Genomic DNA, 288358 nt, shown 5'->3' with positions numbered 1-288358 from the left:
GAACAATTTAAAAAAAAATCTTCTCAGATCATGCTGCAATTCAACAAGTCGCTTCAGCACACCTATGTTTCTTGGTAGAAAACTAATCTAAGCTCGATCTGAACAATTTAAAACTCATCTCAGACCATGATGCGATTCAACCATGCGCTTCAGGACTCCCATGTTTCTTCGTACAAAACTAATCTAAGCTCGATCTGAACAATTTAAAAAAAATTCTTCTCACATCATGCTGCAATTCAACAAGTCGCTTAAGCACACCTATGTTTCTTGGTAAAAAACTAATCTCAGCTCGATCTGAGCAATTTAAAAACATTTCTTCTCGGATCATGCTGCAATTCAACAAGTCGCTTCAGCACACCTATGTTTCTTGGTAGAAAACTAATCTAAGCTCGATCTGAACAATTTAAAAAAAAATCTTCTCAGATCATGCTGCAATTCAACAAGTCGCTTCAGCACACCTATGTTTCTTGGTAGAAAACTAATCTAAGCTCGATCTGAACAATTTAAAAAAAAATTCTTCTCAGATCATGCTGCAATTCAACCAGTCGCTTCAGCACACCCATGTTTCTTCGTACAAAACTAATCTAAGCACGAACTGAGCAAATTTGAAATATTTCTTCACAGATCACGCTGCGATTCAACCAGTCGCTTCGATCTGAACAATATAAAAAAAATTCTTCTCAGATCATGCTGCAATTCAACAAGTCGCTTCAGCACACCTATGTTTCTTGGTAGAAAACTAATCTCAGCTCGATCTGAGCAATTTTGAAATATTTCTACTCCGATCTCGCTGCGATGCAACCATTCGCTTCAGAACACCAATGTTTCTTGGTAGAAAACTAATCTAAGCTCGATCTGAACAATTTAAAAAAAAATCTTCTGACATCATGCTGCAATTCAACAAGTCGCTTAAGCACACCTATGTTTCTAGGTAAAAAACTAATCTCAGCTCGATCTGAGCAATTTAAAAATATTTCTTCTCGGATCATGCTGCAATTCAACAAGTCGCTTCAGCACACCTATGTTTCTTGGTAGAAAACTAATCTAAGCTCGATCTGAACAATTTAAAAAAAAATCTTCTCGGATCATGCTGCAATTCAACAAGTCGCTTCAGCACACCTTTGTTTCTTGGTAGAAAACTAATCTAAGCTCGATCTGAACAATTTTAAAAAAAATCTTCTCAGATCATGCTGCAATTCAACAAGTCGCTTCAGCACACCTATGTTTATTGGTAGAAAACTAATCTAAGCTCGATCTGAACAATTTAAAAAAAAATCTTCTCAGATCATGCTGCAATTCAACAAGTCGCTTCAGCACACTTATGTTTCTTGGTAAAAAACTAATCTAAGCTCGATCTGAACAATTTTAAAAAAAATCCTCTCAGATCATGCTGCAATTCAACAAGTCGCTTCAGCACACCTATGTTTCTTGGTAGAAAACTAATCTAAGCTCGATCTGAACAATTTAAAAAAAAATCTTCTCAGATCATGCTGCAATTCAACAAGTCGCTTCAGCACACCTATGTTTCTTGGTAAAAAACTAATCTCAGCTCGATCTGAGCAATTTAAAAATATTTCTTCTCGGATCATGCTGCAATTCAACAAGTCGCTTCAGCACACCTATGTTTCTTGGTAGAAAACTAATCTAAGCTCGATCTGAACAATTTAAAAAATAATCTTCTCAGATCATGCTGCAATTCAACAAGTCGCTTCAGCACACTTATGTTTCTTGGTAAAAAACTAATCTAAGCTCGATCTGAACAATTTTAAAAAAAATCCTCTCAGATCATGCTGCAATTCAACAAGTCGCTTCAGCACACCTATGTTTCTTGGTAAAAAACTAATCTCAGCTCGATCTGAGCAATTTAAAAATATTTCTTCTCGGATCATGCTGCAATTCAACAAGTCGCTTTAGCACACCTATGTTTCTTGGTAGAAAACTAATCTAAGCTCGATCTGAACAATTTAAAAAAAAATCTTCTCAGATCATGCTGCAATTCAACAAGTCGCTTCAGCACACCTATGTTTCTTGGTAAAAAACTAATCTCAGCTCGATCTGTACAATTTAAAACTCATCTCAGACCATGATGCGATTCAACCATGCGCTTCAGGACTCCCATGTTTCTTCGTACAAAACTAATCTAAGCTCGATCTGAACAATTTAAAAAAAATTCTTCTCACATCATGCTGCAATTCAACAAGTCGCTTAAGCACACCTATGTTTCTTGGTAAAAAACTAATCTCAGCTCGATCTGAGCAATTTAAAAACATGTCTTCTCGGATCATGCTGCAATTCAACAAGTCGCTTCAGCACACCTATGTTTCTTGGTAGAAAACTAATCTAAGCTCGATCTGAACAATTTAAAAAAAAATTCTTCTCAGATCATGCTGCAATTCAACCAGTCGCTTCAGCACACCCATGTTTCTTCGTACAAAACTAATCTAAGCACGAACTGAGCAAATTTGAAATATTTCTTCACAGATCACGCTGCGATTCAACCAGTCGCTTCGATCTGAACAATATAAAAAAAATTCTTCTCAGATCATGCTGCAATTCAACAAGTCGCTTCAGCACACCTATGTTTCTTGGTAGAAAACTAATCTCAGCTCGATCTGAGCAATTTTGAAATATTTCTACTCCGATCTCGCTGCGATGCAACCATTCGCTTCAGAACACCAATGTTTCTTGGTAGAAAACTAATCTAAGCTCGATCTGAACAATTTTAAAAAAAATCCTCTCAGATCATGCTGCAATTCAACAAGTCGCTTCAGCACACCTATGTTTCTTGGTAAAAAACTAATCTCAGCTCGATCTGAGCAATTTAAAAATATTTCTTCTCGGATCATGCTGCAATTCAACAAGTCGCTTCAGCACACCTATGTTTCTTGGTAGAAAACTAATCTAAGCTCGATCTGAACAATTTAAAAAAAAATCTTCTCAGATCATGCTGCAATTCAACAAGTCGCTTCAGCACACCTATGTTTCTTGGTAAAAAACTAATCTCAGCTCGATCTGTACAATTTAAAACTCATCTCAGACCATGATGCGATTCAACCATGCGCTTCAGGACTCCCATGTTTCTTCGTACAAAACTAATCTAAGCTCGATCTGAACAATTTAAAAAAAATTCTTCTCACATCATGCTGCAATTCAACAAGTCGCTTAAGCACACCTATGTTTCTTGGTAAAAAACTAATCTCAGCTCGATCTGAGCAATTTAAAAACATGTCTTCTCGGATCATGCTGCAATTCAACAAGTCGCTTCAGCACACCTATGTTTCTTGGTAGAAAACTAATCTAAGCTCGATCTGAACAATTTAAAAAAAAATTCTTCTCAGATCATGCTGCAATTCAACCAGTCGCTTCAGCACACCCATGTTTCTTCGTACAAAACTAATCTAAGCACGAACTGAGCAAATTTGAAATATTTCTTCACAGATCACGCTGCGATTCAACCAGTCGCTTCGATCTGAACAATATAAAAAAAATTCTTCTCAGATCATGCTGCAATTCAACAAGTCGCTTCAGCACACCTATGTTTCTTGGTAGAAAACTAATCTCAGCTCGATCTGAGCAATTTTGAAATATTTCTACTCCGATCTCGCTGCGATGCAACCATTCGCTTCAGAACACCAATGTTTCTTGGTAGAAAACTAATCTAAGCTCGATCTGAACAATTTAAAAAAAAATCTTCTGACATCATGCTGCAATTCAACAAGTCGCTTAAGCACACCTATGTTTCTAGGTAAAAAACTAATCTCAGCTCGATCTGAGCAATTTAAAAATATTTCTTCTCGGATCATGCTGCAATTCAACAAGTCGCTTCAGCACACCTATGTTTCTTGGTAGAAAACTAATCTAAGCTCGATCTGAACAATTTTAAAAAAAATCTTCTCGGATCATGCTGCAATTCAACAAGTCGCTTCAGCACACCTATGTTTCTTGGTAGAAAACTAATCTAAGCTCGATCTGAACAATTTTAAAAAAAATCTTCTCAGATCATGCTGCAATTCAACAAGTCGCTTCAGCACACCTATGTTTCTTGGTAAAAAACTAATCTAAGCTCGATCTGAACAATTTAAAAAAAAATCCTCTCAGATCATGCTGCAATTCAACAAGTCGCTTCAGCACACCTATGTTTCTTGGTAGAAAACTAATCTAAGCTCGATCTGAACAATTTAAAAAAAAATCTTCTCAGATCATGCTGCAATTCAACAAGTCGCTTCAGCACACCTATGTTTCTTGGTAGAAAACTAATCTAAGCTCGATCTGAACAATTTAAAAAATATTCTTCTCAGACCATGATGCGATTCAACCAGTCGCTTCAGGACACCCATGTTTCTTCGTACAAAACTAATCTAAGCTCGATCTGAACAATTTAAAAAATATTCTTCTCAGACCATGATGCGATTCAACAAGTCGCTTCAGCACACCCATGTTTCTTCGTACAAAACTAATCTAAGCACGAACTGAGCAAATTTAAAATATTTCTGACAGATCACGCTGCGATTCAACCAGTCGCTTCAGCACACCCATGTTTCTTGGTAGAAAATTAATCTAAGCTCGATCTGAGCAATTTTGAAATATTTCTTCTCCGATCACGCTGCGATTCAACCAGTCGCTTCAGCACACCCATGTTTCTTCGTACAAAACTAATCTAAGCACGAACCGAGCAAATTTAAAATATTTCTTCACAGATCACGCTGCGATTCAACCAGTCGCTTCGATCTGAACAATATAAAAAAAATTCTTCTAAGATCATGCTGCAATTCAACCAGTCGCTTCAGCACACCTATGTTTCTTGGTAGAAAACTAATCTAAGCTCGATCTGAGCAATTTTGAAATATTTCTTCTCCGATCACGCTGAGAATCAGCCATTTGCTTCAAAATATCCATGTTTCTTGGTAAACAACTAATCTCAGCTCGATCTGAGCAATTTTGAAAAATTTCTTCTCCGATCACGCTGCGATGCAACCAGTCGCTTCAGAACACCCATGTTTCTTCGTACAAAACTAATCTAAGCTCGATCTGAACAATTTAAAAAAAATTCTTCTCAGATCATGCTGCAATTCAACAAGTCGCTTCAGCACACCTATGTTTCTCGGTACAAAACAAATCTAAGCTCGATCTGAACAATTTAAAAAAACTTCTCAGATCATGCTGCAATTCAACAAGTCGCTTCAGCACACCTATGTTTCTTGGTAAAAAACTAATCTCAGCTCGATCTGAGTAATTTAAAAATAGTTCTTCTCAGATCATCCTGCAATTCAACAAGTCGCTTCAGCACACCCATGTTCCTTGGTAAAAAACTAATCTAAGCTCGATCTGAACAATTTAAAAAATATTCTTCTCAGACCATGATGCGATTCAACAAGTCGCTTCAGCACACCCATGTTTCTTCGTACAAAACTAATCTAAGCACGAACTGAGCAAATTTAAAATATTTCTGACAGATCACGCTGCGATTCAACCAGTCGCTTCAGCACACCCATGTTTCTTGGTAGAAAATTAATCTAAGCTCGATCTGAGCAATTTTGAAATATTTCTTCTCCGATCACGCTGCGATTCAACCAGTCGCTTCAGCACACCCATGTTTCTTGGTACAAAACTAATCTAAGCACGAACTGAGCAAATTTAAAATATTTCTTCACAGATCACGCTGCGATTCAACCAGTCGCTTCAGCACACCTATGTTTCTTGGTAGAAAACTAATCTAAGCTCGATCTGAGCAATTTTGAAATATTTCTTCTCCGATCACGCTGAGAATCAGCCATTTGCTTCAAAATATCCATGTTTCTTGGTACAAAACTAATCTCAGCTCGATCTGAGCAATTTTGAAAAATTTCTTCTCCGATCACGCTGCGATGCAACCAGTCGCTTCAGAACACCCATGTTTCTTCGTACAAAACTAATCTAAGCTCGATCTGAACAATTTAAAAAAAATTCTTCTCAGATCATGCTGCAATTCAACAAGTCGCTTCAGCACACCTATGTTTCTCGGTACAAAACAAATCTAAGCTCGATCTGAACAATTTAAAAAAACTTCTCAGATCATGCTGCAATTCAACAAGTCGCTTCAGCACACCTATGTTTCTTGGTAAAAAACTAATCTCAGCTCGATCTGAGTAATTTAAAAATAGTTCTTCTCAGATCATCCTGCAATTCAACAAGTCGCTTCAGCACACCCATGTTCCTTGGTAAAAAAACTAATCTAAGCTCGATCTGAACAATTTAAAAAATATTCTTCTCAGACCATGATGCGATTCAACAAGTCGCTTCAGCACACCCATGTTTCTTCGTACAAAACTAATCTAAGCACGAACTGAGCAAATTTAAAATATTTCTGACAGATCACGCTGCGATTCAACCAGTCGCTTCAGCACACCCATGTTTCTTGGTAGAAAATTAATCTAAGCTCGATCTGAGCAATTTTGAAATATTTCTTCTCCGATCACGCTGCGATTCAACCAGTCGCTTCAGCACACCCATGTTTCTTCGTACAAAACTAATCTAAGCACGAACTGAGCAAATTTAAAATATTTCTTCACAGATCACGCTGCGATTCAACCAGTCGCTTCGATCTGAACAATATAAAAAAAATTCTTCTAAGATCATGCTGCAATTCAACCAGTCGCTTCAGCACACCTATGTTTCTTGGTAGAAAACTAATCTAAGCTCGATCTGAGCAATTTTGAAATATTTCTTCTCCGATCACGCTGAGAATCAGCCATTTGCTTCAAAATATCCATGTTTCTTGGTAAACAACTAATCTCAGCTCGATCTGAGCAATTTTGAAAAATTTCTTCTCCGATCACGCTGCGATGCAACCAGTCGCTTCAGAACACCCATGTTTCTTCGTACAAAACTAATCTAAGCTCGATCTGAACAATTTAAAAAAAATTCTTCTCAGATCATGCTGCAATTCAACAAGTCGCTTCAGCACACCTATGTTTCTCGGTACAAAACAAATCTAAGCTCGATCTGAACAATTTAAAAAAACTTCTCAGATCATGCTGCAATTCAACAAGTCGCTTCAGCACACCTATGTTTCTTGGTAAAAAACTAATCTCAGCTCGATCTGAGTAATTTAAAAATAGTTCTTCTCAGATCATCCTGCAATTCAACAAGTCGCTTCAGCACACCCATGTTCCTTGGTAAAAAACTAATCTCAGCTCGATCAGAGCAATTTAAAAATAGTTCTTCTCAGATCATGCTGCAATTCAACAAGTCGCTTCAGCACACCTATGTTTCTTGGTAGAAAATTAATCTAAGCTCGATCTGAGCAATTTTGAAATATTTCTTCTCCGATCACGCTGAGATTCAGCCATTTGCTTCAAAATATCCATGTTTCTTGGTAAAAAAACATTCTAAGCTCGATCTGAGCAATTTAAAAATATTTCTTCACAGATCACGCTGCGATTCAACCAGTGTCTTCAGGGCACCAAGTTTCTTGGTACAAAAACTGAGCTCGATCTGAGCTTAAAAATATTTCTTCTCAGATCACGCTGAGAATCAGCCATTTGCTTCAAAATATCGATGTTTCTTGGTACAAAACTAATCTAAGCTCGATCTGAGCAATTTAAAAATATTTCTTCTCAGATCATGCTGCGATTCAACCAGTCGCTTCAGGACATCATGTTTCTTGGTAGAAAATTAATCTAAGCTCGATCTGAGCAATTTTGAAATATTTCTTCTCCGATCACGCTGCGATTCAACCAGTCGCTTCAGGACACCCATGTTTCTTGGTAGAAAATTAATTCAAGGTCGATCTGAGCAATTTTGAAATATTTCGTGTCTTGGCATTGTTCGTTGCAGGGTTGCCTTGTATAACGTATGTTTTCCAGTTTCGCGCGGGTCTCGCTTAATTTATTCCTCCATGCTTATATATAGTGGCTCTAGCCCCGTTCTTACGGTTCGATTTTACCCAGTTTGGTTTAATATTTTCCTTTCCCATATCCCATATCTTCATAGTCCTTTTCCACTTTTTCATTTCCCTGCCCAGCCCAGTTAATTAATTTATCCGTCACTTTGTTTGCTGTTCCCCATCCCCTGTTCCAAAGACGTACCACTGTGTGGCCCTACAATTTCCCTGTCCTGGTGCTTTAGAGGTACGTCACAATGCTAACTCAAAACGAGGCGATTGTCGCAGCCACTGCAAGTGATGATGGGGAACGTGCGCCCATACGCCTTTTTTAATATTTATGCATAACGTCATAATTCTAAACCAAAATGAGGCTATGGGCGCAAGTCCCCATCACTTGTAGTCTTGGTTCAAGACTCTCCTGGATTTGTCACAACAGGGCGCGCTATCACCCCCAACGCGCTATCAACCACGAACCGCTATCACTCGAGAACCGCTATCACAGGAGAGTCTTGGCACATTCGTGAAATCTCCCCCCAAAAAGGGGCGGGCTCTGCGGGAAACCTACGCACGCGCATTATGTTTCCCCCCGATTTTGGGGGGAGATTTAAAGAATGTGCCAAGACTCTCCTGTGATAGCGATTCGTGGTTGATAGCGCGTTGGGGGTGATAGCGCGCTCTCTTGTTACAAATCCAGGAGAGTCTTGAACCAAGACTACATCACTTGCAGAGGCTGCGCCCATCGCCTTGTTTTGGGTTAGCATTGTGCGTACCCCATGCATGAATATTAAGAAAGGCGTATAGCCTCATTTGGGGAACGTGCGCCCATAGCCTCATTTTGAAAAAGAATTATGACGTCATGCATAAATATTATAGATATAGATATATAGTAGAACAACTAGATCGGCCGCGCGTACAAACGCGGGTTCTGGCATGGGGGCCGCCATTGCCTATCTCCGGTGTACAGTTTTTGTGCCTCGCCGTCAGCACGTGACATTTTAACCGCGTCCATGGCGAACAAAAACTTTTTCTACACACAGGCAATGGCGCGTATGTGTACGCGCGGCCGATCTAGTTATTTTAATTCTATAGAGAGGTTTCGCATGATGTCACAATCGTCAGTTTTTGACACCCGCCACCATGTTGAGTATTATATAACACCCAAGCAGATCCTTGCCATTCATGTTGCCATTTGATTGGAGGAGTGTCCGTCACGTGATAGCAAATAAAAGTACCATTGCACACTGAGTCATTCACCGTGCTTTTTCGTTTCATCCGAAAAGTACTATTGCATGCTGGCACGCTGGCAGCCCCAGCGTGCAAAAGTTCTTTTCGGTTTGAACAAAACAGCTGAGTAAAAACATCACTGCGTGCGCGAGTCTTTGGTAACCAGCAGTGTTACTGCAAGGCATATTAGTAAAGTTACTAGCATTCGGCTTGTGCGTCTCAAAATAGCTGTACAGACGACACATTGTGACTGTTGAATCCAACAGGCCGACCCAAAGAGAAACGGGTGTAAATTTCACAATTAAAAATTGTAGGCCTACGCTTTGTTTGTTTTGAGTTGTATCTTCAAATCAAAATGACAAAGATCTACTTGGATGTTATATAAAACAAATAATGAATGTTTTTCATTCGTGCAAAGCTGGAATGTTCCATTCAACTCGCCTCCGCCTCGTTGAATGGAACATTCCATCTCTAAACTCATGAACATAATAATTCGCACCATTGCACTCATAAACATTCATTATTTGTATACTGTTATCAGCTGGCCTGTATTTAACGTGTTTTGTCTTTGTACCCATACATGTACTGTTTTTTATGATAGTTGGTGTGGTGAGAGTCAGCTGTTGGTGTGTTTGATTGTTTGTTTTTTGTCTGTCCCTATTACGGGAACAAAAGCCTTGTTTCACCCTATGCTTAGATGTTGTCCCGTTTGTGGTTATTTACTCAAATTCCGTGTAAATTGTTATTGTCTTAACACATCTGTGGTTTGCCATTATTTATTCATTATCATGTATATTAACTTTAATGATGTACAAAAATGTAACTTTATGGCAACATTGAAATAAATGTATTGAAATCAAAACGCATTTAACGCAATAAACGGTGCAAAAATCAAACCGAAGCAGTTCATGTGCTCAGTTAAATCACGGTTACAATGTAAATCGTAAGCCAGGAGACCGTGATTATTTTTTTCGGCAACCGTCGCTTATTCTGCACCAAGCAGGGCCTATAAGTCTGGCAAACAATCTGAACCTGTTGAAACAACCGCGGAGGACGACAAGGAAACATCGGAATGGGCTTCCGTACTTTGGAGAGAGCATCTCGACGACAAAGAAGAAGTTGTCTAAACACAGGACAAACAGATCGTCCACGCGTGTCAACAGATAAAAAACAATCTGAATTTGAAGGAAACATTTATAATGAAACAATTTTCTTAGACAACCTATATAGCCCTCTGGTTTCTGACATTTTAAATATAAATGAACGAAGGGGAACATTAAAATGAGACATTATCTTAAAGCATGGAGGTAGGATTAGTAGAAGTAAAGCTTATAGCACTCAGCTGCCCCAATGTAATTTGCTTGTTTTTGTTACGGATAATGTAGACGCACAGGTGCATAAAGCAGCCAAGATAACATTTACTTAATTTGTTTAGAGTCTTTTGAGATGACACTTGAGTTTTGAACCTGTCCCATATTTTGTTTTGTTCAAGACACTGGACACGATTGGTAATTGTCAAAGACCAATCTTCTCACTTGGTGTATCTCAACATATTTTTTTTGCAGAAAACAACAAACCTGTGAAAAGTTGCGCTCATCAATTGGTCGTCGAAGTTGCGAGGTAGCAATAAAGAAACAAAACACACGAAGTTGTGTGCTTTCAGATGCTTGATTTCGAGACCTCAAATTCTAAATCTGAGTACCGAAATCAAAGTCGTGAAAAATTACTTCTCGAAAATTACGTTTCTCACAATGTTTTATACTATCAACAGCTCCCCATTACTCGTTACCAAGTAAGGTTTTATAGTATTAATTATTTTGAGAACTACCAATAGTGTCCACTGCCTTTATCGTTGTTTTCTCTCTAATTTCACTCTCTTAAATTTAATTTTGACTTGCTTATAAGACATCTTTGCTTTCTTCAATCTTGTCTTTTGAATATTGAAGTTTTTAAATGTGTACATGACATGACATGGGCATTAATCCTGTGGGCAAAGGATGACACAATATCCCCTCTCAAAATTGGCCCTAGATTTTGGCTCTAGATTGCATCACAGAGCATCTAAAATGCAAAATTTTCCCGGGCCCTTAATTGGGCCCGCACCCCGAGCCGTAAAGGCTTCTCACACGCATGCTCCATCGTTGACAGATTTGCACCTCCCCCTTGAAAGAGTGGAAGGGACGTGTACCCCACCCCACCCCACCCCATTTTCGAAGGGTGGGGGACACAGTATCAATGTTACCCGTGTCGTTTGACCACCTTTATTGTGAAAATCGTGTTTTGCACCGAGGAACTGGAACCGAGCACTGGAATACAAATATTCACACAGCTCATTGTTCTGTTTCGTTTGCCATTTTGGCCGCTAAATGGCCTAAAGATTGCACCACAGGGCATCTAAAAATACAAAATATCCCAGGGCCCTTGAGCGGGCCCGGATCCATGCCGTAAAGGTTTCACACTCACGTGCTCACTATTTGTCAGTATTTTCCCCTACAAACTTGGTTCATAGATCCGCACTTGAAGATGCTGTCAACCCAAAAGGTTCTATACTGCTGCTCACATTTTACAGATGTTTTGTTCCATTCTGACAGATCTGCCCCATAAAACTTGTGTCTTAGGTCTGGTGATGATAGGGATGAAACGCCGTCTGAGCATTAGAATGCAGAAACAATATTGATATGACGAAGCTATAATTGAGTTGCTTTTTAGGTACAATAACCATGATAGCAAGAATAGGTGCATCATAGCTTGAAACAGCCATTAAATTCCAAAATCTGAGAGGGGGAACATCACCCCTCAGATTCACTAGATTGCACGAGAGAGCATCTACGGGCTAAAAAAACTCCGGGGCCCTAAAGCGGGCCCAGACCCCACGCCGTAAACAACTTTCTCGGTTACAAACGTGCGTCTGATGTTGCGAGCAGACGACGCGTTACCAACAGAAATAGTACTCAACATGGCACAACAAACCTTGCAACCTCTCTATACTAGACTACTCATTACAAAAAGTCTGAAATTATGACATCTTCAAGAACATTAATGTAAGATCTGAGATGAATTCTTAATTATTGCCAGGTAAGAGAAAGCATTACAAATAAAACATAAACATGCAACTCAACAGAAACTGTTCACTACGGTCACAAGGAGAAATTACTCGATAAACTTTTGTTGTTAATGTTTAATCATAGAGAGCATGCAGCCCAGCACTTTTTGTTGGAGAAAGTTTTTGGAAAACAGCTCTGCAATTTGGACACTATAATTATTTTAAAGTTATTTCAACAAAAATTACCCTAGTTTTTGTTTTTATTTACTAAGCCTCCACAAACACTTAGCATTAAATTGACCAGAGTTTAAGGATGTTAGAATAGCTTGCATTATGGATTCCACTCAACAGACCCCTTGAAATGTGGCCGAAGTGTTACGTAGCCATTGGCTGAGAGTCTTTAGCAGCGTGTCATCAAATATGGCGGCCATTACAAGAGGGTCTATCATAGACGTAGAATTATAATAGACCTTATGCACATGACGTCATTTCAGTAGGGCGCCCTCACCTAGAGGTCAAAAGGAGGTTGGTCATTGACCAATTCTGTACGCCGCGCGTACAAATCCGTGCGTTTCGATTGTTTCGTCACCGTTTTTTCCGATGGCCGCTGGATGACGTGAATGCATAAGGTCTATAACTAGATCGGCTGCGTGTACATACGCGCCATTGTCTGTGTAGACAAAAGTTTTTGTTCGCCATGGATGCGGTAAAAAATTCACGTTCGAAAGGCGACGCGCGGAAATGAGATAAGCCTTTGACCATCTCTTATTTGACCATCGTATATATAAGAACTAGAGGGCGCACTGGCCTATATACGGTTGTGGCTGCTTAATGCGCCGTAGCACCTTGTAAACCCTTATAAGGTGCTAAATAATTTGGTCTCAGAATTCATCACTGCAATAATCTTTCTGAAAGTTTGTATATACTCAGCGCCTTGAGTACCTTGTTTGGTAGATACGTGCGCTATATAAGACTTCGATATTATTATTGTTATTATTATTTTTATAATATAACAATAATAATAATCTCCCGCCTACCCCCCCCCCCCCCCCCCCCCCTCGGTATATACCCTTTTATGTCATCGGGTTTAGGTTTCTAATCTGCGGCTGAAATTAACTATCGAACCTTATCGTCGATTCGGACTATCGAACCTTATCGTCGATTCGGACTATCGAACCTTATCGTCGATTCGGACTATCAGACCTTACTGTTGAATTGGACTATCGAACCTTATCGTCGATTCGGAATAATGAACCTTCGGACTGTTGAACCTCGTTTTTGTTTTGAACTATCGAACCTTCGGACCAACTAACCTTTTTAAAATTCGGACTACCGACCCTTCGGACCAGTAAACCTTCAGATTGATGAACCTTCGGACTAATGAACCTTCGGACTGTCGCATCAAATGTTCGGATTAACAAACTCTATTACATTTTCGGACTAATGAACCCCCTGTTATGGAAAATTTGTGCGTTCGGACTATCGATCCTTCGGACTATTGAACCTTCGGACTAACGGACCTTCGGACTATCAAACAGGCTGGCTTAGCGTGTGTTTGTGCGGCCATTTTGTAAGTTGACAAAACAGCATCGCGTCAGCGTTCAATAAACACAAACTCCAACGTATTCTTCATATTAAACGCGCGTGCAGAATGGCGCGCATGTCTCCTTGCGGTCCCCGTCGCGTTTGTGCAAGAAGCATCACCAGTGCGCCCTCTAGTTCTTAACTCTTTGGCCTTTGACGAGCTAAATGTCACGTGCTGATGGCAAAAAGTCACGTGCTGACGGCAACGCACAGAAAATGTACACGGGAGATAGGCAATAAGCCTTTTTGAGGTATGGTGGACACAATGCTACAACACTGTAAAGTTGTGGTAAATTTGTGCGTATTGACCATAGAAATAGAACGCATGTTATTCAGTGAAGTGCGCATTTTAGGCGACGCGGCGTTTACACGTAAACCTAACGACCACCAACATGGTGAGCGTGGCATCAGTCGCGGCGTGTGACGCGCGCCTATCACATCTGCCGTACCTCAAAAAGGCTTATGGTGGACCCATGCCAGTGCGCGCGGCCGATCTAGTTATTCTATTTTATATAACACCCAAGCAGATCCTTGCCATTTGATTGGAGGATTGTCCGTCACGTGATTGCAAATAAAAGTACCATTGCACGCTGAGTCACTCACCGTGCTTTTTCGTTCCATCCGAAAAGTACCATTGCACGCTGCCAGCGTGCAATGGTACTTTTCGGATGGACATAAAAGCCGACTAAAAACATCACTGGGTGCGCGTGTCTTTGGTAATGCAGCAGTGTTACTGCAAGGCATATTAGTAAAAATTACTAGCATTCGGCTTCTACAATTAAAAAATGTAGGCCTACGCTTTGTTTGTTTTGAAAGTTGTATCTTTCAATCAAAAAGACAAAGATCTACTTGGATGTTATATAAAACAAATAATGAATGTTTTTCATTCATGCAATGGTGCGAATATGTTCATTCGTTGAAAGCTGGAATGTTCCATTCAACTCGGCTCCGCCTCGTTGAATGGAACATTCCATCTTTCAACTCATGAACATATTCGCTCCGCCTCGTTGAATGGAACATTCCATCTTTCAACTCATGAACATATTCGCACCATTGCACCCATAAACATTCATTATGTGTATACTATATCTATGCTATGGGACAGTTGTGCCACATCACTCGTTACGCAAGGCGCCCACAATAGCATTCCCTTATAAGGAGTTGTTTACCCGAGGGTGGCGTTGGAGGGCCTAGCCATTTTATAGCTCGAGGGGTGTTGTGTTGAAAGAAATCATTGAACAATTAGTAGTTTTGCATTTATTTTACCTTTTGACCAAAAGTATTGATGTTCTTTGACCGAAAAGGTATTTATGAATGGGAATCACAGTGTCTCTGTAAAATTATCAAGAACCAGGCCACGTTGGGATTAAACCACTAGTTGAAAACCTCTTTACCACACATTGGTTCCCTTAGTCAATATTTTTTTTAATCAACAACACTGCATGACTACGGTGAAAGGTTGTCTGCGAAGAAAGGTCGCGCCGTGACACAGAACGCTAGTCGTACATTATACATAATATCATATTATTTTCAGAGCGGGACTATGCCCTGAGCATAGGTACTATGACGTCATCTTGATAGAAAAAGGGGCATAGCTATTTCCATGACCCCATTTTTAAATAATAATAAAAATAATAAAGAATATTTATAGGGCGCCAAAATCCACCAAAATGAGGTGCTCAAGGCGCACAATCAGATTAAGAATTCTATACATGAGGTATATAATATGGAAATATTGACTGCTACACGGGCACAGTTAAAATTATAGGCCCAAGGTGATCAAAACCATGACCAATGCCCGAAGCGAAGCTGAGGGCATAGCCATGGTTTTGACATCACCTTCAAATTTCTGTTGTCATCTTCAAACATTAATTGCGACGAGTATGCATAGTTTAATAATAAGGCAGACGAACAGATAAACCAGTCTTTACTGTTCCCTCGAGCCCGCAGCCGTTCCGTTCTAGCTCTGGAAATCGACCAACAATGGGAACGATCAAGGTGATGTACACCGGTTAAGATCGCTCATGTTACATACCCGCCGCGCCATGGTACATGGGTTTTTGCTGCACGTCATGTGATTGGTTCTCGATCAATTGAACTTCATAATTAGTTACCGAGGTATAACAAAGTCAATTGACTATGCCCCCAGCATATAGTCACTATGGCGTCATCTTGATAGAAAAAGGGGGCATATATAGCTATTTCATTGACTCCATTTTTAACCAACCAGATTAGAGGATTCTATACATGAGGTATATAATTGTATCACGCGCGTTCGGTGAAAAGTTCAACTGAGGTGAAACTTGGTGTGTTGTTAGTCAAGGACATTAACTTCTTGAACTTGAAATGACGTCATGATGACATCATCATGATGTTTTGACATATTTGAAATTTCAATCATTTATTACAACTCTTGAGAACAAAGCAAGGTGTCTTTTTACACCAGGCTTTTACTCCCGGAAACCAAACACAATGACTAGTTATTATCATTATTATATGTTGATCGTGTGCATTTAAGTGCGAAAACGAAATTGTGTGATATTAATATTATGGTTGCAAGAATATGGGCACCTTATAGAAACACGTTGCCTTGGATCGATCGAGTTGGTCTTTGAAAAGCATTTGTAACCATTTGTTATAAAATGCATATGGTTAGAAAGATGTTGTAAAAGTAGAACATAATGATCCACACAAACATGACTCGAGATAACATGGTCGGCCATTTATGGGAGTCAAATTTTTGGCAAGTTTGTGTGGATTACTGTATTCTACTTTTAAAACATCTTTCCAACCATATGCATCTTATAACAAACGGTTACAAACAAATTTGATAGACCAACTCGTCCAAATAGAGGCAACGTGTCCCTTTAATAACAAGTCACTGCGAGGGACCAGACTACCTGTGACCAGGGGTGATCGATCTCGCCGCGCCATTTTTTCCAAGCATGCCTTGCTCGATCAAAACCCCAGGAGTGCGTTTTGGCGACCCCAACCAAAAACTGTTTCGGTTGTTGGTCGTTGGTTCTGCTGTTCAGACTGAACGATAACCGAGTTGTGAGCTCGGTTACCGTTTTGGTTATGACGTCAGAAACAGTTTTTGGTTGGGGTCACCAAAACGCACTCTTGGAAGTGTAACTCAAAAATATCCCAATATAAGGGATATTACAATTAGTCCTGTGTTTGATCCGTTCTGTGTTGGGCGTTAGTCGCGCACACGCTGGATGCGCTGTGTGTAATAAAGCATAGAGCTATAGTATGACATAAAAGTCATAAACTTGCCTTGGCGTTCAGTGTTGCGTGACAAAAAAAAAGTGAGTTTGTATAGACCGATCCAGGCGCGCAAGTGCTGGGCGCCGCCATGCGCTGCGCGCCATTGCTGGGGTTTCTTTGTGCCTAGTTTTGTGCACAAAGACACGAGAAAATCGTTTTCCTTTTCACTTTTTATGGGAATTTAATGTCTTCCTCGATCATCTATGAAATTTCCGTGATATGGCTGATTGATATAACAACGTATTACAATCTTGATAATTTGTTTTAATTAAGCAGAAAGTAAAATACTGAAATTCTGACAAACTACCTTGCCGATGTACCGCATTAGCTACTTTTATGCAGTTTCCGCGTGTTTGACCCAACTCCCCTAAGACAAGCACCTTTTCAAGATGATTCGGCTTATATTTTGTCGTAAATTTTTGTGGTCAGTGATCTACATTGGTATTATCATGATGTCCTGTTAAGGAAATTGTGTTATTCGTTGAGGAAAACATTTAATTTCCATAAACAGTAAAAAGAAACATGATTTCCTTATGTCTTTGTGCACATGTGCACCTCTGCAATGGCGCGCGGTGCTAAACATTTGCGCGCCCGGTGCGCGTCGGATGGTAGCGAGGTTGCTGGAGCGGTAAACACCACAAACGAAGAACTTATTTTTTATGAAATCAAATCTCTGCTTTAAATTATTCTTTATGCCAAACCATCTGAACAACAAAAATTAGTTTTATAGCTTTTAAAACAAATGTACAATTAAAAGGGTTTTAGTTTATGTACAGACAAAAGTAAAACTCTGGCACTAGGATTTTTATTTGATCTTAATTTATGTTAAACCCCCGTTGTATATTTGTGCCCGAATATGAAACTACTAAAAGCTGGTTTATACGCGGACACACGATAGGACGTCCTATACTTCAACAAATGAAGACGCAGAAATCTAGCCGTAGCCGTAGTCGTCAATTGGGACATAAAACACCAGACCCCCTTTCCCCTGATGTGTTTTACTCCTGGTTATAATATATGCAAATTGTTATCCCTCCTTTCCCCTGATGTGTTTTACTCCTGGTTATATGCAAATTGTTATCCCTCCTTTCCCCTGATGTGTTTTACACCTGGTTATATGCAAATTGTTATCCCTCCTTTCCCCTGATGTGTTTTACTCCTGGTTATATGCAAATTGTTATCCCTCCTTTCCCCTGATGTGTTTTACTCCTGGTTATATGCAAATTGTTATCCCTCCTTTCCCCTGATGTGTTTTACTCCTGGTTATATGCAAATTGTTATCCCTCCTTTCCCCTGATGTGTTTTACTCCTGGTTATATGCAAATTGTTATCCCTCCTTTCCCCTGATGTGTTTTACTCCTGGTTATATGCAAATTGTTATCCCTCCTTTCCCCTGATGTGTTTTACTCCTGGTTATATGCAAATTGTTATCCCTCCTTTCCCCTGATGTGTTTTACTCCTGGGTTATATGCAAATTGTTATCCCTCCTTTCCCCAAGACGATGTCCGGTCACTGGCGATGTCCATTAGTCTCAGGTTCCAGGCTATGAATAGCCGATTAGTTTGCAGTGAAGTTCCTTGTTTCGTCTGTTTAGAAACGTCTGTTTAGTTTCGTCTGTGTGACATAGGGCTTATGTGATTCAGAACCACAATGCGTTGTGGGTAGACAGAGGGGCATTCGACGATCGTGGTGTGTTGCCATGCATGACGTTTGCACGCATGGATGGCCTATATCTCTGAGCGGGGTCAACAGCGTCCTCTCATTATATTTTGCTATTTGCAATAAACCTTATGGCTGATTTCTTTTACTTTTTAATTTCTCCTGTTTAATTTTAAATAGCCTACCTGCCAGGTCATGGATCCTTCAGTTCCCAAATACTTGTTTCCTAGACCTGGCTGCCATTTGCATGACTGCATCCCCTTTCTCCCCGATTATTAGTCTAGGTTCCTAGACCATTGGTGTTGCGTGGTCACACACAACCAACGTTCCGATTATGCACGGCAAAAACTGTACACGCTTGTAATGAACGAACGCTAGCGGGCACTCTGTTTCTCTGATTTCAGGATCTCAGGAAATCAGAGAAACAGAGCGCCCGCTAGCGTTCGTTCATTACAAGCGTGTACAGTTTTTGCCGTGCATAATCGGAACGTTGGTTGTGTGTGACCACGCAACACCAATGGTCTAGGAACCTAGACTACCCGATATGCTCCTGGTCCTATAGACAGTACTTTTGCAGCTAAGACAATTCAATTACACCAGCAGTATGGAAGTTGGGCCACGTCACATTTTCTTGTTTCTACATCTTTGACATGTTGATCCCTAGACTTGGTCTGTTGTGGATTTGGTATTACAAATAACAAATAGCCTTTGTTCCTCACTCTCAGCTTTCTTAAAGTTCCCATGTGTACTTGACTTTTACATGAAAATAGCTTTGATATTGAAAAAAAATAGTTGAATATTTTTCAAGCAAAACTTTTTATAGCGATTGATGAATTTTGCATGTATTAAATTTCTAAATGTTTTGGACAAATTCAGGGGCATAATGAGAGTACAATTTGCTCCATTATGATTTCAGTTTAGTTCTGTGTTTTTCTTTTGTTTATCTTAAACATTTGTTCCGATTCAAATACTTTTTCAAAATGTCCACAGATTTACATTGAAGGTAATGATAGTAGAAAGCTTCCCTTCAAATATTACTACTTTTGTCTCAGTGAGGCGAAAACTATTTTAGCATGTAAACATGTATTAACCAGTTATGATGTAAGTTATCACACAAGCGCGAGTGGAATACGGAAAAATATAGCGCTTCTAGCGCTTCTGCGTCCCATAACGAGGCCAAACGCAGACACGCGCTATATTTTACTTATTTCCACGAGCGCGCGTGTGATAACGTATTTATCTTCAAGCAAACTTGACGCCGGTAGTGATATTAGCCGTGCATATTATACACATAATGAATGTTTATGAGTGCAATGGTGCGAATAATGTTCATGAGTTGAAAGATGGAATGTTCTGTTCAACGAGGCGGAGCCGAGTTGAATGGAACATTCCAGCATTCAACGAATGAACATATTCGCACCATTGCACGAATGAAAAACATTCATTATTTGTTTTATATAACATCCAAGTAGATCTTTGTCATTTTGATTGAAAGATACAACTTTCAAAACAAACAAAGCGTTGGCCTTTGTAGAAGCCGAATGCTAGAAATTTTACTAATTTTTATGCCTTGCAGTAACACCTGCTGCGTTACCAAAGGCACGCGCACGCAGTGATGTTTTTACTCAGCTTTTTCGTTCCATCCGAAAAGTACCATTGCACATTGCCAGCGTGCAATGGTACTTTTATTTGCTATCACGTGACGGACAATTCTCCAATCCAATGGCAAGGATCTGCTTGGGTGTTATATAAAGGTTTTTATCACCACTCCATTCTGTGAATCTGATTGGAGGATTAGCGTGTACTTGAAGATAATATACCATAACATATCGTAATTGGTTTATACATTTTTAGATGCTAAAACTGAGACGAAAATATTTGTCTTGACATTGTTTTAGGTTTGATGTAAATCTGTGGACCTTGTATTTTGTGTTAGAAAAAACGACATAGACCCTTGAAACAACATTAGTGTTTACATGGATCTGATGTGGTTTCAGTATCAAACAGGAATCAGGGGGATCCAGGGGGGCGTGGGGGTGTACACCGCCCTTCCATTCATAAAAATAAGGAGAGAAGGGGGGGGGGAGTGAGGTAGAGACAAAATAAATTACATACCTGTTTTTTAAATTTGTTTTTAAAGGTAATAACCCCATTTCTAGTTTGTGCACCACCATTATTTCACTGACAGCAATGGGCCATATAAATAAAAACTAGCATTTGCTTTTACTATCCTCTTACAGGTCAGGTTCACATTTAACTGCATTTTGTTTTTTACATTTAGTTATTTTTCAAATTTACAGCTTACTAGAAAAATAAAAAACCTTGTGGCACAATTGTTTGTGCTTTCAGATGCATGAAAAAGGCTTCAGGCCGGAAGTATTTTTCAGATTCAATTATTTTAGAGAGAAAACCACATTTCTCCATAGGGAGTGGGTTATCCCAATGTATTTTTCGATCAGCAGCTCCCCTTTGCTTGTTACCAAGTAAGTTTTTTGCTTATATATATTTTGGGTAAGAATCAATACTGTCTAGTGCTCTTAGGCTCTTTTGGCACACCCTTCCCGATAAAGTTTCTAAATTGTCTAGGAATCCTGTGCAATAAAAATGTTACTGCATAATTCTTGGGAGTGTGGTTAGTCACCAAGTGTAGTTTACACAGACAACAGCCCAGCAGCCACTGGGAACATCATTTATGTGTTCTCCCATCACATCCTTTCGTGTTACATGTATACTCCTGAACTTGATGATCTAACTTTTAGCTGTGTCATCACAGCTAGTGGCCTGCTTTTGAGCCATTTTAATTTTTGAAAAGAGCACAACATTTGTCTCCACCTTGTGCAACTACCAAGTAGTACACAGCAGTGTCAAACTAAAATCAAAAGTTTTTCTTATTATTAATGCGGGCCTTATTATTAGCGCAGGCGCAGTTCCCCCAAAGCGTGTAGTTTTATTTAGTTTATTCAAGTTGTCAGGATATTCAAATACACCGCTTCTAATCAGGTGTATTTGTGAATAAACTCTAGCAACTAAATTAAAGGAGCACTCTTTTTAGCTTTAAAACTTCTGATTCTCTACATCATAATAAGTCTCATAACATTTAAAAAAGAAAGAAAAAGTTTTGACCCATTGCATTAATGTTACGTGGCTACTGTTGCTTTAAGCGCTTAGTATAAAAGCGTTTTATAAATAAGTTTGTTATACTATTATTATTACGGTTTGCCACATTCACTGTTTGGAAGTAAAATTGCATCAGAATTTTATGGTCGGCATGTAAAATGTTCACTACATTGCACAATCATGGAGGAATCCATGGTTTCACATTGACTCCCAAAATGGCACAATGGTGAATGATGACGGGTGAATTGGATTAGTAATCATCATGTTTTGTACTGGCTAGAACAAAGAAAATTTACTTTATTTAACCCCAAATTCTTTATTTTACTTAATGCAGGAATAGTTGAGAATATGACATGCTGTGATGTGGGGGAAGATGTGCAGGAAGGCAGCCTAGCAGGGCCTCATGCAATGGCTGCTGAAGAGACTCAAGCCCACAAAGTGCCATTTGATGCCAAGAAGCTTTACTGTAGTTATATCTTTGCTATCATCCTGCAAAACACACAAGACAAGTTGCTGTCAAGTTTGTTGTTATTCTATCTTCAAAATTAGCTAAATACACACTGTTACTATTAGTAATTACTAAGGGAATCAATGTGTGGTGAAGAGGTTTTCAACTAGTGGTTTAATCCCAACGAGGCCTGGTTCTTGATAATTTTACCGAGACGAAGTCCAGGTAAATTATCAAGTACTAGGCCTCGGCGGGTTTAAACCACTAGTTGAAACCGATTCAACACACTTTGATTCCCATTCATAAATACCTTTTCGGTCAAAGAACATCAACACTTTTGGTCAAAAAGTAAAATAAATGCAAAAATTATAATTGTTAAATGATTTCTTTCAACACAACACCCCTCCAGCTATGAAATGGTAAAGCCCTCCGCCGCCCTCGGGTAAACAACTCCTTATAAGGGAATGCTGTGCGCGTCGCGCGTGATGTGGCACAACTTTTTCAGCCGTTTCTCTCGACCAATAGCAATGAAGAAACCGTCTTATAATTTATATTTTTGTTTATATTTTTATTTGTTTTTAAATTTATTTCCTTTGTCTTTTATTGTTTTTTCTATTTTATAATTTATTGTAGGCTGTTGCTTCGTTCATGGCGGTCTGTTTCTGTTCCCTATTTTATTTTATTTAATCTTCAATGTATGCTTTAATTTTCTTTCCCAAGATGATTCTATTTTAATTGTGAACTTTGTACATATCAGATTGTTTTTTTATAGGCTATATATGAATATTTCTAATTGTTTTATATAGGCTATATATTAATATTTCTAATTGTTTTATATAGGCTATATGAATATTTCTAATTTTTTTTTTTTTATCCTTTCCTGTAATTGGCGGCTCGTCTGCTGTTGGCTTGGTCAATAAATATATATATATATAATAAGAACAGGTGCAAGGTGCACTGTAAAGTTTAGTTGTAACAAAGTTTGTGAGAAAGAGGCAAGTTCACTCTCAAATAATAAAAGTCTTTGGCCCTGAAGCCTTTTATTGGGAATCGGAAAACAAATCAATGGTGAGTCCAGATTTTTAATTTTATTTATACATTATGTTGGGATACATTCACAAAGTAAAAATTGACATTTACCAATTATGTTCAGACCAGGGCAACATTTGAAAAAAGCCCAAATTTATGACCTTTACTTCTGGTTTTAATGACGGGTGGAAGTTTACCTTTTGTTTATTGTCATTAAAAAAATCCAACCTTTTGTACTTCAGATTTAAATCTACAACATCATTTTATAAGAACTTTTCAAAATGGGACTTAATTCATATTTCAGCTACATAAACCCACCTTGATTCTTCTATGGTCACCTTGCCAATTAGTTTAGAATTTTAGCATAGATGGGGTTAATTCCTATTTCAGCTACATAAACCCATCTTGATTATTCTATAGTCACCTTGCCAATTAGTTTAGAATTTTAGCATAGATGGGATTAATTCCTATTTCAGCTACATAAACCCACCTTGATTTCTCTATGGTCACCTTGCCAATTAGTTTAGAATTTTAGCATAGATGGGGTTAGAGGTGTCTGTCTGCTGAAGAAAAAAACATTCAGCAGGGATAGGCCTATGTAAAAAACATTCAGCAGGGATAGGCCTATGTAAAAAACATTCAGCAGGGATAGGCCTATGTAAAAAGTAACTGTTACAATGCAGTTCTCTGTTGGCAAGACAGATGTATCCCCATACTTCTGTTTGGGCACTGGCTTGGTGACCAGTCTTTTTTCTTTGTCTTTTTCTTCCACTCTGTACTTTTTAATATGTGTTCTGCGCCTTTGATCATTTTGCATGTAAGGGGCGCAATATAAATTTTAAATATTATTATTATTATTATTTATTATCATGTAATCAAGTGTCACTTTGTCACCTTGAAGGTGCACTTTTCAAGAAAGAATATGTGAACTAACAAAATTTGTATTTAGTCAAGCCAGTAAGTGTAACATCTAAAATTTGTATTTAGTCAAGCCAGTAAGTGTAACATCTAAAATTTGTATTTAGTCAAGCCAGTAAGTGTAACATCTAAAATGTTAGGCTCTCTACCAATAACATTATCAAGAGTTAACGACTTGACAGCATTTGTATATGATAGTCTGCACGAAAAAAGAGTGTTAAAGCCCTCACAGCACACAGCTGACAGTTTATTTTCCGAACTACTTAAATTTAAAGAGGCAATTTTATCGGCCCGACCATATACCATTTTTTTATTTACCACAATTCCAACTACATCATTCGCTAAATTTCAGAGCAGCAAAAAACTCAGCACTCCTATTCTCTCTGAAAACGACCTTCACATATATCAGCACCAACTTGATACAACCATCGATAACAACAATAGTCTAACCATAAATCACAACCAGGTCGGACAACAAGGAATACACTTTAAAACCTTATGTTGGCATAGTTATATAAGAAAGAGTTCTAGACAACACAGCGTGGAAAAACCACACACGTTGTACGAAACCACTTCGCACACCTGTACAATGGCCCTCATGGCGATTCAAAGTTAAAGAAACAATGGCACTTAGCAATGTATAAAGCGTTTGCCCTGGATCATCAATCCTTTCTCCACATCCGTAATTAAATTAACAATTGTTGATCTAAGTCGATTTGAAACTCTAAGAGCTATGGATGAACCACTTGAAGTAAAGGCGCCATTGGCAGCAGTCAGTCTCAAATTACCACCTTTCTGGCCGAAAGATCCAATAATCTGGTTTGCCCAAATAGAGGCACAGTTTCAAACCCGAAATATTACTAGTCAATCTACTAAATTTGCATATGTAGTATCTTCACTTCAACCAGAAATCGCACAGGAAGTAAGAGATTTACTTATAGATCCCCCTACATTTGATCAATATGATAAGATTAAGTCAGAACTTATCAAACGAATTCTGAGTCCGAACAAAAACAACTACATCAGTTGTTAATTTCTGAAGAGCTCTGAAAAACCTTTTTAACTTCTTCGCTGCATGAAGCAACTTCTAGGGGAAAATAAACTAGAAACTAGTATCTTGAGGCAATTGTTCCTGCAACGTTTGCCTCAGAACGTACACTTAATTCTAGCATCCTCAAGCGATGGTTTGGATCTCGATCAATTAGCTATAATTACAGATAAGATCGTTGAAGTGGCATCCCCATCACCTGCAATAGCCGCCTGTACAATAGCCGTGGGCTCAGATACACCATCTCAAGCATTTGATGCAAAATTTGACAAATTACAAGCTCAAATTAACCAATTAACGCCATTAATGCAAGGCCTAGTTACAGGTAGCCAAGAGAGTAGGAATAGTCGTAGTAGAGATCGCTCAAGGAATAACAAGTACCGAAGTCCATCCAGGCAGTCTAGAGACGTGCCACGGGCAGGTTCAGAATGTTAGTACCATTGGCGGTTTGGAGACGAAGCAACCAAATGTGTCAAACCATGCTCATATCCGGATTCAAACTCAAGTAGACTACCTTACCAGGAAAACTAGAACGCCAGCATTTAGGGACGACAAATTTGTCTGGCCAATCCAAAGGTCGTCTATTTTACGTTACCGACAAGTTCACTGGTACTAAATTTTTTATCGACACTGGTGCCGAAGTGAGTGTTTTACCACCTAGCAGTAGGGATAAACAGAATAGTAGCCCTTATACATTGCAGGCAGTTAATAAGACTCCAATATCAACTTACGGAGAAAGGTCAATGACTTTAGACATAGGCTTAAGACGAGCTTACAAATGGATTTTTATCATCGCATCTGTACCTATACCAATACTCGGTGCAGATTTCCTAAACATTTTTCTTTAGCAGTAGATGTTAAAAATCGTAAACTTATTGATACATTGACTGAATTAGACGTTTCAGGCTGCAGAGCATCAATAGTTTCACCCAGCCCTGTTTTTGCCATACCAGATAGCATTGGTGTACCTCTTTTACTTAGAGAATATTCAGATGTAACTCGGCCGAATTTTCAAGAACATCCCGTTAAACACAATGTCACGCACCATATTACCACCACGGGCCCACCAGTGAATGCACGTCCCTGACGATTGTCCTCAGACAAGTTACATATAGCCAAAGCAGAATTTAATCACATGCTTGACTTGGGAATAATCCGTCCCTCAAAAAGCCCATGGTCTTCACCTTTGCACATGGTACCTAAGAAAAATGGCAATTGGAGACCTTGCGGTGACTATCGTGCTTTAAATAATGCCACAACACCTGATAGGTACCCGAGTCCCCACATTCACAATTTCGCATCAACCTTACATGACAAGAAGATTTTCAGTAAAGTTGACCTAGTCAAGGCTTACCACCAGATACCTATTGAACCCGAAGATATACCAAAAACGGCAATAACTACACCTTTCGGCCTTTTTGAATATATAAGAATGCCGTTCGGGTTAAGAAATGCTGCGCAAACATTTCAAAGATTTATCGATCAAGTATTACACAGCTTGGATTTCACCTATGCTTATATTGACGATTCCCCCAAATCTGGGTGATTTGGGAGTCCGCGAAGGGACGATACTTACCTGTTAAACCTACAATTTGCATATTTCTCTTAGCCTTGGGCTTCCACGCTAGAATTTTATACCACAATAGGGCGCCCTCCATCGTCCGCCCCTGCCCACGGCCAACTCGTCCTCTTTTTCTCTAGAACTTAGTAAGGCGAGCCACTGTGGGGAAGGAGGGAGGGAGGGTTTAACAGGTAAGTATCGTCCCTTCGCCGACTCCCAAATCACCTAGATTTGGGGGAGTCCACTTCAGGGGACTCCCTTACCTGTTTAACCTACAATTTGCATAGACTAGCCCCGAAAAATGGATGGTGGGCTTCAGAGCGAGCCTATTCAAAAAACCGCGTCTCGGGAAACCTAAAACTTAATGTCCCTTCGCGTTGTCCCATACCAAAAGGTATGAATAAAAATAAAAAAAACTAACAGAACTCACCAGAAAGCTTATTCTTTCTTGATCCAGAGGTAATGCCCCCATCACTCCAGGGTAGAACCTTCCTTGGATGCTCCTATTGAGAGGGCTGTACGGCCCGTCCTTCCTTCTGCTTGGAGAACATCCCGCAGGTAGCAGGATGTGAATGTTGATGGTGTTTTCCAGGCTGCTGCTTGCAAAATGTCCTGAATGGGGACACCTTTAAAGTAGGCCCATGATGTCGTCATGGCTCTGGTGTCATGGGCATTGACCCGAATGTCCGGTACCTTTGGCCAGTCTTTGATAGATGCCTGGATAGCTGTAACTATCCACTGGGAAATAGAGTCTGCAGAGACTGCTTTGTGTGGTTTATTTGTTGAAATAAACAGTTGGGTGGTGTCTCCTCTCAAGGGTTTTGTTTGAGCCAGGTACCACTTGAGTGCTCGAACTGGGCACCACAGTTTATCTTGTGGGACCGAGGAAAAACTTTTAAGGTCCGGCACGAAAATTGGTGGAGGAAGGAAGGAAGGAGATTGATTCTTCGTTAAAAACCCCTGACGAGGCACCAGTCTTACTCCACTTGGCTCCCATCTAATGTGCCCTGGTTCAACTGAAAGGGCATGGAGCTCACTTCTTCGTCTAGCTGTGGCTGTAGCCAACAGGAAAACTGTTTTGACTGATAGGTCTAATAAGGGGGCATTCGCCAATGGTTCATATGGCGGTTCCGCCAGGACCTTAAGAACTTGTGCAAGATCCCAGGATGGAACCAGCTTCCTAGATGGAGGCCTTTCAACATACATCCCCCGCAGGAGCTGAGCCAGGCTAGCGTTATTGGACACAGTAGATCCATCTGCGAACCCTTTATGGACAGCCGCTATAGCTGATCTATAGCCCCGAATAGTGGATATCGTCAAATCCTTATGAAACAGGTACATAAAGAAATCTCCAACCACTGCTAGAGGCGTTGTGCATGGATCATAAGTGTGTTCTTCGCACCACCTATGATAATGTCGTAATCGGCTGTCGTAAGTCCTACGGGTAGACAGTCTGCGGCCTTGGGCTGCCAATGAGGCAGCGTCTGCTGAAAGGCCCGCTGATCGCAGTGATTGCTTGACAGCATCCAAGATGTTAGGTGGAGGGACTCTACCCCTGGTTGCGGGATCAGGGACCGTGGTTGACGCAGTAGGTCTGATCGCACCGGTAGAATTATCGGCGGATTGCACAAGAGGCGAACTATTTTCTGAAACCAAGGCTGGCGTGGCCAAAATGGTGCGATGAGGATGATTCTGCACTCTTCCGCCTCGATCTTTGTCAGTACCCTTGGTAGAAGCGAGATCGGGGGAAACGCGTATGCTAGCATGTTTTTCCAACTGATGGAAAAAGCGTCTGCTGCCCATCCCTTCGGATCCTGGTTGCGTGTACAATACACCGGTAACTGATGGTTCAGTGCCGACGCAAACAGATCGATGTGAGGACGATCCCATACTTGGAAGATCGATTGAACCACTGCCGGGTGCAGAGTCCATTCGGTTGGAAGGACCTTCCCCCGAGACAGAGCATCCGCCATGATATTCAGCTTTCCGGCTAAGTGGACCGCCGTAAGATTGATCTGTCTCGCCTGGCACCAAAGCAGAAGCTCCCATGTGTGCATGCACAACTGCGGGGAATGCGTTCCGCCCTGGCGGTTTATGTAAGAGACAACCGTTGAGTTGTCCGATTTTATGAGGACCACTTCCCCTGTCACTATTCTGACAAAATGTTTCAGTGCTAGAAAAACTGCGAGCAGTTCTAGGACATTGATGTGGTATTGACTGTCCGCCTGGGACCAAGAGCCCGCTACCGATTCCATTCCAATGTGTGCCCCCCAACCTGTGTTGGAGGCATCAGTCACCAGAGTTAAGGTAGGTCGCGGTCGTGGGAAAATCAGTCCCACCATGTTTGTTCGCCGCGACCACCAGTCCAGGTGGGGGCAAATCATATTTGGGATTGGCACTGGCCGCTGGATATGGTGAATACCTGGTCGGTAGTATGCAAGTAGATGCAACTGTATCGGGCGCATGCGCAACCTGCACCATGGGAGTACGTCCACCATGCTTGCCATTAGGCCCAATAGCCAAAGCCATGCCACTGCTGGGGCCACACTGGCAGTTCTGAACAGAGTGATGCAGTCCAAAAGATTGTGGATTCGATCCTCGGTAGGAAAAGCTAGTCCTCGCTGGAGGTCCAGTTTTGCTCCTAAGAAAACTGGGTGCCTTGTCGGATTTGGCTGCGATTTTTCGATGTTGATCAGAAAACCTAACTCCGAAATGATGTTTGCAGTTAGTTTGAGTGCCCAGCTTGTTTCCTCCTTTGTCTCCCCAACAATGAGCCAATCGTCCAGGTAAACAAAAATCTGTACCTGACGTCGCCGGAGGATTCCCGCTACGACTTTCACCAGCCGTGTAAACACCCTCGGGGCAGTGGAAAGGCCGAACGGTAGTGTCAGAAATTCGTAAGTCCTTTGGTCGTAACGAAACCGTAGGAACGCTCGATGTTCGGCCCACATCGGAACATGTAGATAGGCATCCTTTAGATCGATCAACACTGCCCAGGTTGGAATGGGTAATGCATCCAAAACTGTCCGCAGCGACTCCATCCGAAACCGTTTTGGTCGGACATATTTGTTTAATGGCCGAAGGTTTAAAATCGGTCGCCATTCTCCTGTGTTTTTCTTTGGAGCTAGAAAAAAGGTTGAGAAATACCCTCGATTCGCATCCTCTGTTTGCACTCTGCGTATGGCTTGTTTTTGCAAGAGGGCGGATATCTCCGACTCCAGAGCATGACGCTTGGTTCGGTCGGTTGGAATCGGTGTTGTTCTCGGTAGGTATGCAGACGGGGGAGTACTTGTAAACTCTATTTTGTAGCCGGAAGCTACCGTTTTTTGTACCACCCGTCGTTGCACAAAAGGGCCCAAGTCTTTGCGAAATAAATGAGTCGACCCCCCACGGGCCCTGGAAAGGGGGGTCGTGGGAAGGGGGGGCGTCACCGGCGCCAAGCACCACCCCGGTAACCTCCGCGCGAAGCTTTGGAGCGGGGGGTGAAGCCGGCTCTACTTCGTGAACGCGACCCAAAAGCCTGACTCTGTCCAACAGTTGTAGTGGGCTTGAAAGAAGAGCCCGATGGATTTGGAGCAAACGGCTTCAACGGTTTACGGGGGAACGTCTTGCCCTTAGTAGCTCCACTGTTGCCTCTTGCCGGACGAGAGCTGCCTCCTTGACTTGATTGTTTATTGAGGTTAATCTTGTCTGTGGCTTTAATTCGCTTCGCCTCGGCTTGCATGACCTCCTGGAATTTTCCTCCAAATAAATCGGAACTCAGCCCGGGGAGAGATTCCAGGTTGGACCTCAATCCATCAGAGGGAACAAAAGTCGTATCCAAAACGTTTGTCCTCCGTGCATTGATTGTCATCAAGGACACCCGCATAAACTGGTCCATACACAGCCGTAGTCCGTCGTCAAGGCAACGAAAAGCTGTCTCGGTTGCCTCTGGTGATACAGGTGAATCTGCTTCACAAGAACACACCAAATATTCGGAAAGGAGTTGTAAAAAACATGCCACCCGAATTCCTGCCCGTGAAGCCGTATCAATTTTTATTAATGACTCCTCAAACACATTTTTTTCCTTGGACGGAAAAGGTGACTTCAAAGTACTTCGACCGCCCGAATCCGCCGTGATTTTATCACGCACTGTAGCGGGCATGGGCGGCACTGATAAAAAATTATCAAAGTCTGCCTGAGGTACTCTGAACGGGCGAGTTTCCCGGCGCACGAACGGACGTATCTTTTTCACTTCCGAAAGTGCGTTCATACGATCGGCACACAGCCGATCAATTGGAAGAACCGGAAAAAATTCCTTTGGTTCGACCGGCGCGGTACGACGCTTAAACGATTGTCTAGCGCCCTCTACCGGGTCTGGTTCTTCATTGGAAGGTATGTGCAACACCCGTACCATATCTTTCATGACCATACGCAATCGCTGGTCGGTTGTGGATTGGTAGGATGATTCATCACCCGAGGAATCATCCTCCCGCCCTGGGGGTCGTTCCCGGTTATCCCGTCGCTGTGTCAGGGGAACAGTTTCCTCATTTCCCGAGGATTGTTCGGTGTTTGGGACCGCTACCGCTGCTGAAACACGGCGTGGATCCCTATCTGACACACTGCCCGGGTCGGAAAAACTATCCGAGACGGTGATTGACATTACGTCCTCCGTCCTCGGTAAAACCTGCCTTGGCTCCGGTGGAGCCACCGGTTGAGCCGGCGCTGTCGGCTTGGGTATTAGTGACGTGATACTGGCCGTCAGTTCACGGAACCCTTGTAATAGAAGGGCCGATGTGGGGTCTTCCCGCTTACTATGATGCCGGCGATGACTCCGTGGCGATCGGGAAGATGAGGATGATGAACTGGAACTAGTATATCTTCGGCGTCTTTTACGCCGGTGGCGTTCCTCACCATCGGACTTATCCCGGCTCCGATGCTGTCCGTGGCTCGGGGCCGGGGCCACATAAACACCCGCCAATGTCTTTGGCCGGGCACCGGTGTTTCCGGGTACCGTTCCGGTCTTACCGGAGTCTGTTCCGGTTTCACCGGGGATAACGTGGCCTGTCGCTACCTGCACCGCAGGCACAGCTTTGGCCCGGGAAGTACCCTTTTTCTTCCCCTGCTTACGTTTGGAAGCGATCACGGGCTGCCCGGCTGGGGGCGCCGTGTCGGATCCATCACTCAAAACGGCCTGGGACATTTCCCCCTATTGAGTGATCTTGCTTGGACTCTCGGCGCCAGTGACTATACTAAATTCCGGAGGCCTCACAGGCACGGATTTAGTAGTATGGCCCGATGCTTTACCGGTGGCCAGAGACCCTTTAGGCATGACCCCGGAAAGCGGCGATCGTCCTGCCGATGTCGTCTTTTTGGCTCTGGACACAGCTCCGGAAGACGCACTGGCTGCCGATTCACCCGAGGGAGACCGGGAACGAACCCATGCCGCTACGGCCTCCCAATCTGCTGACCCCCAGTCCTTGCAAACCGAGCACGGCACTTGCCGATTACACGGTCTACAACGGGGGCACAAGGCATGTAAATCTTGCTCGGGACGGGGCTTAATACGTCGGCAAGAAGAACATGGAACAAAATTTTTGGGCGTCACCCCACGCTTGCTTTTGCGTGAGTCCGCCATCCTAATAACTGAAAATGTAACGTGAAATCTTTTCACAATTCAAAAATAAAGAACTGACACAACTCGTGTAATTTTAATTACCAAAAACAGAAAACGAGTGTACTCTGTACAGTAAGTAAACGTCTATACAATATAAAACGTAAGAAGCACAGTATAATCACTAAAGGAAAAACTCACAACTTCCTCCGAAAATACCAAAAATCACTTAAGGATCCGTCCGTAACAAAAACACGTCTGTCTTCGCTGAACGCTAGAGAAAAGAGGACGAGTTGGCCGTGGGCAGGGGCGGACGATGGAGGGCGCCCTATTGTGGTATAAAATTCTAGCGTGGAAGCCTAAGGCTAAGAGAAATATGCAAATTGTAGGTTTAACAGGTAAGGGAGTCCTCTGAAGTGGACTTGTTGATTGCGAGTGAAAATGAGCAACATGAATATCATCTTAGACTACTTTTGGAAAATAAGGTGAAGGTAATCCAAGACTTTCCAGTACCAAATTCACTACGCAAATTGAGAGAATTTTTGGGAGTGATCAATTTTTATCGGCGTTTCATCCCACATTGCGCTGATATTTTGCAACCCTTGACTGACATGCTGTCTTGCAAGTCAAAAGACAAAGCGATTTCACTTACTGAATGTGAATTGGCATCTTTCCAAAGAGCAAAATCTACTCTAGCTGAAGCTACTATGTTAGTACACCCAGCTGTAGACCTACCTCTCTGTCTAATGGTAGATGCATCCAACCTTGCAGTTGGCGGTGTACTTCAGCAATGTGACAACGACGTTATGAGACCAATTTCATTTTTCTCTAAACGTTTACAACCAGCAGAGACTAGATACAGTACTTTTGGTCGTGAATTGCTGGCTGTATACTTAGCCATACGTCATTTTAAGTATGCTTTGGAAGGTCGTAACTTCTATATTCTGACTGACCATAAGCCGCTTATATATGCTTTTAATGCAAGGCCCGATAGATACTCGCCAAGAGAAGTACGTCATTTAGACTATATTTCTCAGTTCAGTACTGACATCCGTTACATTAAAGGTAAAGAAAACCTTGTAGCAGATGCTCTATCCCGATATGACATAAGTTTAGTTACCCATCCTAGCCTTCCCGGTAGTGATGTGAACTTTGAACAAATCGCCCTTCAGCAAAAGACAGACCCAGAGCTATGTAAGCTACGTGAATCGTCTAGTCTTTAATTTGAAGAGGTGCCTATTCCCACTTCACACAATACCATAATTTGTGACACATCTACTGGACATCCACGTCCATATGTCACTCCTGAATTTAGACGTAACATTTTTGATTCGATACATAACCTATCTCATCCAGGTATTAGAGCAACACAACGCCTAATAACTCACAGATTCGTATGGCCGTCAATTAACAAAGATGTCAGACTTTGGACCAAACATTGTATCCAGTGTCAACGTGCCAAGGTACATCGTCCCACAGTGACTCCGATAGGTACCTTTGCAACACCTGACGCTAGATTTAGCCATGTTCACATTGACATTGTTGGTCCTCTACCCCCATCCAACGGTTGTTGCTACTTACTCACATGCATAGACCGATTTACAAGGTGGCCTGAAGCAATACCCATTGCTAACATTACAGCTGAAACTGTAGCAAAAGCATTTACTGAAAGATGGGTAGCTACATTCGGTGTTCCCGCAATAATAACCACAGATAGAGGTAGACAGTTCGAATCAAACTTGTTCCAACAATTATCCCAATTAATAGGCAGCAAACACATTCGCACTACTGCGTACCATCCAGCAGCAAATGGATTAGTGGAACGTTTCCATCGGCAACTTAAATCTGCTTTCAAAACGCAGAGCGAGCCTAACAGATGAACTGAATCACTACCACTTATTTTACTAAGTATCCGCTCATCATTAAAAGTGGATATTGGTTGTAGCGTTGCTGAGTTAGTGTTTGGATCCACTCTGAGATTACCTGGTGAACTCTTAGTCCCGGTCAGTAATTTTGATAGTCTAGACCCAGCCGTGTACGTTGACCGTTTGCACCGACACATGTCTGAATTAAAACCAGAGTCTACAAGACCTAATCAACGCAAAAGTCACATTCATACCGATTTACATTCATGTTCCCATGTGTTTGTACGCGTAGATTCGGTAAAGAAACCATTACAACCACCTTATCAAGGCCCGTACCGAGTCATCGACAGAAAGAGTAAATTCTTTATAATCGAAAAAAATGGCAAACAAGATTCAGTTAGCATTGATAGATTAAAGGTTGCTCACATTGTCTCAGAGACAAAATCTATAACAACACATGTTGTTGAACAACCAACACCAGCCAGTGCCCCTGAAGAATTACTCATTCTGGACGTCATGTTCGGTGGCCAAGTAGATATGTACATACCGTAGTTATAGATAGATGAAATTTTGTAAATAATTTTTGTATATTATTATCGATCACTTCCTTGTGAAGTTGTGATCTTGGAGGGGGCTAGATGTAGTGAATTCCATTAACAGCTGCCAAGCATGTGTTAGCTTTTAGTGCTCGCACTGGAGACTTTTACCATTCCCCTATTGTATATGACCATCTGGGAATGTCAGCTGTAAATGGTGAACAATGAACTCCAAAACCCCCAGTGTAGTATAAAAGCCTATTGTAAGTTCCTTTGTGTACGCCTATTGAGCAGGCCCTAATCTTTTTCCTTAGCCATATAAAAGCTAATGCAGACAATTCGTCGCCCTCACTCTTCTCCAGCTATTGGTACAGAAAGGTTGTATCTCTCTAACTTATATACATGTAGTCGTAGTATTTATTAAGGTTCATTTACTGTGGTTGTCCAAAGGCTGACTGGAAACTGAATTGGTAGTACACTACTCCTATACAGCAACCTTTCAGCTGGAGGACACCATTAGGGTATAAAGTAATATCTCTTAATAATTAAATATAAATAGTAGCTAGTAATTGTATTTGGGAGATCTTAAATAATTTGAATGAAGTCAAAGCTGGCCAGCGCCGCCAAATGAAGCTTAATTCCGCCCAGACTCAGAAATAGGGTAAGTGTATATAATTGTAAATAAATACCCTATACATGTATTCAAGCCAGGATTGTGTTACATCTACAATTTGAGGTGACATCACAACGACGTCATTAAAGTGAAACGTTGCCTTGGATGGGACGAGATGGTCTATAAAAATTGTTTGTTATAAAATGCATAGTTAGAAAGATGTTGTAAAAGTAGAAAACAATGATGTACACAAATATGCCTCGAAATTGCGTGGTTTTCTTTTTACTTTGTGAACACGGTCGGCCATTAATCTATGGGAGACAAAAATTGGACTCCCATAAATGGCCGACCGTGTTAGTCGATTTTGTAAAATGAAAACCACGCCATTTCGAGGCGAATTTGTGTCAATCATTGTATTCTACTTTTACAACATCTTTCTACCCACATGCATTTTATAACAAACGACTACAAACGCTTTTTATAGACCAACTCGTCCGATCCAAGGCAACGTGTCCCTTTAAGTGTCATGTGATGTCCACTTTAATGTATGTACCTTTTCCTAACGCAAAACACAATGTCCACAGATTTACTTTAAACTTACACAGTTTGAAGATTATTATAGTAAAAAGTTTCCCTTGAAATTTGATTACTGAGTTTCTGAGAAACTGAGTTTTAGCATGTAAAAACGTATTAACCAGTTATGCAATGGTTTTGGTATAATATCATAACTGGTTGAACGGAAGGCTCGTTTCGGTTTTTAAGTTAATATTTGTTTTGAGTAATTACCAAAGGTGTACCTTCCCTTTAATGGGATTTTACATGCTAATATAATTTTCGTCTTCCTGAGACGAAAATTATTCCGTGTTTTGTTTTACTCATTTCTCAAAACTACACAACCAGTAATATTTGAAGGGAGGCTTTCCACTAACATTATCTTCAAACCCTGTAAGTTTAATGTCAACCTGTGGACATTTTGAAAAGGTACCCGAATCCTTTAAAGGTACATGTACACTTTTCAAAGATTGATAGTTTCAGGGAAAAATGCATGATCAGGTTGAAACTGTTCATGTAGTCAAGCCGGAAACCAGAATTTGAGGTCTAATGTTCTAATGACATCATCAAGTGTCACAATGCTACACCTTAATTGTGCAGTATTACAGAGACCAATTCAAGAATTGACTCCGCAGTAGTGCAGTTAATTATGATCCTATAAGCTAAAGTAGTAGGCCCAGCCAATTTTCTATACCTTAGTACCCCAGTAGTATTTAAGAAGCAGGACAGTTCTTTTCAGAACTGAGAAGTCTCCCGAACATCCGATAAATCTACTCCGCGGTAGTAGAATATAAAGAAAGACAGTTTCTCTAAGAACAAACTCTACCTGGCAAGTAGATACACACATGGGGTTACCACAAATTAAATTCTATTATTACAAGGTTTGTATATAAAAAATAAAGAAAATCTTTCTTTTTCTATTTGCCAGAAGTTCCTTAGCTTCTTAGATGTACATGTAGCCTATTGATTTTTAAACATCACATTTTTGTAAAGGTGACTCTTTGATCTTGGCATGTGTAGTGATGCTCTCGCTGGATCTTTTAAGAAATAACCGATGTCTCCAATATTTTTTTGCTAAATTGCTGAACTTTTTGAAACCTGACTTCCGAAGAGTACCAAGGTCATTATGGTACCGTCAGATTTGCAAAGTTCGACTTGATGTACTAAAAAAACCTGTATACGCGCCTTTTAACATGACGCACATGACGCTCGCAGTTTGTTCGCTCATCAGCAGATGGTGCGTTCACATTTGCTATATTTTTTGGTTCGATGACACATATAAAAGAACAAACGCACTATCATGCAAATAGCCAGACAACTGCCGTACAAAAATTTCAAGCTTTGTATTGGTTTGTACATAAACATGGATGCACCCACACGACTTCAAAACCGTAGCGCGTGTATAACGGGGTGTTAGCGCTCTAGTCAATATATATAGCTCTACGGAACCAACGCACCAGTTGATACCAACGCATCAGTGGATACCAACGCATCAGTGGATACCACTATCAACACTATTCATCATGGTAAGACGGTGATTACATGTACATGTAGCTACTCTAAAGTTAACTTGTTTAACCTAAACTCAAAGGATGACAATGCTGATGATTGTCCTTTCAATGTATTTACATGTGACAGACTGGCAAATCTTAACCTGCTAAGCAACTCCCGTTCAAAGCACAACAACCTAGCTAGCACTCTGGCTAAGAACAGAACAAGATACCAACGTTAACGCATTAGAAAACGTAGTGCTAGTGGTTTCAAACGATCTGCAAGACCCATTGAAGTACATGTATGTGTTGTCAATTGGACTACATGTACATCACAAGTTTCACAACCTTGCTTGTTTAACTTGTCTGCTCCACGCAAAAGTCAACCTCACACGACCCAAACAAGTTAAACATTCACATTTGGAACGCCAGGTCTATATGCAACAAGACAATAAACGGTAGCATATGATTACACCCTTGAGAAGACGTCAATATTCTTGTCTTAACCAAAACTTGGTTAAAAAGTGATGATTATATGATAATAGGTGAGATCCTGCTAGATATGCTTTCATGTCCTGAGAGGTACTGGAAGAAGAGGTGGAGGTATTGGTGTTCTATACAAGTCTTCCCTTTTAGTTGAGTGTCTTGCCATCTGATATAACCCCAACATGTTCACTAGTTGGGAAACTAAAGGATAATGTTGACTGCTATAAAACAGTGACCTCCTTAAAGGGACACACCAGCTGAATTGGGCTACAAAATGGACTAAGATGTGACTTCAAAGGTCTTCCAGGAATGGAAAAGAGCAGTCCCTAAAAAAATCATAACATTTAGCAGTTTTTAAGCATTATTTTAAAAAAACATAGTTGCCTGATAGATAGAGCCACAAAGTGGTTTTAATAGTCACGTGATCTTCCCAGTTAGTTTTACTTCCAGCCGTAGAAAAGCTAATTCCCTGAACCAAATTTAAATATTTTTGTTTACAATTATTCATGTATATGAAAAAAACCCTACATATTCAGATTCTGGATACAAATCTTATATAATGGTCATAAATTGAACTAAGATTAGCATTCAGAGTCTGTGTATACGGAAGCTTGTTCTACGGCCCAAGGCGTGGAGCAGTCGGAATGTAAGCCTCTGTGCATATCACCTACCGCCCATGCCGTGTCTCATGGGGGATGGAGGTGCAATCCCGGGCGCTATGAAATCCCAGCTTGCAGGTCTCGCACTGAGCTTAGGAGGGGTTGGGAGCCAGACATCAAAGTACATGTTTGTCATCGTGGGTTTGTCAGTCGGTACACCTCGCTTGTCGAGTCCAGTAATTTTATATGATCGCAACGTTCTAATGCTCTGTTTTGTTTCCTTCCCCTCATTTATTTTGTTAGGAGTTTTCAGGTAATTAAAAAAAGATTGATGATGTCAAAACATATGAATACAGCATTATGTTATTGACGGTGCTGTTGTGTGAATATTTTATGAAGGAGAAAAATTAAGTAAAAAGGACAGGTAAATAAGAATTTTTTACAAATGGTAAAACAATGATAAAAGAAAATTCCCTCAAGTATAATTTTGTCAAACAAAATATTATTTTTGAATTCGGTAAATGAAATGTTATTTTGAGATTTTGGGGTTTATGATTTGGGCAACTAGTATACACATATTGACTGGCAATGAGGTGACTAGTGTACGTCTATTCCCCTGAGGGACTTTGAGTGACCAGAAGAGGGACCTATTTCCCGACGCCACTATAGGAGTAGTAGTTGGATGTCTAAACATACACGATCAAAGTAGAACTGTTTTCATGCAAACTATGGCTTTTAATACTGCCAACAGGTCAGGAATAATCGGTAACTAATATAGAGAAGTCATAACATGAAGTGAACCAAGAGCGACCTCAAGAGGGCGCTAGACTGAACTAGTGACTCCTTCTATTAGTAAAGTATTAAGTAAAGACCGCGTAGAAGATAAACAGTCAAATCGGGAGATCGCATTAGTGAGCAATCACAAAATGGCACTTGTGCCTTTCTGCTTAGACCAATAACGGACATAAAACCCATACAAAAGAATGGAACACAGTAACACCAGACTAGAAATAATAAAGAAACTACAATTTAATAGAAGTACCCCACAATAATTTAGCTTTTACAATCTTCCAGTTTTGCACCTTTACATTCTCCACAGCTTAGAGCAACCCGTACAATATGAATTTCATACATAAGTAAATAAGTTTACATTCAGACTTTTACACAATGAAAGACATAGACTTTGTAGTATGGCTGCTTGAGTCTTGAGAATAGGTTCAGTTCAGAGGAGTGGACCGCGTCCCCTATGTCACCATCGGTAGCCCCGCAAGTCTTCCCGCTGAAGGTTGACCACGCCCAAGAGGACCGTTCAGACCAAGTGTGGTTTAGTGTCACGGGAACTCCTGTAAATGTTACATTAGGAAGCCCTTTACTACAAACAATTCTATTTAAACACGGTAAAGCTACGCCTTCACAAATTTCACAATGGCCATACCCAAAAGATCAAGTAAACAACATGCTTTTACAACGAAAGTTTATCGTTGAATCTTTTAGGCAAACAATAATCAACTCTTTAGGCAAACAATAGTCAATTGATGCATGCATTTTAGAACAAGGGACATTTTAATAGTAAATAACCCATGGCTTGATTAAATCCCAGTAAAATTAGTTTAAAGTTACTCACAATGCCTTTGGCTTCGACACCGCTTATCCTTGGCTCCGAGATTCCTGGGAGGATTTGCGTTACGGATGGGCCTTAAAACACCCGCCGAACCCCTACCCGTGCTAGACGGGTCGACACGACACAGCCTCAACGTTGGCCTAGCTGTCCGCTGGTGTTCACACCCAAACAGTACCCTCCTCAGCACCCGCAACACAATTCTCAACCACAATATAAAATTCCATTGGTTTTAAAGTGCCATCTAATGGAACCCAAAACAAAAGCTTAATAGCCCAAATACCTGATGGGACATTCCAACCATAGTGATTCAAACAATTATTGCCCCTCCCATGTTATGCCTATAACAATGCACATTAACAATCAGCCATTTAAAGAAGTAATTTTCCCACATACTGTTACAGTGGGGCGTGTTGAGTAGAGATGCGCAATGGTGACCCACATACTGTTACAGTGGGGCGTGTTGAGTAGAGATGCGCAATGGTGACCCACATACTGTTACAGTGGGGCGTGTTGAGTAGAGATGCGCAATGGTGACCCACATACTGTTACAGTGGGGCGTGTTGAGTAGAGATGCGCAATGGTGACCCACATACTGTTACAGTGGGGCGTGTTGAGTAGAGATGCGCAATGGTGACCCACATACTGTTACAGTGGGGCGTGTTGAGTAGAGATGCGCAATGGTGACCCACATACTGTTACAGTGGGGCGTGTTGAGTAGAGATGCGCAATGGTAACCCACATACTGTTACAGTGGGGCGTGTTGAGTAGAGATGCGCAATGGTGACCCACAAACTGTTACAGTGGGGCGTGTTGAGTAGAGATGCGCAATGGTGACCCACATACTGTTACAGTGGGGCGTGTTGAGTAGAGATGCGCAATGGTGACCCACATACTGTTACAGTGGGGCGTGTTGAGTAGAGATGCGCAATGGTGACCCACATACTGTTACAGTGGGGCGTGTTGAGTAGAGATGCGCAATGGTGACCCACATACTGTTACAGTGGGGCGTGTTGAGTAGAGATGCGCAATGGTGACCCACATACTGTTACAGTGGGGCGTGTTGAGTAGAGATGCGCAATGGTGACCCACATACTGTTACAGTGGGGCGTGTTGAGTAGAGATGCGCAATGGTGACCCACATACTGTTACAGTGGGGCGTGTTGAGTAGAGATGCGCAATGGTGACCCACATACTGTTACAGTGGGGCGTGTTGAGTAGAGATGCGCAATGGTGACCCACATACTGTTACAGTGGGGCGTGTTGAGTAGAGATGCGCAATGGTGACCCACATACTGTTACAGTGGGGCGTGTTGAGTAGAGATGCGCAATGGTGACCCACATACTGTTACAGTGGGGCGTGTTGAGTAGAGATGCGCAATGGTGACCCACATACTGTTACAGTGGGGCGTGTTGAGTAGAGATGCGCAATGGTGACCCACATACTGTTACAGTGGGGCGTGTTGAGTAGAGATGCGCAATGGTGACCCACATACTGTTACAGTGGGGCGTGTTGAGTAGAGATGCGCAATGGTGACCCACATACTGTTACAGTGGGGCGTGTTGAGTAGAGATGCGCAATGGTGACCCACATACTGTTACAGTGGGGCGTGTTGAGTAGAGATGCGCAATGGTGACCCACATACTGTTACAGTGGGGCGTGTTGAGTAGAGATGCGCAATGGTGACCCACATACTGTTACAGTGGGGCGTGTTGAGTAGAGATGCGCAATGGTGACCCACATACTGTTACAGTGGGGCGTGTTGAGTAGAGATGCGCAATGGTGACCCACATACTGTTACAGTGGGGCGTGTTGAGTAGAGATGCGCAATGGTGACCCACATACTGTTACAGTGGGGCGTGTTGAGTAGAGATGCGCAATGGTGACCCACATACTGTTACAGTGGGGCGTGTTGAGTAGAGATGCGCAATGGTGACCCACATACTGTTACAGTGGGGCGTGTTGAGTAGAGATGCGCAATGGTGACCCACATACTGTTACAGTGGGGCGTGTTGAGTAGAGATGCGCAATGGTGACCCACATACTGTTACAGTGGGGCGTGTTGAGTAGAGATGCGCAATGGTGACCCACATACTGTTACAGTGGGGCGTGTTGAGTAGAGATGCGCAATGGTGACCCACATACTGTTACAGTGGGGCGTGTTGAGTAGAGATGCGCAATGGTGACCCACATACTGTTACAGTGGGGCGTGTTGAGTAGAGATGCGCAATGGTGACCCACATACTGTTACAGTGGGGCGTGTTGAGTAGAGATGCGCAATGGTGACCCACATACTGTTACAGTGGGGCGTGTTGAGTAGAGATGCGCAATGGTGACCCACATACTGTTACAGTGGGGCGTGTTGAGTAGAGATGCGCAATGGTGACCCACATACTGTTACAGTGGGGCGTGTTGAGTAGAGATGCGCAATGGTGACCCACATACTGTTACAGTGGGGCGTGTTGAGTAGAGATGCGCAATGGTGACAGCTGGAACTAACTTCGTTAACAGACTTGTCTTAATAGAGAGCAAAGAATTAGCGACGAGTCACAGAATTGAGTTGGTGGCGTGTTGGGTGGTTGAGTTGGATGTGGAGCGCAGAAAGGAGGCCATGGAGACCTTGACGGGGAACGATGATGCATTATCGTGTAGGGAACAGTGGCACTTCTCTGCGAACTACATGTAACAGTAGGCCGTCCTTAGCAACCGATGCGACTTGTAGGTATCGTTTGACATCCTTGATGGTTGTGGCTTTTTTGGGAGGACGGGTGCCCTGGACCAAGTGAGCATGAGTGCGGCGCAAATCTGGACATTCCGACTGAACCGCTAACCATGCTGCTCTCTGCTTGTGAATGGGAGCTTAGCATCAACGGAGAAATCTCATGGGCAGACACTCGCATGACCGTGGACTCTTCAATGTGTCTGACAAAGGTGCATACTTGGCAAGTGGGGTCATAACAATCCGGGGAATTGCGGCTAGCAAAATCAGAGGGGACGTTAGCAAAACCAGCAAGATGACAAATAGAGGCTTGGAAGCGTCTAACGGTTGATAGAAAGGTCGTAATCCACAGGCTGGCTAAAAATTCCCCACGGCACAACTTTTCTTAGGCCTGGACACATGGTTTACTGTCGGTCAGGGTGCGTGCGTGATTCTTAGATTGGACGATGAATGGTCCAAAATGCTTGGTGGAGGCTGCGATGGAGAGAGCTTCTACTTCGCAGGATATCCAGGTCAGCTGTCGCCCACATAATTTGGCGCTGAAAAAGCCTGCGAGACGGGTGACATAAAGGGTTGCGTCAATGCTGTGCTTCTTGACGGAACCATAGGTCACGATCCACAACTGGTCATTGGGACGAGGGAGCGTGATGGTTCCGGTCGATGAGAGGGCAGCTTGTGCTGTCCGGAATGTGCCGTGAACATCTTTGGACCAATTCAACTTTTCTTGAGACTGACGACCGGCTATTGCTTCCTCTAAGGGGGACAGTAGAGATGAGCAGTTGGGGATAACACGAGCAAGGACTTTGAAGGCTTCGATGAAGGATCGCAGACCTCGAACCTTTGCTGGTGTAGCACAAGTGGAGAGTGTCGATAAACGATGGCTGGAGCCATTGGACCAAATCCACCCTAAAATAGTGGTGCTCTTTGAACAGATGATGGTCTCGCGGGACGAAAGGCGGAGGGCATTGGTGTACAGGGCATGTATCAAGCTATGCACATTTTCCAAGATACGCAGCTACGCTTACGTTTCAAGTACGCTTTAATTTCAATCCTGAGTCAAGCTGCTCTTTCAATCCTGAGTCAAGCTGCTCTTATGTTTCAAGATACGCAGCTATGCTTACGTTTTATGTTGGCTGTCCCCCTATTTTGTTAAAGTCACCTGGTAATGTAGTATTTTTTTCTTCAAACATTAGAGTATATGTATATGAACAACAAAATCATTTTTAGAGATATTGTTTGTTACTATTTATTTGTTTAAAAAATAGATAAAGTAGTTTTTGGGGGTGACTCCGCCTTCCCCTTTTGTGACGTCAATCGAGGCAGACTTTGCCTCGATCGAACATCAAACACACATACGTGCAAGTACATGCAGGTCCTAGTCATGAGTTTGTACGTTTAATGTATTTCTTGCATTTTTCCGGCAATGTCGCCCACGTGTATTGCTGCTAGATGCAAGGTCAAACACTAACAATACTTTTGTCGTGGAAAAGACCATAAAAATAGCTTATTGGCAGCATTTGTGATTCTCAAGATATAAATTTTCTAGCTATTTAATGTAATGACTTCATCAATGACGTCATCAATTAAAAAAAGGTTGTGGTTTTGGTGCGAGACGTTATCACTCAACTATTGCGATTTTCCGCTCTGCACATAGCGCTCAATGTTTCTAAAATCTTTATACCCAACCGCGCCCTCGTTCGTTGGACCAAATAGAGCGCCGTTGGATATTCCCCCCAAATTGCGCGCCATATGATTTTTACAAATTTTAAACTTTGATTTATTGTAGTCTAATGCCCGATGACGTCATTATGACATAGTTAGGTCTGTGGTGTCTTGATACCAAGGTTCACCTATCTGTTGAGTTTCAACGTTCAAATCAATCTCAATCTTGAGTTATTCCGTAGATAAGCTCGAAAGTTTTTTTTATATAAAAAAAACACGAAGGCGAACTTTGATCCAGGGTAACGACCCGGAAGTTAACGTCGTACGATTTTTGCGTTAACTTTTCAAATGTTGTCCAAGTCTTTATTTATTCGATGCTAAGTATGAACATCATAGCTTTTATATTCGTTGAGATACAGCAACAAGCAAATGGTAATTTTTCAACATTAAAAACCTTGTCATGACGTCATTAATGTCGTCATCATTCCAAAAAAGTGGCGGTTTCATCTACACACTATTGCCGATGTACACAGTAAGTTTTAAGTTTGTACAAGCTTTACTTTTGTTTAAAATTGCTTGGGAAGGTTCAGAGGTAAAGAAGAACACGAGGAAAATTAAATCTATGAACAGATTGTTGATAGCTTTTTAATTTTCACAGAAAGTAAAAGTGTAAATCTATTACATTCCTTTCTTTGCACAGAAAACAAATGCTAAGGTTAATACTTATTAAAGCGATGTTTTTTATGAGTAAAGAGCTAACTATGTGCAAAGTTTGAAGGTTTTGTGATCCTTGTGATGTTTAACTCAAGAGTAAACTTCTTAAAAGGTTAACTGGATTTGGGGAAACTTTATACGAAACAACAGTTTACTAATTTTAGACTTGTGAAGTAAATAACTGTAAAAGACTTATTTATTAAGTATTACAGAGGTTTCGCAAGTGTACGACACGGGTACAGATACAACTACGATAACTGGGATGCACGTTAGATTTTGTTAGGCATTAAATAAACACTTATTTTGAAAAGCAATGATTTGTACACAAAGCTTTACCGTGTAGCGCGCTAAACACTGCCGTGAGTGCTGGATAGAAACACCCTTCACGAGTCGATGTCACGAATCCGCTTCCCGGTGTTTGATCAAAACATAACCAATGTTCGTCTTTTTCTGGTTGCATTTTCTCACATAATTAAAAGTCATACGAATCGCTGCAGTAGGTGGCCATCTCAGCAAAGCTTCGTCTTTAATTCCGTTTTGATAATTAAGCCATGAGAAGGGCGAACAGGGGAACAATTTGACGCCGAATATGATATGAGCGGACTTCAATTGTAAAATGTTGGTACACCATTAAACTAGCGCTACGTTGTAAGTACAATGACCTGAGACTTGTCAAAACATGAATCGAAATCACGCGTACAGTCAAACGATGCACTATTCCGAGCAGAACACACAGGCCTCGTGGACTGAACAAGGTGTGATCAATGGAGCGGAACGGCCAGCCAAAGCGCTTTTGCAGTGTACGCAGTTATCACGCGGGTCAACACATCCGTGGGCTTTATCGTCCGATTTCGACCAGAGTTTCAGGTCAAATTGGTATCATCTCTGTGGGAAAGTTTGAGCAGGATCACTCATCTATAACGGGATGCAAAATTTATGTTGAAATGTTACGTAGTTTTAGAGATCAAAAATTGTAAAATTGTTCAACCTTTGGTTTGAACCGGAAGTCAAGGTCAAATGGGGTCATTTTGTGTGTAGCGTTTTTTGAAGTTTGATCGACCTGTCCGATGATATGTAGATTGTCAAAATCCACCATGTGGTTCAGGAGTTATGATTTCTTTAAAATATTTAACTTTGATTTGTTGTAATTCAAAACCTGATGACGTCATCATGACATCATTAAGTTTGTGTGGTCTTATTATTAAGGTTCAATTGTCTGATGAGTTTCAATGTTAAATTCCATATCAATCTTGAGTTATGACAACAAATTGTCTTTTTTTACAAAAAAACACAAAAAACACAAAGGCAGAGTTTGACCTTCCGGTACGACCGGAAGATGAGGTCATACGATTTTGGCGTTAACTTTTCAAATGTTGTCCAAGTCTTTATCTATGTGATGCCCAAGTATGAACATCATAGCATTAATATTCGTTGAGATACAGCGAAAAGCAAATGTCGTTTTTCAACTTTAAAAACCTTGCCATGACGTCATCAATGACGTCATCATTCCCAAAAAGTGGCGGTTTCGTCTACTCACTATTGCCGATGTACATAGTAAGTTTTAAGTTTGTACAAGCTTTACTTTTGTTTAAAATTGCTGGAGAAGGTTCGCAGGGAAAGAAGAACGCGAGGAAAAAAAAACCAAAAAAACAAAACAGAACAATAACAATAGTTGTTCGGCTGTTGGCCGAACACCTAAAAAAAAAAAAAAAACCCAAAACATAACAATAACAATAGTTGTTCGGCTGTAAGCCAAACACCTAAAAAAACATAACAATAACAATAGTTGTTCGGCTAATTGGTGTTTGAAGCTTTGCATGGTGTGGAGAATAAGATCAACTATAAATATAAATATAAATATGAATAGTAAACTTGCGAGTACAACCATGGGTAAAAACTCTTTTGAAGGAGTGGTGGCTCTGAAAAGAGCCGGTTTGGTCTCAACGTTTCGAACAGTATACTCTGCTCGTCTTCAGGAGATTCTCCTGAAGACGAGCAGAGTATACTGTTCGAAACGTTGAGACCAAACCGGCTCTTTTCAGAGCCACCACTCCTTCAAAAGAGTTTTTAACTATAGTTGTTCGGCTGTTGGCCAAACACCTAGTTAAAATAGATCTCTAGCTTTTGTACTTACTGTTACCATGTTGCATAAGTTTGCTCAATGTGGTGGTTTTTAATATGGGAGTAGAACAGTATTGAAGAGAACTGTTTGCAGAATGCAACTCAAGGATAAGCCTGCAAAGTATAGAACAGTAAAGGACTGATTAATTTTCAAGTTCAACAAAGAACACTGATTTGTTACGATGCAAGCTACATGTATACTACTTCAGCTCCTACGAAACATGAGCAGGCCGTGCTTGAAAACAGTGTCTGGATTATCAAGAATAAGGGAATCAATGTGTGGTGAAGAGGTTTTCAACTAGTGGTTTAATCCCACACAACACCCCTCCAGCTATGAAATGGTAAGGCCCCCTGCCGCCCTCGGGTAAACAACTCCTTATAAGGGAATGCTGTGCGCGTCGTGCGTATTGCGTGATGTGGCACAACTGTTTCAGCCGTTGCTCTCGACCAATAGGAATGAAGGAATTGTCTTGTAAGCGCAGGTGCAATCTTGCCTGTCACACCCATGTTTCAACACTTTTTACTGGTCATAAACAAAGGTTTATACACACCCACGTGACGCGCTCTCCACCAATAGGAATAGCAAAACTGTCCAAGGTATTTATGAATGCATTATTAAGTGATTTTAGGACAAGGTAGTCCATGGCATTTGAAGTCACTAACTATTGGGAACCTTTGTCATAGTACTATGAATCATAATAACCAGTTTTTATATAGCGCTTTTCACACCTGGAGGGCGTCTCAAAGCGCTTCCAACATTAGTACCCCTGGTCACTGGGCCTTAATTAATTCATTACACCATCTCAGCTCCCTGGTGGAGAGTATGCAGCCTGTGCAACATTAATATGTGCTACTTGGCTAAATCAATCACAAGAACCATCTCTGCCCTCACAAGTACCCATTTACCCCTGGGTGGAGAGAAGCAATTATAGGTACATGTAAGTGTCTTGCTCAGGGACTCAAGTGTCACGACCGGGACTCGAACTCACACTCTGCTGAACAGAAGCACCAGAGCTTGAGTTCGGTGCTCTTATCCGCTCGGCCTCGATGTCATGAGCCTAATAACCTTGTTTTTCAGGGGGAATTGTAGGAGCAGTCTGAAAGAATGAGCTGCTTTCATATCACATAATTCTCCGCAGAGTGTGGTTTTAGTTCTTTTTCTGAGCAAAACACAAATAAACACACCCCTTAGACTTTTTATTGTTCTCTTTAAATCTTGTAACATAGTGAATGTTATTTGTGTTTATGTGTGTGTGTACCAATTAATAGTTCAATGTCAAATGCTGACTCACCAACGGTAAGAAATATAGAGGCCACATTTGCACACATCTCTCTGTCTCTGTCAGGATATTTACTGTCCGTCCTTATCATGTAAAATATGTTGACATATACAGCACCTCTCAATACACCAGCAATGATCATCAAGAATGGAAGAATTGCAACTGGCAAAAACCGGAACTAGATATGAAAATACAACAAATAAATAAGAAGGGGAGGGAGTCTAGTGTAATGGCACAATGGGTGTGTTGAGTCTCTTAGGACCATCTTGCTGCTGTAAAACACCATGCAAATTTCGCAGACTAAAAGTCCAGGTGTGAATCACGTTAGAATTACACCAAAGCCAGTCACGGTAACTCTCGGCCTGGCTGCAGAAGAAAAAGTCTATTGGGAACCTGGCTTTAGTGTTGGATAAGCATCCATACAAGAGACAAAGTAGGTAATAAAACACAACAGCATAGTACAAATGAGGTTGTGAATGGTGCATTTGATACTAAGGCAAGTTCTCCTTTTTGGCCACACCAGTCCTGCTCATTAGAGTCCACACCCCACCATGCTGCTTGCAGTCTGTATGATTCCAGAGGGCTAGTTTGGTAAAGGGTCATTCAACAAAACCAAAGAGCATAAACTATAACACATGACAGAGTGTGACCTTATGGACCTCTTCAATAAATAAACTGACATAGCATACAGTGCAAAATGCTAGATATCCAAAAATACATGTCGCACAGATTGTATACAGTGAAGGGGAAATTATCCATCGAGTCTTGAACTTTTATCCCATGCTCAATTTGATATGGGGAGTCTCAGGGCCCGGCGATTTATTAAAAACACCCCTACACCGGTGTATTTTTCCCAACACCCCCCCCGGCACATTTTTTTTATTGGGTTCTCAAATCTGTTTAATTACAAATATTTTGAGGGTCTACAAAATGTTAATGACCCCAATTGCTGTGTTATCCCTATGTAGTTATCCCTATGTAGTTGGGTGCATCAATAACAATGAATCTGGCTCACCGTGGTCTTGTATGAACAGGTGCAAACTGTGTCAACTCAAACTGATTAAAGGTGACCGACAGATAATTAAGAACTTAAAGGGACAAACTAATACATTTTTTTAAAACAAAGTACATGTATGTAACATTTTACACTGTACAATTTCAATCAATGGACCAATCAGACACTTCAAACATGTTATAGCAGCCCTTTGCTCATGTGTGTGCTTGAAATTGTAAACACACATCACTCTTTACAAAGGGTCTGTACATGTTTGGTAAATTCTCTGAAAATTAGTGGTAATAATAACTTACATGTACGTGGTACGAAAAACAGCAGCTTTGGAAAGTAGAATGCATTTAGAGAAACATTTCACTTCAAAGTACTGTTGATATGGGAAAAGATTTCAACTTTATCTGCCAAAATTTGATTAAAAGAAGCATTACCATGGTAACGCTTCTCAGATTGTGTATTCTTCCTGCATGTACAAAGGCGCTCCAAAGTTTCAGCGATATCTCACGATATCTCACAATATCTCCAGATATCTCACTCAAAAGCTCAAAATGAAATTCAAATGAAAATTTTACATTTTAATTTGACTTTAAACTAAAACAATCAAACGGTTCTCAGAACCAACGGTTTATACTGCCTTTAAATGTTCAGGGTTAATACAAGATGAACTAAGGAAATATTTAATGGAAAGAACATGATAAACTACATACTGTTTTGTTTTCATTGAAGATCCATACTAACATATTTATGGTCTGAAATAAAGTCAGTAGACCAACTTGTCTGATCTTGCCGATTGGTAACGATGACTGTGAGACAAAGACACCCACCTAAAAAATACAAAAAAGCATGAACATTGTCACTCAATAAACCTTGATGTTTTAAAATCACAGAGACATAACATCAGCTTAGAGCTCGCATTCTATTCATTTCAGTGTATAGTTTGACATAAACTTTATATTGTAACTTTTTATCAACAAAATAGTAGGGTTGAATTGACCCGATTGGGATTTAAAGCAGCAAAGTATGATTAAACATACGGACACTCTACTAACTGAGCTATTATGTAGTTGGCGCTCTCCCTAAACCCTAAACTGTCAATATCTTTGTTTTGGGCGTCAGTCAGAATCCATGCAACTGTTAACTGATGTCAGCAGATAACCGGCTGTACAGGAATGTCGAAACCCAAACTGGCAGTCAGTTAGAAGGTCATTGTCCTCCAGGTATCCAAGGAGCCTAATACTTATTATGGGATAAATTGCTTCTAATCAAAAGTGTATGTTTTTTATTGGTCTCAATAAAAATGAGGTCTGAGACCAAGACAGAAAGGTTCAAGATCAAGACCAGGAAGCCCAAGACCATGTGTGCTCGAGACCAAGTCAAAGACCACCAAAAATTGGTTTCCAGACTGGTCTCCAGACCAAGACCATTCACATCAGCTACAACACTGTTATTCCCTTAATAATAACTGTAGGGAGGGGAGAAACATTCACATCGGCTACAACACTGTTATTCCCTTAAAAATAACTGTAGGGAGGGGAAAAACATTCACATCGGCTACAACACTGTTATTCCCTTAATAATAACTGTAGGGAGGGGAGAAACATTCACATCGGCTACAACACTGTTATTCCCTTAATAATAACTGTAGGGAGGGGAGAAACATTCACATCGGCTACAACACTGTTATTCCCTTAATAATAACTGTAGGGAGGGGAGAAACATTCACATCGGCTACAACACTGTTATTCCCTTAATAATAACTGTAGGGAGGGGAGAAACATTCTTTAGTAATTGTTCTATTGTAATTGTAATACATTGAATTTGGGACAAGAGATGACTTCTGTGGCCTAAATAATAGGAATTTTGAATGCAAAAAATGCTTTTGTGACACCCCCTGCATAACTGATCACATAATGCCCTTTTTCATGAAATGAAAGGTTAATTGTACCTGATAGCAAAGTTGTAATGATGCATAAAACTCAGGACATTTTGTGACATCAGGTTTGTCTCTTGCCTTGGCTGCAGCAACTCTTATTGTGTAACTTGTGAATTGTATCACTGCCAACTGTCAATACACAAAATTATCATAGGTTACATGGATAACACATCAAGTGGCTTTAGAAAAGTATACAGTCAACCCCTGTTATTACGAGTTTGCGGTTAATAAGAGAGTGTTGCTGGTTCCGCACTGCCCCATGCCTGTTTCAATGCATTTAAATACAGATTATACCAGCATGGTAGTAGCGAGAACCAATAACAACAAGGTATATTAGCAAAACTGCAGAATTGTTCCACAAGCATCTGAAAACATTCCTCATGAAGGAATCCAGCGATTACCTGTCATTTCCATACTTGTCATTATTTTGCTTATTACTGTTTCTAGTGTTTTTTTCTTGTGCGCCTTGGGTGCCATTTGAGGCAGATATGTGCACGTTATAAACATCCAATTATTATTAATAATTTTGTCAACCTGATGCATCCAATCCTTTTTGAAGGAGAATAATACACAAACAAAAACAGCAAAGAAAATATCTTTTCTTGAAAGTCGTTACTATGGCTTGAAAAACAAATGAAAAGCTAAAATATGTTCGCTATCAATACTTAATGCAACAGGAAGATTTCCCTGGCATCCTCGTTTAGCATTAAACTAAGGAAATAAAATAGTAGTTCTTAAAACAGCCGTTTAAAACCGGCAGGGTTGTAGCTGTGTGTTCGGATCGGGCCTTTATCGCACGGCCACGACCCTGCAAGGTTTTAAACGGCCGTTTAAGAACGAGTCACTACTCTTTAATTCCCATTCATAAATGCCCATATGTTAAAAAGCGAAATAATCTCACAGTTATAAACAATGTGACACTGTTTCTTTTGCAATTTTTTTCAAAGTTCACAAATTTTTTCAAAAACACTTTTGTGCGTGTCGGTCACAAATTACCCGCTGTTACTAATAACTATGAATTGAGTTCCGTGTAATATAAATTGCCGTACATTAGCTTGCGTGCCCAAAACGCGAAGCCAGTCGGTCTTAAACAGCTTAGCTGTGTCTTTATCAACCCTTTAAACACCCCCACGTGACGCGCTCTCCACTGATAGGATTAGCGGAACTATTCAGGGTATTTATGAATGGTGGTTATTAATATTGCAGAGAAACTCAAGATTGTGAGTTTGTAAGCACCTCACTACTCCAATTTACTTTCATTGGTACATGTAACTGCACTCTAGGACCGCGTTTACACTAGATCCAAGGTGGATGGAGATTCTGCATTTTTTTACGGCCGCAGATCAAAATTAAGTGTCGCGTTTAAGGCCGAGTTATAGTCGGTCCAAGATGGTCAGGCGTCGGAAATCTTGACGCGCGATCATAAAAAGACACGGTTTTTAGGCCTCAGTCTTAGGATTGCGCGCAAGAATTCCGTCACGTGACCATCGCGCGACCGACTATAAACCGGCCTTTATACCAGTCCTTAATCTGGCTCCGATCCTGCTTTCAAACATGATAATTATTGGCAGTGACGTCACCGCTCCCCGGAAAAAGCTCAAGGATCACGATTTCAGCGCGCCATATTTTTCCTGGAGCGATCTGTAATTATTGGCGAAAAGGAAAAGTAATGTGAATTTTAGACTTGTACTCGCTCGGCACGGAGCATTGAGTAAATCAGTCTGGTATCAATTCAGTTGACCATATGTGTTATCATAATGTTGTTGAGGGAACCCAACAAAACCTAGTTTTCAAACCCAAACCTTTGTACAGGTGCTCGATCCCGTGATAGTAACGTGGCAAATCTATTGTTTGAACGCAATTAATATGAGAACGTGTGTACAACTTCTCAAATGAGCTAGTTGTCAAGATTGTTGAGATATTTTGACTCGTTCACTCTCGAAAATCATTTGATTTACTCACAAAATGTGTAATGTTTCAGACAACGACCATGGATCGGGTAGAATAGAATAGAATAAATAAAACAACAAGGCAAGCGCAGAACGTAAAGCGATGTATGTATTTTAGGGCTCTGAAAACTACAAAACGTTTCACACACACACAGTCCATGTGCACTTTGCATCAGACATCAGTGACAATAAAGAAGATGCTCACAAAAATAAAATTCAGCGAAGAGAAAAGCGCGCCATTCGTAACAAAACCGGAAATGCGACGTTGAATTGCCGTGTCTAATCCACCTTTGCGTTTACACTTGTATTTGAATCCACATTGCCGGACCTTAATCCACCAATTGCCGGGTTCAACCCTCCTTGAAAGGTGGACTGAAATTGCCGGATACGACTCGGGTCTGACCCAGCATTTTTGTGTTTACACTTGCCGTTAATCCACATTGCCGGATTCGATCCGCGTCTGATCCGGCTTTTGGGATCTAGTGTTAACAGGGCCTAGGTGTGCATTAATAGCCAAACCATGATGGCATTCTCAAAACTTTCCTGTTCCACGGTTGATTTCTATGGACAAACTGTTTTCCCATTATATCCGCCATTAGTTATTTGTTTAACATACCGTAATTTTCGTATTATAAACTGCCCGGTGTATAAACCACCCTTCCCCAAAATATAGAAAAAAATATTTAAGTGTCGGCGCATTAACCGCCCGGCAAATAAACCGCAGTCACGAGCGCACAAAGAGAGGGGCCGTGTGAAAGTGGGGTCCTACCTTGATGTCAACTTGCCTTTAACTCACTTGGTGCCGTCAACTTGCCAACTTGTCAACTCCTCCAATAATACATTTACAATCCACAAAAGAGGCCAAGAAATGAAAAGTATTATCTTTAATTTTAGTTTAAAATTGAAGTTTTTTTTTCATTAAAAATTACCTTGAAGCATCAAAACCGTCGGCTGCCATTTTGCTTTTTTTTTTACAGAGCTTACATAATGTGGACAACAGAGGGCGCCTTTCTGCATATGGATTAGTCTAGGCCCAAGATGTCAATGATTGGTACCGCATAGTGTCTTATGTACTGCGCGCCTTGTTAATTGATAGCTGACGTCTTGGGTGAAGACTAATTCATACTTGCCATCTGCGTAGTGGTCGAGTTGACGGCGAATAGACGGCACAAGCGAGTTGACAGCGAGTTGACGGCGCAAGTAGCAGGACCAAAAATACCAAACTCCGACCGGCAGAAATTTATTTATAATTGTTAACATTTTCATTGAAATATTGTGAAAAATGAAGAAAGAACTTTGTTGCAAACTCCTTAACGTGTGTTTTTTGTTTTCTGTTAAAACAATCATACAAGTTTATTCTCCAGTTCCCGCGATTATTTGCTGACATCCATGGGCCGCTTGATGAGGGGTGAGTTGGCAGACGAGTGCGACCATCCGACGATCGTTTCAAAGTCTGCTTTAAATAAAAAGAATCTCCCAAAATACAAGCACCCATTTCTACATGGCAGCCGGTACCCAGAAGTAAGCAATTCGGCAATGACACTTAGCATGTGTTTTTTCTCTGTGTGGAAGGGCAACCCGACTATATTTCTTTTGCAGCTATCCTCGTACTCACGATCTTGCGTTGCGCTCAACCCCACTAAATCGTGACACATCATGGATTATTTTATGGGTCCGAGGATGACAATTATTCCCAATTCGCTATATACAGAGTCGCTGGACTAACATCATTTTGACATTCAAAGTGTTCATAAATATGGAAAAAAAAAAACGTCTTGTTGGACAGATGGATTTATTATGGAGTAGATATAGGACTTTTTGTGACCCATTGATCTAGGAATAAAATCGAGGCATGGCCTTGTAACAGCAGACAAGGTTGGTGGAGTTGTCCATGTAGCAACAATTTCTTGTCAAATGTTTTCAGAGTGAGTTTGACACGCCGGTGTATGATTTTTCTGTTTTGTATTTGTTTTAATAAGAAGTTTTTTTAAACAATGTTTCTTTAAAAAAAATTATGTTGTTATTTTCTTTTTCAATATTAATATGTCGGCATACAAGCCGCCAGGCGATGTACCGCAGGAGTTAAACAAAAAAGTCAAAATCAACATATAAACCGCGGTTTATAATCCGAAAATTACGGTACTGTTTCTTGTTAAGAGCTGTGGTACCCTGTAAAAAAGTGCTCTATATGTACATGTACATGTACAATAAATGCTTGTTATTATTACTATTATTATCATTCTGTGATTTGTGTGCATGTTCTGAACTACGCACACAATGTAAAACTACACAAAATGTCATCTTCCTTTTAGTGTCTCATAGGCTCCAACAGAATCTTTACTGTGGAGTTAATGCAAGTGAAATTGAATTGTGTGCACACTGTACATGTACTTAAATTCCTGAAATATGTACCTCTTACATTAATTGTAATACTTACACATAATGATAACCATGCAACAAGTTTGATGCATCTTTTTACTTGATGGAAAAAAGCTTTGAGCTTGATGGTAAAAGAATGTATTTCAGTCGTTTCTGCTACATCATCATCATCAGCATCAAAGTTGGCAAGTGTCTCTTGAGAAAAGGAGTTTGACAAATCTGAAGCATCTCCTGTAAAAGATTCTCCTTGTTGAACTCTTAAGATATCTGTCAATAAAAACACAATTGATATTCTATTATATACATGTACATATTGCCTAAATGCTTAATGCTAAGGGCACCAATAAGACGCTTAATGTTAAGGGCAACATCAAGCTGCTAAATGCTAAGGGCAACATTACGATGCTTAATGCTAAGGGCAACATTACGATGCTTAATGCTAAGGGCAACATCAAGATGCTTAATGCTAAGGGCAACATTACGATGCTTAATGCTAAGGGCAACATTACGATGCTTAATGCTAAGGGCAACATTACGATGCTTAATGCTAAGGGCAACATTAAGATGCTTAATGTTAAGGGCAACATCAAGATGCATAATGCTAAGGGCAACATTACGATGCTTAATGCTAAGGGCAACATTACGATGCTTAATGCTAAGGGCACCAATAAGATGCTTAATGCTAAGGGCAACATTACGATGCTTAATGTTAAGGGCAACATCAAGATGGTTAATGCTAAGGGCAACATTACGATGCTTCATGCCAAGGGCAACATTACGATGCTTCATGCTAAGGGCAACATTACGATGCTTAATGCTAAGGGCAACATTACGATGCTTAATGTTAAGGGCAACATCAAGCTGCTTAATGTCAAGGGCTACATCAAGATGCTTAATGTTAAGGGCAACATCAAGATGCTTAATGCTAAGGGCAACACTACGATGCTTAATGCTAAGGGCACCAATAAGATGCTTAATGCTAAGGGCAACATTACGATGCTTAATGTTAAGGGCAACATCAAGATGGTTAATGCTAAGGGCAACATTACGATGCTTCATGCTAAGGGCAACATTACGATGCTTCATGCTAAGGGCAACATTACGATGCTTAATGCTAAGGGCAACATTACGATGCTTAATGTTAAGGGCAACATCAAGCTGCTTAATGTCAAGGGCTACATCAAGATGCTTAATGTTAAGGGCAACATCAAGATGCTTAATGCTAAGGGCAACATTACGATGCTTAATGCCAAGGGCAACATCAAGCTGCTTAATGTCAAGGGCTACATCAAGATGCTTAATGTTAAGGGCAACATCAAGATGCTTAATGCTAAGGGCAACATCAAGATGCTTAATGCTAAAGGCACCATTACGATGCTTAATGCTAACCATGCTAAACATTCTCTTGACATTGGTATACATTGATGAAGGGGTACATGTCTGTGTTTATCAGCAATAAAACATACACTTTTCTGCAAAACTTAAAGAGTTAGAGAATATGGACCTGCTGTGTTAACCAATAGCGGAGTTGTCTCCTGAGATGACTTAGTACTCTCTTCACTCTGGTGTCTCTCCACTATGCCTTGCTCACTTTTGTTTGGTGCCTTGATTAATTTTAACGATGCGGTCAAATATATAATGACTGATGGTGCAACACTAATGAATGCCCACCTGTGTAATAATCACAAATAATCAGAAATCAATATTTTTTAAACAAAAATATTTTACACTCCCTACACTTGGTATGATCCTGCATTTTTGTTTAAATCGTTTGGACAACATTTGTTTCTGTCTGAAACAGCATTATAGAAGAACTCCCAACTCATTGTCTTTTTTGCAGGATTTGAAACAAGAATGTTGTAAACATGCACAAGATTCCCAACAAATATTCACTAAAATACGGTGTGTTAACTGGAAATTGGAGAATGCAGTGAAATAGCGTTTTATCACTAGCAAAAATAAGAAACAGATTTATCAAAGGATCTGGGTGACCTGTACATGTACATCCATTGATCACATTATATTACACTGTCTTACTTTATGTACTACATGTAGTCCATAAGACAGCCAGTTATTGGTGCTAACTCAAGGGGCCAACTATGTACATTGCTAAAAATAATATTAAACAAAATATCAGTTAATAACTAAGGACTCTTACACAAATTAGACTACTTGATTTTATTGGTTCTAGTTATACATTTGCGGAGCCTCTTTCATTGTCACATTTGCTCTCATTTCCCTTGAAGATGCTATGTCAGATTTTTGGCCGATTTGACCCAAACATTTTGATTTAAAATTCAAGAGGAATTTTGATGGGGGTCGAGAAAGTTGCAAGCAGTGAGATAGTAGCAGTGAAATAAAGTGCTCAAAACTACTTTTGTCGGGATCCCGACAATATATCACGTGACCAATTCTTATGTGTTTTAAATTTTTGTCATGGTTCCTGACCATTAAAAGCAAAAGTTAAATTTTGTTTTGTTAGAGCTGGTGACACTAAAAAAAAATCTATTTTTTTAATGTTTGGGGCTAATTCTGACATACATGTAGCATCTTTCACTCTCACCTACATGTACATGTACATGTCTCATTGACACAATACACAATGTCCACATACTTACATTAAACTTACACAGTTTGAAGATAATAATGGTAGAAAGCTTCCCTTAAAAATTACTTGCCGAGGTGCTGTTGGTTTTGAGAAATTAGTAAAACAAGCCACAAAAATATTTTTTGAAAAAAAAAAAGGATTTTAGCATGTAGGTAGTAATACAAAGTTGCCAGTTATGGTAAATCGATTTTACATGCTAAAACTCAGAAGAAGTTATATTTGTGACATTTGTTTACTAATTTCTCAAGAACTACAGCACCCCAGCAAGTAATAAATTAATGTAAGCTCTCCACTACCTTCAAACGGTGTAAGTTTAACCATGCTCTGCAGTATGCCAATTTTCCCTATGCCTTCCATGGTTGTACAGTCAGCAACTGTGGTAAATGCATGCAAAACTGATTTTGGCTGCTCATTAACTTTTCTAACACAGTATAACTAGACCCAGAAAGGTTCACTGAATCCCCAGAAAAAAAGCAAACAAAAATTTCAATGGGGGCTAACTCTACGGGGGCTAAGTCTCTAAAGAAGAAATAAATGTCACCCAAAGTCACAACTTTTTAATTTTTTTTACACTCTTACTCTTTGCAGGATTATAATTTACTTGGCCTGCCCAGTGGTGCCTCAGGACCCTTTGGGGTTAAGGGGGCTATATAAAAGCCATTAATTATTATTATTGAGCTAATCTGCTGGTATTAGTGCTAATCAGCTATGTTCCTTTAGGGAACTTAATTCTGTGATTTGTTACCATACCATTTAAAAAAAAGTATAAACACAATTTGTTTTCAATGGTACAAACACAATTTGTTTTCAATGGTACAGTCACTGACTATGCGATGCCTCTGCAAAGGTTTAATGTAAATCGGTGGACATTGTGTTTTGTGTTACAAAAAGCACCCACATCCTTAAATGTGAGAGGTCAAACAAATGGATACTACAAATGTACATGTATATCAAAACATGTATCTACGTATGGTTTGGACAAGGAAATAGGTTTATTTTATTGAGAAAATCCCTTGAATACCAGTTCATTCGTATTAAAGACAGTGGACACTATTGGTAATTGTCAAAGACTAGTCTTCACAGTTGGTGTATCTCAACATATGCGTAAAATAACAATCCTGTGAAAATTTGAGCTCAATCAATCAGCGAGATAATAATGAAAGAAAAAACACACTTCACACGAAGTTGTGTGCTTTCTAATGCTTGATTTTGAGGTCTCGAGATCAAATTCGTGGAAAATTACTTCTTTCTCGAAAACTACGCCACTTCAGAGGGAACTGTTTCTCACAATGTTTTATACCATCAACCTCTCCCCATTACTCGTAATCAAGAAAGGTTTTATGATAATAATTATTTTGAGTAATTACCAATAGTGTCCACTGCCTTTAAGAATATAATAAATGATTATCAGTTAAAGATTATTAGCAATAAAAGTTATACATGTACATTGTACTACTTATAGTGACTCTCTTGTGGTGGTACAATGTGCCTAATTCCAGCCTCTAGCATACATATTGACAACACAACATTCATGAGGTGCACATTCAATACATTAACTGGAGACTTACTTATCCAGATTTCTCATGTCTTGAGGGTCCCCTTCTTTATCAATAAAACAACCTGTGAACAAACAAGAAATAAGAAAGTTTATGACTACAAATATTCAGGCCAAACAAAAGAACAGAAATCTTTCCTTTGAAAGTTGTCAACACATCAGCCAGCAACTTCAACTTGTGACCACTTGTTGAAGTTGGTATCAGGCAAATTAACAAGAACATGCAGGTTAAGTTTTAATGAAATCATTTTGTAACCAACGTTAAAATGTTGGCTCTGATGTAGAAGATGTAAACATTCTAAATCAGAGTTTGAAGATGTAGGTGTACGATCCTTGAGTACATTTATCTAGCAGGGATGACATAACCTCACACAAAGTTTTGTATACTTCCTTAATTTATTGTTAAATTTAACTGATTTTTAATATTTAATATTAATATTTTTATCAGTCCTGTAATTGGCGCTTGCGCTGTTGGATGTTGTATAAAATTAAAATAAAATAAAATAAAATTCAACGGATCCTCAGTGAAGCGGAAATCCAGGTCTACTTGATAAGGTCTACTTGATGAACTGGCAATAACTTGGAAACGAAGCTACACACCCACAAAGACAAGCATGATTCTAGCAGTCTATTGAATTCCTTGTTCTTGTTGTAAAGTGTACATTGGCGAGACCGGTAGAGACCTCACTACTAGGCTGAGAGAACAATAAAGCACACGGCTGCAGAGGGGAATATGACAAATCTGCCATTGTCAAACACCCTACCAATTTAGACCATGTCATAGATTGGGATCAGGCTCGTATCATAGCACCTGAGAGACATTGTATACAAGGCGTATAAGGGAAGCTAACGCAATACACACGACACGACGCTGTGCCACAAGATATCGGTTATTTCTACAGCCACATTTGGCATAAACTACTACCACCCTCCTCCTCTAACAACCACAGTCTATACTGACATGCCTCACTACACACAAGGGCTTTCTCACGCAATGAGCAACCCACCAGATAGCCCTGAGCCAACCAACCACAGGTCTCCTTTCAGGGAACCAATTAGAGTGTTGATTGGTTCTACACTGGATCCTCTGATCCCCTATAAATAAGCCCACTTCTCTCTTATCTGTTCAGGCTCCTGTCGATGACTAGAGCAAGCTAGTCGAAATATTGAAGACAATTTTGAAGTCCCGACTCCTCGGTAGTGCAGTTAATTATGATGCTATTACATGTAGCTAAAGTAGTAGTCCCAGCCAATTTTCTATACCTTCCGCTCGGCAGTGTTCTCCACACAAGTAATTTGGGAGGGCGGGTCGCCCTACTAAGAAATGTCAAAACACGATGTACACACGACCACATGCTGAATGAATCCACGGCGTGCACAAGGTTCTGTCGCCCATTGTAGACTCCAACATAATACGCACATTCACGAAACGAGAAAGAATTGCCACACAGTGTGCCGCAAGCCTGAAGAATGGTACAATGTACAGCCTTGAAGCATATTCAAACATGTATACCTTTCGCCGATTGAGGGCAAGCGCATGCGGGGCAAAGTTCATTGATCAAATTGCTCAAAGTTCCTACGTTGAATCTTAATGATTTTATTGAAACGAAGTTCTTATCAACGAAACTGCTAATCATTAATTCATGAAAATAGTTTTAGATGGAAAAAGTATTATTTAGGGCCAACATTTGGGGATAAGATCGTCAAAATAAAAAAGGTTTTTCTCAAGCATTTGTTGCTTTCACATCCGATGACATCATATAAAAATGGGCCCCATTTTGATTATGTCATTTTGAAGGGGGCCATTTTAATTACGTCATGCTGCCCTCCTAAAAAAAAAATACTGCCCCCGCGTAGTAGTTAAAAAGCAGAACAGTTCTCTTCAGAACTTTGAAGTATCCCGAACATACGCTAAATTTACTCTAAAATAAAGAAAGACAGTTCTCTAAGAACACACTCTACCTGGCAAGTAGATACACACATGGTGTTACTGCAAATGGGATGACATTCAGAAAAAATGAAAAAGACTAAAATTTGTCACCTCGCGGGAGGTGGACTTAAAAACATAAACTACATTTCCCCAACTATTTTCACTAGCTGGCTGGACGAGCCAAACAAATATTGGGCTGCCTGCAAATTTTTTACTAGCATGTTACAAGGAAGTCTTGGCCCAAGACTATGGTGCTTGATATTGGAGTGTACTACGCGCAGTTGTAAATCGCCAAAGTGCGCCCGCCACGGTATGATTTTGTTTACTGGATGGCTTGAAATCTAGACTATACTGGCAAGCTACCATAGTCTTGGACTTCTTGCAGTGCTGTGTTAACTTTTTCATTATTTTCTGCTTCAGCTTTCCGACGGAACCGGTCAAACCAATCAGCGTGCGATCCTAGTAATATACTAGCATAGTGTTCTGATAATATGATTACATGGCATAGGCAGCTCCGTGTTTGTCATTAAGAAAGACTCGTAAGAAATATAGGAAAAAATGTTCACGATTATGAATGCTAAAGATGAAAAAGTGAAGCCGAAGCTTTATTGATACGCTACCTAGATGGCAATGAATTAATGACATGTCAAAATATACCAGCTAGTGCCCTCTCTGAGGACGGTCTGTGTTGACGATAAACTCCGTCAGTTCTTTGTGTGCCTCTGCATGCAGGCAGTTTGACCCATGGTGTGTCCGGGTGCGAATAAACTAGGGGAAACTAGAGCATGATACAACCAATGTTTGCAACTGTGCAAGTCATAGATCCCAAAACATTATGTAACTGTCAGTGTCACAAAGTGGTGAGTGGGGAGAATCTGGTTTATATTGATCGAATAATAATAATAATAATAAGACTTGTAATGCGCACGTATCCACCCAGCTGGGTGTTCAAGTATAGAAAACCTGTAAAGTCATAAGAAGTTATTGTTTGTGATCACCTAATTTGCTCTGAACAAACCTTACTTCAAAACTTGTTGCTGGTAGGCCTCCTTCTTCCTGCTATTTCATCATGCGAAGCAACATTTTTGTGTGTCACACAAGGGCAATTTGTAAAAGTATTGCCTCACCAAAATCCACTCCGCATTCACATTCGAAGGAAGTATGAGTTCATCATAGGAGTAGTATGAGCCCAGCTTTACGTGAGGTTGGATTTGTCTGACTTGAGTCACCAACACTTCAATGCACACAGATGCATATCCCTTGGATCTGTGCGCATACTCTTAGCAAACTGATGCTTTTGGACTGGGGTTGATGTTTGTCATTATTTTGAACACCAAGTGAAATTTATGAAAATGTACAACTAAATGGAAGAGTTGGGCAAGATGAGCAACATGGTCTTTCAACTGCCATAAACTATCTGAGACACAGAGAATCAGAGGAAAACTGCATTGCACCTCACAATGTAGAAGAGTGGTCGTACATGTAGGCTCAGCCGTGCACACAAGTACATATATAGTACAAACAGCATTGTGTATAACTGTGCACTTTAAATGCTGCTGTGGGAAAACGTGTGATGGGCGACTAGTGGTACGCACTTCGACTGATGTCGAAATCGCAACTAGTTATTGCTTAGTCGAGTTGCGACTGCCATTATTCACCTACTCGGTAAATCGAGCCACCACACCAATTGTGTCGCTCACAACGACTATACACAACAACATAATTTACCTACGAAACACAACCAGACATCAGTAAGCCTGGGCCACTAGTGAAATTTACTACTCGATGGTAAATTCGTATCACTGGTGTCACTGATTGTGCTTCGTAAGTAAATTATGTTGCCATGAATAGTCGTAAGCGATACAAACAGGAAGTCGTGACTTTTTTTGTAGTTTACTTGGCAGCACGATTATTGAATAGGAATAAAAAAAAGTAGTCGCAGCGCGACTAATGATTTTAGTAGTCTCGACTGTGCGACTACATAAAGTGTGACAATGTGTCGCACTAGTCACCCAGGCCTAGACATGAACAGTGACACAATCCTTAAATCCTTTCAGCGTGAATTTGACTATACTGCACCTACAGCAAACAATACGCCGAAATGCATTTTGGGGCATTAACAATTTGTGACTAGTTTGTTGAAGTCATAACTATTTGAGATACGAATAGTTGAGTAGCAAATTTCACTAGTCGCCCAGGGGATATTTCTTGTTATAGCCTGTTCTCAAACGTGATCATTTTAATACCCACCGTTCTATGAAAAATTTGTGTTTGGCAATACAGAAATCAATTTTAAGAACAAGTAATTTGTGTTGGCCTTTATTTAGAAATAATTTTAATTAAACTGTATCAATTGTTTTTATACACAATACATCAACATTAATTATAACATACTGACTATATTATGTATTCATGTGACTGTGTCAAAATTAGTAGCCCTCAAGTTATACATGTGCAAAGTCGGTGCATGAACAACAATTTGTACATGTACAGTGAATAGTGTTTGCTGTAGTAAAACTACTATACGGTAGTATCATGGAGGTTTCTACCTCCATTGTAGTATGCACTGCGGGTAGTTTGCCTGTGGTTCCTGTAATCTGCCCACAACATCATTTGGAAAGTATGAAACCATTAAACAAACACAATTGATGTAACGAAGATGCAAGGACTTTTGTTTTTTGAGTTTTCTGTAGTCAGCTCTATTTTTTCAGAATAACGACAATAATTATTTGGTTTACTGGGAAAAGGAGATGTCAAATTTAAATCCCTGCATTTCGTTCCCTTTGGCCATTACACATAGCCTTTGGGTTAGGCAAACCAGGCAAACTATCACTTGTTCGCACGTCCGACCGAGGATCGACTTCATACTGTTGGGCGCTGCCATGTTGTTCACATATTGAATACGCATTACACAACCTGTAATGCCCAATACTATGTCTATACCAGGGGCTGAATGAGCTGATTCCTCATTCAGCCCATGGTATAGACGGGCGCTTTTGTTATTGACTAGATTAAGTGCCCATGGTATAGACGGGCGCTTTTGTTATTGACTAACTTAAGCGCCCATGGTATAGACGGGCGCTTTTGTTATTGACTAACTTAAGCGCCCATGGTATAGACGGGCGCTTTTGTTATTGACTAACTTAAGCGCCCATGGTATAGACGGGCGCTTTTGTTATTGACTAACTTAAGCGTCCATGGTATAGACGGGCGCTTTTGTTATTGACTAACTTAGGCTTGGTGGTCGGGTACCATGCCAACGAAAAACAGCATGCTGCCCTATCAGTTGATGATGTCATCGTCAGCCAATCACCCGTGCAAGAAAACCATTCTGTCTAATATAATAGTTGACTTTTTCGTATTGTGAGATTTGGATTAAAGGTGGAAATCGCTGTATCCTGACTGGACTAGGAACGATCCGGTCTCGCTTTAAACATTTTCAGGTAGAATATGAAATAATCTATCCATACATACTAAATGGGGACTGTTGCCGACATTCAAACATGACAATTTTCCGTGTTTTTGTGACTTGTTTTCTCTGTTTTTGAAGCCATTTTTTACGTACAAATTTCTCTTTTTAAAATTTGAGTTGCACCGATTGTTTTTATACATAACGACAGATATGCTCTTTGTTTCAATTTACTGGTACATTATTTTGGTTGAGACTTTTCAGCAAAGGCTGAAAATGTCCGAATTCCAGAAGCCCTTTTGACTAATTAGTTTTCAAACCGAGGTCACGCATGAAAAAACGCTGCATATACCTGCAGATAAATAACAATGGGGATTAGTGTACTGCATGTAGACTGCCCATCATTCTACCTGAATGTGGAGTATACTGCTTCACTTTTGTTTTCGCCTGTGCTAAACAAGTATTTACAAGCACCTCATTTTTTTATTAGGTGTACTAAAAGGACTGTGTTTAAACTTTGAATGAAAAACCACAAAATCTTGCTCCCTGTACTTTATAAAACTTACCAAATACCACATACAGAAGAGCCCCAAGGAGTCCTGCTAGCCCATATCCACTGCCCCAAGCTGTTACATGACCACTGTCAAACTTAGATAGATATCCTAAAGCAAGACTAGGAGAAAGATGCAAATAATAACACAATTGGGAAAAGTGATATTGTTGTCTCCCATACAAAGAGGAATTATTTGTTCTTCAATTCAACTCAATTCATTTCTATTTAATTCATTCAACTCAGGTAATATTTACTTTAAACTACTCAACCTACTTCGCAACATACATGTACATTGTTAACGCATATCAAATTTATAGAATACAGCAGAGATATGCTACAAAATAAGCACAGAAGATGGAGGGTAAGTATTAATACATGTGGACCAAAATAAGAGAGAAATAGGCTTTCAGATTAAACCATGGATTTTAGAAGATACAATAGCCTAGATAGGCGTAAACAAAATGCAGTGAAAGAAAAATGTATATTACTAACGAGGCTTTGTTAAAGTCACCTTGAAAAAGAATTTGTTTTCCTCAAACATTACAGTATATGTTTTCTGAACAATAAAATAAATATTTGAGCATGTTTTTAACGATTTGTATGTTAATTATTATTATTTTTTAAAAGTTGTGTGGGGGGTGACTTTAATGTTTAAGGGAGACAGTGCCTTAGATCGGTTGAGTTTGTCTATAAAAGCATTTGAATCTGTTTGGTATTAAATCGATATGGTTAGAATTTTTTTTAAAGTAGAATATGCCTCACAAAATGGCATGTCGTGTTAGTACGCGACGTAGAAGGGGAACCATACCATTTCGAGGCATATTTGCGTGGATCGTTATATATTCAATTTATACAACATATTTCTAACCATATGCATTTTATAACAAAGGGTAGCAAACGCTTTTCCAAGACCAACTCACACGATCCAAGACAACGTGTTCCTTTAATGGCTGATGATGGGAGCTGGACTGGCTAGCAAAGAGCAATGCCACATACATGTAGTTGGAGAAGAGAAGACAATTTTTGTTCAACAATACTAGATCGATTTATAATATTGTTATGAAAAGAGTTACACAAGCCAGGATAGAAACAAAGAGGGTTACTAGAGTACAGGGCAGGAGTGGAAGGAATGTACAGATTACAACAAGAGGGTTGCTAGAGTACAGGGCAGGAGTGGAAGGAATGTACAGATTACAACAAGAGGGTTGCTGGAGTACAGGGCAGGAGTGGAAGGAATGTACAGATTACAACAAGAGGGTTGCTGGAGTACAGGGCAGGAGTGGAAGGAATGTACAGATTACAACAAGAGGGTTGCTGGAGTACAGGGCAGGAGTGGAAGGAATGTACAGATTACAACAAGAGGGTTGCTAGAGTACAGGGCAGGAGTGGAAGGAATGTACAGATTACAACAAGAGGGTTGCTAGAGTACAGGGCAGGAGTGGAAGGAATGTACAGATTACAACAAGAGGGTTGCTAGAGTACAGGGCAGGAGTGGAAGGAATGTACAGATTACAACAAGAGGGTTGCTAGAGTACAGGGCAGGAGTGGAAGGAATGTACAGATTACAACAAGAGGGTTGCTAGAGTACAGGGCAGGAGTGGAAGGAATGTACAGATTACAACAAGAGGGTTGCTAGAGTACAGGGCAGGAGTGGAAGGAATGTACAGATTACAACAAGAGGGTTGCTAGAGTACAGGGCAGGAGTGGAAGGAATGTACAGATTACAACAAGAGGGTTGCTAGAGTACAGGGCAGAAGTGGAAGGAATGTACAGATTACAACAAGAGGGTTGCTAGAGTACAGGGCAGGAGTGGAAGGAATGTACAGATTACAACAAGAGGGTTGCTAGAGTACAGGGCAGGAGTGGAAGGAATGTACAGATTACAACAAGAGGGTTGCTAGAGTACAGGGCAGGAGTGGAAGGAATGTACAGATTACAACAAGAGGGTTGCTAGAGTACAGGGCAGGAGTGGAAGGAATGTACAGATTACAACAAGAGGGTTGCTACAGTACAGGGCAGGAGTGGAAGGAATGTACAGATTACAACAAGAGGGTTGCTAGAGTACAGGGCAGGAGTGGAAGGAATGTACAGATTACAACAAGAGGGTTGCTAGAGTACAGGGCAGGAGTGGAAGGAATGTACAGATTACAACAAGACCTAGTAGGATAGAAACAAAGAGGGTTGCTAGAGTACAGGGCAGGAGTGGAAGGAATGTACAGATTACAACAAGAGGGTTGCTAGAGTACAGGGCAGGAGTGGAAGGAATGTACAGATTACAACAAGAGGGTTGCTAGAGTACAGGGCAGGAGTGGAAGGAATGTACAGATTACAACAAGAGGGTTGCTGGAGTACAGGGCAGGAGTGGAAGGAATGTACAGATTACAACAAGAGGGTTGCTGGAGTACAGGGCAGGAGTGGAAGGAATGTACAGATTACAACAAGAGGGTTGCTAGAGTACAGGGCAGGAGTGGAAGGAATGTACAGATTACAACAAGAGGGTTGCTGGAGTACAGGGCAGGAGTGGAAGGAATGTACAGATTACAACAAGAGGGTTGCTAGAGTACAGGGCAGGAGTGGAAGGAATGTACAGATTACAACAAGAGGGTTGCTAGAGTACAGGGCAGGAGTGGAAGGAATGTACAGATTACAACAAGAGGGTTGCTGGAGTACAGGGCAGGAGTGGAAGGAATGTACAGATTACAACAAGAGGGTTGCTAGAGTACAGGGCAGGAGTGGAAGGAATGTACAGATTACAACAAGAGGGTTGCTAGAGTACAGGGCAGGAGTGGAAGGAATGTACAGATTACAACAAGAGGGTTGCTAGAGTACAGGGCAGGAGTGGAAGGAATGTACAGATTACAACAAGAGGGTTGCTAGAGTACAGGGCAGGAGTGGAAGGAATGTACAGATTACAACAAGAGGGTTGCTGGAGTACAGGGCAGGAGTGGAAGGAATGTACAGATTACAACAAGAGGGTTGCTAGAGTACAGGGCAGGAGTGGAAGGAATGTACAGATTACAACAAGAGGGTTGCTAGAGTACAGGGCAGGAGTGGAAGGAATGTACAGATTACAACAAGAGGGTTGCTAGAGTACAGGGCAGGAGTGGAAGGAATGTACAGATTACAACAAGACCTAGTAGGATAGAAACAAAGAGGGTTGCTAGAGTACAGGGCAGGAGTGGAAGGAATGTACAGATTACAACAAGAGGGTTGCTAGAGTACAGGGCAGGAGTGGAAGGAATGTACAGATTACAACAAGAGGGTTGCTGGAGTACAGGGCAGGAGTGGAAGGAATGTACAGATTACAACAAGAGGGTTGCTGGAGTACAGGGCAGGAGTGGAAGGAATGTACAAATTACAACAAGAGGGTTGCTAGAGTACAGGGCAGGAGTGGAAGGAATGTACAGATTACAACAAGAGGGTTGCTAGAGTACAGGGCAGGAGTGGAAGGAATGTACAGATTACAACAAGAGGGTTGCTAGAGTACAGGGCAGGAGTGGAAGGAATGTACAGATTACAACAAGAGGGTTGCTAGAGTACAGGGCAGGAGTGGAAGGAATGTACAGATTACAACAAGAGGGTTGCTAGAGTACAGGGCAGGAGTGGAAGGAATGTACAGATTACAACAAGAGGGTTGCTGGAGTACAGGGCAGGAGTGGAAGGAATGTACAGATTACAACAAGAGGGTTGCTGGAGTACAGGGCAGGAGTGGAAGGAATGTACAGATTACAACAAGAGGGTTGCTAGAGTACAGGGCAGGAGTGGAAGGAATGTACAGATTACAACAAGAGGGTTGCTGGAGTACAGGGCAGGAGTGGAAGGAATGTACAGATTACAACAAGAGGGTTGCTAGAGTACAGGGCAGGAGTGGAAGGAATGTACAGATTACAACAAGAGGGTTGCTAGAGTACAGGGCAGGAGTGGAAGGAATGTACAGATTACAACTAGTAGGATAAATATGTATTTGATAAAATATGCTAAGTATGAAGAAAATGTGGTTGGAGGCAGATGAGTGAGTTTGTACATGAACATGAAGATCCCGATATGAAGCTTATTGATGTCATTAAGAGTATTGAGTTGTAAGGAGAGGGGCAGAGGGCTCTCTAAAGGATGAGAGACAGACTATACACAAAGACATGTAGCTCTCTTTTGAATAGTAGACAAGGACTGAAGTTTGCTATTGTTGGTGTGTGCCCACACAATGTTGCAGTAGTTATTAATAGGCAAGTATAAGATAAGGGAGGTAGAAGGTAGAAAGGAACAAAGTTTGGAAATTACACTGACATTGGGAAACGTTCTCTTTTCATGACAAAAACATTTTTTTTCGCTGCTATGATTTAGACTGTGGAAGACGATTTGTAAAACAATATTACAAACAAATTACTTATTCTTCTCCTAAACACTAAAAATTAAAACATATAAAATAAAAAAGGTTTACTTACTTTTCTCCAAAAGCGTTTGATGCACCAACAAGTACCTGAGGGTTATTAAAATATAGTTCATCAATACCCCATAAAAAGTAACAAACAAAAAAAGAAAACATTCTTTTTTTCCCCCCACATTAAACTGTCCATTACTTAATAATGCATTGGGCGACATCTGACTCATTTTCACGTAGCGGGTCACATTTAAGACCAAGCTGTGTTATAAAACACATATTATTGACTGGCATAATTCGGTAACTAGTGTACGTCAATTCCCCCTCGGGCCTGTGAGTGACCAGAAGAGGGGCGTTTTTCCCTCGGCCTCCCGAGGGAAAAAGCGTTTTTCCCGCGTTTTTCCCTCGGAAATAGGTCGCTCTTCTTGTCACTCAAAGTCCCTGGTGGGAACAGACGTATAATTAGTTACCTCGTTGCCAGTCAATATCTGAATAGAAATTGTGATAAAATGTTAGCTTTTAATTACCCAAGATTTTTATTGTAATTTATGTTCTCACTGTTAGAAGAAGTTCTGATCACATGATTGAGATAATAAACACTGCATTTGCATTTATTTGGGATTGGCAATTCATTCATGTAGCAAAAAGACAAAAAGTTTTAGGTAGAAATGTTTTTTGGTACATGCCAAAAAAAAACTAGACATGATTGCAGTGCACAAATGCATAGCTGTTTCGTTGATAAAACTTTCAAATACCTCAACTGAATTTGAATTTTGTTTTGTATTCAAAGCAGTTATAACCTATATTTTTTATAGATAGCCCTATTGAAGCCATTATACACTTACAGGACAGAAACAAAACAAAAGTTCACAGATTTACAAATAACTTACAAGGTTTACAGAAGGTAATGGTGAAAGACTGCTCTTGAAATATTATTTCATGAAATGCTTCACTTTTTGAGAAAACATTAAGACAATGATCAATTCTCGATACCGAGAATTACGGATTTATTTTAAACACATGTCATGACACGGCAAAACGTGCGGTAACAAGGGTTGGTACACCCGTTAATTTCTCCCGACTCTGATGACCGATTGAGCCTAAATTTTCACAGGTTTGTTATTTTATATGTAAGTTGTGACACACGAAGTATGGGCCTTTGGACAATACTGTTTACCGAAAGTGTCCAATGGCTTTAAAAAAAATATTTACCGTAATTTTCGGATTATAAACCGCGGTTTATATGTTGATTTTGACATTTTTTTGAACCCCTGCGGTTTATTCTCCGGGCGGCTTGTAGGCCGACGTATAAATATTTAAGAGAAAAAACGGCATTTTTAAAAAGAAAGATCGTATGTAAAACATTCTAAATATTTTTTTTTTTAAGAAACGAGAACAAAAACCTGCAAAACATGCCTGTGTGATGACAAAGTCCTGTTGAAAATCCCACCCCATTTGTATTCCGTGTTTCCTTTGTAAAACGTTAATCAACCGCCGTCCGCGCCCCCTCGCTCAGCGAAACTCAGACTAGACTGGTCCCCGTCTATTTATCCTAGCAATATATATATGCTGACGTCAGACATTCAGGCTGCACTCGTGTGAGAGCGAAATAGACTGGTCCCCTGTCTATTTATCTTACGATCTCTACATACTGACGTCAGACATTCAGGCTGCACTCGTGTGAGAGCGAAATAGACTGGTCCCCTGTCTATTTATCTTACGATCTCTACATACTGACGTCAGACTTCCAGGCTACACTCGTGACAGCCAGCGGTTTCTTCAGCTCAACCACAACATCAGAATGGTGAATGAACGTACACAAAGAACTATGCAGCGCCTGGGATCAAACAAAACGTGTTCAAACCGCCCTCATTGTTGAGTCCATTAACCTTGATCATGAAGCGGTACTTGTGTAAACTCTCTGAAGGGCAGAGTTTCTTATTTATTACTGGTCTCACAATATTGGGCGTGATTTTAAATAAAGGGTTCTTTTAATGCTAAATCTTGTTGGGTTTTAAATAAAGGGTTTTTATTAATTGTAATGAATTGGGGATTTAAATGGATGCCAGAATAATCGGGCATGCTATACCGCTTATACTATTACTATTAATATTTTTAGGTTCTCTCTTTTTGTTTTTTTAATAAATGGCTTCGAACGGATTTGGTTTATTAATCAAAGGTATTTTTTTGTAACTTTACAATTTATCGGGATTCAACAGGGGTTGTGTTTATTAAATAAGGGGATTTTTCTTTGTTCAGGGGCCAGGTAATCCACTTTGTTTTTAATATTTTATTATTTCACTTTGCACGGTTATCTCTTTTTGGAAGTAGTGGTAGCTCTGAAAAGAACTGTTGGTTTTGTTGGATGTCTTGATCTATCTGGTTTCTTACAAATTGAAACCCTCGAAGTCGCTGTCTTCGCTGTCGCTGCAAAACAGAGCGGCTAGCTCCTCACGCAAAAAAGATTGCAAAAAGATTGCTTTCCTATAATAGATCTTTTCAATTACGATCAATAGTGTAAACTTAAATACATTTCAACTTTAATTACGACGCAACTCGCGCATTGTGGCAACTATACAAGACTGACTGATGTGCCACCCGTCCGTCACTGCACATCGCCACAAAGAGGACCGCAAACAAGCACGGCCCCTTTGTGCGCATGCTGTGATTGGCCGTTTGATGATTGGCCGGTGGTAGTTCCATTCATAAAATCTTGGCTAGACTTCGGACGGATCGGCTCCCTATTGTACAACACATAGCCTGAACGTCTGACCCACACTTCGCGGATTGTGGCCAAGTCTAATCAAACGTGAACAACTTTTGTCAACAGAGGGCGATGCGATGCAGGGCAAAGTTCAACTATTTCTAGGTGTGCGTTGTCGACCGATCTTTGATTCACGGAGATTTGTTGCCAAAGAAGTTCACAAAACATGGTCAACACAACCGATCATCAAAATACAAATTCAAATTCTGGAAAAGGGTTGTTGATGGAAACAAAGGATAATTCAGGACTGATAGTGTGAAATAAAAAAATCACCCGTAACGCGGCAGGTTTGCGTACTTCACTTCCGTGTTTTAGGTTAGTTTGTTTTCATGTTTTGTTTTTTTTTTGTCGCGGTTTATACTCCGCGCGGCATATACGCCGACATTAAATATTTTTTTGTATATTTTGAGGAAGTGCGGTTTATACTCCGCGCGGTTTATAATCCGAAAATTACGGTAGATTATACCAAGTCCAGTTAGCAAATTATGACTTAAAGGTACAAAATAAAAAAAATCATTAAAAATCATGTGATGACGTCATCATGCTGCATTTCACAATTTACAAGAACTTGCCAATATCTAACAACCTACAAAGTTTCAACTTGATCTCATCATTACTTCGGGAGTTATACGACTTCAAAAAATGCACCTTTAATTCCACATCCCATGACCCCCAATGACGTGACATTTATTTTCGCTATCGAACGAAACGCTGTGCCATAAGCGCTTACGCATATCCCTTTGTTAATGCTCACTCAACAGGGTATATAAACCCTGTTCCGAGCACAATTCCTCATTCTCGATTGAGTAATTTCCACCTTGCTCGTTGTATTTTTTTTTAAGACATCTTACACTCTCAACTACGAGCCTTGAAAACCAGGCCCAAGTCTCTAATCAAGAGATACTGAGTGCTATTCAGGCCCAAGTCTCTAATCAAGAGATACTGAGTGCTATTCAGGCCCAAGTCTCTAATCAAGAGATACTGAGTGCTATTCAGGCCCAAGTCTCTAATCAAGAGATACTGAGTGCTATTCAGGCCCAAGTCTCTAATCAAGAGATACTGAGTGCTATTCAGGCCCAAGTCTCTAATCAAGAGATACTGAGTGCTATTCAGGCCCAAGTCTCTAATCAAGAGATACTGAGTGCTATTCAGGCCCTAGTCTCTAATCAAGAGATACTGAGTGCTATTCAGGCCCAAGTCTCTAATCAAGAGATACTGAGTGCTATTCAGGCCCAAGTCTCTAATCAAGAGATACTGAGTGCTATTCAGGCCCAAGTCTCTAATCAAGAGATACTGAGTGCTATTCAGGCCCAAGTCTCTAATCAAGAGATACTGAGTGCTATTCAGGCCCAAGTCTCTAATCAAGAGATACTGAGTGCTATTCAGGCCCAAGTCTCTAATCAAGAGATACTGAGTGCTATTCAGGCCCAAGTCTCTAATCAAGAGATACTGAGTGCTATTCAGGCCCAAGTCTCTAATCAAGAGATACTGAGTGCTATTCAGCATCTACAACATAGAGTGGATACCAGGCCCAAGTCTCTAATCAAGAGATACTGAGTGCTATTCAGGCCCAAGTCTCTAATCAAGAGATACTGAGTGCTATTCAGGCCCAAGTCTCTAATCAAGAGATACTGAGTGCTATTCAGGCCCAAGTCTCTAATCAAGAGATACTGAGTGCTATTCAGGCCCAAGTCTCTAATCAAGAGATACTGAGTGCTATTCAGGCCCAAGTCTCTAATCAAGAGATACTGAGTGCTATTCAGGCCCAAGTCTCTAATCAAGAGATACTGAGTGCTATTCAGCATCTACAACAGAGTGGATACCAGGCCCAAGTCTCTAATCAAGAGATACTGAGTGCTATTCAGGCCCAAGTCTCTAATCAAGAGATACTGAGTGCTATTCAGGCCCAAGTCTCTAATCAAGAGATACTGAGTGCTATTCAGGCCCAAGTCTCTAATCAAGAGATACTGAGTGCTATTCAGGCCAAGGTCTCTAATCAAGAGATACTGAGTGCTATTCAGGCCCAAGTCTCTAATCAAGAGATACTGAGTGCTATTCAGGCCCAAGTCTCTAATCAAGAGATACTGAGTGCTATTCAGGCCCAAGTCTCTAATCAAGAGATACTGAGTGCTATTCAGGCCCAAGTCTCTAATCAAGAGATACTGAGTGCTATTCAGGCCCAAGTCTCTAATCAAGAGATACTGAGTGCTATTCAGGCCCAAGTCTCTAATCAAGAGATACTGAGTGCTATTCAGGCCCAAGTCTCTAATCAAGAGATACTGAGTGCTATTCAGCATCTACAACATAGAGTGGATACCAGGCCCAAGTCTCTAATCAAGAGATACTGAGTGCTATTCAGGCCCAAGTCTCTAATCAAGAGATACTGAGTGCTATTCAGGCCCAAGTCTCTAATCAAGAGATACTGAGTGCTATTCAGGCCCAAGTCTCTAATCAAGAGATACTGAGTGCTATTCAGGCCCAAGTCCCTAATCAAGAGATACTGAGTGCTATTCAGCATCTACAACATAGAGTGGATACCAGGCCCAAGTCTCTAATCAAGAGATACTGAGTGCTATTCAGGCCCAAGTCTCTAATCAAGAGATACTGAGTGCTATTCAGCATCTACAACATAGAGTGGATACCAGGCCCAAGTCTCTAATCAAGAGATACTGAGTGCTATTCAGGCCCAAGTCTCTAATCAAGAGATACTGAGTGCTATTCAGGCCCAAGTCTCTAATCAAGAGATACTGAGTGCTATTCAGGCCCAAGTCTCTAATCAAGAGATACTGAGTGCTATTCAGGCCCAAGTCTCTAATCAAGAGATACTGAGTGCTATTCAGGCCCAAGTCTCTAATCAAGAGATACTGAGTGCTATTCAGGCCCAAGTCTCTAATCAAGAGATACTGAGTGCTATTCAGGCCCAAGTCTCTAATCAAGAGATACTGAGTGCTATTCAGGCCCAAGTCTCTAATCAAGAGATACTGAGTGCTATTCAGGCCCTAGTCTCTAATCAAGAGATACTGAGTGCTATTCAGGCCCAAGTCTCTAATCAAGAGATACTGAGTGCTATTCAGGCCCAAGTCTCTAATCAAGAGATACTGAGTGCTATTCAGGCCCAAGTCTCTAATCAAGAGATACTGAGTGCTATTCAGGCCCAAGTCTCTAATCAAGAGATACTGAGTGCTATTCAGGCCCAAGTCTCTAATCAAGAGATACTGAGTGCTATTCAGGCCCAAGTCTCTAATCAAGAGATACTGAGTGCTATTCAGGCCCAAGTCTCTAATCAAGAGATACTGAGTGCTATTCAGGCCCAAGTCTCTAATCAAGAGATACTGAGTGCTATTCAGGCCCAAGTCTCTAATCAAGAGATACTGAGTGCTATTCAGGCCCAAGTCTCTAATCAAGAGATACTGAGTGCTATTCAGGCCCAAGTCTCTAATCAAGAGATACTGAGTGCTATTCAGGCCCAAGTCTCTAATCAAGAGATACTGAGTGCTATTCAGGCCCAAGTCTCTAATCAAGAGATACTGAGTGCTATTCAGGCCCAAGTCTCTAATCAAGAGATACTGAGTGCTATTCAGGCCCAAGTCTCTAATCAAGAGATACTGAGTGCTATTCAGGCCCAAGTCTCTAATCAAGAGATACTGAGTGCTATTCAGGCCCAAGTCTCTAATCAAGAGATACTGAGTGCTATTCAGGCCCAAGTCTCTAATCAAGAGATACTGAGTGCTATTCAGGCCCAAGTCTCTAATCAAGAGATACTGAGTGCTATTCAGGCCCAAGTCTCTAATCAAGAGATACTGAGTGCTATTCAGGCCCAAGTCTCTAATCAAGAGATACTGAGTGCTATTCAGGCCCAAGTCTCTAATCAAGAGATACTGAGTGCTATTCAGGCCCAAGTCTCTAATCAAGAGATACTGAGTGCTATTCAGGCCCAAGTCTCTAATCAAGAGATACTGAGTGCTATTCAGGCCCAAGTCTCTAATCAAGAGATACTGAGTGCTATTCAGGCCCAAGTCTCTAATCAAGAGATACTGAGTGCTATTCAGGCCCAAGTCTCTAATCAAGAGATACTGAGTGCTATTCAGGCCCAAGTCTCTAATCAAGAGATACTGAGTGCTATTCAGGCCCAAGTCTCTAATCAAGAGATACTGAGTGCTATTCAGGCCCAAGTCTCTACTCAAGAGATACTGAGTGCTATTCGCGCCCAAGTCTCTAATCAAGAGATACTGAGTGCTATTCAGCATCTACAACATAGAGTGGATACTACTTCTAAAAAGCAAAAGCTTTCAGAAACTGCAGTTCCCTTTAAAGCGAGGGGAACAAACAGCAGTTTAACCACTACAAAGGCCTAGTCCACTCTGGGTTTTCCCGAGCTTGGTGACTTCACCAACACAAAATCAACCCTCCAAGAGGCCTTGGATGCAGTTTAACAGCGACAGAAGCTTATCAAACTGGTCGACCGCTCATCCCTAGGTTGGGCTACAGTCAAAGAGTATTTGGCAGACAACCTGGCAGACAACTTGAACGACAAGAGACAAAAAAAATGTGACGCATCCAAGAAAACTAGAAATCAGTCTAGATTTTGCGAGAAATGCGGGATCAGCTTTCCGACTCCTGCGACTTATCAACCTAATAACTACTTTTTCGTCGCCCATACTTCACCAGCCCCAACTTTAACATCGACCGCATAATGTGCTTCCAGTGCGCCCTCATGGGCCATGTCCGTTCCAATTGCCCGTCCCTCAGAGCACTACAAACAAGCCACAAGCAGCCCAGACTTGCAACAACCAGATCTCCTTCTACCTTGAGACTGGGAAGCTTCGGAGATCAACCCAGGCTTTACAGCCCCAGCGACAGTTAAAGGTAAATTGAAAGCTTGCTTGCCTTTTTGTTACTGAAACAATTGCATCAGGATCTAAAGTGGCTTTAAACAATTACCTCCACCATTTTTCGCGAAAAATAACAAATGAAGTTTGAACTGTTCCCAATTTGCGACTACCGCAATTGCACAACTGTTATACAATAACCAGTATATTTCATTAACTAAATTCAAATATGAAGGCTTAAAACACATCTCCCAGGTCCACGGACCTCATCAGTTTTACTTATCTTTTGACATGGAGTCGGGCTATCATCACATTGATATATTTCCCCCTCACCAACAATACCTGGGTTTTTCTTGGACCCATGACAATTGCGTAAAGTATTATGTTTTCACAGATCTCTTATTTGGGCTCAGCAGTGCATGCTATATATTTACAAAGGTCGTCAGGCCATTAGTACATCATTGACGCGCACAAGGATTACTTTCATTCGTGTACATTGATGATGGTATCATAATCTCTCGAACCAATCATGCTGCTTCGAAAAACTCAGTTATCGTAAAGGATACAATAGCCTGCAGTGGCTTTGTTCTAAGCAAAAAGAAGTGCGTTTGGAACCCCTCCACAAGCATTAACTTTTTGGGTTTCTTCATAGACTCATGTTTCATCTTTGCTTTACATTCCAAATGCTAAGCGTGACAAATTAACGTCATCTATTCATAATCTTTTGTCTCTGCATGCGTCACACTCGATAACCTCAGTAAGGGATTTAGCCTCCATTGCAGGCCAATTCATTTCCATTAACCCCGCTATAAGCCCAATAGCCAGACTCATGACCCGCGAATGCTATAGCACAATCAACGAGCGCCAATCTTGGGCAAGCTCAATACTTCTCACAAGTTGCGTCATTACTGAGCTTGACTTCTGGATACTAAACATCCATTCACTAAATGGCTTCCCATTCAAATTCTTGCTGGTACCACATATTCAAATTTCCTCAGATGCCAGCGCTAGGGGCAATGTGCGCATACATCCACAGCTCCGCCAAAATGCAATTTCATGGCCTTTGGACCGCAATCAACAGCTCAACATGGCGCGAACTAGCGAACTAGCCGCTGTACTCAGAGTTCTCAAAGAATCTAAATCTTTTCTGGCAAACCACAAAGTGAAATGCTTAACAGACAACTTACGTCCCACACATTGTAAGTTGCGGGAGCGATAAGCCGATCTACAAGAATTAGGAATCGGTAGTTACACCATCTGCCATTCACACGACATTGTCATTGTTCCCAAATGGTTAGCCAGGGTCGAGAACAAGATAGCAGATAAAATAAGCAAATTCGTAGATTACGATGATTGGTCCATTGATGACTATGCCTTTGCAACAATCGATTTAGCATGGGGCACACAATAGATTGATTTGCATCCCCTCAGCAAAGAAAACTCAAAGCATTCAACACCAGGTTTTGGTGCAGGGGTGTTACCAGGGTGGACACATTTTGTCAATACTAGTCCGGGCATAACAATTACCTTTGCCCACCTGTTTCCCTTATATTCACAGTCATCAGACTCATGAAACCATCCAAAGCAGCCGGTACATTAGTCGTTCCAAAATGGCTCTCCTCACAATCCTGGCCACTGATTTGCCCAGACGGCTTGCATTTGAACGAACATGTTCTAGATTGGAAATTGGTGAATATTACCTTTCACCCATACTCTTTGGGTAACAATTCGCCTTTTTTGCACAGAACCAACATTCCTTACATTGGCATTGAGATTAAACTATACAAAGAATCCCGGATTATTCAATTCAATGAACATTGGCCCTGTAATGGTAGTCCAGACTACAAAGCCTATATAAATGTCTATTTGACAAATGAGAGGATTTACATAATCCGTTACTCAGTGCAAATGCACTAGGTCGATTTGTGCGCCAGATGTTTGTGAATATATTTTGCTTATATGCTATCTATCAAAGATATTTTAGACTTTCTCTTTTGAGACGCTGGTATATTTATTGAATTGTACCGCCCTACTATAACAAAACAGTCAGAAAAAGAGAAACCCTTCTTTGGCGTCTCTCATGCCCAAACGTATCCAACTTGTTAACCAAACAATGCCTCTTCGTGCTATTTATTTATTTGCTTGTTTATTTATTTATTTACCAAAAGGTAGATTTATAAAAGAAATACATTTTCCGATGTAGGAAGAAAATGACATTACGCATATCCCTTTGTTAATGCTCACTTAACAGGGTATAAACCCTGTTCCGAGCACAATTCCTCATTCTCGATTGAGTAATTACACCTTGTTCCCCTTCTAGCCCTCCCTTTTTGCAAGGAAAAGGGACTGCGCCCCCACTCGGTGTCCTTGGATGCAACCACGTTCCCTCCCAGAAATTAGGGGGATTTGCGTGGCCTCCGAGCGCAAGCAACCGCTGGACTGATACCGACTACCTTGTTGTTGTTGTTGTTGTTGATGTTGTTGTGTTGTTGTTGTTACCGTTGTTGTTGCTGTTTATAATCCGAATTGTTTTTGACGAGTAGTTCATTAGGCAAAGTTTTATGTTATGAAGGTAGCGAAATGTATACTTTTGGTTTTCCTGTATGCTTGTTTTTTATCAACAGAGATATGGAAATCTTTTGGCAACTCGATCCAGGATCACACCCTGCAATCACTCGCCTAGTCCCTACCTAACCTGCTGATGGCAACCAAGGCATCATCCACAACCAACAAATATCGCCTCATGGACTAAATGGGAGAACTGGGCAAACTCAAAAAACAGAATCCATACCATACCAGCTGCCCCGTTCCATCTTACACTCTACATCATACACCTCTCTGCGACATCTGAAGCGAAAACTGCTGCAGACGCTTTCGCTGCAAGTATCAAGTGGGTCCATAGCCGGGCTCCCATCTCCTATGGACACCCCATGTTCAAACTAGCACTACAGGGTTACAAACGTCTCCACGCCACACCAGTCAAGAGAAAAGAGCCCATTTCATCCAACATTTTAGAAAAATTACTTGTTTCCCATGGCCATCCAACCGCGACACTGACTGACCTTCGAACTCTTTTCATTTGTTTGATCACTTAAGCCGTATTTTTGAGATTTGTTGACATCAGTCAGATCAGACGATGGGACTACACCAGATAGTCTCGTGTTAAATCTACAGAAATCTAAAACGGATCAACTCCATCAGATAGTCTCGTGTTACATCTACAAAAATCTAAAACGGATCAACTCCATCAGATCGTCTCGTGATACATCTACAGAAATCTAAAACGGATCAACTCCATCAGATAGTCTCGTGTTACATCTACAGAAATCTAAAACTAATCAACCCCATCAGATCGTCTCGTGTTACATCTACAAAAATCTAAAATGGATCAACTCCATCAGATAGTCTCGTGTTACATCTACAGAAATCTAAAACGGATCAACTCCATCAGATAGTCTTGTGTTACATCTACAGAAATCTAAAACGGATCAACTCCATCAGATAGTCTCGTGATACATCTACAGAAATCTAAAACGGATCAACTCCATCAGATAGTCACGTGATACATCTACAGAAATCTAAAACGGATCAACTCCATCAGATAGTCTCGTGTTACATCTACAGAAATCTAAAATTAATCAACTCCATCAGATAGTCTCGTGATACATCTACAGAAATCTAAAACTAATCAACCCCATCAGATCGTCTCGTGTTACATCTACAGAAATCTAAAACGGATCAACTCCATCAGATAGTCTCGTGATACATCCACAAAAATCTATAAAACGGATCAACTCCATCAGATCGTCTCGTGATACATCTACAGAAATCTAAAACGGATCAACTCCATCAGATAGTCTCGTGTTACATCTACAGAAATCTAAAATTAATCAACTCCATCAGATAGTCTCGTGATACATCTACAGAAATCTAAAACTAATCAACCCCATCAGATCGTCTCGTGATACATCTACAGAAATCTAAAACGGATCAACTCCATCAGATAGTCTCGTGATACATCTACAAAAATCTATAAAACGGATCAACTCCATCAGATAGTCTCGTGTTACATCTACAGAAATCTAAAACGGATCAACTCCATCAGATCGTCTCGTGATACATCTACAAAAATCTATAAAACGGATCAACTCCATCAGATCGTCTCGTGATACATCTACAGAAATCTAAAACGGATCAACTCCATCAGATAGTCTCGTGATACATCTACAGAAATCTAAAACGGATCAACTCCATCAGATAGTCTCGCGTTACATCTACAGAAATCTAAAACGGATCAACTCCATCAGATAGTCACGTGATACATCTACAGAAATCTAAAACGGATCAACTCCATCAGATAGTCTCGTGTTACATCTACAGAAATCTAAAATTAATCAACTCCATCAGATAGTCTCGTGATACATCTACAGAAATCTAAAACTAATCAACCCCATCAGATCGTCTCGTGATACATCTACAGAAATCTAAAATGGATCAACTCCATCAGATAGTCTCGTGATACATCTACAAAAATCTATAAAACGGATCAACTCCATCAGATAGTCTCGTGTTACATCTACAGAAATCTAAAACGGATCAACTCCATCAGATCGTCTCGTGATACATCTACAAAAATCTATAAAACGGATCAACTCCATCAGATCGTCTCGTGATACATCTACAGAAATCTAAAACGGATCAACTCCATCAGATAGTCTCGTGTTACATCTACAGAAATTTAAAACGGATCAACTCCATCAGATAGTCTCGTGTTACATCTACAGAAATCTAAAACGGATCAACTCCATCAGATCGTCTCGTGATACATCTACAAAAATCTATAAAACGGATCAACTCCATCAGATCGTCTCGTGATACATCTACAAAAATCTATAAAACGGATCAACTCCATCAGATCGTCTCGTGATACATCTACAGAAATCTAAAACGGATCAACTCCATCAGATAGTCTCGTGTTACATCTACAGAAATCTAAAACGGATCAACCCCATCAGATCGTCTCGTGTTACATCTACAGAAATCTAAAACGGATCAACTCCATCAGATAGTCTCGTGATACATCTACAAAAATCTATAAAACGGATCAACTCCATCAGATAGTCTCGTGTTACATCTACAGAAATCTAAAACGGATCAACTCCATCAGATAGTCTCGTGATACATCTACAGAAATCTAAAACGGATCAACTCCATCAGATAGTCTCGTGATACATCTACAGAAATCTAAAACGGATCAACTCCATCAGATAGTTTCGTGTTACATCTACAGAAATCTAAAACGGATCAACTCCATCAGATAGTCTCGTGATACATCTACAGAAATCTAAAACTAATCAACCCCATCAGATCGTCTCGTGTTACATCTACAGAAATCTAAAACGGATCAACTCCATCAGATCGTCTCGTGATACATCTACAGAAATCTAAAACGGATCAACTCCATCAGATAGTCTCGTGTTACATCTACAGAAATCTAAAACTAATCAACCCCATCAGATCGTCTCGTGTTACATCTACAGAAATCTAAAATTAATCAACTCCATCAGATCGTCTCGTGTTACATCTACAGAAATCTAAAACGGATCAACTCCATCAGATAGTCTCGTGATACATCTACAAAAATCTATAAAACGTATCAACTCCATCAGATAGTCTCGTGTTACATCTACAGAAATCTGAAACGGATCAACTCCATCAGATCGTCTCGTGATACATCTACAAAAATCTATAAAACGGATCAACTCCATCAGGGCGACAAAGTCATAATAGCAAGAATATATAAACCAACGTGTCCAGTCATTATTGCCGAGTGATATTTAAACACCCTGTCAGATCCACCCAACACTGGATTTGCCTGTACTCTGCAGGCTGACACCTTTAAAAAAAGGACTTGTACCCACTAATTACAGCCGGAGATACACAAGGGCACGTGAAACCATCCTACAAGCCTTGCAGCCATTGGTTCCCGACATAGGACGATATGGACTCCACAGTCTCCGATCATGTGGAGCAACGGCTGCGAGCAATGCTCATCTCCCTCCCACTCTGATATCTTGTCACGGTAGATGGAAAACAGAAAAAGCTTGAAATGCCTACATCAAACCTAGCCCCGATTTCATGCTAATAGTACCAAAGAACCTAGGAATTTAAAACCAATTTGATTAAATTTGAGAAGAATTTGAATGATTATGCCTGAGTTAGGCAATTTGTAACCAACTTGTATTGAATTGAAGTCATATGAGTTTGATTGAATTTGAGAAGAATTTAATGGTTTTGATTGAGTTACGCAATTTGTAACCAACGTGTATTGTATTGAATTTGTATGAATTTTGAATGAGTTACGAATAAAGCAGGTCTTTTTGCCCAAGCGAATCCAACTTGTTAACCAAACAATGCATCTTCGTGCTATTTATTTGTTTGCTTGTTTATTTATTTATTTACTGTCAGGTAGATTTAGAAACAAAATACGTTTTCTGACGTAGCAATGTAGGAAGAAAGTCATTGATCTAAAACTTCACACACACATGATGGCTGCCTGATGATCAACATTCAATTCAGTTCAATTCATTAAGTTTTATTAAAAATATCACAAAACATGTGTGTAAATTTTGAAGTGAATACATAAAACTTCACCAAACACATCTTCAAGAAGTCCATTTAGAAGAGTTTTCAACCTGCCACTAGAGGGTGCTCTTGCGTATTGTGACTCCATCAGTATTTTTTCTTTAATTGCCCACCTTTGCCAGACACTAACATTGTTGAAATCAGCTTCATAACTGTTGTCACTTTTGAATTACAAACACCGTTTTTGACCCATTTCGGTCAGAAGCAGAGGTCATGTGAGGTCACACACACAAAATAAAATGAAGACCTGAATTAACTCTACCCCATCCAGCAAACAGAATCCTTAGATTAGATTCCGAAGAGGTAAAAGGCATGGCAAGATAAACACTAAGCCAACTGGATTCTCAAATGAACATGTCACTCAGTTATTACAAAAAATTATGTGTAAAATACTTACGATTGAAACAATTGCAAGTGGAAATGATTGAGAAAATGCTAGTCCAATTATCCCTGCAGTGGTAAAAACAGACAAACAAAAAAATAAAAATAACAGTTTATCAAAGCAATCTTTGTATTGGACCATAAAGAAATGTTGTAGGAAAACGGTGTCCTTTTAAAAGCCATGGGAATATTGGCCCATTGTTCAAAAACTGTATGGTAATTTATGTTACATATAGCTAGGTGTGTTTTATCAGGCGTTTAATACCTTAATGTTCAAATGTTTATTCCCGATGCAAATTAACATCTGCTACATATGTGTGCCAGTGCATAAATGCCAGTTCTGGGGCCGATTTCACTAACGTCTGTTTGCGAAAATAAGCCAGACCCGAGAGGGCGCTGTTTGTGACGTCAATCGAGGCGCGATGAATCGCATGCAGTGCCAACAAAAGATAGTGATGTGTGGCACAAGCTAAAAACATGCCCTCAAAGTTGAAACAATACCTGATTTTTTTCACGTTAGGCAAATGCTCCTTTAGATTCGTTACATCTTTTAGGTACCATCTTTGACTTTCCCACTAGCTGGAAAAATTGTTGGGATGGCGTCACGTTTTAGAACAGAACTTTTCTCTTCATGTCAAAATATGTAGTGTATTCCGGATTCTCGAAGCACGACGGCTTTTAGTTGTTTTGCTGCATCCAGCAGCAATACACTTTGTCGACATTGCCGGAAAAATGCAGGAAGAAAACTTTTTTGAAGCGCAAAACTCACGACTAGGACTTAAATGTACTTGTATGTACGTGTGTTTGATGTTTGACCAAGGCAAAGTCTGCCTCAATTGACGTCACAAAAGGGGTAGGCGGAGTCACCCCCACACAACTTTATTTTTTTTTGTTTAAAGGCAGTGGACACTATTGGTAATAATTGTCAAAGACTAGCCTGCACAGTTGGTGTTTCTCAAGATACGCATAAAATAACAAACCTGTGAAAATTTGAGCTCAATCGGTCATCGAACTTGCGAGATAATAATGAAGGAAAAAACACCCTTGTCACACTAAGTTGTGTGCATTTAGATGATTGATTTCGAGACCTCAAGTTCTAAATCTGAGGTCTCGAAATAAAATTTGTGGTAAATTACTTCTTTCTCGAAAACTATGGCACTACAGAGGGAGCCGTTTCTCACAATGTTTTATACCATCAACCTCTCCCCATTCCTCGTCACCAAGAAAGGTTTTATGCTAATAATTATTTTGAGTAATTACCAATAGTGTCCATTGCCTTTAAACATATAAATCGCTAAAAACAATTACTCAACAAATTACTTTATTGTTCAGAAACATATTCTCTACTGTTTCAAGAAGGAAAAAAATCTATTTCCAGGTGACTTTAATATTGTCAAAAGTGTTGTCACCGAAAAGTGGTGCATGATATTAAATCGGAAAGGAAGATTTTTGGCAGCAACGTCAATTTGTAAAGGTCCACATTACTGTAGTAAAAAATTATGGTTTTCAAATTGGACAATTTACAAGCAGCAATATTCTACAACAAATTCATGAAAATAACAAGGTGGTTAAAACTTGTAATAACAAGAGTTGACTGTATTACATGTATTGCTGTGATCTTTAACTACATGTAGCAAGCTGTGCAGGGAACATGTTTCAGCATACATGTAGTTAAAATGATGTTTGGAGAGATTATATGAACTGATTGTCTGTATGAGATTCGCTTTCGGGTTGCACTTCATCTGTATACATACCTGAGAGCATAAGGATACTGTTTGATAGAAACCGACTTCCGTAGGAAACACGAAACAGGAGAAATGCATTGACATCTGAAGAAAAGAAACAAAATACACAAATACTTGGTACATGCATGGAGGAAGGAAGAAAAGGAGCTCGAACGACCCGCAAAACCGCAGAGTAACAAAAGAATACTCTGACAATGCCCCTGTCTGGCCAGTGGAAAAAGATAGGAGACCTCCAGCTGGACGGCCGATTAACGAGTAGGATTAAATCTCTTTGTACAGAACGTGTGGTACCGCCAGTCTGCACTCTTGCCTGCGTGTAAAGTTGAATCATTGGAGACAAGAATTGTGAATATACCTGTTTTCATTTATCGTTTGTGGTGTTTCGCTGAAACATCATGGCATATTTTTACATTTTTTGTGACTTTCTGGTCAATAGCGGTGGATCAAAATTTGGGTATAGGCACACGAGGGTGGTTGGTATTCAATTGTGTTTTTCGATTTGGTGAGCACAAGTGTACACAATTTTTATCAGGTCTCAAAAAAGTTGTTTTTCTGTGTTATATCCATACGACATACGACACCATAGTTGAGTTGAAGAACCAAGTGCGCACGCGCAAACTCACATACGCCAGGTCGCCTATTGTCTGTGTAAGGTATGTGGGTGATTACGAGGTGTCGTTAAACGGTTGCGGTACCACGGGTTCGACTTTTGAAGTCCCTTCGTTCGAGCTCCTTCTCTTCCTTCCTCCATGGTACATGTGACATGATTGAAATTCATGTGCAGCATAAACAAACATGTTTTTTTAGAGTTCAAATAAAACTATACAAAAAAATTGCTGCATCAATATTATATTGATTTCAGCTTCAGTTCCTTATCTGAGCACTGAGATCCTAATGTACCATTGTTATGACTGAACAATGACCACTTGTCAAAAAGGGTTGTTGGGTCCAGTTAGACTAATCGAACCATACCTGCACACAGCAAGGTGTCAAACTTGTTTTTACAAACCGTTCTTTTTGGTACAATTTCACAGTTGTGGTCTTCCACAAATTAAATTTTAATTCGCGTTCTCAAAATTCTGCAGCAAAAAACATTTCATAGTTGACAATGCTTTCTTATAACAAGGGCCTAGTTTTATAGAGCTGCTTAACACCTGATTTTGTGCTTACTGTGCACTTCATCTCCGGGCTCCATTTAATGTTGAAAACACTCTGCAAATTGTCATCACTGCCCTAAAAATAATGACGGAGCCCAAGCCAAGAAATGGAAAAAGGGCACTAGAATGGAAACAATTTGTTGTAGTTTGTGATCTCATGCTGTTCCGTCATGCCCATGCAAGAATATATAATTGATTACGCCATTGCTGCATTTCTGCTCCTTTGACATGGGTTACTTTGCAAACCATTCACACAATATATCCAGTTTGGGTATAACATCATGTCCTTATGGTTACCCAAAAAACTAATAGTGAAACTTTTGTGACTGGTTGGCAGAAATTGTATTTGTGTATTCAGCAAGATCACTTTCTCATTTTATGTAGAACAGTGTCCACACACATGTAAACACAAACAAGCTACATTGGGGTATAAAGATTACTTTTGAATGTTTTGCTTTTGCATGTAAAAGTCGTTCCTTCACAAATCTTCAAACAACATTAGTCTTCTTGGAAATTTCCTTCACATTTTAAAGAATGTGCATAATTGGAAGACACAATGTTACAACTTACATATCGATACATTTACAAACATGTACAGAAGAACCATTGACTCACTTTAAGTGCCGATATATCTTTTATTTTGAGATGTCTTTGTCCATGGCCTATTTGTTAGGTTTCTATGGACTGTACCAAAATCTATTGAAATACCTTGGTAACAAACTGTGAAGTTTGATTGGTCGAGAACCAATCATGTGAAATGCAACAAATATTCATGTTACATGGCTCGACGGGCCGGGTAACATGAAAAGTGATGTACATGTACATCGGTGTACATCACCTTGATCGTATATGATACCGTTTACACATTTGTGTTACAAACCAGACCCTGAATTGGACAATATACAATTGATGCACGCTGTGACTGGGGTCCATGGGTTTTGTACACCGTCGAGGGGAAATGGAACCCGAGGCAGGTTCCATTTTCCCCCTTGAGTGTACAAAACACCATGGACCCCGTCACAGCGTGCATCAATTGTATATTGTCCAATTCAGGGTCTGGTTTGTAACACAAATGTGTAAACGGTATCATATACCTGCACACATCGCAAAGAGAAAAATGATCACTTTATGAAAACTGTATTGGTGCATTCAAATTAATGTTTTGTTAAAGCCATTGGACCCTTTCGGTACAGAAAAAAAAAAAAAAAAGTTCACAGATTTACAAATAACTTACAGGGTTTACAGAAGGTAGTGGTGAAAGACTTCCCTTGAAATATTATTCCATGAAATGCTTTACTTTTTGAGAAAACAGTAAAACAATATCGATTCTCGTTAACGAGAATTACGGATTTATTTTAAACACATGTCATGACACGGCGAAACGCGCGGATACACGGGTAGGTTTTCCCTCTATTTTCTCCAGACTCCGATGACCGATTGAGCCTAAATTTTCACAGGTTTGTTATTTGATATACATGTAGAAGTTGTGATACACGAAGTGTGGGCTTTGGACAATAGTGCTTTTACCGAAAGGGTCCAATGGCTTTAAAGTTGTTACCCCTAGAAGTACACTTAACTTACTTTTCACAACTGTTGTAGCTCCATTGCCTGCACCGTATACAGTAGCCACAAAGTTACTTGCGTTGTCACTGTGAACATTAATCAAAACAAACACCTGTATTTATCAAGTATTTTAAAACGAACTCAGATCCTTAAGAGAAAATCTACATGACATGACATTTTTAACGAAGAACATATTTCTTTTCTGCAAACAAATCTCTGATTAAAATTACATCTATAAAGAAATCTGTACTATAAAATACTCAACTTTTTTTATAAAATGAATTTTAGCTTAATAAAATACACAAACAATTTTTTAATTTATATTGAAACAAAATTAAAAGTCTTAGATACTAAAAGGAGATTTATTATTTGATCTTTTACTATTTATAAACTCCTTTCAAAAGTCTATGCCTGGTGCAGTTTAAGAGGACGCTGACGCCTCAACAACCAACAGTCTGACGACCAATGAAAGGCTTTCCATCACTTGCAACCAAACAACATACATTATTATACGTTTACAAACATTATTTATTAAAGGTAGTTATCCCCTCAAAATGCGAGCAAATGTGCGAGAATGATTATCAACGAGGGAGAACAAGGTACGTGTAATCACCCTCTCTCACCCAGTCCTGCACGCAACCTCTCGATATTGCTCAATAATGAAATGCCAAACAACCGAGCACTTTTAAGGGGTCACTGACGATGGTCGTCTTTTCCAAAGTGAAGCTCTTTGACCCATGTAACAATTCAAAGGGAGGGTCGCAAGTGATGGATGATGATTCACACGCATAACGATCAAAAGAAAAAACAATGTGCTGGAGGTTTTATAAATCTGATTATATTTTGTATGCTATTGTATAAGCTTTGGAGTTCAGTGTCCGTTATCTCAAGTGACTGGTTGTCAATGTATTGTTGGTGTTGATCTTCCAGCAACTTGATCAATTTGACAGATGGATAGACGTGTTAGTGAGTGTCTTGTCCCATTTCTTCAAAATGGATGGGTCAAGATCCCCTGAAGGAAGGGAATGTGATATGTAGCCCGTTGGGAATAATTTGGGCAAGCGATAAAAACGGTGGTTATCAAAATGTGACAAGTAAAGGGAGTTCTTTTCTTTAAGCTTATAGTATAGAAATAATTAGTATTATTATAGTTTAGTATGTACATAAATTGTACCAATTTTTTTTACTAAAAATTGTTCACTAAAAATAATAAATATATCAACCCAAAATTAAATTTCTGTGGAGAATAAATATCTGAAAATAATTTTAGCCTTAAAATATTTTTCAGAATAAAAAAGTAAAACAAAAATGGTGGCATAAGTTTCTTACATGTACATGTAGGCGGGAGAATGAGATCATGGGAATGAGTTCAATTTATAAGGCAGATAAATGCAGTTAGTATGCCTGTGTCTGTGAATCTGAGGTCGACCAAACTGACACAGAAAGTGTATGTTATTGAATGTCCTGTTTAATACTAACCTTTGGGCTATTGTATTTGCAGCAGTATCCATTATGGCACAAGGAAGGTGTGTACAGAGTCCAAGAAGAAAGAATCCAGCCTGTGTGAAACATGTACATGTACAGTTCCTTATAACAATCAAGCACTCAAGTCAATTTAGTCTTACATGTATTAGAGATATGCACGACTGAATAAAAGTACAACACATTACCATGTTTACTGACAAAAATCTGTTGCTCAATGCACATTTTCCCCAGTTCTGGGTCCTCCTACAAAAAGGGTGTGGGAATTTGATATATATGGTGAATTAGGGCAGTAAGAGCCTGGAGGTTGATCATTGAGTGAGGTTATTGTAAAGTGTTGACATTTGCTGAAGGGTTCAGTGTTTAAAAGCTATCCTTATTTTCACAGTCGCCATTTTCAAATGTTTTCAACACTTCCTGGCTGGATAATAACAGTGAATAATCAATATAACAAACAAAATATAAGTTTGACCTAAAACAAAGGGTGATAAATTAATGACTTTATCATTCATATCTTGAAAGCAGGCCACAGATGCACAACCCTTATATTTCACGATGGCAACATCAGCAATCGCCATTGATGCCCCTTACTATTGCCTCAATGCCCTAAGTTGCAACTGTTTATGCTTGCCTTGATGCCCTTTGAAAATCCTACACCACAGCAGTGTGTTTGGACTCTACAAGCAATTACTTACATGTAGAATGAATTACTAAATTTCCATATTTCCTAGGCTGGCAGGCATTAATGCTAAGAGTTTTACCACACAGCGCCGTCTGGCTCCCCACAATGCCCTGCTCATAGAGTTATATAATATAAGAACTAGAGGGCGCACAAGTGATGCTTCGTGCATAAACGCCACGGGACCGCAAGATGACAAGCGCGTCATTCTGCCTGCGCGTTGAATATGAAATACACGTTTGAGTTTTTTTTTATTGAACGCTCACGCGATGCTGTTTGTTCAACTTACAAAATGGCCGCACAAACACACGCTGTGAGATGCCAGTTTTGTCAACTTAGAAAATGGCCGCCTGCGCGCACGCCGGAGCGCGTATATAGGCCAATGCGCCCTCTAGTTCTTATATATAACTCTATGGCCCTGCTGCATTCACGCCTCATGACCTTTCTCTCGACTCATCTCAACAAGAAACAGCTCTAAGAGGCTAAATCTTCATTTTAATACAAAACTTCTCCAACAAAAACACAAAGCTAAAGACGTTCTTATATTATTCAAATTTTAAAAATTGGCAGATAAGAAGGATACGTCCTATTGAACCGTGCTAGAAGAAAAGAGGCAAGGTCATGAGGCGGGAATGCCGCAGGATACTGTTGTTGGCGCCTAGAGGGTGTTGTGTGGTAAAAACTAAATTAATGCCTACCAGCCAGGAAAACATGCAAATGTAGTGAAGAAGATTTCCAAATTTTGCCCTTAATATTTGAGGCCCTTATTGGGGCTGCAGTAAGTATCAGGGCTGTCATGTAAATATTCTATTGTTTAGTATCAGGGGCCTGGGCATAGATATAGAATTATAATAACTAGATCGGCCGCGCGTACATACATACGCGCCATTGCTTGTGTAGAACAAGTTTTGGTTCGCCATGGACGCGGTAAAAATGTCACGTTCGCAAGGCGACGCGCGGAAAATGAACACGGGAGATAGGCCTTTGACGCGCTAAATGTCACGTGCTGACGGCAAAAAGTCACGTGCTGACGGCAACGCATAGAAAATGTACACGGGAGATAGGCCTTTGACGCGCTAAATGTCACGTGCTGACGGCAAAAAGTCACGTGCTGACGGCAACGCACAGAAAATGTACACGGGAGATAGGCCTTTGACGCGCTAAATGTCACGTGCTGACGGCAAAAAGTCACGTGCTGACGGCAACGCATAGAAAATGTACACGGGAGATAGGCCTTTGACGCGCAAAATGTCACGTGCTGACGGCAAAAAGTCACATGCTGACGGCAATGCACAGAAAATGTACACGGGAGATAGGCCTTTGACGCGCTAAATGTCACGTGCTGACGGCAAAAAGTCACGTGCTGACGGCAACGCATAGAAAATGTACACGGGAGATAGGCCTTTGACGCGCAAAATGTCACCTGCTGACGGCAAAAAGTCACGTGCTGACGGCAACGCACAGAAAATGTACACGGGAGATAGGCCTTTGACGCGCTAAATGTCACGTGCTGACGGCAAAAAGTCACTTGCTGACGGCAACGCACAGAAAATGTACACGGGAGATAGGCCTTTGACGCGCTAAATGTCACGTGCTGACGACAAAAAGTCACGTGCTGACGGCAACTCATAGAAAATGTACACGGGAGATAGGCCTTTGACGCGCTAAATGTCACGTGCTGACGGCAAAAAGTCACGTGCTGACGACAACGCACAGAAAATGTACACGGGAGATAGGCCTTTGACGCGCAAAATGTCACGTGCTGACGGCAAAAAGTCACGTGCTGACGGCAACGCACAGAAAATGTACACGGGAGATAGGCCTTTGACGCGCTAAATGTCACGTGCTGACGGCAAAAAGTCACGGGCTGACGACAACGCACAGAAAATGTACACGGGAGATAGGCAATGGCGGCCCCCATGCCAGAACCCGCGTATGTACGCGCGGCTGATCTAGTTATTCTATTCTATATCTATGTATCAGGGCTGTATGCAAACATTCTATTGGAACATTTAGTATAAGGGCTGTATGCAAATATCATATTGTTTTGACTAGAAAATAAAAACCCTAACTGTTATACACATTTGACTATTCCCACGAGGAACTTTGAGTGACCAGAAGAGCAACCTATTTCCCAAGGCCGAAGGGAAACTATTTTTTCAAAGGTTGTGGTCCTTGGGATTATTTTAAAGCAAAATTTGCTGAAGAAACAAAATTATTCACAATGATTAATAAGTTTTGAAGTTTAAAGCTCTAGACATTATTTTTTTAGTTTATAATCAATGTTCAATAATGTAATTTGACACCTCTAAAGCGTTTTGTGCAATGTATTTAAAATCTCTACACAGGTTTTATTGTAGTTTCTATGGACTTGACAGCAGGTTTGCAAAAACTACAGCACCTCAGCCAGTAATAAACATGTAGTAAGGGAAGCTTTCTATCATCAATATCTTCAAACCGTATAAGTTAAATGTAAATCTGTGGACATTGTGTTTTGTGTCAGCTACAAAAAGTAAACCAACCCCTACCCTTTTAAAGATGTGTACAACCAACATTGACATGAATGAATACTTACCCAATTGCGATTAAACACTTGTGATTCTTCATGTCTTGCATTATTCAATGGTTGCTGTGCTGTTTGATTACTGCTCTCACTAGTACCTGACATGATGGTTAAACCAATGGTTTCCAAATGTAAATTCTGTGGATTGATCAAACAGTAGACAATGGTAGAAAGCAATGAAGATTCACATTCAAAATAAAGGAAAATACATATTTATAAGTGACTTAAACTTGTACATTTCATCTATTATGTTTGTTGCAGCACAAATTCTAAAGAAGAATGACCTCACAGTGGCAGGTGAAAAAATGAGCTGTTGACTGACCACCAGATAAAGGACCTCAACAAGCAACCATGTAATGTCTGTGGTTGAGAGAGAGAGTTTGGTTCCAAGATACATGTAGGTTAAGGCTCCCCGTGAATAGAAACCAGAAGAGAAGGAATAATCAGTGAGAAGATATATCACTGGACTCTACTTAGGGAATAACAGTGCGAGGACCCGGTCTTCACTGCAAGGTAATGACCGTGTTGGTGGCTGGCGATGTCAACAGACCAAGCCAGAGGTGAGGTCTGTTAATAGCGCCAGCCACCAACCAAGGTCATTACCACGCAGTGAAGACTGGGTCCTCATACTGTTATCCCCATTAATAAATACCTTTTAAATGAAATAAACGGCTAAAATTGTCCAAATTTTGTGACTTTTCTCTCGGTGATACTTCCAGACATGTTCAGGGGCCATATTTTAGCTTTTGATGGTTCCCGTCTCTTTCGTGCGTTAATCACATTACTGATACTTTGAGACCAGTGACTCTTTTAAATAATGGTCTGTTCAGCGTCCTCACTGGTGTCAAAGGAGGCAAATGATTGGCTGATAGATGTTCTTTGTGCAATAAAATGCGCTCATGAGCTCAGTGTTCATGTAGCAAGTCGCTGTAAACAAGACCATTATGGACAAATGAGTCTATACGCGTGCACCTGTTACCTCAAAATTGATACATTTTCAGCGCAAAGCGCGCAAAGTTGCAATGAAACTAACATGAATATAAATAAGCATGCGTTACAGTGCATGCAACGCGCCACCTAAACTGCGCCAATAAAGTATCTAAATACTCACAAATGGTCAGATATATCGGAACCTGAAATAGTATGCCAAAAAATAATTATTCATTTCGAGTCACCGTTAATTTCTGCACATTTTGACACATCTTGTGTTGCGCTACGATGTTGTTTGGTGGATTTATGGGCACTTGAGGTCGAATTTCAAAAGTTGCAAAAAGCCCCTATTCAAGCTAAATTGTTGTATTGTGACGAGTAAGATCAGCGTTTCTTTTGCCCGCCTTTTATAAATGATTTTTTTTGTCACGTGTTGGATAAATCGATTGCGATGAACATCAGCATTAATTGTCAGTAACCAAGCAAATGGGTCAAAGATGGGAGGCATACATCAATATGGGTTAAGAGCCAGATTCCCCGATATGGTAAGACACGGAAAGGTGCTCAAGATAACAGGAAAGATGGCTCAACACTGACCAAACAGGATAGAGGACGAATCGTTGGTTTGATAGAAGCCGGTATGTCGATTCGAGCTGCAGCTTATCAAGTTGGAACGTCTCAAGAGCGACGGTCAATAAATGGTGGAATGGCTACCAAGCTCAGTGATATGTGGACGACCTGCCAAGGAGTGGCCGTCCGAGGGTGACTTCTGCAGCAGAAGAAAGCCTGAAGAAAGCAGAAGAAAGTCCATAAAGCCTGACAACACTCTCGAGGGATTGCGACGCATCCTGATCAGGAAATGGCAGGGGATTTACCAGGGACAGATCAAAGGTCTCGTTGGGAGTATGAGAAGACGACTCTTTGCCGTTCAGGACAGTGATGGAGGACACACCAAGTATTGAGGACAGGATATCAGCAGTTTTAATAAATTTCATGGTCAAGTAAACGAAATGAGTTTGTGTCTTTTGTCTCGATTTTGTCTGTGTGTGATGCTTGTGTGAGTTCCCTTTGGGGTGAATAGGGGCTTTTGCAACTTTTGAAATTCGACCTTAAACCACTCAAGTGCCTATAAATCCACCAAACAACATCGTAGTGCAACACAAGATGTGTAAAAATGTGCAGAAATTAATGGAGAATAGAAATGAATAATTATTTTGTTGTATACTATTTTAGGTTCCGATAAATCTTACCATTTGTAAGTGTTTAGATACTTTATTGGCGCAGTTTAGTTTTACACAGTGTATGCTGATTAAGGGGCCACTTAATCGCTATTTTCCAAAGCCGGTCTTTATACTGTACACGTTAATACACCCCCACGTGACCGGGTTTTGACCAATCAGAGACTTGAAACCGTCCAAGGTATTTATTAATTGACACTTATACAATTTTCATTCTCGTGCTGGAACATTTACACATCATGTTAACAGGCCTAAATAAAAGGGCATCCCCTAAACCAACTTGGAATCATTTACACATCATGTTAACAGGCCTAAATAAAAGGGCATCCCCCTAAACCAACTTGGAATCATTTACACATCATGTTAACAGGCCTAAATAAAAGGGCATCCCCTAAACCAACTTGGAATCATTTACACATCATGTTAACAGGCCTAAATAAAAGGGCATCCCCTAAACCAACTTGGAATCATTTACACATCATGTTAACAGGCCTAAATAAAAGGGCATCCCCTAAACCAACTTGGAATCATTTACACATCATGTTAACAGGCCTAAATAAAAGGGCATCCCCTAAACCAACTTGGAATCATTTACACATCATGTTAACAGGCCTAAATAAAAGGGCATGCCCTAAACCAACTTGGAATCATTTACACATCATGTTAACAGGCCTAAATAAAAGGGCATCCCCTAAACCAACTTGGAATCATTTACACATCATGTTAACAGGCCTAAATAAAAGGGCATCCCCTAAACCAACTTGGAATCATTTACACATCATGTTAACAGGCCTAAATAAAAGGGCATCCCCTAAACCAACTTGGAATCATTTACACATCATGTTAACAGGCCTAAATAAAAGGGCATCCCCTAAACCAACTTGGAATCATTTACAAATCATGTTAACAGGCCTAAATAAAAGGGCATCCCCTAAACCAACTTGGAATCATTTACACATCATGTTAACAGGCCTAAATAAAAGGGCATCCCCTAAACCAACTTGGAATCATTTACACATCATGTTAACAGGCCTAAATAAAAGGGCATGCCCCTAAACCAACTTGGAATCATTTACACATCATGTTAACAGGCCTAAATAAAAGGGCATCCCCTAAACCAACTTGGAATCATTTACACATCATGTTAACAGGCCTAAATAAAAGGGCATCCCCTAAACCAACTTGGAATCATTTACACATCATGTTAACAGGCCTAAATAAAAGGGCATCCCCTAAACCAACTTGGAATCATTTACACATCATGTTAACAGGCCTAAATAAAAGGGCATCCCCTAAACCAACTTGGAATCATTTACACATCATGTTAACAGGCCTAAATAAAAGGGCATCCCCCTAAACCAACTTGGAATCATTTACACATCATGTTAACAGGCCTAAATAAAAGGGCATCCCCTAAACCAACTTGGAATCATTTACACATCATGTTAACAGGCCTAAATAAAAGGGCATCCCCTAAACCAACTTGGAATCATTTACACATCATGTTAACAGGCCTAAATAAAAGGGCATCCCCTAAACCAACTTGGAATCATTTACACATCATGTTAACAGGCCTAAATAAAAGGGCATCCCCTAAACCAACTTGGAATCATTTACACATCATGTTAACAGGCCTAAATAAAAGGGCATCCCCTAAACCAACTTGGAATCATTTACACATCATGTTAACAGGCCTAAATAAAAGGGCATCCCCCTAAACCAACTTGGAATCATTTACACATCATGTTAACAGGCCTAAATAAAAGGGCATCCCCTAAACCAACTTGGAATCATTTACACATCATGTTAACAGGCCTAAATAAAAGGGCATCCCCCTAAACCAACTTGGAATCATTTACACATCATGTTAACAGGCCTAAATAAAAGGGCATCCCCTAAACCAACTTGGAATCATTTACACATCATGTTAACAGGCCTAAATAAAAGGGCATCCCCTAAACCAACTTGGAATCATTTACACATCATGTTAACAGGCCTAAATAAAAGGGCATCCCCTAAACCAACTTGGAATCATTTACACATCATGTTAACAGGCCTAAATAAAAGGGCATCCCCTAAACCAACTTGGAATCATTTACACATCATGTTAACAGGCCTAAATAAAAGGGCATCCCCTAAACCAACTTGGAATCATTTACACATCATGTTAACAGGCCTAAATAAAAGGGCATCCCCTAAACCAACTTGGAATCATTTACACATCATGTTAACAGGCCTAAATAAAAGGGCATCCCCTAAACCAACTTGGAATCATTTACACATCATGTTAACAGGCCTAAATAAAAGGGCATCCCCTAAACCAACTTGGAATCATTTACACATCATGTTAACAGGCCTAAATAAAAGGGCATCCCCTAAACCAACTTGGAATCATTTACACATCATGTTAACAGGCCTAAATAAAAGGGCATCCCCCTAAACCAACTTGGAATCATTTACACATCATGTTAACAGGCCTAAATAAAAGGGCATCCCCTAAACCAACTTGGAATCATTTACACATCATGTTAACAGGCCTAAATAAAAGGGCATCCCCTAAACCAACTTGGAATCATTTACACATCATGTTAACAGGCCTAAATAAAAGGGCATCCCCCTAAACCAACTTGGAATCATTTACACATCATGTTAACAGGCCTAAATAAAAGGGCATCCCCTAAACCAACTTGGAATCATTTACACATCATGTTAACAGGCCTAAATAAAAGGGCATCCCCTAAACCAACTTGGAATCATTTACACATCATGTTAACAGGCCTAAATAAAAGGGCATCCCCTAAACCAACTTGGAATCATTTACACATCATGTTAACAGGCCTAAATAAAAGGGCATCCCCTAAACCAACTTGGAATCATTTACACATCATGTTAACAGGCCTAAATAAAAGGGCATCCCCTAAACCAACTTGGAATCATTTACACATCATGTTAACAGGCCTAAATAAAAGGGCATCCCCTAAACCAACTTGGAATCATTTACACATCATGTTAACAGGCCTAAATAAAAGGGCATCCCCTAAACCAACTTGGAATCATTTACACATCATGTTAACAGGCCTAAATAAAAGGGCATCCCCTAAACCAACTTGGAATCATTTACACATCATGTTAACAGGCCTAAATAAAAGGGCATCCCCTAAACCAACTTGGAATCATTTACACATCATGTTAACAGGCCTAAATAAAAGGGCATCCCCTAAACCAACTTGGAATCATTTACACATCATGTTAACAGGCCTAAATAAAAGGGCATCCCCTAAACCAACTTGGAATCATTTACACATCATGTTAACAGGCCTAAATAAAAGGGCATCCCCTAAACCAACTTGGAATCATTTACACATCATGTTAACAGGCCTAAATAAAAGGGCATCCCCTAAACCAACTTGGAATCATTTACACATCATGTTAACAGGCCTAAATAAAAGGGCATCCCCTAAACCAACTTGGAATCATTTACACATCATGTTAACAGGCCTAAATAAAAGGGCATCCCCTAAACCAACTTGGAATCATTTACACATCATGTTAACAGGCCTAAATAAAAGGGCATCCCCTAAACCAACTTGGAATCATTTACACATCATGTTAACAGGCCTAAATAAAAGGGCATCCCCTAAACCAACTTGGAATCATTTACACATCATGTTAACAGGCCTAAATAAAAGGGCATCCCCTAAACCAACTTGGAATCATTTACACATCATGTTAACAGGCCTAAATAAAAGGGCATCCCCTAAACCAACTTGGAATCATTTACACATCATGTTAACAGGCCTAAATAAAAGGGCATCCCCTAAACCAACTTGGAATCATTTACACATCATGTTAACAGGCCTAAATAAAAGGGCATCCCCTAAACCAACTTGGAATCATTTACACATCATGTTAACAGGCCTAAATAAAAGGGCATCCCCCTAAACCAACTTGGAATCATTTACACATCATGTTAACAGGCCTAAATAAAAGGGCATCCCCCTAAACCAACTTGGAATCATTTACACATCATGTTAACAGGCCTAAATAAAAGGGCATCCCCTAAACCAACTTGGAATCATTTACACATCATGTTAACAGGCCTAAATAAAAGGGCATCCCCCTAAACCAACTTGGAATCATTTACACATCATGTTAACAGGCCTAAATAAAAGGGCATCCCCCTAAACCAACTTGGAATCATTTACACATCATGTTAACAGGCCTAAATAAAAGGGCATCCCCTAAACCAACTTGGAATCATTTACACATCATGTTAACAGGCCTAAATAAAAGGGCATCCCCCTAAACCAACTTGGAATCATTTACACATCATGTTAACAGGCCTAAATAAAAGGGCATCCCCTAAACCAACTTGGAATCATTTACACATCATGTTAACAGGCCTAAATAAAAGGGCATCCCCTAAACCAACTTGGAATCATTTACACATCATGTTAACAGGCCTAAATAAAAGGGCATCCCCTAAACCAACTTGGAATCATTTACACATCATGTTAACAGGCCTAAATAAAAGGGCATCCCCCTAAACCAACTTGGAATCATTTACACATCATGTTAACAGGCCTAAATAAAAGGGCATCCCCCTAAACCAACTTGGAATCATTTACACATCATGTTAACAGGCCTAAATAAAAGGGCATCCCCTAAACCAACTTGGAATCATTTACACATCATGTTAACAGGCCTAAATAAAAGGGCATCCCCTAAACCAACTTGGAATCATTTACACATCATGTTAACAGGCCTAAATAAAAGGGCATCCCCTAAACCAACTTGGAATCATTTACACATCATGTTAACAGGCCTAAATAAAAGGGCATCCCCTAAACCAACTTGGAATCATTTACACATCATGTTAACAGGCCTAAATAAAAGGGCATCCCCTAAACCAACTTGGAATCATTTACACATCATGTTAACAGGCCTAAATAAAAGGGCATCCCCTAAACCAACTTGGAATCATTTACACATCATGTTAACAGGCCTAAATAAAAGGGCATCCCCCTAAACCAACTTGGAATCATTTACACATCATGTTAACAGGCCTAAATAAAAGGGCATCCCCTAAACCAACTTGGAATCATTTACACATCATGTTAACAGGCCTAAATAAAAGGGCATCCCCCTAAACCAACTTGGAATCATTTACACATCATGTTAACAGGCCTAAATAAAAGGGCATCCCCCTAAACCAACTTGGAATCATTTACACATCATGTTAACAGGCCTAAATAAAAGGGCATCCCCTAAACCAACTTGGAATCATTTACACATCATGTTAACAGGCCTAAATAAAAGGGCATCCCCTAAACCAACTTGGAGTCATTTACACATCATGTTAACAGGCCTAAATAAAAGGGCATCCCCTAAACCAACTTGGAATCATTTACACATCATGTTAACAGGCCTAAATAAAAGGGCATCCCCTAAACCAACTTGGAATCATTTACAGTACAGAAAATAATAATCCTGGTTCATACTTCATGCGGAAGTAAATGTGAAGCAAGTTATTTGAACCAAATAGTTACTAACCCACTGTTTACATTTGTGATGCAAGGAAATTCCTTTCGCGTTTTGCGATTCACATGAAGTTTGAACCGGCTTTCATGTACATTATTAAGTCTTCAACTAGCCCCGGTAGGACAATAGTGAAAGATTCTCGGATTCGTAAATTCGGGAGACTGGAATGATGTTCTTGATGCTGAGTTAATACAGCTATGCATTATACCAGTCTGTAGGCAATGCACTTGATTTATTCTTTCCATTGACAACACATAAATGTAGATGAAAAAATATTTACAAACCATGGATTAATCTAAAAAATTTGATCTTTGATTAGGTCACGCCATAGTGCATTTTCGAAAGGTGAAATAGGTTAAGTCAGATTATTATGTAATCAAGTGAACTCTGAAATACCCAAGTGTTATGTCAATTATTATGCTAATATAATAGGGTTTGTGAGTTGCTGGCCACTGACCCCCAAAAATGGCATCATCAAATACACTCGATGACCAGGAATGACAAAGCTGAACTGTGCATTTCCATCCCAGGTATCGGTGAGCATTAAGACCATACAAAGATTGCTGATCCCATCAAGAGTTATAAAAGTGTCCTCTGGAATTCCACCTCTGAATCTTGGTACTCTGGAAGCTTTTCTTCCTGCTCCCAGTCTTCCTCCTTAACTTCATCCGTGGGATGCACAGCAGAGCCGAGTCAAACCTGGTAAAAAGAGCGGACCCGATGGTATTTCTCCTAATCCCAGCTGCAACATTTTTAATTCTTCGCAGGTTTTTTTAAAAATTCTCCGCAGCAGTGAAAGAAAGCCATTGTTGTGCCCGTACGAAAATCCAATCCTCTGCGTGTCAACAGTTTGTGTAATATGATCCCATTGTGGACAAATTTCGTCCCATTTCATTTACTGGATGTTTTACTGGATGTTCTTAAAAATCACAGACCCCAGGTTGCCCAGTGACTGTATAAGGTATCTGGGTGATTACATGTGATTACTAAACCAGAACTTGTTACTGTGTATAAAGTAAGCTTGGGCGATATTGCTTTTATTTTCCCACGATATACCGTCAAGAAAGTATTGCGATATTCGATTATATCGCGATTTATATTTTAGACAAACAAATTATAACATCTTGCGATGCCCTATTTCAATACTTTATGAAGTTTAGAATTCTGACATCTTACGATGCCTGTTCTTACATGTGTGCATATTTAGCTAGATCCCGCCCATTTCATTCTAGCTAACCAGTAAGCATCCATAGTGCACATGGGGTGACCTCTCATTCATAAAACGGGTTGTGGATGGGTTGTGGTTTGTGTAACATGATCCCATTGTGGTCTGCAGTTCGCAGCAAGGCGGGCGCACAAGGCTCCCACACAGGGGAGGTAAATGACACATTGTGTTACTTCTGCAGTGTCTGTGGGAGACCACCTGGGCGCTAGAGTCTTTTGATGTTTGTTTTTTCAAAGAAACCCTGGTATTTCCGGATCAATTGTGGAATCTTGCAGTTGTTTCTGGGACTTTATATTTTTTTAAACAGCCCTTGTGGTTGCAAGACGTCTCAATTAGGGAACATCAAGATACTTCATCAAAACTACGACTTGCCGATAATTCGATTAACAAGAAATCAAGACGATACGATATCGTCTAAGAAATGGTATCGCGATTTTTGATTATATCGAGATATCGCCCAAGCTTAGTATAAAGGGTGCATTCTTCCATTGCTTGATTATACTGAATGTAGTATGGCATTCCTCAATCACATGTTAACAATCCTCTCAAATCGGTAGTCGCATCAATCATATACATGTAGCGACTCCGCCCAACGGATAATAGGAACCTGGTTAATGGTTGTAATTAGAGGACTATCCAGTTTATACCAGGTACATGTATCTGCACCCCTTGCGGATATCCTGTTAGGTCAAAAAAGGTTTTCACGGTTACCGTCAGGAAAAGCTTTTCGCCATTAACTGGATACATGTAGTTGAATTATATGCCCAGGCCTATTGAACATTACTTGCACCAGAGCAGTCTCTACACTGTGATGGTGTAGGTTGGCTGACTGCCTTGAGGAAAAAAGAGAGTTGCTTGTCATGAGTTGCATGCATACAACACATTCCATTATCTTTCTTATGAAAGGAAGGTTGGATATTGGTTGAAAGTTCTTCAGCTCCTCTGGATCTAGACTAGGCTTTTTCAGTGTTGTTATTATCATAGCTCATTTAAGTGAGGTGGGGAACACACCAATCTCTAGAGATTGGTTCACCATGTCAGTAATGGCAGGTAGAAGGGTGTCGAGGCATTTGGTGAAGACACAGGCAGACATTATGATTGTGTGAATATCGGCGTCTGACATTTGATTGATTTCCTGAAGGCAACGCACATGACTATTACCTTGTACCTTTGCAACCAGCTTGTGGGCCGGGTCTATTCAAATGAGGTCAGCATGTGGTCTTCGTTCCGTAGTATTCCTACACGATATCTTGTCTTGGAACAATGAAGCTAACTTTTGGGAAAGCTCCGTCTTTGAGTTGTGAGATGGCAACACTTGTGACTTGGTCAGGGTGTTCTACTGTCATCTTTTGAACAACATCGAATAACTTCTAGTTGTCAGCTTCAGCAATTTTCTCTTGGTGCTAAGCTACTTTGGCCCTTTTCAGGGCACAGTGATACCTATGTATACATTCAAATCGGAACTACATGTAACAGCCTTGATGAACAAACATACAGTATCCCACCAAAGATGTCTAGGTCCAACCCAACAAAACCTTGGATCACCAGAGATGTAAGATGTAAATGGCCCTAACTCGCAACCCACTTGTGTTTTGAGAGAATTTGCAATCGAGATTGCACCAATTCTGACCCATATCTTTAAAAAATCCTTGGTCACAGGCACTTTACCAACTGACTGGCGTGTTCCAAACATCTCACCCATCTTCAAGAAGTGGAGTATACCATCCAACTATCGTCCTGTGTTGATCACTTCCATCTGTTGTAAGCTCCTAGATCACATCATCTTTAGCAACACCATGGCCCACTTCAACAATCACAACATCCTTGTCCATGCTTAGGCGCCTTGTCAAAACCTCCCGAGCGTTCCTCCGCTGACAGTCCGCGGACTGGACAGCAAATACCGCCGTTGCTAAGGACCTCAGACAGTCCGCGGAAGAACAGCCATGTCATTGAAGTGCGACCAAGTTAATGAGCTATCCATGCCGGGCGCTATTGTTGGTATAACAATAAGTCTCATGAATAAACAAGTTGTATTTTCAGGTCATGAATATCAGCGGCTTGGACGCGGAACGGCCGTGCTCTCCCAGAATAATACATTTTCAAATTATGAATACCATCGTTCCTGAAGCGGACAGGCCGCACAGACAAGACAATTACACCATAATTGTTGGGTGTGCCAGTCGACCCTCCAGCGCATAAGATAATCGCGCACTTCATAAATCAGGGAACGATTTCGCCTTTATCGCATCGCAATTTGCAATGCAGTTTGGATGATTTGCTTTGCAATTCTAAAAAGTGCATCGCAAATGTTGCGATCCAATTTGCGATGCATATTTAGCAACATTTATGCTTGATACAAAAATATTGTTTTTTTATTTAAACATTCACGTATTTAATCAATTTTCCCGCAAGGAAAACGATGCTAAATTGATAAGAAATCACCGCCGACGACTAACGTTTTCTTCCGTGGTGTTGAATACTTTTACACACCGCTCTGGCAGTAATATATAACTGTTAAATTGTCCCCTGTCACTACTACTCTGATGCCCACTTGCAACGGAGCTTGCACGTAGCCTGAAAATTTTGTCAGTCGAAGTCGGGAATAAAGAAAACCATTTCTAGAATTCACATGTTTTTGGCATGTAGGCCCAACCAAGATTGGAGGAAATGGCTTTTAGTAACACATCCACCCTCACTTTGTTTTTTCAATAAGCAAAGGTAAAACCATTGTTAACCACCAGCGTTCCTCCGCGGTTCCGCCAGTCAGCTAATAAGCTGGACCTCACAATGGCTGACCGGTCGCTCCGCGAAGCCGCCGGAATATTCATGTTTATTGACATACAAATGAGCCGTCGTGGCCGTGGACCTGCCCGGTTGCAACGGGTTCTTTTGTTACAAAAATCTGTGTACTCCCGCAGAATAGTACAACATTTTTGGTTATTTCTTAGCTGCATAAAGAAATGGTATGGACGTGTGGCTGAAGATTCAGCTAGCCTTTGCCACACAAGTGGGGCTACCTTGACCCAAGACATTAGCGATCAATTTACACACCGCGCAGTACATCATACAAGAACCTTTTTACACACAACTTTTATTCCCAACGTGGTAGGTAATCACGACAACATCCTCTTGTCACTCACCAACTGCTTACAAGACTTCAAACGATGAATGCTGGACAACTTTCTTAAGTTCAATCCTTCTAAAACGAAGTTCATAATCATCTCCTCTCCACAACTCCGCAACAAAGTTCCCATCCAACACATTCAGATTGGCGATACCCGGGGTCACACCAGATGTACGAAATCTTGGCGCATGCTCTTTGACCAGTGCATGAACCTAGAAAAACATGTTTCTCGTGTCTGACAATCTTCCTACATACACCTCAGACGCATTGCTAAGATCAGACGTCTACTTTCCATGAAGGCAGCAGAGCAGCTCATCCATGCGTTTATCACTTCCAGACTGGACTTCAGTAACAGTCTGCTTGCTGGCCTTCCACAGAGCACGCTGCAGCGTCTCCAATCTGTTCAGAACGCTGCAGCACGTCTCTTGACTGGAAACAAAATGCATGACCACATCACTCCCGTCCTGTTTAGTCTACATTGGCTTCCCATCAAACAACGCATCAAATTCAAAATAATCATTCTCACTTTCAAGGCACTTCCAGGTTCAGCCCCACTCTACATTCAAAACCTACAGGTTGACTCCCCGTACTGCAAGACCAGGTCTTATAGGTTCACAAGCAACATGCTCCTTTTTCCCCGTTCTCGTCTAGCCAGCTAAGGGGACAGTCTTTTTTTCCATTACAGCACCCAGGCTCTGGACTTCATTCCCTGAAAACCTCCAAGAAATACATAACATCTTCATCTTTCAGCAGCAACTTAAGACATCCTGTTCACACTTGCTTTCCCTAACACTTGAGAATTCCCTCTTTTCCATCTGGACCGGCGCCTTTGAATGGTTTTATACCAGATTTAGTCCGCCTTTATAAATGCTGTGTAATTATTATTATGAAACCAAGGTGGCGGCCGACAGTTATGCTGCTGTTAGAGAAAATATTTGTCTGAGAAAAAAAAAACACAATTTTTTCTACCAAAATGTAACCTAAAACTTACACAAATTATCTTTTATTTAGGGAATACTTTACAGTTCTATGCCTCTTATGTGGATTTCAATTTGTATATTGGAGGACTTGATGGTGAGTTGACTACACAAAGCGAGTTGACGGCAAGTCGTACATACATGTAGGACCCCCCAACTTCAACACTCACGTTAGGACCAGTCCCAACTACTTGGGCTGGGACGATTTATCAAGTTGGGGCTGAACAAGCATTCCGTTGAAATAGGTACCAGCCGGCCCTTTACTTCCAAGTTCTAGAAATAATTAATCCAATTAATTATTCTAGAAATAAAGGGAAGCCTTATAAATTATAGTTCATAGTCTATAGAGAAGTACCCTGTCCTAATTACATTTGCAAATTAATTAGGACAGGGTACAACAGGCCCCCATTTTGTCTTTATAAAAGTTATAAAAAATGTGCCTATAAAAACCTAACCTTGAACATATTTTATGTCATCTTAACCTTAACCCTAACCCCAACCCTAACATGCCTAACCCTGACCCTAATGGCCTAACCCTAACCCTAACCCTGGAGTGCCCCTGTATTCTATAATATTAATAAGGTTTATCGCGATACAGAACTGCAATACGTTGTAGGTAATTAGATGGGGCAGTTTGCTATGCAGTGTATGTTGTAATGCACGACTCGCACATTGCCTATACCTTTGTGTGGGTTCAACAGCGCCCTCTCTTGATACTTTGCTATTTGGGATAAACCTTATCAGAGATGCCAAGTCCAGAGGCCAGCTATGCGTGAGATTTTTCAAAGCTCAAAATAATATAGTATAAGATTACTAAAAGTATCTTGGTTTACCTTAGCCCACCTTTTTCATGTTTTTGAGCTGTAAATATAATGGCCCCGCTTTTAACATCGGTCTCATTAATGGCGACAGTGATGAGACCGATGTTAAAAGCGGAGCCATTTAGTTTACAGCTCAACGAACAAGGTGGGCTAGGTTTACCTCATTGGGGTTGCTCATCTCTTTTTGTAAAAATAAATGAAAAAGTGGTGGCGCCATACGGAAAGTTATCCATAGCTCCGTCCGTATCAATATCATGGTTAGACTTGAAAATTATTCCTGAATGGTGGGGAAACTTACTCAGTTAAAAAAGTCAACCTTTCCAACTTTCAGAGCGTTGACCAGACCAGTTGACACAGTCGAGACGCACTGCTGAATAGTAGAAATAAAAGGCTCTGCTCATGCCCATGGGGCCGCTCAAAATAAATTGTGAGTTTGAAAACTGTGCTAAATAGTGTGCTAAGCCCTGGTAATAGGTGGTAGGAGTCCAACCTGAGTCACGAGTGATAGTGTAGTGTAGTACTATCCGACTCGATCATAATAACGGGAGCGGAGCATCATAAACACAACAAAATGGTTGAACACGCAACAAGGGAACACGAACCATGGAGGAAGAAATTAAACACGGAACTTTCCCATCCCGAAATTGACTCTCCAAGTTTGCTCATCCTCCAACCCACACAGTGCATCCACGTATTGTTGTCATACAGGGGGCGAGCGACAAACGAGATTCGGCCAAGGGAACGAACTCGGAGTGGACCCTGAATGAACGTTTGCAAGGCGATCAGAAAATAGAACACATACAGTACAGGGAGGTGAAGCTGCGTTCGATTAGCTTCAATGGCCCAATTTCATAGAGCTGCTAAGCACAAAAGCATGAAATTTCTTCCCAGATAAAAACAGGATTACCTGCCAAAATTCCATTTGTTGCATAAGTGCTTGCTACTGGTATTCAGCTTATCCTGAAAATCACATGGACATTTGGTTGTTAAACCTGTTTTTATCAAGGAAGACATTTCATGCTGAGCGAATTTTTGTGCTTAGCTCAGCTCTATGAAATTGGGCCCAGGTGGGCTAATTTCATAGAGCTGCTTAAGCAAAAAAAATTGCTTAAGCACGAAAATAGCTCGCTTATTTTACACATGTTACTGGCCAAAATTTCATGCCATACACATTGCTTATGAGTATGACTAGTATTTAGCTGTTGTTTGCTAAGCATAACAAATGAGTGGAGTCTTGGCCGGTAATCTGATTTTACTTAGCAATGAAAAAATTGCTTAAGCAAACTTTTGTGCTCTTTGAAATTGGTACTCATTCGATCGGAAGAGCTAATCGAACCTTTTTACCCTCACCCTCTCGTCGTGGTGGTGACGTCATGCACCTCGGGCCGATCCATTATGCTGGACAATGGACGGGAACAAGGTGTTCGTCATAGCATCAATAATTCAAACTTTAAGGTTCGGGAAAGCGACAAGTATGCGAATTATGTAGCATTTAAGACGGTACAAACATTAGAAGTTCGTTGAGAGGATCAGTCGTCTCATAAATAGCCGGCTTCGTTATTTGTGACCGAAATAAAAGTATTTATTTCTGGCGAAACAGTAAAAAGGTTATGGAAGTTTTGCTGTTGGGATTGTTTTTCAATGAATAGAAGCTTAACAATAAAAAGTTTAAATTCGTTAAAGGAGGCAACTCTCAATTATCACATTGTATTTTGTTTTTATCTTTCTTGTCCTTTTCCCTCGATATTAGCGAGATGATGTAGTTCTCACTCTAGTCATAGTTTGCATAGGCCTACTCGAATTTTAAATTATATGAGCGACTCTTGTTTTGTCTTTAAGTTTATAATATGGTTTATTGTCAGTTTCTCAATGAACTGAAAGAATTAAAAAAAACATGTACCTGAATCCCAATACAGTTTCTCGTCCGAGTTTTTGTTTAGAAATAATGTCATTATCAAAATATTAATAGACAAAAATGTAAAGTATTATTAGTTTGCTTAATTTGCATTTCAATCAGAAACTTTTTCATACTTTTATCAAACTATCGATCGTCATGTTTTCCCCTCATTTGTATTCTCAATTTACAACTTCAACTGACAGACTTAAACCCGACCAAGTGCACATTAATTTACCCGTTTGAAGGAATTGCGCCGCCATTGCTTATTTTGTGCACAAAGACATGAGGAAATCATGTTTCTTTTCACTCTTTATGGACATAAAATGGTTTCCTCAACGACTATCACATTTTCCTTAACAGGACATCATGATATACTAATGAAGATCACTGACTACAAAATTTGCAACTAAATAGAAACCGAATCATCTTGAAAACGGTGCTTATCTTAGGTGAATTAGGGGGAAAAGACGCGGAAACTGCATAAAATAGTCACTAAAATGAGATTTTGTCAGAGTTTCAGTATTTAAAAAAATAAATAGCAAGAATGTAGTAAAATGTCATATCATGCAGCTAAGAGAGTGCTGTCAGAGAAATCGCATAGATTGTCGAGAAAGACATTAAATTTCCATAAAAAGAGAAAAGAAACATGATTCCTTATGTCTCTGTGCACAAAACTAGGCACATGTTACCTCAGCATGGCCGCGGTAGTGGGCCACCGTATATCTAGACTTGATGACAAGTCGTTAGGCCCTGCCTATTTGTCTGCCTTTCATGCAACAGTCACAGTGCGATGTTACACATGCAACAGTCGTAGGTAGCGCGAGGCAGCTCTAATAGGAGATTTTCCAACGCTAGGTGGCAGCAGACATACCGGGTAAATTTCCATTGTTTACGTAGTTCTGAACATGCGCATAATTCTGAGAACAATGGATTTACCCGGTAAGTCTGCTGCCCTCTATCGCCCCAGAAAGTCTCCCATTGCGACTGACTCACACACACATACTGGGATCGAGGGTGTGTGTATCGTCCCCGCAGCTACACCGCGCTGTAACTACACACCGCTCTTAACAATTACCGTCTTGACTTCAAGACTACCGTATATCATGCAGCCATGTCAGAGAAATCGCATAGATTGTCGAGAAAGACATTAAATTTCCATAAAAAGAGAAAAGAAACATGATTTCCTGATGTCTCTGTGCACAAAACTATAGGCACACGTTACCTCAGCAATGGCCGCGGTGCTCAACACTTGCACGCCCGGTGTGGCGGTTTCAACTTTCCGCTGTGTTCAGTTTTCCAAATGACAAAATACGGTAGCATTACGTCATGCGATGCCTGCGCACAGCAAGCGAAAGTAGTTTATTTTAGTGCCGTATTGAGTCATCCGTTACCCTCCGGTAGCTGTCATGGCGGCGTCTACGAGTCGAGTACAACTAGCGGCAAACGCGTGGATCGTATGAATTGTATTTTTATGCAAGCAGAGTGTGACCTGCCTAAAGTTGTACCCATGAATACATGTAAAGATGGGGCAAGAGATTATGTGACTACACAGAAAAGAATCGTAATATAAACAATGTGGGGTCACTGCTGAGAGAACTCCAGTACTCGCCAGGGTACTCGCGGAGGTATCTGACAAGTCACCCGGAAAACTGAACACGCCGGAAAGCTAAAACCGTTCGAACAACGTGCTGATATGACCGACTACGTCACCCGGAAAACTGAACACGGCGGAAGACTGAAACCGCCACACCGGTGCGCGCCTGAATTGGTGTATTGATATATCTATGGTGTATTCATAGATACATAATTAAAATAACTAGATCGGCCGCGCGTACATACGGCCGGGCCATTATAGTTGTTCTATTCTATATCTATGGGTGTATTGAGGTCCAACATGCGTGCGCGTATCTTGGCGCGCGCGCGGCAGAGTTGTATAGAAAGACATTGGAGAACCCCACGTGTTCTTGCTCCACGTGCGTCGTGGGCGGAGCCTACTGGATCGGTCTATTTGAAACCGTTTAATACGATTAGAAATGTATTTTAAAAGTAAAATATAAGTATCACTCGAAATTGCGTGGTTTTCCTTTCACCTCGTCGACCACGGTCGGAGTCCCATAAATGGCCGACCGTGTTAGTTCGTAAAGTAAAATAAAAAAAAACCACGCAATTTCGAGGCAAGTTTGTTTGGATCATTGTATTCTACTTGTAAAACATCTTTCTAACCATATGCATTTTTATAACAAACGGTTACGAACGCCTTTTTAAAGACCAACTCGACCGATCCAAGGCAACGTGTTCCTTTAATCACTTTTCGGGATAAATTGTTTGAGCCATTGAAAATGTAGTACGTTACTTCTTGACCCAAATTAACTTATTGTATCATATCGATAACAATAATATTACACATTCTTTAGGTACAAAATTGGGTGTTGTTACCTCGCACAACGAACACTAATAGGTTTTTCGTGAGTTGTCACGTTACAATTTTCACCTTTCACCTTTTTCACCTTTCATGTAAATCAATCAATAGTCAGCAGGATCATAATAAATATTAACGTTAATTCTCCATGTTGGGTTTCATTGTGTTGTGACTCCATTAATTATCCCAACAACACACGTACATGCCTGTAAGATTTAAGAACTTTTTAACATTTTATGTCTAAACTTGTTTTGATTAATGAGAATTAGTTAAGATTTATAAAAGGCTTCAGAGCGTTGATATGGTGCATTTACCTGGTAGTAATATTATGATTCTCTAGATATTAACATTAATAAACAAATAAACGTTTATTTAAAGTGTGACGTCATCAATGATATCATCATCAAACACCGGTTGCGGATTCAAGTCTGATTCCTTTTTGGTTCATGAGATATAATGTTTAATTTAATTATGAAATGTAACTCTCAGTTTGATTAAAACACTGAACATCGTTTAGCTAATATGTATGATAGTTTTTTTTGTGCGCTTTATATAGATGGAAAGTGGCGTATGTAATTACCCCCAACTATATTACTGGACCAAAAAAAAACATGGTTTATAAACGATGAAAAATGAAACATGAAAATCATGGTTTATAAACCATAAAAATTGAAGCATGAAAAACATGGTTTACAAATCATGGTTTGTAAACCATGAAAGTTGAGGCATCTTGAAAACATTGTTTATAAACCATGAAAATTGAAACGTGAAAATCATGGTTTATAAACCATGAAAATTGAGGCATCAAATATGGTTTACAAATCATGGTTTATAAACCATAAAAAAATGTGCACTCAGAAATCATGGTTTATAAACCATAACAAATATTGCACAAATCATGGTTTACAAACCATAAAAAAACGCTAAACAATTGTCAATTAATTCAACCTCCTTCCCATTAAGCGATAGTCGCACAATCGCCCGCCGTGTACATGTAGCCTACACTGAAATCAACTCGACGACAACGTCTCGCCTAGTCTTGGTTCAAGACTCTCCTTGATTTGTCACAAGAGGGCGCGCTATCATCCCAACGCGCGGTCAACCACGAACCGCTATCACCCGAGAACCGCTATCACACAGGAGAATGTGGAGAGTCTTCTCCTGTGTGATAGCGGTTCTCGGGTGATAGCGGTTCGTGGTTGATAGCGCGTTGGGGTGATAGCGCGCCCTCTTGTGACAAATCCAGGAGAGTCTTGAACCAAGACTATATCCAATACCGAGCACTATCGTCTTGGGCCAAGACTACGTCAAGGGTGGATCCGGATCACGACAAAAAATTCCAGGGGGTGTTCGTGGGGCAAATCTATGAAGCGAAACGCGAAGACTTTTTTTACGGCCTTGGGGTCCAGGCCCGCCGAAGGGCCCGGGAAAATGTTGCATTTTAGATGCTCTGGTGCAATTTTAGAGGAAAAAAGAATGGAACAGAACTTAAATGCTTTTTAAATGCGAGCAGGTAGAACGTTTTGAGTTAACAGCATCTTCAGGTGTGGATCTATGACACAAGTTTTATTTTAGGGGGCAAATCTGTCAAAGAGTGAGCACGCAGGTGTGAAGCCTTCTCGGCATGGGTCCGGGCCCGCTTAAGTTTTTCAAGAGGGGAGGTGCAAATTTGTCAACGATATCGAGAAGTGATAATTGTTTTAATGTTTTATAAAAAAGTAAAGCATTTCCTGGATTAATATTTCAAGTGAAGCATTTCACCATTACCTTCTGTAAACCCTTTGTTTAAGTTATTTGTAAATCTGTGAACTTTTTTTTTCTGGTCCGAAAGTGTATAATGGCTTTAACCACTAATTAGTGGACCAATTTAGCCAGCTCCAAAATTTCATATGTCCAGTAATACAGTCTCCAAGGTTCTGGAATAAAAATAAATGTTTGTTCTCATTTAACGAAGGGAACAGATCAGTCTGGGAAATTCTTTCCAATGTATTTTGACATAATTACAACGCAAAACAAAAGACTCGCACTTTTGCATTGGTGTTTGCGGTTCCTTTTCTAACAATTTGTTAATGAATTTGTTTATTGCTTTCAAATCATACACGGCGATAGAACTGTTAAAATTGTCAATTAAAAATTACAATTTATGCCTAATATTTCAGAATTCGTTCGTATAAAATAACGGATTCATCGTAAGAATTGAGCAAAATTAGATATTGTAACCTCCCTGTACTGTATGTGTTCTGTTTTCTGAATACATGTACGCGGCTGGCCTTTCCCCGGGAATCGAATACGCGGCTGGCTCGGTTGCGCAGCTTTGGGGTTGGTTGAGAGCATCAGCGTCGCTGGCAACTAAAATCATCAATCCTCTCCTGAACCATGACCGTGTATATTGTTAATTTACTTACCACAGAAACTTCGAAATACATCCTCTGGCATGTATGTTGCAGTACGTAGTGGAGTGAGTATAGTTCTTTCTCTGTTCACATGATGACGATTATAATAAGTTATAAACATTACAAATAAATAAAAGTTCACTTCATGCTTTACTTATCCTGGGCTGGTGTCATGTGTTTTCAGTAGGATAACAGGAAAATTGTTCACAATCAAAAACCAAATATTTGTTTTCCAAATCATCTATCAATTTTTTTAACAATAACACTTTCACTTCATGGTGTGTTGAAATATTTAAAGTTTTGGTTTTACGTTGCGAGAGACAGTCCGCCATTAACAGTGCTTATGTTATATTATATTATTCAATTAAATTACTACTTAACAAATTTAATTACATTTTTGTCCTAAGGCATTATTATGGCTACTTCATTAGAATCCAGAGATATCATAAGGCATGAAAGTAAAAAAAAAACACCCCCCCCTTGATGCACTCACACTTCATAACAATCCGTTTTCCCCCATTTCAGACCAGTAATTTTTGGTTTCAGGAGATAAGAAACCTATCTATGATATTTTCTCTTTAATGTAGACTTAATATTTATTACGCTTATTGGAATTTATTACAGTATGCATGAGTAAATCAAAAAGATAATTTTTTGTCATTTTCACTGAAAATATTTTAATATTTTCCCCACATTTGCACACCATAGAATCCCAAATAGTAACCACCTCACATGATCCATCTAGTGACTAAAGCAGAATGAAACTCAATCTAGCAGTTTTGGTTTTACTTTGCAAGAGACAGTCCGCCAATACAGTAACAGTGGTTATGCATGCACGACATTTGGAGCAACATCATATGTTTTCACACCTTGGTTGGTATTTTATTGAATATTCAGAAGCTTGTATGGCGTGCAAAATAAATCAAAATATTATTCAATTACTACTTGTTGGGAACGTTTTGTGGGTCAAGGTTTTTTTTTAGAACAACCTGTAGGGCCTACCCTTGACCCTGTTTGTCGCAATCTTTGATGAAGGCCTTTAAAAAAAAATTGCGCAAGGCAGTTTTAAAATATGCATGCGCATAATTTTTGAACTCAAGTTTGCCTACACATATAATAAAATTGCCTAGCTGGGACACAGATGTCAACATCCCCCACTATACATGCACATTTGTAAGATTAATTAGATATTCATAAATACTCCACTCCTATTGGTGGAGAGCGCCTCACGTGGGGGTGTTAAAACGGTTGACAATCTTTTTCTAAGCGCGCGGGCGTAATCTATTTCTAAGCTCGCGCACGTACACACAACCCACGCGCATCAAACAGATTCTTCACAAAGTTTTAAAAAAAAATACTTCAAACCTCAAATTTTCAATTGTCAAAGTGTCTAGTAGCCTATACTGTATTTTTTTTAACGTTTTTTATCAAAAGGGCATTTACACATGTACATGTATGAATGGGAATAAAAGAGTAGTGACTCGTTCATAAACATCCATTTAAAACCTTGCAGGATCGTTGCAATGCCAAAAAGGCCCTCGCCTTCGGCTCAGGCCTTTATCACAAGGCAAGGACCTTGCCGGTTGTAAACGGACGTTAAAGAACTCGTCCCTACCCTTTAATTTCCTGAGTAAATACCCCTGCAAATATGAAAAATTGATCATTTAAAATAAGGCTATGTGGTTGGTAAGGTCCGTCTACAATGCTGCGTTTCGTGACTTGAAATTTTCGACCTTGATTTAGTTGAAAGGGCTGTCAAAATTGTGTATGATTTTTATGCCACTAACCTCTTGGATTATTACAATAGGCCTAAATAAAAGAATAGCTTTCACTTATTTAAATATCAGGGTCCAAATTTTAGACTTACAAATGGTCCATACAAAAAAGAAGATTCCATTTAAACAAGATGAAATTAAAAACTTTCTTTATCCCTCGACCTGCCCTTGACAACACCCAACAAAGATGGAATCATCCACGAGTCAAGGACTCACACTACGGTTAAAAAAGTAGCCTTGCTCAAGGCAGTCGAATTATTCACTCTGTAAAAATGCCGCCGCTGTATAAAAACCCACCCGTATTCACTGTGCGTAAAATGTGTGTAACCACATCGCACGACACGATGCCCTGTACACTATCAGCATGCGTTGGCCATCAGGCCGACAGCCTTGTCGGGTCTGTGTTGAAGCCACTGACCTCATTGCTATAATAAGCAAAGAGTTCCCACGGTCAACTCATTACCATAATGCCCTTGAAAGACGAGACATGTTTACATCACACCACCACCACGAGCGCTCAGCGAGCATGATAGGGTCCAAAGGTCGTGATAAGATAAGTGCGTGATTGGACGTCAAAATGAATAATTCATATGCTTCACATCCTACTTGTCTGATAGGTCTGACAAAAGATACACATATTCATGGGCTGCATACTAGCATGTCCGAGAGCCCCCCCATTTTTTTCCAATAGTGGAATTTTTTTTCATGAAACACATTAAACCCGGAAGTTACAGACCCGACAAGGCTGTCGGCCTGACGGCCTCTGCATGCGGTTAGTGGTACGAGTGCGGATGACTTGTGTGCACAGTAGTCGTACGATGTGACAGTGTGTATACGGGTGGGTCGTGCGGTGTGATTACATGCACCACGCACAGTGTATAGGGTGGGGGGATTACAGCGGCGTCTTTTTGGAGCGATTAATGCGACTGCCTTGAGCAAGGCTATTAAAAAAGGGAGTTTTAAAAGGCCACATGTAGCATATTGTAAGGGCATAACAACACATGATAAATTAATCCAATGAGCAAATTACATCAATACAAAGTGCTGGTTAAAGGGACACACCGGCTCACCCTTTACGCAATTTAGGGGTGTAGAATCATAAATAATGTTTTATAGATGGTTGCTTTAAAAAAAATCATCAAAATGTCACGTATTTAGCGAAAAATTATTTTAAAAACCCAAAGCAGTAAAAGGCCAGCGTATACGTGTTTCCAGACGTTGCAAATCTTCGTGACATTGTTGCACAATGTTGTAAGTAGACTGGTGCTTTGTTTATAGCAACGTTTTACTATGACGCAGCATAAGGATCCAGTCTATCCATACAACCAGCATAAACGGATCAGGCAAATCCTTCGACGATGGAGGTAGACCTTCGTGCTTCGACGTACATCCAAAGATCGTCTCAAAGAAACTAACCCAGAATATGATGGGACAGGGAAAAGTAAATAAAGCATTCCTGGCCCCAATAAACTAGGCATACTACCGCACAGCCATGATGCAGTTTGGAATGCGATCATGGCGTTATGTGCTCCCGACGTGCCAGGACCCAATTTCATAATGCCTTCATTGTGGCACAAAATTTGCCTCGCACAAAATAGTATTGCAAAGCTGAAACTGATTACCAGCCAAATTTTAATGAAATTTGAAAACTTTTGGCTGGTGCCCAACTAAATTTTTACACAGTAAAGAAAATTTGTAAGCAGTATTTTCTGCTAATCAGATGAAACTGATAAATGGGCCCTGTTCACAGTGAAATATTTTTTTATCTCGGTGGGGGGGGGGGGGGGGGTGGGGGTGGGGGAGAGAGTGCATCTTGAGGGATTCAAAAGCGTCCTTGTGAGAATGTATTTTGAAATGTAAGCGTAGCTGCAAATCTTGAAACGTAAGCCTAGCTTGACTCGGGATTGAAAGCGTACTTTTTGATAATATAACGTAACTGGAACCTAAACATATCTTGGATTGTATAAGCGTAGCTGAGTAGCTGCGTAGTTTGAAACGTAACCATTTCTTTTGGAACGTAACCATATTTTTTGGAACGTAAGCATATCTTGTTACGTAAGCGTAGCTGGGTATTTTGGAACGTAAACGTAGCTGCGTATGAAACGTAAGCCTAGCTTGACTCGGGATTGAAAGCGTACCTTTTGATTATAGCGTTACTGGAACCTAATTGTATCTTGGATTAAGCGTAGCTGAGAAGCTGTTTAGCTTGTAACGTAAGCATATCTTTTGGAACGTAACCATATTTTTTGGAACGTAAGCATATCTTTTGGAACGTAAGCATATCTTTTGGAACGTAAGCATATCTTGGAACGTAAGCGTAGCTGGGTATTTTGGTATGTAAACGTAGCTGCACTTAGGATTGAAAGCGTACGGTCTTTTGTTATTATAGCGTAACTTGAGTTGAAGGAACGTAAGCAAAACTTGGAATGTAAGCGTAGCTGAGTAGCTGTATAGCTTAGAACGTAACCTTATCTTTAGGAACTTAAGCATATCTTGGAACGTAAGCGTAGCTTGACTCGGGCTTGAAAACGTACCTGTTGATATTATAGCGTAACTCATTTGAAGGAACGTAAACGTAGCTGAGTATCTGCGTAGCTTGGAACAGAACCAAATAATACCTCAACAATCTCAAAAATAACACTTCAATCACAGAATACAAAAATTATATTTTTTTGACAAAATAATGCTTTGATGAATTTTTTTTTAAAATTCTTATTCACCTGTCCTTTTTTACGATCGGGGCTCCGTTTTTTGTTATCTTTTTTCCTTCTTTGTAAAACATTTTTTAAGCTACTCACACAATAACACTGTCAATTTAACAAATAATGCGGTATTCCTACGTTTTGACATAATCAATCTTTTTTAATTACCTGAAAACTCATAACAAAAAGAAACTAGGAGCCATGAAACAAAACAGAGCATTATGCGATCATAAGAAATAACGGAATCGACACGAGGTGTACAGACTGACAAACCCATGATGACAAACATGTACTTTGATGTCTGGCTCCCAACCCCTCTAAAGCTAACGGCGAGACCCGCACGCTTGGAGTTCATACATTGTAGTGCCTGGGATTACACCTCCAGCCCCCCCACGAGACACGGCATGCGTGGTATACATGTAGTATAATGCCCCGAGGCTTACGTTCTGATTGCTCCACCCTGTGGGGCCATATAACAAGCTTCCGTTACACGGACTCTTTGAATGCGAATCTTACGCTAGATTTTTCACCATTATTTACATTTTGTAGCGAGAATTTGAATACATGATCTTTTTCGTCAATGATTCGTTGATTAAGACATTTGAGTACCTTTTCCTTGATGGAATGCAATATAAAATCCTGAATCTGCCACTAATGCCAATCAACATTGGACTGTACACTACAGCATTATTTGTTATTTTATTACAGGTGAAGTGATTAATTTGGATTGTAATGAGAACAAGTAGATGTCTGTTAACCATGGATCCTGGTACTGATGAGGAATGGATTGAACTAGAAATACAACGGCAGCTTGATGCAATCAGTATTTCTGACAATGAACTGGTTCAGACTGACCGACTGCAAGAGGATATCTCTGAAGCTTCAAACAAGGTACACATTTGCAACGACGATGATTATCAAAAATGAGTTATCAATTATACATGTTTCTGTTTTAGTATGGTTAGAGTCGATCTCGTCAAAGTGTTACAAAGAAACAAATAAGGGAATCAATGTGTGGTGAAGAGGTTTTCAATTAGTGGTTTAATCCCAACGTGGCCTGGTTGTTGATAATTTTACCGAGACGAAGTTGAGGTAAATTATCAAGAACCAGGCCTCGGCGGGTTTAAACCACTAGTTGAAAACCAATTCAACAGACTTTGATTCCCATTCATAAATACCTTTTCGGTCAAAAACATCGACACTTTTTGGTCAAAAAGTAAAATAAATGCAAAAATTATAATTGTTCAATGATTTCTTTCAACACAACACCCCTCCAGCTATGAAATGGTAAAGCCCTCCGCCGCCCTCGGGTAAACAATTCCTTATATGGGAATGCTATGTGCGTCGTGCGTATCGCGTGATGTGGCACAATTTTTTCAGCCGTAGCTCTCGACCAATAGGAATGAAGAAACTGTCTTATCAGAACAGGTGCAAGCTCGCGTCTCACGCCCTTGTTTCAACACTTTTTATTGGTCATAAACAAAGGTTTATACACACCCACGTGATGCGCTCTCCACCAATAGGAATAGCGAAACTGTCTGGAGGTATTTATGAATATTTGTGAAACTTGTTTAAGTGATTGTTTGCCAAAATCTTGACGTTCTTAACTTTTGAGCAGCTGAATGGGATTGATGACTTGTCCTTGAATGACTACAATGAAGATGACAACGTTCCAAAAAGTGTTAAGGAATATCTTGATAAAGTCATTCATCGAGCAGATGGATTACAAAGAGATTTGGATGAATGTGAACATCTCTTAAGCCAAACTGCACATGGTATGTACATTTCCTACATTAATTTTGTTGTTGTTGTTTGTTTATTACGATGATCATTTTCCAATTCAGGGCAAAACACCTGCAAGGGGATATAAACGCCAAGCTGGCAACAGCCAATCTCTCTCTCATACAAACATTGTTATTTAAATAAAGGAATCAATGTGTGGTGAAGAGGTTTTCAACTAGTGGTTTAAACCCAACGAGGCCTGGTTCTTGATAATTTTACCGAGACGAAGTCGATTCAAAACTCTTTGATTCCCATTCATAAATACCTTTTCGGGTCGAAAAACATCAACACTTTTTGTTCAAAAAATAAAATAAATGCAAAAACTATAATTGTTCAATGATTTCTTTCAACACAACAACCCTCCAGCTATGAAATGGTAAGGCCCTCGGGTAAACAACTCCTTATAAGGGAATGCTGTGCGCGTCGCGCGTATCGCGTGATGTGGCACAGCTGTCCCGGCCATTGCTCTCGACCAATAGGAATGCAGAAACTGTCTTCTAAGCACAGGTGCAAGCTCGCGTGTAACGCCCATTTTCCAACATTTTTTACTGTCATTAGCTAAGGTTTATACACACCCACGTGGTGCGCTTTCCACCAATAGGAATAGCGAAACTGTCTGAGGTATAAATGTGTTTTCATTGTAGTTTTTTCTAACTTATTGAATCTTTAAAAATTTGTTAACTCACATGTTTCTTTTTGTTGATATTTTTGACAGAGAAAACTATTTGTTAACAGCCCCCACCACCTGCGCATCCAAAAGATAAATAAATGCTGCAAATATGAACATTTGATCATTGAAATACCTCAATTATCTAAGAGGTTGTTGAGGTCTGTCACAAATGCTTACGTTAGGGCCTCAAAATCTTCTACATGTACCTTGATTTATTTGAAAGGCGTGGGCCGTCAAAATTGTGCATGATATCTTGCTAGGTACATGTACCTGTTATAAATACAGGCAAGATATTCTTCCTACATGCATTTCTGTCTGGTTTCTTTTTTGTTTACCCTTGGGAAAAATCAGATATTGTTATTAATAAGCCCTGAAAAGTCTAAGAAAGCAGACACCATGTGTAGATGTTGGTCAGCCCTTGTAGTCAATAACTGTCAATGTGTTTTCAATCTTGCAACTGTTTTGATGAGTTATAATAATTTCTAGACACATTCATAAGAACACTGTCTGCAAACCAATGCATAATGAAGATATAGGTCATGTAGGTCACATGGTAAAATGCTAAACCTAAGTTGGTCAACAGTTACATCACTTTGTTGCAATTAGAAAACGCACTTCTGGTATCATGCCAGTGCTACACATGTCATGCATAATATTTCAATGGATAATGATCATGATATGTCACTTTGTTGAAATTCACAATGGTAAATCTAGTGATTTAGTTGAGTCAGTTGTTGTGTGTCATTACAAAACTACATGAATTATGTGGTAGGTCCTCAAACTTGCTAAAAATATTAACAGTAATGAGTACATGTTAATAATTTATACAAACAAATAATTTTCCAAATGTTGTGTTTTTTGGCACCAAAACACCACTTGTAAAAACAGTGACAACATATCGTGTTTTCAGAAGAAAAAGCAGGCTAATAAACTAAATATAAAACAAGAGGTTTTTGGGTGTTGACCAGACAACCTTGCAAATGATTCTGTTGGTAAAGAACACATTTGTTAAAACCAGACTAATGTGTAATAAAATGTGTAATAAAATGTGAGCTGTTCATTTGTTTTATTCATAGGTGAAGGCAATGATGAATTTGACTACCAGTCTGATGAGATGAAAGAGATTGCATTTATAGTAGGCGAGGACCCAGAAGAACTTCGAGAGAGGGTAATAGGATTCCAAATTATAAAAACCTATTTTAAGAACATGGTGCAGGTACAATCTGTGTACTGCACATGTGATTTACATTAAAGAAAATCTAGATTGATACAAGGTGTGTGCTAATCCCAAACCACCAGTTGGTGTTATATGAGCATGTTGTGATCTCTCAAGACACAGATTGTAAGGATTACCCTAGATTTTATTGTGAATCATGAATGCTTCCATGTATGTAAGGAGAAAACAGAGTGTGAGCTCATTATAGTTTGGTGTTTACCCTCCAAATAGTCTGTATCAGACAGTGAATCCCGTATGAAGAGATAACAGATTAATGTCTTGTGCAGAACCGTAAAAGCCATGACATTCAAGTCCATCACAACTCTAATGAACAATAACTTTAAAATACTTTAGTGTGGAATATTTATTAGTGAGGTTGTAATGTCTTATTGTGTATTAGGTCCTTGCTGAAGTTGAAGATGAAGAGCAGATTGAAGCAGTTGGATTTGAAGAATCAACCATGACACATATTCCTCAGCAAGGTATACTGCAAAATGGTAATTAAGCATTGCCTTAGAATCAATTTGACAGTCACTTTCTTTTTAAACTGAAGAACAAGATCATTACATCAACGTTTGAAGGGAGTACATACTTTCTGTAGTGACATTCAAAATCCTCCATGAATGTGGAAGTACCATTTGTAAGGTATAATGTAAAGCCATGAAATAAGATCACTGCGTCCTGATCTTTATTAATCTCATAGTGATTGTTAAAGCGGCGTTCTACTGTGTATTCCATCCCCTGTTGAAATATAGATTATTGATTAGTAGACTTTTATATAGGGCTTTATCACAGCCCGAAGAGAGTATCAAAGCACTTCTGACATTATTATCCCTGGTCACTGAGCCATTATATGTAATTCCTTAAATCATCCAAGCTCCCTGGGGAGTATACAGTCGGTGCTGCAAGTTGCTGTGCTCCAAGCTAATCATTCACATAAACCATCTCTGCCCTCATAAACCACATTTACCCCTAGATGGAGAGAAGCAATGGTTAAGTCTCTTGCTCAAGGACACAAGTGTCACGACCGGGATTCGAACCCACATCCCAATGTTTTAACCACCAGAACTTAAGTCTGATGCTCTTATCCACTCGGCCAAGACACCCCAGGCAAATTTTCAAAATTATTAAATCTTTTAACTCTGTGGCAAAACAATTAAAAATACAAAAAGTTTTTATTAATGGCATGAAAGGCTTGCATTTGCCCCCACTTTTTATGGAGACTCTATTCATTGGGAAATGAATGTATCTGAATAATGCATTGGAATGCATCTGAATGCATCTGAATGAAACTGACTTTGACCGTGGTTGCCCACATGCAACCATTCATGGGTATAATTTTCCTTCTGTGTATTAAATTTTGCACATTTCTGAGCCCTCTAGATAATTTGGTTTCACCCAGCCTCACCTGTGGCCATCTTATCACATTGCAGCCAATCCCTCCCACCTTATAGTACAAGCTTCTTACAGCCAATTTGGTCTGTAAAGGGTTACACCATCTTGCAAATCTTGCAGGTATGCAATCGGGAATGTTGAATCGTTGCTTGATATAGATTCAAATAATAATCTTTTCTGGTTGATTCTTATGTTTCAGATTTTGATCCTATAAAAAAAGTAAGAGCTGCCCAATTAGAGCAAGAAGCCTTGTTGCAACTACAACAATTACATCATAAACTCAAACAGCGTGATCTTGATATGAACAGAGAAATTGAAGAACGGGTTCAACAAGACGAAATAAGACATAAAGCAAAGAACCTAAACAGAGAAAAAAAGCAAAAGCAACACAACGATGAACTTCATGAAATGGAACTCAACAGACAGGTAATTTGCACAGATTATGCCAAATATTGGATAATTCTTGAACTGAACAGACTGAAATGAAGTTAGACTGGAGTTTCACTTACATAAACGACTCTCTTAAAATTATGGTCCACTGGATTGATTAATTATGGTTTGTGTTTGGAAACTTCTTTTCATTAAAAGTATTAATGTTTTTGAAGAAATTTGTGATAAAAATGCGTTTAATATGTAGGTAAAGTAATAATAGTAATAATAATAATAATAGGCAATCCCCTGATGTCGAGGAAGATGTTCTCCACAGATAAACAAAGTTATTAGGGTTGAGGTAGTTGGTGCCTATTAGGTGACTCCGTCGATGACTCAAAAGTCTGATCCGTGAGCCACATACTCTCAGGCAATTGTCACAGTTTAAGGGAGTTGGACCATGTAGATGTCTTTCTTGTCCCTCTTCTTCTAACCTGTGCGTCGCGGTTGCCTGAGCTAGACGATTTATTTCAAAGCTACGTAGCTATGCCTCTGTGCTACAGTTGTTGCCATGAGGCTCCATCTTCTGTCTGCTCCTCCCAGGATGCAGTGTTGATGCTACATGTACACTTTTGTAGCGATGCCTTAAGGGTGTCTTCATAGCGTTTCGATGTCCGTGGCTTAGCTGGGAAAAGATTACTTTCTTTGGAATGCGCTCATTTTTCATATCTGCACACATTGGCCCGACCATCTTGGCTGGTGTTTGATGATCATAGTTTCAATGCTGGTGTTTTTTTTTGCTTCAGTGAGGACACTTGCATTCATGTGGCGGTCTTCCCATTTCATGTTAATAAATCCTTCTGAAGCATCGCTGGTGGTAGCGTTCCAATGTCAGCAAGTTCCTGCGGTATGTAACCCAAGTTTCGCAACCGTACAGGAGTGAGGGGATTACAACAATACTGTTAATAAGAAGTTTGGTTTGAATTTGTAGATCATGATCATTGAAAACACGATGCATCAGCCTTCCGAAGGCAGAACTGTCACATTTCATTCTGTGATGAATCTCATTATCGATGTTGGCTTTCTGGGAAAGGTGACTGCCGACATAGGCAAAGTGCTCTACATTTTCAAGTTCTTGTCCACTAATGAGGATTTTAGTAGCAGGTGAGAGTTGACCAGGAGCAGGTTGATAAAGGGCCTTAGTTTTGTTAATGTTGAGAGACAGCCCCAGACGTTTGTTTGCATCATGACAGGTTTAGAGTGGATTGTAAGCCAGCCTCAGTGTGCAACTATTGCACAATCATCTGCATACTCAAGCAGATTTACTGCAGTCACAGTGGTCTTGGTTTTGGCATGTAATTGGGCAAGATTGAAGAGTTCTCCATCAACTCCGTCCACTCCGCACCTCTTATGACATGTGTGATGCGAACATCATTTAGACCTCAACGCCGGACAAGGAGGTGCTAATGTTTCGAGCGGGGGTGTCTCCAGGTTGTCTTATACTTATCTCTCGGTCCGAAGATGGTTTTGTTGATGACTACTTTATGCTCAGCCACTTGCTAAGAAGAAGGAGAGTGTTGGAGTTGGTTTTCCCTACACCTTCTTTACCAATGATTCGATGACAATCTTATCATCCTTGGGAATTGAAGTAAGGACGTTATTAAGGGCAGCATAGAACTGTTCTTAGCTTCCTCATCAGAATCCAGGGTTGGTGCATAGGCATTAATAACTATGACATACTGTTGGTTGGTCAATTTAAGATGCAGAGTCATCGGACGCTCACTGATCATACAGGGATGCCAGTTTTCCGGCTATTGCCGGAATTCAGGCTTTTTCAAATTTACCCCGATTTTTTCCGGCGCTCTGTGTTACATCTGGCCGAAAAAAACAACCCCAAAACAAACAAAACTTTTCCGGCGCTTCGTGTTTCATCTGGCTGGAGAAAAAATATTTTATTGAAAACTAATTTCTGGCGCTCCGTAATTCATCTGGCCAGAGAAAATATATAATATAATATCTGCCGTCAACTCGCTGTCAACTCGTCAACTCAACCACTTCCAAGATGGCAGGTATGAACTAGTCTTGACCTAAGGCCTCAGCGATCAACTAACAAAAATTGCAGTACATACTACACATGCAGTACCAATCATTCACGCCTTGATGCAAGACTATTCCAAATGCAGGAAAGCGCCCTCTGTTGTCCATTTTTGTCAGGCCTGTGAAAAAAGCAAGATGGCGACCGATGGCGACCGACGGCTTTGTAGCTTAGAGATATTTTTTTCATGATCAAAAAACAAAATTCTTCCAATCGAAATGTAGCCTAAACCTTTTCAAATTCTCTTTTAGCTTATACTGTATAGTTTTATGCATCTTTTGTGGATTTTAAATTTATTTGGAGGAGTTGACGGCGAGTTGACGATAAGTTGTTGGACCCTCCCAATAATGTGCGTTGCTGACACCGATCGAAAAATTTAATTGCAACAGAAGTTTTTTATACAACCGATCCTCACATTACGAACCCATCAACATGGTTGACAAAAAAAGGAGTATAAAAGCAGAAATAAGAGGGTAAGATCGTCCTAAAACTGGAAAAAAAATTATTTGAAATTTGTGATATATAAAAACGGAAAATTCAAGACTAAAATCAGACTATTCCTGCCCTTTTGCAATAAGATTGATCCCACTGGATATGGTGTTCAAGCCAGGATGATGTGAAACAGCCTACTCTCATCCTTGATTTTGGTACTCGTGTGGTTTCACTTAAGAATACTGTTATACATGTACCATGTACCAAATACTCAACAATTTGCATTGCTTAAAGTTTTGTTTGTTTGTCTTTAAGATTGCTAATGCCAGAGCAGATGAAGAGTTGCTGTTAGAGGCCAAGGAAACCCAAGACAATCTTGAGAAACAACAGGTAATGAAGGGTCGTCTACAGATCAACAATGTAGTTTCTGTAAAATGCATTATTTAGTCAGGAATATGAAGTGACTCTCCAAAGTGCATAAATTTACTTGAATCTAACAATAAAAAAAGGGACAGAGCTTGGGTGGATTAAGAGCTTGATGATCTGATTGCTCCTATACTTTACATAAGGGTTGATTTTTAGTGCTCAAGATCATTTGCAAATAGAACCATATTTCACCAATCACTTATAACCATGAAAGTAAGGTTGAAAATGAACAGTTTTTGTAAGTAATGTCAGATTGTGTACAACTCTCAGTGCTGAGAATTGATGACTGAAAAACTCTTCAATGCGTCGTATCTTTGGTCGCGTGAGGGAGCCCTCAAGAGTATTTTTATCACTTCCGGGGTATATGCGATTTGTCGTCGTGCACAGTTTCAATAGGTGTTCTGTCACTTTTGTTGCACTGTAGTTTTAAGTTGCTTTAGAGGTGGGTTGTATCGGCTCCTTCAAATGTCTTATTGTCCGTGATGGATTAGATGTCTGTGTTGTTAACGTGTTCCGGTCTTTCATATCTGTTTTGGGCACGAATAAATATACCCCCGGAAGTGATTGAGAGCGCCCTCACATGGTCATTCCAGTTTGAGATTATTTTGGGGACTATTGTCATAATTGTGAGAGTATTCAATTTACAACCTTTTGCGTATTGGCTTTGTACCAGAGAAGCCAACTTGTTTGTAATTATTTGAGGTCGCTCAACACTAAAGTAACTTACTTTGCTTAAATGCACTGGACACTATTGGTTACTACTCAAAATAATTAGTGGCATAAAACCTTACTTGGTAAAGATTAATGGGAGAGGGTGATGTATAAAACATTGTGAGAAACGGCTCCCTCTGAAGTGGCATAGTTTTTGGGAAAGAAGTATTTTTCCATGAACTTGATTTAGAGACCTCTGAATTAGATTTTGAGGTCTCGAAATCAAGCATCTGAAAGCACACAACTTTGTGTGACAAGGTTTTTTTTTTCTTTCATTAATATCTCGCAACTTTGACTACCAATTTATGCATATGTTGAGATACACCAAATGAGAAGACTGGTCTTTGGCAATTACCAAAAGTGTCCAGTGTCTTGAAGAGTAGTTTTGTCAAGTTTTGAGCAGTTTTTATTGCAAACACTTCAACTACATGAAGTAAAATTCCATTTTGTTTGTTTTTCAGGCTGATATTGAGGAGTTTGCTCGTAGGACAGAGGAGGAGAGAGAAGAGTTTGAGCAACATCTTGCTACAGAAATACAACGCCAACAATTACAGAGATTGCACGCTACTATCAAGATACAAGCGGCATTCCGTTCCTACAGGTAAAGCACACATTGATATCTTTAACATTTAACAGTTGAAGAGAACTTTGAGTGTTTTTTTGTGAATGAGTAAAATAGCAGTGGCTTCAACCCACTGTTTTAAAAGTAATGTCATTTAATTTGTTTGAGACAAATGATGTTATAGTATGGAAATATTGACTGGTATGAGGGGCACAGTTAAAATTATAGACCCAAGGTGGTGCCAAAACCATGACTATGCTCGAAGAGAAGCTGAGGGCATAGCCATGGTTTTGACATCACCGAGGGCCTATAATTAAACTGTTCCCCGATTATAAAGCAGTAAATATTTATTTTATATACCGAATAAAGAAGTCTTCTTATCAACAACACTCTGACTATACGGTGAAAGGTCGTCTGCGAAGAAAGGTCGCGTCGTGACACGGAATGCTAGTCGTACATAATACAGATCAAAATTGCGTCATTTTCAGAGCGGGCATAGTCAATTGACTATGCCCCGGGCATAGTCACTTTGACGTCATCTTGGTAGAAGACAGGACATAGCTATTTCCATCCATCAGATTAGAGGATTCTATACATGCGGTATATAATAGTTAATATTTAATCTGTAAATGTGTGGTATTATTGTTTAAACCTAGACATCGATAGTGTGATGTCTAGTGGTTAAGATAATCTGTTCTAGAACGCAGGGGTCTTTTTATTCAAGCCCAAGTAACATGTGCCTGTTTTTTCTGCAAGACTTGGCCGACACTGGTAAACAGAGTGCAGTATGTAGTGTAGAATACATAGGCAACAAATAAGGATAACTGTACTTTTTCAAAATGTCCACAGATTTACATTAAACTTACAGGGTTTGAAGAGGAAGCTTCCCTTCAAATATTACTAACTAAGGTTGTGTAGTTTTTGAGAAATGAGTAAAAAAAGTCACAAAATCATTTTCGTCTCATGAGACCAATGTGATTTTCGCATGTAAAATCCCCTTAACCAGTTATGATATTATACCAAAACCATAGCATAACTGGTTAATACGTTTTTACATGCTAAAATTGAGACGAAAATTATTACTTTTACTCATTTCTCAAAAACTACAGCACCTCAGTAAGTAAAATTTCAAGGGAAGCTTTCTACTATCATACTCTTCAAACTGTGTAAGTTTAATGTAAATTTGTGGACATTGTGTTTTTTGTTAGGAAAAAGTACCCTTTAATAATAATGATAATAATAATAATAATAGTAACAGGTATTTAGAAACGCTACATACACAATGTTTGAAAAGCATCAGAAAAAGAAGAAAGCTTAAACAAGGAAGAGATGTGTTTCAGAAGTTTTTTGAATTGGTCTGTGGATTTTGCGGCTTTAACGAAAGAAGGGATGTTGTGCCATTCTGTGGATGCAGTTACAGTGAATGTGCGATCGCCAGATTTGCTACGGGTCCTAGGAATGGTAAGCAAAAAAGGGGCTCGAGAACAGCGGAGATTAGGGCGAGATGAGTTATGAAAAGTAAAGCAACCCTTGATATACGTTGTATAATGGCGTCTAGTCAGGAAGGCTTTAAAAACAAACAAAAGTACTTTGAAGAGAACTCTTTCTTTTACGGGAAGCCAGTGGAGAGATTTAAGTAGAGGACTGGAGTCATGACGACAATCTAGATAAGGTTAATGCGAGCTGCTCAGTTCTGTAAACTTTGCAGCCGCTTCACTGGGGAACAGATGTTAAAAGGCAGTTGCAATAGTCTAATCTGGACAAATTATGACAGCGTACAGCACTATGACAGATATCTTCATTAATGTACTTCCTAATTTGAGATCTGTTTTTTGATGGAACGTAACAGACTTACATAAATGATTAACTTGCTCTAACATAGACATTACAATCAAAGTAAGCACCAAGGTTCCTGGCTGATTTAGAAGGTACAATAACTGTGGAACCTACATTGAGAGTAACATTCCCAAGGCAACGAAGGCTATGAATAGAACCAATTTGTTATTTGTCATCCAAGTGTTGATGTCTACCATACAAGAAGAAAGTGACTTTAGTGCTTCATCTAGTCTGAAAGCTTTCTTATGATCAAATGTTATGTCGAGTTGTAGGTCATCAGCATAAGTGTGGTTCAGTCTTCAATATACATGTAGGATTTGAATCACTGGAGTGCAACTTACAAACTAACATAATTGGAAGCATACTAGTGTGTTGTGGCAGAGTGTATTCACAGAAATGGAAAAGCCAAATGTTATATTGATTATATTCTGCGACAATGCACGAGCAAAAGGCATTTTACTATTTGTATTATACATGTAACTCGTATAGATTCTTGTCATTTGACATTGCTTTCACAACAAACAACAAATGGAAACTTGTTTACCCTCCACTCTGTAAATGTAGCTCCATTAATTAAGCTTGAATGAAAATGGGGGTCTGTTGGGAATCAAAGACACCCAGGTGGACAAAAAAAGACTTTAGTTAAGGAAGATACACTTCAAATTGAACTTCAACTTGAACTATTTCTTTCTAGATTTTTGTATAGCAATCAAAAAAAAAATACTGTGATTGTGATGATCATTAAACAATTATTGAATAAAATAAACACATTAAAACAAACCCCAGCAATTTGACATTCTCCATTTTAACCTCATTTGAGGAGGGAAAAAACCACCATGCTCCCCATACAAGCAATGATAGAGTATTTTGCCCATGTAACACTGAACTGTATTAAGCGCTGATCAATTGCGATCACAGTGTACATGAAGGTACAAAATGTGTTCACTTAATTTCCAATGAATGGTAAATGGTAGTCTTCATTATTTTTCTGTCGTTAGCACAAGCAAGGACCATTCTACGCTATTGGATGCTATAAGAACAATGTACACCCTCTGTTGGAATAACTTATCTGTTTTGATTCTTTTAACTTGTAAATTTTCAATATTGATGTTTGATTCCTGTTCATACACATGTACCCGCGTATGCTTATTTGCTACCATATTTTATGTATTTTACTTAGGATAATGAACAAATTAACCTTACTAGCGAGGCCAAGCAGATGGTGAGCCAAGATTCCTGTTAATTGATGTTGTCTTATTTAAAAAAAAAAAAAATAAGTTGATGATTTGTATCCTTACCTGTAGAGTGAGAACGAAGTATCAGTTCCGGCTGAATCGTTTAAGAGAGGAAAGGCTACAGCGAAAGCTTCAAAATAGGCAGATGGAAATCATATCATTGAGAAGAGCTGAAGAGCAGAAGAAGAAAAAAGAAAAAGCTGAAAAGAAACAAAAACAGGATGAAAGGTTTGTTTCTAATTTGTATAAGCGCCTGCACATAGGGCCTACACTTGTTGTCTATTCACACATCTTGAAACATTTATCATATAAATAAAGCAATCATTGAAAGAAACACTTTGTATTATGATGTGAAACTTGTCACATTTTGTAGCTGCCATAATGATTTACAGTCACATGAAAAACAGGAAAATGTGATACCTGATCAACTAAAAAAACAAGTTGTTCCTGGGACAATAAAAAATACTAAACATAAACCAAATTTTACAAAAGTATCATTGCTAGAAAGAGTGTTTTCTTAGCTTAAAAATGATACATAACATGTCGACATGTAACTATTCTATCGTACAACAGTTAACAACCCTCAATATATTTGCTTCCTGATGGAGAACAAAAACATCAGGAACAAAAGGTCTCCAAATAGGAATTATATAGAAGGGAGTGTTCCACAAGGATTCAAAAAACAAGCAAACAGAAATCCCTGCAGGATCCACAGTTGTGAATGCGAGTGTTTGTTGTTGTTTACACATTATGTATCACAGGTGCATGCAGGGTAACATCAGACAAACCTGTGAATGCGAGTGTTTGTTGTTGTTTACACATTATGTATCACAGGTGCATGCAGGGTAACATCAGACAAACCTGTAAGTCATAAGAAGTGATCAGTGGTGGGGATACCATTTTTTTTATTTTAGATGTTCCTTGTATTATCATTAACATTGAAGTCAAACCCTTGTCGCACAATGTAACACACAATCATGTAAGCTTTTTCTTGACACAGGAGAAAAATGGAAAAACTTCAAGAGGAAGAAAGAGACAGGAAAGAAAGATTAGAACAAGATAAACGAGAGCAAGAACAGAAAAGGCGGGTACTATTGGAAAAGCAGAAGCTAGAAGAAGAACAGAAGCAAAAAGAGGAGGATAGCAGACAGCAGCAATATCTACATGACAGAACTCAAGAAATTTTATCAAAAATTCAAAAGGAGAAAGCTATTGTTACAAAGGAAGTTGTATCAACCACGGTTGATAACAAAACCCATCCCCCATTACAGGAAGTATTTTTGACATCAAAACAAACTACAGTGGAGCAATCGCTCACTTCACGTACTATTACTAGCATACAGGAACATCACATAGTGACCAATGATAGCATTTTGCAGCAGGAACACGCCACTACCACTGGTTCTTCAGAAGATGCAATATTATTGATGCCAAAGAACATTTCAAATGAAAACCTTTCAAAGGTATCGAGTAATAAGCAATCAGATGACCAGCAGTTATTACTTGATTCAGTACAGCAAAAAGGTGAACCCACTGTGTTAAACCAGCCTGAAATGACTGACAATTATCCACATGAGAAGGAAGGACCAACTACGGCCATGAAGCAACCTGAAATGACTGACAATTATCCACAAGAGAAGGAAGGACCAACTACGGCCATGAAGCAACCTGAAATGACTGATAATTATCCACATGAGAAGGAAGGACCAACTACGGCCATGAAGCAACCTGAAATGACTGATAATTATCCACATGAGAAGGAAGGACCAACTACGGCCATGAAGCAACCTGAAATGACTGACAATTATCCACAAGAGAAGGAAGGACCAACTACGGCCATGAAACATTCTACAGCAGATTCTGTATTATTCAAAGCTAGTCATCTTCAAACAGCAACACCATCCAGCCAGTATGATGTAACAGAATCTGTGAATCCTTCTTGTAACACAATTGTAAAACATCCTCAAACAGTGAGTGATGCAAGTCAGATAAAAAATAGAGATATTAAAGATAATGGATTGGTGAGCAGTGCAAGTCTTGACATTCAACCTAGTAAGGTCAACACTTCTCATAATGAAATTGTCCAGAGTGGAAATGAAGACAGCCAAAGTAATTCATTGGATATAGAGTCAAGATGGTCACAATGGAAGCAGAATTGTGTGTCTCACAGGTAAAGCCAGATTCCTTGTATTCTCTTGTGTACTGTCATGTTTAATGTTAACTCTAGCCAAGCCATTTAAACAATGGCAATGATTGTTGTATTTGGTGCCAATGAATGATTTCAGGAATATAAAAAATCCTTGCCTAACCATGCAAGGAGTGAAACAGATTAGTAAGAGGTAATAATGACGGACACCGTTATAGACATGATGTCATGCTTAAAAGGAGGGTGGTGGTGGACTGAGGTCCTGGTGCTAGTTTTCAGTTCCTAATTGACATTTCCAGGTGTATTTCCATGTTAACACAATGCATATTTGTCAAACAAAACATAACTTCTAATAATTTTTAATGTAAAAAGTCTGTTAAAATCAGCACAATTACATTTGACTGTTTCCGTGATGGTGAGGATTATACAGGGTGCCTTCGATTAGCCCCGGTCCTGCCCACGGTGGTTTCGAATAGCTTTGACGTCATTCCAGGGGCTCACCCGGGTCAGCCCCAAGTGCCCTGATTGTGGTACAGGTCACTCTGGGGGCTGGCCGGAGGGGCATGACATCACCACGAGAGACGTTTGTGATAATTCGATTAGCTCTTGTCAGGGGCTCACCAGAGTGAGCACAGCGGGGTCGACATGGGGAAGCTAATAGAACGCACCCACAGAAATGCATACTTCTCTCTCTATTACATATAAAGGGTGAAGGTGAATAACTATGGTAGGATTACATAATAGTAAAGTCTTCTTTCATTGGTTATATTATTAATGTACAGTTCTTTAATGAGTTCAATGAAGTATGATGAAGCAAGGAAGGTGTTGAGGAAGTCCCATGGTTTGAAGAAGTTTCCTGATCTTACTGTTGCACAGTTATTGTCATCCTCACAACCAAAGACGCCACTGGCACAGGTAAATACACTCACATCAGATTTGCCTCTCTTGAGAATTATTTGATTAATTTCAATTTGAAAGCAGAGAGAATTTTAAGTTTTCGCCAGCAATTGAAATGGATTGTGGAAGTCTCACAGGTTTTCAAACATTGAGACCCATAAAAGTGACGAGTTTGTTTCCTTCTTGTGTTTTAAAAGCAAAATGCTCCCAATGTTGTTAAAATATGTGTGAGACTCGCAAGGTGCTAAAGATCTATGAACAAACACCCTGTTTGAATTCACAAGTTGGTTGATTGGGGGTTTTATTATTGAAAACAATTTTTTTTTAATATAATATACTCTTCTAAAAACCAATTACATTTTTAAAAACAATTTCTTTGTGTGGCTACAGAAACCAAGTGAAGATAAGTGGTACAATGTATAAGGAATATAGAAGTGGCTACAGCTGGTTGTGTTGTGCCAGCAAATATGGACCAATTATTGTCATGCAATATGCATTGTAGTCTCTATATGCAATAGGTTTGCAATGAGAACAAGTTTGCTTGACAAGTAGCCCTGGCGGCCTTACATTTTCGTTTTGTACTACAGTGACGTCCTGGATATCAGGGTCCATTTCTGGGGCGGAAAATTTTCACAGCTTCATAACTCAAATCTTACCTGCAACAAGCCACTAATTTCAATAGATTCACATTCCATGGCAGCATATATTTTTCTGCGGTGGGTTTTGATCGTCATATATTCTTCACAAATCCGTCATTTTCATGAAATAATGCAGCTCCCAAAGTTAAGAAATTTAAATTTTCGTTCGTACTCTCACAGTCTGACGTGCGTACGCAAGATGCACGACAAGCAAATCTTGCGTTGTATTTGCGTGTTAAACGCTGTGCAGTCAAGATACGGAGAATACCCAGAATTCATGCGTCTTGCGTCTTGCACGCGAATGTATACGCGTACGCACGGCAGCAGACAACACTGTGAGAAAACGATCAAAACGGGAATTTTTTCACGTTGCATTATCTCACGAAAATGACAGATTTGTGAAGAATATATGACAATCAAAACCCACCGCAAAAAAATGTATGCCGCCATGGAATGAGAGCTGCCAACTCTTCCGGATTTTGCGGAAGCGGAAGACTCCCGTATTTGACGGCATGACGGCAATCTTCCGTCATCCCGCAAGCAGTCAAAATCTCCCGGATCCCCAACCTGTTAATGAAAAAATAATAAAATTTACGAATTTCCTAGCCCTCCGCCGTGGCCCGTGTGTGTATAACGTTTGCGCGCATGCATATTTAATTGAATAGATGCGCAGAAAAAGTTGTTCTAACCGTAGTTTCGTCTTCTGCGCATCCATACATGTGCATGCTATGTTTGGCACTGATCAACCTCGCCACCATGGGTAGTGCGCTATATCGATACCTCTCGTCACTAACCCCTGGAATAGATGATTGCACTTACAGTGGCGTTATACTCGTGTGGGATCGTTATGACGCACTGCCCACGATCGAGCAAATGACGCTGCTAACATCGTACACCACTGGGAACGTGGTTGGGAATGTAAAGCAAAATGGCGCCGCCCAGCAGAGCAACTGGTATGTCGCTGAAGAAAATTAAATACGCTCAAAAATACAAAGAAGACTACCACAAAGAATGGCCTTGTATAAAGAAATCATCAAAGGATGAACATACCAGTCACTGCAGCAACAAGCTAAGGATCGTGGAGAACCATCCACTTCAGTTTCAGGTTCATCCACCCCTTCCTCACCTAGTCCTAGGCAACAATAGGATAGGAAGGTAGGTCAGTGCTTCAAAACTAGAAACATGTGCAAAACATTTAAAACATAAACAGCAATATTCTTTAGTAATATTTCAAATGTATATGTCTGTACATGAATATTGGTTTTTATGTCTGCAAAAATAGTTGTGACGCGTGCTGAGATTGAGTCTTTCTGACTTAAAAATAAAATCTTCCTGATTTTCAAAAACCAATGTTGGCAGCTCTGGAATGTGAATCTGTTGAAATTAGTGGCTTGTTTCAGGTAAGATTTGAGTTATGAAGCTTTGAAAATTTTCCGCCCCAGAAATGGGCCTTAATAGTTAGGACTCTGTATCTGTGTACAGAGAAAGAGTCCTGTATAGGGCTACTTGACAAGTGACTGTCAAAAGCATATCATAATTGAATAATCAACAACATTTGAATCCAAACGATAACTTAAGTTGTATTTTAAATTTGAGTAAAAGGATTGTTTACTGGATATGTATAGGACCTTCAAAATTCAGCATTGAGACAAGGTACATAATAATAAATAATGAATAATAATGAACAACTCTTATTTTCTTTCATTTGATGGTGTTTGTTAATTATCGCTAACATGATTGTGATTACGATAATTGATGATTATTATGATTGTTATTGATTCAGGTTACTACCATCATACTACATGATGTACCAGGCTGCTCTCTTACATCCCTTGGTCAATGTACTAATCTACAGTGTCTAGAGATGACTCATTGTGGAGTTACACATCTACATGGTCTACAAGAACATCATCATATAGCCTATATTAATCTAAAGGTGAGAATCACTCAGCTGTTTTTCATGTTTTTCATGTTTATTCTCTGTTCTCTTTCTTTTGAGTTACACCATTTGGCAAGCTAAGCATTTGATGAAGTGACTGTGAGTATTTAAATGGGTTTATGGTCCTGCAAAATGAAGTAGAATGTTGTTTTTGTCAAACTGAGATTGAAATAATTGTTGATTCAGACGGGAATGAGTTGTATCCAGCACTCGCAAATGCAATTGTCAATAGATTCTTTTTTGAGCTTGACAAGTAATACATCCTAAATTAATTATTAGCAAACTTCAACATCGCAAGTACCTTTAAAACTCAAGCCTCGTTTGATTGGAACAAGAAACTGAATAGGAGACTTTCCAACGCTAGGTGGCAGCAGACATACCGGGTAAATTTCCATTGTTTACATAGTTCTGAACATGCGCATAATTCTGAGAACAATGGATTTACCCGGTAAGTCTGCTGCCCTCTATCGTCCTAGAAAGTCTCCCATTCTGACTTTTAATGATGTTTAGTTTAAACACAAGTGAACGTCTGATTCATATGCATACTAGATTGGAAGGATTGAATTGTTACATGATACAAGCAAATAAATGCCTCATTGTTAGTTCATCTTCTGCAGTGGACCTTGACCTTAAATCTTTAGGAGTACTGGTTGTTTGCACTCCCCAGATAAGTTTGAGGAGCCTGGAAGAATTCACATTCCTTTAAAAGTATGATCTCAAGAATGGATTTTTGAGAGATAGTTGAACAACCCAGATTTGTTTGATTTAAGATATTGTTTTGTTGAACTAATTGGTGATAACTAATGTTTCAATTTAAGACTAACCTTGATTTATCTTTTTGACCCACAATGAAGCACAACAAAGTTAAAAATGTATGTTGCAGAGACTAACCTTATTGTATCCTATTTACCCACAATGAAGCAAAACAAAGTTGAGAATGTATGTTGCGGAGACTAACCTTATTGTATCCTATTTACCCACAAGGAAGCACAACAAAGTTGAGAATGTATGTTGCAGAGACTAACCTTATTGTATCCTATTTACCCACAATGAAGCACAACAAAGTTGAGAATGTATGTTGCAGAGACTAACCTTATTGTATTCTATTTACCTACAATGAAGCACAATAAAGTTGAGAATGTATGTTGCAGAGACTAACCTTATTGTATCCTATTTACCCACAATGAAGCACAACAAAGTTGAGAATGTATGTTGCAGAGACATGACTAAGCTGACTCAACTGCTTCTAGGAGACAATCAACTAACATCAGTTCATGGATTGGAAGGTTGTAATCAACTCTACTATGTACAATTGTCACATAACAGCATCACTAGAACAGGTACTTGTATTGACTTAAATCGTGTGCATGTATAACATATAAATTGTCACACCATATTACCAGTATAAAGTCTGCTGTAATCGCACATCCAGTTATCTCAGAGACAGCATTGTACTTATAGCATGTAAGCCTGGAATTTCATCTTTGAGAGGGCAAGGCCATTGTCTCTTTACAATAGCACTTCCACTACAAAACCTTTAAGCCTATAGGAAGCATTTTAAGGGGCACCAAGACCAAGACCAAGACCAGGGCAACAGAACCTGTGGCCCTCTGTGGTTTGAATTGAGTTCAATTCAATTCAATTCAAAAATGGTTTATTAAAACATGTCTCACAGTTAAAAACTGAATTGCACATGTCAACATCATGTTAAAAAAATAACATCAGCCGAACCTGAATGGTTAGGTAATCACTTTATTCTGTCAATGGTGAGAACAAATAAGCATACTTGAAGGAATTGACATTGACTCTTTATTTTATGTGATCTCAAAGTGTATACAATGGTATGTTAATTAAAATTTCATTGCCATGATGTTGCAGATAATCAATTGTAACTGTTTTCCATTGCTGTTGAATTCCAGATGGGTTGAAGTGTCTGTCAAGTTTAACTCATTTAGATCTTGGACATAATCAACTGGTTAGCATCAAGGGACTTGGTAACTTAGTGTGTCTACAGGATCTCAACCTCTCACATAACCATCTATCAGCAGTGCAAGAACTTGAGACATGCTGTTTGTTACAAAGGCTCAATATACAAAGTAACTGTCTCGTTGAGGTATGCTGCATTGTACTACATGATACAAGTATACAAACTATCCCTTCATGTTAAAAACAGGGAAGCAATGACTAAACACAGTTAATATTGATTGACCTATTCAGTTATATTATGTATTGAATTGTATTTCTATTGGTTACCACATTAAAACAAAACCAAGGAAATTGATAATTAATAGTTAAATGTCAGTGGTAATGAACAATTTGTTTTCAACTTCATGTTCAGATGCCACCAGTTGATAATCTTGTGTTACTTCGTGAGTTGCAGCTTAATGATAACAGCATAAGCAGTGTAGCAATATTATCAGATGCTTGGTTGCCCCTACTACAACATCTCCATCTGGCTCAAAATGGGTAAGCTCCTCTTTCAGGTTGTTTCACTTCAACTAAGATTAATTGAACTCGTCCAAACATTATCTTTAGTGGAGATTAATCTCATTCCAGGTTTAGTTCAACTCAACGAAGGTTCAATTTGCTAAAACATTAGTTCAGTTATTTTAACCCAGATTAAACCTAGCATCAATCCAGTTAGGATCTAACTTGACTAAGGAAGTGAATAAAAGAGAAGTGACTCTGTCTTAAGCAGCTGTTTAAAACTGGCAGGGTCCTGATCATGCAATTAAGGACCAAGCCCAAGGCAAGGTCCTTTACCATGACCTTGCAAGGTTTAAATGGACAACTAAAAGTAAACTTGGAAAATCTGCAAAACAAATCAACAAACAGGCTTGTACATGTATTACAGCCCCCCAAAAAATGGTTTTGGAATGTCAAAATATGTCAATGCATGATAATTAGCATCCAAATTGCTTGGTAACCATGGTTAAAGCATCCAAATTGCTTGGTAACCATGGTTAAAGGAACACATTGCGTTGCATCGGTCGAGTTGGTCTTTGAAAAGCGTTCTGTAACCGTTTGTTATAAAATGCATATGGTTAGAAAGATATTGTAAAAGCATGCCTCGAAATTGCGTGGTTTTCTTTTTACCTCGTCGACTAACACTGTCGGCTGTTTATGGAATTGTCAAAGCTTTGACTCCCATAACGGGCCGACCTTGATAGTTCGCAATGTTAAAGGACAACCGTGCAATTTTGAGTGATACTTGTGTGGATCATTATATTCTACTTTTAAAACATCTTTCCATCCATATGCATTTCATAACAAATGGTTTCAAACGATTTTAATAGACCAACTCGTCCGATCAACATGCTCCTTTAAAGAAATTCCGTGATATTCAACATTCAAACTTGCATTTAAAATTGACATTGTAACTACAAAGTAAAACAGTTGATTATTGAAGGTCCAGTGTACATGTAGTAACTGTCTGTAGCTTTATGGTAGGTGAGGTATCAGAGGTAGCCACATCAAGCATAGGATTCAATGAGTGAGAATTAAAGGTTACTCACAAGACTTTTACATGAAGACATGAAAGATTTGGCTGGGATGTGGATGTGATTGGCTAATTGTTGTTGGCCCAAGATTGAAAAGGAAATCACTAAATACTGAACTGTAGTCATCATCTCTCTCATTCTCACTGGCTTTGTTGGCGGAATAATTCAGGATGTTAGTTTGACTTGAACATTTGATATATGCATTGATATATGCATCAAGCCAATATCAGGCAACTCGGTCATTAAAACAGAGCATAACAAATAATGATGCTAAGTGATGATGCTAAACTGATCAACTCTCATGCCAAACAGAGAGGCTTGCAGATCAACCACTGAATGGTCCTACCTATAATAACTTAACAATGTTGCTAAGTGATGATGTTAAACTGATCAACTCTCATGCCAAACAGAGAGGCTTGCAGATCAACCACTGAATGGTCCTACCTATAATAACTTAACAATGTTGGAGTAACAAGTCATAATCTAGAATTTAAAGAAAGTGTACAAGTTTCTATTTTACTATTGATTAATTTGTTGCATTTCATTTCAGTCTAGTCAATGTGGCTGATGTGAAATTTTGCTTGATGTTGAAGACATTGGACATGAGTAACAACTGCATAACCGGTAAACTCTCAAATCTACATTTAGGTATTAGGGAATTAAAGCAGCCTTTATTTATGGTGATCAATAATCCTTTTAAGTGTCACGTTTTATGAAAATACTATAAAATAAACTTCCAAACAAATAAGATTTCATAAGAACAGAAAATTGAGACGTCTGGTAAAGTATAGAATGTATAAAATGAAGTAAATTCAGAAAATGTGTTTGCATGTATCTTCTTGTAGCAGGTTTTTAACTTAACAAGTCAATCTTAGCTGAACAATATCTTAAATGTTGCTGGCAATGTACCTCTTTTGTCATTTTCACATTTCAACATTAAGTAATTATCACAAAAAAGACTCTTGAAAACACCAAATACATGTAGAACTAATGCATAGTTGTCTTATTTGTCTTGCTTTTAGACATTGACACAGTTTTGAGTGGATTGAATCGTTGTATCCATCTAGAAGATTTATGTCTCGAGGGTAACCCAGTTACTCAAGACGATCAGTACAGGTAAGAGGCTTTTAGGTTTGTTTTTGTATGTATTGAATGAAATGAAGAAGATTGTTTGTGTTTTATCCCTGATGCACATTTTACATCATTGTTGTGAATGGCTAAGGTTGTCATCATTGTTGTGAATGGCTAAGGTTGTCATCATTGTTGTGAATGGCTAAGGTTGTCATCATTGTTGTGAATGGCTAAGGTTGTTTACATCATTGTTGTGAATGGCTAAGGTTGTTTACTACCACAGTAATATGCATGTAGATTTCTTTTTCATGACTTTGAGAAAGTACCAAGTATTCAGTGCTTCAAACACATTTTATGTTAAACACAAAGAAGTACCAAGTATACAGTGCTTCAAACACATTGTATGATAAACTAAAAGAAGTACCAAGTATACAAAGCTTCAAACATATTGTATGATAAACACTCGGAAGTACCAAGTATACAATGCTTCAAACACATTGTATGATAAACACAAAGAAGTACCAAGTATACAGTGCTTCAAACACATTGTATGATAAACTAAAAGAAGTACCAAGTATACAATGCTTCAAACACATTGTATGTTAAACACTAAGAAGTACCAAGTATACAATGCTTCAAACACATTGTATGATAAACACAAAGAAGTACCAAGTATACAGTGCTTCAAACACATTGTATGATAAACTAAAAGAAGTACCAAGTATACAATGCTTCAAACACATTGTATGATAAACTAAAAGAAGTACCAAGTATACAGTGCTTCAAACACATTGTATGTTAAACACAAAGAAGTACCAAGTATTCAGTGCTTCAAACACATTTTATGTTAAACACAAAGAAGTACCAAGTATACAGTGCTTCAAACACATTGTATGATAAACTAAAAGAAGTACCAAGTATACAAAGCTTCAAACATATTGTATGATAAACACTCGGAAGTACCAAGTATACAATGCTTCAAACACATTGTATGATAAACACAAAGAAGTACCAAGTATACAGTGCTTCAAACACATTGTATGATAAACTAAAAGAAGTACCAAGTATACAATGCTTCAAACACATTGTATGTTAAACACTAAGAAGTACCAAGTATACAATGCTTCAAACACATTGTATGATAAACACAAAGAAGTACCAAGTATACAGTGCTTCAAACACATTGTATGATAAACTAAAAGAAGTACCAAGTATACAATGCTTCAAACACATTGTATGATAAACTAAAAGAAGTACCAAGTATACAGTGCTTCAAACACATTGTATGTTAAACACAAAGAAGTACCAATTATACAGTGCCTCAAACACATTGTATGATAAACACAAAGAAATTCATTTAGCTGCAACTTTGTTGAAAGGATTGTTCTCAGGTTGGATTTGACATGGTGAAAGCAACAGAGCATTGTGTCAAAGTGTCTATAGTTGAAATTGTTTCGTTTTTTAACAAAAGGGCATTTATAAATGGGAAAAAAAGAGGAGTGACTCATTCTTAAACGGCTGCTTAAAACCTTGCAGGGTCTTGGCCATGGGATAAAAGCCCTTGCCTTCGGCTCGCTCCTTAATCACACGACAACGACCCTGCCGGTTTTAAATGGCCGCTGAGATCGCTTTGCTACCCTTTTGTTGCCTTACCTAAAACAACTTGCTATGCGTGTTTTTCAAGAATTTTGAATTTCATTTTAGTTTTTTTCCCCAGTTTTTGATACCTGCAAGACTTGCACAGTCTATTACGGAAAAGTTCAATCTTTCTTGTTATAAGAACCAGAATTGAGAATAGTCTGTTTTTCTAATTGACTGATTCAGTTACAGGATTGAAACAGCCTACAGGTTTGACATTCAAATATGTTGTATTTTCAGGGGGCAAGTGCTGAAGAGGCTACCATGGTTACAGATATTGGATACTGAAGTTATTGCTGTGCATTCACCACTGCAACCATGTAGAAATGCTTATGAAATAATGTGTAGGTCACAACTACAAGCCCAAGACCAACTTCACACTTTATACCAAAAGTAGGTGCATTCATAATCAAAATAAACATTTATTCTTTTTGCTATTTTGATGATGTCTTTTTAAAATATCCATTGTTCACTTTCCAATCATTAAAATGTCTTAAGTCAAAGTTATTGTATTTATAGTAATTTTTTTCTTAATTTTTTAAGCGCACATATTGTGTAGAGCCAAAATGTTTAATACTGCGTTTATATTAATGAAAGGGGATTTCTTTGCAATCAATAATCTTTGATTGATCTAAACTTCTTGCATGTTTCCTTGACATGCCATTATCTCATGTATCTGATAGGTCACATGATGGAGATCTGTCAAGGAACCTGGTAGAGAGATGTTCTATCATGTCGTCCTATATGGAATGTAGTCTGACACAGGCTTTACAACATCGTCGTATGCAGGAGTCGGGTAATATGCTGGATTCAAGGGATGTTATCTCATCATTTAATGAATGTGTAGCAGCAAATACACCTTCATCAGTCAATGTTCATCTGCATCAAAGTGGAGTGACTCCAGTACATCAGTCACCAGTTACTAACAATGACCTAATATTAAGGGATGACCATCATGAAACAGACACGCAACTACAACTCCAAAGGTATACTTTATTCAATACTAGCACACAATTTCATTGCGCTGTTTAAAGGTAAGCACATTTTTGTGCTTACTGAAGCAGAAATATTTGCTAAGGTGTAAACGTATTTCACATGTCAGCAGGAAAATTTGGCAGCCCTCTTTGCGGCGAGTTCACCATGGATTCTTATTGTTAGGTCATTCATTTACTATATAAGACAAACTTGAATGTTGTTTTGTTTTGTTTTCCTTTCCAGGAAGGCTGCAGTAAGAATTCAGTCAAGATGGAGAGGTTTCATTGTGAGACGAGATATTGACAAACATACCACGCTACGGATGGCAGCGTCACATATACAGGTATGATGATTGCAATGTGTATTGAGCCTAGCTGTGGATGGTAGCATCATGGTATAATGATTGCAATGTGTATTGAGCTTAGCTGTGGATGGTTGCATCATGGCATAATGATTGCAATGTGTATTGAGCCTAGCTGTGGATGGTTGCATCATGGCATAATGATTGCAATGTGTATTGAGCCTAGCTGTGGATGGTAGCGCCATATAATGATTGCAATAATATTGTATTCTGTTGCAGGCATTGTGGAGAGGTTACAGAGTGCGGAAGAGACTTGCTGTAGCAAGACAAGCTGCACGTTATAATGAGGATGAGGAGGATGACATGTTATATGATGAGATAGACCCAATGTCATGGGACTTGGCCCAGGTTAGTTGTAGAAGCTTTATTTCATCTATTGATTTTACCCTTGATGTACAGATGAATCAAGTATTAAGGGAAAAGTTTGAAACATTCTAAACTTGCAATTGATCAATTGTAACTTCCTTGTATTTAAAGAGATGATTCAAACCTAAATCGTGAAGCCCACTTGAAGTGACAGTAAAATAATCTTGGGCTTAAGTGGTAAGAAAGCATCTGGGCTGGATTTCACAAAGATTAATATTAAGATGTGTTTCAATCTTAATTACTGAGCAAAGGGTGAGTTCACAATAAAAGTCACTTTGTCAGTACAGACAGCAAGTCTCACAAGTATCAACAATGAACAAAAAAACTCAAAACAAAGACTACAAAATTCTTGAAAATCAAAATATCCATAGCAATATGTTATAAGTACAATGTTTCAGCCAATGTGCATTGACAATGATTTAAGTACATGTACACTGTCAAAACACATCAAGTCTACCAGAACAATCGTTGTCTTCTTTATGTAATTTGCAAATAAGGTTTATATGCAAAATGAGACTATGCTGAAATGGGAATGATGGTCTTTGATTGTAATTTCTACTTTGATTGTTGCAGGCTAAGATGGACATTGAGTGGTTGCCATCAGAGATGCCATCTATTCCAAGAATTCATCCACTGGTTCCTAATACACATAGTGTACCCAAGCTAGCTCCTGAACCACCCTCAGCTAGACAAGCATGGTGTGCATCACCAGATACTAGACCTACACTAGTCAGCAAACCACCTATCCCTCCAATACACACTCTGAATGATACTCCAAGATCCAACAAGAGTCACAAACAAGACCAGATTACACAGGAATGGTAGGAACATATTAATACACACTACAACAAGTTAAATGAACAACATCACTTAAAGGGTTTTAGAGGGTAAATTTTGATGTAAGGATGTTTACCCCAATCAAATTACTAAAAAGGTTCCTTGAACTACGTATAGAAGTAATGTTTTTAAATGCAGTGACTGTTTTTAATGCAGTGATCTGTTAGTATGTAGATAACAACAATAAGATTATGGTGCAACTTGCATCCTCGGTATTGGAAGTGATGTATAGCTGAGTGTCGTCTGCATACACATGGTAACTCAGATTAAATTTCAGGATGATGTCACGAATCAGTAAAGTGACCAGCGTAAACCACTGCGGGCCGAGTGCAGTCCCCTGTGGCACAGAGTAGTTCAAAACAACAGGGTCCGTACTCGGTGCCAATACATACATGTTGAGTTCTATTGTAGAGATACGATTTGCACCATGCTAGGGCTGTGTCCTCTATGCCAAGGTTATTCTGGAGCCGAGAGAGAAGGATGTTGTGATCAACAGTGTCAAAAGCAGCACTCAAGTCTAGCAGGACTAGTGCTGTAAGGTTACCATTGTCCATTGCAGAGAGAATATCGTTGCTCACACGGACTAGTGCAGCCTAGGTCCCATTGAAAGGCTTGTATGCTGACTGGAACACGTCGGACAGGTTGAAAGTATGAATGTGATCAGAAATACGTGATGAAACTACTCGATGACTTTTCCAAGATATTTGAAGTTTGCAACCGGTCTGTAGTTTTTGAATATCTCCTTGTCCAGGTTTGGTTTCTTGATGAGCGGCCTGATGTAGGAAACTTTGAGGCTATCGGGAAAACAACTGGAACTGAGAGATTCGTTTACAAGCTTAGTGATGTAGGGTACAACTATATCAATGTTTTGCTTTATCATGGATGTTGACACTGGATCCAGCTCACAGGATTTTGAAGGAGATTTCATAATAACCCTTTGAATCTCAGCAACAGTGGCAGGCTCAAACACAGAAAGTCTACACTCTGGTTGAAGATGTGGCAGTGTCTGCGGCACGTTGTAAGGGACTGGTGAAAATGATGAGCGGATGTCTGAAATCTTGGTGACAAAGAATTTCTGGAACTCATTTGCTAAGTCCTGGTCATTGTAAGTGGATGGAAGGACAGGGGTTTTGGGTTTGAGCAACAACTTACCAATTATCTTGAAGAGCTTCTTTTGATCACCTGAGGATTCTTGTACTTGAGATGAACAATGGATGATCTTTGCCTGGTTGAGCAAATTCCTAACTACTTTACATTGGTTGCGATATTCTTGTCGTTGTATTGCCAATTTGCCATATTTCCGCCACTTCCGCTCCAGTTAACGACAAATCTTTCTCACTGTACGAATATCATCATTGAACCAGGAGACTTCAGTTCAGACCTTGACTGATCTCGTTTTCCAAGGTGCGTATTTAACCAAGATGTCACTGACTGTACTTTCATATTGGCTGACATAGAAATCCAAGCAGTCTTGATCAAATTCTAGATTGGCTACATGGGTGCCTATGTCGCGGAACACTTCGGGAGGATTCACATGTTTCCATTGTCGGCTCTTTATAAGAACGGTTGGGACTTTGGGCTTGCACAGACTCAAGTTACACATGACTGCATAATGGTCTGATAATCCAGGTAGAATAACAAAGTTTGAGACAATAGGTGGGGTGATGTCAAGAGTTATGACAAGGTCCAGGCAATGACAGAGACGATGAGTCGGCTCCTTGATATGCTGGGTAAGACCAAAAGCCTGAAGTAGATGCTTAAACTGGTTTGCATTGGTGTTGTGGATGTCATCAACATGAATGTTAAAGTTGCCGGTGATGATGATTTCCGATGGATGAAGCAGATTTTCCAAAATCAAATTCTCAAACTCCCTTAGAAAACTTGAGAAAGTCACATGTTGGCCGTTTGAATCTCTTTCAGGTCTGTAAACAATGACAAGGCGAACAGATTTAGATTTTCCGGAAACTTCAGCATGAAGAGATTCAAAAACTGTGTACTGGACGTCATTACTTTTCACAGAGACGGATAAAGTAGATACCGGTATGTACAGTACTGCAACTCCTCCACCAGTCTTGTGAGGTCTTGGGATGTGATGAAAGTAGTAGCCAGCAGGGGTACACTGACGACATGTTAAGTTGTAGTCTGGTCTCAGCCACATTTCTGAAATGGCAACAAGGTCCAGATCTTTTTGCAGAACAAAATCAGCAAAATCGTCATACTTGTTACAGATGGACTGTGTGTTCAGAACACAAAGGCCGAGTTGAGATTCGGCTGGAGTCACTGGTACTGGAACAGATGGGAGTGTAACTTCGGGTACAGGGGGTTTATGAACAGTTCTACGGCGACCAGCTTTTTTACCACGATGTGTAGGTCGGTAAACAGTGCTGGGATTTACAAAAAGGCCAAGGTTCTGTAATGATAATATACAGGAAGGCAGCAGAGTTGTAGCACGTGTGGATGGAGCACAACGGAGACTGAGAAGCTTGTTTCGTGAGTAGGAATTTGCAGAGTTTGGACTAGCTTCTGCTGAGTTTGAGTTATTGACACCTTCAGGGCCGGGATTTACAGCAATGTCACAAAAAATCACAATTTCCAAATGAAAAGTGGCTAGGGAGTTGTCATAGTAATAAATAGGGCATTTCAGATATTTACGACCCTGGATGAGTCCTTGATGTGTCTTTGGCAGAATGCAAGCACCAGACACAGTTGATGCTGATGGGACTAAGCTGACCACAGATGAGTCAGTACAGTACAATGGTCTAGCAAGCAGAGAGAGAATGAAAAGGATACTTACCTCTATTGTCCCCAGATGGGCGAACAATGTCCATGGACTAGGTGGATGACTGCACAGGATGCAGCCACCTAAGTGTGTGTAAGCTTTATACACCAGAATTCTCAACTGAGACAGTGAAAAATTCCAACAGAAAAACACTATTTTCACAATTCAGATGACTCCAGGATACACAGAGAAAGTCCTGTAGATTCCAGGTGTTGTGACAAATCCAGTTGTATAAGAATAAAAACACAAATAGAGCAATATACTAAGAAATTAGCAAACAAACACAGAGCTGATTTGAGTGGCCGCTTTCAGACGCTCAGTCTATATAGCAGTCAATTGAGCAGCCCAGTTGCTACTATACTTGACATGCGCTTTGAGACGCTCAGTCTATTGAGCAGTCAATTGAGCAGCCCAGTTGCTACTATACTTGACATGCGCTTTCAGACGCTCAGTCTATTGAGCAGTCAATTGAGCAGCCCAGTTGCTACTATACTTGACATGCGCTTTCAGACGCTCAGTCTATTGAGCAGTCAATTGAGCAGCCCAGTTGCTACTATACTTGACATGCGCTTTCAGACGCTCAGTCTATTGAGCAGTCAATTGAGCAGCCCAGTTGCTACTATACTTGACATGCGCTTTCAGACGCTCAGTCTATTGAGCAGTCAATTGAGCAGCCCAGTTGCTACTATACTTGACATGCACTTTCAGACGCTCAGTCTATTGAGCAGTCAATTGAGCAGCCCAGTTGCTACTATACTTGACATGCGTTTTCAGACGCTCAGTCTATTGAGCAGTCAATTGAGCAGCCCAGTTGCTACTATACTTGACATGCGCTTTGAGACGCTCAGTCTATTGAGCAGTCAATTGAGCAGCCCAGTTGCTACTATACTTGACATGCGCTTTGAGACGCTCAGTCTATTGAGCAGTCAATTGAGCAGCCCAGTTGCTACTATACTTGACATGCGCTTTGAGACGCTCAGTCTATTGAGCAGTCAATTGAGCAGCCCAGTTGCTACTATACTTGACATGCGCTTTGAGACGCTCAGTCTATTGAGCAGTCAATTGAGCAGCCCAGTTGCTACTATACTTGACATGCGCTTTGAGACGCTCAGTCTATTGAGCAGTCAATTGAGCAGCCCAGTTGCTACTATACTTGACATGCGCTTTGAGACGCTCAGTCTATTGAGCAGTCAATTGAGCAGCCCAGTTGCTACTATACTTGACATGCGCTTTCAGACGCTCAGTCTATTGAGCAGTCAATTGAGCAGCCCAGTTGCTACTATACTTGACATGCGCTTTGAGACGCTCAGTCTATTGAGCAGTCAATTGAGCAGCCCAGTTGCTACTATACTTGACATGCGCTTTGAGACGCTCAGTCTATTGAGCAGTCAATTGAGCAGCCCAGTTGCTACTATACTTGACATGCGCTTTGAGACGCTCAGTCTATTGAGCAGTCAATTGAGCAGCCCAGTTGCTACTATACTTGACATGCGCTTTCAGACGCTCAGTCTATTGAGCAGTCAATTGAGCAGCCCAGTTGCTACTATACTTGACAAACTTATCATGGCGCATTGTATTTCACAATCGTCATTTTCCCTTGTTCCAAATCATGTTTCGGTAATTGAATATGTATGTACATGTAGTATAACATGGTTTATTTTGTTGACTAGACGATATGAGCTCCCCTCGGTATTGGAAGTTGGCAAACTAGTTCTCTCGGCTTTTGTCAATGTCAACTTCCAATACAACTTCCAATACCTCCGGAAGCTAGTATCGACTAGTCACCCTAAAACCTTGTAATATTTGTTTAATATAATAGATATGTTGTCATTAATGTTAATCGACTTTGATATCTGAATTTCTAGGGGTTTTAAAGATTCTACTACAGCAGAATTAATGATGAAACGAGCCAAGAAACTGACTAAAGGAGCTAAAAGTCATAGGAAAAAAACAAAAGGTTAGTACAAATCAGAAAAAAACATGTTTTTATTCCAACTAACATAGTTTCATATTGATACAGACTACAATTACTACATACGATGGCCACATATCTTTGTATATGCTTAATTATTGAATGCATTAATAGTGAGACTACCATTTAGAGGTGATGGTTGGAGCGCATTATATTCAGTTCAATTCAATTCACTTTATTCCCAAATCCAAACAAATAAACAAAACAATTAGGAGTGAATAACGAATTAAGTAATACAAGCAAATGGAATAATGATAATACAAGTAATACTATAATACACCATTTACAAGCAAAGGCAAAATATAAATTACGGAAAACAAAGCAAAAACCAAAACAGAGCACAAGGTGTGGAGTTGGAGGGGGCCCTTATAAAGCAAAGCTTGTCGAGTATGTTCCCACTAACGAAAGCACTGAAGCAAAACTAATCTGTGGCGAGAGCGAGTAAAATGTAGCATCAGCAGAGGGAGAGAACGTACTTCTGCCTGGATAGATGACAGATTCGAGGTTTTTACTAAGTTGCACATTTTACATACTCTGTACATTTCTAAAGAATTGTTTGAATTCCAAAATGCTTGCGCAATCTTAGAGAAAAATACCGTCTTCAAAGATTGCACAAAGTGCCCTCTAGCGTTCGCTGGTTCTTGTAGCTTACAGTCCATTTATTGGGAAACAGTGGGAAAACGCTTGTGTCTGCACGCTCATAGTGTGACAATAAAAACCTTTCAAAATCTATCATTGTGATACCCAAATTACTATCCCTTTAGGTTATTGTGTTCTTATAACATCACAGTGACCCCCGTATGTGTTGATGTACAAGCAGTGAATGCGGTTCTACTACAGAAATAAAAAGCCTACGTTTGTTGACATTGTACGTCTTGTTCGGCAGGGCTCCTTGTACATGTACGCTGGACATGAAGTTTTTTTTTTGTAATTTGGGGTACTGTATCTGTCCGTCAAGCGTCTTATCCGCTGGAAATTACGGTACCTTCTTACATCACTGCAATTTGTTTCTTACTTTTATCGTTCTAAATTAAAATGTGTGTCTCCTTCTAGATCCTTTGGAAAGATATCAAATAATGAAAAAAGGACAAGAGTCGTCAAGAGTTGTTGTGCCTCCCAAGAAGAGGATTGAAAGACAAGAGTTCTTCCAAGGTAAAATTAATCATTGCATCGAGCATCTACACACCCAAAATAATGTGTAATGATGTATTGGGTTCTGTCTGATTGTACATAATGTATGTTATTGATGTGCATGTAAGATGGTAAATGTCATGACCGATAGTATATTAAAATTGGATGCATCAATGGTGCACTATAAAATCACAAGGTGAAATCTGGACTGTTTCTTCATCTCATGCAATGGATAAACCAGATTTCACTGAGTAATTTCAAATCACAAAGTTATAAAATCTGGACTGTTTCTTCATCTCTTGCAATGGATAAACCAGATTTCACTGAGTGATTATATTCACAAGGTGAAATCTGGACTGTTTCTTCATCTCTTGCAATGGATAGACCAGATTTCACTGAGTGATTATAATCACAAAGTGAAATCTGGACTGTTTCTTCATCTCTTGCAATGGATAAACCAGATTTCACTGAGTGATTATAACCACAAAGTGAAATCTGGACTGTTTCTTCATCTCATGCAATGGATAAACCAGATTTCACTGAGTGATTATAATCACAAGGTGAAATCTGGACTTCACTGAGTGATTATAATCACAAGGCGAACTCTGGACTGTTTCTTCATCTCTTGCAATGGATAAACCAGATTTCACTGAGTGATTATAATCACAAAGTGAAATCTGGACTGTTTCTTCATCTCTTGCAATGGATAAACCAGATTTCACTGAGTGATTATAATCACAAAGTGAAATCTGGACTGTTTCTTCATCTTATGCAAGTGGAAACTTGGCTGACAAGTCTGTCACCATCACCATTCCTTACTTGGATATACATTCTAAACTATTCTAAATCTTTAGTAGTTTTAAGAAGACAGATCTAAAAACCATTAGATTTTCCAGTATAACTGAATCTTATGTACGTTAGCGTGTTGTTTTTGTATTTGTAATGCTATTATTGGCTCCTAATCAGAGTTAGCTCATTTCAATGTGCAGTGATCGAGTGTCATATTTCCAGTAAATAAAGTCAATCAATCTTGTTTACTTTCTAGCTCGGGACCATGAACTCAGACATATTACTACAGAAGAGACACAAGACAAAGAACACAAGCATGCAAGAACCTTTGAGTAAGTACAACAATTAGTCAGCATTGAGAATTTAAAGTAAGACAGTAGAGACACAAGACAAAGAACACAAGCATGCAAGAACCTTTGAGTGAGTACAACAATTAGTCAGCATTGAGAATTTAAAGTAAGACAGTAGAGACACAAGACAAAGAACACAAGCATGCAAGAACCTTTGAGTGAGTACAACAATTAGTCAGCATTGAGAATTTAAAGTAAGACAGTAGAGACACAAGACAAAGAACACAAGCATGCAAGAACCTTTGAGTAAGTACAACAATTAGTCAGCATTGAGAATTTAAAGTAAGACAGTAGAGACACAAGACAAAGAACACAAGCATGCAAGAACCTTTGAGTGAGTACAACAATTAGTCAGCATTGAGAATTTAAAGTAAGACAGTAGAGACAAAGAACACAAGCATGCAAGAACCTTTGAGTGAGTACAACAATTAGTCAGCATTGAGAATTTAAAGTAAGACAGTAGAGACACAAGACAAAGAACACAAGCATGCAAGAACCTTTGAGTGAGTACAACAATTAGTCAGCATTGAGAATTTAAAGTAAGACAGTAGAGACACAAGACAAAGAACACAAGCATGCAAGAACCTTTGAGTGAGTACAACAATTAGTCAGCATTGAGAATTTAAAGTAAGACAGTAGAGACACAAGACAAAGAACACAAGCATGCAAGAACCTTTGAGTAAGTACAACAATTAGTCAGCATTGAGAATTTAAAGTAAGACAGTAGAGACACAAGACAAAGAACACAAGCATGCAAGAACCTTTGAGTGAGTACAACAATTAGTCAGCATTGAGAATTTAAAGTAAGACAGTAGAGACACAAGACAAAGAACACAAGCATGCAAGAACCTTTGAGTGAGTACAACAATTAGTCAGCATTGAGAATTTAAAGTAAGACAGTAGAGACACAAGACAAAGAACACAAGCATGCAAGAACCTTTGAGTGAGTACAACAATTAGTCAGCATTGAGAATTTAAAGTAAGACAGTAGAGACACAAGACAAAGAACACAAGCATGCAAGAACCTTTGAGTAAGTACAACAATTAGTCAGCATTGAGAATTTAAAGTAAGACAGTAGAGACACAAGACAAAGAACACAAGCATGCAAGAACCTTTGAGTGAGTACAACAATTAGTCAGCATTGAGAATTTAAAGTAAGACAGTAGAGACACAAGACAAAGAACACAAGCATGCAAGAACCTTTGAGTGAGTACAACAATTAGTCAGCATTGAGAATTTAAAGTAAGACAGTAGAGACACAAGACAAAGAACACAAGCATGCAAGAACCTTTGAGTGAGTACAACAATTAGTCAGCATTGAGAATTTAAAGTAAGACAGTAGAGACACAAGACAAAGAACACAAGCATGCAAGAACCTTTGAGTAAGTACAACAATTAGTCAGCATTGAGAATTTAAAGTAAGACAGTAGAGACACAAGACAAAGAACACAAGCATGCAAGAACCTTTGAGTGAGTACAACAATTAGTCAGCATTGAGAATTTAAAGTAATACAGTAGAGACACAAGACAAAGAACACAAGCATGCAAGAACCTTTGAGTGAGTACAACAATTAGTCAGCATTGAGAATTTAAAGTAAGACAGTAGAGACACAAGACAAAGAACACAAGCATGCAAGAACCTTTGAGTAAGTACAACAATTAGTCAGCATTGAGAATTTAAAGTAAGACAGTAGAGACACAAGACAAAGAACACAAGCATGCAAGAACCTTTGAGTGAGTACAACAATTAGTCAGCATTGAGAATTTAAAGTAAGACAGTAGAGACACAAGACAAAGAACACAAGCATGCAAGAACCTTTGAGTGAGTACAACAATTAGTCAGCATTGAGAATTTAAAGTAAGACAGTAGAGACACAAGACAAAGAACACAAGCATGCAAGAACCTTTGAGTGAGTACAACAATTAGTCAGCATTGAGAATTTAAAGTAAGACAGTAGAGACACAAGACAAAGAACACAAGCATGCAAGAACCTTTGAGTAAGTACAACAATTAGTCAGCATTGAGAATTTAAAGTAAGACAGTAGAGACACAAGACAAAGAACACAAGCATGCAAGAACCTTTGAGTGAGTACAACAATTAGTCAGCATTGAGAATTTAAAGTAAGACAGTAGAGACACAAGACAAAGAACACAAGCATGCAAGAACCTTTGAGTGAGTACAACAATTAGTCAGCATTGAGAATTTAAAGTAAGACAGTAGAGACACAAGACAAAGAACACAAGCATGCAAGAACCTTTGAGTAAGTACAACAATTAGTCAGCATTGAGAATTTAAAGTAAGACAGTAGAGACACAAGACAAAGAACACAAGCATGCAAGAACCTTTGAGTGAGTACAACAATTAGTCAGCATTGAGAATTTAAAGTAAGACAGTAGAGACACAAGACAAAGAACACAAGCATGCAAGAACCTTTGAGTGAGTACAACAATTAGTCAGCATTGAGAATTTAAAGTAAGACAGTAGAGACACAAGACAAAGAACACAAGCATGCAAGAACCTTTGAGTGAGTACAACAATTAGTCAGCATTGAGAATTTAAAGTAAGACAGTAGAGACACAAGACAAAGAACACAAGCATGCAAGAACCTTTGAGTAAGTACAACAATTAGTCAGCATTGAGAATTTAAAGTAAGACAGTAGAGACACAAGACAAAGAACACAAGCATGCAAGAACCTTTGAGTGAGTACAACAATTAGTCAGCATTGAGAATTTAAAGTAAGACAGTAGAGACACAAGACAAAGAACACAAGCATGCAAGAACCTTTGAGTGAGTACAACAATTAGTCAGCATTGAGAATTTAAAGTAAGACAGTAGAGACACAAGACAAAGAACACAAGCATGCAAGAACCTTTGAGTGAGTACAACAATTAGTCAGCATTGAGAATTTAAAGTAAGACAGTAGAGACACAAGACAAAGAACACAAGCATGCAAGAACCTTTGAGTAAGTACAACAATTAGTCAGCATTGAGAATTTAAAGTAAGACAGTAGAGACACAAGACAAAGAACACAAGCATGCACGAACCTTTGAGTAAGTACAACAATTAGTCAGCATTGAGAATTTAAAGTAAGACAGTAGAGACACAAGACAAAGAACACAAGCATGCAAGAACCTTTGAGTAAGTACAACAATTAGTCAGCATTGAGAATTTAAAGTAAGACAGTAGAGACACAAGACAAAGAACACAAGCATGCAAGAACCTTTGAGTAAGTACAACAATTAGTCAGCATTGAGAATTTAAAGTAAGACAGTAGAGACACAAGACAAAGAACACAAGCATGCAAGAACCTTTGAGTAAGTACAACAATTAGTCAGCATTGAGAATTTAAAGTAAGACAGTAGAGACACAAGACAAAGAACACAAGCATGCAAGAACCTTTGAGTAAGTACAACAATTAGTCAGCATTGAGAATTTAAAGTAAGACAGTAGAGACACAAGACAAAGAACACAAGCATGCAAGAACCTTTGAGTAAGTACAACAATTAGTCAGCATTGAGAATTTAAAGTAAGACAGTAGAGACACAAGACAAAGAACACAAGCATGCAAGAACCTTTGAGTGAGTACAACAATTAGTCAGCATTGAGAATTTAAAGTAAGACAGTAGAGACACAAGACAAAGAACACAAGCATGCAAGAACCTTTGAGTAAGTACAACAATTAGTCAGCGTTGAGAATTTAAAGTAAGACAGTAGAGACACAAGACAAAGAACACAAGCATGCAAGAACCTTTGAGTGAGTACAACAATTAGTCAGCATTGAGAATTTAAAGTAAGACAGTAGAGACACAAGACAAAGAACACAAGCATGCAAGAACCTTTGAGTGAGTACAACAATTAGTCAGCATTGAGAATTTAAAGTAAGACAGTAGAGACACAAGACAAAGAACACAAGCATGCAAGAACCTTTGAGTGAGTACAACAATTAGTCAGCATTGAGAATTTAAAGTAAGACAGTAGAGACACAAGACAAAGAACACAAGCATGCAAGAACCTTTGAGTAAGTACAACAATTAGTCAGCATTGAGAATTTAAAGTAAGACAGTAGAGACACAAGACAAAGAACACAAGCATGCAAGAACCTTTGAGTAAGTACAACAATTAGTCAGCATTGAGAATTTAAAGTAAGACAGTAGAGACACAAGACAAAGAACACAAGCATGCAAGAACCTTTGAGTGAGTACAACAATTAGTCAGCATTGAGAATTTAAAGTAAGACAGTAGAGACACAAGACAAAGAACACAAGCATGCAAGAACCTTTGAGTGAGTACAACAATTAGTCAGCATTGAGAATTTAAAGTAAGACAGTAGAGACACAAGACAAAGAACACAAGCATGCAAGAACCTTTGAGTGAGTACAACAATTAGTCAGCATTGAGAATTTAAAGTAAGACAGTAGAGACACAAAGTAATTACACAAAGAAAGATGTAGTTCTTATAGAAAGAAATGCTGATGTCTATTGCAAAAATAAATGTGTTTTTAGCTTTGTCTGAAGTGAATTCGCTTTTTTATGTTGTCTGGAAGACTATTCCATAATTCTGCTGCTGCTGCAAAACCTCTTATCCCATAAAATTGAGTGAAAGTCGAGGGACAAACTAAGAGAGACCCAGATTTTGAGTGGAGATGATATTTTTAGATGAGGTCTGGGAGATATGTAAGGCTCAAACCTTGCAAACATAAGAATGTTAATGAAAGTATAATACTGTATACAGTATTTAATCGGAAGCCGATGCAAATCATGCAAATCATGCAAAATGATGATGTAAATCATGCAAAATAGGAGAAATGTGGTCACGCTTATGAGTACATGTCACCAATTCAAAGTTTTGGGTTCTTTGGAAGCTTGTTAGTTCGAACATCAGAAGTCTATACAATATTAAATATGCGATAACAAAAATCAATGCTTGACATTTACATGTGCGTGGACAAGTCTTTCTGTTGATTTCTTGTTTAAGAAGGGTTGCATTGTCCCAATTATATGGATTACAAATGATGTATATGAAGTGCAAATGAATAGGCGAACAACAATAGACTGGATCCGTAAGGTTGTGGATGAGTGTGTGAATGGGGTAGGGGAAGGAACAGCTGTATTGGTATTGTGCAAATGGTTTGGCTGCATATGCTTTGCTGAGATGGGTAAAACATGTAGGTCCCAATAATGTAAGAGTTACAATGCTTTACTTACTGTACATTGCAGATGGGTTCATACAACTGCTGGAATAAACATTGAGAATGGAAGACAAAGCAGCAGTGAACCAAACCTACCTGTAATGAGTCCTGATGTATTACAAGGCAGGGTTCAACTTATGGTATGTTTCAATCCATTGTATTTACGTGTGTGTTGAATGAGTCAAGGTAGGGAAGCCACTTTACGTATGTTGTCAGTCTCCATGAACAGCCAATTCTTCAAAAAAACATTACTTTTTGGCAATGAACAGCCAATTCTTCTAAAAATCATACTTTTTGGCAAATCAGAGTTGTACACACTTTTGTTGTTGTCATTGACATCAGTTTTCCCCCAAGTTTTAAGTCATGAAACGTTAAAGTTTTGTATCTACATTACATCATTGACATGAATTGTTCCCCCAAGTTTAAAGTCATAAAACTTTAACATAAAAGTGTTTTGTCTGAAATGCTACAGATTTTGTAATGTTAAAGTTGTGTAATTACACTCATTAAAGGTCAAACAACTGCTTGAACATTAAGAAAACTATTAATTTTTGTTTTTACCCATACCCCGATGTGTGTTAGCACTGTATACTCAGTACTTTCCCGAGTCCTGTGAAAAAATATCACAGGCATGTTACTCGGGTGGGATTCGAACCCACGACCCCTCACAGGACTCGGGAAAGTACTGAGTATACAGTGCTAACACACATCGGTGTATGGGTAAAAACAAAAATTAATATTCTTTATCCCCGATGCAAATTTAACATCTATTATATTGTCGCGGTACCCGCTGCCAAAACATAGGATTCGAACTGCTTCTAGCTGCCGGGCAACCTCGGTAGTCTAGTTGGTAAGACACTGCTCTAGAATTGCAAGGGTCGTGGGTTCGAATCCCACCCGAGTAACATGCCTGTGATATTTTTTCACAGGACTCGGGGAAAGTACTGAGTATACAGTGCTAACACACATCGGTGTATGGGTAAAAACAAAAATTAATATTCTTTATCCCCGATGCAAATTTAACATCTATTATATTAAGAAAACTGAAATTATTTAACTACAGCATGGTTTTGGCAGATGTTTGGGGAGAGTTGCTGAAAAGCAGTCATAATTATGCATAAGGGACATTTCTCAAATTCAAAACCAACTGATCAAGTTTTGACAAATAAGCCCACGAACAATGTATCTGAATGATTATCAGACTGTAAGACTGGAAAAAGTGTTTGTTTTAAATGCCAGAGCTCTGCTTTATAGATATGATTGATTGAGAATTGATGAGATTTATAATCCTATATCTTGATTAGGGAAGTCCTTTATTGGAGTTACAATCAGTTGATGGAGCTAGTAGCATCAGCAGTATACCACACAGGCCAAGGAGTCACTCTCTATCATCACAACAAGGTAATTACATACAGTATTATTGACAACAGTGAAACTTGGCTTTGAATTGTCCATATTCAACCAAATAGTGTTGTTTGGTGTTTAAGAATAACAATAATTAGCAAATTGTTTAATAACACCATTAAGACCCTGTCATTGCGATTGAATGATTGTGATGAAATGTGCAGACTTGTGTTTCACTATGGTCTATTTTTTTGTAGCTGTCTGCAACACCAGCTATTAGTTTTAATGTCTGTTGACGTCATAATTTTTTTCAATAACCGATATCATTGAAAATTCAATATCAATACTTGATACATCAAGTGTTGCCCGTGTGCAAGAAGCTTAAAAACAGTGTACCAAGGACTGACAGTTATTCAGGGTTGCATATATACCATTTTTTGGCTTGATCCTTCACACTTGTTGTTAGTCCAAACATGGAGGTAGAAATAGAAAAAACCTCCATGGTCCGAACAATTATGAAATTGCGCCGTCCGGCCCTGCTTGTTTTTGGTTTGTTTACACTGAAGATAAGACGTGATTACCGATTCCGCTTGCTGCATGGAAGTGAAGAGATTGCTACCGGGATAGACCGCATGAGGGGTATTCCGGCTTCTGGTAGTTTTCGTTGCCTATGTACATGTGTGTTGTAATTTTTTTGAAGAAATAACTGTGTTGGCTTGAAGAATAGCTTACATAAACACATGTAAAGTTACTGGTAATTAAGCAAAAGACTGCATTGCCTTTAAGCATCTGCACAGACACTAGTCAGATATCTGGCAACATTTATTTAAAGATACACGTTGCCTTGGATCGGTTGAGTTGATCTTTGAAAAGCATTTGTAACCGTTTGTTATAAAATGCATACATTTATGATTAGAAAGATATTTTAAAAGCTGAATATAATGATCCTTTTCAGTTAAAAGTGATTCAGTTTGGCGATACAAAGTTTAGTTCTCAATATATCCACAACTGCAGAGTAGTTCACCCTTACCATGATTACGACCAGTCAATGATTGATAGATTGATGTGGGTAAAATTGGTTAAATGGTTTATCAGTTCCAAATGCCATAGTTGCATTAAGGTTCAACATGTACAACTCTCCCCTTTTGTTTGAATAGGATTTGAGCAAGTTCGTTTTCCGGCCATCAAGACCAATTCAGCTCCTAGTGGAAGAAGTCGAGGGCCAGTCATTGAAGGTAACAACAGAATACCTCAGAGGCGAACTAGTAGAAATAATACTACGGTTTAAAATGTGCCGTGTGTTCACTAATCATGTATGCTAATCTCAAACATACCTGAGAAAATAAAATTAGCTGTTGCAAACTGCTTACCAACCAAAAGGATCCTAAATAGTATAAATGCAAAAAATAGTTAGTGGCCTGACGTTTCATCATCATTTAGCGGTCGCAACCGAGATTCCAAGCACAACATCACGCCAGAGGTGTTTATTGACCTTCATGTTTGGAAGGTCCAACCCTAACACATGTAGCTGAGTCTTCCTGAGGCTACATGACAACACAACAAACATAAACACACATTCATAAATACCTCAGACAGTTTCGCTATTCCTATTGGTGGAGAGCGCGTCACATGGGTGTGTATAAACCTTTGTTTATGACCGGTAAAAAGTGTTAATTCATGGGCGTGACACGCGACCTTGCACCTGTTCTTATAAGACAGTTTCTTCATTCCTATTGGTCGAGAGCAACGGCTGAAACAGTTGTGCCACATCACACGATACGCGCGACGCGCACAGCATTCCCTTATAAGGAGTTGTTTACCAAAGGGTGGTGGAGGGCTGTACCATAGGTTTTCAACTAGTGGTTTAATCCCAACGAGGCCTGGTTCTTGATTATTACCGAGACAAAGTCGAGGTAAATTATAAGAAGAACCAGGCCTCGGCGGGTTTAAACCACTAGTTGAAAACCGATTCAACACACTTTGATTCCCATTCATAAATACCTTTTCGGTCAAAAACATCACTTTTTGGTCAAAAAGTAAAATAAAGGCAAAAATTATATATTTTAAATGATTTCTTTCAACACAACACCCCTCCAGCTATGAAATGGTAAGGCCCTCCGCCGTTCTGGGGTAAACATCATCAAACCATTGTGCCACACTGTTGTGCCACACTGTTGTGCCACACTGTTGTGCCACACTGTTGCGCCACACTGTTGCGCCACACTGTTGCGCCACACTGTTGCGCCACACTGTTGCGCCACACTGTTGCGCCACACTGTTGCGCCACACTGTTGCGCCACACTGTTGCGCCACACTGTTGCGCCACACTATTGCGCCACACTGTTGCGCCACACTGTTGTGCCACACCGTTGTGCAGCACCTCTTGTAGCACCCTGTTTCGACAGGAATTGACCAAACTGTTGATGAATGGACCAGAAAATTTCTGACGGCTGTTTTTGTAACACAAACTATCTTACTCCTTTCTTTTTGTATGGGGAAGGTATGTACATGTACATGTACATGTACATGTACATGTGCGAAACTAATTTGTTTAAAAAAATCTTTTTTTTTATATTCACAGGCAGAGTATTGTCATATATTATTTAAAACAGGTGCTAGCAATTTATTAACAGTTTGGTCAATTCCTGTCGAAAAAGAGTGCTACAAGAGGTAGCCCTTAAAAAAAAAAATTATCATTGAGTTTTGCGTCACATAAACTTGTTTCTGGTCATCCAAAAATTGCAATCATAAATACAAATTTCTTTAACATTATGCAATGCAACAGCTTTATTTTTCCACAAACACATGTGGTATTTTAAATTTATTATAATTTTCTTAATGTACCTTCCTTCTTTTTGTTAAGTCTCAGGTTAAATGTCAGTTTCAGATGTTGAAGGAAAACACCTCAACTATGGAAACCTACACAATCAGAAAAAAACCAATTCACAAGCAAGGCCCTGATTGGAGATTTCAGGTTTTTGTTTTCGATTCCAACAATTAAATGCCATTGCTCTGTGTGTGCTGTCAGTTTAGTTATCACATTATCATATCAGATTAGTTATCACATAACACTCCTATTGCACAAGTGGAATCAGACCATAGACCTTGATCACTGTGTGGCCATCTTGATTTTACTCCATTCCAACTCATTGAAACCAAACTGAGGCTGGGCGAAGTAATAGTCTGATGCCATGGTTACGCAAAGAATGTTGGCATTCATTACTGTTATGGAAACGGGGAACATGACCAAGAAGGTGATAGTGTAATAAAGGTCCTTTACAGTGCTCCCCCATCTTCAGCTGCATTGGACATGGGACGCACACATGCTAGCATTTATCAATCTTCCAATCAGAATCTTGAGTTGACCAATCAGAATCATAGATTCAAGTTTGTTTGAAGGTAACGTAACTAGGGCTCTAATGATACTCAACAACGCAAATGATATGCAATCAACAGTAACTTCATTTGTTTGGATGTGATGTTTTTATTATGTACAATAGGGATGTCCACAAAGTGTGTTAAGTGCAATAAAATAATAGATGACTTTACATTGTATTAAGGCAAGTTGTTTACTCTAGTTTAATGTCAGCAGAATTGCTGCAAATAATACATTGTAAATGTACATTATAGCATAACTGTACAATTGCCATACATATAACTAGTATTATGATAACTAGAATGTTGCCCTGAGCTGCATTCAAATACTTGTAATGTTTCATAAATGTCTGACAATAAACTTATGAAGTGAATTGAACTTGAGTTACTTGTTAGCTAGTGGTGTTATTTGTCGTGGTTGGGCCTTGCATGCCAACATGACCAAATCCAGGGAGTAGCTTATTGCACTGAACCATCGTAATCCACTTCACCTTTAAGGGCATAATTTTACTCCCTTAAGTAGTACTGTTCCTTACGTCAGCATTTCAATTAAAAAAATGCACCTTTGTTCATTTAAAATACACCTAATAATTCCTGTTACATACATAATGTACACTATTTACATATCTACTTCTGTCTACATGTATTTCATGTGAGGTGCAAATAAAGTAAGACTGCAAAAAAGGCACACATTGTTGACATAATGGATCTCAGATACAAAGACCTCGTTACTGGACTTAACATCTCTTTCATATGGAGGACGAAAAGCAGATTTTATGTTTTTTTATATTTCAATATTTCTCCTTCTCTACTTTTCTGCTACCTGAAAAGCAGAAAGCTTTTTGCTTTCAAAGGACTGCCCGTGAAGGGTTTGGTTTATTGAACACGTCCAAATGTGAACCACAAGGGAAACTGACCGTGTATTTTGCGTAATGAGAGAATCCTATTAGATGGTAGCAGTGAGACCTCAACTGGCATATATCCTTTGAGATGCCGCGCCGCCTGCGAGGTCTTCACAAAAGTGATTCTCTCAGTACCGACTGACTGACTGACTGATGTATGTAATTGGTTTCCAAACACAAACACAGTTCGGCGATTGTGCATTGTGGGCGATTTATGGTTCACGTTCACGAGCCGTCCTATGGTACTATAAATTTTTGGCAGAGTTGTAGTCAAGTACATTTCAGTCCAGTATCAAGTACTTGGCCGAGTACATGTAGTGTGTAGTACTTGATTGAGAGGCAATCGAGTACATCACTACTGTCTGAGTACCAAGTACTCCGATATCAAGTCGAGTATCAAGTACAGTGCTGAGTACAACACTAGTGTGTACCAAGTACTCCGATGTCTGAGTACCAAGTCCATCAGTTGAGTACTCAGTATCAGAAACATTTCAACATCTCTGAGTTCAATTATGAGTACTTCAACTGCAACATGAGGTATAAAAACGTGTTGGTTTTGTTTGCCTTAATTCTAGATGATAATGTGCTTTACATTTAACTGAAGAACAGCTTATCTTTCAAAATAATACTCCAAATGGTAACTTAAACGGTCAAAAGGCATACAAAAAATCAACTACAATGCAGTATATTTGCTGAACATAAAAACTAGTGATATCAACAACAATTGAATGACAAGTAAGCACCATGGCAGTGGACTTAACATCCACATGTATGGTTTCAAGTCCAACCTACAATCTAGAAAAATAGCTTTATACACATGTTTGTATGATTTATATACAGACAATTAAATGCAAAGTTACCTAATATGTTTTGATCAATAGTGGCAGTTTTTCTTTGTATTTTGAAGTTAAAACAACAATTTAATAGGCCATTCAAAATAATTGGTGTTACAAAATGTTGATTTCAAGACCCTATACACTGAAGAACACAGATTAATTGAGGTTCAATTGTCTGATAAATTTCAAGGTTCAATTCAGTTTCAATCCATATCTACAATATTGACATGTAATAAGAGCCAGAACTGATTGTTATTGTCAAATCATGCATCACATCTCTCAAAACAATCCAAGCATTGTAGTTTCCAAGAATAGGTGCCCAGAGACCCACTGACAGTCAATAGGGGCCTACCTATTGTTCTGTTAAACATACTTTTTTGTCTAAAATTAGAAAAGAGAAAGTTGGCTGCGAGATTGTAACTTCATTTATTAGCTGTACATGTATGTTGAGAACGGGCAGTATGTAAAATATTACCTGTAGTTTAAGGCCATCCAGTTTTGTAAAGGTTTTCAAAAAAACTCTTTCACGTACACACATATAACAGCAAACGTTGCAGGGGAATATTAACAGAAGCAGAGCCCTACAAACTCACACAGTTCAACCACAAAATAACTGCAACAATAAAGGGATTGTAAACTTCAAAAGCACAAGCTTGTCCCTCACTTAGATACATTAAACACCTCAAACATATTTAAAATAAAACAGTGGCAAAAGAAAACAACAGCAATTTTGGTAATTCCATCCCATAATCTTATAGAAGTGTTTTCCTCATTCATTCTTATCTACAGGCATGTCGTATATGATCATCTTGGGTTTCCATAACCACTTAGCACTGAATCCAGATAAGATGGCATAAAAGTACAAGCTGATGGTGATTGCCATGACAACCACTAACAAGACAAGTACACTAGGGAAGTTGAATGACAAGCTCCCACACAATGTACACATCATTACTGAAATGAAAGACAAATAAATGTAATAAGAGCAATCTTTGTAAGTCAACATAGTGAATACAGTAGACCATATGTCAGTAATGACACACCATGGACTTGGGATAGAATACATGTGACCTGATAGAATGAAACAGTAAAATATCACCAATGCACTAAACTCATTCATACACAATACGATAAGTACATCTTGTATTCCATGTACATGTATTTTGGACTTCCTTTTACCCATGACATACACACCTGTAGTGGCTGAATGGCTTAGAGTCATCTGTTTTAGGGCTAACCATCATGTACTTGTATGCAGGTGTGTAAAGGTACATGTTTATATAGGGTTTTCATTCAGAGCATCAGTCACAATGCCATGATTAGATAAAGCTAAGTTTCATTCTTAACTGTTTCAAAGAAATGTTTCAGAACCATATTGATTGTTTAAAAAGTGCTTTTTTTGTGACACAAAACACAATGTCCACAGATTTATATCAAACTTCCGCTGTTTCATGCTAATGATGATAGCAATCTAAAAATTATTTTTGACTCGAGAGACAAATTTGTTTTTAGCATACAACTTATTTACACATCTCCCGAAAACATTGCTCTGTGATTTTCACTTTTTCATTCAAAACTTTATGACTAATTAAGCTGAAACTTCTACAGGTAAATTGTATTACGAACATCTTCATTGCCAGCAACTTGACCTGCAAAAGGTATCAAACCCTTTAAAGAAAATGTAAAAGTAAGACCTATGCGCAAAGCAATGTGCACTCAACAACAAACACTTGACAAATTGACTTGAGTGATATTTGAACCTATGACCTCAATAGCTATTTAACCAGTCTCCCTGTCAGTCAATATCTGTGTTTGGGGTTGCCAGCCAGAAGCTGTTCATCAAGCGTCACTCAGACGAGGATGGAACTTTCTGTTTCATTACATAACTCAGTTGGCAGAGAGCTGACATGCTTGTCTGAACGTCGCAGGTTTGTGCATCTGCTGCCAGCATAAACTCAGGTGTGATTCCTGGCTACACAACAGTTAATGTTTTTATGGCTTCTGACATGTCTGACTGCCACCCCCCAAAAAAATTGACAATTAGGATGACTGAATACATTTATCAAGTTTTGATTGAGAGTGTTATAGAAAGGTTTGCGGTAACACCATGTAATGACTATTGATAGTGTTGTTGTCTAATGAAAATAATGTATAACATGTATTTCAAACAACTTTGTCAAGTCTGTGTGTGATTAAGCAATTAAGGCTGCTTTGTCTCTCTTACCTGTAGCTTGAATAGAGAGATATAAAACTTGTGACAGCAATGTCCATCTTATGATGTATCTACTAACTGACTTGACAGCACTCCAGAACAACAGCCCAAGACCTGCACATACAAAACATCAACATCTCTTAATAGTCACTTACGTTATCAAGAATAATGTAAGTTTGTTCAGGCAATGCCCAAATCTGCAGACTAGGGATGTTTTTAAAACATTTCTACTCAACCAAATGTTAAAACAGATCAGTCTAGATCCAAAGCAGCATACTCCAAGGAAGGTCAATATCCCATTGTGTCAGTAACATCATGAGGTGGGCTTGCCTTCGCCTGAGCTACATGAATACAGTGCAGTGAAAAATCAAATCTTTTAATCAGCATCTTACATGTCTTATCTTATAAAAAGGTCAGTTGAAAACTAACTAAAATTTGACTACTAAGATGTAAATTTTAAAGAGACAAGTAACATATTATCCATGGCTCGAGTTTCAAAGAGCTAATATTGATATTATATTACATTGATCTTTCTGCTAGGCAAAATGTGATGTCACACTACAAAGAGTGGTGTATCCGTGCAGAGTTTGTTCAATCATAATTTGACAAACTATTGCTCACTGCACATCCAGTAACCTGGCTGGAAAAGATCGGGTCAGGCCTACTTTTCACTTGAAATTATTGATATACTTTGTCTCATCTACATGTGTATATGCCTCTCTTAATATTTATGCATGAGGTACCTCACAATGCTAAGCCAAAAAATGCTATAGGAGCAGCCATTACAGTGGTGGCGGATGTGCGCCTGTAGCCTCATTTTGGGTAAGAATTATGACGTCATGCATGAATATTAAAGGCAGTGGACACTATTGGTAATTACTCAAAGTAATTATTAGCAAAAAACATTACTTGGTAACAAGTAATGGGGAGAGGTTGGTAGTATAAAACTATTGGGTGCGTTCGTTTAGCTCCCCTGGGTCGACCCCGGTGTGTGGCGTTTTTTTTTCCAGGAAGGTGGGTAATTATCTGCACACGTTTTTCCTGGGGAAAAAACCGCCACACGACGGGGTCGACCCAGGGAAGCTAAACGAACGCACCCATTATGAGAAACGGCTCCCTCTGAAGTGGAGTGGTTTTTGAGAATGAAGTAATTTTCCACGAATTTGATTTCGAGAACTCAGATTTAGAATTTGAGGTCTCGAAATCAAGCATCTGAAAGCACAAAACTTCGTGTGACAGGGGTGTTTTTTCTTTCAATATTATCTCGCAACTTCCGACTGATCGATTGAGCTCAAATTTTCACAGGTTTGTTATTTTATGCATCTGTTGAGATACACCAAGTGAGAACCCTGTCTTTGACAATTACCAAGAGTGTCCAAGCTGTCTTTGAGAGAGGCATATTAGTTTGTCTGCAGCTTTTTTGGTTTAGGGCACATTTGATACAATTCTTTTGGCTTGACACCACAGTGTTAATCACAGAGTATATCAAGTCCAAGTCAAAGTATATTTCATCTCATCGTAATTACTAAACAAAGAGCCTGGAGTCATTCAAACATGTGCAAATATGGAGTAAGTCATGTGAGCCCTTATTCAGCCATTGTATTTACCACATCATGGTATTCACCATCAATCACTAATACATACACCATGGTATTCACCATCAATCACTAATACATACACCATGGTATTCACCATCAATCACTAATACATACACCATGGTATTTACCATCAATCACTAATACATACACCATGGTATTTACCATCAATCACTAATACATACACCATGGTATTCACCATCAATCACTAATACATACACCATGGTATTTACCATCAATCACTAATACATGTACATACACCATGGTATTCACCATCAATCACTAATACATACACCATGGTATTCACCATCAATCACTAATACATACACCATGGTATTCACCATCAATCACTAATACATACACCATGGTATTCACCATCAATCACTAATACATACACCATGGTATTCACCATCAATCACTAATACATACACCATGGTATTCACCATCAATCACTAATACATACACCATGGTATTTACCATCAATCACTAATACATACACCATGGTATTCACCATCAATCACTAATACATACACCATGGTATTCACCATCAATCACTAATACATACACCATGGTATTCACCATCAATCACTAATACATACACCATGGTATTCACCATCAATCACTAATACATACACCATGGTATTCACCATCAATCACTAATACATACACCATGGTATTCACCATCAATCACTAATACATACACCATGGTATTCACCATCAATCACTAATACATGTACATACACCATGGTATTCACCATCAATCACTAATACATACACCATGGTATTCACCATCAATCACTAATACATACACCATGGTATTCACCATCAATCACTAATACATACACCATGGTATTCACCATCAATCACTAATACATACACCATGGTATTCACCATCAATCACTAATACATACACCATGGTATTTACCATCAATCACTAATACATACACCATGGTATTTACCATCAATCACTAATACATACACCATGGTATTCACCATCAATCACTAATACATACACCATGGTATTCACCATCAATCACTAATACATACACCATGGTATTCACCATCAATCACTAATACATACACCATGGTATTCACCATCAATCACTAATACATACACCATGGTATTTACCATCAATCACTAATACATACACCATGGTATTCACCATCAATCACTAATACATACACCATGGTATTCACCATCAATCACTAATACATACACCATGGTATTCACCATCAATCACTAATACATACACCATGGTATTTACCATCAATCACTAATACATACACCATGGTATTTACCATCAATCACTAATACATACACCATGGTATTCACCATCAATCACTAATACATACACCATGGTATTTACCATCAATCACTAATACATACACCATGGTATTCACCATCAATCACTAATACATACACCATGGTATTCACCATCATCACTAATACATACACCATGGTATTCACCATCAATCACTAATACATACACCATGGTATTCACCATCAATCACTAATACATACACCATGGTATTCACCATCAATCACTAATACATACACCATGGTATTTACCATCAATCACTAATACATACACCATGGTATTCACCATCAATCACTAATACATACACCATGGTATTCACCATCAATCACTAATACATACACCATGGTATTCACCATCAATCACTAATACATACACCATGGTATTCACCATCAATCACTAATACATACACCATGGTATTCACCATCAATCACTAATACATACACCATGGTATTTACCATCAATCACTAATACATACACCATGGTATTTACCATCAATCACTAATACATGTACATACACCATGGTATTCACCATCAATCACTAATACATACACCATGGTATTCACCATCAATCACTAATACATACACCATGGTATTCACCATCAATCACTAATACATACACCATGGTATTTACCATCAATCACTAATACATACACCATGGTATTCACCATCAATCACTAATACATACACCATGGTATTTACCATCAATCACTAATACATAATGTACACCATGGTATTTACCATCAATCACTAATACATACACCATGGTATTCACCATCAATCACTAATACATACACCATGGTATTCACCATCAATCACTAATACATACACCATGGTATTTACCATCAATCACTAATACATAATGTACACCATGGTAATCACCATCAATCACTAATACATACACCATGGTATTTACCATCAATCACTAATACATACACCATGGTATTCACCATCAATCACTAATACATACACCATGGTATTCACCATCAATCACTAATACATACACCATGGTATTCACCATCAATCACTAATACATACACCATGGTATTCACCATCAATCACTAATACATACACCATGGTATTCACCATCAATCACTAATACATACACCATGGTATTCACCATCAATCACTAATACATACACCATGGTATTCACCATCAATCACTAATACATGTACATACACCATGGTATTCACCATCAATCACTAATACATACACCATGGTATTCACCATCAATCACTAATACATACACCATGGTATTCACCATCAATCACTAATACATACACCATGGTATTCACCATCAATCACTAATACATACACCATGGTATTTACCATCAATCACTAATACATACACCATGGTATTTACCATCAATCACTAATACATACACCATGGTATTCACCATCAATCACTAATACATACACCATGGTATTCACCATCAATCACTAATACATACACCATGGTATTTACCATCAATCACTAATACATACACCATGGTATTCACCATCAATCACTAATACATACACCATGGTATTTACCATCAATCACTAATACATACACCATGGTATTTACCATCAATCACTAATACATACACCATGGTATTCACCATCAATCACTAATACATACACCATGGTATTTACCATCAATCACTAATACATACACCATGGTATTCACCATCAATCACTAATACATACACCATGGTATTCACCATTAATCACTAATACATACACCATGGTATTCACCATCAATCACTAATACATACACCATGGTATTTACCATCAATCACTAATACATACACCATGGTATTTACCATCAATCACTAATACATGTACATACACCATGGTATTTACCATCAATCACTAATACATACACCATGGTATTCACCATCAATCACTAATACATACACCATGGTATTTACCATCAATCACTAATACATAATGTACACCATGGTATTCACCATCAATCACTTATACATACACCATGGTATTCATCATCAATCACTAATACATACACCATGGTATTTACCATCAATCACTAATACATACACCATGGTATTTACCATCAATCACTAATACATACATCAGTGGTATTTACCATCAATCACTAATACATACACCATGGTATTCACCATCAATCACTAATACATACACCATGGTATTCACCATCAATCACTAATACATACACCATGGTATTCACCATCAATCACTAATACATACACCATGGTATTCACCATCAATCACTAATACATACACCATGGTATTTACCATCAATCACTAATACATACACCATGGTATTCACCATCAATCACTAATACATACATGATAAAGCTGCACCAAATAGGCGGATGGGCAATATAGCATCCGGACCACAGTTTGAGGCAAATATGCCATCAAATAATGGCACAGGAAACATGATGGCCTGCAAAAAAACACAACAAATCAAACACTTAAAAATGCACTAAATGACTGCTTGAGCCACCAACGTCACGCGATTGACCTGAGATGGGTATTAAACATCAACAAACACGACACACTGAGTATCAACAAGCCTTACAAATACACGATTATTGTTGCATTTGATTGTTCAATCAAGGCATTTCTTGAAATTACTGAAGAATATTCTGGCGTTTGTACCAAAGACCGGTGGCTGTACATGCCAGTAATGGGTAACCACAGTTCCACCAACAAGGAAATTCTATACAAAATATTCACCTGATGTCATGTGTTTAGTGCACAGAAAGTGTTGTTTTAAATTGCCCTCATTGTAACGATTTTGCTGCCAATATTTTCAATAAAAATCTGCTAAAGAAGCTGCAAATTCCTTTATTTTTATCAAATTATTTGATTTAATAGAAGGGATAGCTGTATCAGCTAGAGTTGGACAACTTCGCAGTCTCCATTGGCATAGCAAAGCATTATTTCCATCACCACTAGTCCTATTTGTGTGGATAAAACAAAGCGTTGTGACATTTTTTTTCCAGTTATTTTAAATAAAAAATTGCATCCTGATGAGACATCAAGGGAAATATAACACGCCATGTATGTTGCTGGTTAAATATAACACGCCATGTATGTTGCTGATAAATCTGTCATGATGTCATTGAGCAAACTTTCTGGGGCATTAACCTACTTAACCTACTTATTATTATTCATTTATTAAAAGCATTCAAACATTGCAGACAAAGCTGAATGCACTTTAAAATACGGAGCTTTAGAATTATAAAAAAAAAGTTAAACACAAATAGAAGCAAATAAACAATTGCACTAAGAGCAGTAAGCGAGAGGCAAGTAAAAAAGTAATAAGCAATTGCACCCAAAACATGGCTTTAAACCACAATAATACTGCCTATTCAAGAGGGTAGTCAGACTGATTAGTACTTAATCTAACAATGGACAATTATTGGAATTCCTCAAATTGGTGTTTCTAGCTGGAGGGAGCCAGTCTTGGTGCATGGGGGAGTTGAGGAGGGATAGTTTTTCCAGCCTATCTACCAGGGGGGAATATTAATAAGCTGACAAGTGTCCTTACTTAATGACAATATCCCATACCAGGACATTAAAGGCAGTGGACACTATTGGTGAACACTAAAAATAATAATTAGCATAAAACCTTACTTGGTAACGAGTAATGGGGAGCTGCTGATAGTATAAAACATTATGAGAAACGGCTCATTCTAAAGTAACGTAGTTTTTGAAGAAGAAGTAATTTCCAAGAATTTGATTTCGAGACCTCAAATTTAGGATTTGAGGTCTCGAAATCAAGCATCTGAAAGCAAACAACTTTGTGTGACAAGGGTGTTTTTTCTTTCATTATTATCTTGAAACTTCGATGACCAATGTGTTCAAATTTTGTGCATATGTGAGTTACAACAAGTGAGGAGACTGGTCTTTGACAATTACCAATAGTGTCTAGAGTCTTTAAATGAGGATAGACTGGTAATAACCATCTTGTTAAAAGCCCTTTAGCAGCAGTATGAGCATCAACATGGGGGATTACATCTAGATCCAGGGAATATCTCAAGTGTATCTTTTATTCCACTCCTAGACAGTTCTTCAAAAGCAGTCACATTACCATATTATTGATCTGATCGCCACTCCTGCTTATTCCCTACAACTAGATTGAGCTGTTTAAGACCAATTTTTTCTGAAACCTCAACATATTTCCTAAAGAGTGTGGATTGATTTCTCCAATCTACCATTGGTCTCACTTCTCATTTAATGGTCATTCACCAATGTCCACGTTACAGCGTGAGACTCATTGTACATGCACATCAAATGACTCAGCAAACTAAATGACCTTCCGCACATTTTAGTAGAGTACTTTGGATCAGGATATCCTGGGGCATTTTGCTTTATTTCAACATTGTTTTTAGGGATTCAAAAATTCTACAGGTATTCAAAATATGTCCAATAAATAAGCAGGAGAAAGTGTCTGTACAGTTTAGTATGTCCTCTTTTTTTTGCATAAAAACAAAAGCTCTGTATTTTTTCTTACCAGCAGGGCCACAGCACTGAAGACCAAAGCTGAAGCAACTTGCCATAACCTGAGTCCATTTGGCAGAGTGAGCAAATAGTGGTCATCATTGCCCAGGATCTGACTGATCTAAGGCATAGAATGGATAAAGTTAATTACTGCAGTACAACTTCCTCAATCATCCAAAATGTGACATTCTTTTTTTAGTTCTTGAAAAGGGCATTCAATAAACCATGACAGAAGGAAACACATGATTTTATTTATTTAAAATTATTTAAACAAGATTACACTTTATTCCCGATTGATAAATTGGCAACTCTTTTGACATTCCCACTGGTACTCAGCCAGAGTTATGACTAGGGTACCTTAGACAAAGGTACTGAGCCAGGGTTGACTAGGGTACCTTACCTTAGACACTGGTACTGAGCCAGGGTTGACTAGGGTACCTTACCTTAGACACTGGTACTGATCCAGGGTTGACTAGGGTATCTTACCTTAGACACTGATACTGAGCCAGGGTTGACTAGGGTACCTTACCTTAGACACTGGTACTGAGCCAGGGTTGACTGGGGTACCTTACCTTAGACACTGGTACTGAGCCAGGGTTGACTAGGGTACCTTACCTTAGACACTGGTACTGAGCCAGGGTTGACTAGGGTATCTTACCTTAGACACTGGTACTGAGCCAGGGTTGACTAGGGTACCTTACCTTAGACACTGGTACTGAGCCAGGGTTGACTAGGGTACCTTACCTTAGACACTGGTACTGAGCCAGAGTTGACTAGGGTACCTTACCTTAGACACTGGTACTGAGCCAGGGTTGACTAGGGTATCTTACCTTAGACACTGGTACTGAGCCAGGGTTGACTAGGGTACCTTACCTTAGACAAAGGTACTGAGCCAGGGTTGACTAGGGTACCTTACCTTAGACACTGGTACTCAGCCAGAGTTATGACTAGGGTACCTTAAGCACTGGTACTGAGCCAGGGTTGACTAGGGTACCTTACCTTAGACACTGGTACTGAGCCAGGGTTGACTAGGGTACCTTACCTTAGACACTGGTACTGAGCCAGGGTTGACTAGGGTACCTTACCTTAGACACTGGTACTGAGCCAGGGTTGACTAGGGTATCTTACCTTAGACACTGGTACTGAGCCAGGGTTGACTAGGGTACCTTACCTTAGACAAAGGTACTGAGCCAGGGTTGACTAGGGTACCTTACCTTACCTTAGACACTGGTACTCAGCCAGAGTTATGACTAGGGTACCTTAAGCACTGGTACTGAGCCAGGGTTGACTAGGGTACCTTACCTTAGACACTGGTACTGAGCCAGGGTTGGCTAGGGTACCCTACCTTAGACACTGGTACTGAGCCAGGGTTGGCTAGGGTACCTTACCTTAGACACTGGTACTGAGCCAGGGTTGACTAGGGTACCTTACCTTAGACACTGGTACTGAGCCAGGGTTGACTAGGGTACCTTACCTTAGACACTGGTACTGAGCCAGGGTTGACTAGGGTACCTTACCTTAGACACTGGTACTGAGCCAGGGTTGACTAGGGTACCTTACCTTAGACACTGGTACTGAGCCAGGGTTGACTAGGGTACCTTACCTTAGACACTGGTACTGAGCCAGGGTTGACTAGGGTACCTTACCTTAGACACTTGTACTGAGCCAGGGTTGGCTAGGGTACCTTACCTTAGACACTTGTACTGAGCCAGGGTTGGCTAGGGTACCTTACCTTAGACACTGGTACTGAGTCAGGGTTGACTAGGGTACCTTACCTTAGACACTGGTACTGAGCCAGGGTTGGCTAGGGTACCTTACCTTAGACACTGGTACTGAGCCAGGGTTGACTAGGGTACCTTACCTTAGACACTGGTACTGAGCCAGGGTTGACTAGAGTACCTTACCTTAGACACTGGTACTGAGCCAGGGTTGACTAGGGTACCTTACCTTAGACACTGGTACTGAGCCAGGGTTGACTAGGGTACCTTACCTTAGACGCTGGTACTGAGCCAGGGTTGACTAGGGTACCTTACCTTAGACACTGGTACTGAGCCAGGGTTGGCTAGGGTACCTTACCTTAGACACTGGTACTGAGCCAGGGTTGACTAGGGTACCTTACCTTAGACACTGGTACTGAATCAGGGTTGACTAGGGTACCTTACCTTAGGCACTGGTACTGAGCCAGGGTTGACTAGGGTACCTTACCTTAGACGCTGGTACTGAGCCAGGGTTGACTAGGGTACCCTACCTTAGACACTGGTACTGAGCCAGGGTTGACTAGGGTACCTTACCTTAGACACTTGTACTGAGCCAGGGTTGGCTAGGGTACCTTACCTTAGACACTGGTACTGAGTCAGGGTTGACTAGGGTACCTTACCTTAGACACTGGTACTGAGCCAGGGTTGGCTAGGGTACCTTACCTTAGACACTGGTACTGAGCCAGGGTTGACTAGGGTACCTTACCTTAGACACTGGTACTGAGCCAGGGTTGACTAGAGTACCTTACCTTAGACACTGGTACTGAGCCAGGGTTGACTAGGGTACCTTACCTTAGACACTGGTACTGAGCCAGGGTTGACTAGGGTACCTTACCTTAGACGCTGGTACTGAGCCAGGGTTGACTAGGGTACCTTACCTTAGACACTGGTACTGAGCCAGGGTTGGCTAGGGTACCTTACCTTAGACACTGGTACTGAGCCAGGGTTGGCTAGGGTACCTTACCTTAGACACTGGTACTGAGCCAGGGTTGACTAGGGTACCTTACCTTAGACACTGGTACTGAGCCAGGGTTGACTAGGGTACCTTACCTTAGACGCTGGTACTGAGCCAGGGTTGACTAGGGTACCTTACCTTAGACACTGGTACTGAGCCAGGGTTGGCTAGGGTACCTTACCTTAGACACTGGTACTGAGCCAGGGTTGACTAGGGTACCTTACCTTAGACACTGGTACTGAGCCAGGGTTGACTAGGGTACCCTACCTTAGACACTGGTACTGAGCCAGGGTTGGCTAGGGTACCTTACCTTAGACACTGGTACTGAGCCAGGGTTGACTAGGGTACCTTACCTTAGACACTGGTACTGAGCCAGGGTTGACTAGGGTACCTTACCTTAGACGCTGGTACTGAGCCAGGGTTGACTAGGGTACCTTACCTTAGACACTAGTATTGAGTCAGGGTTGACTAGGGTACCTTACCTTAGACACTGGTACTGAGCCAGGGTTGACTATATATAGGGTACCCTACCATAGACACTGGTATTGAGTCAGGGTTGACTAGGGTACCTTACCTTAGACACTGGTACTGAGCCGTCTTCACATTCTCCTACTCCAAGCAACTTCCTTGTCTTGAGTCGACTCTGTAGATCTCCACTGCTTTGCTTCCTGAAATTCAAAAGAAAGGGATAAGACTGTTATTAAAGAATAAATCCATGAATTGAGAGTCTGCTGCTGTTACTCAATACTTTATGCAACACATAATATACATGTATGCAGTACATGTATCACTGCTTGTATATGGCAATCAACAATATAATGCATTTCAACTTGTAAGCAATTATAGTTCCATATACATTGCACGCACAACACAAAATACCAAAAAGTATGATTGTTCATCTTGGCAGACATCAAAGGAAAATTCAACTATCAAATTGTTCACTACGTAACACAATTTTATCATACATGTATCCTCTTTCATGTCTTTTGCTGGAAAAACTTTTGACTGTACGTGTCTGTGTACTTGTCTGTGCACCATATTTGATGAATTATTTTGAGTTATATGCATCGTGTGTAGCATGATAAACACAGGATAACAACACAACAAAACTGTACAATTAAAAGTTAATTCTCATTATGGAACTTATTATCAAGCTAAAAGGTCAACAGGTTCTGGACCCAGGCAACCCACCCAAACACAGACCCCAATTCTTTAGTTTCATTGGAGATTTGGAAAGTACCCTGCAAGTTCATCATGTGTAGTGCTTTACAGCACTAGTTTTGTGTGAGAATGGTGAATGATTGTTATACCAATTCAATTTCAATTCACTTTATTATCCACAATGGGAAATTCATTTCGGCCTTTTATACGACAAATTTACAAAATTTACATAAAACTATTATCTATAAAACACACAAAAAACACTACAAGCCACAAAGTCTATAAATGTATTTATCTTCCAGTACGCGCTAATCCACCAATCAGAAGCTCGAACTACAGTACTAGGGGGATAAAAACATATATGCTACGAGCTCTGTTTTATATCCTACTTCCTCTGTTTTTATTACACAGTGCGGATTGTGAAATGTCAATTTAACTAGCTCCGTATATGAACCGTGCAAAAATCACATTCTAAACTTTGTGCGCGTGCATGCTGTTCATCACAAATAACGCTCTGAAATTTTAAACTTTGCGCGCTGCATGTTTGACGCTTGTTATACAAAATTACTTCAATTAATTACAGCCAACTCTTCGATTAGCAAAATGGCGTACCTAAACATTTCTAAGAAACATGATGCTCCTAAACGCTTTGCTAGTCATTCTGAGACGAAATAGGCAAAAAACGAGTCATGTCAACGCCTCTAAACACAATTAGAGCCAACAATCATCCTTCGGCCTCGTTAGATATGGGACGATAAGCGCTATGTTTTTTCGTATTCCACTCGCGCTTGTGTGATAACTTATAATATATTACATGAAAAGATCAATTTTACAAAAAATATTACAGAAAATCTAATATATAGAATAATAAAACCCACGATGATCTCTATTTTATTGACGATCTCTGTTTTATGACGGTCTCTGTTTTATTGCCTATGCACCAGTGAGGTGCAAGAATGTATGTTTTGTAGTCACACTTAGCCTAATTTGGGTAAATGGTGCGCTGTATTTAGCATCAATTATGTTGTGTGTGGCATTTTCAAGACTTCAGGAAAGATTCTGCTAATGTGACCTATTTATTTCTAAAATGTCACACATGTTTATTTACTCTTCTTTTGTCTTTGCTTGTCTTGTTTTACAGTGTATAACTCACCATACACTACCACTACTGTATATTTAAACATGCATAAAATAGAACAATTGCACTACCAATGTTTACACATGATCACGTGACCTAAGATGGGTATAGAAAAACACAACTACATTGTACACAGTCAAGTCAAGGGAAGACTCGGTTCGATGGACCATAATCGGCTGTATTTTCGATAAATTACAAAGTTTTCAACTCAAAACAAAGCCCTTCTAATAAAGGTGAATGTTGTGACATTAATTTAAATCACATTTTCATTTTGACATATCCAGTATTCTACAACAAGAGAGGTTTCTTGTGAACCTATGGTTAGACTACAGAAATCACTGAGGTTTGATTGAGCTCACACGCCATGGTTCAAAACATTGTGCACGGCGTAAGTTGGGCTGTGCCAAGGCAGACCGTCAAATTGGCCGACTCTAGCTGACAACTACCACTTCTAATAAAATAATTTGGGGGTTAAAGTAAAGGAATATGCAGCTTCTTTAGAAGATTTTTATTGAAACTATTGGCATCGAAATCATTTCAATGAGGGCAATGTAAAACCGCACTTTCCGTGCACTAAACACATGACATCATATGAACATTCTCGTAAAATGTCCGAGTTGGTGGAACGGTACCCATAATTGGCATTGTTCAGCCACCATAAAGTCTCATGGTACAAACTCCAAAATATTCTTCAGTGATTTCGAGAATAAAAACCTTGATTGAAAAAGGAAATGCAACAATATTGTGTGTTTTTAACGCACATTGATATGCAGTATGCCGTGTTTGTTGATGTGTAATAGTATTACCCATCTCAGGTCACGTGACATTTGTAGCATAATCTGTCTATTGTTTAATTCTCAACACAATTGGAATTATATCCTGAAAATGACAACAAGGAATAAATGGTCCATATCCCACTGCCCAAAAAACATGCATGCAGCCATGGAATGTTAATCCAGTAAGATTGTCTGCCCCGGAAATTAACCCAGTAGGCCTATCTATGACCCTGTACATGTGTCTCTGTTTTCAGCACAGAGGAAGAGTCCTCCTACATTAGGCTATATTTCCTCCGACTAGAAATAAAGCAATTTGAAGGGATGAGGTACATAATATGAAGCAGGTCTAAGGCCTTAGGAATACTTGTTTTACCCTTTTTCTCTTTTTGTTAGACCTTTCCGCTGACGACTTTCGTTGCAATCATTCATTGAACAGTTTAAATAGTTTCTGATCGATTTCTCTAATTTAGTTTTGTTTTCCACCTTACACCGATGTATACTTTAAAGCACGTACTGTATACTCTTTACTTTCCCAAGTTCTGTGATAATAATCCACATGAAATGAATCAAGTGTGATTTGAAGGTAGGACCTTTGCATTGCTAGAGCTCTGGATGTCAGCCAGTGGCGTGGCTACAGGTAGTTTGAAGGTAGGACCTTTGCATTGCTAGAGCTCTGGATGTCAGCCAGTGGCGTGGCTACAGGTAGTTTGAAGGTAGGACCTTTGCATTGCTAGAGCTCTGGATGTCAGCCAGTGGCGTGGCTACAGGTAGTTTGAAGGTAGGACCTTTGCATTGCTAGAGCTCTGGATGTCAGCCAGTGGCGTGGCTACAGGTAGTTTGAAGGTAGGACCTTTGCATTGCTAGAGCTCTGGATGTCAGCCAGTGGCGTGGCTACAGGTAGTTTGAAGGTAGGACCTTTGCATTGCTAGAGCTCTGGATGTCAGCCAGTGGCGTGGCTACAGGTAGTTTGAAGGTAGGACCTTTGCATTGCTAGAGCTCTGGATGTCAGCCAGTGGCGTGGCTACAGGTAGTTTGAAGGTAGGACCTTTGCATTGCTAGAGCTCTGGATGTCAGCCAGTGGCGTGGCTACAGGTAGTTTGAAGGTAGGACCTTTGCATTGCTAGAGCTCTGGATGTCAGCCAGTGGCGTGGCTACAGGTAGTTTGAAGGTAGGACCTTTGCATTGCTAGAGCTCTGGATGTCAGCCAGTGGCGTGGCTACAGGTAGTTTGAAGGTAGGACCTTTGCATTGCTAGAGCTCTGGATGTCAGCCAGTGGCGTGGCTACAGGTAGTTTGAAGGTAGGACCTTTGCATTGCTAGAGCTCTGGATGTCAGCCAGTGGCGTGGCTACAGGTAGTTTGAAGGTAGGACCTTTGCATTGCTAGAGCTCTGGATGTCAGCCAGTGGCGTGGCTACAGGTAGTTTGAAGGTAGGACCTTTGCATTGCTAGAGCTCTGGATGTCAGCCAGTGGCGTGGCTACAGGTAGTTTGAAGGTAGGACCTTTGCATTGCTAGAGCTCTGGATGTCAGCCAGTGGCGTGGCTACAGGTAGTTTGAAGGTAGGACCTTTGCATTGCTAGAGCTCTGGATGTCAGCCAGTGGCGTGGCTACAGGTAGTTTGAAGGTAGGACCTTTGCATTGCTAGAGCTCTGGATGTCAGCCAGTGGCGTGGCTACAGGTACAGTAGTTTGAATCTCAAGTTTAGGTAGTTGGTACTATTATTGAATCGTTAAAACTTAGAATTTAATCGTTAAAACTTAGAATTGAATCGTTAAAACTTAGAATTGAATCGTTAAAACTTAGAATTTAATCGTTAAAACTTAGAATTTAATCGTTAAAACTTAGAATTGAATCGTTAAAACTTAGAATTTAATCGTTAAAACTTAGAATTTAATCGTTAAAACTTAGAATTTAATCGTTAAAACTTAGAATTGAATCGTTAAAACTTAGAATTTAATCGTTAAAACTTAGAATTTAATCGTTAAAACTTAGAATTTAATTTGAACACCTGATGAAATAATGACATAACACAAAACTGTATTAAAAGTTACTCAAATTGCTTGATTATAACTATGTAGTCTCACTGTAAGATTGTATACTTTTTCTAATGCAGAAAAGAGAATAACATTGTATCTTGGCTGTTAAGTCACTCATCGTGATCATGCAGAAAACAGCACCTCGGTTGTACTATAACATTCATCTCATGTGATCTATGTTTTTCAGAATTTCAAGCTTATGCCTAGTCATTACAACTTGATAGTGTATTGTATTGGATTAAACCACATTCTACATGTGTTGCTTGACAGCACTGTAATATGTGATAGAGTGATAAATGAGGTTACGCTAATGTATCGTTGTAAAAAAAAAGTTGAATCCCTGTGATTCCCTTAAGTTTGCATAGAGTCTATCTGGCTTAGTTTAAAGCCATTGGACCCTTTCGGTACAGAAAAAAAGGAAAAAAATTCACAGATTTACAAATAACTTAAAGGGTTTACAGAAGGTAGTGGTGAAATACTTCTCTTGAAATATTATTCCATGAAATGCTTTACTTTTTGAGAAAACAGTAACACAATATCAATTCTCGTTAACGACAATTACGGATTTATTTTAAACACATGTTATGACACGGCGAAATGCGCGGATACAAGGGTGGGTTTTCCTGTTGTTTTCTCCCGACTCCGATGACCGATTAAGCCCAAATTTTCACAGGTTTGTTATTTGATATAGAAGTTGTGATACACGAAGTGTGGGCCTTGGACAATACTGTTTACCAAAAGGGTCCAATGGCTTTAATATCGTACCTAATACTTGTTAATGTTCATGTTAGTCCATTAGTTTTTGTTTGTCAGGGCATGCCTACCACAAGCTTTTGCTTTTCTGTTTTTTTTGCCCCCATTTTCAATTCTCCACGTTACCGTTATTTTGATTATCTGTTGGATGCAACCGTAACTCAATTTCATTTATGGCATTAATCAATCTTTTAATTAATAATCTTTTAATTTATATGATATATTATTTTTAGTTTATATGATTATTTACAATGCTTAAAATGGCTGTATTTATCAACAAGCCATCTACAAGTACATGACACCAACCTGTTTACACACTTAACACCCAACTAACAAATGGTTGATACCAGGATGTTACTTTACAATCTGACAGAATGGACATCAGATAGGGCTAATTAGTTTGTATACATTGAAAGTTCATAAGTGACATAAATAACTGCATCTGCCAAGGGTGTCCTCTGCTGTCATCACTAGTTTGTCAATCAGAACACTTGGTGATAGTTATAGTTGTATGTAATGTACCCCCATGTAGTCATTCATAAAATCAATTGTGTCAAAATGTTTAAATATATGCTTCACAATCCTTTCTTTAAAAAGTTACGTTTTGGGGACTTGTGGCACAAAACCTATAAATCTCAGTACAAACGACTTTATCTATTTTGCTTAAACAACTCTCCAAAATGTTATGGAATTGCATGTTGTTTGAATTTTGTGAAGGATTTGTCAAGCGTTCACCAAAATGTACACTACATGTAGCAACTTATGATAACAGGTACCTACCTCCATGCATCATCTTTAAAGGTACATGTAACATCTTCAGAGCTTGTTGCACTCATTATTCAACAAATGTTGTATTTGGAAATCTTAAGCTCACAAAGAAAATCCTTGATACAACCCGACCATCAGCTGACACAATTCTGACTAACATACAAAGTCACTGAATATACCAATATACATGTATAAACAATCTGAACACTGACAATGACTTTGTTTCAGTACATGTATTTGTTTCCAATTCAAAGGATCAGGATATAAGTTTGAATACAACAAGGAAATGCCGACTTGAAACTAAAAGCAGAATACACAATTGACGTCAGTACTATTGGCAATAGGCCTACTGTAACCTGCTAAAATAACAAGCTGTACAAGTAGCATTGATATCAACAATACACAATTGATACTTCTTTGTTATTCAAGTGTTAAAAACTTCACAAAATGCTTCACAGTGACAAGGATTGGTTGTCAAGGTCATTGTGGTGTAGTCACTCCCTGCTCTTTGTATATAAGGTTGGGTAAGGTACAAGTCTAAATATATGTACATGTAGCAGTATAACAATATCTCACTGAAAATACACTACATGTATTTGCATAAAGTTGTGTACACAACCTTGAAGGAAAGCCCCGTGTTGATTGCATGCGATGTATGAAAGTTAAAAGGAAATTGAAAGATAACACACCCTGTTGCTAATTCTGTGTTCTGTTGGCTGAAACACGGACACATTGGATTAACTTACATGGTGACTTGTATATAGTCTAGTGCATGAGATTTGTGCACCGTGAACTATTGACACGCGTCAAGACATCGCGTCAAGACATCGCATCAAGACATCGCGTCAAGACATCACGCACGCATGTTTTGTGGGGACTAGTTGCCATCGACATTGTTAGAATTACAATTTTTGTTTGGTTACAGCTCACCCTCTCCTGATGTGAATGTGATGAACAGCAACTAAACAACTGAATGTGATAAATACTGCATTTAAATGCATCCCTGAACCCGACAGAAATACAACAAATGCCACTTATCCATTGAACTCATTGGGACACTGAGGGAAGGTAACTGAATTTGTTGTTACCAGTGTATAGGCCTGTACATGGTTTATCAATTGAGCAGCACTTGCTAGCATTATACCCTGATGTAATGCACAATCTGATAAGAATATGTAGGCCAAAGGCTCTACAGGGACCATCCCATGCTAGGTGCATCATTTATTGTCAATTTCCCTTGGCATCACTGGCATCACTGGCATAGTGTAATGTAGGACTGGATTGATAACAAATGATGAAATTGATAATACAGTATCACCATCTCAATGAGCATTGCCAGCTTTGTGACAATTTACACACTCAAATGTCTTATAACTGTGTCTACTTTATAAATTTGTCGTTATTTGTTCCAATTGTAAACCATTCAAATTTTTTTTTATTATCTCAGATTAAAAACATGCTAAGTTTTCACACAAAAAAGATTGTAATAACAGTAAAAACGTGTTTTGCTTTAAGAATTGAGCTTTGTTCATGCTGTGACTGTAACGGTTACAATAAACACTGCACATGAATGTTGTGTGAATGATAATTTTAAGAATTGAGCTTTGTTCATGCTGTGACTGTAACGGTTACAATAAACACTGCACATGAATGTTGTGTGAATGATAATTTTAATACTGTACACATGGCTAATAATATCCTTGTACTTTTACACTTGATAAAAAGTAGCTCATAGCCTGCTCTGTGCTTATGGTGTAGGTTTGTTGCTAAAGCTTTAACAAAAACTTACTTCTTTTCAATTAAATAGTTGATAAAAGTGACCCGCTCTGTGAAAATGAGTCACATGTACGCAATTTCAAGAATTGAGTTATATGCATGGCTGGAAAGAACACATCAGCAGCAGTAATTTGGTATGTGTCTAAGCTTTGGGGTGTATCGCGTTGCTGAGTTACTCCCGTTTGAAATTAACCACTACACCCTTTTATGTGAAAAACGAATTACAAGTAAAATGATATTTTAAACTACCATTTCGTGCAAAAGAATACAAATTAGACATAAGTATGACCACAAAATTGTTGTATTCATAGCTTTATTGCCTTAAAGTAAGTGTTCTAAAGGTTAACCATGCATCTACAGATCTTAAAAAGGAAAAAAATAAGAATGTTTTGCCACTTTGCAGCTTTACATGTCTTTGTGGACCCTGAGTATCCAAGTAGAAGCTGAATTTAATGATTCCTGATAGAGTTAAATGAAAAATTGCATTTGTTTAGTTGCACCACAAAGATATCAGATCATAGGGCCTACATCATAAACGATACGGTGATATATACATGTATAGCATTTCACAAACATTACATGCAGGAATGTTAGGCAGATTGGAATCATTTAATGCAATTGTCATATCATACATGTACCATATCAGGTTTGACACTCCTAGGATTAAAACCATGTTTAAAGCTGCATAAAATTTCATGTGCAAAAAAAGCCCAGTGTTTAAATAGTAAGATACATTCACAGCTTGCATGATACATTCAGCTTCTGTGATGTAGAGGCCTTTTGAATACTTACACGCACATGCCTGTCTCCTTGATTTCATATGAAACATTAATCATTTCCTCAGAATAATGTTGAGCAGCACTATGACTATCATCTTTCACCATAACGTTACAGTATGTTCCTGCCATGATCTGAATACTTGATGGGCTAAAAACCACTAGAGTTTACACATCAGGTACAGCAGTGACTGTCAAGTGCATCAAGGTGTGTCTAACCCTCAAGAGACCCATGCATGGCCTACTGCTGGCCAATACATAGGTTAAACACATAAACATACCCGGTATTCAGTCAATATTTTATTCTCTTTTTAAAAACTATAAACAATTTTGATTATTATTGGAAGACTACGATTCATCAGTCCTTTTTGACAACTCTTAATAATCGCCCCAAAGAAAGGAACCTCTCAGGTTTTTAAAAATACCTTTTAAAAAGTAGTTTATTACTTCAGAGTATAATTTTTTTAAATTTTTGTTGATCAAACCTGTAAGCTAAGTTTGTATAGAATTGGTGCTGTTCAAATATCCAATACTCTCTTTGATAGTGTGCAATGATATTCTCTCAATGCTCTGATACTGTGCGATTATCCTGTGGCAATGCTTTGGTAGTGCGATTATCTTAATTGCTTTAATATTGTGCAATTATTCTGTCGCAATGCCTTGGCATCGTGCAATTAATCTGTCTCAATACTTACGGTACTATTATTTGCGTTTCAATTATAATCCCGTTTCAGTTGTTGGTATTGTGCAATTTTTCTGTCTCAATTCTTCATACCTTAGACAGTTTCGCTATTCCTATTTGTGGAGAAACGGTTTTATGACCAGCTGGAGCTCTGTTTAAAACTGGTTGTTTTCGGATACTACGCGCTAGTCTTGGTGCAAGAGGTTTCTTGTTATGGGCGATGCGGGCGCTGTCAGTTAGTTGGCCGCGCTGTGTGTGAAAGGAAAACGAGAATGTCTTGCACCAAGACTATACGCACACGAACAAATCCGAAAACTGTCGTCTCAGTCATAACAAAGCAACACACTGACGTCAGAGCTCAAGCACGTCGGACACAGATAAGTTTTACAGAGTTTCTTACTTTATTACGCCCTTCTTTGAAAAATCTCACGCATAGCTGGCCTCTTGACTTGGCATCTCTGACATGTATCACTGAGTAAAGCAACACATATCTTTAAGTAAGAGTAAACATGAATAAATAAATAGAGCACGAGTCGTTTTGGTAAGCATGAGCTTGAAAAACAGCCAGCCAGTAAAGAAAACAAGACAACCAGACAGACAGACAAACAGACAAAAGGACAGATGAACATAAAATATGACACAACAAATTCGTAATAAAAGCGACAAGCTAGATGGCAGAACAGTTTTTAAGCTGAAAATAAACAAGACAAGTATTGGAGAGATGGATGTGGTTCGATTACATAGCATGGGAAGCTGTACATAATGGGAGATCATTTTAGTGACGTTTGAAAGAAGACTTTAAAAGGCTCACGGACCGCTTAGATCTAATGCAATCATCTAACAAGGACCATAGAGTACATGTAAGTGGTGCAAGTGAATGGAACATACAGATTAGTGCAGGATCTTAGGCCTTTCTGAGTCCTCCATTCACTATCTGGTACATTTGAAGTGTTGTGGCCGAGCGGTTTAGAGCACCGAATTCAAAATTGGGTGTTTCTTACCAGCAGAGTGTGGGTTCGAATCTAGACACTTAACCATTGCCTCGTCATTTGGATTGGACGTAAAGCCGTCGGTCCCTGGACCATTGTAATGCATGTAAAAAAATCAAGTGCACTCAAAAAAGAGAAAAGGGTTCACCCCGTGGTCCTGGCTGTGGCTACTGAATGCACGCAGCACCTTGTTCACCCTTACGAGGTGCTAATGGGTCTTACAATTCATAATTTAAATGACCTACTGTACCCTTATTTAAAGGAACATTACAGAATTGGTTTTTGCTAACAAAACAGTTGCTGGCAGTGTAATCACTTTATGTAATTCACCATACATAAACTGACAAACCTGCTGTAGAAGTTCGAAATCGATCGGCCATCTGGATCACGAGAAAATAGTACAAAACCGATTACAAATTTTGCATTGCATCGATGCCAAAATAAAAATGAATAAAACGCTCACTGAGCAGAAACTCCAAACCCAAAGTCAGATTATTTATTTCTCATCAAATAAGACATTTCAGACAGAAATATTCAATAGCGTTCTTTTAATGTATACTAAGTACCTTGAGTAACCTTGTTAACAGTACAAGACTAAATAAACCTTGATTATTATTTAATATTATTATTTGTTTTAAAACTCAAGATACTAAAGACAAACAATTGGAATGCCATGCTCCTCCAGCCCGCCGGGTGATAAACAACAATTTTGGCCTACACTCAAATACTCCATACTCGGACAATTTCCTGAAACGGATTTTGAAAAACTAAAAAATTAGTTTTTTTACACTAGTCTTGGACATGAAATGCTTTGTACTTGGTGTCTTTTTGTTGATTCCAATGATTCCTCTATGTATGATTGTTGTACCCCAAGTAGAAATAAAAAGGTTGGTGTGATGTTTCATTACAAGGTTAATCAAAATGCATCATTTAAGTAAAATATAGCAGGAAGTAAATTGATAGAATTTTGTACACTACACGTATGCACCTCTATACTGTTGCATTAATTGTCCTTATCATGCACACACGCAAGCAGTGAACTGAGACAATCCTCGGACATGACTGGGTACTTGGTTACAATGAAAGCAACGGTATATCAACTTGGATGTAATCTAAGACAGGTCCAAGGCGTTTTGAGATCCTTGAATCCTTCTGTTTTAGTGGCAAAACTACAAGCACTATGTGTGTATAATGTGTACAAAAGTCAGTTCAATGTACCAGGCATACAGAACAACATCTGGGTAAATTTACTGACGACAGTAGGCTACATGTTTACTTTAGTACAACACTTCTTATTTAGTAACTATGGCAACATGCCTGCTTATATTATGTGGCAACCGTCTGCTTATAGTAAAAACGAACAGGGCAAATGTATTTGAGGATAATCTTCTCCAAACTAACATTACAGTAAATCCTAACTGTCTATCGCAACTGTCACAGATAATAAAATAACTTATTTTACAAAATACATTACTGCTTTTCACTATTGTACCTCGGAGAAAGGACCTCCCTGCTTGTTACATAAGTACGTAATGTGTAAGTTGAAAGGCCAGAGACGTTCAGTGTACAAGATTCTTACCTTGCTGGTTTAAAATGCTGCGGTTCATGAAGTGTATCCATGATGAATCAATTGTAATCTCAGAGAGTGTGTCCCACTAAATGCCAATCAATGTACAACGTACACCAGGAAGTGCAAATACCAATTCCATTCCATGTGTCACTTACAATGACAAATATGTCATTTCTGGTATGCATGCTTCCAATCCGATACCTCAACTGTAACATAATATCAATGAAAATTGACACTCTAGTACAATATCATAATGCGATTATACTCTTTTTTACTAAAATTACAGTTTGATTTTGGTTTTTTAAAGCTACTGTCAGATGGAAGATTTCCAGTTATGATCACTTTCCAATGTGCCTGACCTTCATTCTATAAAGCTCTAGGCCTAAACTATGCAGACATGGTCTACATTTTTGGGTCAGATGAACCAACCTTATCAGATGTACACATCACATGACCCGCCTTCTGATACACTCAAACCATGGAGCTTTTTATAGCTCCATGCTCAAACTAGGCCTTGAGTCAAGCTTAACTCAGTATCAATAATAGCAAGGTTGATGATTACATCTTGTATCATTGTTGTTATAAATGTTTCTGTAATTTCTTTCAGACATTTTGATAGACTTCATTCAAGTCTGAGATCACTTCAACATCAGGTCCACACAAAAAGTCTTTAGAAAAAATATTTCCCTGGGATTGCCATTTTGTTTACCCCGACTACAAACCAAGCTTGAAATGTAGAGCTTTATAATCTACTAATATAACCATTTTATTATCATTTTCTGTGCACTACAAATTGCATGCATGTACTCTTAAAACAATAAGCACTGCAAACCCACTTTAAATACATTGTACACTTAAAGGCAGTGGACACTATTGGTAATTACTCAAAATAATTATTATCATAAAACCTTACTTGATTACGATTAATGGGGAGAGGTTAATAGTATAAAACATTGCTCACTCTGAAGTAATGTAGTTTTCAAGAAAGAATTACGTGATCAATTATGTACTAATTTTTCTGTAAAATGTAGTACCTCTGATAGACATGCTGGTTGGTTCCCTCATAACAACAACACTCACAGTACGGGTCTTCGCAATGCTACTAAATATATGGTGCCTAAACGTAGGACTAAGCGTTATGGCAATAGTGCAATCCCATTCCTTACTCAACTTTTAAACCAATCTTCCTTAGACTGGAGCTTCCATATTTGCTTTTGTTTTATTGGTGTACATGTGGGCTGTAAATTTTTTTTGTCAATGCTATATGCCCTCATAAATGAGGGTCTCCCACATCCTGTTTTATCAAATTTGTTTCCCAATTTTTGCCATCATTATTTTTGTCATCTGTTCAGTTTTTAACTGATAGGGTTCCCTTTTTAGCTGGTTTATTCCATAGTGGGGTTTCAATGTATAAGAGGGTTCCCACAACACCCTGTGCATTTTGTTAGTGTCTTTTAGTGGTTTATCTAATATTTATTTTTACTTATTGTCATCTTCTTACATAATGTTCCTCCCTGCGGTGGTGCAATTTTTGTGTATTTATCTCTGCAATTTTATCAATATTATTATCTTGTAAGGCCACATTATTCAGCTTCGTGCTGCCAGTTGGTTTTTTAATAAAAATGAATGAATGAATGAATTAATTATTAACGAATTCGATTTTGAGACCTCAGATGTAGAATTTGAGGTCTCGAAATCAAGCATCTGAAAGCACACAACTTTGTGTGACAAGGGAGTTTTTTTTCTTTCATTATTATCTCGCAACGGCGACAACCAATTGAGCTGAAACTTTTACAGGTTTGTTATCTTATATGCATTATATGTTGAGATACACCAACTGTGAAGAGTAGTCTTTGACCATTACCAATAGTGTCCAGTCTTAAATCACTTCTAACGTAATTTTAATTTTTGTTCAGGCTTCAATAAATTTGTGCATTTATATTGAGTCAAGAGTTAGCGTTAAGTCAATATTTATATAGCTGTATGATTAACGTACATTCCTCACTTGAGGAGCACATTGTATATGCTCTAGTTCTGAGTTACAGTACATTTGAAATTAACATAAAATATCATCCCCTTGTGACATGAATAAGGCCCTACTATTTTTTGTTACACTTTTCAAATTAAAACAATATGTACAATGAAAACAAGATAGTACTAAAAAAATGAAAGTTGTGTTGGAATCAGAAATCCCAGGGAGAGAACCAGATTTAGACTTGTTTCATGTTAATTCAAAGTAACTTGCAACAGTTTGTTTTATTGTTGATTTTTGCTTATTGTGTGGTTATTGATGACATCCAAAATGGGACAAGAGTTTCAACCCAGAAGGGACCTTACTTGCATTTAGGTAAATACATTTTTGTAGGTCAATTATCTCTAAAACTCTTCATTTTCAGGACAAAGGGTTTATTGAATAGAAACCTGACCTTAATAATCTAAAAACATGCAGTTGTTAATTTGTATACTCAATGTTGACCTCTTTGTATAGCAAGGTCAAAGGTCAAGGTGTCAACAATACGATATTGGTTTTTTTCACTCAGAGACTTCACTCGAAAATGAGTAAGAACAAACCATGGCGGAATTTATGATGTAAAATGAAAACATTTTACTACAACATTAATAAAAACAACAATAAAAAAAACAACACCAAGATAAAGATTTAGAAAACATCTTTAACTGTGTCAACTACTGTGATAATACTATAATAATAGGCCAATTCATCCTACAATACTAGAACACGTACAATAATAACCCCATTGTTGTGGCAGTGTTAAGAAGCTGTCCATCTATACTAAGTCACTGTTTAGAGTAGGGTGTACAGTAGCTATTGGCAAAAATGAAGAATGGACTTTGATTTGGTTCAAATCGTCAATCAGCAGTTCTGAGGGTTCTTATAAATTATTATCATTACCGGTAGTAACTCATTATTAACTACAGGTATTAGTTATTATTAGGTGCAAACAATCACTACACCTTGCTTCAAATTATGTTATTTTCTTGTCGTGACAAAAAGTATGCACAACTGGATCAATGTTAATGGCACTGACAATGATAGGCCTACTGATGTTAACAAGCAAATTTTATAGCAGTCGAAATGTCTTAAAGCCATTGGACCCTTTCGATTCAGAAAACAAAATAAAAGTTCACAGATTTACAAATAACTTACAGCGTTTACAGAAGGTAATGGTGAAAGACTTCTCTAGAAATATTATTCCATGAAATGCTTTACTTTTTGAGAAAACAGCAAAACAATATAAATTCTCGTTAACGAGAATTACAGATTTATTTGAAACACATGTCATGACACGGCGAAACGCGCGGAAACAAGGGTGGGTTTTTCCGTTGTTTTCTCCCGACTCCGATGACCGATTGAGCCTAAATTATCACAGATTTGTTATTTGATATAGAAGTTGTGGTACACAAAGTGTGGGCCTTGGACAACACTGTTTACCGAAAGGGTCCAATGGCTTTAAATTATTACTTTCTGTTTTGTTTTGTTGTTTTGGGGGGTTGTTTATTGAACCTTTCAGTACATTTTCATTTGCAGACTGTTGGTTAAATAGGAAAATTGTGTGGATCTTGCCAAACATGCAATTTGTTTTTTAAAATGTATGACAATAAGATCAATGCAAATACATTGTGAGCATTCTTCTTTTTTCCAGATTGTAGCATTCATGAAGGCTTTTTTAAAGGCAGTGGACACGATTGGTAATTACTCAAAACAATTATTAGCATAAAACCTTTCTTGGTGACGAGTAATGGGGAGAGGTTGATGGTATAAAACATTGTGAGAAACGGCTCCCTCTGAAGTGCCATAATTTTTGAGAAAGAAGTAATTTTCCACTAATTTGATTTCGAGTTTAGAACTTGAGGTCTCGAAATCAACCATCTAAACGCACACAACTTCGTATGACAAGGGTGTTTTGTTCTTTCATTATTATCTCGCAAGTTCGATGACCGATTTACATGATTGAGCTCAAATTTTCACAGGTTAGTTATTTTATGCATATGTTGAGATACACAAACTGTGAAGGCTAGTCTTTGACAATTTCCAATAGTGTCCACTGCTTTTAAATGGTCTTTATAAAAACAGTAAAGTACACACTTTTTGGATAATTTGTTTAATTCAAATGATACATTTTTGGGGTTGAACAAAGAATTGACTAAAGTGGGATTCGAACCAACAACCAACGGCACTCTACCCAACTGAGCTATCTAGCCCTATATTGGCGGTGTCCTTATTTTGTCAATACATACATCTTTGCTCGAGGGTGCCAGTCAGAAGCCATACATTTTACAACCGTTAACTGCCGTGTAGCCAGGGATCACACCCAAATTACGATACAACCTGGCGGCAGCCAGGGGATCACCTTAAGGGGATGGACTTTTTGTTTCAGATATCATTAAAACCACAAGGGACAGCTTGTCCTTGCTCCATGGTTCAAACATGGAGGAATAATACACAAGGAGCTACAATGCGTAGATAAAGGGTTCACTGAGCAAATACCGTAAATTTTAACAGCCACACTTGGCCAAAAGTTATCAAAATCACAGAAATATTTAAGCATTATTTCATTCATATCAATATCAATAGTTGCATTACTGGAATATCAGTGTAACCTTCCTTTTGAAAGTCGGATTTAAATGCAGGAAACGCCAGCAGAATCAGAATCTCACTGCGCATCGAATGGACAATAAAGCTAACACTGTGGTACATAGCTACTGCGCATGCAATTACTGTTTTGTTCGTTTGTTCAGAATTATGTACTATTAAAAAACACAAACGAGTAATTTCTCCACTGTGCAGTCCGAAGCTGTAACAGACCCTGTGCACAAACAAAGGGAACTTAATCATCCATGGTGATGTCCATATTTGATAATCGTCTCAACTATAGTTGGGACTGGACTGGTCCCAACTTGAGTCTGAGACTGCGGTTATTTCTCTGCATTAGCCACACTGAATTGACTGCCGTCCCAAACTGTACCAATGGGTTGATTGTCCAAACTCAGTGTAGTGGGATAGGCCTGGGTTGGTAATATAGCTGAGTGGTGGGGATGGTCTCCTCATAGAAGATGGGACAGTCATTACTCTAGTTGGGACCCCCAGTCCCAACTGTAGGAATGACTGTCCCAACTGTAGTAGTGATTTTAACGAATATTTTAGTATCTTGACGAATTTTGCCATTGTTAGGTTTTTAAATTTTTACTGCGTGAAACCGTGAAACACATTTTTTCGGTGTCAAAAAAGGGGCAAACTGTTAAAATTGTTATTACGGAATTGATTATGACTTCAAGGTTACATGACATACGCGCTTCTATTCCAGCAGTGCTAACGCGCTAGGCGAGCGCTTTGTTTTGTTTCTTTTGCGTATCGACGAACGGGCTACACTAAACAGCATACATCTTCCCCAAAATAAGTTTCCTTTTAAAAACGTAGACGGCACACACCGTACGTTTGCCGTGACCCTGACTATTTCCTGTAACATCAGAAAAAATAAACAAGTGATTTACTTTAAGGAAGAAATAACCTTTCCACACATTTGTTCAAATCTAGTGCGGGGATTCGATAACATTATAACAAAAATAGACATTTGCTGAGACTTAAATTTTAGTACAAAAATGTAAAAGTTTTCGTCAAAAAACCTCTCGAAATATTTTGTTAAATTAATAAACAATTGGTCTGATCGAAAATGTAAACTTTTATGATCCACAAAACTAACTCATTTATTTTATCAAACTTGAGGTTTATAGATATTATTTAAAAAAGTACACCCACAGCTCATTATTTGATGCGCGCGTACCATGAATATTTGCAGAGAAACTAAAGCATTTTTGAGAAGTTGCGCACAGACTGCAGTCCCAACACGATTATCAAGTTGAATGGAACAAGCGCTACTATATTGTAGCACGCAGTCCATGGTTTATCGCGAATAGCAAAATATCAAGAGAGGGCACTGTTGAACCCACACAAAGGTATAGGCGTTGCGTGCGCGAGTCGTAGAAACTGCATAGAAACCGCCCCATATTCCTTCCCACAATGCATTGCTTTTCTGAATTTTAATAAACCTTATAAATTGATCAGTAATCACCCTATGTATCGTAGCGTCATACGTTATCGACCCTCATATGATTTCGAACCCCAACTTTGATTCCCATTTACCGCGAGATTGTGCAAGTTGCACCGGCGACAGAAGCTATGCAGTTTACTCACGGTCTGTATTTTCATCAGGCTAATTAATCATGCTGAGAATAAAGTTTCCTGTCGTTGGTTATATATGCTCAAACATTTATAAAATGATTGATTTTTTGTACAAATCACTAATATTCTGCCAACTTTCAAATGAGTCAAAGAAACATCTTCCAACCTCGAAAGTTCAAAACAAAATTACTATCTGCTAGATTGAGTTTCATTCTGCTTTAGTCACTAGATGGATCATGTGAGGTGGTTACTATTTGGGATTCTATGGTGTGCCAATATGGGGGAAAAATAAAATATTTTAAGTGAAAATGACAATTTTTATTATTTGATTAACTGCATACTGTAATAAATTCCGAAAAGCGTAATAAATATTAAGTCTACATTAAAGAGAAAATATCATAGATTGGTTTCTTATCTCCTGAAACCAAACATGACTGTCTGTAATGGGGGAAAAACGGATTTTTATGAAGTGCGTGTGCTTCAAGGGGGCTGGGGTGTTTTACTTTCATGCCTTATATGATATCTCTGGATTCTAATAGCCATAATGCCTTAGGACAAAAATGTAATTAAATTTGTTAAGTAGTAATTATTTAATATTTTTGATTTATTTTGCACGCCATACTAGCTTCTGGATATTCAATAAAATACCAACCAATGAAAGGTGTGAAAACATATGACGTTGCTCCAATGTCAGGCATGCATAAGCACCGTTAATGGCGGACTGTCTCTTGCAACGTAAAACCAAAACTTTAAAAATTTCAACACACCATGAAGTGTAAGTGTTATTGTAAAAAAATTGGATAGATGATTTGAAAAAAAAAACATTCAATTTTTGATTGTGAACCATTTTCCTGTTATCCTACTGAAAACACATGACACCAGGATATGGTTTGGGGGCTTAGCGGGCCGTAATTCTACCTCCATGGTTCAATCAAACTCCTTGTACATCGTATTCCCTTCCTCCATGGTTTAACACCATTGTTTAGTTTCTGTGTCCATGGCTAATTCTACCTCCATGCGGACGAAACCGAAATAGTTCTAGGATAGGAGTATTATTTAGCCCCACTTGTGTGGCCAAGGTTAAGGATTCAGCTATCCTTGGCCACACAAGTGGGGCTAGAGGAGTAAGCTAGCCCACCTTGTTGAGCTGTAAATGGCTCCGCTTTATTGGCGACAGTGATGAGACCGATGTTAAAAGCGGAGCCATTTACAGCTCAACAAGGTGGGCTAGGAGTTGCTCTATGGAGTAAGTAAGTGTTAACATATCGTAGCGTCATACGTTATCGACCCTCATATGTTTTTGGTCCCGAACTTTGATTCTCGTTTACCGCGAAATTGTGCAAGCTGCACCGGCGACAGAAGCTATGCAGTTTACTCATAGTCTGTATTTTCATCAGGCTTAATCATGCTGAGAATAAAGTTTCCTGTCGTTGGTTATGCTCAAACATTTATAAAATGATTGATTTTTGGTACTAATCACTGTGCATTATTATGCCAACATTCATGTGAGTCAAAGAAACATCATCCAACCTCGAAAGTTCAAAACAAAATTACTATCTGCTAGATTGAGTTTCATTCTGCTTTAGTCACTAGATGGATCGCGTGAGGTGGTTACTATTTGGGATTCTATGGTGCACAAATGTGGGGAAAATATTAAAATATTTTAAGTGAAAATGACAACAATTTTTTTTATTTATTTACTGCATAACTGTTATAAATTCCAATAAGCGTAATAAATATTAAGTCTTTAAGACTACATTTAAGAGAAAATATCATAGATTGGTTTCTTATCTCCTGAAACCAAACATTACTGGTCTGAAATGGGGGAAAACGGATTGTTTTGAAGTGTGAGTGCATCAAGGGGGGGGGGGTGGGGTGTTTTGCCTTATGATATCTCTGGATTCTAATATAATACTAATATAGTAGTAGCCATAATGCCCTAGGACAAAAATGTAATTAAATTTGTTAAGTACTATTGAATAATATTTTTGATTTATTTTGCACGCCATACTAGCTTCTGAATATTCAATAAAATACCAACCAATGAAAGGTGTGAAAACATATGACGTTGCTCCAATGTCGTGCATGCACAAGCACTGTTAATGGCGGACTGTCTCTCGCAACGTAAAACCAAAACTTTAAAAATTTACCCTGAAGTGAAAGTGTTATTGTTAAAAAATTGGATAGATGATTTGAAAAAAAAATATTTAGTTTTTGATTGTGAACAATATTCCTGTTATCCTACTGAAAACACATGACACCAGGATACTTTAACAGTTAATGCCATTGAGCTGATGCCTGATCATGGTTGGTAATAAAAATGTGATTTGGGTTGTTACGTTTCGTTAATCAATGATAAATATCGGACTGGTAACAGTCAGACATTGTGACAAGTTTCCGATTCTCACCTATAGTTATGAGAGTTATCCATTGTTGACAAAACACCATCTTCGGTCGTGACACTCATAATGCTCTTTTCCAGTCAGTTGTGCCACTTTCTCTTTTTTAGGTGACCGTCATAATAAAGGCAATCGGGAAGGTCATGTATTTTGGTACGGTTCAATGAGATTTGAGGTTAGGTACCACTCTTTATTACGGATGGTGAGGGCGGACGGAAGCAGCATTGGGGGGGGGGGGGGGGGGGGGGGGGGAAGCTGGTGTACACATATTGACAGGCAATGAGGTAACTAATCTCCTTTGTTATTTATATGTGGGGATATGCAGCGTTTTTTCATGCATGACCTCTATGTGAATATTAAATAGTCAAGAGGGCTTCTGGAATTCGGTAAATTTCAGCCTTTTCTGAAAAGTCTCAACCAAAATAAGGTACCAGTAAATAGGATTTTTCAACTGATCGAGATGGTTCACATAGCTTTTTTTTTTTTAGAGTTTAGAAACGGATGGGTACGGAGCCCCTAATTTTTTTTTTTTAATTATCTCGAGATAATACCGATATCTCGTGCGCACGGGATATTATCTCGTGCGCACGAGATGGGCGACATAAATTTATTGGTTTAATTTTTCAATCCTACCGATAATTTTCTGTCGAGTTAGCTAACCCTGTGGTAGCATGGCCCCTTTCAAAGTAGAGGAAATTAGCAAGGGTCCCTTGCTAGTTATTAAATGTTACAAAATGTACCTTGTGTGAATAGAAAACAAGTTTTGTCTACTGTCCATTGTCAAATCTTGTCAATCATTTGCACGTTTTGCACTTCTTTACCCAAGTTAAATTGCTGTCAAGGTTGAAAAAGGCTTTGTCTGAACAGATAGTAAATAAAGTCAAACAGAATGGTCGAGTTTAGTTGGGATTATTGATATCTTATTGCACACAAGGTATTCATAAGATCAACACGCTGCTGAATCTGCAGGGATCTGCCAGATCTCTTAGTTCTACCCTTGAGGCTGGCTAGAATAACTTTCCAACTATAGCTTTGTTTTGATACAGTGAGTTGAGTGAGTTGTGCATGAAGGGCAAGTCTCCTGAGAGTGTGTGATCGTATTGTGGCCGATAGATGGCTGAGAATACGACGTCGTGCCATATTGTTGATGTCAGGAAAGAGTATGATAGGGGAGACTGTGTAACTGATCCTGACACAAGCGAGGCAAATAAAATCATTGATTGTCAATCCACAACAACAATGTTGGAGCCTATTGCTTTAATTAAAGGGGCACACCGGCTCACCGTACGCAATTTAGTGGTGTAGAATCATACATTATGTTTTTTTTAAGATGGTTGCTGTAAAAAATAAAATCATCAAAATGCCACGTTATTAGCGAAAAAATTAAAAAAAAGTAAAAGGCCAATGTATACGTGTTTCCGGCCGTTGCAACTGTCAAATCTTCGTGACATTCATCTGTATTTCCATGTTTTATAAAAAACCGGCATAAATACGGATCAGGCAAATCCTTCGACGATGGAGGTAGACCTCCATGCTTTGACGTCAATCAAAGATCAATTGGTCTTATTAAAGTATCGGTAAAGTTATTTTCATGAGTAAACATTTTAATACTGATGTAGTTTGACTCGCGTTTTTGGGGAGGACGTCTTTAGCAAATGTATATCGAGCTTAAAGGAACACGTTGCCTTGGATCGGTCGAGTTGGTATTTGAAAAGCGTCTGTAACCTTTTAATATAAAATGCATATGATTGGAAAGATGTTTTAAAAGTAGAATACAATGATCCACACAAATGTGCCGGCCATTTATGGGAGTCAAAATGTTGACTCCCATAAATGGCCGACCAGTTCGCAAAGTAAAAAGAAAACCGTGCAATTTCAAGGCATATTTGTGTGGATCATTGTAATCTACTTTTAAAACATCTTTTCAACCATGTGCATTTCATAACAAACGGTTACAAACGCTCTTTATTGACCAACTCGTCCGATCCAGGGCAACGTGTTCCTTTAAGAAAAATTAATGTATCAGAATGATCAGTGTGTGTCGTCACTCAACAAGGAGTCGAGATAAATAGTTGTTGGAAACGATATAACACAATGCTTCTAATATTATCTGGAGTATGTCCCACAATTCCAAGCACTTGAATTGCATAATGTAAAAACAAGTGACTTCATCATATCCTCTATGTATGCCCACTCACGGCATGCAGTAATCCACACAAAGCACACAACACATAGTCACAACTAAAATCATCATCAAACAGCCGCAAGCAAGTGCATGATTAACCCTTGTGGCCGTGGGCGTGTCATCCCTTGCACTTATCCCGACGCTGGTCAGTTCCAATATTTATATCCATGCCATCAAGATGCATTACAAAATGTTTGAAATGTGAATTTCAAAACAATAATGATAAGTTGAGCCCATTTTTTATACACGAAGAAAAACGGGCTCAAATGATCGTAATTTAAAAAACATGGTTGAATTAATTATGATTTTATCAGTATCCAAACAATAAGAAGCAGCAAGAAACAATTTGTAAATCTATATCGCTTTCTCCAACTTTTAAGATAAACACGAGTGAGATGTCCTTTTGCCAAGTAAACCCACTGATAGCATGGCGGGGGGGGGGGGGATGGACTCATAGACCTGCTCTCTAAATGTAAAAGAGTGAAAAACACCACTCTTTTTCATTTCGAGTTGTTCCTCATTATTATGGCAATTTAAAAAGAGAGGTGGTTATTTCACTCTTTTAGGGGGGTTTCACTCCACGCATCAGGACAGAGTAGAAAGTCACTCAAAAGATGCAAACTTCAATCTTAAAGACTGGAAGACCACTCGAAAAAGAATTGTCCCTCATATAGCTCTTCAGGGGAGGGACGGAGTTAACCACGGGGTAAAACGTTTTCCCATGAGACGACTGTGCGGCACCTAAATGTAGCCCGAGCCCTAAATGTAGCCTGACCTAAATATAGCCCCAAACATGCTAAATGTAGTCCGGACCTAAATTTGGGCTTCATTTAGGCCCGGGCTACATTTAGGTACATGTTTGGGGTAGCCCTATATAGGACTCTTCCTCTGGATATCAGGGTACATTTCTGGGGCGGAAAATTTTCAAAGCTTCATATTACTCAAATCTTCGCACCAATGACACCACTGTTACCAATATTAGGCCTAGCTTTCATTCAAACTGAAAATAATTGCTCAATTGTTTTTATAAATTTATTTTGTACATATTTATGGTCAGGGCCTATATTTATTTCTACCAACCCAATATGATATTTATTTTAAAACCCGAATCCTAAATCAGATGAAATAGAAAAAAAAAAACCACAACATCAACGAATTAAGATCCGCCCACCAATCTTCCTATAGTTACCCATAATGCAATTGTGTCCGGTCGCATTTGATGCGGTTCATTTTATGCATAGCCATTTTACTTCAGCTGTTACCATTGCTGTGTGCTGGGTGTGGATTATGAACAGTCTAACGCTGTTGGGATAGGCCTAATTGAATCAATGCAGCCTTACCATGACTCTATGGAGAGTTAATGGAGATTTCAAGCTATGATTAAAGCCTGAGGCTATGGGATATTCTTGATCTCCAACAGCTTCTAGCACGATTAGCCTTAGACTGTCAAAAAATGAAAGATTCCCCTCTGGCAATTGATACTCTACCAATGGCTGTTTTCATAATGTACAATGAATTCATTTGTTTTGACACTGTAGTTAAAGTTGTTTTTAGTTTTGTGACTTTACAATCATTTTTTTCATTCATTTAAATCCACGTATTTTTATAACTAACACTCCGCCGTTGAGTTGACTGAATCAGTTGAAAGTAATGTGCCGTATCAAAGTCAACGGCCTATTTAGTTTAAAGCACCTTAATTGTAATTTATAATACAATTAATCTTTAAATGTTTAACTCTATATTCATAACATATCTAGACCTATTTATTAGTAATTTTATATCTCTCAAACAAAACGTACGTTAACGGGAAGGTGTATACGTTATCGAAATGAATAAAAACTTTTGGTTAGAATCCTATTACAACAGCTTTTGGTGGCATAAGCATTTTAAAAAATCACTTCGAAGGTGGATATGTAAAGAGATATCAGTGTTTATGACCCAAGAGGCGTTTACCGCGGTAACACCTCTCAGATTGTCTTCTCATGAGGATTTATCAGTGTTTATGACCTGAGAGGCGTTTGACGCGGTAACGCCTCTCAGATTGTCTTCTCATGAGGATTTATCAGTGTTTATGACTTATGACCCAAGAGGCGTTTACCGCGGTAACGCCTCTCAGATTGTCTTCTCACGAGGATTTATCAGTGTTTATTACCCAAGAGGCGTTTACCGCGGTAACGCCTCTCAGATTGTCTTCTCATGATGATTTATCAGTGTTTATGACCTGAGAGGCATTTACCCCGGTAATGCCTCTTAGATTGTCTTCTCATGAGGATTTATCATTGTTTATGACCCGAGAGGCGTTTACTCGAGCGGGTCCAATGACCAAACGTGTCCGTTTTCTTTTAGAACGTAGGCCTATGATATCTTATAATTTAATAGCACTCGAGTAGCCCGGGATAGTAACGTTTGAGTTCCATTGAACAGTTATGGTAGTAAATCGGCGGTGTGTTGATATTTTAAATGAGTTTGAGAAAATTTACAACAATTACTTTTTACTTCTGATTTGGAAGCTATTCAAAGGGTTAAGCATATCAGCTTATAAAGCTTCAAGTTGGGTCGATATTGCAACCATGGCACGGTTTAAGTCCATCGTAAACATTTGTTTATGGTTATTCACTGACTGTATACCTCCCATTGTAACAAAATAATTGTAGTCATGTATAAGGTTTGAAGACACATATTTTTAGAAATTAAAATTTTGTCAATATCGGTCGTACCGATAGTCGTGTCTTTGCAGTTTAAGATAACGTCGTAGCCTCCTACAAACACGATTTATTGAAGTGGATTGCGTCAAAAAACTTGCAATTTGTCAAGGGCGTGCGTGCAGTACCTTAGGTAGTATAAACCAATCAGCGTTGTTTAAAGCGGGGTTCGCGACGAAAGGTTTTGTTACATAAATTAGCTGCCAACCCAGCCCACACATCGGACGAATAGGCGCGTGTTTAACGAAATGAAAAAAAATCCGTAGATTTTTCGTTTTTTGTTTCTTCATAGCTTTCTGAGTTACTTGTATTCTTTATGTTATAGTGTATCGAGGAGGTTGAACATAAAGATGCAGTGGATTCAAATTGGCTCTAATGAAGCGCGGCAAGGATCCACAGAGCGGCGATAAGAATCGAGTAACCTTGGCCTTGGAGACAGAATATTTAGAATTGTCCTTCGACGAAAACACTCATCTTCATCCTTCACACAGAGAAAACACATCGATACACGTATTCCTAAATTTAAAATTTAGATATTCTTGGGAAACCAATTTCATATCAACCTTCAACTCCGAAGAAAGGACTACCATAATAATAACATCGTATATGTGGGTAGCTGGAATAGGTTAGTTAACTTGCTGCATCGTACATTTAAAAAATAGTTAAAGGAAAACGTTGCCTTGGGTCGGTCGAGTTGGTATATGAAAAGCGTTTGTAACCGTTTGTTATAAAATGCATATGATTAGAAAGATATTTTAAAAGTAGAATACAACGATCCAAACAAGTATCACTCGAAATTGCGCAGCTTGGTTTTCCTTTTACCTCGTCGCTAACAACACGGTCAGCCATGGACTCCCATAATGGCCGACCGTGTTAGTTCGCAAAGTAAAAGGAAAACCACGTAATTTCGAGGCAAATATTAAAGGAAACGTTGCCTTGGATCGGTCGAGTTGGTCTTTGAAAAGCGTATGTAACCGTTTGTTTTAAAAGTATAATATAATGATCCACACAAGTATCACTCGAAAAAGGAAAACCACGCAATTTCGAGGCAAATATTAAATGAACACGTTGCCTTGGATCGGTCGAGTTGGTCTTTGAAAAGCGTTTGTAACCGTTTGTTATAGAATGCATATGATTAGAAAGATATTTTAAAAGTAGAATATAATGAACCACACAAGTATTACTCGAAATTGCTTGGTTTTCCTTTTACCCCGTCGATAATCACGGTCGGCCATTTATGGGAGTTATGTTTGACTCCCATAATAGGCCGACCGTGTTAGTTCGCAAAGTAAAAGGAAAACCATGCAAATTTGGAGGCAAATGTGTGTGGATCATTGTATTCTACTTTCTTAATATATTTCTAACCATATAACAAACGTATACAATTGCTTTCCAAAGACCAACTCGACCGATCCAAGGCAACGTGTTCATGCGACAACCCAGCTTGATATTCAATTTCTTTATCGCATGCTGGGGCCTGATGGGAGGCGCGTTGTTAATATAGCAACGATTTATGCTCGCTTTACAACTGCATTTTACATAGGCCTGTGGCTATCTGTCCATTAAATGCATAGGCATGTTATACATACATACTTTTTTTTAAAGACATTTTATAAATGCGGCGCATCCATAAGGCTGGGCAATGGGAATGTGGGGTTGGGGCATATGTAATATAAAAGAAGAAGAATATGAAATGCAAATTTGTAATGCACCTTGTCTGTCATAAATGACACTCCTGGTGCAAATACTGCCAATATCCCTGCCGATCCCTAACTGTCAATATTTTTCTCTGATGAAAACATAAAATAATTGTTAGTTATTTAAATGTAAGCCCCTTACCCTTTTTGCCTAATATATTGTTAATAATCATGAACAGTCTATTACCATATGATGGGAAAGAGTTGATGGCCAGTATCACAAAGAGAAAAGACTGATGCAGGCCTTTCAATCTGAAACTTCCGAAGCGGTGAAACCGAGCCCCGTTGTCTGATATTTCAGGAGGGTCAACCCAAACTCATGCATGTTTCGTTTGTAGATGTAAGAGGAATATGAAGATGGTCGAGGTTTATATTTGATATGAATATTACGGTCGTACTAATAAACAACAGCATAACATAAATTGTTATCTAACAATAATATTACACGATTTGACGACCACAGAGACAGCCGTAGACAACAACAGTCTGGCATGGCCTAGTAGGCCTGGTGACATTTCCAACTACCCACGTTTCACTTGAAACTGTAAACTCGATTAGATTTTTAATTGCGCGTTGTGATTGAACGACGGAGGGTCGTCCGAGTCGACCTTTCTCTATGGTAACGACGTGCGGCTGTGACGGAATAACGCGTTCATCAAATCGTGATTGACTGACGGAAAGGAGTCTGCGCAGTTTGAAAAGCTGAATTCAGTCGGCGCGATCCTTCTTTGTTCTTCTGGCACCATTTATGCTGAGAAACAAAACACAATGTGCCTGTCGCATAATTTCATTTATGAATTCGGGCACTTATTTGCATTCCCATCGTCAGCATGAAATTGAAGACTACGACCGAAAAATGTTGTCACCTTGTCAAAGGAATCCATTGATGATCGTAACTATTATAAATTTAGACAAGCGTTTTGTCAGTAATGAGATGCGACCATGAACGCACCTATAGAGTGTTGTGGTCGACTGGTCTGAATTGTAAAGATGTGATTGTACAGCATCCAGTCAGTGTTTCCAGGTCAATGACACCTGTGTACATTAAAGGAACACGTTGCCTTGGATCGGACGAGTTGGTCTATAAAAAGCGTTTGAAACCGTTTGTTATGAATTGTATATGGTTAGAAAGATGTTTTAAAAGTAGAATATAATGATCCACACAAGTATCACTCAAAATTGCACGGTTTTCCTTTTACGTCGCGAACTATCACGGTCGGCCATTTATGGGAGTCAAAATTTTGACTCCCATAAATGGCCGACCGTGTTATGTGACGAGGTAAAAAGACAACCATGCAATTTCGAGGCATATTTGTGTAGATCATTGTATTCTACTTTAACATCCTCTTTCTAACCATGTGCATTTGATAACAAACGGTCACAAAACGCTTTTCAAATACCAACTCGACCGATCCAAGGCAACGTGTTCCTTTAACACATTACACTTGACAACTAAGAGACGCAGGCTGCATCGGATCCAAGGAGATGCTGCCTATTAAACGACCGGGATGCAAAAATGCTCACACTTGGCGGATAACATGCATCGTAATAGTTCCATTATGTACTAGAAATATCTCTCTTCCTACCGCATGCTCTGATTTCCCAGATCAGCCTGAAACTCGATCAGTTTAACAAAATTATGCTAATTACCGGCATAACCTCAACCCCAAAACCATGCCCACTGCCAATTCTGACTGGTCCTGCTAATTTGTTGCTTAGCACAGAATTTGAAAACAAAATTGTGACTTTAAGCAAAACACGGACATTATATTAACAAACAGCATTATGTAGAGATCTGTATCACAGGACTTGCTAGAGTTTAAAAATTATTAATTGCTCAAATTGTAAACATAGTTATTATGTCCAAGCAAGTGGCGCTGGTTGTTTGTGCTACTTTATTGACCCGACCTCATTCCCATCAAATTAAAATGTCAGCTAAATGCAACTTACCTGAGAGGTGGAACAAAGCGACCACGGAAAGATTCTTGTCGAAACATCAGACTAACTTGAATTCCTTTGTCTTTGAACTTGGAATCCGTTTTCTCCATGCCGTTATTGGCATTGTTGATGGCAATTGGTCGCGTTGTGTATACGAGTGTCATGCTGAACTTGATGCAGATGTAGGCCCTACGCATTGACACACTCAAACATCTAATTTATCAGCCAGTTCTTTTGCTTATCTGATGAGCATTGTGCTATAATTTAAAGCTCAGCATATAGGTGGACACAATGTTATGAAATGATCCCAGTATTCATAATAAGCAGCATGTCAGTTCCTCACATATTGGAATTGTGGTGTTATAGGTGCGAAAAATTGGCGATTCTATGATATTACCCACTAGGATTTCAGCCATCATTTTGATTCATTCTTCTTTTGGAATGTACCATTTTCGACAAGAGGGACACGGTTTTGTTGACAGCTGCGGACACTGGCTAGAGCTAGCCAGAAAAGGCTCCTTGACTACTGTGAATGATCGCAGCTAATTTATGTGCATTTATCGTGAGTTTCCACTCATACACGTTAAAAATGAGCTGAGATTATGATAATTGAATACGTAGCCCTATGCCAGGCGTCGATGGGTGATGGTGGTGGTGATGGTGGTGGTGGTGGGGGGGGGGGGGGGGGGGGGGGGACGGGGGACGGGGGGGGGGGGGGGAACGGGGGGGGGGAGGGACATATGTCCCCCCACTTTTCAGACTGGGGCGGGGGGGGCAGAATATCAGATGTCCCCCTCCACACTTTTTAACTGACTGTCATTAGAAAATATGCACCAAAGTATAAAATATACATAATTTTCTTGATGTTATTGCAATGTTTGTTCAAATAAAAGAATTGCGGACAAACGGTGAAATGTCTTCTTCAATTTCATCTTTATTCTGATCATGATTCTGATCGACCACGCTCAGAATGGTATTTGGGGCCTATTTCCGTTCTTTAAAGACAATGTACACTATTGGTAATTGTCAAAGACTAGCCTTCACAGTTGGTGTATCCATTTCTCCATAGTGTATCTCAACATATGCATAAAATAACAAACCTGTGAAAATTTGAGCTCAATCGGCCATCGAAGTTGCGAGATAATAATGAAATACCATTCACTCAAATAAATCTATTTTTAAATTTTTTTGGGGACAAAAAATCTGACATATCATCTTTAATTCTTACTCGGCCGTAAGTGACATTTTATGAATGCGGAATTGGGACATTCTTCGAACACGGGGCGGACGTCGAGGGGTCCTGGGTTGTGGGGGTCGAGGGGGTCGAGAGGTTTAAGGTTATTGCTGCCACCGAGTCTCCAGAATCTATGGTGAGATACATGGAAACCACTATAATATACGATACAGTGTGCAAAATGTTTTCCTTCTTTTTTTTCAATCACAAAATTCAGTAAAATCCATAGGAGCAGTTTGGGCTCAGTTGTCAAAGATGAAAATGGATATCAACCAACCGTCCAATTCACAAAACTCCTGGGACGAGTTAAGTTCTATGTGCTAGTGCTACTCCGCAAAGTCTTACTCGGCTTGCCCACTGTTCAGTTGTGTCAAAGGGATTTTCGCACGAAGAAGAGCACAGATAAATTTAGACAACATGAGTGTCCAATCACAACCTTGCTTCTGAAAATCTTATATTGAAGAATCCAACCTGATATCAATGTGCAAAACTCGGCTCCAAACTTCGAGAAGAACAACATACTGCACGGTCAGTTTTTCTAAAGATCATAAATACTATTTATTTGGCCAAAATTCAAAGACAATAACGTTCAGAAAAACAGTATATACAAGTAAACATATTAAATACAGCTATAGCAAATACATAAATCAAAATGTTTTAAAAGAGTGTGAAAGAGAGGGGTTGGTTGAGCCATTGCGCAGGACGGGAATTTCGGCTCAGGTCAGCTGATACACGCGGTAGAAATTGTAGTAAATTTGAAGGTAAAATATCTTAAAATAAAAGAAAAAGAAAGGAAACAAAACAAAAAGAATTCTCGAATTGTTATCTAATAAATTTTTGCGATGTTGTTACAATTAAAAAGGACTGTGCATACGATGTTTGTATTTGGTAGAATCTTGGTTTTGCATGAGGGAAACCCATTCCCAAAACTCCATCGGATGATGTTTTTGTTAATTACTACCCCCTATAACTCGCTTCCTGGTCAAACAAAAAATAGGGAAGACGTGTAACACAGAAATTAGACATGGAGGTAATGGTATGGGTGAAAATAATGTAAGGTATTTTTAAAACTTGCTCGCCCGCCCCCCCCCTACTTTTCAGTAGCGATCGGCGACGCCCTTGGCTAGTAGCAATTCATAAATCACAGAGCGACTATAGCCTGTACATGGTGGATCTTCAGTCATATAAAAATAGTGATTTAATATTAAGTTACCATGAATATCTCTCTGAATACTCGTCAACACAAAACCGACCAATCAATATAAAACGTGAGTGGAATCGCTAAATGTCGGCATTTTGTCAGTCAAGGAACAATAATAATCTATCTCATATCTTGCAGAGTTTGTGGTGTTCAATATTATAGGTGAAACGAGAACTACACTCAAGAGGCGCTTTTACGGTCACATAACGGCGCGGATCCAGAGGTGGCGTGGGGGGGGGGGGGGGGGGGGGTGGACGCCACTTTTCCGTCCGAAAAAAGAGAAAAGGGGGTGGGGGTGTGAGGAGAGAATACATTACATACCTGGGTATTTGGTTTTTCAAAAAACCTAGTGATAACCCTCATTTCCAGTTTGTGGACCACCATTATCTCGCTTGTCTCGTGAGGAATTTCACGAGGGATTTCACGTGAATGTGTGTTAGTAGACCAGCCAACTGAAAAAGTGTTCTAGAAAAATAAAATCGGTATATGTAATGGCTGGCATCCATGCTAGATGTATCATGGGCTCAGGAAGACGATTAGGGTGGATGCCAAGCTTGATTTATAATTTTAAGTTCATCTTGAGTTCAAAAGGTCAAATAAGGTCAAACATCAATATTTTCAGAATTTGTACAAATCTTTTGATAGAAATATCCCTAATCTGATTTTTAACTCTATGTTGATATGACAAACATAATATGTTATTAACTGATTATCTTTGACCTTGTACACAAATGTATAGCAAAGCAAAACGTCAAAGTGTATATTTTGAGTACACCAACTTTTTTTGCACTCCCAATCTCAATGGTGCATATATTTTGTTTCAAACAACTTTTTTTTGTAAAGGTTAGTAAACCCAGGCAACTTTTGAGGAAACAAAACTAATTAAAATACCACCTTCAAGTGAGGTCATTTTGAGGTCAAACATTTCAAATAAGGTCAAAATTTTGCATTTTTGAATTTTTCACAAAATTTGACCCCAGGTGCCACATCTATTCATAAAACTTATAATGATATTCCAAGTCTGTGAAACTATGAGTTAATATTTTGTTTTGTGCACAGATGTATGGTAATTTTAAATCTAAAGGTGCAATTTTCTCCTAAAGTGAATATCTTGAGCATACTAAATTTAAAGTTATTTGTACTCCCAATCTTTCCAAGTACACAGTATTAACAATGTTGAACTTTCTTTTTGCAGTCAAATGTTGTTTTATCCTATCCTATCCCAAATTTTTAGGAGGGCGGCCCGACCTCCAAACAAAGTTGTGGGAAGAACACTGCATAGGTTACAATTAAACATACTGTGACGCGAGAATAATTCACATCCGGGTACTTGTAATTTATTCATACTCACCTTTTCAAATACACCGGTTAGCGCGCCCTCATCGGCCGCAAGACGTCAGAGGGTCACTTTTTCCTTTGACGTCGAAGACATAACATAGGTAAACACAGGTAATTATCGTTCTATTTCCCATTTATTCTCCCTAGATTTCACATTAATTCCTCTTGTATAAATTACTTGCTGAGTTGAGTTTACTTTATGACATGTTTCTTTTTGACAAAAGAACGATTTTTTAGAGTTAATTTACTTAGTTTTGAGTCGGGAAATGAGGTGATGCAGACGTACCATGTAACACGTCCCTCAAAATCTTTCTTTTATGCCAATATTAATGATTAATCACACTCTTTTTTTCACCTACCATCTTCAGTCATCCAATTTCCCAGCCCTATCTTCATCTTTTGATGTTTATATGGAATTTAGTGGGCGACTTAGGTGTTTTCTTCGCTTTTTTTTTGCTTGACCTAGCTACAGCTATATACATGGTCTACACACAGTACAGGCAGACTTGCTTCCCGCCACACAGTGTGCATTTTAGCATGCATAGTACTAGTCAGGTGGTCAGCCTCTGTTCCCCTTGATGCCACGCCTTTGATCTTCACTTCATCATCCACTGGCTGATATTTATTGAATCTTTGGTGCTGTTATATCATCATTTTTGGGCAATGTACTTTATGTAAGGTGAGATCCTTCCATTTATTTCCACATTTTCTCATCTTCAATACTGCTTGGACTTATGAGATTTTCCAGACATGTTTTCACTGTAATGTACCTTCACCTGTGCGTTTATGTTGCTGAGTCTACTGCGGATCAGCTCGGTAGGTAACCACCAGTATAAAAGTGAGAATTTATACCAAGATATCCACGGTAAGGCGAAGTTTGAGAACTCTTCCCCCAACATCCTGATTCATTAGATAGACCAACTTCGTATGAACTATACAAGTTATGAGCTCATGTTGTCATCCCTCAATATTAACTATGGATCTGGTTCCCTTGAAGATGTTTCCTGTTCCATGAAACTACAACCGCACAGACCAAAGTTTTGTTCTTCTAATATATCGTACCTAATGGTCATACTGCTTCTCGCCGGGGATACTGAACAAAATCCAGGTCATCGTCCCGTCAAATGTCCATGTGTCATGTGCAAAGCTGCTGCCAAGTGCGGCCAAAACTGCATTCAATGCGAGCAGTGTAGCGAATGGTTCCATATTGAGTGTATGAACATGCCCCTCCAAGAATATGAAACATATGCATCATCCAGCAGTACATGGTTTTGTAACCAAAGTGGCCAACCTAACATCAGCCTCCCTGGTCTATTGCCCATGTCAGACTCCAGTACATCCAACTCTTTTAGCGTCCTTGAAGATACTCTTGACATCAGCCTCCCTGGTCTATTGCCCATGTCAGACTCCAGTACATCCAACTCTTTTAGCATCCTTGAAGATACTCTTGACATCAGCCTCCCTGGTCTATTGTCCAGTACATCCAACTCTTTTAGCATCCTTGAAGATACTCTTGACATCAGCCTCCCTGGTCTACAGCCCATGTCAGACTCCAGTACATCCAACTCTTTTAGCGTCCTTGAAGATACTCTTGACATCAGCCTCCCTGGTCTACAGCCCATGTCAGACTCCAGTACATCCAACTCTTTTAGCATCTTTGAAGATACTCTTGACATCAGCCTCCCTGGTCTATTGCCCATGTCAGACTCCAGTACATCCAACTCTTTTAGCATCCTTGAAGATACTCTTGACATCAGCCTCCCTGGTCTACAGCCCATGTCAGACTCCAGTACATCCAACTCTTTTAGCATCCTTGAAGATACTCTTGACATCAGCCTCCCTGGTCTATTGCCCATGTCAGACTCCAGTACATCCAACTCTTTTAGCATCTTTGAAGATACTCTTGACATCAGCCTCCCTGGTCTATTGCCCATGTCAGACTCCAGTACATCCAACTCTTTTAGCGTCCTTGAAGATACTCTTGACATCAGCCTCCCTGGTCTACAGCCCATGTCAGACTCCAGTACATCCAACTCTTTTAGCATCTTTGAAGATACTCTTGACATCAGCCTCCCTGGTCTATTGCCCATGTCAGACTCCAGTACATCCAACTCTTTTAGCGTCCTTGAAGATACTCTTGACATCAGCCTCCCTGGTCTACAGCCCATGTCAGACTCCAGTACATCCAACTCTTTTAGCATCCTTGAAGATACTCTTGACATCAGCCTCCCTGGTCTATTGCCCATGTCAGACTCCAGTACATCCAACTCTTTTAGCATCTTTGAAGATACTCTTGACATCAGCCTCCCTGGTCTATTGCCCATGTCAGACTCCAGTACATCCAACTCTTTTAGCATCTTTGAAGATACTCTTGACATCAGCCTCCCTGGTCTATTGCCCATGTCAGACTCCAGTACATCCAACTCTTTTAGCGTCCTTGAAGATACTCTTGACATCAGCCTCCCTGGTCTACAGCCCATGTCAGACTCCAGTACATCCAACTCTTTTAGCGTCCTTGAAGATACTCTTGTGCATGAAGAATTGGGAGACCCAGTTGCTGCGTCATCGCCAACTAAGTCCCCCGACTCCCACAATACTTTTAGCAGGCGTCGACGTAATCTCAAGTATTCGGTTATCAACTGTGATGACCTGTACAACAAGATGCCTCAATTAGAGCTATTCATTGATGACCACAAGCTTGATGTAATCATAATCACTGAATCCCATCTGAAAGACCAAATCTTCACTGCAGAGATCACTCCCCCAGAGTTCACTGCGTTTAGGAAAGATCGTCTCCGCATTAAGAAAGGTGGTGTCGTTATCCTGGTTCAAAATTATCTCATTGCTACCCAGTGCAACATTTCCGAATCAGCCTCTGCCGAGTTACTCTGGATCGATCTCCACATCCAGGATTGCAAACCTTTAATTATAGGGTCCTTTTTAGACCACCGAACTCTCCTTCCTCTAATCTCCAAGAGCTGTCATCCTCCTTGGAAGACATCCAGCAAAAGTTCAATGATGCCATCATCATCATCGGCGGTGACTTCAACCTAGCCGACATCGATTGACCCAATCGCGCTGTAAAACCTTATGCAACCGAATCTTCCAAGTGCGCTTTGCTGCTCGACACCTGCAATACCTTCTTTCTCAACCAGATGGTCACAATGCCAACCAGAATTACTGAAACGACCCAGAACATCCTTGACCTTGTTTTGACGACTCATCCTAGTTTCATTAATAACTGTGAAGTGGTGTCTGGCATGAGCGATCACGATATAGTCACCTTCTGCATGAATTTTAAACCAAAGCGTAACAAGAAAGAGCCAAGAAAAGTTTTCCTGTTTAGCAAAGCCGATTCCAACAGCTTCCAGTCTGACTTGCTCGATTTTCAGCACAACTTTCTCAGTGACAACCCAGAGTCATATTCTGTCCAGGAGAACTGGGATCGTTTTAAATCTACAATCTCATCTCTTATGGACAAAAACATTCCAACCAAGATGACTCGTTCAAATGGGAACGCCAAACCCTGGGTAACTAGGGAAACTAGACGGATGTCAAAGAAGAAGCAGATGCTCTATAACAAATTTCAATCTGGGAAGTCGAGTCACGACTGAAAAGCTTACAGAGACTATCAAAAAACACCCACCAAAAAACTTCGTCACAACTATTGGTCCTTTCAAAATGGTATGTTCAAGGACAGCGACGACAAATCTTGCAAATAATTTTGGAAATTCATCCATTCGAAGCAGCAGGAGTCCTCAGGAATATCATCCTTGAAATCAAATTCCAAAATCATCTTTGACAAAAGAGGAAAAGCCAACTCATTTAACGATCAATTTCGCTCTGTGTTTACATCTGAAGACACTACTAGTATTCCTGATATAGGACCATCTATTAAACTTCCCATATATGAAGGACATCACAGTTACCAGCAATGGCGTGTTAAAGCTCCTTCAAACCTTGAACATCAGGAAAGCTACTGGGCCAGACTCCATCCCAGCCCGGATCCTGAAGACATATGCCACAGAAATTGCTCCTGTTCTGACCTTCATCTCCCAGCAGTCTATTTCCTTAGGCACTGTTCCATCCGACTGGCGATTGGCTAATATTTCTCCCATCTTTAAGAGGGGCGACAAAATTAACCCATCTAACTACAGACCAGTATCCATCACCTCCATCCGTAGCAAGCTAGCTGAGCATGTCATCTTTAGTAGCATAATGGACCACTATGAGACCAATAAAGTCCTTGTTGATGTCCAACACGGGTTCTGCCCAGGACGCTGTTGTGAGTCACAGCTCCTCATAACTGCTCACGACCTCTCCAAGGCACTAGACAACCGCGAACAAGTCGACGCAGTGATTTTAGATTTTTCCAAAGCCTTTGGTCGTGTTCCTCATCAACGGTTACTGCTTAAGTTACACCACTACAGGATCAGATGTTCTTTACTGCAATGGAAGGATCACTTTCTTACCAACCGTAGTCAGCGTGTAGTCGTGGATGGCCAAGCATCAGATTGGGTACCAGTTGAGTCTGGTGTTCCACAGGGTACTGTACTTGGCCCCCTGTTGTTTTGACCTTCATCAATGACTTGCCTGATGGTATTACTTCCAACCTGCGCCTCTTTGCAGATGATTGCCTTATGTACCGCTCCGTCTCCAACGCCAGTGACAGTGTTAAACTCCAAGAAGATCTTGACCATTTACATCAATGGTCCAAATCCTGGCAGATGAAGTTCAACCTCGACAAGTGCTATGTAATGCGATTTACTCTGCGCCGCAACCCTTACATCGCTAATTACCACCTTGGCGGAAGAAACCTTGCTACAGTCTCCGACCACCCGTATCTGGGCCTCACCTTCACCACTTATATATGTCATGGCAGAAACACATCAACAAAATCACAACTCGTGCCAACAGAATGCTGGGCCTTGTTCGACGCAATCTTAGGAACTGCTCCATCAAAATACACCAGCAAGCTTAGGGACGAATTCAAAAATAAACAAGCGGTAACTCGGGGGCTTTTTAAGAATCACCCGAGGTATTACAGGGTATTTACAGCCGTGCATATGAACAATAGAGTCATGAATATCCGTCTGCACATGCTGGGTCAACTTGGTCGTGGATGGGTGACCGCGGATACAAAAAGCAATTTAACTTCGTCTCGGTAAAAACCTCTTCCCCACACATTGATTCCCTTATTTTCCACTATCAAACAAATTTGAAAATTGCTTTGTCCACTGTTGGTCCTCCATATCCTCCTGTGACAACAGCAGGGATGCTAAATACTCTTTAGACACTAGCAGACGACAATGACACTCTCATCACTTTGATCAATTCAAAGTCCAAAGTTTGAGAATTAATTTTTTTTTCAAGGGAGGACTACAAGTCTGATTCTTGGCAAACACATGAATAAGGCTGGGCTTGTGGACAGAGGCGTATGACTGAGCCCATGCTTCAAGGCAAAGTATACTTTTGGGCCTTTAATTGAGGACATCGACTGACCTGCGAGACTCTGTGGCACATTAAATGGTCTATGCTTTAGTCTTGGTTGGTTGAAAATTGTTCAAACATAAAGATGTGGAAGTTGATAAACTTGCTCAAAGTGCTGTTAAAGCAGTTCGCAAATAGAGGGGCGGCCACCACACAGCATAACTCTCGGAAGCAGCAGGCCAGCTGTCAGAATTTCTAAGGAGTGACAATGGTCACGAGCTCATAAACAAATTCAACAACAAGCACTCTAGAAATCCTAACTTCGGACTGTGGTCTCATTACATTGAAATGGTGGAGATTGAGATCCGGGACTCGGGAAAAGACAGATACTTGATCCCCCATCTGGAAGCTCTTTCAGCAATGCTGCCGTGTCCTCCATCATCTATGACCAAAGCAACTTTGATTATGGGGGATGTGTTCATCATGAAACTCCTCAAGTAGACAGAGTTTTTGATGGCGTTAGAGAAGCTTACCACAGTTACACTAAGATTTAATGTGTTCCGACTAAACACAACCTTCGCGAAGAAGATGAAATCATCATCATTCTCTTGATCCATCAAGGGGGACGTAGAGCCGCCTAACCTATGCGCTCTGCTGCCGAGTGCCACAGCCGCCCAGCCCGGGACTCGAAGTCTCTTCCAGGCTGGGCAAGGGCGGGATCCTCCCCTTGCTTCGACGCTCAGCTTGAGAGCCACATGGGCAGGTGTATCTTCTGGGAGCCGTCTGACATGGCCAAAGAAGGAATGACGTATCCGGGAGATATCACGCGGATATCCTCAATGCCGGTGGTCTCCGTGACACCTGAGGCTGAAGGCTTGGAGCTTTTGTGTGTCATCAGCTCGGAGTGTTAATGTTCGTGAGCAATAGAGTAGGACGTGGAGGACACAGGTCGTTAATACCCTCAGCTTGGTCACTTGTGAGCTTGAGGCGTTTGTTCCTCAAGACACGATCTAGTTGGCCGAAGGTGGATGAGGCAAGCCCAAGACGTCGGAGAACGTCGGGGGAAGAGTAGCCTGAGGAATGGATGTCACAGCCGAGATACCTGAACTTCTGTGTGATTTCGACAGATGCGGGATTTGGGCCAAGGCTGGTACAGTTCTGGATCTTGGTTTTGACCCATGACGTGTGCATCCCCATCATCCCAGCTTCTTCCTCGAATCTTCGGAGTGAGACAGGCCACTGGGCGGGCTCTCCCAGGAACAGTGCAGCGTCGTCAGGGGCCGATTTCACAAAGGTCTCAAATTGATCGCAACTTCAAATCAATCGTAGTTGCTAAGTAAAGTGTGATGTCACAATACAAATCTCTATGGTGATACTGAAAATTTGTCTTGCGATGAATGTTATTGCTTTGTGAAATCGGCCCATGATCTGTATAAAGGATGTGTCCCCAACCATTATTCCGAAGTCGGTTTAGTCGATGGCGCAGCAGAGTCTCAAAAGTCGGAACAGTAGGAACGTTCCTTTTGGAACGATAGAGTGTGCCCATGTGGATCGCTGGACCGATCCTTAGGACCGCTAGCGCGTCCCTTAGAACCGCTAGCGCGTCCCTTAGGACCGCTAGCGCGTCCCTTAGGACCGCTAGCGCGTCCCTTAGGATCGTTTCAACTACGTTCCTGTGGATCGCTCCGCGGGCCGAGTTGCATGTCCCAATTGTGAAAATTAGCTCGTGTACTGTTGAAAAACATACTCCCGACACGATGATATTACGTTCACGTTATATGTGCATAGCATTTGAAGTAGTAGATGGCTGTCCATCTTGGAGGACTTGAAGATTGAATGTTATTGTTATTAGCTTGTTTATTGTGCGATTGGAATTTCGTGAAATTTTAAACAAAACAGCCTGCGCTCTGTAAGTTTATTCACATAATTTATAGACCTAGTAACTATTTTGTCATTGTGTGAATATTTGACTCCAGTGCCGTAATATTTAATACGGTCCTACATGTAGCGTACTTGAGTATCCTTGAATAATACACCAACTAATCAACAATGATATTTAATTCGGTCCTACATGTAGCGTACTTGAGTATCCTTGAATAATACACCAACTAATCAACAATGATATTTAATACGGTCCTACATGTAGCGTACTTGAGTATCCTTGAATAATACACCAACTAATCAACAATGATATTTAATACGGTCCTACATGTAGCGTACTTGAGTATCCTTGAGTAATACACCAACTAATCAACAATGATATTTAATACGGTCCTACATGTAGCGTACTTGAGTATCCTTGAATAATACACCAACTAATCAACAATGATATTTAATACGGTCCTACATGTGTCGTACTTGAGTATCCTTGAATAATACACCAACTAATCAACAATGATATTTAATACGGTCCTACATGTAGCGTACTTGAGTTTCCTTGAATAATACACCAACTAATCAACAATGATATTTAATACGGTCCTACATGTAGCGTACTTGAGTATCCTTGAATAATACACCAACTAATCAACAATGATATTTAATACGGTCCTACATGTAGCGTACTTGAGTATCCTTGAATAATACACCAACTCATCAACAATGATATTTAATACGGTCCTACATGTAGCGTACTTGAGTGTCCTTGAATAATACACCAACTAATCAACAATGATATTTAATACGGTCCTACATGTAGCGTACTTGAGTATCCTTGAATAATACACCAACTAATCAACAATGATATTTAATACGGTCCTACATGTAGCGTACTTGAGTATCCTTGAATAATACACCAACTAATCAACAATGATATTTAATACGGTCCTACATGTAGCGTACTTGAGTATCCTTGAATAATACACCAACTAATCAACAATGATATTTAATACGGTCCTACATGTAGCGTACTTGAGTATCCTTGAATAATACACCAACTAATCAACAATGATATTTTAATACGGTCCTACGTAGCGTACTTGAGTATCCTTGAATAATACACCAACTAATCAACAATGATATTTAATACGGTCCTACGTAGCGTACTTGAGTATCCTTGAATAATACACCAACTAATCAACAATGATATTTAATTATTTGATCTTCTAACTTGCACTCAATTTGACAATATATTTTCTCATTATAAATAAACAAACGAACCAAACATTTATAACGAAATGAACATGGTTATACTGGTTATGTTGCGACGAGATAGAGCGGACGGAACATGGCGTATGCCGAAGGAAATTTCTGCTCAACCCCCGCCCCTGGTGTTTACAAAAATAGTAGCAACGATACAGAATAAAAGTATTAAAACGAAAATTAAAAAGTTTATTCCCCGGGCAGCGAAAAGGGAAGTGCGGACGACTTTTATTTGTAATAGTCAACTCTGGAAATCGCGTTTTGACGGTGCAAATCGACCAAGTTGGGCATCCTGAACAACTTTTCTGTGTGGAGGCATGCAAAATTCGCAAATCCTTGGGAATGACAGCATTTTGGTGCAAAAGTGCCGTCATCATTTGACCAAAAATCGTCGATTACCGCCAAAAAATTACAGTGGCGGAGTTCAAATTTGCACCGGCACACTTGAGTGAGTATCCGCAAGAAGTAATCACGCAAATACGGCTTTTCGGGGTGGCTCGAAAACTAAAAAGTTTATTCCCCGGGCAGGGACAAGGGAAGAGCGGCCATCTTGTTTGTCTAATAGTCAACTCTGGAAATCGCGTTTTGACGGTGCCAATCGACCAAGTTGAGCATCCTGTTCAATTTTTCTTTGTGGAGGCATGCAAAATTCGCAAATCCTTGGGAATGACAGGTTTTTGGTGCAAAAGTGCCGTCATCATTTGACCAAAAATCGTCGATTACTGGCAAAAATTACAGTGGTGGAGTTCAAATTTGCATCGGCACACTCGGTTGGGGTATCCGCAAGAAGTAATCACACTAATTCGGCGTTTCGGGGTGGCTCGAAAACTAAAAAGTTTATTCCCCGGGCAGGGACAAGGGAAGAGCGGACATCTTGTTTTTCTAATAGTCAACTCTGGAACTAGCGTTTTGACGGTGCAAATCGACCAAGTTGAGCATCCTGAACAACTTTCCTGTGTGGAGGCATGCAAAATTCGCAAAACTTTGGGAATGACAGCATTTTGGTGCAAAAGTGACGTCATAATTTGAACAAAAAATCGTCGATTACCGCACAAATATAACAGTGGTGGAGTTCAAATTTGTACCGGCACACTCGGGTGGGGTATCCGCAAGAAGTAATCACGCTAATTCGGCTTTTCGGGGTGGCTTGAAAATTAAAAAGTTTATTCCCCGGGCAGGGAAAAGGGAAGAGCGGCCATCTTGTTTTTCTAATAGTCAACTCTGGAAATCGCGTTTTGACGGTGCAAATCGACCAAGTTGAGCATCCAGAGCAACTTTCCTGTGTGGAGGCATGCACAATTCGCAAAACCTTGGGAATAACAACTTTTTGGTGCAAAAGTGACGTCATAATTTGACCAAAAATCGTTGATTACCGCCAAAATACAACAGTGGCGGAGTTCAAATTTGCACCGGCCCACTCGAGTGGGGTATCCGCAAGAAGTAATAACTTTAATTTGGCCTTTTGGGGTGGCTCGAATATTAAAAAGTTTATTCCCCGGGCAGGGAAAAGGGAAGAGCGGACATCTTGTTTTTCTAATAGTCAACTCTGGAACTAGCGTTTTGACGGTGCAAATCGACCAAGTTGAGCATCCTGAACAACTTTCCTGTGTGGAGGCATGCAAAATTCGCAAAACTTTGGGAATGACAGCATTTTGGTGCAAAAGTGACGTCATAATTTGAACAAAAAATCGTCGATTACCGCACAAATATAACAGTGGTGGAGTTCAAATTTGTACCGGCACACTCGGGTGGGGTATCCGCAAGAAGTAATCACGCTAATTCGGCTTTTCGGGGTGGCTTGAAAATTAAAAAGTTTTTATTCCCCGGGCAGGGAAAAGGGAAGAGCGGCCATCTTGTTTTTCTAATAGTCAACTCTGGAAATCGCGTTTTGACGGTGCAAATCGACCAAGTTGAGCATCCTGAACAACTTTCCTGTTTGGAGGCATGCACAATTCGCAAAACCTTGGGAATAACAACTTTTCGGTGCAAAGGTGACGTCATAGTTTGACCAAAAATCGTCGATTACCGTCAAAATATAACAGTGGCGGAGTAGAAATTTGCACCGGCACACTCGGTTGGGGTATCCGCAAGAAGTAATCACGCTAATTCGGCTTTTCGGGGTGGCTCGAAAATTAAAAAGTTTATTCCCCGGGCAGGGAAAAGGGAAAAGCGGCCATCTTGTTTTTCTAATAGTCAACTCTGGAAATCGCGTTTTGACGGTGCAAATCGACCAAGTTGAGCATCCAGAGCAACTTTCCTGTGTGGAGGCATGCACAATTCGCAAAACCTTGGGAATAACAACTTTTTGGTGCAAAAGTGACGTCATAATTTGACCAAAAATCGTTGATTACCGCCAAAATACAACAGTGGTGGAGTTCAAATTTGCACCGGCCCACTCGGGTGGGGTATCCGCAAGAAGTAATAACTTTAATTTGGCCTTTTGGGGTGGCTCGAATATTAAAAAGTTTATTCCCCGGGCAGGGAAAAGGGGAGAGGGGCCATCTTGTTTTTCTAATAGTCGACTCTGGAAATCGCGTTTTGACGGTGCAAATCGACCAAGTTGAGCATCCTGAACAACTTTCCCGTGTTGAGGCATGCAACATTCGCCAAACCTTGGGAATTACAGCTTTTTGGTGCAAAAGTGACGTCATAATTTGGACAAAAATCGTCGATTACCGCCAAAAAATAACAGTGGTGGAGTTCAAATTTGCACCGGCACGCTTGGTTGGGGTATCCGCAAGAAGTGATCACGCTGATTCGGCTTTTCGGGGTGGCTTGAAAATTAAAAAGTTATTCCCCGGGAAGGGAAAAGGGAAGAGCGGCCATCTTGTTTTTCTAATAGTCAACTCTGGTAATCGCGTTTTGACGGTGTAAATCGACCAAGTTGAGCATCCTGAACAACTTTCCTGTGTGGAGGCATGCAAAATTCGCAAAACCTTGGGAATAACAACTTTTTGGTGCAAAAATGACGTCATAATTTGACCAAAAATCGTCGATTACCGCCAAAATATAACGGTGGCGGAGTTCAAATTTGCACCGGCCCACTCGGGTGGGGTATCCGCAAGAAGTAATCACGCTAATTCGGCCTTTCGGGGTGGTTCGACAATTAAAAAGTTTATTCCCCGGGAAGGGAAAAGGGAAGAGCGGCCATCTTGTTTTTCTAATAGTCAACTCTGGAACTCGCGTTTTGACGGTGCAAATCGACCATCTTGGGCATCCTGAACAACTTTCCTGTGTGGAGGCATCCAAAATTCGCAACACCTTGGGAATTACAACTTTTTGGTGCAAAAGTGACGTCAAAATTTGACAAAAAAATCGTCGATTACCGCCAAAATATAACAGTGGTGGAGTTCAAATTTGCATCGGTACACTCGGGTGGGGTATCCACAAGAAGTAATCACGCTGATTCGGCTTTTCGGGGTGGCATTTAAATGTTTATTCCCCGGGCAGGGAAAAGGGAAGAGCGGCCATCTTGTTGTTCTAATAGTCAACTCTGGTAATCGCGTTTTGACGGTGCAAATCGACCAAGTTGGGCATCCTGAACAACTTTCCTGTGTGGAGGCATGCAAAAATCGCAAATCCTTGGGAATGACAGCATTTTGGTGCAAAAGTGCCGTCATCATTTGACCAAAAATCGTCGATTACTGGCAAAATATAACAGTGGTGGAGTTCAAATTTGCACCGGCACACTTGAGTGGGGTATCCGCAAGAAGTAATCACGCAAATACGGCTTTTCGGGGTGGCTCGAAAACCAAAAAGTTTATTCCCCGGGCCGGGACAAGGGAAGAGCGGCCATCTTGTTTTTCTAATAGTCAACTCTGGAAATCGCGTTTTGACGGTGCCAATCGACCAAGTTGAGCATCCTGTTCAATTTTTCTTTGTGGAGGCATGCAAAATTCGCAAATCCTTGGGAATGACAGGTTTTTGGTGCAAAAGTGCCGTCATCATTTGACCAAAAATCGTCGATTACTTGCAAAATATAACAGTGGCGGAGTTCAAATTTGCACCGACACACTCGGGTGGGGTATCCGCAAGAAGTAATCACGCAAATTCGGCTTTTCGGGGTGGCTCGAAAGCTAAAAAGTTTATTCCCCGGGCAGGGAAAAGGGAAGAGCGGCACTCTTAATTTTTCTAATAGTCAACTCTGGAAATCGCGTTGAACAACTTTTCTGTGTGGAGGCATGCAAAATTCGCAAATCCTTTGGAATGACAGCTTTTTGGTGCAAAAGTGCCGTGACGGTCATAATTTGAACAAAAATCGTCGATTACCGCACAAATATAACAGTGGTGGAGTTCAAATTTGTACCGGCACACTCGGGTGGGGTATCCGCAAGAAGTAATCACGCTATTTCGGCTTTTCGGGGTGGCTTGAAAATTAAAAAGTTTATTCCCCGGGCAGGGAAAACGGAAGAGCGGCCATCTTGTTTTTCTAATAGTCAACTCTGGAAATCGCGTTTTGACGGTGCAAATCGACCAAGTTGAGCATCCTGAACAACTTTCCTGTTTGGAGGCATGCACAATTCGCAAAACCTTGGGAATAACAACTTTTTGGTGCAAAAGTGACGTCATGGTTTGACCAAAAATCGTCAATTACCGTCAAAATATAACAGTGGCGGAGTAGAAATTTGCACCGGCACACTCGGTTTGGGTATCCGCAAGAAGTAATCACGGTAATTCGGCTTTTCGGGGTGGGTCGAAAATTAAAAAGTTTATTCCCCGGGCAGGGAAAAGGGAAGAGCGGCCATCTTGTTTTTCTAATAGTCAACTCTGGAAATCGCATTTTGACGGTGCAAATCGACCAAGTTGAGCATCCAGAGCAACTTTCCTGTGTGGAGGCATGCACAATTCGCAAAACCTTGGGAATAACAACTTTTTGGTGCAAAAGTGACGTCATAATTTGACCAAAAATCGTTGATTACCGCCAAAATACAACCGTAGTGGAGTTCAAATTTGCACCGGCCCACTCGGGTGGGGCATCCGCAAGAAGTAATAACTTTAATTTGGCCTTTTGGGGTGGCTCGAATATTAAAAAGTTTATTCCCCGGGCAGGGAAAAGGGGAGAGGGGCCATCTTGTTTTTCTAATAGTCAACTCTGGTAATCGCGTTTTGACGGTGCAAATCGACCAAGTTGAGCATCCTGAACAACTTTCCCGTGTTGAGGCATGCAGAATTCGCAAAACCTTTGGAATGACAGCTTTTTGCTGCAAAAGTGACGTCAAAATTTGACAAAAAATCGTCGATTACCGCCAAAATATAACAGTGGTGGAGTTCAAATTTGCATCGGTACACTCGGGTGGGGTATCCGCAAGAAGTAATCACGCTAATTCGGCCTTTGGGGGTGGTTCGACAATTAAAAAGTTTATTCCCCGGGCAGGGAAAAGGGAAGAGCGGCACTCTTAATTTTTCTAATAGTCAACTCTGGAAATCGCGTTGAACAACTTTTCTGTGTGGAGGCATGCAAAATTCGCAAATCCTTTGGAATGACAGCTTTTTGGTGCAAAAGTGCCGTGACGGTCATAATTTGAACAAAAATCGTCGATTACCGCACAAATATAACAGTGGTGGAGTTCAAATTTGTACCGGCACACTCGGGTGGGGTATCCGCAAGAAGTAATCACGCTATTTCGGCTTTTCGGGGTGGCTTGAAAATTAAAAAGTTTATTCCCCGGGCAGGGAAAACGGAAGAGCGGCCATCTTGTTTTTCTAATAGTCAACTCTGGAAATCGCGTTTTGACGGTGCAAATCGACCAAGTTGAGCATCCTGAACAACTTTCCTGTTTGGAGGCATGCACAATTCGCAAAACCTTGGGAATAACAACTTTTTGGTGCAAAAGTGACGTCATGGTTTGACCAAAAATCGTCAATTACCGTCAAAATATAACAGTGGCGGAGTAGAAATTTGCACCGGCACACTCGGTTTGGGTATCCGCAAGAAGTAATCACGGTAATTCGGCTTTTCGGGGTGGGTCGAAAATTAAAAGTTTATTCCCCGGGCAGGGAAAAGGGAAGAGCGGCCATCTTGTTTTTCTAATAGTCAACTCTGGAAATCGCATTTTGACGGTGCAAATCGACCAAGTTGAGCATCCAGAGCAACTTTCCTGTGTGGAGGCATGCACAATTCGCAAAACCTTGGGAATAACAACTTTTTGGTGCAAAAGTGACGTCATAATTTGACCAAAAATCGTTGATTACCGCCAAAATACAACCGTAGTGGAGTTCAAATTTGCACCGGCCCACTCGGGTGGGGCATCCGCAAGAAGTAATAACTTTAATTTGGCCTTTTGGGGTGGCTCGAATATTAAAAAGTTTATTCCCCGGGCAGGGAAAAGGGGAGAGGGGCCATCTTGTTTTTCTAATAGTCAACTCTGGTAATCGCGTTTTGACGGTGCAAATCGACCAAGTTGAGCATCCTGAACAACTTTCCCGTGTTGAGGCATGCAGAATTCGCAAAACCTTTGGAATGACAGCTTTTTGCTGCAAAAGTGACGTCAAAATTTGACAAAAAATCGTCGATTACCGCCAAAATATAACAGTGGTGGAGTTCAAATTTGCATCGGTACACTCGGGTGGGGTATCCGCAAGAAGTAATCACGCTAATTCGGCCTTTGGGGGTGGTTCGACAATTAAAAAGTTTATTCCCCGGGCAGGGAAAAGGGAAGAGCGGCACTCTTAATTTTTCTAATAGTCAACTCTGGAAATCGCGTTGAACAACTTTTCTGTGTGGAGGCATGCAGAATTCGCAAATCCTTTGGAATGACAGCTTTTTGGTGCAAAATTGCCGTGACGGTCATAATTTGAACAAAAATCGTCGATTACCGCACAAATATAACAGTGGTGGAGTTCAAATTTGTACCGGCACACTCGGGTGGGGTATCCGCAAGAAGTAATCACGCTATTTCGGCTTTTCGGGGTGGCTTGAAAATTAAAAAGTTTATTCCCCGGGCAGGGAAAACGGAAGAGCGGCCATCTTGTTTTTCTAATAGTCAACTCTGGAAATCGCGTTTTGACGGTGCAAATCGACCAAGTTGAGCATCCTGAACAACTTTCCTGTTTGGAGGCATGCACAATTCGCAAAACCTTGGGAATAACAACTTTTTGGTGCAAAAGTGACGTCATGGTTTGACCAAAAATCGTCAATTACCGTCAAAATATAACAGTGGCGGAGTAGAAATTTGCACCGGCACACTCGGTTTGGGTATCCGCAAGAAGTAATCACGGTAATTCGGCTTTTCGGGGTGGGTCGAAAATTAAAAAGTTTATTCCCCGGGCAGGGAAAAGGGAAGAGCGGCCATCTTGTTTTTCTAATAATCAACTCTGGAAATCGCATTTTGACGGTGCAAATCGACCAAGTTGAGCATCCAGAGCAACTTTCCTGTGTGGAGGCATGCACAATTCGCAAAACCTTGGGAATAACAACTTTTTGGTGCAAAAGTGACGTCATAATTTGACCAAAAATCGTTGATTACCGCCAAAATACAACCGTAGTGGAGTTCAAATTTGCACCGGCCCACTCGGGTGGGGCATCCGCAAGAAGTAATAACTTTAATTTGGCCTTTTGGGGTGGCTCGAATATTAAAAAGTTTATTCCCCGGGCAGGGAAAAGGGGAGAGGGGCCATCTTGTTTTTCTAATAGTCAACTCTGGTAATCGCGTTTTGACGGTGCAAATCGACCAAGTTGAGCATCCAGAGCAACTTTCCTGTGTGGAGGCATGCACAATTCGCAAAACCTTGGGAATAACAACTTTTTGGTGCAAAAGTGACGTCATAATTTGACCAAAAATCGTTGATTACCGCCAAAATACAACCGTAGTGGAGTTCAAATTTGCACCGGCCCACTCGGGTGGGGCATCCGCAAGAAGTAATAACTTTAATTTGGCCTTTTGGGGTGGCTCGAATATTAAAAAGTTTATTCCCCGGGCAGGGAAAAGGGGAGAGGGGCCATCTTGTTTTTCTAATAGTCAACTCTGGTAATCGCGTTTTGACGGTGCAAATCGACCAAGTTGAGCATCCTGAACAACTTTCCCGTGTTGAGGCATGCAGAATTCGCAAAACCTTTGGAATGACAGCTTTTTGCTGCAAAAGTGACGTCAAAATTTGACAAAAAATCGTCGATTACCGCCAAAATATAACAGTGGTGGAGTTCAAATTTGCATCGGTACACTCGGGTGGGGTATCCGCAAGAAGTAATCACGCTAATTCGGCCTTTGGGGGTGGTTCGACAATTAAAAAGTTTATTCCCCGGGAAGGGAAAAGAGAAGAGCGGCCATCTTGTTTTTCTAATAGTTAACTCTGGAACTCGCGTTTTGACGGTGCAAATCGACCATCTTGGGCATCCTGAACAACTTTTCTGTGTGGAGGCATCCAAAATTCGCAACACCTTGGGATTTACAACTTTTTGGTGCAAAAGTGACGTCAACATTTGAAAAAAAAATCGTAGGTTTCCCGCCAAAATATAACAGTGGTGGAGTTCAAATTTGCATCGGTATACTCGGGTGGGGTATCCGCAAGAAGTAATCACGCTGATTCGGCTTTTCGGGGTGGCATTTAAAAGTTTATTCCCGGGCAGGGAAAAGGGAAGAGCGGCCATCTTGTTGTTCTAATAGTCAACTCTGGTAATCGCGTTATGACGGTGCAAATCGACCAAGTTGGGCATCCTGAACAACTTTCCTGTGTGGAGGCATGCAGAATTCGCAAAACCTTGGGAATCACAGCTTTTTGGTGCAAAACTGACGTCATAATTTGACCAAAAATAGTCGCTCACTGCCAAAATATAACAGTGGTGGAGTTCAAATTTGCACCGGCACACTCGGGTGGGGTATCCTGATTCGGCTTTTCGGGGTGGCTCGAAATTAAAAAGTTTACTCCCCGGGCAGGGAAAATGGAAGAGCGGCCATCTTGTTTTTCTAATAGTCAACTCTGGAACTCGCGTTGGGGTATCCGCAAGAAGTGATGACGCTGATTTGGCTTTTCGGGGTGGCTCGAAAATTAAAAAGTTTATTCCCCGGGAAGGGAAAAGGGAAGAGCGGCCATCTTGTTTTTCTAATAGTCAACTCTGGTAATCGCGTTTTGACGGTGCAAATCGACCAAGTTGAGCATCCTGAACAACTTTCCTGTGTAGAGGCATGTGCAAAATTCGCAAAACCTTGGGAATAACAACTTTTTGGTGCAAAAGTGACGTCACAATTTGACAAAAAATCGTCGATTACCGCCAAAATATAACAGTGGTGGAGTTCAAATTTGCATCGGTACACTTGGGTGGGGTTCGCAAGAAGTAATCACGCTGATTCGGCTTTTCGGGGTGGCATTTAAAAGTTTATTCCCCGGGCAGGGAAAATGGAAGAGCGGCCATCTTGTTGTTCTAATAGTCAACTCTGGTAATCGCGTTTTGACGGTGTAAATCGACCAAGTTGGGCATCCTGAACAACTTTCCTGTGTGGAGGCATGCAAAATTCGCAAAACCTTGGGAATGACAGCTTTTTGGTGCAAAACTGACGTCATAATTTGACAAAAATAGTCGATCACCGCCAAAATATAACAGTGGTGGAGTTCAAATGTGCACCGGCACTCTCGGGTGGGGTATCCAGATTCGGCTTTTTGGGGTGGCTCGAAAATTAAAAAGTTTATTCCCCGGGAAGCGAAAAGGGAAGAGCGGCCATCTTGTTTTTTTCTAATAGTCAACTCTGGTAATCGCGTTTTGACGGTGCAAATCGACCAAGTTGAGCATCCTGAACAACTTTCCTGTGTAGAGGCATGCAAAATTCGCAAAACCTTGGGAATAACAACTTTTTGGTGCAAAAGTGACGTCATAATTTGACCAAAAATCGTCGATTACCGCCAAAATATAACGGTGGCGGAGTTCAAATTTGCACCGGCCCACTCGGGTGGGGTATCCGCAAGAAGTATACACGCTAATTCGGCCTTTCGGGGTGGTTAGACAATTAAAAAGTTTATTCCCCGGGAAGGGAAAAGGGAAGAGCGGCCATCTTGTTTTTCTAATAGTCAACTCTGGCACTCGCGTTTTGACGGTGCAAATCGACCATCTTGGGCATCCTGAACAACTTTCCTGTGTGGAGGCATGCAAAATTCGCAAAACCTTGGGAATTACAACTTTTTGCACCGGCACAATCGGGTGGGGTATCCGCAAGAAGTAATCACATTAATTCGGCTTTTTGGGGTGGCTCGAAAATAAAAAAGTTTATTCCCCGGGCAGGGAAAAGGGAAGAGCGGCCATCTTGTTTTTCTAACAGTCAACTCTGAGAATCGCGTTTTGACGGTGCAAATCGACCAAGTTGAGCATCCTGAACAACTTTTCTGTGTGGAGGCTTGCAAACTTCGCAAAACCTAGGGAATTACAGCTTTTTGGTGCAAAAGTGACGTCATAATTTGACAAAAAATCGTCGATTACCGCCAAAATATAACAGTGGCGGTGTTCAAATTTGCACCGGCACAATCGGGTGGGGTATCCGCAAGAAGTAATGACACAACATGGCTTACAATATCACTTATATGCAGACGACACCCAATTATACACCTCATTCAGCCCCACTACCACAGGTGATAGCTCCAAGATGCTTGAGTCACTCGCCAACTGCCTGACCGATATCCAGAACTGGATGTCGGCCAATTTCCTCAAGTTCAATCCTGACAAAACCACATTTCTTGTCATATCGTCTCCCCAGCTCAAAAACAAAATACACATTCAAGACTTGCAGGTTGACGATGCTATTGTCCCACCCAGCTCTGATACCCGCAATCTTGGAGTGTCATTTGATCAATTCATGACTCTTGAGAAACATGTATCTAACACCTGCCAGGTGTCCTATATGCACATTAGAAGGATTGCAGCAATCCGGCGCCTGCTTACAACGAATGCAGCAGAGCAGCTGATACATGCCTTCATTACCACCAGACTCGACTTCTGCAACAGTCTCCTTGCTGGACTGCCTCAAAATACACTGCGTCGATTACAATCAGTCCAAAATGCCGCTGCAAAATTACTTACAGGTACAAAAATGTCTTGTCATATCTCACCCATCCTACACAATCTTCACTGTCTTCCAATTAGTTTCAGAATTCAGTACAAAATCAACCTCCTGACATTCAAAACACTTCATGGTTCAGCCCCTCCCTACCTTCAGAGCATGCTTCAGCACCGGCATGCCAGGCCAGGTCTGAGGTCATCAGGCAGCATGCTTCTTGTTCCCCGGACTCGCCTTGCCTCTTATGGTGACAGGGCCTTCTCTAATCTTGCCCCCCGCCTCTGGAACTCTCTGCCTCAAAGTCTAAGAGATACACATGACATTTCTCACTTCCAAAACTCCCTTAAAACACATCTTTTCAGACTGGCATTTGAACACATCTGAGATTTTCTTTTATTGACCTGGACCGGCGCCTTTGAATGTTTTTACAGAGTTAGTGCGCCTTACAAATGCTGTGTTTATTATTTATTATTATTATTATTATTATTATTATTATCCAATAACTACTATAAAAACTAAGCTAATTAGTAAACTATTCTATATCGTAAGGTTTGCGGTTACACCATGTGATGACCTGTAGATGAGTTGGGGTGGTTCTGAAAAAACCCGTTTGTTTCAGCTTTCTTCAGAAGACTATCAGAGCATACTGATATGATCGAAACATCGAGTTGAAACATAATGGTTCTTTTCAGAACCATCCCAACTCATAATTAGAGATTATCATTACATGGTATAACCTCAAACCTAGCCTGAACATTCAAGGCTCGCGAACAACTCCAGAGAGTGGCATCTAGCGTCTAGGTCAATCCCCATCCATCTTCACCATTTACCAATATTGGGTGCGTTCGATTAGCTTCCCTGGGTCTACCCCACGTTGCTCACTCGGGTGAGCCCCTGACAAGAGCTAAACGAACGATCACTCACCAGTCTCGTAGTGACTTCATGCACCTGGGACCAGCCGCAAGTGACCCACTCCACAAGCGGGTGCTGACCCGGGTGATGAGGCCCTGGAATGACGTCGTTAGAACGCACCGAGGGCAGACCGGGTCGACCCAGGGAAGCTAAACGAACGCACCCACTAACGACGACCGCAGCTGCCAAATGTCACCTCGGACCAATGACCACATAATATTGAAAGCTTACGTCACTGCACGTTTACTCATGGCATGTATCCAATGAAATCACTGGTTCTGAAAAGAAAGTACCTGTCTTTATCCTTGCGGATACCAGTCTACCGCAAACCTTACTATATCGTATTTCCACCGTGCACATTTGCAAATCATACTTTAAGGCTCTGGACACTATTGGTAAAAACTCAAAATAATGGAGAGCTGTTGATAGTATAAAACATTGTGAGCAACGGCTCCCTCTGAAGTAATGTTGTTTTCGAGAAAGAAGTAATTTTCCACGAATTTGATTTCGAGACCTCAGAATAAGATTTTGAGGTCTCGAAGCATTCTCTCGCAACTTCGACGAACAATTGAGTGCAATTAATGTTCACAGGTTTGTTATTTTGTACAAATGTTGAGATACACAAAGTGAGAAGGCTGGTCTTTAACAATTACCAAAAGTGTCCAGTATCTTTAAACTGTGCTACTAAACTAAACTCTGCTGTTGCGAGTAGCTGAGCCAGTTGATGATGCAACACCAAGACTATAACTCCTTGGCCTGATAGACATCTCACCACGGAAAGCCTCCATCCATAACATTCGTACCCGCGGGTTACACGTGAAAGATAAAAATATCAGCAGGCCTTGACAGGAATTCAGAACGATGAAGATATACCATAAGACGTTTACGTTACTTATGGCTGCAGCGAAACCAAAGATCCACGTGAAACCCAGTAATGTAGAGATCTATCATAGAAAGAGAGGAGTATTCAAAATTGTCATCATGGACTAGCGGTTTATAACAATGTGTTGGTTTACCTGCATGTGTTCTTATGCCCTTGGTGACCCTTGCCTTTTTCGTTGTGAGTCTTACAAGCAGTGTTAGTCTGTCAATAGGTTATGGAACAAAAGCCATGGCTTCACCCAATTCTAAGTTTTGCACTTCTGACTTATTAATAATGTTAGCTGCTGTTTAAAACGTCCACTGTTAATATAGGTTTTATCGGTCAGTTTAGGAAAATGAGCAGCCAATTTAACCACCAAGCTATTCTATTTCGCGCGAAATCGAATGCTACTCAAAAGGGTCTTTCGATTTTGTTTGGGATTAGTCAAAATGTAATGTTGCGTCATTCGATTTAACAAAATAATCATTCAATTTAACAATTCATCAAAGCAGCATTCAAATTCGCAGACGCTTCTTCAGGCGTGTGTGTCACGAAAAAGAATGACGATAAGCTAAATTGAGCATAGTGCTAAAGGAATTTGACTCGACTCAAAACGAAATTGAATGGCCGAATTCTGAATTTGAAACGCAGTAACAACTGGAGAGGCAAAACAGCCTTAATTCGAACGCATGAACATGACATTGGCTGCTCATTTGCCGAATTTGACCGAGAAAACCTATATTATGAAACACAATGTATTATATTATGTGAGGGCATTACCGAAATAAATATTTATTGAATTGAAAGTGGTAAAATGAATTGAATGTGTTAGGCGCGCCTGTCAACAAAATCTAACAACTTGCAATCATCCCAATTATTTTTGTCGTAATCGAGAAAGTAACCATATAAGCATCTGTCCGCCCATTGGTTAAATGGGTACCTGTGAGGGCTTTTGTGATGGTTTTTGTGGATGAGTAGCTTGGAGCGCGGTTACACGCAGCACCGGTTGTATACTCCCAAAGGGAGCTGAGAAGGTTTACGAAATTAAATAATGGCCCAGTGACCAGGGGTAATAATGTTGGAAGCGCTGTGATGAAGCGCTATATAAAAGTTGATTATTAAAGAACCTGTTTTTGAATCATGGTTGGTACTCACTTTAATATACACAAGAAGTTCTTGTCCCAGTCGCTTGGCTTTACTGATATCCTTTTTGATACATTTGGTATCCCTCTTCGTGCTTCTAATTCCACATACTGTCAAAACAAATAGGATGAAGTTGAAGATCAAGACAATGCCCAATGGTGCACCAAATACGATGAAGCTGGACGGGCCATTACCGATCCAACAGACTTTGCTGTCACCATACCACACTGGTAGGTCACTACAATCACACAGGTCTATCACGAGACACGGTACCACTATCAGGAGCCCACCGCCCCACGAGAACCAACAGTAGGTCCGAACAGTTGGTCTGCCACCGGTGATCTTACGGTTACTGCATGCGAAGGTTCTGTTTAGATCGTATGCGAGGACAGCAGTCCAGAAGATTGTGACCAACCAAAAGTAGTGTCCCATAAATGCTATAATAGTACAGCCACCCGGATTGGATGTTGCAGATCCGGCGAGAAGAAGCAGAAGTTGACCCATGAAGAGAGAAGCTATCATATTCATAATGCAGCAGGTAGCGTGTGTTCGCAGACCCTCGAATACGAAATAAGTTAGAAAAGTCAGCGCAGCTGCAACCAGAGAGATGATGGTACCAACAAGACTCACTACTGACTGTGACTCGGAGTAATCAAAGAATTCCGCTTGGAAACTCGTGTTGCGAGACCCATTATTCTCAAGAAAGGAGCATAACTCTATTTCATCTTCCTGGTCGGCATATTCCCATTTTGAAAACACTTGACCAGTTGGGATATACACGATGGTCGCGTTCGAGTCTTTTCTGAACAGAAACAGAGTCCTGTTGAGACGAATCAACGGACATCGAAACAAAATATCTTCGCAAACTTCAACCCCAGTTAACCGTTTGGAATTCGGTCCGGTCATATTATCATAAGTAACCCAAAGCCTAGTTTCACTTAGTGGGTATGAAGACTTTCCTGAGATCAAAGTAACCCAGGAAACATTTTCCCGCTGTGAGGTGGTGTAATCTCCGGTTGTCAGAGGCCGCCATTTGCAATCGTGTTCACTTGGTGGATATACAATCATCGACCATGATCCAGCGTAAGGACACGTGGAGTTTATGTATGCATGGTACTCTAATGCGTGCTGCAAATGCTCCCAAATTGTTTGGTAAATTGAGGAACTTAAAAAAAGACTGTAGCTGTAGGTGCATAGTCGGTTACTCTCTTGTTGTAGATTGTCTTCAGGTTCTAGGTCAGACTTCTTTGTATTTACACCAAGCACACTCCTGATGCATATAGCAGCGGTTTCCGGATCCAGATAGCAATTGTCTTGTGTTTCATTTGCTTTCATCATTTGCGAAATAGTTACGACACCTACATTGGCATTTGTCGACCTTGCCTGCTTCTTCTTTAAACACCTGTTATGATCCAAGACGAACCCTCTTTGACAAAACAATCGTCGACACTTTGACATGAAAGGATCAAAGACATTTCCTGTCTTGCATGTGACTTCCTCATCGACAACAACGAGCTCTCGACGAACTATTTTCACGTGGTTGCTGCTTTTAAAGTCTAATAGAATCGAGATTGGAGGCACCGTCAGATGTGTTCGTTGCAGTAACCCTCGGTTAAAGTACTTTAAATGGGTGGAAACTGTACCTTTTAAGTGTTCGCAGTGCTCAGTGTCCGGTAACATGCTGGAGTTCGTGGAAAGTTGACACATCATACATTGTGGATTCCTGTACAGTGTCGACTCATTAAGGTGGATTGCAGTGTAAGACTTACACTCACCAGTCAAAGTATGCCCGGCTGGACAACTGCTGATGACGTCAAGAAAGCATTGTCGTATTGGTGGCATACTCTTTATGTTGTGGTTTAAATGGCCTACATTAATATCCGTACTGCAGTTGGAATTCTTCATAATATAATCGAGATTTCTCGTTAGGTTTTGTGGGAGTTCCTCCTTACATTGGACGTCAACAGGCCACGCAACAATCTCAGACATGGTAACGTTGTTGCAGATTGCGCAGTAGATGTTCCTGTAGGTCAACCCATTGGCCAAACTTGTCACGTGGGCGATGGAGAAAAAAGATGATTGGCTGAAATCCGCACATGCCTTGCCGATATATGTATTAGCGTATTCATCGCTGCATGCGGTAACCAGAAAGTAACCCCAGTGTTGACCTTTGACCTCTGCGCAGCTGAAGTGCTTCAACTGTTATAAATAAAGTGAAAAGTGATCTTAGTGAAGAGGTAAATGCAAAAGTGAATAAGGGGGACAGGGACCTCAAATTCTACTACAAAAGTTTTCTTTTGAGAAGTTGTTAGACTAAAGGTTTGAGCGAGCTCACGCGCTGTGGTATTTTTGTTGTGGACGGCGTGAAGTAGGGAGACTATGCCAAGTTGTCCGACTCTAACTGACATCTACCCCTTCTAATAAGGAGACTATGCCAAGTTGTCCGACTCTAACTGACATCTACCCCTTCTAATAAGGAGACTATGCCAAGTTGTCCGACTCTAACTGACATCTACCCCTTCTAATAAGGAGACTATTCCAAGTTGTCCGACTCTAACTGACATCTACCCCTTCTAATAAGGAGACTATGCCAAGTTGTCCGACTCTAACTGACATCTACCCCTTCTAATAAGGAGACTATGCCAAGTTGTCCGACTCTAACTGACATCTACCCCTTCTAATAAGGAGACTATGCCAAGTTGTCCGACTCTAACTGACATCTACCCCTTCTAATAAGGAGACTATGCCAAGTTGTCCGACTCTAACTGACATCTACCCCTTCTAATAAGGAGACTATGCCAAGTTGTCCGACTCTAACTGACATCTACCCCTTCTAATAAGGAGACTATGCCAAGTTGTCCGACTCTAACTGACATCTACCCCTTCTAATAAGGAGACTATGCCAAGTTGTCCGACTCTAACTGACATCTACCCCTTCTAATAAGGAGACTATGCCAAGTTGTCCGACTCTAACTGACATCTACCCCTTCTAATAAGGAGACTATGCCAAGTTGTCCGACTCTAACTGACATCTACCCCTTCTAATAAGGAGACTATGCCAAGTTGTCCGACTCTAACTGACATCTACCCCTTCTAATAAGGAGACTATGCCAAGTTGTCCGACTCTAACTGACATCTACCCCTTCTAATAAGGAGACTATTCCAAGTTGTCCGACTCTAACTGACATCTACCCATTCTAATAAGGAGACTATGCCAAGTTGTCCGACTCTAACTGACATCTACCCCTTCTAATAAGGAGACTATGCCAAGTTGTCCGACTCTAACTGACATCTACCCCTTCTAATAAGGAGACTATGCCAAGTTGTCCGACTCTAACTGACATCTACCCCTTCTAATAAGGAGACTATGCCAAGTTGTCCGACTCTAATGACATCTACCCCTTCTAATAAGGAGACTATGCCAAGTTGTCCGACTCTAACTGACATCTACCCCTTCTAATAAGGAGACTATGCCAAGTTGTCCGACTCGAACTGACATCTACCCCTTCTAATAAGGAGACTATGCCAAGTTCTAATCAACAATTTGAGGGTGAAAATAAAGGAACTCGCAGCTTCTTCGGGATATTTTTATGCAGCAAAATCATTACAATGAGAGCAATGTAAAACCGCACTTTCCTTGCACAAGCACATGGCATCGTGTGAACATTCTCGTTGAATTTCCTAGTTGGTGAACTGTGTTTTACCCCGTACTTGCTTTGTTCAGCCCTGGGTAAGTTCTCATGATACAAACTCCAGAATTTTCATCAGTGATTTCGAGGGAAAAAAAGCCTCGATTGAACAAACAAATACAACAATAATCATGTCTTTTTAAGGCGGGGTGATAAGCAGTGGGCCGTGTTCGTTGATGTGCAATACCCATGGTCACGTGACGTTCGTAGCGCAATCGGTCTATTGTATTCAATGAAATTTGACAGATTTAATTTTTTTTTTTTTTTTTTTTTAAATCTTTGGACATAATTTTTTGTTGGCAGGGGCCGTCCAGGGTAAGGCAACAGTTATAAAAACTGGCATCAAAGCGATGTGCCCTCCCAGACCCCTCCAACAAAAAACATACATGTTTGTAAAAACATAGGAAAATAACAAAGCATGAATAAAACGTACACGCTCTAATGATGATGAAATATTATTTGATGAGAAATAAATAAAACTAATTTCCCGTTTTGGGTTGATCACTAATATTGAGCGTTTTATTTGTCGAGGTCTCGCAAAATGTGTAATCGGTTCTTCACCATTTTCCCGTGACCCAGATGGCCGATCGATCTCAAACTTGTACAGATTTGTCAGTGTATGCATATGGTGTGTTACCTAAAGTGCTCACACTGCCAGCAACTGTTGTGTTAGCAAATAAATAAATAAAAACAATTATGTAATTCTTCAATTCAATTTAATTGAAATTAATGTTCCTTTAAATATCACTATGCACACATTGTACTTTTCAATGGCTTCTCCGTTGCAGATATTCAGTGGCCACGGGCCCTATTTCATAGAGCTGCTTAGCGGCCGATTTTGTGCCTGCTGTGCCTTTTCTATTTAATATCGCTGCTAACCGTAATCACACGAAAAGGCATTCTAACCTACCAGGGCCCAAGTTCATAAAGCTGCTTAGCAGACAAAAATTGCTTAACATGAAATTAATTCCTTGATAAACACAGAATTACCAACCAATATTAATGTCCATTTGTTGCATATTGCTTGTTAATGGTATTCAGCTGTTGTTTGCTTATCCTGAAAGTTACGTGAAAATTTGGTTGGTAATTCTGTTTTTATCAAGGAAGACATTTCATGCTAAGCAAATTGTTGTGCTTAGCAGCTCTATGAAATTGGGCCCTGTGCGTACTGCACGAAAATAAATGACGTCACAATACAAATCCATAGTGAACGCGCAATGTGGGCACCTTCTTTTTCTGCTTACCTGTGGAAATACGTACGCTTGCACCTTAGCCGAATTTTTGGCTACAGTAAGCACGGAAATGTGCTTACCGTTAAGCACCGCTATGAAATTGTGCCGAGTTCTGCGAATCACTAAAATGTTTAGATGTTTGCAACATTTAACAATTACCTTTAAATTCCATGTTGAACTATTGGTTGATGTGCCTTTTTCATTCATCACTCTGCATACTTCAGTATAGTCGTTACAACAGTCGTCGAAGAAGGCACAATCTCTGTCGCACTGGCACAGTACTGGTTCAGTGTCATTACCAGCCTTAAAATGACACCCACGGTAGCGACACGAATGAAGACTAGTACACAGTCCTGGTAATGTCGAGCCATCTGTTTACAATGAATGAAAACAAAAGCTTGAAGGAAAATGGCATACTGATGGGGTTCAAATTAGCAATTGTTTAGTCGTGACAATAATAACCAAATCTTGATTTGCTTTTTGTTTTATAATAATATGGGATTTTAAAAGCGTTTGAGTGCAATGATCTCCTGTTTATATATAATTTAGTTTTTATAAGTTAGATGCCACTGTTTATACTTTTGTATAAACCTTGGCAGCCTCTGTCTGAGTTGTAATCATTGTATATGTCTAAATAAAAAATAAAAAATAATACAGAAACAGGGTAGGCTTTGTTCCATGATCGATTGCACGCTATCGCGGTTTTACCTGAACTTCAACCGCTGTATGCAAATTGTATGCTAACTAAAGGTTTATGTACTTGTTGACAACGTCGCCATATTAACATTAAACCTACATAAAATGACAGTAGAAAGCTGTCCGTAAAATATTACTTGCTGGGGCTGTAGTTTTTGAGAAATGGGTAATGTGTACAATTTTTTAATAACAATGTCACGAGAAAACAAAAAACAAAAAACAAATCTACCATCAATTTTGTTCCAAACCGTGCAGGAATAAAAACACATCAACAAAAGTAAGTCCCCCTGAACAATTCGTCATAACTTCGTGCGGTAAAACATTTTACCAATACCACTAATTAAGAAATAATTCTATGACAGGTTTCCTAAATGTTGAAAAATGAAAGGTTTCCATGTTTAATCTGCATCGGCGATAACAAATATTTCACATTTTATTGAAGTGGAACACTGAGGGCGCAATTTGGTTCTCTACATTAACAATGCTTTTAAATGCAAGCCTTCGCCCCTTTGGAACAGCAACAGCATAATTATTTGTAATGCCATTCGCGAACCATATGGGTTGTAGACTTGTGGACAAGTCGTTAAATCGGCCCCACGTGCTGAGATAGTGCTCCCCCGACAACACTGCTCTCGCGCGAACTCACTGCTCTCGCGCGAACTGATGGCTCCCCGATTTTGACTCCTCATTAACGACTTGTACAAGTTGTCAGCAGTACGTATTCATGTATTCATGTATTCAAGTACGAACGCGGTATACCTTCACTGTTGCCGCGGAGACAATCGTGCAGACGAGTCCATTTTTATAAGAGGGTAGTAATAGTTTCTAATACTGTAAAGCTTGAACCGGAGGGCATCTGTGAATCTTTTTTATTTTGATTTAACTGCTTTATTAGTTGATTAGGGCCTAACTTTACAAAGTCATCTTCAAATGCATTACTATTTATCTGTTTAATATCCGTGAGCTGCCTCATGCAAATAAATAATGCCCACGGTCAATGGTAATGGTCCAATGCAATCCTTTAACCCGATGTGTTCTGCTCGGACTGTGTACACTGGACAAGTTGCAACATAAAATAATAGTTTGTATTAATACTACCAGTCCCAAAATTCATTATTTGTTTACTGACAAATGTTTTTTTATTTTAAGTTTTCATCTAAAAAGTGATTTTGAAAATCATGGTCGACATGTGGAAGTTTGATATGTGAGTCTTGTGGACAAGTTTCACAGGGCAGTCGTGTGCGGATCGCAGGGATTCCGGAAAATTTCAGTAACTCTTTTCAGATGTCGATGTATTTTAAAGGTATTATAGCTAATCATCGACATACACTCTACTTGCCCAAGATATTGCAAGACAAGGTTTCATATAGCAGCTGTACTTTTGTTTTGTTTTAAGCAACTGTAACCACGAAAAATACTTCTCACTTCCAAGCAATCATAACAATTAATATAAGGCTCAAATAGGGTAAAGACACCGTGAAATGCAAAAAAGGAACAGTGACTCAAATTGTAGTTTGCCTCAAACAAAAAACAAGAAACAAATTTATTGATAAATCGATCAACAAATGCAAACCAGTGGTTGAAATAAATTAAATTGAGCAATAAACAATGAAAATACCTTCAGACTAATGGATATTGATGGTAGAAACTGTAAATAAAGAAAATGTGGAGTGTTTCCCTTGCACTTCCAGGTTGCTATATAAACATAGTGAGTAGTTGACTTTTGCAAAACCTGTTCATTACAAAACACTTTAAACAATTTACAAACTAGGCGAGTGCTAGAAGGGTTACAGCTCGATGGCCGAAGGTTCAATAGTCTGAATGTTCGATAGTCCAAATTGACAATAAGGTCCGATAGTCCGAATTGACAATAAGTCCGATAGTCCGAATTGACAATAAGGTTTGATTCGGACTATCGGACCTTATTTGGACCAGTGAACCTTCAGATCAATGAACCTTCGGACTATCGTATCAAATGTACGGGTTAATGAAACCTACTTCATTTTGGGACTAATGAACCCCCTGTTATGGGAAATTTGTGCGTTCGGACAATCAAACCTTCGGACTAACGGACCTTCGGGTGGACACCGCTAGAAGACCGTACAGAAATGTAAACAGTGGTGGATATGGGAAAACTAACTTGAATGAACATTTTAAATGGGTCTTCTACCTATGTTGCACAACCGCCTAGCCTTTATACATTATCAAACCCTCTCAGTCTGTGCTTTGGATATTTAAGTATTTGGATTGGAAAGAATAAATTTTAACTAAAATGAGCAAAATAATTGTTGGTAATTGCACAGTATAAATGTCATTCTTACATTTGGAACCATTCAGAATGCACCATCCACATCAGTCAAGAACTTTGGTGCATATTTTGATTGAATTGTCTATGACTGATCAAATAGACCTGCTTTCGTTTACACCAAACTCTTTCCAACTTGTGTTAATCTTACGACTTGAGTTGAGTCCCAGCCTTGCAACGTAACATGCAAACCCTAAGATTAACGTTTCGTGAAAACGGCTCCAGCTTTGCAAGTCTGTTCGATTTCATGTGTCACAGATTAGGAAGTATGTATCTGACGATTCATAACATCATGTGATTCGCAGCCATGTTCTTTCTCGGTTAGATTGTTGTAATGGGCTGCTTACAGAAAACCCACATGCATATTTTAAAAGAGACTTCACAGTTTGCAGAACTGGGCTGCTCGTGTTATATTTAGGTTAAATCGCCGTCGTGATGCCATGCTCCTTCTAAGATCGCTTCATTGGTTACCAATTAAACAGAGGATTGCAATTAAGATTATTTTATTTGTATGAACATTTCTTTATAAATCAGGCACCAGAGTAATTTAATGAGTGTCTAGAGTTGTATCAGTTTTTGCGTACACATCTTCACTCCAATGCAGATCCATCTCGGCTAACTTTTCCCATGACTCGCAGTAAGGCAGGAGATCAAACTTTCACAGTTTTTACAGCAGCTTAGGGGTAGGGGTGGAACGAACTTCCTTCTTAAACGAGGAGTGTTTCCCTTGCACTGTCAGGCTGCCATGTGACCCTGTGGAGAAAAGAAAGAAACACACAATGTTGACCTGAACTTATGTTGATTGTGTAATACTATCCGTAGTATGATAGGCTAATACTTATTGCAAGCAAATAAGTTAACGTAAATGTCAGAAAATTGTGTTGTTAAAATCACACATGAAGATACCATTTTTCACGTCAGGTACCTCTCTGTGCAGACGTCTTACGTGAGCATGAATTAAGCCCAAAGTGGTGACGTCACCTAAAAACACAATGTTTTGACCTTCACGTTCACGTGTTTGCTGGCATAACATGCAGCTCATAAAACCTACCTAATACTTACGGGCTAAAGTGAGGTTCGAGGCAACACCATCACAAATAAAGACTCTCATGTAATTTCAAATCTTATTTAAGTTTTAGTGTTTAAATTTTTTAAACATTTTGTTATTATGTTTTATTATTGTTTCTAAAAAAAACAACAATTATGTTTAATTATAAAAACCAACAACAACAAAAACAGTGAATTTGGTACTTTTTGCATTGCTTGAGACTCTACTCTCTAGATACAAAAGTTCCAACAACAATGCAAAACAAGTAACCTTGTGTAGAACTAGAACTTTAGAAGTAGGGGCTCAATTTTAATAACCTGTGTGTGTCGGTGCAACCGCCACTGACGACAGTGCTTTTTGTGGAACCATGGAGGTAGAAACTACCTCCATGGTGGAACCAGTGAGTTATATGAATAATAACACATGTTTTGTTAAGTTTTACTTCAAAACAAAACTTGTTCTTTTAAGTAAGAAGCCCCAAACCAAGTTACCGGTAACTCCATGGAGGTAGATTTTTGCAATATCATTTGTCAACGCAAATTTATTAGTAGTTTAATTAAGAAACTTAACAGCAAGCTCACCTGTTTTGATTTCATGATGCCAACACAGTATGCACCAACCATCACCACTGCCTTGAGCAAGGCTACTGATTTCATCGAATATTCGGCCGGTGCAAATCATTTGTTTACAAAAGTGTCATTGCCTTTCATCAATCAATACACGCTGTGTGCAGTGTGTGGGTGTTGGCATGATGCATATAAATGGCGGCTTCTTCTTCTTTTTCCTTGCGACCTGTCGTCGACGTGAGCAGATCTCTTGCATGTTGCATGCCTTGAGAAAACTGGCTACTTGACAGCTGCTTCTATATCTTGTTCTTCAAGTTTATCAACCAAGTCAGACCAAGTTAAGACGAAGTTATTTATTTAATATGCACGTCAAAGTTCCCGATGAAAATCCGTACTCAAAAGTACAACCATACACACACGACGTCTAGTGTGTAGGCATAATAAATACACGCTGACAGGTTTGTTGATCGTTCATTCATACATGTGACTTCCCGAACCCATCCAATACAGGGTGTACTGTTTGATGGCATATACATGTTGAATATTCATTGATTTAACGACATCGACCAATCAGATGCGTCCGTACGATTTCGGCTGAAGTGCCCATAGGCTGTGCACAAACTGCTGACAACTTGTACAAGTCGTTAATGAGGAGTCAAAATCGGGGAGCCATCAGTTCGCGCGAGAGCAGTGAGTTCGCGCGAGAGCAGTGTTGTCGGGGGAGCACTATCTCAGCACGTGGGGCCGATTTAACGACTTGTCCACAAGTCTATATGGGTTGCTATGTGCAAATTTCATATCGCGACTGTGTGCGCCTACGTATGCGATGTCGTAAAATGATGGCAAATAATGTGTGCAGATGCATACGATGTCGTGAAAATAAAGACCGTTAGCAGACGTACGATGTCGTGAAATTATTCGCAAATAATGATGTGATTATACGAATGATATGTCGGGTAATTATTCTCATATATATTATGAGTGCATACATACATATGAAACCTTTAAAGGGACGTACGTTACAATCTCGCACATAGATTGCTTTCTGTTGAAGCTTTCGATTGAAGATTTGTTTAGTACCTGTGGCCCTTTTTGAAACCACGACTTCGGCTTCAGATTCGGCTCAAGGTCGTTTTATAGTCGGTCGCGCGATGGTCGCGCGATGGAAATCTTGCGCGCAATCCTAAGACTGAGGCCTAAAAACCGTGTCTTTTTATGATCGCGCGTCAAGATTTTTGCGACCAAGCGCGACCGACTATAAGGCCGTGCCCGAAACGACGACTTCGGCTACAGCTACGTCTAGATCAGCGCGTCTACCAGTGTTGAAGAATAGCAGACGCGCGCGATCTAGCCGTAGCTGTAGCCGAAGTCGACGTTTCGGACACGGCCTAACTCGGGCTTCATGCTAGCTTGGCCCCGCGGTTGTTTTAATTGTTGTGCGTACGCGCTCAGGGCTTCAGACGAGATAGAACGCAGCCTGAAGTCCAAAGCCGAATCCGTGGATTCGTATACGATGTCGTGAAATTGTTCAAAGACATTAATTTGTCGATATAGGTATGCGATGTGGTGAAATTATTTGTAAACATGGGTGGGTACGCATGTGGTGTTGTGAATATTTGAGTGTACGCGTAGGCCTATACCCTTTTATGTTGTGATATTACTCTACTATACTATCGGCAAAGGTTTTTATCAAGCGCTCTTACAAAATAAAGTATCACTGCAATGCTTTACACAAAAAGAAAAATGGAAAAACAAAAAATACATACAACAAGATTAAGAGACATATAAGCAGGTTTTGACGTATATTGTAGGGTGATCGGTTCTATGCCCTGCAGCGGAGAAACCCCCGGTCACCAGACGAAGTACGAGTATGGTATGAGGGATGATCAGAAGTCTGTTATCTTGGGCAGAATGTATACTCCTATTATTCCCAAATAATGTGCGCATGAGGGATAATTAGAATGAGCAAATTTCAACATAATTGCGACCTCGGTCGACTAGAGAGAGAGAGAGGGGGGGGGGGGGGGGGGGGGGGGTGTGCGCAATTATATAATGCAATGTCTTCAAATTGTGAGATATCGCATAATATCACAATGCCGGGCGGTCATGTGCAAGATGAAGGCTTCACTTTAAAAAGGGTTGTCGACCCAATTCAATTGTCACCATTAGTCAAGGGGCACATTGCCACTTTACTCTTACAGGGATGAAATAGGGTTACTCTCTTCACAGTCTATATAAGGTGTAGACATTGATAGATACATTATTTTTACGAGAACGTCTTTGCGTAATCGCATTTCTAAAGTGAACGACATTAGTCCATTAATTTAAACTTTTGGTTCCAGATGAAGCGCGCACTCCCCTACAAGATGGATGTATTGAACATTATTGACAATGTATTAGTCTTCAGCTTCGCGTGAGATGGGTTTGTATATCCTGAGGGATTCAACCATGTCTAGAGTGGTTTGGCGATTGCAAAGATTTAGACATCGCTACAGTCTTAATAAATGACTCCTTTTTCCTCAAGGACCGGCATGACTGAGCATCCAATTTTGTAAGCAGTTCTTAACTCGCAATACTGCGAGGTAATCAATCTACAGTTAATTACTTCCACACAAACTGACAGGTTAAAAGCAATTTAAAAGTCAACTTGATAACATATTTATTGCCAACACTACAGATGAGTCTGTCTGTCTGTCAGAAGTAACTGTTTATATCAAACTCATGAGGATGTTGTGATTTTTTTATATTTCTTTTTATGCAAGTTTTTTTTTCTTCCGAGGCCGTTGCCACCCACTCCTGGGGCTGAAACAGGATTAGCTCTTTTACAGGCCATGTGAATGTAGCCTTGGGTAACATCAATCCGAAGCATGGCTAATAGAGCAGAAAGTTCTGTATACCTCCCCAATGTTACGTAGCAAGTAGGACTCGAACCCACACTCTGCTGATCAGACACCAGGCCTTGGACCCGGTGCTCTTTACCGGTGCTCATTGACACGCCGCAAATGTATTGTGATGTAGTCAGCAAACTAAAAGTCTGAAGAATGACGCCTCATATTTAAACTAAGGTATGAACGTGTGGGCCTACATCATCTTTATGTAGCCCTTTTCACACTACATGAGCCATTTCCCGGGAAACAAACTCCCGGGAAAATCCTGGTAGTTCTTAACCCCACCGCCACCCCAGAAACCGTTCTCACTATCCCAATTTGGTAAGTCCCGGGAGTACTATTTCCCATAAATAATTATGCGCAGTCGTCTCACTGAGTAAGTTATTTCCCGGGCTTAACTCCCTTAACCCTACCCCTTGGCTGAGCAGGGTTAACTATTTTCTGGGAATAAGTTATTTCCCTGGAAAATCCTAGGAGTTTTGTTTGTAGTGTGAAAAGATTGACCAAAATGTCCATTGAAATTCCCGGGAAATAACTATAATAGTGTAAAAATTGCTAATGTGTGCTGCACAGAATGTTATTTGACTCACAACATGCGTCTATATTTGGCCAACACGGCTGATATCAAGTGAACATCGATGATTAACGACAATGTGTCGTGACGACTATAATCAAGAACCATTATCCATTCGGAACATGCCTTTGAATTATTCGAGTCTGACTTAAAGGCACTGGACACCTTTGGTCTTATCAAAGACCAGTCTTCTCACTTCCCCAACTTTATACATTAAATAACAAACCTGTGATATGCAATTGTAGCAAAATGACAACAAACTTTGCTGCATTACATTGTGTGCTTTCAGATGCATAATAAATGGCTTCAGCTGAAGTCTTGCATTATTTGAGTCACAAATCACCTCTTTATAAAAAAACCTACGTAACTTCAGATGGAGCCGTTTCACACAATGCTTCATACTGTCAACAGTTCTTCATTGCTCGGTCTGCAAGTCAATTTTTATGCTAACGATTATTTTGAGTGATGTCAATAGTGTCCAGGCAGTGCCTTTATTAAAAGCAGTGGACACCATTATAATGTAATTACTATATAGAGTAATTACTATAGTAATATAGAGTAATTACTATAGTAATTACTCTAAATAATTATCGCCATAAAACCTCACTTGGTAACAAGTAATGGGGAGCTGTTGATGATATAAAACACTGTGAGAAACGGCTCCCTCTGAAGTGACGTAGTTTTCGAGAAAGAAGTAATTTTCCACGAATTTGGTTTCGAGACCTTAAGTTTAGAATTTGAGGTCTCGAAATCAAGCATCTGAAAGCACACAACTTCGTGTGACAAGGGTGTTTTTTTCTTTCATCTCGCAACTCCGACAACCAATCGAGCTCAAATTTTCACAGGTTTGTTATACAAATGTTGAGACACACCAAGTGAGAAAACTGGTCTTTGACAATTACCAATAGTGTCCATGTCTTTAAAGTGGGTTTTTCCAAATAATTATAAAACAAGTCTTCATTGATCTCCTATCTTAAATTGTGTCTTAATGTGTCCCTGTAAAAGCACAACCCATAAGGTATTGGCTTAGGCACTCTGGCTGGACGTGGGCATTGGTTCAGTGCCTCAGTGGAAAGCTTCAGTGGAATGTATCTCTCTATAAGACACCGGCAGAAAGAGCTGCATTTACATGAAACCAAAATAGCACACAAGAGATATCATTTCTTGATTAGGGAATCAGATACTGCAGGGCGCTCCCATTGTTGACATGCAGCCTCTCAAAATAACTGTGTTCATACTGAGTTACAACATGTTCGGCTATACACCCTAGGTTTTCTAATGTACCAATATACCCGGATAAGGTGTTCCAATACAGCCTGCCTCCATGCTAATGCAGTAATTGAAACAACGGGTCGGACGGATTCTATACATCAAAGCCTTCAGCAAAACAAACGTATGAATTGGTTTTGTATATAAACCCAAATGACTTTATTGAAGGTTATCAATACAGCTTGGAGTTGTAATACAATTACAGCGAAAGGCCAAAAGGAAGACTACGCATAATAATGGAAGGAGGAGTCAAGTCCATACTCTAAGAACGTGTTGTTGGTAAGTCCTAGCTTGAAGGAACGGAATTAAAAAGTATGTCAGAATCAGATTTTAGCTTAAAGAGATACTAAAAAGCAAACTGGTTTAAATTTGATACTAATAATAACGACTTGTGGATCTCCCTCTATCTTTGACAAATTCTACTCCAACGCTGAAAAAATGTTAGTAGCGAAATACATTATCTACAACGTATGACAAGGTACACTGCAAAACCAACGGGGTTGTTAAAGGTGACAACATGGATGTTGTCACATATAGATACCGAAAACAAGAATCAAAATTAACACAATAAGCTGCTAAAATAACATCATTGTTATTGTGCTCGCATAAATAAAGTAAGGGTTATTTGAACACACTATGTTGTAAGTATTGACACTCTCTTCGGTATATGTATGGTGTCGCTTTTAACACCTCGGTTTTTCAGTGTGCGACGTATGTGGTACTCCTGTCATATTTCTGTGGTTTTGCCAAATACCACATGAATAACCACATAATTCAGGAAACATTATCGGTATGACAAAAGTACCACACAAATTCCTGTGGTTCATAACCACAGGAAACGCATGTCATGTGGTATTACTGTGGTACTACAATCTACCACATGGAGTATCACAAGAGTTTGAAACAGAATTTCCATATGACAGGATTACCGCACAAATTCCTGTGGTTCATAACCACAGGAAACGCATGTCATGTGGTATAACTGTGGTACTAAAGTATACCACATGGAGTATCACAAGAGTTTGAAACAGAATCTCCATATGACAGGATAACCGCACAAATTCCTGTGGTAAATTACCACGTGAAATGCATGTTTTGTGGTATTTTTAATATATCACATGAGTATCACAATAGTTTGAAACAGGTCTCGATATCACAGGAGAACCAAAACAATTCCTGTGGTAAGTTACCACAGGAAACACATGTCATGTGGTACACTGTGGTACTAAGTAGGTACCACAGGATTTTACCACAAGGATGGCATATTACTACCAGTTGAGGGCGCTAGATCAGCACCCAGACTTCTTACATGCAAACTGAACAGCTATGGTTAGAGCCCCTGCTGTGATGAGTCGGCACAGTCACATAGATCACTGCATTCAGTTCAGTTTGAAGTTGCTCTAAGGTTTGAATAACGGTTTTTCTGAATTCTGTAATAAATTGTGTACTTTTTGTGATCTACTGCACAATGAAGTAACTGTTTTGCTGGTCGTTTTAAACACTTGCATTTGACATGACTCTACTCCACCCGTGATTCGCTGGTTGTCTGGATTTTTTTAGCGGTAGAGGATGTGCATTTACGTGGCTTGGTCATTAGTGTAGAGTGTGTGTAAGTATACCAAACTATTATTATTTCAATCATTAACTGAATATTATTGTCAATGTTCTATATGTTATCTAGTATCAAAAAAATATAGCACCATGTGATATCCACTCCACGTGAGGCAATTTTAAATAATTAGTAATTGTTATGAGCTCTGAAAACAATGTGTTTCTTCTTTCACTGCTTTTAAATTTAGGTTAAAACTAATAATACCAATAATTTTTAAGGCACATTCTATGCTAGATGTATTTATTGTATTGTATTCTTTTAGTTAATGAGTAAAACATGGGTTGTTAAAAGTGTTTTCTGGAGACAGATTTGATAAAAGCCGCCTTAATAAAAATACCAAAACATAAATTAATACACATTCAGTTATGCATTTAAAATCCATCTGCATCATGACTATAGTAATATAGTAGATTATTGATTAAGGTATTTATGGATTTGATGAAGCTGGTGGGCGTAATTCAAACCGTGATTCAACGTACACCTTGTGCAAATTCTGAACTTTTGACTATTTGGTGAATTTTTATTCTCAAAATATTGGAGTTAACGTGCATGTTGAACCAAGGAAGAACACTGGACCAATCATCAATATATAAGTAGCTTTTTGTTATCAATAATTAAACAGGTCTATATTGCAGTCTTTTGGCTTATTCAACGTTTTGTTATGTTCTGTATACAGTTTGAGTCAACCTATTTACAAAATTTGTCTCAATTAGCTTCATTTTTCAACAAGCCATTTTTACTTTGCGTTTCAAATGATATGCTAGTTTTCAACTGAATCAGAAGGAAATGTTTATCTGGAATTTATCATAAAATATTTTGATATATATCAATCCTATTCCACTTGTAGTTTTTGAGCCTTTTTAATTAAGGCCCTGACTGAATATTATTAACAATTTTTAATAAAAACTTGAAAACTTTGATCATGCTTAGACACAAATGCTAGAGACATTTGTACGCACGTGTTTACACGTACCGTACACATAACTGTCTCTAGTACGGCTGTATGAAATGTATGGCAGTTAACTAATTAATGTTATTTTAAATTTACATTGCAGAACAGTGCAAGTGAGCTACACAGTTAGTTTGACAGGCAAGAAAACCAAAAGAAAGGAAATCAGCAAAACACCAGCAGATCATGGTACCAGTGAACACAAGTTATCGCCCTGCACTGCGGCTGACATTGGTGACAGTTGACAGAACAAAGATCTTCATAAACATACAACAAAGATGATTCTAATGTTTGAGCATTCAAAGTTGCTTGTGACATATATTGGATCAGTACACCAATAGTGGATCAGGCAAAAACGTGAAGTTTTAGTAAAAAATAGTTGAACTACAGTTTGAACATTGTTTTACCGCACACAAAATAATGCTTGCATTAATTATTTGTTGTGTAATAAGTGACATGTACCACGTTTAGATACTACAGTTATTGCAGGAGTATCTAATGTGAACAACACAGACAACTGGATTGCTGTTGCACTAATCATGTGGCATTATTTATAGGAGTGCCACAGGAAAGAACTACACCCAATGTTGTTTTATTACAGGACTTGAACAAAGAAATAGTACTTCAGGAACTGAAATGTTAACCAGGAAAACAACAAGATTAGTATTACCACAGTAATATTACCACACGAGTTGTACCACATAAACAATAACCACAGGAAAATTACCACGGTAAAATTATCACAAGAATTGTACCACAGGAATGGTACCACAAGAATAGTTCCGCGGGAATTGTACCACAAAAATAGTACCACAGGAATGGTACCACAAGAATAGTACCATTTTACCACAAGAATAGTACCACATGAATTTAGGTTCCTGTGGTTTTTTCGGACATTTTACCACACGATCATGTGGTAAAATTTCGGGAAAAGCCACAGGAATCTTACCACAGGAATTTTACCACAGGAATGTACCACATAAATTCCTGTGGTAAATGTCCGAAAAAAACAACAGAAATAATCTGTGGTAAAGTTAATGTGGTAGTTTCTGTGGTAAGTTCCTGTGATACATTAAGGGGACGTACACTGTAAAAACGGGGTTGTTAAAGTTGACACAATGTCGTCACATAACATTAAAAAAGGGAAATGATGTTCCCCAGAGGGTGTTAAAATACCACTTGTTTCTGCAAAAAAACCGAGAACATTGGACTCTTTGTTCGATATAGCTACTTGACAACTACGGTATAAATGTAAGTACCCAAGTTTTTGCAGTGTCGTTATTGAGAGCAGCCCCCCCCCCACACACACCCACACCCACACGCATATCTATGGTGCAGACCGAGGACTTCTCCTTGTTCTCCCATTGTTTGGACATCCCCATGTTCGACGTCCCCATTGGTTTTGTACACAAAATCTACCGAGGAGAGACAGTCCCTGGCGTGACTTTTTCACTGATCCCTTTTGTTAGTTCCCGGTTATCAATAGTTGCCTTGCCCACGCACACGCAAGTGTGTACACACCTGCAATCCGTGAACCATCCTTTGTTGAACTATTTGATAGCAACCGTGGACCAAAATGCTTTCATTTGTGATAGCAACAGTGTACCTATTGTCCCTTTGGTTAAAGGTCCCCGGTTTGAATGTGGATACCTAACCACCCTAACACCCGATCATGACATTAACCAACAGATTGTGTGCAAACATTCGTCGGCACTGTCTTTCAATTAACCTGATTTTATAACGTTTTTAATTAGTTTCAATCAAAATACATTTTGACCTTGTTTTATAAAAAAAAAAACATATTTGGACACTGTGAATATTTCTTAGAAAATTTCAAGAAAGATGTACCTTTAACTGAAATAATTGAGAGACCTCAGCTGAGGTTTGGAATTCAGGGCATCTGAAAGCACACAATTTGTGCGACAATTGGGTGTTTTTTCTTCCATAATTCTCTCGCAACTTCGACGACCAATTTAATCAAAATTTTCACTGGTTTGTTTTTTTATGCATTTTGTTTGAGAAGCTTGGTCATTTACAAATACCAAAGATGTCCACTGCCTTCAAGATTTACTTGGAACCACTTAAAGTGGTTGGGAGAAGCATAACTGTGACAAATATAAAACATAACTCTTCTCTCATGTGGCTCACAGTTTGTAAGCAACACGTAAACAGAACGTCATCATTCACTGCCTCAAATGATTTGGCACGGTAATTTTTTGATGGATTTAACATTTTATTATACATATTGTTTGCATGTTTGACCTGAAAGCCACACGTCCATGAGTGTTTTAAAATAAAAGGGCAATAATTATAAGTACTCACTGACTAACTTACACTTTGTTCATCCCTTTAAAATGCCCGACGCCCAACTGTCTTAAGTGCAGTCAAGTTCGCTGTCTGCCTTTCTAGTTGTTTCCAATGTATTAATTAGTTTAGCTAAGAGCTTTGTCAACTTCAGGTAAAGTGTTTTCGTGATAAACGTCGCCAGGGATTGACATGCTGACTTCATTGACTTGTTTTCGATTGTTTGTTTTATCCTCAGAGAGAAGATAACATTCGAACCTCCGAAGAGACTCTTATTGACTTTAATTATCTTCCAGATTTAAAGGATGGGTACAATATTAGCCGAACACGCCATGAGATGAGTAATGTGTGTTTAAAGCAAAATTTCATAAGAAATTGAAATTGGTTGCTAAAGGCATTTGACACTATTAGTAATTTCTACAAAATAATTATCAGCAACTCACTTGGTAATAAGCAACTGAGAGCTGTTGTGTAAAGCACTGTGATAAACGATTACGATATATTTGAAAAGGATGTGATTTATCACTTAAATATTAAATCTGAGGAAGACTTCAGGCCAAAAGCGTTTTCTTTTAGACATCTAAAAGCACACAAGTTTCTCGTTCAACAAGGGTGTTTCTTCTTTCATTTTTACTTGCATGCATTTGTTATTTGATGCATTCGGGATACACTAAGTGGGAATATTGCCAAGATGAGAATAGTGTCAAGTGAGAATAGTGCAAAAATGGAAATAGTGTCAAGTGAGAATAGTGCCAAAATAAGAATAGTGCCAAATGAGAATAGTGTCAAGTGAAAATAGTGCCACATGATTAGAAACGTGCCAAGTGAGAAGAGTGCCATGAATAGTGGCAAGTTAAAATTGTGCCAAGTGAGAATAGTGCCGTGTCCATGCTTTTAGAGTTAGAGTTAGAGTTAAGCGCACTCTGAAATCGTCACATTCTTAAAAGACCTTTGCAGCAATATCTTATTTCACATTGTTAGAAATATCGAGTTGTCTTGTTCACCTGTACTAATAATAGCACTTAAGAAGTGCCTTTCGAAATGTGGCATGACGAATGATGAAAAAAATACAAATATTATATGAAATAGCTCCCTATTGTGTCTGTGTTGAAGTTTATAATGTACTGAACTGCGTCAATATTCTTAGAGCACAATATTGATATAGAAATTACGGTAATTTGTTTAAACAATCCCATGGTGCATTGCGAGCCGGTATTTACGGGGTTGCACCGTAAAGTCATGGAAAAATCTCGTTACGGTAAAACACCGTAGCTTTTTACGTACTTTTCACCGTAAAATTACGGTAATTTTTTACAGTGTAGAAGAAAGCATACATTAAAAAAAACCGGTTTCTTAAGTGCTGCAGTTTTTGAAAAATTAGTAAAGTAATGTCATAAAAATACGTTTTTACATGCTAAGACAGATTTTCGTCTCATGATCACTGAGACGAAAATTATTTTCATGACATTGTTTTACTCATCTCAAAAACTACAGCACCTCAGCAAGTATTTAAGGGCAACTTTTTACCAACATTATCTTCAAACTGTGTAAGTTTAATGTAAATCCTTGGACATTCTACAAAAAGTACGCAGATCCTTTATAGAGGGGTATACTTTAGGTAATCTCTTTTGAAAACAATGGCAAATAAAAAACACTTTCGAGAGTGTGAAGCGTCCTGAGAATCATTTTCACTTTGAAGTCAAGTGGTTTCGAAAAACAATTAATTTGTATGGCCCAAATCTGAGAAGCGTTACTGGCAGACACGTTTTCCAGATTGTGTATTCCAGTACGGACTGCTCTTCCTGTGTTGACGAACTATAAAGCTCTGTATTTTCGGCGACATTTCAAAACCTCGACAATCTTTTGAATTTGACAAATTGAGTTTTCACTAAAAAATGTTTTGTTAAAAAACGAGTATTTTTGTTCCCATCGAGGAGATTTAGAAAACAAATCAAATTACTCCAAGTCGGCCTTTCATCGGATGCGTGATTGGGGAGAACGTGTGCCGTTGCGCTCTTCCCTTCGTTCTTGATTTCCTTTTGAATTTTTAAATCCAATTTGCTCCGACCGTAATGTTCATCGGAGTCACAACACTCTCGACAGTCTCAGTGTTATACCTTTTAGCTGCTGATGAAAATTTATGCTTACATCTAAAAACCTTATAGGGCTATGTTGCCTTGGATAGGGCGAGTTGGTCTATGGGCCATGTTGCCTTGGATAGGGCGAGTTGGTCTATGGGCCATGTTGCCTTGGATAGGGCGAGTTGGTCTATCGGCCATGTTGCCTTGGATAGGGCGAGTTGGTCTATGAAGGGTTTTTGAAACCGTTTGTTATGAAATGCATATGATAAGAAAGATGTGTTAAAAGTAAGCATATATTGATCCACACAATATGCCTCGACATTGCTTGAATTTCCTTTGATTTTGCGATCTAGCACGGTCGCACATTTTGTAGAGTCAACAATATGACTCAACAAAATGGCGTGCCGTTTTAGTTCACAAAGTGTAAGGGAAACAGTCCCGTTTCGAGTCATGTTTGTGTGGATCATTCGTTTAAAATAACTTCCTAACCATATGCATTTTTTAACAAACGGTTAAAAACGCTTTTCAAAGACCAACTCGACCGATCCAAGGCAACGTCTCCCTTTAACGGGTGAGCAGCAGAAGTGTTAGTTCTGTCAGATGGAATGTAAAAGTATCTAGTATCAGAACTCGTGTTTTCTTTTGAGCAAAACTACTTTAGATTTGGCTTTCTATGGTGGCCTTAAAGGGGTATCGCACATCTATAGAGAGACACATAATTGCGTAAATATTGAAGAGACACATTGTCTTGTTATTATAGGCAATTTGGGCTCAAATACAATTTTTGTTAAAGGCAGTGGACATTATATTAGTTATTACTTAAAATGATTATTAGCATAAAACCTTACTTGGTAACGAGTAGTGGTGAGAGGTTGGTAATATAAAACATTGTGAGAAACGGCTCCCTCTGAAGTGACATAGTTTTCGAGAAAGAAGTAATTTTTCCACGAATTTGACTTCGAGACCTCAAGTTTAGAATTTGAGGTCTCGAAATCAAGCATCTGAAAGCACACAGCTTCGTGTGACAAGGGTGTTTTTTCTTTTATTATTATCTAGCAACTTCGGCGACCGATTGAGCTCAAATGTTCACAGGTTTGTTATTTTATGCATATGTTCAGATACACCAAGTTAGAAGATTCGTCTTTGACAATTACCAATAGTGTCCAGACCTGCAGTGCCCAGTGTAATTTGTTTCACAAGAAACCGAGATGGCGAATTTGCAATAAGGTGAACACGTGACATGAATGAACAGTTTATAGGGGAAAGGCACTAATGCATCAGAAGGTCTCAGACAGCGACATTTCGGCTACACATTCAATGAGGACGGGATTTAGATGAAAACGCCAGAAATACTGGATTTAGGTGAAAACGCCAGAAATAGCAATTAAAACTAGGTCATACTTCACTCCCTACCTATTCCCTGAAAAAAAATCATAAAATGTTTTTATGACAACTCACTCCGTAGTAAGTGCAGTTAGAGCAATCGCACAACATCAGTAAACAGTATTGTCCAAAGGCCCACACTTCGCGTATCACAGCTTATATATAAAATAACAAACATTTAGGCTCAATCGGTCATCGAAGTAGGGACAAAATAACGGGAAAACCCACCTTTGTTTCCGCACGTTTCGCCGTGTCATGACATGTGTTTCAAATAAATCCATATTTATTCTCGATATAGAAAATTTATAATTGTTTTAATGTTTTCTCAAAAAGTAAAGCATTTCGTTGAATAATATTTCAACGGAAGTCTTTCACCATTACCTTCGGTTAACCCTAAAGTTATTTGTAAATCTGTGAAGTTTTGTTATGTTCAGAAAGTGTCCAACGGCTTCAAAAGTGATACTAGCAGTACCAGGCGATTTCCTACACCTTCCGCCCAGGTAGTAGTTAAAAAGCAGGACAGTTCCTTTTTTTCAGAACTGTGACGTCTCCGAACAATCTACTCCGCGGTAGTAGAATATTGCAAGACAATTAATTATCTAAAGAACAAAATCTTTCTGGCAAGTAGACACACACATCACCATGCGATGCCTCGACTCCCAAATGCTACAATTTTAATTGTTTTCCAATTTCCAACGTTTCTGTGTAGCATTATACATTATTATAACTCAATATCTATGCATCGTTTTGACCGCTTTCTTATTATCGTAAAACAGCTCAAGGCCTGTGTATAAATGAATACAAACATTGAACTAAAAACTGACTAATGTAAAATAACGCCCAGCTGTTGTCTTGTACGACAGACAACGATTGCTCAATTTATCTTAGTAAACTTCATGAAATGTAGATGGTTTTGCTGGATGTAAATTTCCCTATAAACAGCTTCCTAAGGAATACATGTATTCTTGACTTTCTATCTGCAAAAGCTGTCTGCAAAGCTACACTTTAGTCTTGAGCCATTGAACCAGGCTAGAAGGCTTTTGCAGATCGAGGCCAGATTGAAGCCACTAAATTCATCACTAAGTCCGTCGGGATTTGGTAACTTTGGTCGCTTTATTTGTTTACGCACAATGTCCATGAATACTTCAGTCAATACAGTGAACCCTTATAGGCAAAAGTTAATGTCAAAGACCAGTCTTCTCACCTGGTGTATCCCTACATATATGCGAAAAATAACAAACCTGTGAATTTTGACTCAATTGATCGTCGACGTTGCGAGAGAATGATGTAGGAAAAAAACACCCTTGTCGCACAAGTTATAATACCTCTTTCTCAAAACAACGTTACTTCAGAGGCAGCCGTTTCTCACAATGGTTTATACTACGAACAGCTCTCCATTGTCTGTTACCAATAATTGTTTATGCTAGCAATTATTTTGAGTAGTCACCAATGCTGCCTTATTTTAGGAGTCATCAGCTATAATTCCCGGTACTTCAAAAGTTCAATCTGAACCTTTTTTCAACTGACAAATATTAAGTTGTATAAACCATTTCGTTTACGTTAAAGACATGGACACTATTGGTAATTGTCAAAGATCAATTTCCTCACTTGCTGTCTCAACATATGCATAAAATAACAAACCTGTGAAAATTTGAGCTTGATTGGTCGTCGGAGTTGCGAGATAACTATGAAAGAAAAAACACCCTTGTCACATAAAGTTGCGTGCTCAGATGCTTGATTTCGAGACCTCAAGTTCTAAACTTGAGGTCTCGAAATCAAATTCGTGGGAAAAGTACTTCTTTCTCGAAAACTACGTCACTTCAGAGGGAGCCGTTTCTCACAATGTTTTATATTATATAACTGACATACAGATCCTTGTCATTTGATTGGTGGAACCTACTTCACGTGACATTCACTATTACTCCCATCCGCACCGGTGATCAAAAAGACCTATTCGCCCATGGGGAGTAGCATTTCCCATTCAACAGTTAGGATCATCCTTGTTCCCAATGTTTCTGAGCAGTACAGCGCTGCCGCCCGCTGCTAAAACAAAGGAGCACCTGTGCAAAAGGTTGTGATCCGATTTGTGCATCGTTGCCGCTCTGCGGCGCTTTATGATTTTTGGTTGTCAGTAATTTGCGTGATTTTTCATAGTGTTATACTTTTAAAATACATCAAATGACAAGGATCTTTATGTCAGTTATAAAAAAATAAAATAATATTGAGTGGCTTTAATTCGTGGAATGGAAGGAATATTATTGCTCGGTAAAATTTGTACTGTTCCATTTCACTCGGCTTCGCCTCGTGAAATGAAACAGTCCAAATTTTACCTTGCGGTAATAATCCTCCCATTCCACTCTGAGCCACTCAATATTTGGTTTTATGCTGATCATTATTTTGAGTAATTACCAATAGTGTCCACTGCCTTTAAACGGAAAGTATTAAGAGTATTTGCCAAACCTAAGTCTGAACCTGATGAAGCATATGCACAATACCATTTCTATACTAAGTAATGGCATTCTGTTTTGTCATCAGAATGACCGTATTAGTAAGCGTGGAAGAATTATTGTGTATTTTAAGACATGCGAAATCATACATCGTTTTAGAATTACTACACTAAATTGAACTGCACAAAAACGGGGGTTAAAATCTTTAGAAGTGTGGCCTCGCTACAATCGCTCAATAATTATCATCAGATATGACAGCATAATTTTTTCAAATAACCTTCTGCAATTGTGTGAACGGGTCTAGTTCCATTTTCAATATGAAGCTTTCAATGGACAATCCAGAGTATTATTTGCTTGCTATTGTCTATTAGGTCGAATAAAAAAAAACCATGTTTCTCAAAAAAAGAAAGGAGGAGGGGCTTTTTTTTTTTCAAGATGGCCGCCATTCTTTTTAAAATGTCAAATATCCATTGTTTTTTTTCTACTGCTCAAACACACAATGCATAAATGACACATTTTGGTCAAGACATTCAGACATGACATTCAGATTGTTTTAGCTGAGATCGTTTAAAATAACCTTTTTATGTATAAAAAAAAAAAAAAAAAATGTACATACACAATAAAAAAGGAGGCGGCCTCTAATGAGGAAGCGGGAGGGGACGCTTAAAGGCAGTGGACACTATTGGTAAGTACTCAAAATAATTATCATCATAAAACCTTTCTTGATTATGAGTAGTGGGGAGAGGTTGATAGTATAAAACATTGTGAGAAACAGCTCCCTCTGAAGTGACGTAGTTTTCGAGAAAGAAGTAGTTTTCCACGAATTTGATTTCGAGACCTCAAGTTTGGAATTTGAGGTCTCGAAATCAACCATCTAAAAGCACACAACTTCGTGCGATAAGGGTGTTTTTTCTTTCATTATTATCTCGTAAATTCGACGACCGATTGAGCTCAAATTTTCACAGGTTTGTTATTTTATGCATATGTTGAGATACACCAACTGTGAAGGCTAGTCTTGGACAATTACCAATAGTGTCCGCTGTCTTTAACATGTTTCTTTTTTTTTTTACTTGGCCTTGTATCCAAGGTTTTATATTTTCATCACCCACAAACCTCAAAATGAGAAATCGCTGGGACCTCATTGTTTTAAAAAGGAAAACGACAGTCGAGGTTAAAATAAAGACTTAATGCCGTTTTCAACCATGCCATATTTGTCTCTTAAAATGAAAAAAAAAAATATGAATACCTCAAAATGGACAAGAAATTTAATTAAAGGCAGTGGACACTATTGGTATAGTTACTCAAAATAGTTATTGGCATAAAAACTTACTTGGTGACGATTAACTGGGAGCTGTTGATAATATAAAACATTGTGAGAAACAGCTCCCTCTAAAGTAACGTTAGTTTTCGCGAAAGAAGTAATTTTACACGAATTTGATTTCGAGACCTCAGATTTAGAACTTGAGGTCTCGAAATCAAGCATCTTAAAGCACACAACTTCGTGTGACAAGGATGTTTTTTTCTTTTAATATTATCTCGCAAGTTCGACGACCAATTGAGCTCAAATTTTCAACGGTGTGTTATTTTATGCATGTGTTGAGATACACCAAGTGAGAAGACTGGTCTTTGGCAATTACCAATAATGTCCAGTATCTTTAAAATCAACTTTTTTTTCTCTCTTTTTTATGCACTTTAATGGAGACTGAGAAAGCAGAAAAAGAATCACGAAATGTCTCGATGGGGGGATTTTAAAGACTGGTGTGCTTTGAGGATGATAGGAAAAAAGATGTATCGATCCATATGTATGCAGACAATGTGTGCTCACAGATGTGAAACAAACCCCAATCTCCTTCATTGCTCTCCTATAGCCGACTGAGAGCTCGCTATAGTCAAACAAACCCAAATCTCCTTCATTGCTCCCCTATAGCCGACTGAGAGCTCGCTATAGTCAAACAAACCCAAATCTCCTTCATTGCTCCCCTATAGCCGACTGAGAGCTCGCTATAGTCAAACAAACCCAAATCTCCTTCATTGCTCCCCTATAGCCGACTGAGAGCTCGCTATAGTCAAACAAACCCAAATCTCCTTCATTGCTCCCCTATAGCCGACTGAGAGCTCGCTATAGTGAAACAAACCCCAATCTCCTTCATTGCTCCCCTATAGCCGACTGAGAGCTCGCTATAGTCAAACAAACCCAAATCTCCTTCATTGCTCCCCTATAGCCGACTGAGAGCTCGCTATAGTCAAACAAACCCAAATCTCCTTCATTGCTCCCCTATAGCCGACTGAGAGCTCGCTATAGTGAAACAAACCCCAATCTCCTTCATTGCTCTCCTATAGCCGACTGAGAGCTCGCTATAGTCAAACAAACCTAAATCTCCTTCATTGCTCCCCTATAGCCGACTGAGAGCTCGCTATAGTCAAACAAACCCAAATCTCCTTCATTGCTCCCCTATAGCCGACTGAGAGCTCGCTATAGTCAAACAAACCCAAATCTCCTTCATTGCTCCCCTATAGCCGACTGAGAGCTCGCTATAGTCAAACAAACCCAAATCTCCTCCATTGCTCCCCTATAGCCGACTGAGAGCTCGCTATAGTCAAACAAACCCAAATCTCCTTCATTGCTCCCCTATAGCCGACTGAGAGCTCGCTATAGTCAAACAAACCCAAATCTCCTTCATTGCTCCCCTATAGCCGACTGAGAGCTCGCTATAGTCAAACAAACCTAAATCTCCTTCATTGCTCCCCTATAGCCGACTGAGAGCTCGCTATAGTCAAACAAACCCAAATCTCCTTCATTGCTCCCCTATAGCCGACTGAGAGCTCGCTATAGTCAAACAAACCCAAATCTCCTTCATTGCTCCCCTATAGCCGACTGAGAGCTCGCTATAGTCAAACAAACCCAAATCTCACCTCCTTTAATCATTTGCAAAGTTTTACACTATTGTCTCGTGACCAGATGGCCGATCAATCTCAAACTTCCACAGGTTTGTCAGTTTTTGTATGTGGCGGATTACATAAAGTGCTTAAACTGACAGCAACAATTTTGTTAAACAATTTCTGTAAAAACAATTTCTATATCGTTCCTTTAAGATTGCTGTTTCTTATTCCGTTTTAGCTAGATCCACAATTTTAAAACAAATATTAATATATATTTTTTAGAAAATAAAAAAACAGTGATTCTTACCACTGCTCATCTCTGGCGTAGTTGTCACTGATTGACGCCGTGGTCTCAAATCTCCATTAGTGGCTCCAGGATCGGCCAATACCACTAAAAACATCAGCGTCTTCAGGCTTACCAGGCAGGGAAACATCGTCACAGCTTCAGAAATCAAATCGCAAGGTATTGCCAACTGACCGAATCTTCCTTACACGTTGCGAGACTTTTATATGTCACTCTGTGGCTCTGTGTCTCGAGTTACTCTGAACGTAGTTTGTACATCCATCCCTGTATCTAGGTATCACTTAACGACGTCACCATAACCACGTGATTACAATGTGAGTTGCGCTGCACGTTTTATACGTTTGGTAACCAAAATAAATGGCAATACAAACAAGAAGTATACATCAGCGTTCGATAACATATAAAGCCCATTGGACACTTTCGGAACAGAAAAAAATAAATAAAAGTGCACAGATTTACAAATAACTTACAGAAGGTAGTGGCGAAAGACTTCCCTTGAAATATTATTCCATAAAATGCTTTACTTTTTGAAAAAACATTAAAACAATTATCAATTCTCGATATCGAAAACAACGGATTTATTTTAAACACACAGGCTTATATGTCATGACACAGCGAAACGTGCCGAAACAAGGGTGGGTTTCCCGTTATTTTCTTCCGACTCCGATGACCGATTAGGCCTAAATTTTCACAGGTTTGTTATTGTATATGTATTTTGTGATACACGAAGTGTGGGCCTTTGGCATTACTGTTGTCCGAAAGTGTCCAATGGCTTCAAGGGTAATTTTACTTCAAAGTATTGTTGTCACGGAAAATCATATCTTTTGCTACCCTCCAAATCTAAGAAATGTTAATTTCAATTACAAATTATTCTTTTGGTTTGGATTATGGATTTTTGGTGATATCTCCAAAACGTTATCACCTTTTGAAAACAATGTTCACATGTTGGTTTTGCTATGTTTTCAGTTGGTTTTCGTAACGAAACTTTTGTCTATTGCTTTCAAATGTGTAAGTTTCTATTGTATATATATTTGCTGTATTATATATATTTTTTATTGTAAATCTGTACTCTAAATGCGACGAGCAGATTTGAACAAACTAGTAATAGTAAATGATTGTGTATCTAATAGAGTTAAAACAATAGAACGGTTCCAAAAGCCAAAGACACAATGTTCCCTTAAAGGGTCTGGCTACTTTTTGCTGGAAAAAAACACACAATGTCTACAGATTTACACTTAATTTACACAGTTTGTAGATAATGATAGTATAGAAAGTTTCCCAGAAAATGTTATATAGTGTTCTATAAAATGTTCTATAGTTTTTAAGAAATGAGTAAAACAATATCATGAAAATAATCTTCGTCTCAGTGATCATGAGACGAAAATTATTTTAGCATGTAAAAACGTATTTTCATGACATTGTTTTACTAATTTTTCTCAAAAACGACAGCACCTCAGCAACTAATATTTTAAGGTACGCTTTCTTCAAACGGTTTAAGTTGAATGTAATCTGTGGACATCGTGTTTTGTGTTACAAAAATCACCCAAATCCTATAACACTCTTGGCATTTCGTCGTCTCTTTGAGAAACCGCATCCATTCAGAGACGTTCCTTGCAACACTTCCTTGAAAAGATGGCCCTAACCTCAATAAATGAGCATTAGGTGACGATGGGATTGTAAGATATCTCATGTTTAGTCACTGATTGAGGGATGAATCGCCCTTGGTGTTATGGGTCTCTCTCTCTCTCTAGAGTGTAGTTTTATTAACCGTTGAAATCTCAGTGCATTATCACGCATCGATGTTCCTATTGACCTAGCATTGCTTTTAAAAGCACCGGCCACGTTTGGTTTTTGATCAAAATAATTATTAGCATAAACCATTACTTGGTAACGTGTAGTGGAGAGCTGTTGATAAAAACATTGTGAGAAACAGCAATTTCCCACTAGAATATTCGGATTTACACGACTCTCCTGAAAACATTGTTCTGTGATGTTCACTTTTTGTCAACTTGACCATGAAATAGGTGGTCAACGGGACTTGGAATCCGTTGTTAGAGTGTGTGAAGATGTGTAGTTACTGCTAGTGCGACTACCCCTCATTTGCATGTAGCTTGACTACTCCATAATGACAAGGTCAATTTGATTAAATTGCCTTCTTGTATTGTTAGCTTCAAATGCTCTTTTAAGTAGGGGTTGATTAAGCAGTGCAGAGCAGCCATGTGCAGGATCTCACTTAAGTTGACTTTCATTTTTCACTAGCATCTAATTGATGTTATGTTCAGAAAAAATTAACGATGTAATAAACAACAACTACTGTGTAAGCGCGCTGTACCGCGTCGGCGCCAGTATAGTCATATTTCTCCATCAGGAACTTATTTAAAGGCACTGCACGCTATAGGTAATTGCTCATGATAACTGTTGGCATAAAACCTGTCTTGGCGACGAGTAGTCTGGTCCCCTGACGAAAGATTCCCTGACGTCTCTTGTTAAAAACCGTAGGTCAGGTATCACCCATGGTTAAAAATAGAGCATGACGCAATTTGTCCGGGTCGGGGGTCATCTCCAGGGAAACCATGTCTGCACTAGTTGCGATAACGTAACCCTCCTCCCGACGGCTGCCAGGAGGCCGAAGGGTTACGAGATTCTTTTGATCGGCAAGTGACAATCTGGTTAAACACGTATAATTTCGACAGCTAGTCACCAGATTTGCCTCATTTTTACCACTAAAAATAATGACACTTAGTCCTCAATGTTCAACTCTAATGAAAACTCAAGTCAAAACACCATTGACTCAGCTCAGTCATACTGAGAAAATATTTTTGTTGAAAAAGGACAAAAACTTACCAGATCCCGGAGCAATTTCCCAGGTTTGTCGCATTGAACATTGAAGCTTCTGTTAGTGTTTCTGTTTAACATAAACTGTGTAGGCCTACCACTATGTCTGAGTGATAGGTGGTATGCGAAATGTGATTTTAAAGGAACACGTTGCCTTGGATCGGACGATTTGGTCTATAAAAAGCGTTTGTAAGGTTTGTCGCATTGAACATTGAAGCTTCTGTTAGTGTTTCTGTTTAACATAAACTGTGTAGGCCTATACCACTATGTCTGAGTGATAGGTGGTATGCGAAATGTGATTTTAAAGGAACACGTTGCCTTGGATCGGACGATTTGGTCTATAAAAAGCGTTTGTAACCGTTTTTTATGAAATGCATAAGATTGGAAAGATGTTTTAAAAGTAGAATACAATGATCCACACAAATTTGCCTCGAAATTGCGTGGTTTTCCTTTTACTGTGCGAACTAACACGGTCGGCCATTTATGGGAGTCAAAAATTTGACTCCCATAAATGGCCGACCGTGTTTGTCGACGAGGTAAAGGAAAACCACACAATTTAGAGTGATACTTGTGTGGATTATTATATTCTACTTTTCAAATAGCTTTCTAATCATATGCATTTTATAACAAACAGTTACAAACGCTTTTCAAAGACCAACTCGACCGATCCAAGGCAACGTGTTCCTTTAACATGCAGTTGCGTTTTGAATTATGCCCGTTTACAGCATTTACATGTGATTACATGCGACTACATGCGATTACATGCGATTACATGCAGTTACATGCGGTTACATGCGATTGCATGCAATTACATGTAATTACATGTAATTACATGCGATTACATGCGATTACATGCAGTTACATGCGAATACATGTGATTGCATGCAATAACATGCGATAACATGCGACTACATGCGATTACATGCGATTACATGCAGTTACCTGCGATTACATGCGATTACATGCGATTGCATGCAATAACATGAGATTACATCGATTTCATGTGACTACATGCCTACATGCGTTTACTTGCGATAACATGCGATTACATGTGATTACATGCAATTACATGAGATTTCATGTGACTACATGCCTACATGCGTTTACTTGCGATAACATGCGACTACATGCGATTACATGCGATTACATGCAGTTACATGCGGTTACATGCGATTGCATGCAATTACATGTAATTACATGTAATTACATGCGATTACATGCGATTACATGCAGTTACATGCGAATACATGTGATTGCATGCAATAACATGCGATAACATGCGACTACATGCGATTACATGCGATTACATGCAGTTACCTGCGATTACATGCGATTACATGCGATTGCATGCAATAACATGAGATTACATGCGATTTCATGTGACTACATGCCTACATGCGTTTACTTGCGATAACATGCGATTACATGTGATTACATGCAATTACATGAGATTTCATGTGACTACATGCCTACATGCGTTTACTTGCGATAACATGCGATTACATGTGATTACATGCAATTACATGAGATTTCATGTGACTACATACCTACATGTGATTACATGTGATTACATGCGAGTGCACGTGATTACATGTGATTACATGCGATTTCTGTGTACACCATTAGGCTATTTATTATTATAAGGGTGTATACACAAATCGGCGTTAACTTTGCACTGAGCTATCGCACAGTCGGCGACTGTCATGGTAAAAAAGAAAATAATAATTGTGATTTCTCAGTAATGGTACGGTCAAAATCATGATTGGAACATTACGATCCCTCAACTTAACTTAACTTAAATGCATTTATAAAGCGTTTTAACACTGTTTCAAAGCGCTGTACAGTCAAGAAAAACATTAAAATGCATGGAATATAGCTGGATTACACTTTCTACTACCAGGAGAGTTAGCTTGGGGGTGAGCATCTTCGACCTATACAGTAACCATTGATTTCGGAGCACCATAGAAATTAAACACGTTAATAATGACATAACATTGACATTGACATCCAGTACACCCCCACGTTCTTAGATCTGAGCCGCAAGTTGGATTTTGGTAATTATTTGTTTGTAGAGATTGGGTACATCAATTGTTTTGGTTCTGTGGCGTCAGTTAACTTTAGAATGTATGTACTCCATATTGGAGAAAAATAATTGAGAGCAAGTTCGAGTGGGCACATTTAGTCGACCCGTGGTTGACTATGACCAGCAATGTATTATACGCAGTGACGCACTCACTCGAACGACTCATTTGGAAGTCTAGTCAACCTTCCGCCTTTTCGTTTTTTTGTCACTGGTTCCACTCTGCGCTTTAAACATGTTATAACGGAATGTGCTGTTGGGACCAGTGAAGAAACCATGGGCTCGAGGCTGGTTCCAAATGGTCGACCACAGTAAGTCAACCAATGGTCGACCAGCCTGGGTTCTAGTGCAATAAGCCACTTCGGAATGTCAGTGCAGTGGTGCATGTCTGTTACTGCTGACAACGGACTTTGCCTATCTCCCGTGACCTTTTGACAATACCCGTGTAAAAAGGTCACGGGAGATAGACAAAGTCCGTTGTCAGCAGTAATACGAACATGCGCAGCTGGAACTCCGTAGTGGCTTATTGACCAACCTTAAGTTGACCATTGTGCACACTCGAACTTGCTCTTAATCAGTTTTACACGAAGTTTAAGCAGTACAGCCAGGGACTGTACGACCGTGCGTTGGTGTGAACATAATTGGCACACTACTATTACGCCAAAATGATAAAATGAGCCAGTATCCATGTTTGACAAGCTCATGACACAGGTAGCATCAGAAGAGGAATAACTATGCAGTCCTCATTGTAGACGAGAATTTAGGCAAGTTGTGGTCAACAAAAGTGGTGTTAAATTTGACATCACGGAAGTTGCCGTAAAGATACCACATAAAATCAACATTTATATCATACATGTAGGGTGTTTAAAAAACACTAATCTACACTGCAAAAACTGGGGTGTTAAATTAACACCATTGGTGTAGTCACATACACATACCAAGAAAAGAATCAAAATTTACACCATTTGATACGGTGTTAAAACAATGCAAATTTCGTTAAAAACAGTTACAGGGGTGTTATTTAAGATCCCTAATAATAATTTTGATTCTTTGTTCCGCATCTATAATAATATGTGACATCAACTACATGTATGATGTCAATTTTAACACCCCAGTTGTTTACAGTGAGGGGTGTCTTTGAAAAAAAAATGTGTTATTTTAACAATTCTACAGCACCTGGGTTTCAATTTTAACACCATAATTATATTTCATGCAGTGAATGGTTGGAGTCCTTTTCAATAAACATTTATTTCCACAAAACATTTCCACAATATTATAGTAATACATACAGGTATATATAAATGATAGAAAAAAAAGAAGACTAAACTGGCGGAAAACGCGTGGAGGCAAGGTCCTTCACTGAGAGATATTGGCCCAGTTTTATAGAGCTGCTTAAAGACGGATTGTGGCCATGGCATTTCCATTTCATGGTGCTGCTTAACCCAAGTGAATGAAAAGGCATGGTAACCACCCAGTTCTTACGGTACGCACATTATTTTATTAAATAACGTCACAATGCAAATCCAGGGTGAACGCGCAATCATGGCCGCCTGTTTTTCTGCTAACGTGTGAAATACGCTTGCACAAGTCAATAGTTTTTTTTATTTATAGTTCAAATGATGTGTCCATGCCTTGTTTAAATATTGAGCGGTTTGAGGAAATTCGAGTAAACAACAATTTTGTTTTAAGTATGACTGATAACCATAAAATATATGATATGGATACAACATAAGTATATAACCTTGGGTCACTTCGAGCCCGTTGTAAAAATGAAGGGGATTTTAAAAGTAAGGAGAAACCCAGAATAAATTTTGCATTTTTGATTAAAGGCAGTGGACACTATTGGTAATTACTCAAAATAATTATTAGCATAAAACCTTTCTTGGTGACGAGTAATGGGGAGAGGTTGGTGGTATTAAACATTGTGAGAGACTGTTCCCTCTGAAGTGCCATAGTTTTCGAGAAAGAAGTAGTTTTCCACGAATTTGATTTCGAGACCTCAAGTTTAGAACTTGAAATCCACCATCTAAACGCACACAACTTCGTGTTACAAGGGTGTTTTCTTGTTTCATTATTATCTCGTTAGTTATTTTATACATATGTTGAGACACACCAACTGTGAAGGCTAGTCTTTGACAATTACTAATAGTGTCCACTGCCTAATGTAGACCTAACTACTTTTTATTTATTTTTTACTTTTTTATTTTTTTCTCTTAGACATTATCAAGAAGCCGTATAGTTAAAGGCGATTCACAATTGTTTTGTTGGGTAATTTTTGGTACTTTTGGTTTATGCTGTGCTGTGGAAATCAAAGCAGATTAATATCATCGTTAACGCCAAACATTATCAGAAAAAGAAGAAGATTATTTTTAGCACCACTGTGCATAGCCTTCTACAATGGGTGGTTTTACATGTATAGCTTCCTCCAAAGCGTACGTGATGATACACCTCTGTTATACAGAATATTCCATCAGGGGCGTGACACGCATTTCATTTTGGATGTTGAATTCCCGTGATTCTAAAACATGTCACGTAGGCTGAGTTCTTAAAGTTCAAAGCACTAATCTGTTGCCACTTAAAAGCCCCCAGGATTTAAACAGAAATATGTGTATAGATCTCAATGAGACGATGGATCAAAGCGACCAGGTGTTTTTTATGTAATTATTTACGAGAGTTGCTTCACCCCTTTTAGAGTGTTATCTATGCTATTGGTGCAGGCCTATGATATTACAACCGCGGTAGAATTGGGAGGTCTCAAAATCAACCATCTAAAACGCACACAACTTCGTGTGACACAGGTATTTTTTCTTTCATTATTATCTCGCAACTTCGACGACCAATTAAGCTCAAATTTTCACAGGTTTGTTATTTTATGCATATGTTGAGATACACCAAGTGGGAAGACTGGTCTTTGAAAATTACCAGTAGTGTCAAAGGGTGGATTTCACAAAGGTAGTCCTAACTTAGGACTAGGCAATGCTTAGAGATAGGACTGGTCCTAAGATAGGACCAGTAAGACTGGTCCTAACTAAGAGATAGGACTGGTCCTAAGTTAGGACCAGTCTTATCCCTTAGCATTGCCTAGGACTAGTCCTAAGTTAGGACTACCTTTGTGAAATCCACCCCAGTGTCTTTAATCGCATGGGCGCCGCCATGTTGTTTTCACGTTAAGTGGTGCACGCACCCTGCTAAAATTATGCGTCCAGGGGTGCGTTCCACTCGCGCAAACGACTCGCAACTGTTCGCGCAAACGTTTTTTTATCGTTTGAACGATTGGTGCGTATACGCGATGTCAATATGGCGGCGCCCTGAAATGAAGATGGCGCGCACCATACGTAGGTTTTTTTTAAACTTCGTTTTTGCTGCAATAGTCTTTTTTTTTGACATCATTACATCAGCTAATTAACTTTGTTATTCCAAATCTGCAATATCAGAAAATACAATGTAATTGTGTTTGTGACAAAGAAATAATACCGTATGCTTGTCCGCCATTTTAAAAACCACTTGCCAACACCTCAAAAGTATGTTCGCGTAAAGTTGCCAACGTTCGCCAACGGTGGCGGCGAACAACTCGTTCCACTTGAAATTGTTGGCGAACGTGCGCAACTGTTGGCAACGTTTGCGCGAGTGGAACGCAACCCGTGGGGTCAATTTCGGGGTACCCGTAGTCTAGGTTCCTAGACCATTGGTGTTGCGTGGCCACACACAACGAACGTTCCGATTATGCACGGCAAAAACTGTACACGCTTGTAATGAACGAACGCTGGCGGGCGCTCTGTTTCTCTAATTTCCGGATCTCCCCATAGACCTTTTCGCAAATACCGGGGCGCGCGCGTAAAGCTTGGAATTAGGTGCATTGTGGTCTTGCTGGTATCCAAATTTGATCCATATCTATCCCACAATGCACCTCATTCAACATTCTGCGCTTGCGCATTGGTATTTGCGATAAGGTCTATGTCCTGTGCTCACCGGAAATCAGAGAAACAGAGCGCCCGCTAGCGTTCGTTCATTACAGTGTGTGACCACGCAACACCAATGGTCTAGGAACCTAGACTATGTATCGATAGAAAGCCGTTCTGCTACCACTACGCGACGGACATTTTACGACAAGTCTAAGTCACAGGTGAACAAAAATAATGGAAAACCATTTCAAAAAATTTACAGTTTTCGTCTCCATCAGACTATAGGCCTATTTATTTTTATTACTAAATTCTCATAAAATGTGGCATTTCAGAAATGTTTCAAGGGAACCTTTCAACCATAAATCTTCAAACTGTGTAAGTTTAATGTAAATCTGTGGACATTCATGATTGTGTTTTGTGTTGGGAAAAAGTACTTAGGCCCTTTAGGTTATCTATCTTTTCGTTCCCGGTCATCAAGGCGTTTTTACATTGAGATGTCAGTGCCCGTTACAACATTATAACTTGTTGGAAACGATTTACAATTATATTATACCTGAAGTAAGATACACGTCGGACTTTCTCCAGCGTCAAAGCATTTAAAAATTATTGGTGGTTTTTGTCTCACTGTTTCTTTTGATTAAAAACCAAAGAGGAAGCAATCGTGCAGCAGCAAACTTCGCTTAGACGGGACGCGAAGACCCAAGTCAGCGCACATGATAAGTCAAATAGCAAAGTCATGATGCCCTTCAAACATGGAGAAATAGATGTTTCAAGATTGATTTGTTCGTGTTATTGGTGAATTATTCGTAAGGTTTCACACCACAATTCGTTATGATTTCAATGCATGTAAGTACAGGGGTGAAAGGGTAACCAATCACGGGCATGGCAAAACTGTGCCCCGGTAAAGTAGTCCTCGTTTCATGCCAGTCGCTTCTTTTCGCGACTAAACGGCTGCCGACCGTTAGAGTCACCTGGAAATAGAATTTTATTTATTGAACAACAAAAATAATTTTTTTAGTAAGTGTAAATAACGATTTATGTGTTTAAAAAAATAAATAAAGTTGTGTGGGGGTGACTCCGCCTACCCCTTTTGTCACGTCAATCGAGGCAGAATTTGCCTCGATCGAACATTGAACACACGTACGCGCAAGTACATTCAAGTCCTAGTCGTGAGTTTGTAATTTCTTGCATTTTTCCGACAATGTCGACCAGGTGCATTGCTGCTGGCTGCAGCAAAACAACTCAAGATGGTGTCAGTTTCAAACTAACAGTTTGCATGTCTTTTCCAGCGCTGTTCAGCAAACACTTCGAGCCGTCGTGCTTCGAGAATCCGAAATACACTACACATTTTGACTTGAAGAGAAAGGTTCTTTTCTAAAACATGACGCCATCCCGACAATTTTTCCAGTTAGTGAGGAAGTCGAAGAAGGTACCTGAAAGACGTAACGAACCTAAAGGAGCATTTGCCTAACGAAAAAGTTCAGGTATTGTTTCAACTTTTAGGGCATGTTTTTAGCTTGTGCCAAGCGTCACTATCTTTTGTTAGCACTGCATGCAATTCATCGCGCCTCGATTGTTCCTTGGACCCTCCTCTACACATCTATACCAGACACTGCCCGGCCAAAAGGGTCTGACCACTAGAAAATGACCGTTTAAAAAAGGACTGTAAAACGTGTGTTAAACATACTACAAAATAGTTAAATATCCCCGTTGCAAATTTAACATCTCTTATATTAAAATAGTTAAAAAATAGAAGGACCCAAATGGCCGGGTCAAAATTATAATGGATGTGTTCCTTGGACCCTCCTCTACACATCTATACTAGACACTGCCCGGCCAAAAGGGTCTGACCACTAGAAAATGACAGTTTAAAAAATGACTGTAAAACGTGTGTTAAACATACTACAAAATAGTTAAATATTCCCGTTGCAAATTTAACATCTCTTATATTAAAAAAGTTAAAAAATAGAAGGACCCCAATGGCCGGGTCAAAATTACCATGGAAGTGTTCCTTGGACCCTCCCCTACACATCTATATCAGACAGTGCCCGGCCAAAAGGGTCTGACCACTAGAAAATGACCGTTTAAAAAAGGACTGTAAAACGTGTGTTAAACATACTACAAAATAGTTAAATATTCCCGTTGCAAATTTAACATCTCTTATAATAAAATAGTTAAAAAAAAAAGGACCCCAATGGCCGGGTCAAAATTATAATGGATGTGTTCCTTGGACCTTCCTCTACACATCTATACCAGACACTGCCTGGCCAAAAGGGTCTGCCCACAAGAAAATGAATGATTTATATTTTCGTATTGAACATGCACTTAAGACGAATGTCAAACCGGTAACTGTTACTCGTTCAATATTGAACATCCAACGTCAAATAAGTAACCAACTTCACGCCGGTAAATAATACACACAGCCACCGTAACCACTGTGTGATGTTTTGACGATGACACTTAACCCTTTGCTGCTGCTGCGAATGCGGAAGGACTCGTCAACGCTCGTTTGTGAGAGATCGTATGCTCTAAAAATGGTAATTATAAATCAGAATGGTAGGTTTTACGACTTTGTTTTCTTTTCATTTCATCATCGTTGCTATCGTTTCTTCGGCCATGACCGCGGTGTACATTACAATTATGATAATCAAACAGTTTCCAATCAAACGCTTTTCAATGAAAATTTCATAGACCAAGCGCAAGCAAGAGACAAGACAAAACAAGGGATTCGTCTCTTATTTATTATCAGATTATTATGCTGTCGCGTCATGTTTTTATTGATCTGAACGAGATATGGGATCGAGATTTGTGTTTTCGATCCCTCATTGTTGACTCCCCTAAAGGATAACTTTCCGTATGGCGCCACCACTTTTTCACTCATTTTTACAAAAAGGGATATATCAATCAGCTAAATAAGTTCCTATATTATTTCATATCGAATGAAAAAGTGGTGGCGCCATAAGGAAACTTTTCCCTTTACGGCCGAGTAAGATTTAAGTCCCCGATTTAGAATTCACAGTGAGTGATCCATCCAATAAACAGGCTAGGCAACGCAACTTCCTTCCACGACTAGACTTGATTTCAAGTCTGAGACTGTGGTTATTTATTAGCCACGCTGAATTCCCCCCCGCCATGTGTAACACACACCGATGGGCGAGGCCCTGTCCGTGTGTGGCCGGGGTGTGGGAGACTGACAACAACCCCAAAACATGTGTGGGGCCATTTGGTCGGTCGGGTCTACACTACAACCGTGAGCTCCGCATAAAGCAACTAGTTAGTAGTAGAACACAGGATGGGAGCGATCAGCCGGAAATGGTTCTGCCTGATCATCATGTAGGCCTAATGAGTTGGCCGTAATCATACTCGGCCGGTGAAGCACAAAAGTTGAGGGTCGTGGGTCGAGGGAGTTTTAGAACAACTCACAAAATAGTAGACTTGATGATTAATCAAAATGAAAGAAAAAAAATATAGTTCTTTGGTATTTTTTTTGCTATGGTAATATATGACATTTTCTCATTTTGGTCCCAAAATTTACTGCATCTTATTTACTGGTGCGCCTTTATTTGATAGCGATTGAGTTTATTGCAATGATCAGTGTGTAATCTTTTACCTGTGAAATAATTCCTTTCTTTCATCCAGGGTAGAGTAATTCTTTGTTATCACTTTTCTTACATGAACAATCAAACCTACACCGTAAAAGTTGTGTATCATAGTTTTAAAAAGCTTCGACAAAACTTACCGAAGAACGAAGTCACTTTCATTACCTTGGATAATATTCCTTAATTATTTGTACTTGTACCTACTTGTAATGTACATGTACCTACTTGTAATGTACATGTACCTACTTGTAATGTACTTGTACCTACTTGTAATGTACATGTACCTACTTGTAATGTACATGTACCTACTTGTAATGTACTTGTACCTACTTGTAATGTACATGTACCTACTTGTAATGTACTTGTACCTACTTGTAATGTACTTGTACCTACTTGTAATGTACTTGTACCTACTTGTAATGTACTTGTACCTACTTGTAATGTACTTGTACCTACTTGTAATGTACATGTACCTACTTGTAATGTACATGTACCTACTTGTAATGTACTTGTACCTACTTGTAATGTACTTGTACCTACTTGTAATGTACATGTACCTACTTGTAATGTACTTGTACCTACTTGTAATGTACATGTACCTACTTGTAATGTACTTGTACCTACTTGTAATGTACTTGTACCTACTTGTAATGTACTTGTACCTACTTGTAATGTACTTGTACCTACTTGTAATGTACATGTACCTACTTGTAATGTACTTGTACCTACTTGTAATGTACTTGTACCTACTTGTAATGTACTTGTACCTACTTGTAATGTACTTGTACCTACTTGTAATGTACTTGTACCTACTTGTAATGTACTTGTACCTACTTGTAATGTACTTGTACCTACTTGTAATGTACTTGTACCTACTTGTAATGTACTTGTACCTACTTGTAATGTACATGTACCTACTTGTAATGTACATGTACCTACTTGTAATGTACATGTACCTACTTGTAATGTACTTGTACCTACTTGTAATGTACTTGTACCTACTTGTAATGTACTTGTACCTACTTGTAATGTACTTGTACCTACTTGTAATGTACTTGTACCTACTTGTAATGTACATGTACCTACTTGTAATGTACATGTACCTACTTGTAATGTACATGTACCTACTTGTAATGTACTTGTACCTACTTGTAATGTACTTGTACCTACTTGTAATGTACTTGTACCTACTTGTAATGTACTTGTACCTACTTGTAATGTACTTGTACCTACTTGTAATGTACTTGTACCTACTTGTAATGTACTTGTACCTACTTGTAATGTACTTGTACCTACTTGTAATGTACTTGTACCTACTTGTAATGTACTTGTACCTACTTGTAATGTACTTGTACCTACTTGTAATGTACTTGTACCTACTTGTAATGTACATGTACCTACTTGTAATGTACTTGTACCTACTTGTAATGTACATTGTACCTACTTGTAATGTACTTGTACCTACTTGTAATGTACTTGTACCTACTTGTAATGTACTTGTACCTACTTGTAATGTACTTGTACCTACTTGTAATGTACTTGTACCTACTTGTAATGTACTTGTACCTACTTGTAATGTACTTGTACCTACTTGTAATGTACTTGTACCTACTTGTAATGTACTTGTACCTACTTGTAATGTACTTGTACCTACTTGTAATGTACTTGTACCTACTTGTAATGTACTTGTACCTACTTGTAATGTACATGTACCTACTTGTAATGTACTTGTACCTACTTGTAATGTACATGTACCTACTTGTAATGTACTTGTACCTACTTGTAATGTACTTGTACCTACTTGTAATGTACTTGTACCTACTTGTAATGTACTTGTACCTACTTGTAATGTACTTGTACCTACTTGTAATGTACTTGTACCTACTTGTAATGTACTTGTACCTACTTGTAATGTACTTGTACCTACTTGTAATGTACTTGTACCTACTTGTAATGTACTTGTACCTACTTGTAATGTACTTGTACCTACTTGTAATGTACTTGTACCTACTTGTAATGTACTTGTACCTACTTGTAATGTACTTGTACCTACTTGTAATGTACTTGTACCTACTTGTAATGTACTTGTACCTACTTGTAATGTACTTGTACCTACTTGTAATGTACTTGTACCTACTTGTAATGTACTTGTACCTACTTGTAATGTACTTGTACCTACTTGTAATGTACATGTACCTACTTGTAATGTACTTGTACCTACTTGTAATGTACATGTACCTACTTGTAATGTACTTGTACCTACTTGTAATGTACTTGTACCTACTTGTAATGTACTTGTACCTACTTGTAATGTACTTGTACCTACTTGTAATGTACTTGTACCTACTTGTAATGTACTTGTACCTACTTGTAATGTACTTGTACCTACTTGTAATGTACTTGTACCTACTTGTAATGTACTTGTACCTACTTGTAATGTACTTGTACCTACTTGTAATGTACTTGTACCTACTTGTAATGTACTTGTACCTACTTGTAATGTACTTGTACCTACTTGTAATGTACTTGTACCTACTTGTAATGTACATGTACCTACTTGTAATGTACTTGTACCTACTTGTAATGTACATGTACCTACTTGTAATGTACTTGTACCTACTTGTAATGTACTTGTACCTACTTGTAATGTACTTGTACCTACTTGTAATGTACTTGTACCTACTTGTAATGTACTTGTACCTACTTGTAATGTACTTGTACCTACTTGTAATGTACTTGTACCTACTTGTAATGTACTTGTACCTACTTGTAATGTACTTGTACCTACTTGTAATGTACTTGTACCTACTTGTAATGTACTTGTACCTACTTGTAATGTACATGTACCTACTTGTAATGTACTTGTACCTACTTGTAATGTACATGTACCTACTTGTAATGTACTTGTACCTACTTGTAATGTACTTGTACCTACTTGTAATGTACTTGTACCTACTTGTAATGTACTTGTACCTACTTGTAATGTACTTGTACCTACTTGTAATGTACTTGTACCTACTTGTAATGTACTTGTACCTACTTGTAATGTACATGTACCTACTTGTAATGTACTTGTACCTACTTGTAATGTACTTGTACCTACTTGTAATGTACATGTACCTACTTGTAATGTACTTGTACCTACTTGTAATGTACTTGTACCTACTTGTAATGTACATGTAGCAACTTGTAATGTACTTGTACCTACTTGTAATGTACATGTACCTACTTGTAATGTACTTGTACCTACTTGTAATGTACTTGTACCTACTTGTAATGTACATGTACCTACTTGTAATGTACTTGTACCTACTTGTAATGTACTTGTACCTACTTGTAATGTACTTGTACCTACTTGTAATGTACTTGTACCTACTTGTAATGTACTTGTACCTACTTGTAATGTACTTGTACCTACTTGTAATGTACTTGTACCTACTTGTAATGTACTTGTACCTACTTGTAATGTACTTGTACCTACTTGTAATGTACTTGTACCTACTTGTAATGTACTTGTACCTACTTGTAATGTACTTGTACCTACTTGTAATGTACTTGTACCTACTTGTAATGTACATGTACCTACTTGTAATGTACTTGTACCTACTTGTAATGTACATGTACCTACTTGTAATGTACTTGTACCTACTTGTAATGTACTTGTACCTACTTGTAATGTACTTGTACCTACTTGTAATGTACTTGTACCTACTTGTAATGTACTTGTACCTACTTGTAATGTACTTGTACCTACTTGTAATGTACTTGTACCTACTTGTAATGTACTTGTACCTACTTGTAATGTACTTGTACCTACTTGTAATGTACTTGTACCTACTTGTAATGTACTTGTACCTACTTGTAATGTACATGTACCTACTTGTAATGTACTTGTACCTACTTGTAATGTACATGTACCTACTTGTAATGTACTTGTACCTACTTGTAATGTACTTGTACCTACTTGTAATGTACTTGTACCTACTTGTAATGTACTTGTACCTACTTGTAATGTACATGTACCTACTTGTAATGTACTTGTACCTACTTGTAATGTACTTGTACCTACTTGTAATGTACATGTACCTACTTGTAATGTACATGTAGCAACTTTCTAAACACTACAGTTTTGACAAAAAGTTTTACCTTTCTTTTTCCATTTCAGTTGCTGTAGTGTATGTTTTTGTGATGACATTCTTCATCAGCTGCTAAGAAAATATGGTGGAGTTAAAAGTAGTTGTAGATGGTGTGCAGAGGATAGTGTGTGGTGTGAGCGACCACACAAGGTGCCAGGATGTCATTATTGCCCTCGCTCAGGCAACTGGACAAATCGGACGCTTCAATCTAATCGAGAAATGCCATGATTCTGAACGCTCACTCAAACCTCATGAAAACCCTCTGAGGTTAATGTCTAAGTGGGGGCCCAACTCTAAGGATTTTTATTTCTTGATGAGAAAGACAGGGACCACACCAGGTAACAGTCGACCACCCTCTGTAACCCAAGAAATAAATGACAGATTCAAGCAAGTTATAAGCCCCACGGAATCATTTGAAGATTTTCACCAGCAGCGACAGGCTAGCGTAAGACGGTCACAAACATTTAGTGGGTACCGTGGAGGGACCTCAGAGCAGAGGATCAGCCAGAAACATGTCACTAACCCACAGAATCAAAACAAACACCAAGAGTTGAGTGAGTTGGTTTCCATACAGAAGGCTAGACTGGCTCAACAACAACAAGACCTTTGCCACATTGAAACCCTCATTCAGACTCTAGAAGAATTCTCACAAACTCCAAATGATTCAGATCCAGAAATTGAAGAATTTGAACTGCGCTCGAGGCAAAACAAAGCTGAGCTTCAGGAGTTAGAATTCTGGGAGAGTGAAGTTGAGATTGAACGCCAGCTCCACTCTGCACTCTCTAAAGAGATTGCCAAGTTCAAAGGTCGTATGGAGAATTGTGTTAAGGAACTGTCGTTACAGCAACATGAGATTGTAGTTCTGAGCCACCAGATGGAGGAATACAGAAATAAACAACGTCAAGTGGAAGAGGATGCTGCTAAGATAAGACTTGAGCAGATGAAAGATGAAGCCAAGCTACTCCAGCAAGAGTATGAAGAATACACAAAGACAACTAAAGAGGTAGAAAATACACCTGTTCAGCTGATTTCACGAAACTTAACGCAATATCGTAAGTCCACTTGAGCAACAATTATGGCGCAACTTATGTCTTAAACATTGCGCAAGTGGACTTACGCAATTGCGTAAAGTTTCGTGAACTTTGCTGCTGGGCGACTAGTGAATTTTCTGCTTGACTAGTCGGACCTCAAATAGTCATGAATTTGACACTAGTCGTGACCTCGACACTGGTCGCAACTAATTTCTAACTCCCAAGGTGCAATGCGGCATAATGATTGCCACAGGCGCAATAGTAACATTCACGCTGCAAGGACTGAAGGATTGTGTCACTGATGTCTGAGTGTGTTTCGTAAGTAAATTTTAATATGTTGTCGTGAAAAGTCTGAGCGACACAACTGCTTCACCAATAACTATATTTTGAATGTTGCGACTATTTTTGTAGTAGTCCTGGCGGCATGATAAAGGGCAGTCGCAACTCGACTAAGCAATCACTAGGCCTATGTGCTCCTCCGATGTGACCTATGTTTACATTCAAACCACCCTTTGTTGACAAAAACTCTGTATACGTCATGTTTCGCCGGGCAAAACACGCATAGTCATGGTAAGATTGCATACACTTTCTAGCTGGCTGCCAAAACACAAAGCAGGCCTGGAATTTTATCTTTTAGAGGGCAAGGCCATTTTAATTTTGAAAAGGGCACTTCCTTTGGAAAATCTTAAAGTCTATGGGAATTTTGTGAAAGGGCACCAAGGCCAAAACAAGTGTAACAGAGTCCATGGCCTCCATGGCCTCCGTGAAATTCCAGGCTTGACAAAGGTTTTGCCAGGCGGTATGCGCCAATCATGTTATGGTTTGCCAGGCGGTATGCGCCAATCATGTTATGGTTTGCCAGGCGGTATGCGCCAATCATGTTATGGTTTGCCAGGCGGTATGCGCCAATCATGTTATGGTTTGCCAGGCGGTATGCGCCAATCATGTTATGGTTTGCCAGGCGGTATGCGCCAATCATGTTATGGTTTGCCAGGCGGTATGCGCGAATCATGTTATGGTTTTGCCAGGCGGTATGCACCAATCATGTTATGGTTTTCGAGAGACGTCAGACATGTCAGAGGTCACATCGTCTATAAGAAGCCACTATTATTATCATTGTTGTTGTTTTTGTTTAACAGATGGATTTGACCCTAGCTGAGCTGAACTGTACCCTAGAGGACAGAAGATCCTTAGAATCTCGATTGAAGCAAGATCTTGCCTGCGATAACTTGAAGGACTTTAGCAAGACCTCATCCAAACACCCACAAGATGAGGACAAGTCAGAAGAGACTCAGGGTGGGACTCTAAGCAGACTACCACGCCAACGGGCTGAAAGCTCACCTCAACAAAGTATGTATGGACCATGTGAACTTAGTTTACAATAAGTGTGACCTTGTACTTTCTTTGGGTATTCTGGCAGGCAAGATACTGCACTGGTCATATGGGAAGGTTGATATTTTGCATCATAATTTCCACATAAATCCGAGAGTAATGAATGAAAAGCTGGACAAGTTTTGAGATGTGCCCCCTTTCATCATATCTAAAGTTGGTCTGAATCAGACAGTGCAATCTCCATAAAATGAAATATTTCATGTTTTATTCCATTATGCCATTTACAGTGTATGCTGTGTACAAAAATTGTGCCTGCAGGAAGTCCAGGCTCTGTGGCTCTTTTGTAAACATGTGATGTAACAGGTCACATCGCCTATGGTAGTTCCAAACAAACAAACAAACAAACAAACACGGAAAGTGATGTGGCCGAGCGAGTAATAGCATCAAATTCAAACTCTGGTGTTTCTGATCATCGTATTGTGGGTTCGAATTCCAGTCGTGACACTATTGCATTTGTTTTTCGGATGGCAGGACATGCAGGATGGGGTGAATTATAAAGCCCTACAAATGTAGGTTCTGCAGTTCTGTGTGTTGTGTCAGGAAGGCATGTAAAAGAATCCAGTGCACTTATCATAAAGAGAAGGGGTTTGCCCCGGTCATGCCGGTGTTCCAGGTATGATTGGCTGCCTTTGCACCACAGCACCTTGTAAACAATTACATGGTGAGAAACGTCTCCCTCTGATGTAATATAGTTTGTTGAGAAAGAGGGTATTCCTCACTCAAATAATAAAAGACTTCAGCTGTGGAAGCCTTTTTTCTTCATCTGAATGCACACACATTTGTGCAACAAGAGGGTGTTTTTTTCATTTGTTATTTTCTTGCAAGAGAATGTTGGGAAACACCAAGTGGGAATACTAGTCTTTGACAATTACCAAAGATGTCCAGTGCATTTTAAAACAAGTGTCAGGATTTTGAACTGTATCCTTAGAGGGGATTCTGAGCCAGTGGAGGGCAGTGATAAGGGGAGAAGTTGGTGTGTGCTGAGGTGCCATGTGTAGATCAGAAAGTTTATCCTTTTTTTTGTCTCTGTTTTCAATACAGTGTATGCAACCTTCCCATTTAGACGTTTAGTGAGTGCGCGTCATCTTGTCGTTGCAGCGTCCTCTAGTGATGATCCAGAAGGTGTATTTGTTTGAAACCCATCAATTATTATGTATTATCAGGAAACAACAGGTGCTGTATTCAATTTCAATGTTCTTGAAAGTTTTTCCAGGGTTTAAAACATGTCTAAGTTACTGTACATGTCACGTTTAGTTCCTACATGTATAGCATTACAGAATGTACAGGGTGAGTCCAAATAAAGTTTGCCAAGATTTATGATTTAAAAACAAAACAACAACTGACACTCAAAACCCGAGTGAATCACATATTAAACAAGCATTCTTTCCTGCTTATCTGGAAAAAAAGACCGAAACAAATTGATCATTTCTAAGATAAGTTTGCCTGTTTTACTGAAAGCACTCATGTGTGTGGCTGTCCATGGAATGTTAATGCTTGACTAAATCTAACCATCTGAGCAAGTAGCAAAGGGTATAAAAAAGTATTGTCAAGTATTTTATGGACAGCTTGCAAAATGAGTAGCTTTATTTAAATAGACATAACTAGGAATGATCATTTTCTTCCATTCTTTATTTCTAATAAGCAGGAGAGAGTGCTTGTTAAATATATTATGCTTTACTGAACTTTTGAGTGTCATTTGTTTGTTTTGAAAAACATAACCAATCTCGGTCAACTTCTTTTTGACTCGCCCTGTTCAGTGATGGTTGACAACAATTTTGTTAAATCTTTTGTGTTTAACCGTAAAAACCCAAACTCCTTCAATATTCTCTTTGATGAAGTGAAGGAATAAGGAGGTGTTGGGCTATCAGGGCATTATGATTTGTATTATTTTGTTATGAGAGATTACCTAAGTCTACAAGGCTTGGCGGCCACTTCAAGGTGAGGGTTATACTTTTAAACTGATTTGGGCTGTCAACCAAAAACTGTGTCAAATGTACTGGTTAATTAGAAAAACACAACCCAGAATACATGTATAAAAGCTGAATCTGGATTCTGGGATTGTTTTTTGTTATAAATCCTAGGGCCATGGACCAATTTCATAGAGCTGCTTAGCGTACAAATTTGCTTAGCATGAAATTTCTTCCATGAAAAAAACAGGATTACCAACCAAATTTCCACGTGATTTTCAGGGTAAGCAAACAACAGCCGAGTACCAGTAACAAGTATGCAACAAATGGAAATTTGGTTGGTAATCCTGTTTTCATCAAGGAAGAAATTTCATGCTCAGCAAATTTTTGTGCTTAGTAGCTCTGTGAAATTGGGCCCAGGTTATGTGACTTGAGTCTTGAGTTGTTGTACTCTCTTAAAAGCATTGCTGCTGCCCTGGCGAGTGCTGGTTGCAGAGGTTATGTGACTTGAGTCTTGAGTTGTTGTACTCTCTTAAAAGCATTGCTGCTGCCCTGGCGAGTGCTGGTTGCAGAGGTTATGTGACTTGAGTCTTGAGGTGTTGTACTCTCTTAAAAGCATTGCTGCTGCCCTGGCGAGTGCTGGTTGCAGAGGTTATGTGACTTGAGTCTTGAGTTGTTGTACTCTCTTAAAAGCATTGCTGCTGCCCTGGCGAGTGCTGGTTGCAGAGGTTATGTGACTTGAGTCTTGAGTTGTTGTACTCTCTTAGAAGCATTGCTGCTGCCCTGGCGAGTGCTGATTGCAGAGGTTATGTGACTTGAGTCTTGAGTTGTTGTACTCTCTTAAAAGCATTGCTGCTGCCCTGGCGAGTGCTGGTTGCAGAGGTTATGTGACTTGAGTCTTGAGTTGTTGTACTCTCTTAAAAGCATTGCTGCTGCCCTGGCGAGTGCTGGTTGCAGAGGTTATGTGACTTGAGTCTTGAGTTGTTGTACTCTCTTAAAAGCATTGCTGCTGCCCTGGCAAGTGCTGGTTGCAGAATTCCTTTGTGATTTGTGCTTATAAATGCTATATGGAAAGGTTGGCGGTAACACTATGTAATGACTATCTCTGAATGAGTTGGGGTGGTTCTGAAAAGAACCGTTGGTTTCAACTCGACCTTTCGATATGTATATCATGTCATGGTAAACCTAAATTAAGAATCAACCTACATTCATAAATACCTCAGACAGTTTCGCTATTCCTATTGGTGGAGAGCGCGTCACGTGGGTGTGTATAAACCTTTGTTTATGACCAGTAAAAAGTGTTGAAACATGGGCGTAACACGCGAGCTTGCACCTGTTCTTATACTGTTTCTTTATTCCTATTGGTCGAGAGCAACGGCTGAAACAGTTTTGCTACATCACGCGATACACGCGACGCGCACAGCATTCCCTTATAAGGAGTTGTTTACGCGAGGGCAGCGGAGGGCTCTACCATTTCATAGCTGGAGGGGTGTTGTGTAGAAAGAAATCATTGAACAACTAGAATTTTTGCATTTATTTTACTTTTTGACCAAATGTGTTGATGTTTTTTGACCGAAAAGGTAATTATGAATGGGAATCAAAGTGTGTTGAAGAGGTTTTGAACTAGTGGTTTAAACCCGCCGAGGCCTGGTTCTTTATAATTTACCTCGACTTCGTCTCGGTAAAATTATCAAGAACCAGGGGCGAATTTCATAGAGCTGCTTTAAACACGAAAATAGCTTGCTTATTTTACACATGTTACTGGCCAAAATTTCCTGCCATATACATTGCTTATAAATAGTATTAAGCTGTTGTTTACTTAGCATTACAATTGAGTGGAGTCTTGGCCGTAAATCTGATTTTACTAAGCAATGAATTTTTTGCTTAAGCAAAAAATTTTGCTTAAGCAGCTCTATGGAATTGGGCCCAGGCCTTGTTCGGATTAAACCACCAGTTGAAAACCTCTTCACCACACAATGATTCCCTCATTAAGAATCCACCAACAATGTACGGTACATGTATCCATTATATATTGCATGAAGTCTAGAAAATAGCAACTCAGTTTTATATCTTTACACATACAGTGTGTAGTGCTTCAAAGTGTTTCTCTTCCCTTTGTGTTTTTGGTTTTGTGTTCATGTATACTCTCTAAGAATGTATAATCTAAATATTTTGCCAATATTATTTATAAATACTTTAAGATGTGATTTAGGAACTCATGGTGAATTTAATATCAAATTTAAGTGTGGCTTTATAATTCTACTAAATTAGCCATAATCCTAAAATTCTTGGAGAATAACTACATGTATTAAAGTAGAGATTCTCATTATATACAATTTGTAATCAATCCTAAAATTAATGGCAATTCAACAATTACTTGGTTGGAACATGGAAGGAAGAGAAGGAGCTCAAATAAAGGGACTTCAAAAGTCTGCGGTCGTTTAACGACACCTCAAAATCACCCACATACAATGTACCTTATACAAACAATGGGCAACCTGGCGATGTGAGTTTGCGCGTGCGCACTTGGTTCTTCACTCAACTATGGTGTTGTATGTCGTATGGATATAATACAGAAAAAACAACTTTATTGAGACCTGATAAAAATTGTGTACACTTGTGCTCACCAAATCGGGAAAAAAAACACAATTGAATACCAACCACCCTCGTGTGCTAATACCCAAATTTTGAACCACTGCTAGTGACCGGAAAGTCACAAAAAATGTAAAAATATACCATGATGTTTCCGTGAAACGCCACAAACGGTAAATGAAAACGTGTATAATTATTCACAATTCTTGTCTCCAATGATTCAACTTAACATGAAGGCAACGGCGCAGTCTGGCGGTACCACACCTTCTATACAAAGAGATCTAATCCTGCTTGTTAATCGGCCGTCCAGCTGGAGGTCTCCTATCTTTGTCCACTGGTCAGACAGGGCCATTGTCAGGGTATTCTTTTGTTACTCTGCGGCTTTGCGGGTCGTTCAAGGTCTTTTTCTTCCTTCCTCCATGGTTGGAGGTAGTACAGCAGCTTTCGATAGTGTAAAGCATTTTGATAATCATTTCACTTTGAAGTATTATATTAGGGTTAAATGGAAAAAGATGGAATTATTATAATTATTGTTAATATTGCACAATTTATGCTGCGTCATGTCAGTACAAAAAAGATATATATATATGAAGAAGAGTTTGCGGTAACACCATGTAATAATCTCTAAATGAGTTGGGGTGGTTCTGAAAAGAACCGTTGGTTTAACTCGACGTTTCGATCAGTATGCTCTGAAAAAAAGCAAAAACATTCTATCTTGATTGTTCAACAACATTGTACATGTATAGCATGAAAATGCGCCGTGCAACAAAGTTATCTCGTCACCTGCTGCCTGTTGTGTGCACATACTGAGCCAGATACATTGTTTGACATTCTCAAACTTGCTTGGACTGTATGCTGTTTTGAACGTTATTTTTGCACTGACATGACAATAAATGCACAATAACAAGTTTTGCAAGTAGATGCAATTGTTGAAATTGAGTTTTTTACACCATGAGACAGTTATTATGCTGAGCGCAAGTAAGAACATGTACATGTATTTATATTTTTTTGTTTACAGGTGCTTTTTTACTAATTTGAAGCTTAAAACATTGCCAAGATGAACACAAAGATGAAAGGTGTATGTAGGATTGACAGAGTAGACGTGTGATATAATTTTTTTGTTGCTATATTTGGTACCATACTGCATCATGCTGTTTACTAATGTACTGCAAATCATGGCTTCGGTCTTAACTCCCCTTTCTAATATTTTGCGTAAACTACGTTTTAACGTTTCAGGCAATTTAAAACAATCACGGATTGTTTCAGACAAGTCCAACTTGTATAAAGACATTTATGAAGAAATACAAAGAATAAACTTGATATAAAATAGAACAAAAGTGATATCTACACTTAATCGTCTCTTAATCGGGAAAGCTCAATTAAATAGTTTCCAAGTTTGACCAAAGATAAGCTTGGAAAGTATACATCCTTTACAGTGGCGGGATCATATTGAATAACTTAGGCCATTAAACAGTGTTACATGTATTACCTGAGGCAGTCAGCAGCCCTACTGGTTTGTGCATGATCCAATTAAAGGCAGTGGACACTATTGGTAATTACTCTAAATAATTATTAGCATAAAACCTTACTTCGTAACGAGTAATGGGGAGCTGTTGATAGTATAATACACTGTGGGAAACGACTCCCTCTGAAGTAACATAGTTTTTAGGAAAGAGGTAATTTCTCACTAAAATAATAGAAGACTTCTAGCTAGAAGTCTTTTATTCCTATCTGAAAGCACACAAATTCGTCCTTCAAGGGTGTTTTTTCTTTCATCATTTTCTCTCACCAAGTGAGAACACTTGTCTTTGACAATTACCAAACGTGTACAGTGCCTTTAAATGTGTCCGTTTTGTCACGAGTATCAATTATTATTGTGCGAGTTGCCAAATGAAAGGATGTTCTAATTTATCCTCTTTCTTTTATGGAACTTTCCCATAAAGACTCTTGGAGATGACCCAAATATAAATTATAATTGTAAAATCAGCCATTTTACAATGATTGTGCTTATTAGAAAGATACATGTATGTAGGTACTGACCGACATTGTTAAAAGGGTTGAGATATTTACAAATGTACTATATACTTAATGTTAACAAATTGCACTGATAGAACCTTCTTGGTTTTATTGGATGGCAAGATTGATTAAAGTTATATTGATCTAAAGATACTTTGTCAGTTTGTGCTAACCTACTTTTTATTTATTTTATTATTCATTTTGTTTACCCTTACACCAATGTATATAAAGCACTGTATACTTTGTATTTTCCCTGTGAAGTCGTGGGTTTGAGTTTGCCATGAGCCACACCATATACGATATGCCGTAAGCGACAAAATAAGTCTGTAACTACATGTATGAGCCACACCCTAATAACAGTGCTATGGGCCGATGAACCACATCCATCTCCAGTACTAGCGGTTCTCGGGGTGATAGTGGTTCGTGGTTGGTAGCGTGCCCTCTTGTGACTAATCCAAGAAAGTCTTGAACCAAGACTATCAAAGCCCGAGCGTGTTGTTCGGGGTTGGGGCTACCCTTGGGTGGAACGGCAACAAATGACGGGAACAAATTAAAAGGGCTGGGGAAATAATACAGAAAGGGGAAAAGAAAAAGGGACTAATGATGACATGGGACAGGAAAATAATAAACTGAACAGGGAAAAGTACACGAAACGGAGAAAGAACCACCCGCGCCGCTAGTCCTATAATAAAACAGTCTGCCAAATGCCACACCCTAATTACACAATATGCCATAAGCCACGCCCAGATAAGTCTGTCATTATGAGCCACACCCTAATAACAGTACCCGGAGCATATCCTACAATAAAACAGTCTGCCATAAGCCACACCCCTATAACACTGGCAAGCTTTTCTTTAATACTTTATTAAGGGTAATAAGTTCTCTGCCACACACATACACATTTATTATTAGTAATTATTCATAAACATTCATAGTCTCATTGGAAATGTCCAGTTGTTTCACAAGAAAAGAAATTGTTTTAATGGTAAAACAAGTTTTTTTTTGTTTAGGTTAAATTATACTCAAAGGAATATGGCAGCGTTACCATGGTTACAGTCCAAAGTACAGAACAAAATTTAGTGTCATTAAAATATTAGGATTGTCCATGTCAAAAAAAAATAAATCACTGGCATAAATGTAGGTCCTACAGTCCTGTGTACATTTCAAGCCCTATAAGCAAACTTATTTTAAAAAATGTATCTCTACATGTATGTTTAAGCACCTTATAGACCTTATACATGCACTTTATAAGACAACATTGTTATTAATTAATGGGAAACACTACATGTAACTACCAAATCTTTGATTATTTCATAGATCACATTTCAGCACCCCCACCCCAACACACTTCACATACTTTGACAAAATATTAGTTTAAAAAAAGCTTCAATAACACTAATACATTTATGCCTTGAAGCACAAAGCAAAACTTTCATTTAAAAAAGGTTTCTTATAATGATAAAACCGTTGACGTCAACTGCACACTTGAGTGTAAAGCAAAACAACATGAACTAGTTTTCTGCTTCAAAAACAAAAATGTCCACCTCATAATAAATACAGTATAATACTTTTATTTTTTTCAATAAAAGCATGTTTTAAGGCAACCTAT

At 39.5% G+C, this 288358-nt stretch overlaps 6 protein-coding genes and 2 long non-coding RNA genes across 15 annotated transcripts; 2 read left to right on the top strand and 6 right to left on the bottom strand.

The window, feature by feature from the left end:
* Positions 1-17239: 17239 nt before the first annotated feature.
* On the bottom strand, positions 17240-18987 carry LOC117304965. Its single transcript, XR_004520635.1, has 2 exons — positions 18095-18987; positions 17240-18044 (listed from the first exon to the last, which is right to left on the bottom strand). It is a non-coding gene; the product is annotated as an uncharacterized LOC117304965 (long non-coding RNA).
* A 1990-nt stretch (positions 18988-20977) lies between these two features.
* LOC117305032 (battenin-like) lies at positions 20978-95714 on the bottom strand. Its single transcript, XM_033789731.1, has 16 exons — positions 95653-95714; positions 94138-94263; positions 90881-90960; positions 89420-89487; positions 86691-86765; positions 84953-85005; positions 70382-70416; positions 65953-66059; positions 60061-60112; positions 57389-57555; positions 55943-56151; positions 51569-51685; positions 50331-50447; positions 48627-48792; positions 47348-47448; positions 20978-22250 (listed from the first exon to the last, which is right to left on the bottom strand). Exons 2-15 carry the CDS (start codon positions 94228-94230, stop codon positions 47387-47389), a joined length of 1401 nt encoding a protein of 466 aa, XP_033645622.1. The 5' UTR covers positions 94231-94263; positions 95653-95714; the 3' UTR covers positions 20978-22250; positions 47348-47386.
* LOC117305422 lies at positions 27237-28907 on the bottom strand. Its single transcript, XM_033790291.1, has one exon. It carries the CDS (start codon positions 28812-28814, stop codon positions 27237-27239), a length of 1578 nt encoding a protein of 525 aa, XP_033646182.1. The 5' UTR covers positions 28815-28907.
* An 18911-nt stretch (positions 95715-114625) lies between the features above and the next one.
* On the top strand, positions 114626-161445 carry LOC117305175 (leucine-rich repeat and IQ domain-containing protein 1-like). 2 transcript variants are annotated; one of them, XM_033789980.1, is made up of 28 exons: positions 114626-114755; positions 119876-120058; positions 120786-120942; positions 122696-122787; positions 123236-123317; positions 124430-124656; positions 127442-127516; positions 128725-128864; positions 131966-132124; positions 132897-134066; positions 134825-134957; positions 137361-137513; positions 138706-138856; positions 139436-139629; positions 139855-139982; positions 141567-141640; positions 142039-142132; positions 143966-144118; positions 144409-144711; positions 144944-145043; positions 145281-145409; positions 146001-146248; positions 150909-151000; positions 152069-152167; positions 153192-153267; positions 158508-158619; positions 159784-159880; positions 160981-161445. In XM_033789980.1, exons 2-28 carry the CDS (start codon positions 119900-119902, stop codon positions 161109-161111), a joined length of 4728 nt encoding a protein of 1575 aa, XP_033645871.1. In that variant the 5' UTR covers positions 114626-114755; positions 119876-119899; the 3' UTR covers positions 161112-161445. The 2 variants fall into 2 exon arrangements, with proteins under 2 accessions (XP_033645871.1, XP_033645870.1); XM_033789979.1 differs by having other exon boundaries at positions 123236-123332.
* Positions 161446-163146: 1701 nt separating this feature from the next.
* On the bottom strand, positions 163147-207216 carry LOC117305025 (tumor protein p53-inducible protein 11-like). Of its 6 annotated transcripts, none has more exons than XM_033789719.1 (7): positions 198280-198422; positions 189682-189878; positions 177823-177916; positions 174550-174657; positions 172374-172473; positions 167161-167262; positions 163147-165890 (listed from the first exon to the last, which is right to left on the bottom strand). In XM_033789719.1, the coding sequence occupies exons 2-7, from the start codon at positions 189720-189722 to the stop codon at positions 165706-165708; spliced, it is 630 nt and encodes a 209-aa protein (XP_033645610.1). In that variant the 5' UTR covers positions 189723-189878; positions 198280-198422; the 3' UTR covers positions 163147-165705. The 6 variants fall into 6 exon arrangements, with proteins under 6 accessions (XP_033645610.1, XP_033645611.1, XP_033645606.1 ...); XM_033789720.1 differs by lacking the exon at positions 198280-198422 and adding an exon at positions 190102-190333; XM_033789715.1 differs by lacking the exons at positions 189682-189878; positions 198280-198422 and adding an exon at positions 206805-207216.
* Positions 207217-231639: 24423 nt separating this feature from the next.
* Positions 231640-261474, bottom strand: LOC117305128. The gene is made up of 4 exons (XM_033789899.1): positions 261263-261474; positions 238113-238324; positions 233045-235231; positions 231640-231971 (listed from the first exon to the last, which is right to left on the bottom strand). The coding sequence occupies exons 1-4, from the start codon at positions 261387-261389 to the stop codon at positions 231717-231719; spliced, it is 2781 nt and encodes a 926-aa protein (XP_033645790.1). The 5' UTR covers positions 261390-261474; the 3' UTR covers positions 231640-231716.
* On the bottom strand, positions 241203-243062 carry LOC117305129. Its single transcript, XR_004520646.1, has 2 exons — positions 242584-243062; positions 241203-241707 (listed from the first exon to the last, which is right to left on the bottom strand). It is a non-coding gene; the product is annotated as an uncharacterized LOC117305129 (long non-coding RNA).
* An 11052-nt stretch (positions 261475-272526) lies between the features above and the next one.
* LOC117304933 (ras association domain-containing protein 8-like) lies at positions 272527-281942 on the top strand. 2 transcript variants are annotated; one of them, XM_033789576.1, is made up of 4 exons: positions 272527-272613; positions 277841-278814; positions 279982-280192; positions 281276-281942. In XM_033789576.1, the coding sequence occupies exons 2-4, from the start codon at positions 277894-277896 to the stop codon at positions 281368-281370; spliced, it is 1227 nt and encodes a 408-aa protein (XP_033645467.1). In that variant the 5' UTR covers positions 272527-272613; positions 277841-277893; the 3' UTR covers positions 281371-281942. The 2 variants fall into 2 exon arrangements, with proteins under 2 accessions (XP_033645467.1, XP_033645465.1); XM_033789574.1 differs by having other exon boundaries at positions 272527-272632.
* Positions 281943-288358: the final 6416 nt, after the last annotated feature.

Source organism: Asterias rubens, chromosome 22 (assembly GCF_902459465.1).
Source record: "Asterias rubens chromosome 22, eAstRub1.3, whole genome shotgun sequence".
NCBI lineage: Eukaryota > Metazoa > Echinodermata > Asteroidea > Forcipulatida > Asteriidae > Asterias > Asterias rubens.
The sequence above is the reverse complement of the archived record's forward strand: the minus strand, read 5'-3'. Positions and strand labels throughout refer to the sequence as shown.

What these genes read in the sequence shown, in the direction of transcription:
- LOC117305422 (XM_033790291.1), bottom strand. Translation starts at nt 28,814, where the DNA reads ATGGGAGCTTCTGCTTTGGTGCCAGGCGAGACAGATCAATCTTACGGC.
- LOC117305032 (XM_033789731.1), bottom strand. Translation starts at nt 94,230, where the DNA reads ATGTCAGGTACTAGTGAGAGCAGTAATCAAACAGCACAGCAACCATTG. An exon ending in AAGTGTTTAATCGCAATTGG is followed by an intron (nt 90,961 to 94,137) that starts GTAAGTATTCAT and finishes TGTTTCACACAG; the next exon opens with GCTGGATTCTTTCTTCTTGG. An exon ending in GCTATTGGTTAACACAGCAG is followed by an intron (nt 56,152 to 57,388) that starts GTCCATATTCTC and finishes TTTTATTGACAG; the next exon opens with ATATCTTAAGAGTTCAACAA.
- LOC117305025 (XM_033789715.1), bottom strand. Translation starts at nt 206,989, where the DNA reads ATGCGTAGGGCCTACATCTGCATCAAGTTCAGCATGACACTCGTATAC. An exon ending in GCTCAGTACCAGTGTCTAAG is followed by an intron (nt 174,658 to 177,822) that starts GTAAGGTACCCT and finishes TCTATGCCTTAG; the next exon opens with ATCAGTCAGATCCTGGGCAA. An exon ending in TCTCTCTATTCAAGCTACAG is followed by an intron (nt 165,891 to 167,160) that starts GTAAGAGAGACA and finishes CTTTCATTTCAG; the next exon opens with TAATGATGTGTACATTGTGT.
- LOC117305128 (XM_033789899.1), bottom strand. Translation starts at nt 261,389, where the DNA reads ATGTTTCCCTGCCTGGTAAGCCTGAAGACGCTGATGTTTTTAGTGGTA. An exon ending in TACGCCAGAGATGAGCAGTG is followed by an intron (nt 238,325 to 261,262) that starts GTAAGAATCACT and finishes CATTGTAAACAG; the next exon opens with ATGGCTCGACATTACCAGGA. An exon ending in GTTCAACATGGAATTTAAAG is followed by an intron (nt 235,232 to 238,112) that starts GTAATTGTTAAA and finishes TATTTATAACAG; the next exon opens with TTGAAGCACTTCAGCTGCGC.
- LOC117304933 (XM_033789576.1), top strand. Translation starts at nt 277,894, where the DNA reads ATGGTGGAGTTAAAAGTAGTTGTAGATGGTGTGCAGAGGATAGTGTGT. An exon ending in ACACAAAGACAACTAAAGAG is followed by an intron (nt 278,815 to 279,981) that starts GTAGAAAATACA and finishes TTTGTTTAACAG; the next exon opens with ATGGATTTGACCCTAGCTGA. An exon ending in TGAAAGCTCACCTCAACAAA is followed by an intron (nt 280,193 to 281,275) that starts GTATGTATGGAC and finishes TTTTCAATACAG; the next exon opens with TGTATGCAACCTTCCCATTT.
- LOC117305175 (XM_033789979.1), top strand. Translation starts at nt 119,900, where the DNA reads ATGAGAACAAGTAGATGTCTGTTAACCATGGATCCTGGTACTGATGAG. An exon ending in CAAAGACGCCACTGGCACAG is followed by an intron (nt 134,958 to 137,360) that starts GTAAATACACTC and finishes TTATTGATTCAG; the next exon opens with GTTACTACCATCATACTACA. An exon ending in ACTCAAGACGATCAGTACAG is followed by an intron (nt 142,133 to 143,965) that starts GTAAGAGGCTTT and finishes TTGTATTTTCAG; the next exon opens with GGGGCAAGTGCTGAAGAGGC.